General features: G+C 38.1%; 2 protein-coding genes across 7 annotated transcripts; one reads left to right on the forward strand and one right to left on the reverse strand.

The window, feature by feature from the left end:
- Positions 1–5679: 5679 nt before the first annotated feature.
- On the reverse strand, positions 5680–153126 carry usp32 (ubiquitin specific peptidase 32). 2 transcript variants are annotated; one of them, XM_059973239.1, is made up of 34 exons: positions 152935–153126; positions 142285–142412; positions 97245–97350; positions 86113–86231; positions 77030–77189; positions 61811–61942; positions 58155–58262; positions 57198–57313; positions 54956–55018; positions 53390–53473; positions 49649–49710; positions 47341–47443; positions 42375–42558; positions 41193–41368; positions 39589–39729; positions 38479–38596; positions 34557–34711; positions 34393–34474; positions 31940–32014; positions 28898–29036; positions 26211–26316; positions 25586–25759; positions 24646–24820; positions 22892–23043; positions 22433–22544; positions 21482–21693; positions 20485–20669; positions 18606–18692; positions 17978–18098; positions 17590–17781; positions 15778–16012; positions 15004–15479; positions 11367–11459; positions 5680–10419 (listed from the first exon to the last, which is right to left on the reverse strand). In XM_059973239.1, the coding sequence occupies exons 1-34, from the start codon at positions 152990–152992 to the stop codon at positions 10246–10248; spliced, it is 4803 nt and encodes a 1600-aa protein (XP_059829222.1). In that variant the 5' UTR covers positions 152993–153126; the 3' UTR covers positions 5680–10245. The 2 variants fall into 2 exon arrangements, with proteins under 2 accessions (XP_059829222.1, XP_059829220.1); XM_059973237.1 differs by having other exon boundaries at positions 38443–38596.
- On the forward strand, positions 152198–237539 carry si:ch1073-145m9.1 (CDP-diacylglycerol--glycerol-3-phosphate 3-phosphatidyltransferase). 5 transcript variants are annotated; one of them, XM_059973241.1, is made up of 10 exons: positions 153226–153287; positions 155224–155376; positions 176165–176514; positions 179274–179401; positions 209680–209734; positions 219805–219900; positions 222967–223079; positions 223743–223866; positions 237021–237193; positions 237272–237539. In XM_059973241.1, the coding sequence occupies exons 5-10, from the start codon at positions 209695–209697 to the stop codon at positions 237332–237334; spliced, it is 609 nt and encodes a 202-aa protein (XP_059829224.1). In that variant the 5' UTR covers positions 153226–153287; positions 155224–155376; positions 176165–176514; positions 179274–179401; positions 209680–209694; the 3' UTR covers positions 237335–237539. The 5 variants fall into 5 exon arrangements, with proteins under 5 accessions (XP_059829227.1, XP_059829225.1, XP_059829224.1 ...); XM_059973243.1 differs by lacking the exon at positions 153226–153287 and adding an exon at positions 153310–153559; XM_059973244.1 differs by lacking the exons at positions 153226–153287; positions 176165–176514 and adding an exon at positions 152198–152284.
- The last annotated feature ends 4466 nt before the right edge of the window (positions 237540–242005 follow it).

Here is a 242005-nt window from a genome sequence, read left to right on the forward strand (position 1 = left end):
TATGTTGTTGTTTGTTGCTTGTATGTTTACTGCTAACTTATATGTGCTATATGTGTCTTGTGTTGTATATGACTGTTGGCACTGTGTTTTGCACCTTGCACTAGAGTGGCACTGTTTGGGTATTCATATATGGTTGAATGATAATTAAACTTGACCTTTTACTTTATCTCACTCCACCCACCCTCGGAGTTATTTTGCCGAACACCAGTTAGAATATTTTCAGGAAATGAATCCACATGGCAACTTTGTATTGGCAGAAAGCCAGCTTAGTATTTTCAGTGTCAGGAAACACTGGCTGGTTTGATGGATATTTAACTGGAAGTTGTTATATTTGTAACTCCAGTAACTAATCAAAAGGAAAAGACAGGAGCCAGGGATACTCGTGTACTTGGTTTCTTTTTCAGTGAGGCACACACGTGATGTGGTGGTGCAATGACATACGCCATTCACGTGCTTCTTGTATAGAATCTACAATGAAGTATGTAAACAAACAAAGAACGCTTAATCAAATTATATATTTACAATATTACTTAAATATTAAATATATGATACTCCTCCCTACTTGGCTATAAACTCCACCTCAATATAGAATGCATGTCCACTCACATATGTAACGTATCGCTCTCTAGTCATCTTGTATACTGTATATACAGTATCCAATATAATGCAACTCCTATATAGACATCTACAGTATAGTAAGTTTTAAATTGCCTCATTCAGGCCTGAAGGTTTAATTGCTGTGGAGAATTTTGTACTCTTGTGGGATAACGTCTTTCCTGACAAAGGCGGCTGGGGGTGGGGTCACTGTGCTTGGCGGGAGAGACTTGTGGCTGTGAAACAATCTCAGGTTCTGGGGCCTCCGCCGTGGTGGTTGTAGGAGTTGTGATCTCTGGACACCTTGCTTCTCTAACAGTTGACTCTGCTCTCCTCAAATGGTCGATGTATTGTCTCTAGATGGCATCATATGCAATCTCCAGTGTGTAGGAGAGTGGTCCAATTCTGTTCTTAATCTTTCCCACTTATAGATCACCTCTGTAGTCTCTCATCTGGACTGCAAGCCTTGGAGTGAAACATTGAACCTCCTTGTTTGAGGAGTCCTGAATTTGTCTCAGCTGTTTGTCCTGCCTATCCCTGAGTTTGGGTTTGAGGAGATCCAAGCTTAAGTGTAAGGGACAACCCAGGACCAACATAGCTGGTGAATTGTTGGTTGTGAAGTGTGCTGTATTGCAATATGCAAGGAGGAAAATGGTGAGCTTCTAATTCAGTGTCAGTGTAGTGTGTTCTGCTGGCATTGCTCACAGTTAGTTCTTTAGACTCTGGATAAACCTTTCTGCCAAAAGGTTTTGTACCTGGGCAGTAATATGTCTTAATCCATTCATTTCAGGAGTAACTGAAACTGTTCCTCAACAAGCTGTGGTCCATTGTCACTGACTATGTGTTCTGGAACACCAGTCCTTGAGAAGAGACTTCTCAATACATCAGCAGTGAGCAAAGCTGTAGTAGAGGCTAGACTTCTGGCCTTCTGGCCACTTTATAGCTGCATCCACTGCTACCAAGAAATTTGTGCCCATGTAGGCCATTTTCAGTAATGGAGAGGGGCTTCTGTTGGCATCTTTGGGACTTATTGGCATCTGAAATGGTGTACAGCAGGCTGCTCAATGTGCTGATCTATCTCAGGCTAATGTTTCAAGCCAATGCTTTCACTTTGACCTTACCTGAATGACTGGCATCTAGCTCCTCCAACACTTGAGCTCTCAGCTTGAATGGCAAAAAAAACCTCTCAATTGCCATATAAGGGACCCACAGCAAGGGCAAGTTCCTCCTGCCGCTGGTAAAATTGGTGGAACTGGAATTTCTACTGCACATTTCAGCCAATTTGATGTGATACACAGTAATTGCTTGAGGAACTCACCAGGCCAAGCAGCATTTATGGAAAAGAGCAAACGGTTGAAGTTTCAGGCAGAGACTCTTCATAAGCCATGTTGAGTTGCCATGTAGAACTGAGACAGTGTGGGATTTTTTCTGGTTTCCCTTTGGATCATCTCTGCCATAACAGATTTTCGATTTGCTTTAGGGAAAGCACATCAAGAAGAGTGTCCTTTTGTAATCTTTTCAGGCATTTCCTTTTCCAACGGTGAACAGGACAACCCGTCAGCATTTCCATGATTAGTCGTCCTCTTGAATTCAAACTTATAATTGTGTCCTCCAAGAAACAGAGCCCATCTCTGCATTCGTGCTGCTACTCTTGGTGGAACACTTATCTGTGGATTGAAATTGGACACCAATGATTGACGATCAGTAATGAGGGTAAACTCTCTCCCACGCAAGTACATGCTCTGTTTATGTTTCCTACTTCATTGTGATTTTTTTGCAAGAATTGCCTTTATACCTGCATTTGTCTGGCGTGTGTGAGCCCCTTCCGCAACGGTAACACAATTTGTTTGGCCAGGCAGGTTTCTGTTTAGCCATTCCAATTTTGTTTCTGCTCACTTTTATTCCTGGCTGCAACTCAATTGCAACTCGGGCTGCTGTAACCACTGATACAGGAATTTCAACTGCTCTTTTAAATCTGACTTGTGAGTCAGTTAATAGCCATTTTTGAACGTTTTCTTGTAAGATTCCACAAACTAAGTTATCTCTCAGTGCCTCATTAAGGGTCTGACCATTTTTTCAATTCAGTCATGTAAACTGAAGTAGACTCCCCTTCTTTTTCATTCTGCTTATGAAACCTAAAGCATTCTGCAATCAACAATGTTTCTGGTTTTAAAAGCTACTTAATTTGTTCAGAATATAGCATCCACTTATCTGTTGTGGATTCAAATACATCTATCTTTCCAATGTAGCCAGCCATTTCTGCTTTTTATTTATTATCTTCCAGTATTCACTGTTTATGAAATTTTGTCCATCTTCTGCCATTCCTTTTAAAAATTCAAATGTTTTTCTCAAGACGTACAAAAAAACTGGATGAACTCAGCAGGTCGGGCAGCATCTGTTGAAAGAAGCAGTCAATGTTTCAGGTCGAGACCCTTCGTCAGGATTAAAGGAGGAGGAGGCAGGGGCCCTATAAAGAAGGTGGGTGGAGGGTGGAAAACCAGTCAGAGGAAAGATCAAGGGGTGGGGGAGGGGATAGGTCAAATGTCTTTCTCTCTCCCTGCACTTCAACAGATACACAAGTAGTCGTCTTGGGTTCATTTCAAAACTTCCTTGACTCCATTGTTATGTTTGGTCTGAACAACAAATGAAATTCTTAATCATGTCAGCATTTCAAAACTTCCTCGACTCCATTGTTATGTTTTTTTTAAACTCCAGAAACTAATCAAAAGAAAAACACAGGAGACTGAGGTACTCAAACCACCCAATTTGCACCAAGAATTATTCCGCAGTCAAAGTAACTTAAATCACATTTCTTCCCCATTCTGATGTTTGGTCTGAACAACGACTTAACTTCTTGATCATGTCAGCATTACACATTGGGTTGTTGCTCATTAGGTATTTGCACCAGTTCCATTCAACACAATCATTCCTCAGCACCTGATTGGAAAGCTGAGCCTACTGGGCCTGAACACCTCCCTCTGCAATGGATCCTAGACTTCCTGACTGGGAGACCTCAGTCAGTCCGGATCGGGAGCAGCATCTCCAATACCATCACACTGAGCACGGGGGCCCCCCAGGGCTGTGTGCTCAGTCCACTGCTGTTCACTCTGCTGACCCACGACTGTGCAGCAATACACAGCTCGAACCGTATCATCAAGTTCGCCGATAACACGACCGTGGTGGGTCTCATCAGCGAGAACGGTGAGTCAGCTTACAGAGAGGAGATACAGCAGCTAACGGACTGGTGCAGAGCTAACAACCTGCCTCTGAATGTGAATAAAAGAGATGGTTGTTGACTTCAGGAGAGCACCAAGTGACCACTCTCTGCTGAACATTGATGGCTCCTCTGTTGAGATCGTTAAGAGCATCAAATTTCTTGGTGTTCACCTGGTCTCTCAACACCAGCTCCATAGCAAAGAAAACCCAGCAGTGTCTCTACTTTTTGCGAAGGCTGAGGAAAGTCCATCTCCCCCCCCCCCCCCCACCCCCATCCTCATCACATTCTATAGGATGTATCAAGAGCATCCTGAGCAGCTGCATCACTGCCTGGTTTGGGAATTGCACCGTTTCGGATCGCAAGACCCTACACCAGATAGTGAGGTCAGCTGAGAAGATCATCGGGGACTCTCTTCCCACTGTTACAGACATTTACACCACACGCTGCACTCGCAAAGCTAACAGTATTGTGAAGGACCCCACACACCCCTCACACAAACTTTTCTCCCTCCTGCCATCTGGCAAAAGGTACCGAAGCATTTGGGCTCTCACAACCAGACTGTGCAACAGTTTCTTCCCCCAAGCTACCAGATTCCTGAATACTCGAGTCTAGACTGTCATCTACATCATTTATTATATTGTAATTTGTCCTCTACTGTGCCTATTGTCTTGTTTATTAATTATTGTACTGCCCTGCACTGTTTTGTGCACTTTATGTAGTCCTGTGCAGGTCTGTAGTCTAGTATAGTTTTTATGTTGTTTTACATAGTCTAGTGTAGCCTTGAGCTGTCTCACATAGTCTTGTGCAGTTTTGTGTTGTTTCATGTAGCACCAGGGTCCTGGAGAAACTTTGTTTCGTTTTCACTGTGTATTGTACCAGCAGTTTATGGTTGACATGACAATACTGTAAACTTGACTTGACTAAAGACAGATGTACAGGTGTACCTAATAACCATTGAGCATATCTGGTCATATCCAACTATATCAAAATATTCAGTCTAGAAATGTCAGTTACCATATCCCATAATCTCTCAAATGCAATGACTTCCTTTGGCATTTGATGTTTCAGTACCAAATTTGTAATCTTTGAGGTAATTGTGACAGTACCATGTCAGATGAGTCTTCGAAATATTGAGGAAAACCGGATGAATGCATGGATGCTTATTCCCCTCAGGCTGGGTTACGACTAGAGCTGGAGATTATAAGTTTAGAATGAAAAGTAAAATAGTTAAGGGGAACCTGAGGAAGAACTTCTTCACTCAAAGGGTGGTGTGAATGTGGATTGAGCTGAGACAGATGAGGGTTCAATTGCAACATTTGATGGGTCTGGATACATCTGAGTGCAGGTGGATGGGTCAAGGCAGCTTAGACTGGCACAACCTTGACGGGACAAAGGACCTGTTTCTGTGCTGCAGTGCTCTCTGGCTCTATATGGGAGTACACTCAATCGTATGGGACATCTACTATATTGTTGGATTGAAATAAGTTAGCAAGCATTTCTAAGCATCTAAGCCCATTCCACCAAAGTGAAGTTTTATTTTGAGCATGGAATACTGCATTTTCTATATTGGAATATGTTCCTCAAAACCATTAGCAATCATTCAAAGTAAAAATTAAACTTCATTTTTGTAATATTTATCAAATTACCCAATGTAAATTGTGCTATTTCAACTATCACATCTCAAATTCATTTTATACAGTACATGCTATTACTTAGTTTTGACAGATTCTCCCTTTAACTTTTCTTTTTAAAATTTCAAACATAAAGTCTTTTTAGCAAATTATCTACTCCAACCACTTAAGCAGTATAGTATGTTGAGTAATTGCACATGCATTGTGCAGCATTACATGACTCACAGACCAGCAGAATGGAAGCATTAGTTTATTTGTCAACTGTCTAAGCACAGTACAAAATTTTACCAGTCGTTCATGTGATACAGTGCTTCAACATAAAAACGATACCAATCTTAAAGCAATATTGACACTTCACACTAATTTACATGTCACAAATATCTGTGATATAATCCTTGACTATCAACATACTTTTCTCTCATCAAAACTTTCACAAGTATTAAATTTTCAAGAAGTATAGAGAAAGTAATTACAGGTAACCCCTGCCTTAGGAGGGAATTGCATTCCTTGAAACCGGTCCACATTGTGATTTTCAGTAATGAGAAACTGCATCATTCACACATGCATCAAGAATTGTCAAGTGGGGAAAATTATTTTTTTTGAAAACATTCTTTCACAAATCCAAAGAAAAGATTTTATTTTATATCTCAAACTTTTGGATAGTAATTTGTGAATTCTCAAAGGGCAGATTTCCATAACCAGCTTGGCCATTATGAATGGTTATGGCAGTGTGACAGTCTTGGAAGTTTACTGAACCCAATTTAAAAATACATAGCAATCTCACATTTCCATTTTGCCAACTTATAAGAAATTGCATAAGTTTATGTTCAATGTTACACATGCTTAATAATTTATTTACTTAGAGATGTCTGTGACAATTATTAAATGACTTGAACACTTTGAAGTGGCTGGAGCAAGTTTAATTTTTAAAAACCAAAACTAAATAGATAAGGGCTCAGTTTATTGGAAACTTAAGTTAAAAGGGTTAACAAGATTAAAGGGCATTGCACCTGTGTTGAAATACAAAATTAAATGTCATCACCAGAAAAGTTACCTGTATTTTTCTCTCTACATACGCTATCTGATTTACTTTGCATTTCATGTTTGTATTGTAAGATTTCCAGCAGCTGCAATTGTATGATTTCAGGGTGTAAGCTAGTCTTCCAGAGAGGCACCAAATTTGGGCCTTAGATATATTACAAGTTCAGCCTTCAAAGACATACAGGATGAGTAAATTGTAAGATTGAGCAATCTGGTCATTCCCCGCCCCCCATAGGGTCATGCAAGAATCTTGTTTTAAAACTGAATAAACTGTACTCAGTTTTTCCCCGAAGAGATTACTTTGCACACCATTCATTTTAAAATCATGACCTTCACAGCAGTAATGCTGATGGAGCAAGTATACAGTAGGTACTTGCAGTAAAGGTAATCTTGAAGGAGTTTATTATATTGATGAAGTAAATCTGGCAGTAATATCTTACAAGATAAAATGCAATCGAGAGAGTTATCTTAACCATAGATCATGTGATTGTTGGGAATAAATTGGATTAAAATAAAATATATCCTTTTTTAAATGAAACAAGCTTAATTAACTCACACCACCAATTCTGTGGGAACAGCGATCACAACAGAATTTTGTATTCCCTCCTGGCTTGATAAAATAATAGAACCAGATAAACTGGCAAGGAATATGAGTAAAAAGAAAGTACAGGATAAGCTGTGAAGACTGACAAATAATTTGGATTCAGTAGTCTCTGTTATGGTGATGGTGATAATCTTCCAGTGTCTCCTGGACTCTGAAACAGTTACAGCAAACAAGAGGAAGTCTACAGGTGCTGGAAATCCAGTTACAACAAATTGGAACTAGTAAATGCAGCACAAGTATTCAATAGGTTGAAAGAAAATAAATTTTGTATTGTGGATACAAGTTGTTGAGAAGTGCTGGAATCTACTAACATCAATGTGGTTAACAATGGAAAATCATGAAGTCAGCAGAGTTCATGTAGTTTTTGAAAGGAAAATTATGTTTGTGGTGGGGATGTTAAGTGTTATGATTTTTGAGGTTATGTAAATGGAGGGAAAATCAATGATTGCAGTATATCTAGGTTTTAAAAGGTTATTAAATGAAGTTTCATAGAAAGGAGGTAATATTTTAATGTATGAATGAAGGACATGAAAGACTATGATTAAACTATTCATCAGCTTGATTATTAATGATGAGCCATTGCCATATGAAGCACCTTGGTGACAAAATATGACAAAATATTCCAGAATTTCTGGGCAACAATAAGCTGTCCAAGTTCACTAGCTCCCTGTCAACAAAGTCCACACTTAAGCATGAGCAATGTCTTGTAAGATTCGCCTGATCTTTATGCTGATCCTCAACTAAAAATGATGTTAAATGTAAATCAGAACACAGATTAAATGTTGAACAAAGGAGGAAATTAATCCTTTCATAACAAACATAATTAAACACATCTGGCTTCTGAATCATGTATCTAGTCTAGTGCAAAGATTGCATCTTGTAATTAAGGTATGAATATTTAATAAAATCTTTCAGTTTACCATTATGGATCCCACTTTCTACAGAAGTGGATGCATTTTTTTTAAAAGAATTACACATTACAGACATCATTGCATTAAACAATTGAAGGGATCAGTTCTTTACAAAATGAATTATAAATGCAGGATCTATAGATTTGCCATTTAGCATTGTAATAATTTAGCAAAAGCTGTTTTACACCATTCTCAGTCACAGCCTCTTGCTTTATCAATAGTTAGGTTATACATTTATTCAACTCAGACATTCCAGCCACTGTATTTATTGTCTCTTTTAATAGTTACAGATGAACAGATTCACTCCATATACAATTACAAGTACAGTTTTTACAGCTTGTATTACAGTACATCACTGCCATATTTACAAAGCTCTTATGTACATTAAAAATTTCCAATTAATTCAGTGCAATGTCAATATTTTTTACAAGAATTTACAAGATGTAATGTAGTTACTCAGATAATTTAATAAATTCTTCAGTTATTAATGATTTAATTTAATAAAAAAGAATATTTTTCAACCATTATATCTATAATAGACTTGTAAGAACACACAATACAGCAGTAGATTGCACTACTTGCCCTTATTTCAGGATTGTGACTGAGAGGATGGTTTAAAATACTCACTTCTCACACAATCAATCACTCAGGCATTTTAAATTCATGTATAACATAAAGAGAGGAACAATTGTGGAAACACAAATTAACACAAGATTGCTCATTTGTTCTTAACTATGTGCACCGATATGTTTACCAGAAATTTTAATACACTGAACTGTTTAATGTTAAGTGCACAAACTCTGCTGTGCAGATAAAGCAAGGTGTGATTTATTAGAATATCAAGCAATGAAATGGAGACTTTAACCATCAGTTTTGAAATAAGTTTGAAAACTGTGCAACACTATGATGAAAAAAATAAAGAGATAAATATTACATTACATTGTGTTTGCCAATGTTCCTCTTCCATTGAGCTTAATTAGTAGTCTCTATACAATTACACATATATTTAAGATCAAAGTAGCTATAGGATGTTGAAGTATATCAATAAAAATCACATTGGGTGGGAATTGGAATAACCTCTAAAGGCAAAACACTGTTCAATCATAGTACCTAACTCTAGAAATCAAATGCTGTTCCAGTTTCAAAGATAGCAAAATCGGTCAGCAAATCATCTGTTTCTATGAACTAGGATTTGTTTGTGCCAAAAAAAAACTTCTGCTTTAAAAAGCATTGATGTATACGGAGGCTTTGCAGCTCAAGTAATGACATCAAGTTAAAAGTCCACACAGGCATTAAAATAATATAAAATAACAATGTATTATATCCAAAATAATTATAATGCAATGCAGGTTTAAACAAAACCAAGGGTATTTAGCAATGCTGAAAATGCAGTGATATTTAGATGCAATACTATTGAACCTTCAAAATAAGGTTTCTTAAACTAAAGAAAAATAATATACAACTTAAAGATAGTTAAGCATATATATTCACAATAAATATGAATTGTTAACAGGACAAAATATCTAGACCAGTGTAGCAACATGTGATCTACAAAACGTCTTTCTTGTTTTAAGGGTCACAAAAATCAAAAGGAAGAGTGTGAAAAATTCAAGAAACAAATTAAACAGTATTACCTTTTTAAATTGTTTAAGTTGATGCTGTGTGATTCTTTATTAGTTTTATGAAGAGTTCAATTGATCATGGCACTTATTTTGTTTTTTTTAAGTTGAAATATGCATTCTCCAGAATTTTAATTATTAGCTTTCCTACCATTATATAACCATTAAAATACAAGCTGAAGTAGTTTAAAAAGGTAATAAATGTAACTGTTTCATGAACTATTCACTCAAAGTTAAGGGAAAAGGTAGTCCACACAGTTATAACTGTTAGAATTAAAATGCTGTACCCCAAGTTTTAGTGCATTTAAATTTCTTCCTGGCATGCTACCATTCTGGTCTTGTTAACACAATGCATGAAACCCAAACAGTTTAAAGGAGGTAGCAGATCACATTGGCTACTGATGCAAGTTGCAAACAGCAACTAGTGAGAGAGAAAAAAAAAATCACAATTACCATCCGTTTTCAACAACTTTTACATGTTATTTTTGTGCTTCTTGATCACAGAAGAATTTGCAGAAGCAGCATGTTTTCAGCAGAAAACCTGTCCAACCCTGAAATTCTAAACTTGGAGTGTTTTGTTACCAGTCTTTCAGCAAACATGTGGCATCTGGCTAATGGAAGAACACATTCATTGCAGAATACAGTATTTTTTATAGTCAGATTCAAAATCTTCATCCATACTACTAGTGTCTGCCATTTTCTTGCCTTCTGTCTTTGGCAGGAACTGTGCATAGTCCACACCTTGTTGTTCATAGAAAAGGATATAGGCAGAGTCAGTATCAATTTCATCAGGATGTACTTCCTGCAAGAAAAAAAAGGGTCCTTTAATGGTATGCACAGCAGTGAAAGAAAGACGAAGTTAGACAAAATGAGGCACAAGATAGAAAAATATCCACTAAGTTGAGTCACTAATTAACCAAGGGAATTTTGTGGTCTCTGGAAGTGTAGGAAGGTGGAAATTAGATAACAGTCTGCAAAATGGCCTCACAACTGCCATTGTAATTAGGAAACAAAATGTATGTTTGAAAAAGAATGCATTCTAATGATAATAAAACTGGGGACAGCTCGACTGGTTCCCATTTGTTCCTGCATGTCAGTCCCTTGAAGGACAACTACCGTTAATTGAATAATGGTATCACAAACCCTTGGATCCATGAATCACATCAAACCTCACTATGCACTTTTAATTTCCAAAAGGTACATTTAGATTTATTTTACTCATTAGTACTGCTGTCAAAACTAGCAACTATTGCCATTTCTTGAGACAATCTTCCATCCTTGGATTCACTGCATGCTGTCAGAGCAGTGCTGCCAGGATAATCAAGGACATGATCCACCCAGCCAACAGACTTTTTGTCCTTCTTCCCTCCGGGAGAAAGTTCAGGAGCTTGAAGATTCGTACAACCAGATTTGGGAACAGCTTCTTTCCAACTGTGATAAGACTGCTGAACAGATCCTGACCCGGATCTGGGCCGTACCTTTCAAATATCCGGACCTGACTTGCACTACCTTACTTTCCCTTTTCTATTTTCTAATTATGATTTATAATTTAAATTTTTATTATATTTACTTCAATTTGTACTCCAGGGAGCACGAAGGGCAAAATCAAATATCACTGTGATGATTGTATGCTCTAGTATCAATTGTTTGGTGACAATAAAGTAATTGAAGTAAGCTAATATACTTCACTGTTTTAAGCTTTAACATTTAATTAAGCAATACAGAAACAATTCTCCTTCGTAAACTTACCTTGCAGCTACTATCATTGTAACAGTACCACTTTTCATTGGGGTTTTTGGCATATGTGACATAATGGCCTCCTCCCAAGATTCCTGAATGGCACTAATAAATAACAGTAAAGTAAGTATTATTTTCATTAGACAGAATTTAGATTATATAAATAAATATACTGTCCTAATTAATTATACGTGTCACAAATACTTATGAATAAAACGAAGGCAATTTTGATACAGATACTTTTAGCCTGCTGCATCTCCATTCAGGCTTCTGGAATTTTGTGCAAAGGAATGTTCACTTAACTACACTGAAGGTAACACCAAAGAACTGAAATCACTGTAAGACCACAAGACAGAAGAAGAATTAGGCCATTCAGCCATCGAATCTGCTCTGCCATTCCATCATGGCTGATTTAGATTCCCTCTCAATGCCATTATATTGTTTCCTCTCCATAACCCTTGACACCATGACTGCCCAAGAACCCATCAACCTCTGCTTTAAATATACTCAACGTCCTGGATTCCTCAGCCATCAGTGGCAATTAATTCTACAGATTCACCCTTCTGGCTAAAAAAAAATTCTTCAGATCCCTGGTCTAAATGGACATCCTGCTAAATGGCTGTGCCCTCTGATCCTATTCTAATCACATCTATTATATCTAGGCCTTTCAATATTCAATAGGTTTCAATGAGATCCACCCTCATTCTTCTAAACTCCAGTAAGTATAGCCCAGAGTCAAACGCTCCTCATAGGTTAACCCCTTCATTCTCAGAATCATTCTTATGAACCTCCACTGGACCCTCTCTGATACAGCACATCTTTTCATAAATAAGCCATACTCATACACTTCTTTACACTATGTTCTATCTGTCACTTCTTTGCCATGAAGCTATCAACACCATCATCCAAATCATTGACATATAACTGAAAAGAAGTGGTCCCAATACCCCTTTGGAACACCATTAGTCACTAGCAGCCCTTTATTCCAACTCTTTCCCTCCTGCCAATCGGCCAATCTTCTAGTTATCATCTTTCTTGTAATACCATGGGCTCTTATTTTGTTCTGCAGCCCCATGTGTGGCACCTTGTCTGAGGCCTTCTGAAAATCCAAGTAAACATCCACTGATCCTTTGTCTGTCCTGCCAGTTAGTTCTTCAAAGAATCCAACAGATTAGCAAAGATGAAATTCATTGAAAATTACCACGGCACAAGGTACCAATTATTCACTGAAATAATTTTTTCAACTCCTCTCCAATCATTCTACGAGTTAAATCTATTCCTCCATTTAAAGACCTTTGATAAAGGAAACTAGCCTTTATAATTATGTTTTTGAATTTCAATTTTAAACTTCTGGGAGTCTATGATACAAAAACACAGTCTGGAAATGCTCCTTATAATTCTAAATTTTAACACTAACAGCATCCACGCTAACCTCCTCTATTCCCTGATGAGAATTGTACAAAGTACTCTAGCTGTGGCATAAATGTTTAATACAGTTAAATCATGACATCCTTGCTCTTATCAATTACATAACTAATAAAAAGAAAATATCTCATCTCCCTAGCCCTGACCCAATTCTCTGAATGAACCATCACTTTCTCCCATCTTTAGCAGTGAATACCAGTTGAGGATTGTTGCAGAATCTTTTGATACTCTGGTCTGTCGTGCAGTCAGCCAATCCACCTCTCCATACAAAAGTTTAAATTGTGGGTGATCATTTTCTGGAATGTCCTCTCCATATAACTGTCAGTTATCCAGTTCCGAGTAGTTCACTTAGAGACTCCTTGTCACTACCTCTCATGGCTGTTTTCTATGTTCTAAGTCAGGGGTCACCAACCTTTTTTGCACCACGGACTGGTTTAATATTGACAATATTCTTGCAGACCAGCCGACCGGGGGGGCGGTGATCACAACCGGAATATAGGTGGTAAGTCAACTATGTGTCACTTATAAGTGGCTAATACACTCAATTTTGTTTCTAAAAGGGTTTATCTAACAAATTTAATATTAAACACACAGCGCATATTTTCCTTGCATGAACACATAAAATCACTGCACCAGTGAGAGGACAAGGTAAGGGCAGGAGGTCTCCGTACCGGGGCCATGGCTGTTGCAGTCCGGAGAGACAGACTGTCAAAAGTTTGGCTTGAGGGATGACTTTCAGTAGATCACAGCGAAGTAGCTGCTCTGCTACTTAAAAAACCTTGAGCCCGAATTAGGTCGTCTGTGGATATTTTAGCACCGGGTTCCTCACGAACATTCGGTGTGCTAAACAGGTTTAGAGGCGGCACCCATCTGTCCGTGCTCCAGGCCAGCAGCATTGGGCCGCATGAGGTGGCCGGTTACCCGAGGCCAACCAATAATCCTTGGTCCAAGGGTATCACTGCATTTAGGTGACTAATGACCTTGCGTGTGTTCAAGTTCAACAGTGGGCATGACAGGGAATGAGGAAAGGTGCAGTTGACTCATATCGCCAAATCATATCATTTTGTCGCGGCCCGGTGGTTGGGGACCACTGTTTTAAGTCACCCTCTCACCTTTGCTCACCAAATTCTTTTTCCTTATACTCAGAGGAAGCTGCACTTTGTTAAAATGTACGAAGTTTTAAAGGGTTTTGTACATTTGTATCCATTTAGCATAATTATCCAAAACACACTTAAGCTTAATTGAAATATGCCACATGGTTTTAAGACAAATAGTAACCAGAGGCAGATCTACTCTCTTCAGAAATTACTAAAACAGTACAGCAGGGGAAAGGTGAAAATGCTCACGAAGCCTCAGATAAAATGTCCCGAGTTATATACTGAAGGCATTTTCCTACAGTGACAAGGATGATATAATTTTGATCACAAGCTATCTATAGGAACTGGAGTAGAGTAGAATCACTTTCCAATGAAAGTTGAACACTAATGTAGTACCTGGGATTTGACTGCCTGGATTGACAATACAGAAGAATGAAAATGAATTTTTGAAGCTTTTTAATTGTTGTGGAATTGATCAACAGGATGTGTTTGCTGTTGCTTAATTAAATTGAGGTTAAGTTTACTTGCAATGCAATTAAAATTTATAAGTTGTGAGTAAAAAAAGTCGAAGCTAATTTTAAAATCCAATGCATTGCTTTTGAAAGGTATTGCGCCATGATTGACAGCCCTTGTATATTCATTGAAAATTATTTTATCATTTTGGAGAATGCTTCCTTATGTTATCTGACTAACAATCTCTAAACCCAGATAACTGGGTGGACTATGAACTGTCATTCTTTTCTACTAAGCAGAAGCCATCTGTTTCCTAGTGCATTGAAAGAGGAAATGCTGAACATCAGTTTTAAAAAAGGTAGCTTGAAGTCAGTCAAGTTTATCTTTATATTAGTGGTGTCTTCAGAAAGTGCATTTCATTAGCTCTATAGAAATTGAGGTGTGCCAGCATTCAACTTGATAGATTGATTAGTATCAATCAATGATATCAGCTTCAAAGTTCAGAACTTCGCAGATTCACAAGGAAATGGTTTAGATAAAATAAAAATAAAAAAAGCAAAGTTCACCATTTATAAATCTCACATTTATGTACTATACATTTCAATATTTGTGTAACAATGAGAAAACTTATTTGCTTTACTCCATGCAATAGATAAAAAAATTGCAGCACTTACTGAAATTGCATACAAGTTATATAGAGGGTTCAAAAGGTTTGGATCTCTTTGGTCATCTGAAGTTATATCTTCATTTGTGCGGTTTTCACACTCTCCATTACTAATACAACTCCCAAATCCATTCTGCTGTTTCTCGTGACACACTCCATTGACTAAAATCAATTCTGTATTCTGTGTTTTCACAACTTCTGGAATTATTCCCTCATTGCTCCCCTCAGAGCTCTTTGTCTTATCAGTGTCATCTACTAGTTGGTCCAAGTGGGCATTTCTAACATTCTTTATCTCCAATATTTGATCCACATTACAGTTACTCTCTTTGCTGTCATCCAGGTTTTCTTTACTGTTTGAAAGTTTGTTCTTTCCAAGTTGTGATAAACGTAGTAGTCCTCTGCTTTTTCCTTGTTTGGGACTGTTTGTAGGGCTGTTGTTTTTGCTTGATGAATTATTCTTATTTTTTCTTCTTGAAGGTGGAGATGCTGAAGTTGAAGACAAAAACTAAAGGTAAGCACTTGCATTACAACAGAAAGTTTGTTCAGTTCAGCACCTGTGACTAGGAAAATAAATGCACCTCACTTAAATTGGAAGGCTAAATGAAGTTTTCTTTTAAACAGCTGTGACTATTGATTTTTGTAGCAATTCTCAATTTTATTTATATCTAATTAATAGATGCTTAATTGAGAAACATGCAATTACAAACTAAATGGAACTTTAAATAATAAGCATTAATATAATAAAAATCAAACAATATAGTAAATTATATCAAGCATTAAATACCTTTCACATTTAAAATGCCCAAGTTTACACCAGATTGTACTCCAAGACTGTCACCAGTTTCTGATCCCTGGCTATTCCTCAAATCTGATTTCCTCAGCTCCATTTGTGCAGTCTGCATTAAATCACGAGGTACCAAAAAAGCACCAGGGTCAAAACCTTCTCTGGGGAACTTAACAATCTTCTGTGATTTAATCCAGCGGCCATTAACAAACTGGAATCTTTTCAAGTGAATTATCTGTTAAGAAAATGCATTACACAGTTAGCACATAAAATGTTTTATTGGTGAATTATTTTCGACCAAATAACTTAAGATTTTTTTTATATTATTTATCACATTAAATACAATAAAATTACCCATTTGCATTTACTGTCAAAACTTAATAATCATCATCTTAGGTAAACAATTTTTTTTTGTCTCTCAGAACTCCCTTATTTTCTTGCATGTATCAGTCAGCAAAACAATAGTAAACTTACATTACAGAAATCAAAGAATTTGAACAAGATTAGCATGGATTTGTCAAAGGTAGGTCGTGCCTTACATGCCTGATTGAATTTTTTTGAGTATGTCACTAAACACAATGATGAAGGTAGAGCAGTAGATGTAGTATATATAGATTTCAGCAAGGCATTTGACAATATACTCCACTGCAAGGCTTATTGAGAAAGTAAGGAGGCATGGGATCCAAGGGGATCTTGCTTTGTGGATCCAGAATTGGTTTGGCCACAGAAGGCAAAGAGTGGTTGTAGATGAGTCATATTCCACATGGAGGTCGATGACCAGTGGTGTGCCTCAAGGATCTGTTCTGGGACCCTTGCTCTTCGTGATTTTTATAAATGACCTTGATGAGGAAGTGAAGGGATGGGTTAGTAAATTTGCTGATGACACAAAGGTTGGGGGTGTTGTGGAAAGTGTGGAGGGCTGTCAGAGGTTACAGCAGGTCATCGATAGGATGCAAAACTGGGTTGAGAAGTGGCAGATGGATTTCATTTTGGTAGGTCAAATACAATGGCAGAATATAGTATTAATGGTAAGACTCTTGGCAGTGTGGAGGATCAGAGGGATGTTGGGGTCCGAGTCCATAGGACACTCAAAGCTGCTGCGCAGGATGACTCTGTGGTTAAGAAGGCCTATGGTGCATAGGCCTTCAACAACCGCAGGATTGAGTTTAAGAGTGGAGAGGTAATGTTACAGCTTTATAGGACCCTGGTCAGAACCCACTTGGAGGACTATGCTCAGTTTTGGTCACCTTACTGCAGGAAGCTGTGGAAACTATAAGGGTGCAGAGGAGATTTACAAGGATGTTGCCTGGATTGGGAGCTTTATGAGAACAGGTTGAGTGAACTTGGCCTTTTCTCCTTGGAGCAATGGAGGATGAGAGGTGACCTGGTAGAGGTGTATAAGATGAGGAGAGACATTGATCTTGTGGATAGTCAGAGCTTTTTCCCAGGGCTGAAATGGCTAACACGAGATGGCACAGTTTTAAGCTGCTTGGAAGTAGGTATAGAGGAGATGTCAGGGGCAAGCTTTTTTTAAAAAAAAACTGCAGAGGATGGTGAGTGCGTGGATTGGGTTGCCGGCGACAGTGGTAGAGATGCATATGTCAGGGTCTTCTAAGAGACTCCTGCGTAGGTACATGGAGCTTATAAAAATAGAGGGCAATGGGCAACCCTAGGTAATTTCTAAAGTAAAAAGGGCCTGCATTGTGCTGTAGGTTTTCTTCTAAAATTACTTTTACTTTTTAAATAAGGAGCAGTGAATGTTATTTAAGTCTGCGTGTGCTTGATAAAATTAAGAGCCTTTATTCTCAGTACCAATATTGGTGGAAGCCTCCAGAGATCAAGCTTCTTTGTTGCCAGGCGATGAGTTTTGCATTTGGAGCAATAATACAGCTCATCCTCCCCCAATTCCTCCTCACTGGTGAAACCCCGGAGGCAGCTGTCCAAATTAATAGGCTCTGCTTGTGCTCGTCGACTCTGCTCAACACTTTCATGTTCCTCACATATCTGACAATTTAAAACAATTAAAAATCATGATAAATCTTAGTCTTTACACAACATTGTTGCATAGTTGCCAGTTGGAAGTTTGTGTTAGCATATGCATTTACTGTGCTGTTGTCAGACTACTGGAATGGCAAAAAAAAAGAAATAACAACAAATTCTACAACTTGTTACACCGCTATGGAATGAATAAAATATTTACCCTCTCTTGTGATGTCTGATATCGAAGATGTAAAGCAGTTGGATCCCAGTCAATGGCTATGTAAGCATTCCCAACACAAGCTCTTTCATTGGAACATTCGATCTTGCACCCCCTGCAGAATCTGCAACAGCCGAAGTACAAGCATAGTTTAGACCAAGAAATATACTACTTATACTACTGGTTAAAAAAAAATCACGCACGTTAGGATAAGAATTTTGATACTTTCTGCATTTTCTATATTTTGAACAATAAAATACTTAATACTTTTTAAAATAAAGGTAGATTTGTTTTCATTTTCAGTATTTTATCTCTTGCATACAATGCCAGACTGATGGCTGCCTGTAAGCAATTCAGTCTTGTTTTAAAGAGAACTTTGGTACACTGGTGTGCAGCAGATTTTTGCTGCAGTTAGCATGGATCTTGCTAATGAGACAATGACCACATAAAACTGATAATTTAGCAACTGAGCAGCAAGGTTGATCTTGTGAACCATATTCTCTGGTTTGTAAAATGCATATACTATATAATCAACTGGATACTAGGCAATGACCTTAAACCACAATCATTTTACCAGTTATCATAAATTCCTGATAATTTTGCAAAAATTTTAAATGGTTTTAATTCTTACCTGTACCATGAACACCATGAGCAAGAATTTCCATCTTTATGAACAACTCGAAGAGTGAATGGATACTGATAGCCCATACTGTCATCACTAGAAGAGAAATATAATGTTAATCTTTAAAGAAGCAATGAAGCTTTATGAAGTAAATTGATTTAAAAATAATTAAAGCATAATCTTGAAAATCGATGGATAACAATTTCAAAAAACAATTTCTGCTCCTATGTCTTACTTATAGCTTAGCCAATTCTCTGGTTAGAAATATTGCCATTAACTTCAGAATATATGGCTATCAACTCCGACATTCTAAATCTTGGACTGCAATAAATAATTAGAGCTGTTCTGCCAACATTAAATGGGGACAAGAAGAATATATGCAGACCAAGACAGTAGGAAAATTTATAATTATAACACTGTTCTTTCAGTTTAGATTATACTTTCATGTATTTGAAGTTGACTTGAATGGACACCCTTTGATTCCTAAGTAAGAGTTTCCTTAACTTTGACAATGAGGAGTTTAATTGGATAGACAATCCAGTTTACTGCTAAACTGCAGAGATCTTGCCTAATATTGCAATGCTGCGTATCACTATGAAAATCAATGTAACTTTTAACAAAATTAGTAGAGGTTCAATTCTATCACCTTGATGCGTTAACTACCAATAATCCTCCCTCTTTTCAAGCCATTACAAAAGCCATTTGCATTGAATGGCAAGTCAATAGGTACTAGGCAAAATTCTGAATCTGGGAATTCCAAAGATTTCTCTTTTTTTGGGATGAAGGTGAACAATGAGATGCAATCAATCTGATCAGAACACTGAGCTTAGGCCACAAAATGCCAAGTTTTTTGTGGAAAAACAACTTAAAAAGTCAAGAATGATCGGAAACAGCTGGTCTGCTTGCTGGTTCTTAGAAATATGGTATTGATAAACAGATACCATAATGATAATACACATGCTTGTGCGTGTGAGCATACAGAATTGTGCTGATTGTTGTATAAATAATATACTAAATTACGTAAAAATGTGCCAAATCAAATTATTATAAACCTACAGTATCAAATACAGACCAATTACAAGGGGATGAAGGTACTTAAATTTGTACTTAGAGGCACAGGTATACCTTTCTGAATTTATTAAAGAACATCCTTTTTCACAAATTTCATCGGAGATAGAAAGCGCATCGTGAAATAAAAATGAAATCAACTAATAAGAGATAGCGAAGATTCAACAAAAATAAAACCGTAAGATATAGGAGCAGAATCAGGCTATGTGATCCACTGGGTCAGCTTCACCACTTTATCACGGCTGATCCAATTTTTCTCTCAGCCTCAATCTCATACCTTTATCCCTTAATGTCTTGACCAATTAAGAATCTATTAACCTCTGCTTAAATTTAATATCTAAAAATCATGAACATGTATTCCTCAGATTTTAATATAAATCCCCAAGATTTTAAAAACATTACTTCATTGCTGAATAATAACTTAATGTGTTGGTTATGGTGTAATTTTATTTATATGGTTACACTATAAGTCTGGCATTTTTAATGAAAATACTGAGCTAAGTAAGTGCTCTGTGAAATGGAAAAAATTGCCAGCACTTCAGGAGTTTGCATGAGTGGTTTACAAAAAAACTGAATTCCTAGCATTGTGTAGTCATGTTCCTCCAAAAAGTCTTGTGTCTTCTCTTAAAAACACCAGATCTTAGACTAGATGCAACATTTACTTTATGTCAGAAACCCATTATTTAATCCCCTGAAGAATGTCAGAAGAAATATCATTAGAAAAGTTTTTACTGTAGTTCATGTACACTATGTTGGAACTTAAATCAACTAGTAAAAAAAAGTACACTGAGGAGTGAAAATAAATATTACTTGCACTGACCAGTCTTGAGCATGGTTGCTTGCTTCTTGCGGTGGCAAAGGACTGGCAAGCCGTGATACCTGTATCCATACAGAATCATAGAGGTCTTTCTTGCGTGTATGTATGGTGCAGGGTACAATAAGTGGCATACCAAACAAGCTGGGGCGATTCTTTTGGGAGGACAGAAAATACAGTTCTGTCCGCATCTGTATAAAAGATAAATAATAGAATGAGCCAGACTGAACTTAAGATGTGCTGTTACAATGATATGTCATTGGGTATTAGGATATAGAAATGTACCTCTGATGATCAAGCAAAAGCAAAGAAAGGGAAAAAAAAAAAAATCAATATTGCTAAATTTTTTTTAGAGGGATGAAAACTAGAATCATACTGAACAATTCCCAGGTCCTCATTGGACAATCACAGTTTGACAAAGATAGATTCTGACTGACTCCTTTCTTCTAAATTCTGGCAATCAACTTCTCTCAGGAGGAATGCCATCAGAAGTTGTAGTAACTTTAGCATTTGGTGTTCCAATAGATAATTTATAGATGTTACAGGTCAACTATATAATTTTAATGATGAAATAAGAAGATGATTGAATGAAAGTTGAGGTTAAGTGGTAGATTTAAATACCAAACTTACAAGAACCCAGCTTGAAAAGTCAGATCTCCAAAATTCACAAAAGATAGAATAACTCTTCAGTGCAGTAAGTAAACTGCTGAAAACTGAATGATTATTGGATTATTCTACATTCTTTATCACCCTCTGTTATATAACATAGCTCTTATTCAAATGATGTTAAATGAGAAATCATGTTAAATCACTTCTTTAAATACACTGCAACACTTCAACAAGATTTATTGCATTGATGAATAGATGAGCTTCTTTTTACTATATTTGACAGTGCAGTTCATATTGATACACATGGAATACAGAATTGATTTTGAGATTATAATACAAGGCTAATATTTATTTCAGTTTTTAATGGTAATTTTGTTTTGAAGAAGTGCATTACCATTTTTCTGTGAACTGCAATGATGTATCCTATGAATGGATTATCATTAACCCCTGGCAAATGTCCATTAGGTAGTCCATTTGAGAGACTCTTCTCATTGTCAGCTGGCACCTCAGTACTAGGAATTCCATTCGGAATCAGATTTGGCTTCATTGGATTCGCATTTGAAGACTGGTTAAGCATCCCATTATTAAATGGCACCTGGGAGGAATCTTACAAATAGAAGAAAACAACACTTCAATAAATAATGCAAAATTATTTCAAAATATATTGCATTCAAATAGTTCCTTGTGTTATTTGTGCGACAGAGGGCAATCAAAACTGATTGTCTTACAAATTGTTCCAAGTACTTTTCACTGCCTTCAGGAGTAACCAGCTTGACAAAATAATTATTGTGTATAGGAGAATAATCTTCAAATAGTTTGTGTGAAATTCTTAATTACCATTTTCACAGCAATATTGATCAACTTAATTAACAGGTTACTGGCTCAATTAGAACATACAAACAACAGTGAGAGGGGAACTTCATAGCACCACTTTAAGACTATTAATATTACCAATCCATATTACCATAATACAGATGCAAATTGACGTCATTAGAAATTACACTAACTAATGCAAATGATTGAATTTTCCCATTTAATTAATAACAATGCTAATCCCTGCGACCTGTTAGTTCTTGTGGATTTGGGTCTGGTCAGGCATCTTTTATTTTTATTGGACTTCATTGATCAATGAGGAAAATCTCACGACATCAGGTTAAATATGAGCATAGAAACTTTTTTTATTTCTGCATGCAAGCTGTCCTTTTCAATATCACTTGCAAGAGTACAAAACATAAATCAGATGGCTGATATTTTTCAGTATTTGCACTAATCCTAACAAATGTTTACTACCTACAATTTATCCATATTCACAACCATACTCATGCACATCTCAATGGAATATTACCTGTTTGTACAGGAGAAGTGGCTGAGGTTGGTGATCCTGGAACAGGGATCTCAAAAGCACAAAGGTAGCCATTTGCTGACAGGCGCACTTTCTGGTTATCCTGAGGAAAATTCTGATCAAAACAAAAATCATCATTTACTAGGTTGCAGCTTATTTTATATTTCTATTAATTAAAAGGATTGTAATTTTATTTTAGAAAAATCAGAAGATGTGTATGTTCATCAAATATTACAGCTGACCAATTTATGACTATTCTTCAGAATAGCTAGATTAAGTTTATGCCTTGAATTTCCCAAATTTTATTCTACATCAACTGAAGGCTTACATTCCATTAGCTGTTTGTTTTGAGAGGATTCCATTAAGAATTTAAATCTTAATTTCAACTCAATAAGCAGCACAGTTTATGTAAGGAGCTGTTCAATGCACAGTTGTTTCTGAAACACAAAAAAGGATACTTACTTTTATATTGGAACCATGAACCTCTCCCAGCAAGATCTGCTCTGCTTTTAGTCCGCATAACTCACTTAATTGCTTTTTTAAACCAGTATATTTCTCATCCACATTCAGTCGTAAACCATATCGGACTGGTGTTGAACCATCTAATTTGATAACTAAAAGAGAAAGTATCGACTTATCATACAAGCAAAACCTTCACCATTTTAGTTTTTAGCAACACAATCCAAGCATTACTAATCCTTTCCTTCAATAGAATTTTACTCAATTTTGAGGTCTGAAAAGAATCAAAATGTTCTTTATTAAAGCTACAGAACATCTGAAGATATCTGTCCTTTAATGCTTTACTCAACATAAAACAGCAATTGTTTAGGTAACAATACAAAGTAATCATTGAGGATCAACCTAGTAAATAAATGGAATTATCTTACAGAGTGTTCATCTTTTCAACATTTCTCTGTAACTTTCTGGTTTGCATCTGCATATCCACCAACCACTCATCCTGTGTTTCTTCCCTTACAACTTTAGTCAATCCTGAAACATGACACTGCTTCCCTTTCCTGCTGCCTCAATTCTCCAATCCCACTTCCACCGACTACTGTCTTAGGTTTGCTACACATCTCCAACAAAGCTGAAGGTTTCCATCCAGGTATGGTGTAACCCTTGGGATTCAATTCTGCATTCAGCAATTTCAGATACTCTTTTTTTTTAATACATCAGAACTGTAATACAGTCAGCTTGTTTCCCCAAAATGCTGTCTGATCTGAGTATTTCCAGCAATTGCTCTGTTCTACCTTCACAAAAACAGTATGTTGTTTTCTTTCTTTTTCTAACTGCCGTCATTCATTTCCCTCTGCCTACTTTGCTTCAGACAGGTTAACTATGATTAACTAGAGAACACTGAAAGCAATTGCATCATCCAGACAATCTTATTCACTACCCTATCATTCTTTTTGCTCTCTCTTCACTCATCCCCCTTTCTGCAGCTTAAAATGTACTTATTTTTACACTTTAGGTGCTGTGACAAAAGACAATAGATCTGAAACATGAATTCTCTCAACAGATGCTGCCTGTCTTAGTGAGGATCTCTAGCATTTCTTCTTTATATTCAAAATGATGCTTAATAAGGTGCCGTGTTTGGCATGACTTTTACCGCAGATGTCTTCAGACCATCCATCAAAGCGATTATGTGATGCAAAATGTCCTTCCTCTCTAGCTATTTACGTGCTTCAATTTCCAACATCAGACATTACTGCTTTACATTTCCATTTCACATGCTAAACACCTTTTAAAATTGGCAAATTGTCACCAAGGTCTTGTTACTAGGACAGCAAGCCCTTTACTGTTCACCTGTGCTGTGCACTACATGCATTTTGAATTATACTTTATTAATTTATTTATGGTAATACTTTGACTTATGTTCTCTGTGTGATATATTTTTTTGTCAGTGCACCATGGAACATTATTTTGTTTGGTTGCAGATTTGTACAGTCAGATGACAATAAATGTGGACTTCAACTTGTTTGTTTCTAATTATTTTGTACTAAGAAGCTACAGCAGCTTTACAAACACCATCTTGCAGGAAAACTGAGTAAACTGGTGAAACAAAGGTAATTATTTTATTAGCTTTTCAGTTTGTAAGCATTGCTGGCAAGGCCTATATTGCTCATCCAAACTGGCCACCTCAATTCTTCAATCCCATTCTCATCACTGTCTTAGGCTTCGTACGTATCTTCAACAAAGAGGTTGTAACAACAAACCTGTTATTTCTAGGTGTAGAAAGCTATCCATTGGCAGAGGCAAAGACAAGAAATTGAATGGATCAAATCGAACACTGATGTGACCACACGTTTTGCATTTGACTTGTGATTTTAGCTGCCCATGAAAAAGGTCAACAACAATTGATTTATTTCTCCTCAAGTGATTTTCCCATGCCTGCAAGGGTAAAAAGTGTGAGAGCAGAGTTTGCCATTAGCAACAAGATCATTAGGATCCCTTATAACTATTAAAACATTCAGCTTTAAGGTATACACTGTGAATTAAAATGTTTTTCTCTTTAAAACAGGTTAGAAGAAACAAATTTACAAATAGTACAGTTAAAAATAAAGTACGTAAGAAGGATGCATTTACACTAATATACATTTCTTACTTCAAGTTTCAAATGACTGAAAACTGGAAAAGTTGTATTAATTAGCACGATAAGCAATTAAAATCCTGCCTGCTGATTATACACAGCAAGAAACATGGAATTATGATTCATATTTTCTAACATTTCTCACAATTAAATGCTCCACATGATTTTAAAACAGGATTCCTGTTATTCTTACTGCAATTATTTCTGTGCAATAAACTGACATAATTTGTCAAATTATGAACATGGTCTAAATGCAACTCCAGTTTTCTCCCAGGTTCATTTGCTGATTAATGCCATGAAATTGGTATTTCTGTATTTTCTCAAGGTACATTTTTTTCCTATTTTTTCTTGTCCAAGTGATCAAAAAACAAATAAAAGATGCAAAATAAGACCCTTCCTGGTGATCAAAGGAGAGAAATAATGAAGTTCTGAAAATACAGAACAAACTGGCAATCTCCAGTTGTTAGGAATGTAAAATCCCAAAATCACTCCAAAGACCATTAAAAATCCAGAATATACTTTTTTAAATTTAGTATTTCAAACGTTTCAAAAAGAAACCTACTGACCTCTGCTGCAACCTCGAAATCTGGACGACCATCACTGTCCTTCAATTCTACGTAAGGCTTATCGTGAACTCTGTTGAGGTCTTCATGAAGACCATCCAACAAGAATGCTAGAAGCTCCTGAGAGTCCTGTTGCTGGAAACCATTAAATCTTGGAGCATATTTTGCTATTGTCCACTAAAATATACAAACAAACAAAATCCTTACGTTGATAAAAAGCAAACAAGTTTCTGCTGACAGTATTAATCCTTATTGTTCTCTCTTCTCTCCTACCCCTCCAAAAATTCCCTTTAGCATTAAAGCTTTATATTTAACCATCATTTTTCAGGTTTGCTAACACAAATGTCAAATCTGTAAATTAGATTACTTTAATTCTAGAATTTTACCATTGCTACACATCCATCAGATTTCACATAATTAAGCCATAAAGGAGTATGTAACAGAAATATTTAACACAGTACAAAACAGCAGCAAACACATCAAAAAACAATTATTCCAAATATGCCTCATTGATTCCATAAAAAAAATTGCCAGTACCAACACCTCTGAATTCAATATGTATTGATTAAGTTACTAATACACGTGGGTTTTACTCCAATAAATATCTCATATTAGTTTGGTGTCCTACCCTGAGTTTAAGTGGTGCTATATTTTTCTGAGTTCCACTCCACAACTCTTGGATAAGATCTCCATAACACTTGGCCATATGACCTTTCATTCCTAATGGATTAGCCCTGCATTAAATTACATACACAAATTACTTACAACAAACCAAAGTTATCTAATATTAGTGTCATGCAAAATTACACTGTAGACATTCAACTAAAAGTCAGGTGTCACTGGTTATTTCGGAGGCAATTACTCATTTTGGTTGTAGTAACATTATCAATGTTGGGGACTCTCAAGAAGGCATTTTAAAAGGCTAATGTAATAATCCAAACAGACATATCACACAAAATTAATTTCAGAATACTGTTACACCTCACACTTCCCTTAACAAGAGTATGTTGACATGTTACATTTTTTTTTAAAAGGAGCATGATTTGCACATTTGAGTTGTGCCATTCATTTAAAAATATGGATATAATGCAACAAATACAAGACAAGTGCTTTAGCCAAGCCCTTCTGTTGCATTATTACATCCAGTGAATTCCAGTTAAATGGGACATATTGGAACCAATACATTTTGGTTCATTAAGGCGGCTGCCCCAATTTGCCGTAGTTTCATGGAGATAGTTGAAAAGACATAAAAAAGATAATATTAAATCTGACATATAAACTACAATTATATCTGTTTCCTTATGCCCAAAAACATCTCATTTTGAAAACAGCTGTTTGAAAATTGCATTCATTACTAGAAAGAATTAAAACTTGAGCATCATATGCATCCTAATTATCTTGCCACAATTCTATCATTTTAATTTTTGGGAATTCAATACAAAGGTGCAATCTCATTGTACATGCTTGATATTATAAACTCAAAAATACAAGAAAGCAATATAGTTGTATTGATTACTGCTGGAGATATGCTGCAGCAAATAGCGATAAACACAGTATAAGTTTATCATTTTAGTGTATAAGTAACACGTTTTTCCACTGCTTTCACTAATTCTGAGGGGAAAATTAGGTAGATCTTTCATGAGACCTGATGTACTTGTTCAAGTATTTTAATAAATGCAACTTGACCATTTAACTTAGCCCATCTTGTGGATTGAAAAGTTAATTCTGGAGTAGACCTTTTATCACCATGGTTGTCTGCCTAACATGCCTAGCATTTTCTTTATTTTCTGTTTCTTCCAGCATGATCCGAGACAGATCCCATGCTGGAAGTGAGTAGAGTCCAAGTAGTGCAATATATCTGGTACAAGCAACCAGCTGCACTAACAAGAATGGCACTGACAGGCACTGAGTCTCTACATCCACCTGCCCAGTTGTTAAGCTTGCCCCATTAAGTTTATATTCTCTGCGATTTGTTTTCTCTTCCCCATTCTGACAGTCTTCAATCTGAAATGCTAACACCTTCTCTTTGCACAATCTGTACACTACCTCACCTTTGTGTTTCCTCCACTTTCTTCTTTTATTTCAGATGTTCCAAAATCTGCACTTTTAAAATTCTATTTATTTTATGTGGCATGACATATAATCAAATTAAACAAAATGTAATTGTGCCTTTTAACTGAAGCGTGACCATGGAAACTTTGGAAATGTACTATTTTGATTGCCTCCTCTGGAATAATGAAGACAAAGAAAATTTTAGACCATACAGTTAATTAACTGCACTGGAATAATGAGGGCACCTCAAATGCCAATCAAAAGGGGGGAAGAAATGAGTAGGAGTGATGTCAAAGAAAATAACAATTATATAATAATTTGAAAAGTGGGTTTTAGTAATTGTTGATAAGCAGAAGCAAAATCGAATAGCTGCCATTCTGACTTGAACAAGTGAGTCCTTAAGAATATCAAACTCAATAAGTAACGTTATTAAGCACATGTGGACAATGCTAAAGAACATTGAATTGAATTGAAATATCAAAAGTCAACAAAATGGTTGATTGTTGTTATAATAGATTTAAGATGTGTGCTCATGAATTAATATTATTTTGAATTAATGGTACAAAACCAAATAAAAATAAAGTTTAAATTAAATCCTTTAGTATTGTTTTCAGCAATTAATTAGCTCTTAACAAACACATATTTGACAGCTCTTCTCCTAAGAGTTAGAAAGATTGCTAGTGCTGAAAATACTAATGAGAATATTTATATTTAGGCAAACTCAAACCAAAACTACTGTGCAATAAAAATGACACAATAGTTGTTGATAGATAGTAGTTATATGATTAAAAAAAAATCATGCAATCAATCATGAGTTTGGCAGGACCACAATATCAAAATTGATGAATAGCATGAAGTAATTCAGTACAAATTATACCTCACATCATGGCTAAACCATAATCACTAAGCCACTCTAAATAATACTAACAAGTATTTACTTATGCTATACATGAATTGCTATCAATACCATTCTTAATAAAATTAAATTTAGGAAATCTGTTGAAAATTACTTTTAATTGAGGATTTGCAAATTAAGACTTCATAATATTAATTCAATAAAATCAAATCTGTTGCAAGCGCAAATCTTCCACAATTTTGAAATAATTTTTGATTATTAGCAGTTCCACTTTTAAACTAATGATACAGGAACAGTTTCTGTACTGTTGTATTAATCAAGAGTAGGGTTCAAGTTAATTTTGAAATTGCAATGAACACAAGGAAACAAGTCTCACTTATATAAGTGAATTGAATTGAAATTCTTACCTGTTGAGTTCGTAAAGATGTCTTCCTGAGATGAAGTACCGAGTAAGTGGCTGTGTGTTACTGACACATTGGATGCTGGAATTCATAAAACACGTGTTTCCCAGGTTACTTAACCCTGTGGCACCTTTTTCAGTTGGAACTAGAACAAAAACATTAGTAAACCTAATTATGATGTACTTTATGAAGCTGGTAGCAACAAAAACAGGCATACAGAAATTAGCAAATTAAAGATTGATTGTAAATAAACAATGGTACATTTACTGTTTGTCACTCAAGGTACTGTTAATTAATTCAGAGATGGTTAATACATGCCCTGACTTCTTCATCACCAAGTCTGGGTACATTCCAACTTCTCTAACAGTTCAACAGAAGTAGCAGTACAAAGGACGCATCCATTATGAGTAACAATGGAAGATGCAGTTGATTATACACACTGGATGTACAGTGGGATGGAGACATCAATCTCTAAGAAGGGCTCTAATACTGACTGAGCCAGCTAATATCTGAATGAAAAACTATCAAGATACAACTGCAGCTGTTTGGACTGAAAACCTACGTGAAGGGAAAATGCCACTTGGCCTTGTCAATCTACCCATCAGTCTATAAAGGGGGCGCAATCAACACATTGCACATGTGGACAAACCGTACTGCCTTTAACCTGAGCATTCCTTTTAAATGAGATACATTCCGGTCAGATATACTGTTCAAAAGTGGAATCATCATCATTAGGCATTAAGCAACAGGGCAGATTTATCATACATAATTCAACGCTTTGCAGTTGAACCCTATGTGGTGAACAATTAAACAGCTAACTAGAGAAGCATGTTCTATTAACAGCCCCATCCTCAGTGAAGGCAGAGCCCAGCATTGCATCTGCTTGATAATGTGGAGAATTGCCCTGGGATGTCCCATCCACAAAAAGCAAGATAAATCCAGTCCAGTGAATAATGACCACTTAGTCAAACATCAATAAAGTGTTGGATGGTGTCTTATCCACCACAAACCTGCTTGCTAATCCTCAAATTGGCTTTCACCCAAAACTATCAGCTCCTTATCCAATTACAAACTTGATACAAGCAGACAAGAGGAGAGTGAGAACACTGCCATTAAGGCAGCATTTGATGGATTATAACAGTCAGAAGGGCCTAGTAAAACTGAAATCCTAAAGAATCAAGGGGAAAACGCATGTGAATGATTGTGCCAGTTGATGGCCAATTAATTAAACTCTATGAATTTGTGATGTCAACTCCGTAGGACAGTGTCCCTGACCTGATCATCTTCAGTTCCTTTAGCATCATTAGTCCATTATTAAATTCCAAGTAGAGATGTTTGCTGATGCCTACAATTCTCAGTTCCATCCATAAATAGTGAAGAAACCCATATCCATACAAACTTCCAATCCATTCCAACATGGATTAATTAAACTGCAGACAACATTACCACACAAATGTCAGACATAATCACCTCCAACAAAATAGTGTTGAAGTTCTTTCATATAGGAGTATCACCACTGAGGTACTCTCCTTATCAACATATTTTTAGTTGTTTTTGGGGTGACAGGGAAGAGTAAGGGCTCAGGTACAGTGCACTAGTGATCATTGAACAAATCATATAAATGTTGTACTTCTTGGGCAAGTTCAAGTCTAGGTATTATGTGAAGAACACCTTCTGAGCATCTACAACATCTCAGCAATATGACAGATTATTTGCCACTTGTCTGGGAGCTACAATGACACTCAAGCAGGTCGACACCAGCATTGACAAGGAGTTCAATTTGACTGGCACTCTAGCTACCATTCTGAACATTCACTTACTTCAACAGCTGCACATTTATTAGCATGCCAAGCCTTGTTTCTAATTTGTCAAACTCTATCACTTCCAGCATCTGGAAGGGAAAGGGCAGTGGGTATATGGAAATGTTACTGTCTGCAGTTTGAATCATACCTCATTTTCAATTGGATATATCACAATTATTTTTATCATCAAATGTTTAAAATATTAAACATCTTGCACAAAAGGACTGGGATAATACATTTACCACAGAACAATAGTAGTTCAAGATTGCTCCCTTCAGAGACATTTAAAGATTGCATTAAATGCTAACCTTGCCAATTTTAAGAATAGATTTCTATAACATCATCTTACATCAATGTAGCTATTCTCTATCAGCAGCCCAACAAGGACCATTCCAGTCAAATACTGGATATTTGATAGGGTAGTGGGTGGCAAGGTGGGATTAATTTGTTAGCTTGTTGGTAAAAAGATGCATAAGTGATTAGATGAAGAAATGCAAAAATGTAAACACAAAAATAGAATTTAATTCATGGGGTGTAATACTTCACTGCACTGGGCAAGATTCCCAATAAAAATTTCAAGGAATCCAAAACATTACAAGTTAACCAAAGGAATCCTTCTGAATTCATTTCCTTGAGATATTTGAGAATTATGGGTCTTTCATATATATTAAGAAAATGGAATGCTTTTGTCAATCAGATGTTAGGGAATAAGCTTCACATATGATGAACAAGGGTTGTACATATTTCACAATCCAACTGAATAGGACATTTCCTCATCTATATGAACCCATTCTCACTGAACTGCACCTTTCTACATGTTAGAATAAATATTAGTGAAGGAGAAAAGTATAATTGTGGGGCCAACAGCAACAGTAAGTTTTATAGAAATCTAGGTATCCATATTTACAACATTTTAATCAAATATGTACCAAATATAACAATCTTCAAATACAAGCAAGAAAAGATTAATGAGACATGCACAAACATCTTAAAGTAGTTTTTAAAGTGCATAATCCCATTCATCTTGTTCACATATCTGAAGTAACTGATGTGAAAAATCTTTGCTTGCATTTTAAAAGCTGTCAATTATGTCTAAAATAAATTATACAAGCAGCAAATTTGTTCATTAATGTTCCAGCAATTTCAATACACTGCTAAAATCAACTCCAGTTTGCACAATGACCCCACAATGTGGAATAAATTATTCACCTATACTTAAGAGCTAAAGTTCTATGTTTGTACCTACCCTTGTGTCTGTCCATTTTGCTACTGTTTGCAATGAATGACATCTCCTCCGGCCAACTCATATCTTTGTTGCGAACTATTATAAGAAATGCAGGATATCAGGCTGATAGTATTGTAACAAAGTTTGTACTTAGGTAACTGGAAAGTCACTAATGACAAAGTATTCTGAATTTAAGTTTTGCAATTCATTTCTAATCTCCCCTCTAAAGTCTAACCATGCATATAAAAAGAGAGGATTAACTCAATTCATGTTCCTTACTTTTTGATGTTTTACTGCTGCTGGGAAGAAGGAAGGAGAATTTAAAAATCTAGAATAACGGATCCTCTCAATTCTTTTATACTTGATGTGGGAAAGTACCTGGCCATCACTTAATGCAACTGCACGGTAACAAATCTGAGATCAGGAATGTATTGCTCTGGGAAAAATAGGCTTAAAGAGACACCCGCTTACCTACCACAACTTAGTTAACTGAAATTTAAGCCTGCTGCAGGCAGTTGTTTTCAAAGCTTGATGTACACAAGGTTTTTATTGAAAATGTAAAAACCATTTAAATTTTCTTTGCTAAAATCATCAAATAATGGTGATTTAATTTGAAAACAAATTAGAAATAATTATATAAGCCTCAAATATTGCAACACTCTTCAGAATGTTTTAAATTCTGAACTCTGTCATATGAACTGTAACATAAAAATATTAGTCGTTTTAATATGTTAATTCTATCCAAACAATACAGATGTGACCATGTACTCAGCAACTTGGAAATAAATGATGTACTCTTCACTAATAAGCTATGGATAATAAATACTGCCTCATCAGTTTCACCCATACCCAGAGAACAAATTCAAGCACATTTCCAGTAATTGGGTTAATTATTCTTTTGAAAAAATATCAACAAATTAAAGGAAGTGATTTAGTATAGCCCTCAGCTATTTGGGTAACAGAATATTTTTGACTGTGAAAGAATGATCTAGTAATAGAAGATCGTATTTCCAACGTATTAAAATGTATAACTGCAGACCGCCACTGATGATTAGATAGATTATAGATCACAAGTTTGGAAATATAATGTGGCTGAAGTTTCAAAGAAAAACTTGGCTTTTTGTTTTAAGGGAAAAATGCTAAAACCAGATTTCTGAGATGTACAGTGCAGTTGTCGTTTTTGATTTTGCAACTGTGGTTCCCAAACTTTCAATCACTGGGATGTTTACCTTATTTTATCTCAAGTCTTTTTAAAGTTATCTGACAAAGATGGTCTGCTAGAATTGGATAATAATTCCATTATTAAATCACACAAGAGTAGGATAGCTCAATGTGGATTAGATGTGTCTTCATGTTTATACACCAGGATCTTTCCAAATTACTGACTAGATGCGTTTTGTGATTTGGATCCAAGGGAGTTGAGTTTTATGTGAACCACAAAATTATTTTGACAGCTTCAACAGCACACTAATTTAAATTAAACATGAAAGATATGATTGCGTGACTGTGATTCAAAATGTATGTTCAACTAAGAAAACATGGGGGTAATTAAAAAAATATTGTGAACTCCACACAAAGGTGGTATAAAAAGAAAGCATTCAAATAACAACTCAGTTTATTTAAGCCAATGTGTGGCCTATTTATGCAGACATTTTGTTTCAGTGCATTGTTTAAATAAAAGATGAAAGGAGATCATAGACCAGTGAATGAAGAATAACTTTTGAACTCAAGTGTTGCTCGACTGCGTGATTTATTCAACAGAGATAACAGGTTTAGCTTCTTTACGTTTTAGAGGACCTTGTTATATCATACCACATTTAAAAATAAAACAACTCCAGAAAGTCTCCCACAGTATCTCCTTTTTTACTTGGGGGGGGGGGAGGGGGGGTGAGGGGACCATTACTATTAAAAAAAACAAATCTGTGGTTGGTTTAGCACCATAGCAGAAGGACTTTATCTTACTCCACCACTCTAAGCAACAATCTCAACAGTGAGTGTGTAATGGAATGTAGTGTTTACAATCATCCTGATACTTTATTTGTGGACATGAATTGTGACACGAAACACGCAAGTACCAACTCATTTCTGACCCTTGTTGCAATATAATGTTAATTCATCCTATTAAGCATTTTATTCAGCTGGATTATTAAAACACAGTTACTCAAAAAATATTGAGCTTAGAATTTTAGCAAGTCTTTTGTACGTATTCTGTTAAAGTTTCAGTGAGTAATTGATCTACCAAAGCAAACAAAACATGAAATACTACTTTAAATATCAATAACTAATGGTATTTTATAGAAATTATGCAAACATTTTAAAAATTATGGTAACTGGAAAACAAATGAGACTGGAGATCCATTTGTGAATTACTGTTTAACTCAATCCAATTAAGAATATACTTGGATTCTGAATTAACAATTATTTGATTTAATTTAAAAAATCTTTGTGTTATTCTTGAAAAAGATTGCTTTTACCTTCAATCACCAAGTGTTGCTCATCTAGAATTTTTAAGTCTTCCAAAGTGTGATCCTCATCATCCAGTAGTGCAAGGTAGTTCTACAAAATAAAATTGTTCTGTAACATAATCATTCCAAAACAATGTAATCCTAAGGACCTAACATAACAAATATTAATTTACCTCACTGTTGTACAGCCACAATCGCATATCTTCCTCTTTTATTCGAAGCCGCCGGGATAAGTATTCGTGTATATCTTTTATTGTTTGCATTCGGCTAAAGCAGCCCGTGTATGCTAGTACTCGTTTCATTGGTGATGATGGCGAAGGTACATTTCCTAAATGCACAACAAGAATTTTAACGTGAAAGCATACAAGGCATGGTAAACCGATAATTTAACATGTTAATACCAGCCCAGCCTGTGCTAGAGAATTCTTTTGGTACTAATGGGAAGACATGGTAGACAAAAACATTTTTCCTGCACACATTTTGCCCTTCTCGGCTTTATCCCTTCCTCAGGTTTGAAAAGGATAAAAGCTCATTTAACTTCTAACAGCAAAAATCTGATTCAAGAAGGAAACATTGCAAAGCTTTCTCTTGCCTATACTTATTATGCTATTTTGTTTTTATTCTTTCAAAGTATTTTCAGTTATCAATCTTATACAAGTCACTGTCATTTGTTGCTGTTCATCAATAACCATATAAGAATTACAGCATGGAAACAGGCCATCTCGGCCCTTCTAGTCTGTACCAAACGCTTACTCTCACCTAGACCCACTGGCCCGCACTCAGCCCATAACCCTCCATTCCTTTCCTGTCCATATACCTATCCAACTTTACTTTAAATGACAATACCGAACCTGCCTCTACCACTTCTACTGGAAGCTCGCTCCACACAGCTACCACTCTCTGAATAAAGAAATTCCCCCTCGTGTTACCCTTAAACTTTTGCCCCCTAACTCTCAACTCATGTCCTCTTGTTTGAATCTCCCCTACTCTTAATGGAAAAAGCCTATCCATGTCAACTCTATTTATCCCCCTCATAATTTTAAGTACCTCTATCAAGTCCCCCCTCAACCTTCTACTCTCCAAAGAATAAAGACCTAACTTGCTCAACCTTTCCCTGCAACTTAGGTGCTGAAACCCAGGTAACATTCCAGTAAATCTTCTCTGTACTCTCTCTATTTTGTTGACATCTTTTCTATATTGTCCACAATACTCCAAATTCGGCCTTACCAATGCCTTGTACAATTTTAAACATTACATCCCAAGTCCTATACTCAATGCAAATTAATAGTTTATGATTCCTCATTTCCAAGCAATGAAAATTATAAAACCAGCTATTTACATGTTCATAATTATATGTCTACTATATTGATTCCTTTCCATATAAAGACTGAGTAGAGGAATGATTTAATATAACAATTTCAATTCAATCAGAAAGCAACTGATTCAGTTGTACTAAGATTCTGATTGCCTTGTAAAATCACCACTTTTACAAAATAGATAATAAAAGTTTATATTACAAGAAATTACTTTCTCTACAAGGCAAATTTTACTAAAAAAGCTATTTAGGTATAGAATTTTATTACTGTACAGGTGTCCCTCGTTTTTCGAACGTTCGCTTTACGACACCTTGCTGTTACGAAAGACCTACATTAGTTACCTGTTTTTGCTAACAGAAGGTGTTTTCGCTGTTACGAAAAAGGCAGTGTGTGAAAAAAGGCAGCACGCTCACCGAGCAGCCAAGCTCCTCCCCTGGAACTGCATTCTAGCCGGCACTGCTTAAACACAGAAGTGAGCATCTGTGCTTCATGTCGATTTATTTTGTGTATCCGTTAGCAAGATGAGTTCTAAGGTATCGGAAAAGCCTAAAAGAGCGCGTAAGGGTGTTACACTTAGCATAAAACTAGATGTAATAAAGCGTTTCGATTGTGGTGAATGAAGTAAGAATATAGAGAGTTTGGCTAAGGGTTTGTGGAAGTTGATGAAGATGATGCTGAAGAGGTTTTGGCATCCCATGACCAAGAACTGACAGAAGAACAGCTGATGAAGAGGAAAGGATAACAATTGAAACCCAACGCAGTAGTGAACGGCCCAAAAGTGAAGTCGGCCAGGAACTGAACGTGAAGCAATTGCGTGAGATTTTCACTGCAATTGATAACAATGCAATGATTGCAGAAAAGTATGACTTTAATTTTGAAAGGGTATGTAGGTTTACGGTATATTTGCAGGATGGTTTGAGTGCTTACAAACAACCTTGACAACATTTCAGTTGCATCTGAGAGCAGGCAGACATAGAAGATGACCTGCCTGCCCTGATGGAAACAGACGACAACGAGATGACACCCTAGTGTCCCACCACCTCAACCTCCGATGACTCAGCCTAACACAGCATCATCAGTGTGCTCGCTGTCTTCCCCATTCCGGTAAGTGAAACTACACTGTATATATATTATTTCTACTTTATATAGGCTGTGTATATTTATGTGCTATTTGGTATGATTTGGCAGCTTCATAGCTTAAAGGTTACTGGAAAGAGTGCTTCTGCCGAGATCGCGTGCGCCGAGTGTTTTTGCCGCGAGTGCTTGCGTGAAATTTTTGCTACGGTTGTCAGTGCTGCAATGATTGCAGAAAAGTATTCCTGCTTTATATAGACTGTGTATTTATCAGATCATTCCTGCTTTTACTATATATTACTATTATTTTAGGTTTTATGTGTTATTTGGCATGATTTGGTAGGTTATTTTTTGGGTCTGCGAACGCTCACAAATTTTCCCCTTATAAATAAATGGTAATTGCTTCTTCACTTTACGACATTCCGGTTTACAAACCATTTCATGGGAACGCTCTACCTTTGGATAGCGGGGGAAACCTGTACTTTAAAGTGTGATATTTGGACATTTCTCTAGATCTGCAAGAATTGTTCAATTTTTAAATTTGAAAACAAAGCCAAATCAGTGCCTTTTAATCCCATTGCTCCTTTTCAGTATTCCTGAGGAATTAAGGTCAAACATGACTAAACAGCAAAATGGACCAGTAAATTATTGTGCTCTATCTTACAATACTTGTTCTTTACGTGGAAAGGGTCAAATTTCAATAGGATTATCACAGCACAGCATTAACAGAACACTCTTCCTCTAAGTACAGGCAAAACGACACAACCCTTAAAAAAAAAATCAGACAAAATAATTATAGAATAGAATGACAAAGGCCAGTGTATGATGAAATTGTGCAGTAATAAAAAGAATAAATTAAATTTGTTAAATGTGCATGATTATCCATTTTTCATCAACTAATTAAATTTTCAAAATTAAAATTGCTTGAAAATTAACTCCTTGCAAAAGAACACAGTAAAGAATAACCATTTAATTTGCAAAGATTTGATAGCTAAATTACATCTTTAGGAAATTTATGAGCACATAAACTACCAAAAAAATATTGCAGAGGCTATTGCAATTAAAGCTATTGTATAAAGAAAAAAACATTTAAATCATAAATTAAAAAGGTATAGATGTAAGATTCCAGCAAGAAAGTGGATCAGTAAATTTAAGAACAATTTTACAAAAACATTGCAGGATAAGAATCAGAAAGTTATCATTTGAGGTTTTTCCAAATGCTGCTCAGGGAAAGAAATGAGACATAAAATATTATATTTCATTCAAGAGGAAATGGAAGAAATATAAATAAATCCCAGGTTCTGCATGTTATCTCTCTGCATAATCAACCCAATTTTGGTAATTACCTGGTCGAATTTTATTTGGCACTGAAGTTATTCAGTGTATTAAATTGGATTACTGTGGCCAAAACATAAATATTGCTAGACTATCATTTTCATGGTCTTCAATTAGTGAAGGAAATTGAAAGGATGACAGGAAAACTAAGAGTTTACAATTTCTGCTATATTTTCCTGAAACAGAAGATCAAAATGGTCACAATGTTTAAAAAAAATCTCAATGATAACTTTCAATGATAACTACTATCTTGATTTGTAAATGAAACAGGTGGATTTGGCACAAAGCAACTAGTAAGCTAACAACTCCCATTCTTGCTGCAGTCTTACAATACCTCCACGATGAGGAAATGCTCTCAGGCTCATCATACCCATATTGACCCAGATGTTAGACTGTTGAGTACGTGTGGCTGGTTGTTGTCGCAAGAAAAGAAGGTAACGAGGAAACAACTCGAGCTCTGCTTGATTTGTTGTTGTATTTTTAATTACCTAGAAGTTAAAAAAAAAACAAAAATCCATTTCAGTTCTAATTGCAAGGTTCATGCTGCTTCACTGCTGCAAACAGCAAATTACACAATGTATGCTAGTGACGTTTATCCTGGTTCTGATTCTGCAACAGTGCTGCTATCATATGAAATTGCTTAGACCATATATTGTAACATGATTTTCTATAATTTTACAAGATTTTAAATAATAAATGTCTGAGGGAATAAATTGGTGAAACCACATTAAATTGCTTCATAGAAAAACAGAGTAAAAATGTGCACATTCTGAACTGCATACCAAATTATTCAAATCTTTGCAGACATCTTCAACAATGAACAAAATAGAGAGCAAAAATCTTGATAATTCGTTTATCAAGATACAGTGTGGAATAGGCCCTTCTGGCCCTTTGAGATAGCCACCCAGCAACCCCTAATTTAACCAAGATAATCAAATTCTACATTTTGAAATTGTATTAATTTTAAACATTCATATTTATTAAGTTTGTGCAGTATCCCAATATGGCTACCTTTTCCATATACGATTTCTCATCTCTTGTCTCACGGGAAATGACATGAGACAACGAATGAGATTAAAGTTAAAAATCATTCCTTGATTGGCTTAACCATTTTGTATAAAGATAGGGATTTAGAACAAACTTGCTTACTTTAGACCTCTCTAATCATTACCTCAGAAAATGAAAAATATAAATCTAGGCATGCCATGTTGCATCATTACAAAACACTGGTTAGGCTGGACTTGGGAGCATTGCCTGAAGTTCTGAACACCACAATACAGGAAGGACATGATTGAGTTAGTGCACAGAGGAGATTCAGGGGAATTTTGCTTGAATTGGAGAATTTAGTTATGTTTTTCCCCAAATTCTACATGTACCACCTGACTTTCTGAATATTCTAGCACTTTGTTTTTATTTTAGGTTAATCCTTTGACAAGATTCAACTTTAAAAAGCATTGTATACAAGGTAAAGATAACTTACAGGTCTAGGTAGTGATAGGTTTGCCCCATACCAATGATACAATGCCCTCCACACAGGTTCTGGGACAACTTCATAGTCTTTTCCTTGAACCAAAGCTGGATTCCGTTTCAGGCGTCCACCCTCTAGTGTTAACGTAGGAGCCTTTAAAAATAAATAACTATTTTTATAACATGTTATAAAACATATATGAATCTTGTGGAAGATCTATGCTTCTAACAGTCCTTGCATCACTTTTCTTGGGTTATCTTTCAAGCATTTGTGCATTTAACAAAGGAATCGCAGGAATAATGTACAAATCAGATCTTAGAAGTCTGAAAGTAATAATGGCACACAGAAAATGTACTAACTAGATTCTAAAACCAAATCAGGGTTACTTTCTATTTGGGTATTTGGAATTCTGGAATATTATTGAAGGTGACTGCTGGAAGTTATCAAACTCTGTGATGAAAAGGATATGGGGTCAGAGACTCAAGTTGGACTATACACTTGTATAAAGTTTTGTAGCTTATTAAGAGGAAGGAAGTTTATGGTGGGAAAGAAAAAAATCATGTTCAAAATTCCTGTAAGTTATTTGGGGGTAATTTCTCCTCATCTAGTATTGGAGGACCGACATGAAGCATGAATAATCACAGGTAATGCAAGGACTGTAACAGGCAGCACAGGAATGTATTTAGAGATGTGATGCTGAGTCTCCTCATGCATTCTGAACCTGATGGGGTAGTTCCACCCCAAGTCATCATATCGATGAGTAAGAGTGTTAAAGCAGTTTGGATCCTTTGGGAACATATTACCAGATGAAAGTATTGGAGCCATGACAGGTGGTTTGTTTCTATCATATGGATGGGAATGGATCCCAGGGAGAGCAGCTCAACACAGGTATACAGCATTGGATAAGATGTGGTCATAAATTGTAGAGTAGGATGTGATGAAGATATTCATGAATTCCATTTAAAATTGGGTTTAAATGCATTTTAAACTTCCCAAGTAACACATTTGATTTTAAAGGATTACTTAAACTCATTTTCATTATTTTCAAAAAGCTCTCCCCTCAAAAATCAGACACACATTTGCAAAATGCTGGTGGAAGTCAGCAGCCCAGGCACCATCGATGCTGCCTGGCCTGCTGAGTTCCTCCAACATTTTGTGTGTTGCTTGGATTTTCAACATCTGCAGATGTTCTTGTTTGCCCTGAAAATCAGATTCCAGTTTCAAAGTTTTGCTGGTCACAGACAATTCAAAGGTAATAAAAAGAGCAATGGATTATACTATTTCTGCAGAGTAATACACTGCACATATATCCAAATATTTCCTATCGTACTATTATGTACGATCCTATACAATAGATAAATGAAAATGTTGAGTAGCTTTTAACACACTTAAACATCCTATAAATAGGACATATCAGCTGTTTCTTCAATATTTAGATTCATAATATTTTGCACTGTACCCAGTGTTGAAAAACAATCAATAATAACTTTACATATATTCTTTCACTAATTAGTCATTAAAATTTCAATATAGCAGTTTTCAGAATGCAGAATTTGTAGCATGTTTATCACAGGAAACTTAATCATTTTCCATCTTTGAAAACTTTATATCCATACCTTTACAGATCCTTGCATTACAAGTGATAAGTTATCAATAGCTCCTGGCTTCTGTGGACCGAGTTGTCCTAAAATGTTCCCATTGACACCCAGGAAGCATTGACCATTGTTGTCCAAACTGTTGTACTGTCTGGGAAAGCAAGCATCAGTGCCAGCTGGACTAGATTGATACAAGCCTGAAAAAAACCCAGAAAATATTCTTAAATTATCTTCATATAATAGTCAGGGTTTCTTGATAACTGTTAAAAACATCAAATATAGTAGGAACAGCCTAATTAAATTGGATGGTTGGGGAATGAACTCCGAGAACTTAAGGCAGTTCACAGCATATGCTACCTGCCATAGGCCTGCAAGTATTTATTTCTTTTGATAAAGGCAAATGTGTCCTCTATATCATGCAGATTTGGTTTTATTGTTTGTACCTAGTGTTTCTCTCATTTGATATACTTGTATGCTGATAGAAGCTTTGATTAAATCCCATTCTTATTAAAGTTAAAAGACCAGAAAAGATAAATGCAGTTTACTTAAGGTTTACTGAATTACCCAATGAATGCATTGTGAGCAAAGAGTTTAAAAAAAAGCTGCTCTGAATATAACCTTATTTCAAATGTAAGTGAAAGATAAATGTCATATTTTCACCAGGATTATCCTGCAATCATGGCTCTTCAAGAGGCAGTGAATACATTTGGTTCATAAATATAAATACACACACACAAACACACTGATTTGATATCAAATCTATTGACAGCTAGTGTAAAATTACTCCATTTCGCAGCTGTCCTAATTTCACAAATAACTATCTCTCCTATTTTGAAAGCAATGATTTCCACTTATCATTTACTTGTAAACCCTCAAAATATGGTATTTGCTACTTCTTTTACTCCACCTTTCCCAGCAGACTTTCAAATCCTCTACCATGTTCAGTTGGGTCAAGTAACCCTATCATCATGTGCACCTGATTAGGTTCATGAAAGCAATATTATCACTTGCTGTATTACTAGAATAGTGCCTGAATGCTTAATACGGTATTCAATATTTATGAAATGCATCTTAAATTAGTAATTTTTCTGTTGCTCAGCTTAAGAAACTTGATATAATTTTTTGACTTTACTATGATATGTGTAACCAACAAGCTAAATGTTAAGCTTTCAACTATTATGCACAAACTTAAACTATAGTTACCAGTGCCAGTGCTCTCAGATGCTTCAGATGCAATTGAAATGTTGTCAAAATATTTTTCATCTGGAGAAGTAAAGGAATTCTGTGTTCCAGGTTTGTCCTCACCCTGATCCACAACGTGCAATTGGTTTTGGCTTTTAACTAAATTCATTATTGAAGAGGGTTCTATTATGACAGGTCTTGTTTCCTAAAATAAAAGCAGGAAAAAAACATTAGAATTGAAAAGTGACAACCACATTTAACAACATCTCAAACCAACCTTTGCACAATCACCATGAACTCCAAGTTTCTTTTGACTTTTGCAGATTTTGCAACTAACAAGGATGCCAAAGGATTTTCAATTTCAATTCCTCTTTTAAAATAAACTGCTTGAATTTCAAGGAGAACTTAAGGTGATTAGCCTAAAAAAAAGTATCTTGATGATCAGTTCCTATGAATAGAAACAGAAAATGCAGGTTCTGACAAAGTGTCTTTGAATCAAAACATTAACTGTTTCTCTTTACACGAGAAAATCTGCAGATGCTGGAAATTCATGCAACACACACAAAATGCTGGTGGATTTGGCGTGCTGCGTTCCACCAGCATTTTGTGTGTTACAACTGTTTCTCTTTCCATAGATGAAGCCCAACTTGTGAAATATATTCTACCCACCCCCATCCTCCCAACAATAATGATAACCAGCATCTGTTGTTTTTTTTCAAAATCAAAATACGATAACTGCTGGAAATCTAAAATAATTTATACAGGTGTTTCAGTATTTAGAATATCTGGGCACAAACCTAGATTTTGTTCTCAACTTGGAACGCAAACAGCTTACCATTGTACAAAACAAGCTCTGCTATTCTTGTAATGAAATCAGAAGTATTTTCTTTTACTCTTCCAGTGTACCAGCAATTACTTAAAACTGACAAAATATTCTATAACTTGGTAGTTTAAATTGCTTATTAAATTATAAATCACAATGAATTTGATGAACAAAATAGAAACTAAAAGACGTTAAAAGAGAATGTCATGAATTTTTGAAGGGAGCTTTAGAATCAATATTAGAGGCAAACACAGATTGCAGATTAGAAAGCAATTTCTGAATCAATCTCTCTTGGTGATTATACTGTCGTAACCGAGCATGATTAACTCTATGCATTATATAGTCGCCTTTGACTGAATACAATTTTCCTTGACATTTCCTTGCTTTTACGAGGAGAAATTGCTTTAGTTTCTATTTCCTTTCCTCTTTAAACAATTTGTTTTCTGAATAAATTATACAATAGGCTGCTATGAATCATATGCCTTAATCAACTCCAACTCATTGGATGTCATAGTGATGTCAATACAGATTGATTTTTGAGGTATATAGTGTCCTTAGACTATTTGTTTTGCCAGAGGTTTTAAACCATTTTCAGATAATTGAAACAAACATCTCATAAATCAAGAAAATGTACTTGAAACAATTATTTGGTATATTTTATCAAAAATCTCAAGTACTTTCTCAATCCACCATTCGAGCTGAACATTTTAGGGATAAAACAACAAACTGCACAATATTCTATCCACCAAACCCTTACCCACTCACTTAACCCATCTATATTTCACTGCAGACTCTCTATTCTCTGCACAATTTGCCTTTCTATTCAAGTTAGTACCATCAGCAAACAAATATACTACCAGTCTCCTCTTCTAAATCATTAAAGTTGTGGGCCCAGCATAGACCACAGCGACACTCCGACTGTCAACCAGAAAAACACTTACTTATCCACCTCTGCCTTGTATTGATTAACCAATTCCTAATCTATGTTAATATATTACCAACTCCATGCAACCTTACCTTATGGATAAATCTTATATGCAGCAACCTTAATGAATGCCTTCTGGAAATCCAAATATACAACATCCACTTGTTCTTCACTATCCATTACACTTGTTATATCGTCAAAGAACTCCAATAATTTCATTAAAAAGGGACCTGCCCTTCCTGAATCCATGCTGTGCCTGCCTAATGGAGCCATTTGTTTTGCTATTACTTTCTTAATGATAACTTCAAGCATTTCCCCCCCAAACATAGATCATTTGCCTTTTACCTGTGTCCATTTTATTTTAAAACAGTGATGTGACATTTGCTGTCTTTCAATCCACCAGGAATTGCCTAGAGTCCAGAGAATTTTTGTAAATTATCACAAATGTCTCTACTATAACTTCTGCCTTTTCTTTTAGTTTCCGGGATAAATTGCATCAGAGCCAGCGGCTTGTCTAAATTGAGGTCCCCTAGTTTGCTTAGCACTATTTCTTTAGTGAGAGTAATTGCATCAATGTCCTTGCCTTCCATTATAGCTCTCTTTAGCATGTTATAGATATATCCTCCATTGTGATGACCAACACAAAATAATCATTCAATGCCTTAGGGATTTCTGCAGTACCCAATTTTGATACACCCCACCCCCCCTTATCAACATCTAAAGGGCCAGTGTTCACTTTAGTCATTTATTGTTGCTTTATATATTTATAAATAAACATATTCATAATATATATGGTTGTCATAGCAGCATAGCAATTAGCGCAATGCTATTTCAGCTTGGGGCATTCTGGAGTTCAATTCCAGTGCTGTTCTGTAAAGAAAAATTCAATTATACTGTGATCACTCTTTCCAAGAGGATCCTTTACTGCAAGATTGTTAATTTACACGTCTCATTGCACAGGACCAGATCCAAGACAGCATTTTTCTTTGTAAAGCTCTGTCTCAAGACTGCCTCGACGAAATTGATTTGCCCAATCTATGTTCAGGTTAAAGTCCCCCTTGACACCTGTCGTCCTATTCTTGCATTACAACCACATTACAATGTGCTTCAAAAAGGAATATTTTGGTCTGTATCTTTTTTGTGGCCCTTTAGGTTAAATATAAATTTATCACTAATCTGATAAATTGTGATTGAATGGATCATTCCGACCAATTAAAACATTTGGACATTAACTATATCATGGGAAGAAAAGAACATGAAGACAAGAGACTGTAGATGCTGAAATATGGAGCAAAAAAAAACTACTGGAGGAACTCAGAGGATTAAGCAACATATGTGGAGACAGAAGAATGTTGACATTTAAAGTCAGAGTCCTGCATCAGGACAGAGTATAGAAGGAAGTAAGGGGGTAGGAAATGGACAAGTAGAGCCAGGTGAGAATAGGTGAGAACAGTAAGCTAAGGGAGCATAAATCTACATGGAATGGCTTATGACAAACATGAATATAGCTTTTGACAATGTAACTGAATGGTTTCATTACAGCAAAAACTAGAGGATTTTTCAAATGTTTATTACAGTACCTTAGCTTGTAAAATGGGATAATTGAAATACTTTATCTCCAATAGATGAAGCAACAAGAAAAATAATCTGTGGTCAAATTGTAATGACAGTTCCATTAAATTTATCTGTAGGATACTTGTTGATCCCTGATGCCAATTTGGATAATGGAATATGAGTTTTAGAAGCCACAGCAAATATTAAAAGAGCATACTGGTTAAAATACATGACTTCCACACTGATCAGTTAGAGATACTGAAATTCCAATCCCATATTGATATTACAAGAAAAAGGCTCCATAATTTTTTTCCAGTCCTGATTAATGGTCTCAGCCTGAAACATTGACTATTTACTCTTTTCCGTAGCTGTTGCCTGGCCTGCTGAGTCCCTCCAACATTTTGTGTGTGCTGCTTGGATTTCCGGCATCTGCAGATTTTCTTTCCCATAAAATTTTATTTTGTTTCAATCGAAACTTAGTGAACAAATTTAAATAAAGACAAAAAAATACTATTACATGCTTTTAAACATGCTCGCTTCCATAAAGTAAGTATATTGCACCAGATAGTCCCTGGCTATGAGCAATCATATCGATTTCACACTCTTCTCTTATTAGCTTGAGCAAAATTATTAACAGTAATGATAATTAGTTTGAAATACAGAGAAGACCACAGCTGGTATCAAACATTACAAGTCTGAATTTACATGTATTTGCTAAGGAAACTGTAATTAAGGAACATGGCAACAGGATAGTCATAGTTAACATCACTAACTTTTTCTGACATTCACTGACAGCACTGCTAACAGATGTGTGACATCACCCTGCCTCTACATTTTAAAAAATATTTCTTTGGTTACAAAAATATGTTGGCCAAAGGTTACATTTAACAACTGACTTTTTGTAACTTGTAATTGTTATGTCTTGCACTTACTGCTGCCATAAAACAGCAAATTTCATGACATATATTAATGATAATAAACCCAATTCTGATGTGAAGAACTTTCGAACACAGCTCAAATATAAAAGTTTTCATTTTTCTGTTTATATTTAGATATAAACTTACGTTCTTGAGGAGACATCAGAATGAAAACTGGAAAAGCCTTTTATATAACTAAAAATTATTCATTATGAAAGATAAAATATTTAAAAGGTTGTGCAATGCTGTAGAATTTAAAAGTAGACTTAGATGGTGCATCAGTCCTTTTCCTAGTAAAATGGGAAAAAAAACTTCACCTTTTTGCTGGTTCTCCTCACAGCTAATCAATTAATGCTGTTGTTTTAGGGACAGGATTCTTATAGAATTGATGTCCAATATTGTATCTACCTGCTATGATGACATGGTTTCCGAGTTAGCCAAAGTGCCTTAAAATCCTTTTTAGTTAAGGTATTTGAAAATATCCATCAATGAAAGCATCGTACACAAGTAGCTTCTTGCATGGACCACACTAGTGATCTCCAGTCATGAATATGGCTTAAGGTAACTGTTCATAGGCTCTCCTTTAGAAGTACAAACAGGACTGCAAATTAATTCCTTGGATTCATTAAGAATGAATAGTTGTTTATAAGTTTAAAAACTCCATATAAAAATGATTAAAAAATATACTGCTTTGCACATAACAAAACAGTGTATCTGTGTTCACAACTTTGCACTACCGAAAAACATTACAGCTTGCTAATTACTCACGTATTTCACATATTCCTTCCACTGCTGCCACCACTGCACTGAAATCAAAAACCAATTATGTCCAGGTTGTAGACCATGTCTGTTTTCTCTTTCCAACCAACCACTAAAAAAAATAAATTCGGATAAATTAGCAAAAAGGATATGAATATAAGCAGGGATTTCTAAAACTAAACAGGACAAAATTACTCTTGATACTATTTCAACGATACCTTTAAAGGTGGCCCAAGATAAACTCCTTTAAGTAATAATACACAACATAATTTCAAGAATAGGTTTACTAATTAATGTGTCAATCTCATCACAAAGTTGCAATAAACAAATCCAGATTGGCCTGAGGAAAATAGAGTTGATGCCTCCGGCCAGACTCTTCTTCAGGACTGGGCCCAAAACATCAACTGTTAATTCATTTCCATAAATGCTGCCTGGCCTGCTGAGTTCCTCCAGCATTTTGTGTGTTTTGCTCTGGATTTTCAGCATCTGCAAAATCTCTTGTGTTTAAGACCTGAAGTTTATGTTCAGTATTTATTAATAACTTGGCCAATGGGATTTAAAAAAAATTCTTTTTTACTTCTCTTGTGATATTTGTATATCTGTGAACTCATAATGCTACTGTGATACTGCAAATTCCTTTGGGATCAATATAATATCTATCTAATTAAATTGAAGGAGATTGAGATGTACCAAGTAAATTAGACAAAATCGTCATTAATAAAAACAAAATACATCCAAAAGAAATATAACAAAGATCCTGAAACTTTGAAATTAAACAGAAAATATTGGAAAGATTGAGCACTTCAGATTACACATTCATCATTGGTCCCAGCAGATGGTAGGCCAAGAAGGGAAAAGTACATGTTGTAGACTGTACTTTTATGTTTATGCATAAAATTGAAACATGACATGCCACAAATAATCTGAAATGAGTTCAACTGTTCATATTATTTCCCATACCCAACAATCACTAAGTATATTGATAAGCTTAGAAATAAAAACACTCAATTTACTGAAATGTTACTTTCTTACCTCAAATAAAAATCTTAACTTGGATAAAGTATTAAGCTGACCTGTCTAGCTACTGATATTTCATGGGACTACACAAGCTGTTACATTGTTGGCTCCTGTCTGGCTTGGGTCAGGCAATCAGCTCCTAATGCAATGTTCACTTAGGTTTTACAGTCAATTGTGAGAAGTCTGGAGTTTTGATTCACTCACATGACGTGCAACATAACTAAATTGGAGCTAATCCAGATGAAAACTATTGAGAACATTTGCTGAAAGAATAAAACTATTCATTAGTTTAGTATTTATAGATATTTGGAATAGGTTATTGGCTGCAGTCAATCATAACTGCAGGACTTGTATGTGTCCAGGACAAAGAAACACACAGGATAAATCATTGCAGACACTACCCACCCTGCAAACCGTCTTTTCTAAAAGCTTATTTCCAGAAAGCACTAGATGGCTTTTAAAACAAAAACTTCACACCATCTAAAAAGTCTCTTCCCCCAGGCAGTTAATCTGTTCAGCCGCTCTCATTAGCCTCCTTTCCCCAACTCCAGTGTACTGTAGATACTTATAAACCACTTTTTATAATGCTGCTTATATTGTAAATACATGCTGGTATTTATGTAATTATGCACATTTTATTCTACATTTGTATTTCTAACTTTAATTTTATATAATACTTTATTCTTTATAATTGTTGAATGTTGTTTTATATACCTCAGCAATTTCTTCATACATGTACCGTAAATGAAAATGGCAAAGAAAGTTGATCCTTAATTTTTACGTTGGAGAAATAGAAAGTTATTTAACAAATTTTGAGATGTACAATAGATATGAATTCAAATTTCATACGAGTTCCCAAGACTGGAACCAACTGAAAACTGCTGGGTGGTTCTTCTCATACAGACTAATTTTATACTGGAATGCGCTGCCAGCTGCTTTGGTGGTTGCTGACTATCTGGATATAATCAAGAGGGAGGTAGACCTAATTTTAACTGAAGCAGAGATCATACCATATAGAAAGCAAGTGACTGTCCAGATAATAGAAACTTCATGCAATCGCAAGAGTATCAGGGAGAAAAATGCCATAAAAAATTCCCACTTTTTTGGCTCTGCATTTTTTGTCCTGCCTTGAAGTTTACAGTCTTCTAAAAGTAAATGGGATGTGTTAAGATGTTCTATGCAACAGTTTAGATGCTCCATAGAAAACGACTTACTTCCAGTGAATAACCTCCTACTATATGACAGCAATTCGCATTTTTATTAAGTTCAAAAAACAAACAGATGTTACAAGAGAAAGCACCTGATAATTTGTCCTTCTTCTTCTGGTGTTGCTGGTCTTAGACCAAGAACTATGTGACATATCTGTAGATGGAAGCAAAAAAAAAGATCAGAATTGTAATGAGACAGCTTGTTTTCTTTGGGAGATAAATTCCCAGATGACTCTACAGAGTAAGCATTAGCATACTGAGAAGTACAGATCAGCCCCAGTTGAAGGCAGGGTTCCATTTCTGAGAACTATTCATAATTGATTTCTCATACACTCATTCATACATATAGATGATAGATCAAGTTAGGCATTCATTACCTGAGAGGAAACCTATTTAGAGGAACAGTAAAGTTTTTAAGTGCTTTTCCAGAAATCCTTGATGTCAGAACAAGTAAACATAGTTCAGGTGGCTGATGAGATACTTGCTCTTACCTGACCAAAACATATTAAAAAAACGGGTGCAACGAGCTGGAATTAATTGTCATATTATTTAAGTCACAACTAGAGTACTGTAAACAATTTATGTCACCCCATTACATGAATAATGCAATAGGGCTAGAGTGAATGCAAAACAAATTTTTGAGGGAATAGCAGATTGAGGCTGTAGAATTTTACATCAATCAAGATAATTTATTTTCTAAGTAACATTATTTAATTGCTTTTGAACATGTTCACTATTTCAATTGTTTTTGGAAAATAAAATCTAATGGGCAAAAAAAAACTCAACAATTTCTCATTACTATACTCATGGGAAAATTATCAATTAAATTATTTTGCACCATCCATATATCCACACCATGGTAGATATACCAAATTGATAAGATTGTCAGAACACAATTTCTAGCATTGAGTCTGAGCTTTGTCCAACACACAAGCGAATGTTACATTATATTGCTAGTCTTCCTTAAAAGAAATTTACTTTTCAATGCTTTTGTTTAAATAAAATGAAGCAGTGTGAGACACTATGCATGCACTAATTAATCATGGACTATCTATCATATGCAGTTTCTGTAACAGTTAGTTCGTACAAGGATATTAGTTTACAAAAATCCACATTTTTCCCAAACATCTACTAACATTTTTAAAGAGGAGGTTTAATTAAGCACAAAATTTAATAAGAGGTGACCATTGATTATTCTGAACATTGTGTATCTAAACAGTTTTGCCCAATGGAAAGGAAAAAGTGCTAATTAACCACTGGCATCATTGTGACAATGCTGATAGCACAAGTCCAATAATATAGATAAAAATTCCTTTCACATAATTCACTTCCTGGGCTTATTCACAGAATAAATATCTACCAGTATTTAAATGGGAAACTGCAGCTTCTATCACAGGAGCTTGAAATTCTAACATGAAGTTATGTTAGTCATTATAATATGGCTCTCAGATAACATTTAAAGAGGTAATGTTGACTAACCAAAAGGACATATATTCTTTTTGTATACATTGTTCAGGAGAAAGCTAATACAAGTTAATGATGTAAGGAGACAACATCTGCAACCAACACTCACACTCTGCTTCTCATTACTATTTTTTTCAATAAAAATGATAAAAAGGCTCAGGCACTGTGTGAACAAGATTATTGAAACTCTATACTGAACAACTGGCCTTCAATTTTTTTTTCCCCTATTTGATCATTAGTTTAGTTTTCAATGTGGTCAGTGGTTAACTTAATCGGGAAATACTGGACTAAATATTCTCTGGATTTAAAAGGATTCTTCATCAGAAGGTAGGTGGGTGAGAACTGGGGTACTTGTGGTTCATCAGGTGTAGACAATCCTTCAGTGCCCCATCCATGGGGTCATTCATTACATGTCAGTGTACTGTACATGTCAGAACATCATAAACAGACAGTCTGGCATCTAACCTCTCAAGCCTCGACGGTGTACCTGCCCGAGTACTGAAGACCTGCTATTAATCACTGGCTGGAGTATTTACGAACATCTTCACCCTCTCACTTCAGCAGTCTGAGGTGCTCACTTCAGCAGTCTGAGGTGCTACCTGCTCAAGCAGGCATTAAAAAATGTCATACCATTCACAAGAAGAATATGGTAATCTGCCTCAATGACCATCATCCAGTAGCACTTACATCCGCTGTGATGAAATGCTTCGAGATACTGGAGATAAAGCACATCAGTGCCTACCTGAGAAGTAACCTAGATCCTCTGCAATTTGCCTACCATTACATCAGGTCAACAGCAGATGCCAATTCTTTGGCTCTTCACTCATCTCTGGAACACCCGAACAATGAAGATGTATACATCAGGATACTCTTCCATGACTACAGTTCAGCATTCAACACATCATTCCCTAGAAACTCAATACTGAGCGCCAAGACCTGGGTCTCCTTACACCTGGATCTGGATCCTCGATTCTAGGAATGAAAAAGGCCACAGAAAGTGGTGGATACAACCCAGTCCATCAGACCACTGAATACATTTACATGGAGCAATGCTTCAAGAAAGCAGCATCATCATCAAAGACCCTCGACCATCTACACCACACCCTCTTCTCACAGCTAACATTAGGTAGGAGGTACAGAAGTCTTGGGACCCACATTACCAGGTTCTGGAACAGCTATAACCCTCCAACCATCAGGTTCCTGAACTGGTGTGAATAACTTCATTCACCACTATTCTGAACTGATTCCATGATCTACAGACTTACTTTCAAGGATTCTTTGCAATTTATGGTCTTAGTATTATTTTAATTTGCACAGTTAGTCTTTCTACACATTGATGATGTATAGTTTTACATAAAATTCTACTTTATTTCTTTTTTGCCTGTAAATGCTTGCAAGTAAAGTAATCTCAAGGAAGGTAGTACAAGTTGAGTACACCTTATCTGAAATGCTTGGAGCCATTACTGATTCAGATTTTGGAATATATAATGGGATAGCCTGGGATTTCTGACTCCGAATTTATTTGCTACCAGTAAACAATTTTTGTCTTGCACTTGTTTATCACACATGTACTTAACAGTAAAAATATGACATACAAATCGTAACATGAAAATACAATGTGCAGGGTAACAAAAGCCACACAGAAACATTGGGAGAATACCTGAATCAGCTGTTAAGCAACAACAAACAATGGTAGGCTTTCAGACTCCCACCTACAATGTTGTGTTTTGATCAAAAGGTTACAGTACACCGTATATGCATTTTACTTTTTTTTTAAAAAAGTTTCATGTAAAGTATAAAACAATCAGCACTGTAGACTTGTACTGTGATTGTACAATTGCGCAGAGACCTGCACATCTCCTGGAAACCTCCCAATGCCCTGTGGAATTTTCCATTTGTGACATGTCAGTGTTCAAAAAAATTTTGGATTTGGGAGGTTTTTAGATTTTGGAAATTTGGAAAGGAGTGCTCAACCTGTATATGATATCATACCTGTATTTTAATAATAAATTTACTTTGAACTTTGAGCCCACTCTGCCATTCAGTAGAACTGTAAGTGATTTGGCATTCCTTAGTGGTTAGCATCAGGTACAGATCTCAAAATACATTTTAATCCAAGCCAATGAAGCTTTTTCTACACTTCTAATATCAGTTAAGAACAGAGCAAATGTCTCAGGATAGGAAGAAAATATGGCATACCCATTCTTCATGACTTCCTGCAGAGATAGATTGTACACACTGAAGACTGAGCTTCATCATTTAGTTCAGTACAACAATGGATTAGGCAGTGACCATCTAGAACAGGAGGAAGAAACAACTCAAACACACCTGAAAAGATAAACAAGGCAGTGGATAACGTTTACACTAACCTGAAACAGGAGATTAAGAAATTCACTAGCCAGAGCACTTTTCACACCCCATATCTGGTAGTCTTCAAGTGTTAAGTGTCCCATCTGTCATGGAAATAGACCAAAGAAAGATAATCACAGATTAAAGTTACTAGGGATATACAGTACGTGTAGACAAAAATTAAAAACAAAGAAATCTGGATCACATTAAGTCTCAACTTTTTGTAATAAGCACATTTTGTTCTTTAAAAGGAACTTATTTTAACAACATTGGATTTTTGTAGGGGTTAATTATAATGAAGTTTCAATTCTTTTGTGTTACTCAACAGAAAAAGAAATGAAAAATAGTAAGAATATTGTTACAAAGCTACGGTGATGTTACTTTTTAAACCAATTTGCTATAATTTACATGTGCACCCATGAACATCACTGGATTTTATTCCACCCTTCTCTTAGCTCATCTGCTGTTGAAACACTTGCCTATACCTTTGTTACTTGAGGGGAAACTTTCTCACTCAGAGGGTCGTAAGAATGTGGAATGAGCAGCTAGCACCAGTGGTACATGTGAGCTCAATATCAACATTTAAGAATTTTGGATAGGAACAAGGATGGTAGAGTATGGAGGGGTATGGTTCCAGTGCAGGTTCATGGGAGCAGGCAGTTTAAATGGTTCTGCGTCGGCTGGACAGCTTAAGGACCTGTTTCTGTGCTGTACTTTTCTACTACTCTGTGTAGTCTTTCCAATGCATGCCTGGCTTGTCCATCTTATTCTTCAGAGCTGATGTCATTCTACATTTGGCTTGGTCCTAAGTCCTGATCACATATCACTCCATGCATGGTGGCCTAAGCTGATTTTAAAATTCTCACGTTTGCAAATTTATCCATAACTTACTGTTCTGTTTCCCTACAGTATCCTCCATCCCAATAATCTTCCAAAATATCCACATTTTTTCAATTCTGGAACTTAATTATTTCAGCCAAGACTTTAGAACTCTCTCCCTAAAATTAGGAAGGAAGTTTGCAGTTCCTTAGTGCCAACATCTACCTAAAATTAGGATGGAAAGTTTGAAGTTCCTGAGTGTCAATATCTCTGAGGATCTATCCTGGGCCCAACATATTGATGCAACTGCAAAGGTGGTATAGCGGTGGCTATATTTCATTGGGAGCCTCTCCAGCATCAAAGACATCTTCTAAATCTAATGCTTCAAACAGGCTGTATCTGTCATTAAGGAGTCTAATGAGAATTATATATATTTTTTTCCTTATTGCAATTTATAGCTTTTTTAAAAACATGTATTGCTGCCGCAAACACAAGAAGTTTCACACTCCATGCTGGTAATATAAATACTGATTCTGACTCCCAATCTATAACAAACAAATGCACATTTTGCATTTGGATGAATGCATTTTGGACCAGTTGTAAGGTACTTCTGTTTGACAGCTCCAACAGTAGAGGCACATTATTATTCAACAACAAAAACCAGTAAACATGACCTAAAAGATTACCGTTCTTATGATCTTGATTGAATAAGTAAAATTGTATATAGTATAACTTAAATACAAAATCTATGATCTAGAAGAATATACCTTGGTGGTATCATGTTTCTTTAAAATGTGATTTACAACGTCAGCTGTTCCCATATGAAGTTCCTGAAAAAAGTGGAAAAGAAATTGGTTAACACCAAGTTAGAAATAAAAAGCTTTAATGCCAAATATAGGAATTTAAAAAAGTATACAAATTGTGCCAAATATAGGAATTTAAAAAAGTATACAAATTGTGCTCAAATTAAAAGGTGCAAGGATGAAACCACACCTGGGGTATTGTATACTTTTTAATCTCCTTATTTGAAGGAAAACTGTCAATGAATTGGAAGTAATCTAACTGATGGAAAGAGAATCAAGGGTCTCTGTTTAAAAATAAGGAGTCTTCTTCTGAAGGTGAAATAGGTGTGAGGTGAAATACTTTAGCTCAAATGGTTTTCAGTACTTGGACCTTTCTTCCGCAAAAGGGCAGGGATTTTCCTTAATATTTTTAAAGGTAGAAGGAAATATGCTTATTAAACAAGAGCTTGAAAGGTTTTTTCAGGTGGATAGAAATGTCACATTGAAGATTAGCAAGGATCTTATTGAACAATAGAGTATTCTTGGGGAGCTAAATGACCTATTCTCTTAGAAGTATGTACGTTTGTGCCCATGTCATGTACCTTGATACTGCAAAGTCAAGGCTTGCCAGCATTAAAGGTAGAATAATATGGAAATCATCTGGTAAAGACCCAGTTCTTTTCCATGGGAAAAGATGAAGATTTTAAATTAATCACTTTGTTTTGCTTTTAATTAGTAGCGCTCAATTGTCCTTGGAATTTTTAAGTCCCTACAGTTTAAATAGTGCTCGTCTCATTCCACTAACAAGACCACCAGCAAAAAAAAAGACAATTAGACCATTACTATTACTTCTGTCTTAAGAGGGAAGATAATAGAAATACTTTGTGTGTAATTACAGTATCAATTGGTACACATACTTCCCTGGTTATTATTGGAACTTAAGGAACAGACTGTGAATGCTGTTTAAAATTATGGGAAGAAATACTCATAATTATGGCAAGAAATTCACAATGGATGCCTTAAATAGAATTCACATAATTGTGGGGATTAACCTTTTGAGAACGATCCCTAACTTGGCTGCTTTTGAATGAGAAGTGAATTAGGTAACTAAAATCATTCTATTTTTAGTACCCATGTTAAAATTTAAGCTGATTTCATTTAAAGACAATTTAAAAATCAATGAAAACATTACTTTTGTATGACTCAAAAGATTCTGCAGCTGCTGGAAACTTGAAAACACACATAGAACGCCTTTTGCATGATGCTATTCATGTTTTTGTGGCCAAGAAAACCTAGTCTATGAAGAACATCTGAAAGACGCTTTGACTGTAATATAGAAAAGAATACATCTTTGCGCTTTTAGCAATTTAGCCCTTCTAGATTGCTCCTGTAACAAGCTCAATTGAGACGAGCAGCCAGCAATTACAATGGGAGATTGCAGGATCTGGACCAAATGGCATCACAGTGATGGATCATAGCAATGATCAGGCTCACTGGGCCAGTCAGAGTATAGCTTTGAGACACACATCTCAGAGATGAGCAGCAAAATGCCTCACTCCATTCTGTGCAACACAAGTCCTCAAGAAAATCTTTCCACACCAGACTGTGGACTATTCTCATCCTGTAATCCAGGAAGCAGCCATTTGGTCCACCAGGTGAATGTCAATCCTCAGTGTCCCATCAGTTCCATTCTCCCCTTACTTATTTCCCTACGATTTAATCCAGTTAATATTATCTCTTAGTTAGATCAGTCAATTAATCAACATCCTTAGAATACAGAGTAAAATCAAAGAATATTTATCTTCACGGAGAATGTGAAAATGACAGCAGCCAAGGTCAGGATTGTACCATGGAGCTGGAGTATTGAGGTAGCTGCCCCACAGTGATGGATTCATACCAGGTTACCAATACAGTAGCACACAGCCCAAGTGTTTGTCTTTTTCTTAATATATAGTGCAGAGCATCTGTTAGTGCTAAGACCAGAATTCCAAGAGGGCTATAACAATTTGGCAAAGTAACATTAAGGAAGGCATCAGGGCACGGCACACAAATTAACAAAGAAAAAAGAATTCATCTAAAGGCAAACGGAAAATAAAAAGATGTTTTATTTTGGAAAGAATACATGCAAATAGATTTCTTTTCTGTCATGTAAATATATAAATTTAGTAAAAGTTTACAGCTTTCAGTTTTAATTAAGGAAACAGTGCAAATCAATACCATTACTCACAGGAATACTGTCAGTGCGGTTATCTTTCCAGACTTCCAGAAGTGCAACTATCATTGCTTCTAATTCAGTGCGAGACAAAACTCCATCTTGGTCAGTGTCAAATACCTTGAAACAAACTAATAAAACAAAGCACGATTCAAATTATTTTAATAAAAAACTAAAATAAAGAACAGGAAATTATATTTAAAGATTTATGTTTGAAAAACTTCAGTATTTTAAAAAAACCTGATTAATGAAAATAACAATGCAAGTCATTGCCCTCAAGGAAACAGGAGGTTAGAAGGTTGTAGGATTGTTATTTTTAGTGAGTTCATCCAATGTTGTTTGTCTTTGAAGATATTACTGCTCTGAGAATATCATTTACAAGTTTATTTTACAAAAAATTATTACATTGTTTACACAGAGTTCAAATTAAAGCATTTCAGCTATGGGCTAAAAAGAGGATAAACAATATCTTTCTAGGTATTATGCACACAAAAAAATCACATTAATTCTCTTCCAAAAGCACAAAATCTCTTTTAAATTACTATACTTTGTAAGTGCCTCCATATTCAAAGCAGTTTCAAGCTAGAATTATGGGGTAGATTGGGATTCCATTTTGGAACCTGATTAAAATCTAGGACAGTCTTTGAACATTATCTGCAATCGAAATTTGTATTTTCTAGAGTACAGTCAATAGTTGGGTTAATTTTGAAGTGATTGACAGTGAATCCTGATTTTTTTTATTGGATTCAAGAAACTGGGAGCATTTAAACCTCATATGAACACGTTTACAAATTATGTGATCTTTTATAAAGAGGAAATACAGTATGTTTTGCTAAACATGCCAATCTGACACAATACTAACAATACTAATACTAATCTGACACACATTATCCTTCCAAAAAATGCAGGACATTTAACACATAAAAATTTTCTTCAAGACATTATATAATAGTTTAATCAAGCCAAACTTACATTTTTGCCGTTCAGCAAGAGGTCCTCTACAGCAAGCAGAAAGCCCACAAGAAATTTCTTTGAAGTCTATATGATTATCACGATTTTCGTCAAAAGCACTGAATAAACCTGCAATGCAAATGGGCAATATAAATCACAAATGGATATTTGCTGCAATAACACATTGCATAGCACACACTCTCATATTTTTCTTGTAGGAATAAGCTTTTATCAACATGCACTGTATCATCTGATCATCCATGGTAATTCACACATTCAACTCACATTGTTGATAACAGTGGATTCACTGGGACACATTGGAACCAGTACAAGTAAGTGGCTGCTCCAATTAGCAGAAATTCCATGGAAAGGTTTAAAAAGATAAATGAACAAAATCAGTGTAAGCACCAACTGCAGAGATAATGGACCACCTTCATACAATTCTTTTGACGATTACAACCTCCATATCTTGATTTTCACTGTAACATTCAAGATAGTTGTTGCTGCCTTCAAATTTTTTGTAGTTCCTAACTTGTAGAAATAGTGAAATAGTTTCATTTTCCTGGCCATTTTGACACCTCCAAGCCTGAATGCTTGAAACTATAGTGAGCAAAACAGCTCTGAATACTGCTTATTTCTTGTCAACTACCAGTGACAAAAATCATTGGATTTTGAAGACAAACGATGCTATTTAAAAACTGTTTGCTATAAGCAGGGTAGTGCCTAACAGCTACATAAGTGTATGCAACTGATGCTAGTTAGAACCTGTTCAGCAACAGTCTCCTACCCCAATTAAGTGACAGTTTCCCAAATAAATGAAAGGAATCCTGGCCATTGCTTCAATTAATTTCTGTTCTTTAAGCGTTGTCCCAAATAAGCGGCTGTCCTAATTAACTGATGGCCCAATTAACCAGAATCCATTGTACTTCCTTATCAAGTACAGGCAGTACCTATATAACACAAATGTTCTGTTCCCAAGAACAGTCTGTAAGCTGATTCCTCAGTAATCCAGAAGCATTTAGGGGCCACAACACCAGTAGCCTGGGTTCAATTTTGCTGCTGTAAGGGATTTTGTATGTTCTCCTGTTGACTGTGTGTTTCCTCTGGATGCTCCAGTTTCCTCCCACATTCCAAAGTGCACGGGTTGGTAGGTTAATTGGTCACATAGGTGTAATTGGACAGCATGGGTAGGGCTTGTTACCATGCTTCATCTCCAAATAAAAAAAATCATTTGCCTTCTATAGCTACTCACATCATTTCACTTGTTTTAATTTTTTCATTTCATTGAATATTTACCTTAACACATCCCATAATTTATACTGATGGAATGTATAATATATCCAGCCATTAATGAATGCTATAGAACATTATTATTAATATATTAAAATGTTTTAACAATGTATTGGAGAATTGGTGTAAAAGATAGATTTCCATCAAATCAGGTCATTCATTGTCCAAGGATTGCCTGTATCAAGTAAAACAAGATCAATATGGTCTTGTATTGGTTCCAGAGTTTAATCTAATTCACTTTAGACCTTGTGAGACAGTGAGCAATTTCAGGATGCCTCAGCACTATTTATGGCTGTAGGGAGTATTATGAGCAAATATTTGATGATTAATTACAAAAGTGGATCAGCAGCTACTTAGGTTGTGAGTAACAATTCTGACATTCTTACTACCTCTTTCAAAGTAAAATATATATGCTTTTTTTCTTGAATCAAGGCAAACAGTATTTGTGGTCAAAAAGTACAATTTCAGCAATGTGAATATCTTGTAGCTATTACAACCCCAAACTGCATTTATGTAACATTATAAATTATCCTAACAGGCATTTTAGAGGAACTTCAAACAAAATCTGAAAGTACAGAAGGAAATTTCAGCCCAATAACCAACCTGAAGTAGATTTTAAGTAATGTTAGAAGATGCATGTTGGGGGTGGGGGGAAAATTTCAAAACCTAAGGGTCCAAGGAGATGGTGCTGAAGCTGAAACAATTGAAGTGATGCAAGGCCAGATGCATTAGATATTTGTCAAAATAGAACAGATTACATATATAGGGAAGAGCAGAGCCAAGGAGGGGAGATAGCCTCACGATTCGGGGAAGTAGGTTTTGGAAACAGATGAAGAGGAACTGCTTTTCCCAGAGAGTGGTGAATCTGTGGAATTCTGTGCCCAATGAAGCAGTGAAGGCCACCTCAGTAAATATATTTAATACATGGTTGGATAGATTTTTGCATAGTAGGGGAATTAAGCGTTATGGGGAAAAGGCAGATAGGTGGAGATGAGTCCATGGCCAGATCAATCATTATCTTACTGAATGGCAGAGCAGGCTCGACGGGCAAATTGTCTCCTAATGCTCCTCTTTCTTATGTTTGGAAAAGCAATGAGAATTTTTAAATCAAGTTAATTGGAGATGACCTAATTGGATGCAGTGGCAATAAGCACCAGGATAATGGATTTAACAAATGTACAATAACATTACCAAAGCATCCACAACGAGGTTACAGTCATGGAAGTAAGTAGTCCATGTGAGCTAATAAGTTGAGTGGCAAGTCATAAATGTAGAAGCTCCAGAGGAAATACTATGAGGTAGCTTAATCAAACTTAAATGGCAGCTATTTTCACCTGAGCAGACATCAATTTACCCTAAGCCCCATACTCGCTGAGTGACCTTTCCATTTTCACTGGTCTTTGGGTTTGAACTTCATAACCGAATGTCTGTTCTTTCAACATACTATAGCTCTACCCAAAGAAAGCCAAATCTATTTGTTCTGTTCTCTGTCAAATAATTACCTTTCAACCTACATTGTCACGATATACTCACAGGTTTTCTTTATGTCATTTCCCTTGGAGCCTTGTCCTGCACCAAAAGGCGGGTATTTTACAACCAAGAGAAACTACTTCAGTTGATGTATTTCATTTGCTGCAAAAAGCTTTGAGACAGCTACTATGAAAATGCCATATAAATTCAAGCACTTTCTTCTTTCCTGGCAATATCAGAGGGGGCAAACATATCAGTTTTTTTCCCCCACTGGATAGCTGGGAGGGTAATGTGATAGCTAGACTATTACAACTGAAACTAATTCTAATTCCCCTCTCCCTCAGCGAACAAATTCTATCTTGATCGGCCTAAACTTGTCTTATTCTTTCATCTTTTCTTAGAATTCAGTACTTCTATGGTCTGAAGACTGACTCCCATCTTTTCCAGTGGGGATCAAATTGCAGTCTCCCAAACCTTGAAAGATGATCTTTATCCCAATCACCACTTTGTGATCTAAAGAGTAAACCTACACTTCTGAAAAATCATTATTTTCCCACTTTGAACTGTCCTAAGTACCTTCTGCCATTACATTTTATTTTCCCCAGCATTACAGGTTTCTTCATTGCCATTTGTTGTCCAGTTTCCTGTACACTTACCTCCAGCCACTCTTTTCTATTCTTTTCTCCCCCGCACACCTTGCCCCACCTGTCCCATCATTCTTTATCAAATATTCAGGTAGTGATAATAAACTAATAACTCACCATAATGAATGAATAATCAATTACAACTGTCAAATTCAAATACATGCATATCTAATATCACAGTATCCAAATAGACGATAAAACTTAATTCACAGATTTAGGTTGGAGATTTCAAATGTTGATGTTTAATTTATATTTCCTCTCAGTTTCCATTACCTTCACTTAAAGATGGATGAACAGGTGGAGAAACTAAAGGAACAAATGTTTCCAAATCAAAACGTCCTGTTCTTGACTGAGCCTTAAGCAGCCAGTACCGTTTCTCAAGATCAATTATATCAGATTCTTCCACTGTGAATTGAAACAAATACATTAGCAGATAAGACACTGATATATTCTGATGAAAGACCATCAACTTACGTCAGTTTTGATTTGCCTCTTTTGTGGAGTTTGTTTTTTTAAACCTGGAAGTTATGCTGTCAGATTTTTTTTTTACTAATTGTTACAAAACTGTACATTATGAAACTGTCATTAAATACATCCTCAAAAATGTCAGCAGAAAACTTTATGAAAAGATCTGCACCATAGTTTATGCAACTTTATTTACTCAATTCATCTGGCATTTCTTAAACTTATATAGGAATTAATGGTTAAAAATGTGGAAAGTATTTTTGTACAAATTTACTAAACTCATGAGAAATTAACATTTATTCTGAGCTTAACGTGAAAGAAATGTGCCTAAATGATTCCAAGAGTGGAAAAAAAACGGTTACCGGACCAATAGAAATGTGGATGGATTAAGGTATTTTTGGCTGACCTTCAGAAGCCAAAGGCAATTATAGGGGATGTTCTCCCATTTGGGGGTGCCAATGGTGGGGCAGATGAAATCAGAGCAAAGGAAATAAAGAAACTGTAGGTGCGGTGAGGAAGCATAGGTGCAGCACATAGGAACAAATTAGAGATGTATGGAACTCGACAACTATGAACAGTTTGCAGCATTGGGTAAGTGGATAGGAACAGACATCAAAGCAAATGAGGAGATATGCGGGCATGATGGGATAACACAGTAGACATTTTTGATTTTGAATAATTTTATGGTGCACAGAAAGCAAGGGTTTCCGAGAACTGCAATGAAATCAGTGTCATGTGGAAGGTCAAAGACGTGTATGTGGGTTTCTCTAGCAGTATACATATGGCAAAGGTGGATGAAATGAGCAGATGGAATGCAATATTATAGATTCAGCTTGGAGCTTAAAATTTCAACCTTGTTTAGTATGGTTTAGCCAGAAATGTGACTGAGTTAAGAAATAGAAAATAATGGTGGTTCAGAATGAATTTGAAAACAGTTGTTTTAGCCAAAAGAATACCAACTCATCCTTGATCAGATCTTATAGTGGTTGTGTGGGGTAGAGGTTGATGGTGGAAAAATTAGTGTGGCATGCTTGGAAATGGATTTAATGACTGGGGAAGCAAAGAAAGGCAGAAGAGGATTGAACTTTGGGGAATTCTCAGGTATTGTGAAATCAGAAGATGAACTAAAATAGGCAGGAATAATGAAGACAATTGTACTGAAATGGACGAAAAAATGATGTTCATTCTGCCCAAAGACAAAACAAAATCTGAAGGCAGGCTAATAAGAATACAGGATAATGCATAATGGTCAAAGACAAAGGATGTTATTTTAGCTAGAATTGCTTTCGCACCCTAAAAAAAATTTATAGAGATTTAAGGGAATGTCAAGCATGGATTTGAAAAGGCAAAATTATCAAATTTTATCCAAATAGCTCCCAGCTTCCAAAATCCAAGAACAACAGTATACAACTGGCATTTGTGGTGTCAAAAGCAAGAAATTTACAATCACTGCAGAAGAAATGATGATTGCCAGGAAAATCACAGTAAGGAATCAAAAATTCATGAGTTCGAACCTGAAACAAGGCCAACACTCTTACCATGATCACCCTGCAGGGTGGTGTGGTCTGAAAGAGAGGGAAAACCCCAACATAGCTGGAAGATTGCCACTAAAGAATGATTTGAAAAAGGGATGTAAAATGGTGACAAAAGACCGAAGTAAATGGAAGTGGATGTCTAGATACCTCAGTGACCAGTATTGTCTAGGACCAACTTAAATCATATGAACACTTCAAAAGAAAATTTAATGCCAATTTCTATTGGACTTGAGCTATCATGGAGATTAATGGATTTCAAATATAGGCTATGCTGACTTCAACTGTACAGTACACTAAACAAACACACCAATATGAATTTACAACAAAATGAATTTGGCAGTTAGTTAATAGCTCTATCATTATACTCTACAGAAGTACTATAAATAATAGAGTAATAACTTGCATGCTAGTAGAATAAAATCTTAAAAATCAATCATAATGCAAATGATTTGATGGATTTTTGATTTATGCATTTTATTATCACCACAAATATTAATTAAAATTAACTTATGCACATTAGGTTAAAAAATTTTAAATATCTGGATTATAAACATGAAAATCTGCAGATGCTGGCAATTCAAAGCAACACACACAAAAATGCTAGAGGAGCTCACAGATCAGGCAGCATCTATGGAGAAGAGGAAGCAGTCGACATTTCTGGTTAAGACTGTCAGGAGGATCTTTCACTCGATTACATCTTGTGAAAGGTAATAATTCAGATTCAATAGTGCCTAAGTCTTTGTGTAAGCAAGGTCATTGGTCAGTGCAGTAATCAGCCTTCAGTGCATTCACATCTGCACATCTAAAATGCCCTTCTGACTTTTAGTCAATATTGACAAACACAGTTGAAGCCAATCAACTAATAGTAAGTTGAATTTTCAATTTTTTTTTAAGTACTGGAAGCATAGCTCAATGTAGTAACATGTGATGTTGTTACCAACTGACAGAAGGTGACTAATGTATTTGGAACAAGTGTAAAAGAAGGAGATTAATGAGAAAAGGAAAGAGAAAGAAAATGAATAAAAGCAGGCCAGGTCACATCTGTCAAGAGGGATACAAGTTGAGTTTTTAAAAAAAATCAACACCACTGTTTCATTTGGTTCCTGATGGTTTCCACATCACAGACATTTCATTTGTGCTCTCCAACCATGTCTCTTCTATGCAGCTTATAAAAATGGTTATTTTTTTTTCCCACGTTCTTATAACTGAAATTGAAATTTAACTTCTCTCTTCAAAGGTGATAACTGTACTGCAGGGTATTTTTTCCTTTGTGTGAAAATTAATAGGAATTACAATAGAAATACAATGGCTTTACAATTATGGTTCATGCAATGGAAATACAGTGGATTCCAGTTAATTGGGACACATCGGTACCAGTAAATTTTGGCCTGATTAAGCAGCCAAAATAGATGGTTTCATGGAAATAATTAAAAATATATAATTAAAGGCCAACTACAGTTTAACTGAGTAACATATTATGTATATAAATGAAATCCAGAATAATTTCAAACATTACCAATACTATAAAAATGTGTTTTAGTTCCTAATACTTATTTTTGGAGGAATTCATCCAGAGTGTGCTCTGCATTATTATAATTGATGGTTAATGAAGGAAATCAGTGCAGACACCAAGTGCAGATAATGGACTGCCTTTATACAGTGTTTTTGACAACTGCATTCTTTATATCTTCATTTTCATTTTAACATTCAAGATGATTGTTGATTCCTTCAAATTCTTCATAGCTCCTAAATTGAAATAGTGAAATTATTTCATTATTGCTTCCTACTGTTCCTGGCTCCAAGCCTAAAAGATTGCAGGGAGTAAAACCACAGGGAATTGTCTTACTGCTTATTTCTTGCTGCTTTTTGGCCACAAGCACGTGCAACTAAGGCTATTTAAAAACTCTTTGCTCAAAGCATAGTGTAGTGTCTAACAGCCACACAAGTGCATATGATTGACACTAGATAGATACTGTTCAGCAACTGTCTCCTACCCCAGGGGTCGGCAACCCGCGGCTCCGGAGCCGCATGCGACTCTTTCAACTCTGTGCTGCGGCTCCCTGTGGCTTTGGAAAATAAATGATGAGTATTTAATTAAAATGTATTTTATGTTAGTTTGTTAGTTTTTGAAATGTAATTCTAAATTTGAAGATTATGGTGATCTTGTACAATCTAAATAAAATGTTGTGGCGACCCATTTCCTGGCACATCTGAACCGGCTCACAATTTGCCAGCGTTCCGGCTAAGGGTGATAGCCTACGGGGGTTTGTGAGTACGTGTCTTTTGGAGCATCCACGCCCACAGGGGGCAGGTTGAGAGAGGCTTAAAAGCAAGGCTGTGTAGTTCGAATAAAGTTATCTTTGACTGCAGTTTACCCACGCCGTGTCATTATTTTAGCGCTGCGTGTAGCACACCGCTACGTGTTTTTATCACTATTAATATACGTCACCACTGCCAATGCCTGACACCTGCCAGTGCGCAATTTCTTTTAATTTTTCGATCCAAGGTAGGCTAACGATGTAGTAATCTTCAACCCAACGTCTTTTTTTCGGAGTTCAAAATATTTTTGTTGCATGCAGAAATGTAATTTTGTTTGCTCTGCAGGAGTTCATCAATTTCATAAATGCAACACATTATAGTTTGTTTATACATAGCATAAAGGCAAAAAAAAAAGTTGTATGCAGTGTTATTTCATTTTAAATGTCAAACGGGTTTTGTGGCTCCCAGTGTTTTCTTTTCTGTGGGAAGCGGGTCCATATGGCTCTTTCAGTGGTAAAGGTTGCCAACCCCTGTCCTACCCCAATCAAGTGGCATAATGTCTCAAATAAATGAGAGAATCCTTGTAATTTTAATCGACTAGCTGTTGTTTTTTAGGAGTTGTCCCAAATAAGTGGCTGCCTTGATTAACTCATGGCCCAATTGACTGGAATCCACTGTCTATCAGCCATGTAGATTTTGGACTCCAGATTTTGTTTAATATCATATACGACTTGCAGAAGTGGAATGATACAGAGTAAAGTGTGACTTTGGGGAGAAGGGAAATCACTATGACCTATGTATTCTATGATACTGTGCGAAATATGCTGAAACAAAATTGAAATAAATTTCTCTGTTTTGAGTCAGACAGCTATAGCACGATTGAGATTTTTTATTCTAAAATGTTTTAAAATGTAGCAAATTCTATTCTTCTCTTATGAGCAAATCTATATTGTTCCTTTGTACCAATAAGTTCTGGCAATGCATGTCCCAGAACTTGTCATCTCACACAATTTGCTGCCATCTTGGAAATTCCCCAGATATGTCATGTAGAAGTGTGGGTGGGGGAAAGACAACAACTTGGGCTGAAACAACCTAGCCATTTTTATAGCAAGTTATGAAGCACATTGGGAAGCTTCATGAAATGCATCACTTTCAAAAAAATAAATCACATGTGGCTCAAACAGCACACAAGGTTGTGGACTTTGCTCAGAAGGTCAGTAATGCAATCAAAACAAACTACATCACAATCAGCGTTTCAGGACTGACATGCAACAGTCCAAGCAGACGGTGAGAGTGACCATGTATCACTGAAAATGCAAGCTGAAGGTTAAGCTTAGATGCTTAAAGAAGTCTAAGGATAATACCAAATTAGTCCTGGCTTGCTTAAAAGATCCAGACATGCAGGATGAAATACAATGTAGGAGTGAAGAACAGATTTGAAGCTCTTTCCACCAACCTAGTTTATTGCATAGCAAACTTAAAAGGGACGCGCTATTGATACAAATCTGCACAATTAGTTATTCCTTTCTAGTGATAACCTACTGTAGTCCCTTTAGCTTTGACACCATTTTTGTCAAGCTTTTCAATCCATTTTGAGTTACACCAGAAAATGCTGGAAATATCCAGCACCAGGGATAGCAACTGTGATGAGATCTTTCATTTGAAAGAAAGAGAAATTAAAATCAACAAACTCTAATCTACAAGCATGGAGATAAGGAAAGGTGGCAGGGAAATAGAAATATATTAAATTTTAAGGATACACATACATACAAAAATGTTTTTCAGTAAATGCCACATGACAGCAGATTTGACTTATTCAGAAAGATATGAAGATGTTTGACATTTAAACATAATTCCATCACCAGCAACTTAAAGAAACAAAAAATAATGCAGAAGTGAATTTCCAAAATTCCCAAACTAAAACCTCAGCATTTTGTACAAAAGTACCTTAGTTTTCCACTTAAAATTTCAGTTTAAGAAAATGCTTATCTTGACATTTAGATTTAGTGCAGACCAGCACACCAAAGCCAGCGATAAACAATTTAAACTCTCCTTTTGAAACAGAATTTCAAAACAGGAATTCAGATTATTTCACCCTTAAGCCTATAACATACACTACACAAAAGCAAACAGGAATATTGTTCCAACAGTCATTCAGATTACAATCCTTTTAAACTAAACATGATGCAATCTTCAAATAATAATGCACTTTATTTCACCAAAATGGTATGCATTTCAAAAGCTAAAGTGAGTTCTCACTTATAATTTTCATTTTGTTTTTAATCTGAAGCAATAGAATGCACTTAGTCTGAAATATACCACTGGCAAAAGCATAAATCGTCCATGCTCCCATTTCTTCTGCAGGGAAAAAAATAATTATTTCTAATCATTGCAATATAGAATTGATACTGCAATTGCTATACTCAACAATTTATATTTACATAGTATGCTTAAGAGAAGAAAAATGTCTTACAGGAATGCTATCAACCTAAAATTTCCTTAAGTGGATAGTGGAGTAGCTGACCAAAGAACTAGGCAATGTGATAGCTCCCAAAGAACATCTTGAAGGACATAAGTTGCATTTGAATTAATTTCAGAGCTTGGGGCCTCAAATTAAGGAGGAATAGTTATTAATTGTGAAATGATTAAATTTAGGGATAGTAAAGTCAGAATTGGGTAAGGGCAGATACGAGTCAAAAGTTAATTTAAATTGCTATAGGGTACTTGATCCTTCAGCCTGAATGACCATTCAATGTGATCATTGTAATTCTTCTTCCCTAACACATCTTCTGTACTATGTCATATCCTTTGTTTCCTTAAACATCCTATAAGTTATTAATTGTTTTGGTTGCAAAGACAAACTCTCCAGAGTACTAAACCATGTTGACAAGGAGGCGTACAGGAGTAAGACAGGTAAGAGTGCTGTTGAAACAACAACCTTGCACTCAACATCAGTAAGAACAAGAAACTGAATGTGCACTTCAGGAAGGAGAAGTCGAGGAACACACACCAGCACTCATCGAGGGATCAGCAGTGGAAAGGGTGAGGAAGTTTCCAGTTCCCAGGTGTCAACATCTCTGAAGATCAATCCTGGGCCCAACATATTCATGCAATTACACAGATGGCATGTCAATGGCTATAATTCATTAGGAGTTTGAGTAGATTTGGTGTGCCATCAAAGACTACTAAATTTCTAAAGATATACTGTTTATTGCATTCTGACTGGCTGCATCACCACCTGGCATGGAGTGGCCATTGTATAGAATTGGAAAAGACTGCAGAGGGTTGAAAACACAGCCAGCTCCATCATGGGCACTAGCGTTCCCAGCAGAGAGGACATTTTCAAAAGTCGATGCCTGAAAGCAGTGGCATCCATTATTAAGGACACCCATTGCCCAGGACATGCTGTCTTCTTATAACTGCCGGAGAGAAGGTACAGGAGCTTGAAGAGACACAGTCATTGATTTAGGAACAGCTGCTTCCCCTCTGCCATCAGATTTCTGAATAGACTATGTACCAAACTATGAACACTACCTCATTATTTTTGTACTACTTAGATATAAAAATTAAATATTTCTTGTTGTAATTTGTCATTTATGTATTGCACTGTACTGCTCACACAAAACAACAAATTTCAGGACATATGCCAATGATATTAAACATGATCCTGAGAATTCTAGCACGTAAACCACATTCAGTTCTTCATCTTCCTTGAACCTGACAGTGGGGGGAACCACTGACCTGAAAGAAACCCTTGCCTGTCCCTCCACTGGTCAAGTGAAAATATGATTGAAAATTAAAGAAAATTACTCCATACCACAATCACTTTTCAAATTATAATTACAAATATACAAACTTAAACGAGTATATGTTTTTTTAAAAAACCAACTTAATCTGACTTTGAAAATCAAGTAGCAATTAACAATCTTTAGTCATGTTGTCACCATGGAATTGTTACTGTATGATCATTCCCTGGCCAAATTCCTCTTTTTCAAATTGCAGAATGTAAAACTATAGCTGGTACAAAAGGACATACTGTGAGAAACTCAAAATAAATAATAAAGGTATTAAAATCATGGCAAACAAACATTAATGAACTGAGAATAAAGTACACAAAACATGAACGTAAGAATTGATCCGTATATATCACTGCACAAGTCAAATTAAAACAGGTGAATAAAACATCATGTCTCTTGAACACCAACTTCAACTTTAGTTCACAGTAAACAGTAGAATATCAAAAACACAACGCCTAATTTTGTGGCAGAGGGAACAAAACTACATAACTCTTAACTTCAGAATAAAGAATTCATGGCCTGGCTTTGCATTTGGTTGTCTATTAGTCAAAAAAGAAATAAAATGAAATCCAATGAGAGTAGGATTAAAAATAATAGATTTCAAATATATTTACTACAATAAAATTTGAGCTGCTATGGCCTGACAACAACTTCAGGAAGTGGAAGTTGTACGTCAACGGTGGGCAAATGATTGGAGAGGATTTGGAGAAGCAAGGCCAGCTCAACATTGTGCTGTACTGATCTACGTTCTAAATGTAAAGGGAAATAAGTACTTTATTCTGATTTTCTGACCACGGATGTGGTGACATCATCAGTACCATTTTGTCTTTATATAGCACTTTCAGTTGCCTAGAGTCAGGGCCACACAAAAATTCCAGCTTGGCCTGCTCTTAGATCTAATAGTCCTATCTACATGTCCAAATTTGAAACAACAAAAAATGAAATACACAAATTACATTATTTTAAATCTAATTTCCATTGTGCTTTTTCTTTTCTTTGGTGGAGCTATGCATTTCCTGATCTCCCATGGCTCCTTCCCTAACATTCACAATATTGACATTACATCACCTCCACCATTTCTCTACTAAGCCCACTTAATCATTGTAGAATACGTAGTGCTCTGATCTAGTTTGCTTCTGTGGTTAACATTGACAATTAAACCTTTAACACTCAAGATTTATTCTTTTGGGTTTGCTAATTTCCAAAGATTTTTACATTCCACAATGTTTACCCCTCTCCCCCCAAAGAACATGACCTTTCCCTTGTGCAGATACTTTGTTTAGCTCTACTAACAGATCTCTAAGCATACATTTTTTTTAGGAGCTGCAACAGCTCCTTCCAAGACTTCATCTACAGGAAAATTTTCAACATCTCTAATTTGGAACTCCCCTTCACGCTTATGATGAACTCAAACTTTTTATAAAACTATCAAAATGCAAATATCAGAAATGGGCCCTTATGGCTTATGACATCCATGTCAATAGCTATGCCTGTCTATGCTAATCCAATTTGCCTGTGTTTTTAAATTGTGTTTCCACTGCAGCCATATCCCTGCCTTCCTTCACTTCTCTAAGTTGTATTCAGAGCCATGTAATAGGCTGAGAAATCATTATGTACAATACAGAAATGAATGCAAGTTGCTCCAAGCATTAACATTATCTTACATACTTCTGTATCTGTATCATTCAGCAAAGAAATCAGGCACATAAATAGCAAATGCCATCTGTCTAAGACTGAGAAAAATTGAAGTTTCTGAAGTTACACAATAAAATTATCAATTGTTCAATATTATAATTCATACACTTTATTCAAAAACTATTGGCTTTCATACAACATTGAAATTTCACATTCATTAATATGATATTTTAACTCAGGTTATACTGCAACCTGAAGTAAATTTCATACAAACATCTTGGACATAGTAGTTCTTGCCTGTCCAAATAATTATTCACCCACCTGCAGGCACTATTCTTTCAGGCAGGCAGCAGTACAGACAGACCATAATCCAATCCGCACGAGCAAACCTTGCCCAAGATTTATTCCCATACTCAAATAAAAGAGGATTTCAAAACTAGCTCAACAAGTCAGCATATTAAAGAGGATAATATATACAGTATTCAAATTATATATATTAAACCATTATCAGTTCTAGAGCAAATTGAAGCATTCCATCATGAGACTCAGAGGTTATGTGGAGTAAATCTACCTGCTCAGAGTACAGCTAAGATTTAAGAGGATAATCAGACAGGCTGATGATTACACAGCAATTTCTCTAATTGGCATGTAACATCAAAATCTGCTCCATCAATGTTGGGGAACAAGGAGGCTGTTAATCAGTCTTATACAACATAACAAAAACAGAAAATTCTGTAAACATTTGGTAGATGAGGCAATAACTTTGAAAAGAATGCTTAATGTTAATGACCTTTTCATCAAAAATCAAAAATGTCAGTGGCAATAAATTTCAAGTACAGAGCTTAGAGAAGCAAGGTGGGGATTTAAAAAAAAACCATGAAGGATGACCTACCATACAGCGGAAGACTTCTCCGCTTTTAATAACATTTCCTTTTTATTCAGTTTTCTGGCACAGACTATTTGCACATACTGTCTCCTCTAACATGTTACTTTGACTATATGACAATGTTACTGTTTCATGCCTTAAATTGAGCATCTTTACAAACTACCTCAAAAAATTACAAATACTAGTAACACAGTTGAAATGTGGGAGGAACTCAGCGGTCAGGCAGCCCATCAGATTACAGGCTAAACAGTTGATGTTTTGGACACAGACCATTCTTTGGGACTGGAAAGGAAGGGGAGGATGACCGATTAAAAAAAAGTGGAGGGTGGGAAAGGATGCTAACTAGGTGATAGGTGAAGCCAGGTGGGGCGGAAATATAAAAGGCTGGAGAGGAAGGAATCTGATAGGAGAGGAGAGTGAACCACAGGAGAAAGGGGAGGAGGAGGGAACTCCGGGGAGGTGACATGCAAGTAAGAAGATGTAAGGGGCTAAAGTGGAGAGTCGAAGGAGAGGGAGAGAATTTTTTTCAATAACTGGAATGAGAAATTGATATTCATGCCTTTAGGTTCGAGACTACCCAGATGGAAGATAAAGAGCTGCTTCTCCACCCTAAGGGTGGCCTCATCATAGCACAAGAGGAGGCCACGTACTGACGTGTCAGAATTGGAATGTGAACTTGTCCACCTTAAGTTTCGCTTTGGCAGATGGAGCGGAGTTGCTTATCGAAACAGTTCCCCAATTTACGACAGGTCTCACCAAGGCAGGTCACATCAGGAGCACTAGCCACAAAAGACAATCCCAGCAGATTCACATATGAAATGTTGCTTCACCTGGAAGGACCATTTGGGGCTCCGAATGGAGGTGAGGGAGGAAGTGAATGGGCAGGTTTTGGCTGTTTGCAGGGAGGAAGATTATGTGGAGGGGTAACTGGACAAGAGAATCACAGAAGGAGCGATCCTACGGAAAGTGGAGGAGAAAGGTAAAGATATAGTTTGGTGGTAACATACTGTTGGATAAGGAGGAAGTTGCGGAAAATGATGTGTTGGATGTAGAGGCTCACGGGATGGTAGGTGAGGACAAGACGAACTCTGTCACTGTACAAATACTAGGCCCTGCGCATCAATTAAAAAAAACCATATCCAAAAAAGGCTTGATTTTCCCTGCTAAGATAAGCATGTATAGGCAACTAAGACTGAGGGAGTCTCTTGAGGAATAGAGGATCTAGGAGATAATTTAAAGAAAAGTAGGAGGGCATAAAGCAGCTGCAAAATCTTCTTGGCAAGCTAGGTTAAGGAGAATACCTAGATATTCATGATAAGGCGGGTAGCCAAGGAAGCGGGGAAATTTGTGAATGAAGCCAGGCGATGTCCTAAATGAGTATTTTTCACCTACACTTATCAATAAGGACATGGAAACTAGTGAGTACAGAGGGGCATATGTGGATCATCTGAAGCTATTCAGTATTTAGAAGGAAATAGTGTTAGATGTTATGGGATACAAAAAGGTTGCTATTTCCAGGACATTGTAAGATCTATCCCAGATTACTAAGAGAAGCAAGGGAGGAGATAGCTGTGGTATGAACAGTTTTTATTTTATAATCTCCTCTCTCCCCTCAATGTGCCCCCCCAGTTTTCACTGACTACAAGTGTGGTGCCAGATGAGTAGAAGATCTTTAGCGCTGTTTCTTTATTAAAGAAGGGCTGCAGGGAAAAGTTACCTTGTAAGGCTGCAGAGAAAATACTGGAATAGAATTAAGAAATAGCAAATCATTCAATTTTACTTAAGGAATAATCAGGGGTGGACAGTAAATAACAACTTTGTAGGAAACATTGAGTTCTTTAAGAATAACATAAATCTTATTAAGTCTAAATGCCAGGTCTGAGAGCTGTCATACTGCAAAGTTTGTCAACCTTCCCAGTTGCTTGGAGAAGCTCCATGGTATCACATTACTAGTAGCTGTATCTATTTTGTATGTCTTCAGTCACAGATAGTCAAATTCCACGCTGGCCATACCAACCAGCTATACATAGATCAAATTGGGTGGATAACTTGCTTATGATTTCAAGTTACAAAAGGCATAATCACTCATGCATCCATTTCTGCAGGAACAGAATAAGAATCTAAATTTAGCCACACACCTATTCAACTTGCATAGTGGCATTAAGACCAGATCAAAATGATCAGATCCATCACATCCTCATGAAATGACCAAAAAGAGTGAAAGGAATGTGCAAATAACCATGTTTATGACAGGAGGCCCTAAAAGAGAGTGAATGACTGAGGAGTTCTCGGTTTGCATTGAAAAATACATGTATCAATACATTGATAATTATATATACATATTAATGTAATTTATAGATTTTTAGACTTGTTAATGTCCTAGATTTATGAATTTATAACCAAATTCATTATGGATTACAATTACAAAATGCCAATTGCTGGGTAGAGCACAATTCTTTGTAGAATAACTTACCTTGTTCTTCAGTGTTTGGTATATCTATGTCCCTTAGTTGTGTGCATTGACTAATTAAGCACATCACATTAACTGAGGTAACTGCAACTAAAAGCAGATTAATACCAGCTATGCTTCTCAGGTAAAGCAATTCTCACTTATCTGAAGGATTAAGTACAACCATAATTGGTGCACAAGTGTAACTGTATTGTCCCTAAGCTTAAGCACAGTAATATTATTCATAGTCTACAAACTGTAATTCAAATTAATGAAATGGTAGTCCAGAAATAGGCTTTAAAAAAATATTTCGAGTCTTCTAAATAAGAGCACTACGAATAAGTTCGTAAAATTACAAGTTAGACCATTGTTAGGATACAATATGCAGTTTTATTTGTCAGATTAAAAAAGTTGTTGAACCTGAAGGAAAACAAATTAGATTCATCAGGACACAATGAGAAAGCTATATATCCCACAGGGGGGGTACTATTAATAGTTTCATTCCAACTCTGAAGGTCTTTAATAGTGAACATATAAAACAATTCATTTGATATAAAGTCCAATTGCTCTCTGTGACAAATAATACGACACAAGTCTTTAAATAGTAAGTATTAATGGAACACAATGTTTTGTTACTTGGAAAGGTGAATCTAAAAATCTTTGTTACAAAGGAAGAGGTTTATCACTCTTCATATTGATAAATGATAAAGTGGCTGTTTCTCCATAAATATCTTCAGAAAAGCAGCACAACGATGTATGAATATAAACATGTAAGGATGTTGTTTATTATGAAGATCAGGAATAAATGGACACTCTCCTGATAAACTATCATTCTTTAGATTTATAAAATTATATCACTCTTCTTTCAAATTTCTAACTTTCACATTGTTTTGTATTTATTCTACTACTTTAAAAAAAATGATGCATGCAGAATATTGCAGTGCAAAGTTCAAGATTCTCAAACAGAAAGTGTTTGTATTAAAAAAAAATGCCTTTAAATGAAGATCTTATATTGGTCCAAAATAACCAAGTGAACAGAATTATTTGGGAGACCCCAAGGACAGTACAGATATTATTTAAATATTTCTGATTCCTGGCACTTCATATTAAATATGTTCTCACCTTCAAGGCAAAGTATTCAAAATCCTAACCTTTGTGAATCTACTTTGCTGCCTTCAAAACTCTTAAAACATGCACCTTGGGGTGACATCATTCTTCTACTCTCTTCAAGTATGCATTACAGTGCAAGTATAGTCTGTCCTTGTTCTTCCTACAAAAATAGACTTCCTCATGTCTGTGATGAATTTCACTTGCCACATTTTGTCATATACTGTATTATTACCAATCTGTTTGTGGCCATGAGGTCAATTTCCATCATCTTCCTTACGCACTTCCAAGCATTAGATCTGTTACTGCTTTCCTCACTTTTAATATCAAATTTGAGTCACATTCTCCTGAATCTCCAACATGAAGACTGCTTACTGTATAATGTACCCATAATCACAAGTGTTACATAACAAACATCAACAAATACTAACTTCAAAGTCTTCAAGCACAGAACAGCACCACACAGGAACATGCCAATGATGTGCCAAATTATTTGAAACAACCTTTTGAATATCTGATGAAATAATTTCCCTATAATTTAATCTCTTTCAAATCACATTTTCTTTAAAATACAATTTGTTGATGCATCATATGTGAAATTTTGCACAGCTATTGTATGTGTATCAATGCTTCATACCTCTCTTAAGGTTCTAATATACTTTTAAACATTTCAATGTATTTTTAATCTATTTAAATCAAAATCACTAATGTATGCCCAAAAGTTAGGAGATTTCAAAATATTCCAACAAGATTTCCGTCTCAAGATTAAATTAGAATCTTATGTGACTACCAAGCTTCCAGATTCTGTGTAGATGAAAAGACTAATTTTGTATAAAACAAAACTTTCTTTGAGCAAATCAGATTATTAGTTATCCAATGTCACAAAATATAAATAGAGATGTAAAATCTTCCAAAAAACAGTTAAGATACTTATGTTTTATATTGAAATAATGATATTCAAATAATGTTGAAGAGGTCACAAATGGGAAGTGAAAGTATTCAGGAGAAGTAGTGGGCAGTGCATCCACTTCTGATGTAATTGTAAGGGAAAGTTTACTGTTTTTTTCCATCAGTTAAGTTAATCCTGAGACACATTTACCTTTGTGTCATGGGCAAATAGTAACACTCATTTCAATCATCTGCTTGTTGAGGTAAAAAGCAGAGAGAGAGAAAAAAAGACTTAAAATAAAGCAAAAGCAAGCATGGATAAATAGATTCTTCACCAGAAACAAGGGGACTGCCTGCAAAATTTAGTAAGATTTCATCCAGCTGCACCTCAAATGCTAGTAGTAAATAACTAGGTCGTCAACAAATTTAATATCACTGATTCCAAATCTGTTTTAGAGAAAAAATACTTACAATGTGTGACTCCAGCCAGAGTTTGATAAAAAGTTGGGGTATCACTATCATCAGTAAGAGTGATACATACTCCCCCCGAAAGCAGCCAGCGAGCAAACGTGAATGCATCCTTGTTCTGAAGGAGCCAATTCTTGAATTTCTCATAATTTACCTTTTCTCCCTGAAATAAAATGAAAATATTAAATTGGAATTGTTTTCACACCAAGATCAACATATTCATACAGAGAACTGAAATTCAGAATTTAATCATAATTAAAATTATCACAAGTAACCCGAGTTATCACAGGGTCTGTGTTGAGCTTGTGTTTATGGATAGCATTAATTCAATAGCAAAGTAGTGGATCATTTGTATTTCAGTTTCAGAGACTGAAATATACAATGTCTCAACATTAAGCAAATACCAAATGTTTGAAGAAGTTTTAAAAATGTTTCTAAATGTTATTTTATATATTTGAGATAATTTATGATCTCCACATTTGAGAGAGCACCTTCAGTAGCATGGTGAGATAGATTTAGAAAAATAGAGTGGATACTGGTGTGTATATATATATTTATATACACACACACACACACACAAAGGGTATTTGCCTATATACATACATATATACAAAAAAAAATGAGTAACAAATTCTGTATTTAAATGAAATAGAGAACGAATCAGAACACTACTAATACTACCACAGTATTATAAAACTGTTTAAGTTCCTAACCTATTGATAGAGGAATTCATGTGCATGGCATTCTTTTGACTGCAAATGAACAAAATCAGCACAGACACCCTGAGCAGATCATGGACTGCCTTCATATAATGCTGTCGACAATTCCATCTCCAAAATCTTCATTTTCATTTTAATATTTAAGATGATTGTCGATACCTTCAAGTTCTTTATAGTTTCTTAACTTGTAGTGAAATGGTTACATTTTCACTTCCGGTTGTTTCTGGCATCTCCAAGCCTGACTGCTTGAAATCGTCATGAGCAGATCTCTAAATGATCTTACTGTTTATTTTTCACCAACAATCAGTGACGAAAGTAGTTTTTTTTTGTTTTTTTAAATATAAATATAAACATACGCAACTGATGCTATTTAAAAACTATTCACTCAAAGCATGCTGTTGTGTCTAATGGCCATACATGTGCACACAATGGGCACTAATTATAAATGCTCTGCAACAGTTAAGTACCATAGTGTCCCAAGTAAGAGAATCCCAGCTATTTTCACAATTAGTTTTTATTCTTTGAGTTGTCCCAGATAAGCAACTGCACTGATGGTCCAATTAACTGAAATCCACTCTATTTAGAAATATGTGGGTTGTATGCTGACAGGAGATCCAGTGCTATTAAAGCAGTCATTGTTTTGGAAACCATTAGGTAATCAGAAAAGATGCTGATCATCACAAAAGATATTTTGAGAAGAATGACCTCAACTATAATATAAACTTAGGTACTGCATTAAAAAGTATAAAATAAAATCTGAAAGCAAAGCAACTTGGAAACCAATAACCTTATTTTCCTAATCTGTTGGAAGCAATGAACATATTCCAAGAGGAATTTACCCCTAATGAGAAGTAGCCTCCAGCCTGATCATATGAACATTGATTTCTCGAGCTTCCGTTAATGCACCCACCCCCCCCCATTCTTATTTCCCTCTCTCACCTTATCACCTCCCTCTGGTGCTCCTCCTCTCTTTTCTTTCTTCCACTGTCTTTTGTCCTCTCTTATCAGATACCCCCTTCTCCAACCCTGTATCTCTTTCAACAGTCAACTTAAGTGTTTTTCTTCACCCCTGCCCCCCACCGCTGGTTTCACCTATCAGCTTGTGGTTCTTCCTCCCATCTCCCCACTTTCTTACTCTGTCTCTATCCTTTTTTCCCCCAGTCCTGATGAAGGATCTTGGCGTTCACTGCACTGTTTTCCATAGATGCTGCCTGGCCGAATGCACTCCTCCAGCATTTTGTTGCTTGGATTTCCAGCATCTTCAGACATTGTCTTATTTGTGAAGTAGATTTGCTTTTGGATTTGTAAGTACAACCTGATACACATTCAGCAGGCAGAGGAACTTGGTCTCCATTACCAAGTCCACAAAGAGTCCAACTTTAAAGAGCAGACAGAAAATTGTTGCCAAAGCTTAAATCAGCAAGTTTAGGAATCACTTTACCCATGGGTTTAAGATGAGTGGTGTGATGAAAAACTCATTATATTTTGAAACACTTGGGGAAAACTGCAATCAACATACGGACCTTTTAAATGTATTCAGCCCCAAACCCTATGTTCACATAAGTGATTATTACAACCAGAAATTTTGCTCAATGTAACTGAAAATTTTTCTTTCTAAATCACATGCTCTGTTTCCTCCACCCCCACACAATATAGCCAAAAAAAAAAACAGGGAAAACTGTAAAGCAAGAATAACTAAAAATTGAAATGTCAGAAGTTCAAAAGTATTCACTTCCCCCCACTCCACCCTTGCTTAGTACTTAGTTGAACAATCTCTCGCAGCTATTACAGCCAGTATTTTTTCAGGATAAATCTCCTGTAGCTTTGCACAGCGTGATGGAGCAAGATTTGACCATTCCTCCTTGCACAATTGCTCAAACTGTGCCAGGTTAGTTGAGGAGTGGCAGTGGATAGCAATCTTGAGGTCTTGCCAGAGATGCTTAATATGGTTAAAGTCAGGACTCTGACTGGGCCACTAAGAAGTGTTCTTTTGTTTTCATTCTGATTTGCTGTGTTGAGAACCTACTACACTGTTGGACCTTACAAAGGGAGGGGTATTTATTTTTATGAATTCATAGAAAACCAGAGATCCTTCAATTTTCTACAACAACAAATTGGGTGAGTTGGTAAGCTGTATACAGCATTGCACCTGAGGAAAGTTAGCCTAGTAATTACAAAAGGGGATGAATACTTCTTCATCCTCACAATTTTAGTTTTAAAATTTCAGTAAATTCGTGATTAGGTTTTGATTTTTTTTCTTTTAACTTGGCATGATGCACAATACTTTGTAGATTAGCTAAAGAAATCCCATTTCTATACATTTTAAATTTAGAAAATGCGTCAGTAAAATGTGAGGTGGGGGCTGAATACTTTTTCAAGGCACTGTACAGAAGTGATTGCATGAAAGCAGACCATTATCTGCACTAGGTGCAGGAGCATAAAATTACACTGCACACTAGTTGCACTGTACATAAAATTAATTAAGTTTCAGAGAATGCTTTAGATCTTTATCAACAGCTTTCTGCGCCATTTATAAATTTCAGAATAATCTGAAGTGAGAACAGTTCACAAATAGCCTAAGCTCATTATAATTCAATTAATTTCTGTGATTCCAATAGCTTAAAAACTTAAGAACTGTCAGCAGGTTCACAATGTGATGTTAAATAACCCAGATGTGTAACTCAAAATTTGCAGTTAAGATTCCGGATGTAATGATACAATAAAAAATACCTTTGTTACAACAATAAAAATAGGGTAACCAAAAAATCATGTTGCTAGCAGTGCTCAGATTCCTTTATAGAGAATATTTTAATAATAATTCCTTTAAAACATAGGAGTCTTCTTTTCAAGTCAAAACAGCACAATAATCACATTAAATAAATGTTAATTTCACTTTATATCCATCTTGTCCATTAATAGTAATTAATTTTCAGCTGTTCTTAAATATCTCAGCCTCAACTGGAAATAATAAATAGTTCTGTAAAAAAGAAAGAGTTTGCGCACAGGTTTAATAACAAAATCATTTTGTTCCAAATTTCTAAGTTTTCAATGTATAGCCAGCAAATTTTAAATTTTAACAACAGAGGAATTAATCCAGTGTACACTGCTGTGTTCTTTTGACTGACTGTAAATGAATAAAATTAGCTCATGCACCTAAGTGCCAGATAATAGTCTGCTTTCTTACAATCCTCTGAATGACTCAATCTGCCAATTCTTTATTTTTATTGTCATATTCAAGATGATTGTTGATACGTTTAAATTGTTTGTAGTTCCTAAGTAGTGAAATAATTTCATTTTTAGTCCTGGCCATCTGTCACAACTATCAGTGACAAAAATCACTGCTTTTTGAGCACAATCACACGCAACTAATGCTATTTAAAAACTATTCACTCTAAGTACAGTGTAGAGATTAACAGCCACATAAGTGCATATGACTGATTCTAGTTTAAAACTTCAAGTCTCCTGCTCCAGTTGAGGGCATTTTGTCCCAAATAAACTGCTGCCCTGACTAACTGATTGCCTTATTAACTGGAATCCACTGTATATGCTTACTACAATGTATTTGAAAAGTGTCTGCCTAGATTTACATCATGAATTCTACAACTATAAAATTACGAACATTAAAATAAGCTGGTTTTCTACTCCGGTTCTGGTGACAAGTGTACCGGGATACCCATTTCAACAATGTAATACGGTTTCCTAGCTTTCAAGTAATTTTATGTAAGTTTAAGAATACACGCATTAGCATCAAAGGGATTGTGGCTCCAAAGTAAATTACTTTGTTATTTATTTTGGAAGATTTTTCACTTAATGATGACAATGAAAGATAGACATGTTGGAAAATTCTTGAGCAAGCTGTAATTCAAGTAATTGGGAAAGACTCAGATCTCTAGATAAGTTAGGGATCTGTGTTTTACTGAAAAAAGACACTGTGCTGCAGAAGTGGATGTAATCAATCCTGGTGAATGCTAGGTTGAAGATAAGTTTAATCTTCATTAAAAGTACATCTAATAATTTTATTATCAGCCCATCTATATTCCTTTGAACACCAGATTGTTAACTGATTCATCAGAAACTGGAGAAGGAGATGAATGTATGCTTATCCTCTGGCTTCTTGAATGAAAAAAAAACACTAGTATTTAGGTTAAGCATATCTGGAGATAGTAGGAATTCAAGGGAACACATTTTGAAGGTCATTCAGGTGAGGTTGGAAGCTGCTCATAATCAAATATCTGATTCACACTGCACCCAACTGACGCCTTTCATCTTCAACTGCGTGTATTTCAACGAGTCCTGCTAACTATGAATGGATTGTCGGAACATTCTGCAAATAATTCAAATTGTCACATAGTGCTTTGCCTTGCGAAGTAAAGGTGACCATTCTTGCACAGTGAGTGCAAGGGTAAGGGTTGATAATTTTAAGATCAAAAGGAATTAGAGAAGCATTTACATCCCTTGGTAATGCTGAGATTTAATTTCTCTATGTTTATACTGATGACAACTGTAAATTTTCATTCAGGGATCAGATTATTTTCTATTATTGTTTCTTCTCTGACAACAAAAGAAACAAATTCTCCCAAACCCTCCAGAGGGAAATCTCAATTATGTACACAGAAAAGAAAGCAGCCAAAAATAAATAAATAAATAAACCACAAAAAAACATTACTTCACTTTCACTTTCCTCTTTTCCCAATTTCACTTGTAAAAGCATATTAGGTAATATAGTATGACATTCTGAAATTTTGCAATTTCTTTATAAACTGTTTTATCCAAGTTTCTTAGTTCTTTGGAGTACTTTAGAACAACCTTGAAATCTTTGGAAAAAAAAATTCCTACCGCAGTCATTATAGTTATTAAATATTTGAGATGGAAGACTTTACCCTTAATCATTTACAAATGGTCTGCATATTCTGCTTCCTAAAACGTGCAGACCAGCTACCAACTCACTCCTCTATTTCAAACTATAGTTTGACCATTAAGTGATTGGCAATCAATTCATTTGATAATGATGCTGGTATTGATCACCAGTCTCAATAACTAACAAACTTATTTGGACCTAATTTTATTTAAATTCTTAAATAACAAATGGCATATTTTGCAAATCTGATTTCAGTTATATAAAATTAATAATCAACTCTGATAAACCTTCTTCTAGGTGCTTTTGTTGCCTCTGACATTCTAAAGATGTGCTGGTAGATTACCCGGCTACTGCAGATTTCCCCTTGGTATAGGTGAATGACAAAATAATCAAAAGGGAAAATTGGTGTACATGTGGAAGAGAAGTTGTTGCAGGTGAGGATGAGGATGAATGAGACAGGGACTGATGGAATTGAACTGCTGCAAGTTGATGTAAACTCCATGGGCCAGATGCCTTCATGTCATATTAAGTACATTTAATTTGTCAAAATTTAAATTGTGTTATAAAATATTAAACCAATTTTTGCATTATAAACTGATGTTTTCATAGTTCCATATTAACTTAATTAAACCACATTACTTATCAATGTGATGTCTATTTGCTGGTTTCTTTCAGTAATGTGTTAGTTTCTTCTGGTAGCATAATTGTAAAGAAAATCAATGTGCAATCATTATCCCAGGTACTTTACATACAATATTCTGTCTGGCTTGCAGAAGTTCCCACAAAAATTGGCATTGTGTTTGGCAAAATTATTGAAATAAAGCTCCGGTCTAAAATAAACCTCAAACTGGGGAAAATTAGTAAGAATTCTTTATGGTATAAGACTATTAAATAATATTACATACATCACTGAACAATCCAGTTAAAAATATCACACTAACATAATTTCAAAACCAGACACTTGCGCTATGATTTCAATGTAACCAAAATGCCTCAGAAAGCCTCACACCAACAGAATCAGATAAGAAACTTATGAATCCTACTTTAATCAAATGTTTAAAGCTACAATACATATTATTGCCAATGAAAATATTCACGTTAATGACGTAAAACTATTACTTACCAAATGTGCCACCATTCTTTAAATAATCCGTTTTTTTACTTATTCAAAGAGAGATTATTTTTTATAATATCCAGTACACAGTCTTTTCACCCATCCGGGCACATACATATTACAAATTTACTCTACACAACAGAGGTAGAATCGATTATGAATTGCATTCTTTAATACGTGCACTGTCAAGGAATTTCTCCCTCTAAATCAGTCTGCAGTGATTAAATACACATGTGTGCGCACTTGTTGGGGGAAACCCCAATAGGAATCACACAAATAACTATGAAAGAGGAACCTAAAACATCCAATGAATGTGATTACAGCTGGCAATGCTCAAAATTCCTATTACGTAATCAGTTATTTTGTCAATCTTTGCTCCTCCCCAAATGTGATCTTAAAGGCAAAAGAGTGGTCAGAAGTATTGAAAGGAAAGTTTTTTTTTATTCACACTGACTGACATCATCACATACACTGGCCAATACTAGTTTACATAAGTAGGAACTACTTTGACATATAGTAAAACTTTAAATTCCGTTTTTTGACAAAGCACACTTCAATTTAAAGCCAAAGAAAAATGTTGATAGAGCAAAAAAAATTATATTTTATAAAGCACCCCTAATGTACCAAAACGTGACAAGGCCGGTTCATGTAAGAGTTCTCAATCAAAATATGGCATTGGGTACATTTTATATTTGGGTGGATGATCAAGAACTTTAACGAAAGTCTATTTTCTTGAAGAACAAAAATGCCACAGAGGTGGGGAAATTTCAGAAGAGTTGGCCAGTTGAGGGGACAGTTGCCAACTATAAAAGTTGAACTCAGTTCAGACCTTTAGAACTGTGGGGAAATGAGCATAAAAAGTAAATTATTTCTTCACTTGCTCTGTGTACAAAAACTGGACTCCAGAATTAGACCTTTTTTTAAAAAACCTTATTGTACCTCAATGAAGTGTGCAATGATTTGATCTGTATAAACAGTATGCAATCCAAACTTCTCACTGTATCTTGGTAGATGTGACAATAACAACCCTGTATCAATAGTCTTAACTGAAAAATGTCATAAAAAGATCCATTTGAGTTTATTTTTGACAACAATGGTATAGTATTATGTAAGCACTATATACTACTTCTAAACATAGAGATTCACAAACATAAGATACCTTCACTTCTTGGGCAGACTAGAAAGATTTTAATGTCAGATTACCTCCATAGAAGTGCCACTACTCCCTCTCCTATTCATAGAAGTTCTGAAAATAAGCATTTATTGCAGGTAAGAAAATGTAAGCAGTTGTGAGGATACAATGGAGTACTGTGTGCAGTTTTGGGCTCCTTATTTAAGAAAGGATGTGCTGACATTGGAAAGGGTTCAGAGAAGATTCACTAAAATGATTCCAGGAACGAGAGGGTTAAGATATGAGGAACATTTGACCACTCTTGGACTGTACTCCTTGGAGTTTAGAAGAATGAGGGGGGACCTCATAGAAACATTTCGAATGTTGAAAGGCATGGACAGAGTGGACGTGGCAAAGTTGTTTCCCATGGTGGGAGAGTCTAGTATGAGAGGGTATGACTTAAGGATTGAAGGGTGTCCATTCAGAACAGAGATGCGAAGAAATTTTTTTAGTCAGAGGGTGGTGAATCTGTGGAATTTGTTACCATGGGCAACAGTGGAGGTCAAGTCATTGGGTGTATTTAAGGCAGAGACTGATAGGTATCTGAGTAGCCAGGGCATCAAAGATTATGGTGAGAAGGTGGGGGAGTGGGACTAAATGGGAGAATGGATTAGCTCATGATAAAATCGTGGAGCAGACTCGATGGGCTGAATGACTGACTTCAGCTCCTTTGTCTTACGGTCTAATTTAGTGGTTTTATATTAAAACCAGATGATTGGAGAATACCTTGAACATTGTCCCTTCAGCTTTGCTATAATAGATGGAAAAGTCAAATTGAGATATGGGCAAATCATTTGTGAAAACAAATGTGCATTATTTATAAGGTTCATTGTGCAAGCAGAAACAAAGACCAGAAAAAGCAGGTGCAAAATACAGGTAAAGACAACTACCATCAGATTTTACATTTTTCACCTCTTGCTTACCCAAACTAATTGCTCACCCATTTGTTGTTCATTTCCATGCTTCACATTCCTCCAACTGTCCTGCCCATTCTTCCTTGAGTGTAAGTCAGTTCATCTATTTCAAATCTTCCATATTAATTACTTGCAATTCTTTCTCCTTCATTGCATATCCTACTTCCCCATCTTCTTTCTTATAAGCAGCTCATTGCTCACATTTTTTTCATAAAAGGGTCACAGGTAAAATACTAATTTGCATCTCCTTTGTTTTGTTTCTAATTTGAATTTTTGGATCAATTCACATGCAAAGCTTTAAAATGCCTACCTCCATAAAGCACTTTTTGACTCCAAGCTGAACCTCTCCATCACAAGCTCGTAACATTGTTTCCATCTCCTCTCGTACAACATAGCTCCCAGATTCATTAGCAAAGAGGTTAAAAATATCTGTAACACAAATATACAAATTAAAATGCTGTTCATAAAACATCTTCATTTTTGATGGAAGTGGTGGTTTATGTCATCATTTTCTTCCCCATCTACTTCAGCACCTTAAATCCAGACAGTAAAAATATTGATCAGAGGTAGAATGCAACAATCTCAGTGGATGCTTATTTTCCGAGCAGTTAAATTCAGCTGGTTTCCTTGTACTTTCCTAAATATGTATTAAAATACTCTATCATATCTATGTAATTTTAATAGATGATTTTGGTTACTATTAGTATTGAACAAAGTGACACTTTTATAATAAACAGGCTTTTATCTCTGTTATTTCTATTGTTTCTTCACCTGGAGGAGTCTCACTAAGGCCCCAAATAAAAGTGAGATGTACAGTATATGCTAATTATTCAGTATTCCAAAACAAAAGCTTATTAGAAAAAGTCTTCAATATAAATGACAGGCACTCATTCAAAGAACTTAGATTATATAACTTCCTCATCTATCTCTGCATGAAAACAAAGATAGAAATATTACTTCACAATTTAAATGATGATATTAATGACACTTCTGGAACATCACTGAGATCAATCCCAGATGATTTTGTGGAATTGTACAGCATGGAAGTAGTCCCTTAAGCTGAATTTATCATACAGACCAAAATGCCTACCTTAGCTAGTTGCATCTGCCTATCTTGAGGCCATATCCTTCTAAAGCTTTTTAAACTATGTATCTGTCCAAACATCTTTTAAATGTGGTAATCTTTACAGACAGACAGACAGACATACTTTATTGATCCTGAGGGAAATTGGGTTTCGTTACAGCTGCACCAACCAAGAATGGTGTAGAAATATAGTAATATAAAACAATAAATAATTAAATAATAATAAGTTAATCATGCTAATCCCTCGGAGTGTCTGACACTCCCAGGGAGGAGTTGTAAAGTTTACAACCTCTGTGGTAATTTCCTCTGACAGATTTTTCCCTATATGCACCAGCCCTGAATGGAAAACTTGTCCCTCAGGTTCCCTTTACACATTTCCCCTCCACCTTTCGACTGAGATAAAGAATGTGACCATTTATCTTAACTGTACCCCCTTCTACATATTGCTCCTCTAACTTAAATCTGTCTTTTCCTACTTGACAATAAACAAATTATTTGCTCTAATAGTCTTAATAACAGGGTATTCCATATTTCAGCAAAATGAAGAAATTTTATTTTATTACTTGTGAACACCCCTTTCCTCACAAGCTCCTTACACCAATTACCTAAGGAATACAACTTTTTAGCTCCGTCTAAATTTAAAGCAACAATACAATATCCTTCCTTGGTTTATTAGGAGAGGAATTAATGTATTTTGTTCTGAAATAAGCACTGTTCTATGCACCAGAAAGTTAATGTAAGAAAAGAATTAATGGAGAGAGATTTAATAATATTGGGCAATTTTAACTATCTGAAAAACAATGAAATAAATAGAAAAGATCTTAACCTTAAGAGTGTTCAAGACATTTAATGGAGGGAGGATTTGGACTAGTAAATGAAAGCAGATTGCTTCTATTGACAATGGATTGATGATCTGAGCACTAGGTTCAGGGAGACAGGCAAAATAAGGAAATCAAGTAATTTTGATTCACAAGATTAGGATTTGGATTTGGTTACTACAATGATATAGTACAGATAAATCTGTGTTACTGGTGTTCAGATAATGGATATTCACCCTTGTTTAATTCACAAGTTACTACCCAAAAAATTGGAATAAAATTTGTCCACATGAATGTGAAAAAAACTAAATAAATCACTAATTCTTTGACCTGTTCTTAGCTGCATGCACAGGTGATGCACCTTTAAATAATGGAAATTCACAATACAGACCATTTTCCAGGAATGCAATTCCCTGTAATGTTGATGCATGTACTTGCCTTGAAATGCAGTATACCTAACACTGTCCTGACGAAGGGTCTCGGCCCAAAACGTCGACAATGCTTCTCCCTGTAGATGCTGCTTGGCCTGCTGTGTTCCACCAACATTTTGTGTGTGTGTTGTTTACCTAACACTAGTGTTTATTTATATATATCAAATACCTCTTCGAAAAGATAAAGAGGAGAGGAGTCATACTCTTTGTGAAGTGTCGGCACAGACCCACAGAAATGAATGGCTTTCTCCTGCACTCCACTGTCATATAAACCTATAGTACTTGATGATCATTGAAGAGGAATAACTAAAATGTATCCATGGCTTTAAGAACCTGCAATTTTAACAACCACAGAAATCAGGCTAACTGGCCTATAATTTCCTGCCTTTTGCTTCTCTTCCTTCTTACAGACAGGAGTGACACGAGCGATTTTTCAGCCCCCGGCACCATTCCTGATTCTAGTAATTCTTGAAAGATCATTACCAATGCCTCCACAATCTCTTCAGTTACCTCTTTCAGAGCCCTGGGTTTAGTCCATCCGGTCCAGGTGACTTATGCACTTTCAGACATATCAGCTTGCCGAGCACCATCTTCTTAGTAATGACAACCACAATCACTCTTTCCTCTGATTCTCCAGCACTCTTCTGGTAGTTCAATGCCCACTCTCACCTCTTTTACTCTTTATATATCTGAAAATACTTTTGGTATCTTTTTTAAAATATTATTATTAGCTTAGCATCCCTTATCCCACTATTGACTTTTTAGTTTGTCTTTATAAGCTTCCCAATCCCTTAGCTTCCCCTAAGCTAGATCCTGAACCACTGGGATTTCCAAATTGTTGAACCGCAGACTTTTAATGTACATCTATAATCTCAAGATGTAATGAAGAATAATTTTTGATAGAGGCATTATAAGTAAAATTAAAATAGCAGACAATCAATAATGGGAATAACAATATTAAAATAGAGCAAGCAAATTAAAAGGCAAAAGACAAGCAAATAACAAAATTAAACGGTTACTGCTTAATAATGATACAAGTACATTTAGAAATGGCCATTCAGGGGTTAGGAAGGGAAATTGTAGGTTTACGAAAAGGTTAACAGTACTCAAAATGATTGACCTTATCCTGATGACAAGCACAACTGGCTGTTACAAGTCAAAAATGTCAAATTATCTGGTTTTAACTTAATCTTGTAACCTTCCAAAAACAATTCCGAAATTTTGCCATGTGATAGTGAATTCAGAATCAAAAGCGAAAAGGGCCAAATTGGGTAATTGGTGGAAGACGCAGAAATACAGAGATCTCATTGTGTAGTATTTTGGGCACAAAACCATATGAAGGATATTGCCTTTGCTATCTGTCACCTGAGACACACTGCAGCTTATTAACTTTCTAAATCAAGGAAGTAACTTAGAAAGTGGTTGGAAAAACAGCAAGGCTACAAATAAATTATTATTCAATAAGTGAATATCGCCATTGGCAACAATAATTCAGCAAACTCTTGAGACTGGCACAACTATGAAAGCACGACTAATCATAATGGCCTAACTTTTAACAGAGATTGTATAACAATAGCTTGCACTTCTTGACACTTAAAAAAACTAAGATTTGAAAGTATGTAGAAAAAAAATTTCCTCTGGTGGTAGGAATTTAAAACAAGGGACCACAATTGTAGAATTAGAACTGAACCATTTAAGAATAAAATCAAAACCATTTTTGTACTCGAGTGTGGTAGAAATCTTGATATCTTTTCGAGGATGGCCATGACAAATAGAATTTTATTAGACAAGGATATCCAAAAACGTAAATAACTACATGGACTTGTGATTCAGATCACCTTGAATAAAACCAAATGACAAAACATACGCAAGAGATCACACTGGAATAATGCTTAAAATCAGTTAATACAATGGCAGTTGTGGGTAAACTTTGAAATTGATTTCTTAAGAAAATTACTCATCATAAAGAGATGGACAAATTACAGGATTGTTATTTGAAGAAACAAAGTGAGGAGAAAAGGAAATATGGTGAGCAAAATATCTGGATTTTTACATACTCTTTGAGAGGTTGGTCATGGCCAGAATGAACTCCTGCCTCAGCAAGAACCAGGATTCACTGCAATTTGCCTATCACCACAATAGGTTTATGGGAGACGCATTCTCAATGGCTCTTCATACGGCCTTAGATCACTTGGGCAATACAAACACCTAGTCAGGATGCTTTATATTGACTGTAGCTCAAAATTTAACACCATAATTCCCTGAGTCCTGATCAATAACCTACAGAACCTGGGACTCTCTACCTCCCACTGCAATTGGATGCTCCACTTTCTAACCAGAAGACCACGATATGTGCAGATTGATAATAATATCACTCCTCGCTGATGGTCAACACTGGCGCACCGCAGGGATGTGTACTTAGCCTACTGCTCTACTCTCTCTATCCATGCCTGTACAACCACTGCTGGTAGAATCTCCGATGGTGTACAGGAGCGAGATATACCAGCTACTTGAGTTGTATTGCAGCAACAACCTTGCACTCAATGTCAGTAAGACCAAAGAGCAAAGGGGAGGATGCAGAAACATGAATCAATCCTCAAAGGGATCAGAAGTGGGGAGAGTGACCAATTAAGTTCCTAGGTGTCAAGATCTCTGAGGATCTAACCTGATCCCAACATAATCAATACAGTCACAAAGAAACAAGACAGTGACTATATTTCATTAAGAGTTTGAGGGGATTTTGTTTGTCACCTACAACACTTGAAATCCTCTACAGATGCACTGTGGAGAACATTCTGACAGGCTGCATCACTGTCTGGTATTGGGGGCACAGGACTGAAAGTTACAGGAAGTTTTAAAATAAGTCAGCTCCATCTTGGTTACTAGCCTCTGTAGCATCCAAGACATCTTCAATAAGTGATGTAATCTGTTCTCATTGTTACCATCAGGGAAGAGATACAGAAGCCTGAAGACACACACTCAGTGATTCAAAAAGAGCTTCTTCCCCTCTGCCATATGATTCTTAAATGGACATTAAACCCATGAATACTACTTCACTTTGTTTATTATTTCTGTTTTTGTACTATATATTAATTTAACTATTTAATACATATATACTTACTGTAATTGTTTTACTTATTTTTTTTCTTTTATCATGTATTGTACTGTATGGCTGCTGCTAAGTTAACAAATTACACGACATATGCTGGTGATATTAAATCTGATTTTGAATACAAAGGTTAATAGATAAGGTGTCAGGAGATCTCTTCTAAAAAATCAAGGGGCAATGGAGACAAGAAAATAGATAAAAGTAAACATACTTAGCAATTAAGAAAAATAAACATATTATATTCAGAATATAAAAAAAATAAAAGCAGTTCAAACCATGGTCCCAGGTTTTTATTCTTTCAAAACTACCGAAAGATAGACATGTTAGCAGAATAGGTAGGCAAATATTTTAAATGGAAAGCATGCTTTAAGCAAAAACAAAATCTGTATTTCTTACCATGAAACAGTGACTAAGCTTCAAATCACAATGCACAAAATAAAAATGGTGAATGCCACAAATGTTTCAGATGTCAAATAGTACCCCGGATAGTGACAAATCAACAGCCTCAATTTTAATGAAATGAAACCCCCTGTCTGCACTCCCCAGACATGTTCTTATTGGCTATAATTTACCAGGTCTGAATCTGATTGGCAGATCTTGTTGGCCAATACCATTTTGGAAGTGAGTATCAAGCCTCAGAGCCTCAAATAACTCTAAAGAATGATGTTGACAGGTCAGAACAAGCCCTGTTCATATACCTCTTTTAATTGCAGGTATATTCATGCCTCAGCTTTATTATTCATCAAAGCTGCCTATTTTTTTAAACAACACATACAAAAACAAAGTGAAAAGCATCAAAATAAACTAACTTAAAATCTAAAAGTGAAAGACAAAAGCATTACATCAAATTAATAAATAAACAACTTATTTCATTCTTTTGTTTTTTTTCTCGCAGCAGTTCACCATTCAAAAAAATGATGCCAGGGCTACCTTAATCCATGATTCAAATTAATATTCCCTGGTGTTATGTTTTGGGGGATTCTAGCAAGGTCTAGATCACCTGCTGACTCAATGGATCCTAGCAGCAGATCACAGCTGACAAACTGCTGGTGGAGCCAGCAAGATTAGGATTTCTCCATTTATCCAAGTGTCCTGAAACTTCCATGCAGTTGCATATAGGTTAACATTACAGATTTCTTGAGGAACTCTGGCAACACCTCTAAAATTGTAAGCTAGTCTTAACATTTTTATTCAATAACCATTCACCAGCACTGAGAAAGATCACTATTGCAAACATTTTAAAATGCAGTGAATGAAAGACAATAAGGAGAGAAAAGGGAAGGTCTCTCATGCAAAACAGTTGAGACTGCATTTCAGAAAGGGATGAAAGAACAACACAATGAGACAGGGAACAAAGTGGAAAATTCTTGATTTCAGTCTTATTCAGGTTCCCTCCCTTACCTCCTTTTCTGGCATGCTGAATATTTATCATTGTTGCTTCTTTCTCATGACTTCCAAGGAGAAAATTTCATTACATTTGCTGTGAGCTACCAGCCTGCTATCATTTGGTCTGTCTCCAGTTTCTTTATCTCCTCTTCAGGACTGTGGCACTGATTCTGACAAAGCCACCTTTTATGTTAGAGCTTTTAAGGGGTCTTCCACTATAGGGGACAGTGTACTCAAGAATACAAGCTCAGCTTTCCACAAATTGCTCTCTCGCTTTCTAACTCTCGCAAGGATTTGCTTGATCTTCACCATCCATTCCTTCAGATACCACACTCGTCGGGTCATTGCTCACAATCTCCGGCACTTTCAGTTTGATGCCACTATCCAATGCACCCACCCCATCCCCCTCAGAATTCCCGTGGAATTGCTTCCATTAGATTGTTTTGATTTAACTACTCCTGTTCCTGTGGCATCTGTCTATCTGTACAACTAAATGAAGTGCATTACCTGCACTTACTTCTCTCTTTCCATATGTAAGCCCTCAACATTTCAAGTAATTTAATTGTACTTTTTTTTGAATTACATATACAATGTTTTTGGTGCTCCTTTAATAATAGTCTCCTTTGCACCAGAAATCAATGCAAATGGCATGATTGCAGTGCAGAAGAAACCTCATTCAAACATGATCAATCCTTTGTTAATTCTCTGGCTCACTTTCTTTCTACATCCCATTCTCTGGCTTTTCTAACAAAACTCAACAGGAATTCAAGGAACAGTGCGACGGCTTCTGACAAGGCTTGCTGCAGCCTTACAGACAGAATGCAATAAATTCAGAGTCAGCATTTCTATTTATGCTTAACTCACAGCTGATTGGTTGCTTGATTATTGTTCCACTAGCACTTTTTTGCAGCCATGCCTTTTGACGTTTAGATTTCCCAACCCTTGCTCTTAATCTCAACTCTCACACTTTTTCCAATACTTTAAAAAAAATTAGTTTTATCTCCAACTTTTTGTTTTCGTTCTAATGAAAAGGTATGGATTTAAAAGTCTTCCCTCACTTTTCCATAGTAGCTACGTTAGTTTTGAAGTGTTTCTAGCATGTTCTGGATTTACTTAACAAAAAACCCTTTTCGGCATTCAAGATTGAGAGAAGGTACTATATGAATAGAAGCTCTCCTGTATTTTCAAGGTAAAAGCACTAGAAGATTTAGATGTAGACATAAGGGTTCAAATATACAATCCTCTGAAAATACAAGTAAAAATATATTTGAATATTAAAAACAAGAAGAGTCCAACAAAATTTCATATTTGGGTGAGAACTTAATTATAGGAAGCTTTTATTCCTAGGACAAGTTCCACTGAAATAGGGGATTAGCAAAAAGTTTTAATGAAGTTTTTATTTAAATGATAAATGCTTTTATAACGAGTGAATCGGGAATTTTTTTCACTTACCTGTGAAGTCAATGACAAGAGGTGATGAACAAAAAATACCACAAAGGCAATAAGCAAATGGATAGACGATACTTTTATTTAAATGGAATAAAACACCTCACTGTAGGCTAATTACACCAAAGATCACTGCATGCATTATTGGATGACATATGGAGCTAAAAATGATAAAAATATTTAATTGAAAAACACATACAAAAGGAATCCAGAGGCAAAAGGCCCTTTCTGGACATGATGAACCAACTGGCCTCCTACTATGCATTTCCACGATAAAAATGAGTTCTAATACCTCAATTGTGTCAATCACATAAAAAGTAACAAATAGAGTAATGTGCTTCATTGGATATTTAACTGAATTATAAGTTTTCTTTCACTGTGAAAGAATTGGATATCTTTTTGTTCTACCTACACAAAGTACTGAAATTTTATAGATGTACTTTCTCCCACTGAATATGGGAAACCAAACTACACAAAACTTATTAATTCTACAAGCATTAGAAATGCAATTCCAAGTACTAAAAGTTCATCATTAATACATGTAGATTTCCAAACATTAGTACTGTAAAGATTTTGTTTAAAAAACATTCTTGAATTCCATAAAATTAAAGTGATAGGAGTAGAAGGGATAGGAGCAGAAACAGAAATTGATCAAGAGGTTAGTTGGAGGAGGGAAGTGTATAAATGATTTCTCACAGATTGGTACCTGGCCCACTGAAATGATTAATATACTTTATTTATTTGCAGACAAGACAAACTTGCAGGCACAGAAAACTGATAGAATGATACCAAAATACTTCAAAAATGATACAGGCTGACTGGTGGAATGGAAGATGACATTTCTTATTTCATATAGCAAAATGTTGTGTTGCATCCAGACAGGAATTCTTACATTCTAACACAAGAGATAATGAAAAAAAGGGTGTAAATGTCATTGAAAGTGACAAGGCAGGATGGTAGTGTTTGGTAAACACATCTGGATTTTACACAGGCATAATATATTGATGAACCTTTATAAGATAGCATTTTAACCATAACAAATGTTATTGAGTTCTGGGCACAACTCTGTTGGAAAGATGTAAAGAACATAAAAAATAGGAGCAGGAGAAGGCCATTTGGCCCATAGAGCCTGCATCGTCATTCGTCATGGCTGATCGGACCACAGACTCATCTCCACCTACATGCCTTTCCCCTATAACTCTTAATTTCCCCTACTATGAAAAAATCTATCCAACTTTGTCTTAAATATATTTACTGAGGTAGCTTTCATTGGGCAGAGAATTCCACAGATTTACCACTCTCTGGGAGAAGCAGTTCCTCATCTCAGTCTTTAATTTATTCCCCCGAATCTTGAGGCTTTGTTCCCTAGTTCTAGTCTCACCTCCAAGTGGAAACAACTTTCCTGCCACTATCTTATCTACCCTTTCATAATTTTATGTATCTACAAGATCAGCTCTCATCCTTCTGAATTCCAGTGAGTACAGCCGCAGGCAACTCAATCTCTCCTCAGTCTAAGCCCCTCATCTCTGGAATCAAGCTCTGGAGAAGGTACAGAAGAGATTTATTAGGAAATTTGCAGGGCAAAAGTACAAAAGCCACCAGTTTTCCTTGGAACAGGGGTGGTTAGGAAGTGAAATGAGAAAGAGTTAAGACCATGAAAGATGAAGATAAAGTTTAAAGGTTAGCTTTAGTTGTCACTTGTATCTTGAAACATACTGTGAAAAGCGCCACTTGCATAGGGGATGTGCTGGGGGCAGCCCACAAGTATCACCATGCTTCTGGCATACACATTGCATGCTCACAAACTACTAACCTTAACCCGTAGGTCTTTGGGAATGCAGGAGGGAACTGATGTATCCAGAGGAAACTCTTGTGGTCATGGAGAGAACACACAAACTCCATACAGGCAGTGGTGGGAACTGAACCCCAGTCTTACAATGGGCACTCTGTAAAACTAATTGCTAAACTGCTGTGACCAACTCCCCCCCCACCACCCATAATCTAAACATCTCCAATGGAAAGTAAATACTCCATCAATAAAGGAATCAATAACCAGAATAACAATTGTCAGAGAATTGCACAGTATGGAATCAGGCCTGTCAGACCAATAGGTCCACAGCTGAACAAGACAACACTCTTTTCAGATAATCCCATTTGCCTATAATTGGTATATTCCCCTCAGACCTTTCCTATCCATATACCTGTCCAAGTATCTTTTAATTGTATCTTTTAATTGTACCTGCATTTTCTCTGGCAGTTCGTTCCATATATGGATCACACTCCAGGTGAAAAAGTTGCCCCTCGGGTTCCTTCTCTTTCCTCTCACCCTAAGTCTATGTCCTCTATTTCTTGCTTTCCCAAAGACTATACATTCAACCTATTTATGGCCCTCATGATTTCATACACTTCAACAAGATCAAACATCAGTTTCCTACCCTCCAATGAAAAAAGGTCCCTGCTTATCAATCTCTCTCCATGGCGCAGTTCTTCAACATCCCAGCAACATCCTTGTGGATCCCCTTTGCATTTTTTTCAGCTTCCAGTAGAAAGAAGATGATTGCCAAAAGAACTAAAGGTGACGTTGGGATCTGGAATGTATTGTTGGGATAAAGTAGGAAAGGGGTATTTGATTAGAAAACTAATATGGCTGGATGGTAGGACAGTGGGATTACTCATGTTGCTCTTGCCTTTGGCCAACAAGGAAACAATGGTGTAAATGGCTTCCTTATGTTCTGTATCCTTCCCATGACTCACAGTAAAATACCCAGAAGCAAGTGGTGTGTTAACAGCAACAAAACCATGTACTAGCAAAGTTAGAGTTAGCTATGAAAGCACAAGATATGTGCAATAAAAAATGAATAATATTGATAGGTGTTTATCACTGTGAAAGATGTGTTGTATAATCTATTTACTTATATTCTATTTCTCTATTTTCCTGGGGGTGCCTATAAGAAAATGAATCTCAAGGCTCTATACGGAATGCATACTTCGATAATAAATTTACTTAAACTAAAGAATCCAAAACTACTCAGTAGTTAAACTTAAAAAAATTCAATTTCCGCTTTATGCTTAAAATTTAGCAACTGTTCAATAAAAAATTCTACAAGAACTCATCTGCGCTAGTAATAGTTGTCAAAACATTGCTTACCAGTATTTAGTAATACTTACACTTTGCCTTTTCTTCATCTCTTCCTCTTGTCAGGAGGACCAGCCCCACTATTAGATTATTAAAATGAAGACCTTTTGATGTTCCACCAAAAGAATGATAAATAACCTACAGAAATAGAAGCAAAAATCAAGAAATGGTGAATTACAGTCGAAATATTGTTTGAGGAATTTAGTCATTATGTATACATTTTACAACAAATTGATCTGCAGTATTATTTGTTAGTTGCATGATTTAATGAAATATTAATTATTTTCCATTAAAAGTATTTTACAAACATTTTAACCATAGGCTTCAGTATTCATAGATGGAAATTACTGTCCACCCCATGAGTGACCTGCATTCACAGATGGGATAATTATTTTTGAAACAGTGCACTTTTCATATGTGTGCATTAGTTATGTGTTTGGGCAGCAATACAATGTTATAAAATGTTATAAGAATGCTGTTAAACAACAGCAAGCATATGATGTAATTCCACCAAAGCAAGCGTTTCGGCTGATTGGTATTACTGCAATGCAATACTGTGCAAATAGAACTGTCAAATGATGTATGCTTGAATGCAGTGGCAAAGTTCAGCATCTACATGAGACAAAAAACCTCATGATGCAATACCCAGGATGAGACTACAGCTCCATATATCTTATTACAGTTACCGGAAGAGCTCAAATAGACTGCAAAGAATAATGGACAACCGAGTTCTGTTGGAAAAGGTTGCCAAATTATTTTGGATAAAGAAAAAAATGTGACAGGTAATTTCTTGCTTTGGAGAAAGCTATTAGTAAATTAGTACTGGAATCTTTAATTTTACACTTGGCTAATCTACATTTGCTATTAGATTCCCTGGATAAATATTAACCAGCTTTCTTTGCCTTCAACTTGAGAAATATGCCCGAGCTGAACTGCCCATGATCAAAACTTCCTCCTCCCAAGGGGAGAAATATGCTGATGATTGGGCCAGTTTCCACTCTATGTGAAAATCCTCAGCTTACAACATTCAAAGTTACTTAAAAGGACATTTGTTAACGTAGTTAAATCCTGGATGCAATAGACTTCATCAACATCTATGCTTGGGCTGTTAAGTGACAAGTAATATTCTTGCTACAAAAGCAATTATAAATGATTAGCTTCACCAGAACAGGAATGCAAACAATAGAACTATTTTGATAATCACCACTTATCAAAATTGCAAACAGACCAAATTCCATAGCAAGAACTATTGTTTATTAATTGCAGATTTCCAAAATGTCTCCAATGTCAAATTCTGGAGTTGAAGGTGTCAAGGAAGGGAAGAGAAGAGTTTGATATGGATCATGTGAACAACACAGTAGGGTGGAAATTAGCAGGAACGTAAAATTAACATGGTCTATATCTGATCCTTTTATTAAGAATGTCTCTACTTCCATCTCAGAGGACAATTTTGCTATCAATGTCCGTTGTAACCCGACTAATTAATAAAGCTATGTTAATTATACCAAATCCTACCTGCACCTTGTTCATTCTCCAGATTCTTTGCCTCCATCAGACTTGTCTTGGTGCAAGACTTTCTACACCAGTTCCTTTTAAATGTCTTCATTTCTTTCTTAATAATGGCTTTTAAATTTGGGGAGGCATGGCAGCATAGTGGTTATCATGTTTCTTTAAAGTACTAGTGACTCAGGGTTCAATTCCTGCTGCTGCCTATAAGGAATTGGTATGTTCTCCCTTGACTGCATGAGATTCCTCTAGGTGTTCCCATTTCCTCCCACAGTCCAAAGACGTACCATTTGGTAGGTTAATTGGTCATTGTGAACTGTTCCATGATTAGGCTAGGTTTAAAGGTTTAAATCGAGGGTTGCTGGGTGGAATGGAGTCAGAAGGGCCTATTTTGTGCTGTATCTCAGAAAATAAATTTATCATAGTTGACAAGGCTCTCAAATGTGTTTTCCTGTCTCCTAACTTATTGCTCTCAATCACTACTTATTTCAGTCAAAACAAGGATAAGCTTCCTGCTTCTTTCCCTTCTATCTCACTACTCTTTACATTCAACAGATCATCCTTCATAATTTCTGCAAACTCCAACAGACTCTCACCACCAGACACTTCTCTCTATCCCTTCCAATTATACCAAAAAGGGGTGCTCCCTCTTCAAAACTCTTTCGTTTCCATCTCCAACAACCTCTCCCTTCTTGTGGCAGTCGTGGGAAACATAACATTTGTCCTTTTGCTTCTTTCCTTCCCTTTACAACAACTTACCTGCAGCTCTCCACAAACACAGATTGGGTGACAGATTTGTAAAACACCTCTATTCAGATGGCAAGGATTGACTCCAAGTTTCCAGACTCGAGTCTCTTTAATTCCCTGTTCCACCCTTACACTGGTGCCCACATTAAGAGTGAAAAAGCATCTCATCTTTTGTTGAAGTACAATGCAGCCTTCAAGACTTAATATTGAATTTAATAATTCTAAATAAACCTCTTTTCCCCTTGACATTGATCTTTCTGTGTAAACTTGTTTCATTTTACTCTACCAAGGCCTTTTAAAAATATTGTAATTGTTAACTTGACAACTTTAATTTGCAATCCAAAAAAAATAATGGTTGGAGAAATTCAGTGGGAGAAGCAGCATCTGTTGGGTAAAAGAAATGTGGATCTTTCAGGGTCAAAACCCTGCATCAAGACTGGAGAAGAGAGAGAAGGTAGCTGCTATTAAAAGAGGGGGAGGGGTGAAACATGGTCCAGTTAGTGATAGGCGGACTGAGGAGAGATGAAGATGATTCAAATATCTGCAGTCTCTTCAGACTCAACATTTAGTTGCAGATTTTCCTTGTTCTCTCCATCTCTCCCTCTCCAACTCATCATCTTATATTTCAGCTCTGATGAGAGGTCCTTGACTCTACCTGCTTCTATTTCTCTCCCATTGATGCTATTCTACTAGTACTTATAGTATATTACTTTAATTTCAAATTTCAAGCATCAGTAGTATTTTGCTACCATAAAGATTTATATATATTGCACAAGCAAAGTGCCCTTTTCTCACTGTGGAGCTTCAATGAAAAGGAATGAATTTCAAAACATAAGGATAAAAAGTGCAAAGACAACCCAGTACTTTCACGTTACGTTCCCCATTGCAATCATAAACACAGTCAGCGTAAAAAGTGGAAGAAAAATTACCATAATGTACATGGCATTCAGAGCGGGTCATATGACACCTAATTATTAATGAGCCAATATTAATTCATGAGATATACATATCATTTTCCTGAAATATACTTATAATTTTCCTACCAAGGCTAGATACATATTTAAAAAAAATTCCACTGTTAATCATGTGACATTGCTTTTATAATATTCTGTTAGCCACTTCATGGACTGCTTTTGTAAGCCTGCATGTGAAACCAAGGAACATCTTACAAAGATGTGCCACAACCATTGATCAATTAGTGTTGGGCTGAGTATGAGAATTCACTAAGCATCCCATCTTCTCTCAGACAGAGGCATTATTCTGTAAACATATAATCAGTCTAGGAATCAGATGTTTGACAGACACTTAAAACATATGTAGATTTAACTTATTAAAATACAAATCAATGAAAAGAGAAAAATACTAATCAGTCATACTACTGAGGGTAGAGTGGCTGATTGAGAGATCAAGTACAGAAAGGACAGATAGTAAGAAATGTAAATGTTTATAAAGGAAGGGGCAGAAGGCTTAGAGAGGATCTGAAGAAGAATTTCCTTTTTATCCTGAAGGTGGCTGAAATCTAGAAATGCACTGTCTGAGAGGGCGGAGATGGCAGAATCTCTCACAACAATAAGTACTTAGATGAGCACTTGAATCATAAAGGCATCAAAGATTATGGCCCAGGTGTTGGAAAATGGGGCTAGTATGACTTGTACTCAACAAGCCTGCTTCTGTATTCCACAAGTCTAAACTTCTTCCCACAGAATCAGACACCCTATTCAAATGAATGGTACCACCAGTCAAGACCACTCTTCAACAGCTTAAAGTAAAGGGTTGGATGTGGTGTCTTTGGAATCACCTTCAGTACATCACTGATCACTGGGATCAATGGTGAGTCTATCAATGGAGCAGATGATCATCCCATCACCAGTCTATTTCAGATTTCTCATTTCCATGAGATCACCAGCAATTCCCAGTCAGTATAATTCACGCCTTTCATTAGAAGACATCACTAAAAGGCCAGCATAAAGTTAATTAATCCTTGCAGCTTTCCCAATATAAACAGCTCAAGCGATGCAGCCCAAACAATATTCAACTGGGGAAAAAAGTTGCATTTAAAAGAAAATTGTGGGATGTAAAAGCAAAAAAAAGCAAATGGTTACTTCTTTTGCAAATCCTAGATTAAAAATTATTTCTACTGTTATTAATTTGCTTTTGTGTGCTTTCCCTTCAAACAATTCACATTTCCCCCACCTACACCAAAGAACCACATCTTCCTGTTTTTACACCCACGAGTTACTCCCCCCTGCTCCTCTGGGTAAGTCTCGTCTTCCAAAATGACTCCCACACCTGTCTGGACTTCTAACCATCAACTTTCACTTTCTTCATCTGCCTCAATTTCTCCCAAATCTTCCTAACATCTAGTTCTGACCCATATACTTACTTTAAGAGTTCTCTTTTTTTAAAAAAAAATCACTTTTTATCTTACTCCTGTTGGGTCAATTTTAATACTCTCATTCCAATCACTCATGGCAAACTTTGCAAAATCCGAATTAGCTTTAAGAATAATCCATCCAAGAAATGTTTGACCAAAATGGCATAGGATAAACATTAAATGAGATTACTCAAGTTTCACCAATATGCACTATTAAAGGAAATATAACCCTATTGTTGATATATGGTAGTAGACTCCCTCCCAATAATAAAAAGCAGTTACCTCTTTCAAGTACAACGACAATATTAGCAAGCCTCATTTGGAACGACACCAAAACTATCCCATTTACGGTCAATAGAACCTTACAATTTAGATTTGTTTACACTTGTTAAGTTTGCTCCCAAGATCTCCATTATCAGTGAGAAAATGGCATTTATTTACATATCCATTTGCTAGGATGCTGCAAGAACGCTTAACTAGCTTCTCTCTTATGCCAACAAGTGATCATTGCATTTAACTTTTTTCCAGTTTAAAACTGCTGTCCTCTTCAGTAGCAATAAAAAAAGCTTTATGCATTTACTGATCTACAGTGAAAATGCAACTATATTTGAGCACCTGAAAGGAGGAGAGAGAAGGAAATTGAAAATAGATTATAAAGTAGTATCATATTGTTCAAAGAATCTGATTTTGAAAGATGTCTGGAATTATCTTACAGAGAACTTCACTAATACTTTAGATTGGAATATGTGAGGAGAGGAACCATTGTTATAATCAAGTCAGAAAATAAATTGTAGAACTCTTACATGCATGAATGCTGAAAGTCAGTAATGTCTTCCTCCTCCAAAGTTTGCACAAAAATACCATTTCTGTTGCTGAAAATTTTAAATTTAATAACCATTCCAATTCCAGTGAGAACCTCAGAAAATCCCATCTCATACAATTTCGACTGAGTGTTTAATTTGTCACAATTACTGCATAAAAACCTCGTTGACTGTGCAAGCCCTAAATTATGAATTATAGATTTTTTCACTCATCTCAAAATTGATCAATTTTTAATTTTAATGAATTATGCTTACGGATAAGAAATCTTGTCTGTATGTCAGTCTTTACTTTGCTTTCTATTACATGTCTGCTTTTAGAACATTATGCTCATTTATTATTTGAAAATGTTTCAATCAGTTTCTCAGCTTGCCTGAAGGAATATCATCAGGCACGCATGTCATAATGAAATTGATATTTACAAGAATGAAATCCACACCATAATACTGAGAAATATCTAATAATCTAGCTTCCAGAGACAGTATACCGCTTAGGCAATACATTGCAATAGATGTAGCTAGGATTACAATTTTACTAAATTGATTTATTGATGAATTGCCAACTCTTCTGATCTCTCAACCAACTCATATGCTCATACAGCCTTCTTCTCTTCCATGACAGTTTTCCCTTTCTAACCTTACCTGTATTTCTCCAGTTAAGAATGTAAGACCACAAGACATAGGAGCAGAATTAGGCCATTTGGACCATCGAAACTGCTCCACCATTTCATCAAAGCAGATCCATTTTCCCCCTCAACCCCATTCTCCTTCCTTCTCCCCGCAACCTTTCACATCCTTACTAATCAAAAACATATCAATCTCTGCCTTAAATACACCCAATAACCTGGCATCCACAGCCGCCTGTAATAACAAATTCCACAGATTCACTACCCTTTGGCTAAAGAAATTCCTCATTTCCTTTCCAAATGGACATCTCTCTATTCTGAGGACATGCCCTCCAGTCCTAGACTCCCCACTATAGGAAACATCCTCTCCACATATCTTGGCCTTTCAACATTCGATAAGTTTCAATGAGATCCTCCCTCATTCTTCTAAATTCCAGTCAGTACAGGCCCAGAACAATTAAATGCTCCTCATATGATAACCCTTTCATTCCCAGAATCATCCTCATGAACTCCAATGTCAACACATCCTTTTTTTAAGATAAGGGGCCCAAAACCGCTCACAATACTCCACGTGAGGCCTCACCAGTGTCTTATAAATCTTCAGCATTACATCTTCTCTTGTATTCTAATACTCTCAAAATTAATGCTAACATTGCACTTGCCTTCCCCACTACAGACTCAACCTGCAAATTAACTTTAAGCAATCCTGCATGAGGACTGCCAGGTCCCTTTACAGCTCAGATCTCTGAATTTTCTTCCCATTCTATGCTTCTACTCCTTCTACCAAAGTGCATGATCATAGACTTCATGACACTCTATTCCTTTGTCCATTCTCCTAATCTGTCCAAGTCCTTCTGCAGCCTCCCTGCTGCCTCAACATTACCTGCCCCTCCACCTATCTTTGTATTGTCTGCAAACATAGCCACAAAGCCATCAATTCTGTCATCCAAATCATTAATGTAAAAAGAAGCAGTCCCACCACCAACTGCTGTGGAACACCAATAGTCAATGGCAGCCCATCAGAAGAGGCTCCCTTCATGCCCATTCTTTGTCTACTGACAATCAGCCAATCTTCCAATAATGCTAGTATATTTCCTGTAATACCAAGGAGTTCTATCTTGTTAAGCAGCACATGGCACCTTGTCAAAGGCTTTTTGAGAATCCAAGTACACATCCACAGATTCTCCTGTGTCTATCCTACCTGTTATATCCTCAAAGAATTCCAACAGATTTGTCAGGCAAGATTTTCCCTTAAAGAAACCATGCTGAATTTGGCCTATTTATCATGCGCCTCCAAGTACTCTGAGATCTTATTCTTAACAATCGACTCCAACATCTTTCCAATCACTGAAGTCAAGCTAACTGGCTCATAATTTTCTTTAAGCACAAAGTATACTGCCGATGCACATACAAACAAGCTGGATGAACTCAGCAGATTGGCAGCATCCGTTGAAATGAGCAGTCAACGTTTCAGGCCGAAACTCTTCATCAGGACTGAAGGAGGAGGGGGCAGGGGCCCCATAAAAGGTGGGGGGAGGGTGGAAAACCAATCAGAGGAAGATCAAGGGGTGGGGGAGGGGAAGCAGGGAGGGGATAGGCAGGAGAAGGAATGTAAGGGTAAAGTACTATGGGTAGCAGAAGAAGGCAGAACCCTGAGAAAGGTGTTAAGCAGCTAGAAGAGGAGACAGAGTGAAAGTGGGATGGGGGAAGGGAGAGGGAGGGAACTACTGGAAGTTGGAGAATTTGATGTTCATACCAAGGGGCTGGAGACTACCCAGACAGTATATGAGGTGTTGCTCCTCCAACCCGAGTTTGGCCTCATCATGGCAGTAGAGGAGGCCATGTATGGACATATCCGAATAGGAATGTGAAGCAGAGTTGAAGTGGGTGGCAACCGGGAGATCCTGTCTGTTGTTGTGGATGGAGCAGAGGTGCTCGATTAAGTGGTACCCCAATCTGTGTAGGGTCTCACCGATGCAGAGGAGGCCACACTGGGAGCAATGGATGCAATAGATTACCCCAACATACTCACAAGTGAAGTGTTGCCTCACCTGGAAGGACAGTTTGGGGCCTTCCTTATAGTTTTCTTTCTTCAGCTTCCCTCCCTTCTTGTGGAATGGAGTTGACATTTACAATTCTCCACAACTCCAGAACCATTCCAGAATCTCAGGAATTTTTAAAGATCATTACTAATGCCTGCACAATCTCTTCAGCTGCTGCTTTCAGAACCCGGAGGTGGTAGCCTATCTCATCCAGGTGACTTATCTACTTCAGACATTTCAGCTTCCCAAATACCTTTCCCTTAGTAATAGCAACTGCACTCACATCTGCCTTCAACACTCTTGAACTTCTGTCATGCTGCTCGTGTTTTCCACAGCTCTCATCTCTACCCTCACCTCTCTTTTACTCTTTTTTTATATATACACACACACACATATATAAATAAAAACATCTTCCGCTATCTTTTGTGATATTATTGACCAGCTAGCCTTCATGTTTCATCTTTTCTCTCCTTATGGCTTTTTAGTTGTCTTTTGTTGGTTTTTAAAAGCTCTCAACCCTCTAACTTCCCAATGATTTTTGCTTTATTATATCAGACACGGTTGGGCCATCCTGCCTTTAGGATACTTCCTCTTTGAGATGTATCTACCCTACACCTTCCAAATTGCTCACAGAAACTTCAGTCATTGCCATTCTGTCATCATCCCTGCTAGGGTCCTGTTCCAATCAACTCTGGCTCGCTCTTCTCTCATGCCTCTGTAATTCCCTTTTCTCCACTGTAATACTGATACATCTGACTTTAACTTCTCCCACTCAAACTGCAGGGTGAATTCTATTATATCATCACTGCCTTCTTAGGATCCTTTATCTCAAAGTCCCAGATCAAATCCAGTTCATTACACAATACCTAACCTGGAACAGCCTTTGCCCAAGCAGGCTCAATCACAAGCTGCTTTAAAAAACCATCTCTTAGGCATTCTACAAACACGCTCTCTTGGGATCCAGCACCAATCTGATTTTCCCAATCTACCTGCATATTGAAATCCCCCATGACGAATACAACATGGCCTTTTTTAGATGCCTTTTCTATCTTCTGTTGTAATTTGTAGCCCACCTCCTGGCTACCGTTTAAAGTCCTGTACATAACTCCCATCGGTGCATTATTAATCTTTGCAGTTTCTCAAGTTTACCCACAAGGATTCTGCATCTTCCAATGCTGTATGACCTCTTTCTAAGGATTTGATTTCATTTTTACCAATAAAGCCAGCCCATCACCTCTGCCTTCTTGCCTGTCCTTTTGACACAATATGTATTCTTGGATGCTGAGCTTCCACCTATAACCTTCTAATATTAGTTCCCCAATATTCACTTTAATACTGTGGTAGATATTTTTAAATGTTACCAATTCTGCTCTGTTTACTCTCAAGTTGTATATTATCAATACATACAGCATAGAGATAATGACTGCCAAATGATTCAAATATCCCACAGACATCTAATTGGTTACAGTAATAAACCTCACCTTAAGTGATCTAGCTGTTAAGTATTGGCAGAAATTGAATTCCACTGCCCTAAAAGAAAAGGAGCTAATTGGATTATAAATTTTCTGATGTTCTGGACTTAATCTGCTTATTTTATGCACTAGACTTTCTTCAATCTCTATAATTAAGCTCATCAATACCAACAGATAAGATATGCAAATGCATATTAGATATGCATTTATTAACACAAAATATATCAATGTTTCCATGCAGCATATCTGGTGTCCAGTCTGTGGATTTGGGGATTAGCAGATCTTTATATTATATAATATAAAGCTCTGCCTAATCCATAGATTTTCTAGAAGGTTACGAATAGAGAGGAGAAAAATTACGTATTAGTAACTGAATTGACCATTGTTTCAAATCTTTGTAAACCAAATGCCCATCCCACATTTTGAATAATTTTCATCTACTTCATAATTACATTAAAATAGAACAACTGAAAATAGTTAGCAATTCAGAGAACTAACTACTATAGAAACACAATATAGCTGGAAATTCAGCTCTTTGGCTCTTCCTCAAAATCCCATACATCGATCACTGTTTTCCTCAGATACTCTAAGTCTTGATAAGCATTTGGTCTTTTCAAAAGTTGTCATTTGCAATACATTTTTACCTAAGCAATTTTCTATTCAAAATGATTTTTTAAAAAAATCACTGGTGGGACTTCATTAAAGAATTGCAAGGATTTCAGAAATGTAACACATTCACGCTATGTAGAAATCTGCATTCAAATGAAGCCATATCTTGTATAATTTGTGTGATTTTTTTATTCTAGCTCTGGAATCAGCATTTCAATCACGCCTTTGTGCCACCCAATTATTCCAATACTCAGGCCAACTACTTCCAACCCACAAAGAACTGTTCTTCCAACTCTGGCTTTTTAAACATATTTTTCAATTCCTTGCCCTATCACTGGAAATGAAGTCTTTGCTTATCCAGATGTTAAGCTCTAGAACTTCCTCTGCCTATCCCTGATCGTCTTCGGTTTAGTATTAATTTATTTCCAGTTGAGTTTATTTAAGCCACTAGAATCTTTTCCCAAATTAAAAGCACTAACTAAATGGAGGATACTATTTTAGTACAACCAACACACACAGAATGGTGGAGAAACTCAGCAGATCAGGCAACATCTATGGAAGAGTACAGACGATGTTTGGGGCCGAGACCCTTCATCAGAACTGGAAAAAAGATGAGAAAGTGGGGGAAGAGGAGGAAGAACCACAAGGCAATAGGTGAAACCCGGGGGGGGGGGGGTGGGGCGGGTAGTGAATAAAGAGCTGGGAAGTTGATTGGTGAAAGAGACTGGAGAAGGAGAAATCTGATAGGAGAGGACAGAAGGCTATGGAAGAAACAAAAGGGGGAGGAGCACCAGAGGGAGGTGATAGGGCAATAAGGGTCTCGAGAGAAGGAAATTGGAATGGGGAATGGTGAAGGGAGGGGACATGACCGGAAGTTCAAGAAATCAATGTTCACGCCTGTCCCCTAAAATCTGATATCCGAAGCACTTCTGGCCCCAAGCATTTCAGATAAGGGGTACTCAACTCAGGCACCTGAGTGGTCCAGGACAGTTGCCCTTACCCTTCACAAACATCTGGAGACTAACAATCAAGATGAGTGAGCAAACTCACAAACTAAGCAACAGCATAACTAAATTATATCCCCAGCTAATGTTATTTTCCGCTGACAGCACAGATTCCACCCTCCCCCTCCAAGGTGAAGTCACACTGGTATCAAGTCAAGTCACTTTTATTGTCATTTTGACCATAACTGCTGGTACAGTACATAGTAAAAATAACAACGTTTTTCAGGTCCATGGTTTTACATTACACAGTGTTACGTCCGTGGCCCCCTCCTTTTTGAGAATCGCAAGATCACTATTAGGTCAGGTCATGAGACCCAGGAAATGAGAGAAAGACGCGCAGAATCCACAAAGAGTTTGGAGTGTGTCCTGGCCTCCAAAAGGTGGAACCATTGATAATGGCTATTGTCTCTTGGAGACGAAATTGTGTACTGAAAACTGTAAGATTCATCGAAGCCCCCAGGCAATGAACCGGGGGGGGGGGGGGGGGGGGTTGGTGGAGGGATTGCATCATCCCAACCTGAATGACATCTGAGACCCTGTGAGTCAGGATAAAAGAGGGTCTGTGGGAACTGCCCCTCAGATGCACCAGAAGAAATGCTAGAACTCCTGTAACAGCATAATAGCGAAAGCCGGTGGAAAAGCCCATGTGCTTCCTTTTCCATTTGCCTCGGAATTGGTGGGGCTTTTACCACAGAAGCACGGCTTTAGCTAACCACAGACGGGAAATCAGCCCCAACGACTCTCGAAGGATTGACATCATAAAAGGAATGGGCAAGTTAAACCTCCGTCTTTCTCTCCAACCAAAAAGCTGCAGCTTGAATGAACTTGAGTGACTTTTATATTTCCATTGGACAATACATTATCACCTAGACAACGAAAGAGCTATTTCTTATTGATTATTATTATACCCGCGCTTTTAGATTTAGTATTTTGCATTATTATTTTTGTATTTTTATCAATAAATACTGTTAAAAATAGCACCATCAGACTTCAATGGACCTCTCTAGCTTTGCTGGTAAGTGACCCAGTTATGGGGTACGTAACAACAGTATAAAAACTAGACTGAACTACGTAAAAAAAACACCGGGAAAGCTACACTAGACTACAAATCTACACAGGGCTGCATAAAGTGCACAAAAACAGTGCAGGCATTACAATAAATAATAAACAGGACAATAGGGCAAGGTGTCAGTCCAGGCTTCGGGTATTGAAGAGTCTGATGGCTTGGGGGAAGAAACTGTTACATAGTCTGGTTGTGAGAGTCCAAATACTTTGGAGCCTTTTCCCAGATGGCAGGAGGGAGAAGAGATTGTATAAGGGGTCCTTCATAATGCTGTTTCCTTTGCAGGTGCAGCGTGTAGTGTAAATGTCTGTGATGGCGGGAAGAGAGACGCCGATGATCTTCTCAGCTGACCTGACTATCTGCTGCAGGGTCTTGCGATCTGAGATGGTGCAATTTCTAAACCAGGCACTGATGCAGTTGCTCAGGATGCTCTCAGTACAACCCCTGTAGAATGTGATGAGGATGGGGGAGTGGGAGATGGACTTTCCTCAGCTTTCGCAAAAGGTAGAGACGCTGCTGGGCTTTCTTTGCTATGGAGCTGGTGTTGAGGGACCAGGTGAGATTCTCTGTCAGGTGAACACCAAGAAACTTGGTGCTCTTAACTATCTCTACCGAGGAGCCATTGATGTTCAGTGGGGAGTGGTTGCTCCATGCCCTCCTGAAGTCAACAACCATCTCCTTTGTTCACATTAAGAGACAGGTTGTTGGCTCTGCACCAGTCCGTTAGCTGCTGCACCTCCTCTCTGCTGACTCGTTGTTCTTGTTGATGAGACCCACCACGGTCGTGTTATCGGCGAACTTGATGATATGGTTCGAGCTGTGTCTTGCAGTACAGTCGTGGGTCAGCAGAATGAACAGCAGTGGACTGAGCACACAGCCCTGGGGGGCCCTCAAGCTCAGTGTGATGTTGTTGGAGATGCTGCTCCCGATCTGGACTGATTGAGGTCTCCCAGTTAGGAAGTCCAGGATCCAGTTGCAGAGGGAGGTGTTCAGGCCCAGTAGGCTCAGCTTGTCAATCAGTTTCTGAGGGACGATTGTGTTGAATGCTGAACTGAAGTCTATGAACAGCATCTGAACATATGTGTCTTTTTTGTCCAGGTGGGTTAGGGCCAGGTGGAGGGTGGTGGCAATGGCATCATCTGTTGAGCGGTTGGGACGGTACACAAACTGCAGGGGATCCAGTGGGGGGGGGGGGGCAGCAGGGTCTTGATATGCCTCGTGACAAGCCTCTCGAAAACTATATAGTGGATTGGGGGAGGGGGACTGTGGTTCTGGGAGTGCTCAGCATTCATTTCAGATTTCTAAGGCTACGTCCACACTACACTGGATAAATCCATAACCGAAGCTTTTTCTCTTCATTTTTACCCTCTGTCCACACGAAAACAGTGTTTTTTGTCCCCCGAAAACGTAGATTTTCTAAAACAACCTCCAGAGTGTGTAATTTTGAAAATGCTGGATTGGCTGGAGCAGTGTGGATGGGGTAACCAGAGAAATCTAAAAATGCTGTCATGATGTGCCAGAACAGACGGCAGCGCGCCATTTCATTGTTTTCTTTAACGCAACCTAACAATTTCAGAACAGGCAGCAACAAGACCGAAGCCAGAAGAGTTAGAAATGTACTCACCAAATACTTTGACCCATAACTTCCTGAATAAATAAGTATACTCACTTTGCCCTGTTTTCTGTCCTTGCTCATATGAAGGTGATTTACCTATTTATGCAAGCACTTCTCTGACAATAGATGTGTAACAGCCTAATGTAACATTGTATGGAAATACAAAATAATACTGATGCAGACAAGTTTAATACATTTAACAAGACAGCGTCTGTCAGTTTTTCAATGTTTGTCATCAGCCGTGTCATACTGTCTGTGAACTCTATGTCGCTTGTCTCCATATGTTCCAGTATTTGTTTTTTTTCAGTTTTAAGTCCTCCTGCGTGACAGCCAACAGCTGTCCATTGCTTAAGTTTTCCTATTCTGTAACTGAACAAATGTGCACCAAGTCTTTCACAGCAAGATTCAACACCAAACATATCACTTGTTTTCAGTAGATGTGTCCTGCGCATGTGCTGTAGGAGGAGATTTGCCGAAATATCCATTTTAATGTGGACAGATATATATATTTTTAAAAACGCATAGTGTGGACGCCTATCACTTTTATGCGAAACCGGCATTTTCAAAATTATCTGTTCTAGTGTGGACGTAGCCCCAGTTTCTGAGGATCATTAACCATTCTCCCCAGCTAACATGTCAGCATTCTATGACGATCAATAAAGGTTCCACCACAAAATAACCAGAACTCAAAACGTACTGTGGAGAAACCCAAATGCCCATTGCCATGTGCATGAATGATCTTGTTGGTCTCTTCCTTTAGGATATTGTTGCAAAACTAGTTCCTTACCACCTGGACAAGACTCAGAAGAATTAACTTGGCCCCCTCCCCACCCTGCACTAAAAGCTGTTACAGATGTAACAGTGCATGACCTCACCAGCTGGAGAAACCCTGTGAAGATATGGTTCCATTTTCGCTAGCTATGTAAATACCACCATTATGCTGAATTAAGACAAATTTACAACGGGCCTAGCATCTTACAAAGAACATCTATGATGTACTGAGTACCATCAGCACTAGAATATTTCAATAAAATTTGTAATCTCAGAGTGGACCTTCCTCAAACCACTAGACTAATGCCAGATCAGTGTATAGATTTGAGCATGCCCAGAAGAACATAAGTTACACTTAATTTTACCAACATGGTAAAAGTAACACTACAAAAGGGAGATAAACACACAACCACTATCAGATCAAAGCTCCCCAATCATGTCAAATCTAAACAAAAAACATGGTGGACAACTAACAGATGCAGGAGGATTCAATGACATTACTGCTAGCACAGACAAAGCCCTGTACCTGATCACCAAGAACAAGATTAAAGGTCCTTCACCCAAAAACATCAAGTATCGTATCCATCGCAGTTTCAAACTGTCCTCACTGTCACAGAAGCTGGTATTCAGCAAATGCAATTCACTCTAAATCAGGGGTTCCCAACCTTTTTTTATGCTATGCTCTAAATAAAAGAACTACTCAGAGCACAGAATACCGCCAAAGGATCAAACACTACCTGGCCCTGGGTTGTTTGCAATGTAGTTATGGCTTTGGTCTCTACAAGACATTCTAAAATGTTACCCTGAGATATACATGATGTCTTTATTAGACAGAGTACAGTATTACAATCCAGGTAATAACACAAACTAATCAATCAATACTCAATTGTCAACAATCATCTCATCTAAGTTTGAGTTTTCCCTATTCTATATGCTTCCACAACTCATCATAGCATTAAATCAAAACAGATCCAAGTGCTAAATTGCAGCAGAGATGTAAATGTATGTGGTTGACACTCCTTGCCGAGGGTGGCAATAAAGAGCCCTCAAAGATTGGTCAACCATTTCACAAAACCATGTTGATTCTGCCTGAACATTTTGTGCCTAACAATATGATCTTTAATAAATTGCTACATTTTCTCAATGATAAACTTTAAACCAACTGGTCTATAGATTCCTACTTTCCATTTCCTTCCCTTTTTAAATAAAGGGGATCATGTTTTCTTTTTTCCAACCAAGGGGACCTTCCCTGAAAATAGGAAATTTTGGAAAATCAGAACCACTGCATCAAATAGCTCACCAAATACTTGTTTTCAGATCTCAGATAAGGTCACAGCCTCAACAGTTTACTTAAATTTCCTTAACTTATAATGACAAGTTTTCTTGGTCATTATAATTCCTTCTGATTCCATTCCTTCTAATTTCTAATTTACAGCTATGCCTGGGATGTTACTTTCATTCTAATCAAACTTGCACTAAATATTCTGATATTCTAGAAGACTGATGCAAAAATTAGTGTTCAATGACCTGCCATCTGCAGTCTCACATAACGTGGTTGTCCAAAATTTAGTTGATCTTCAAAACTGCCTTGGCCTAACGCCTACAATTCTGCATGTGTCAATAACAAACACAGCAGAGTTTGAAAAAAAAACTTTAACTTTTCTTCATTGCTCTCCAGAAAAACTGGGCTGTAGTGGGTGGTGGTTGTGGTCAGGATGGTGGGGACGATATAGAAGGAAAGTCAAAGTATTTCAAAGTAATCTTAAGTAAACTAATTCCTCTGTTTCCTGTATTCTATTGCTCTTCTCATGAAATATGGCGCAAGCATTTTCTCATTCACAAAACATCTTTTTCCAAACCATTTAATCTGCCAAATAATTAATTTTATCATTAAATGTAATATATTCAAAAGCAGTTAATGAAAATGCTAATGATTTTCTTTGAAAGAGCATGAAGGCTTAAATGTGCACAGCATGCTCTCAAACTCAGTAGGGTGCAGTGCAGCTTTGAGGCATTATCCAAACATTGGGCATGGACTACCAAGCGGAAATAAGTCACACAAATTTTCAAAAATATTAAATAGTTTTCAAACAGCAAAAACAATTTCACATTTTAATCCAAATAATAGAAAAAAAGGCCAAAAAAAATGAAAATGCTAAAGAAGTGTCCCAAGGTGTCCTGTCGAGCCATTTAATTCCTTTTGATCTGTGTGGGTTGGTTTCCTGTAAACTTCAGTATCTAGATGTCTACACAGATCACTATCTACAGTTTGATTTTCCCTCACTCATTAGAACACAAGTTGGGGTTATCAAAACACAGTAACACCGCACCGATTATGTGCCCATCAACATCGTAGCTAAAGATAAGTACAAATACTTGAGAGAAGTCTTGAATGCTTGTGGCTCCCCTGACTGGGCCTTCATCATTTTTAGCAACAAAGCCCAGCAGAGACATCAGCCCAACAGACAAAGGTAAGGAGCAAACCAGATGGGAAAACAGTCATCCCATGCGCAGCTGGTGTTTCAGAGAAACTCAGAAGGATTTTCAACAATACCAAATCCCAACCTACAAACGCACTCAGACAGAAACTCATTCACCTTCAAGATCCTACATTTAACATAAACAGAGCAATATTGTATATGCTATTCAATACAATGAAAACTGCACAGATCTGTATATCGGAGAGACAAAACAACCACTTCACAAACAAATGGCCCAACCTAGGAGGGCTAATTTCACAGGTCAAAACTCAGCTGTATATCTACATCTAAAGGACAAGAGACATTCCTTTGATGATAACAAAGTACACACTTTGGACAGGGAGGACAGGTGGTTTGTAGGAGGGGTTAAAGAAGCCATCTTTGTCAAACTGGAAAACCTACCCCTGAACAGAGGGTTTTGGGTATGACACCACCTATCAGCTACATACAATGCAGTCCCAACACCTCTACCCCCGCAGCTCCACAACAGTTCACACCTCCATTCATGTAACAATATGACTAATTACCCTCATGAGATTGCTACATCTTTAAACAATTCAGAGTCTTAAACTGGAACCCCCTCCCCCATAGGTCAGAACAGAAGAAGCCCCTCAGATGAGTAGTAAAACGTCTTGTAGACGACACAACATGCCGAGTTGCCTTGATTTACCACTCACTGCTTGAAATCGAAACATACAATGAAATGCGTTCTTTGTGTCAACAACCAACACAATCCAAATGTCGTCATGCTTCCAGCCGCCAACACTTTATACCTATAATTTACTAACCCTAATCTTTGCATCTTTGGAAAGTGGAAGTGAACAGGAGCATCTGAAAGAAACCAACACTGTTGCAGGGCGAACATACAAACTCCTTACAGACAGCAGCAGAAAGTGAACCTAGATTACTGGTCCTGTAAACTATGCTAACTATGTAAACTGGTCCCTGAGCACTATGCTACTGTGCCGCCCTTTAAAAGCTCTTGTAAAAATGGTGTATAATTGATGTTTTTCTTGTGAATGTTGTGTATTTGATACTACATGCCTGTGATACTGCTGCAGATTTTTCATTGCACCTGTGCATACATGCATTTGTGTACTTTGTATGACAAAAAACTCAACTTTGACTTTCAAGATGCTTCTTCAAACAAGCCTTTGACAGTTTTCAGTCATCTTCTCTATTATATGGAAAATAACTTACCTTTACAAAATCAAAATTCACAAAACATGTTTAAAGGATACATGTTTAGAACAGATTACTGAAAAAGAACAAACTTGCATCTGAATGTGGCTACATATACCACCCAAAGCACCTGTACAACATACACTAGAAAGTTAGCCTGAATTGCTCATGATACAGCTCACATGACCATTCCCAAAGAAGCACAAATTCTCCATCAATACAAAAGATGGGGAAATCTAATGAAAGGAATCTTTATCCTACCCTGAAATAATTAGCCTCCTGCTGGATTCTATCACCATCAGTTTCCAAATAGATGTCACAAAAGCTAATTTACGTATTTTTAAAAAAATATTTAAGTAAACACTACAATGAATCAAAGGTGCCAAAGACTCAAACCAGTAAAGTGTCATCAGGTTTATTCATTATTACTATGCTTTCAAAGATGCAGAATAATAAATATTGTGTTGTACCATAATGCAACTTTGTTTTTCAATTTATGAAATATCAGCAAAAATACATTACGAAATTGCAAATAACTTGTAAACTAAATTTCTGGATAATGAAGATTCTAAATTTTGCTCTACTTTGATTAATGCCCTTTGAACCTCCTTTATCATTCAATGAAAGTATTCCAAATCTCAGCCACTATGTTATTGAAAGGCAGAGCAGGCACAAAGAAGTGAATGAATTCCTAATCCTGCTCTTATTTCTCACGTTCTTAAGTCTGCTATTCTATCATATCACAATGTACTCAGATTTCCTTAGTTTCAAAAACTTATTGATCCCACCTCGAGTCAGATTCTGAATGATATAGCACAGAAATGGACTACTCAGCCCACTATGTCCATGCCCACCATCATTACCAATTCCATTTACAAGCACGTGGTCCATGGACTTCTATGCCTCAGCAATCTAAGTGCTCCTGACATTGAGTTTCTGCCTCCAATGGCCCCTCAAATAATGAATTAAAGATTCCAACCATCCTCTTATTGAAAATTTTAAAAATCCTGCTCAGACCCTCCACAAACCACCTACCCTTAACGTAAATTCACCATATACTCTTTGTACTGGTACATCTTACCATCTAACTCTTTAGTACTCCTCTTTAGCCTTCTCAACTTCAAAGGAATCAAACACAGCCTGTCTAGTCTCTCCTCAGTACTGAAACAGACTATCAGGATCTGGAGTTTGGTGATGAATTTGCTTGTAATTATAGTATTGAAGGAAAACTGTAGTCAACAAATAGTGTGACATACATAGGTTTCTTTACTGTCTCGATGCTCTGGAGATGAGAGCTGGGCTAGAGAGATGCCCTCCGCTGTAGACCTGTTTTGGATTTAGACAAACTGCAGTGGGTCCAGGTTGTCTGAAAAGCTAGAGTTGATGAGTGTCATAAGCACTTCAGGACAATAGATGTAAGACACTGGGTACTAGTCATAAGGCACAATCTCTTGTTTTTCTTGGGTAACAAGATGTTAATGGTATTCTTAAAATAGAAAGAAACCACAGCTGAAAATAGGGAGAGGCTTAAAATGTTTGCAACTATCCCTGCTAGCTGATTAGCACAGAATCCAAGGAGACAGTAAGGAACACCATCAGGACCTGATGTGTTCCGCGGATTCACCCTCTAGAAAACTGACCTTTCACAAGCGTCTAATCCCTCCACCATCGAGGGACAGTCGCAGCAGAGTGTACTATCTGCAAGATGCACTGCAACAACACACCAAAGTTCCTAAAGCAGCACTTTCCAGACCAACAATCACTACCATCTAGAAGGATGAGAACAGCGGAAACCTGGGAACACCACTACTTGGAACTCCCCCTCCAAGTCAGTCACCATCCTGACGTGGAAACATATCGCTGCTCCTTCATTGTCACTGGGTCATAATCATGGAATTCCCTCCCTAACGGCACTGTAGGTGTACCTACACCTCAGGGACTGCAGTAAGTCAAGAAGGCTGCTTAGCACCACCTTCTCAAGAGTAATCAGAGATGGGCAATAAATGCTTGCTTAGCTGGCGCCAACCACATTCTATAAATGAATTTTAAAAAATGTTCACAACAGTGACTAGATTCAGGTGCACTGAAGACCATCACTGGTGAGCTTTCCTGGCCACGAGACCAATGTGGTTGGACCAGTGGTGATGTTCATACCTAAGAACTTAAAATTTGCAAAATAGAATGTGTTAAGCTCACGGGGAAGGGACTCAACCTCACAATCTACCTCATTAAGAGTTTGCCCTTCATATGAAGGGGAAATCATGCTTGACTAATCTGGAATTTTTTGAGGATGTAATTATGAAAATGGACAATGGAGAGCCAGTGGATGTAGTGTACAGACTGCCTTTGATAAGGTCCCACACAGGAGATTAGTGGGCAAAATTAGAGCACATAGTATTGGGGGTAGGGTACTAACATGGATAGAAAATTGGTTGGCAGACAGGAAACAAAGAGTAGGGATTAATGGGTCCTTTTCAGAATGGCAGGCAGTGACTAGTGGGGTACTGCAAGGCTTGGTGCTGGGACTGCAGCTATTTAGAATATACAATAATGATTTAGATGAAGGGATTAAAAGTAACATTAGTAAATTTGCAGATGACACAAAGCTGGGTGGCAGTATAAAATATGAGGGTATTAGGAGAACGCAGGGTGAGTTGGACAGATTGGGTGACTGGGCAGATGCAGTTTAATGTGGATAAGTGTGAAGTTATCCACTTTGGTGGCAAGAACAGGAAGGCAGATTACTATCTGAATGGTGTCAAGTTAGGAAAAGGGGAAGTACAACGAGATCTAGGTGTTCTTGTACATCAGTCACTGAAAGACAATGAAGAAAGCTAATGGCATGTTGGCCTTCATAGCAAGGGGAGTTGAGTATAGGAGCAAAGAGGTCCTTCTGCTGTTGTAAAGGGCCCTGGTGAGATCACACCTGAAGTACTGTGTTCCATTTTGGTCTCCAAATTTGAGGAAGGACATTCTTGCTATTGAGGGAGTGCAGCGTAGGTTCACGAGATTAATTCCTGGGATGGTGGGACTGTCATATGTTGAAAGATTGGAGCGACTGGGCTTGTATACACTGGAATTTAGAAGGATGAGAGGGGATCTGATTGAAACATATAAGATTATTAAGGGATTGGACACGCTAGAGACAGGAAACATGTTCTCGATGTTGGGGGAGTCTAGAACCAGAGGCCACAGTTTAAGAATAAAGGGTAGACCATTTAGAACAGAGTTGAGGGAAAAACTTTTTCACCCAGAGAGTTGTGGATCTATGGAATGCTCTGCCTCAGAAGGCAGTGGAGGTCAATTCTCTGGATGCTTTCAAGAAAGCGTCAGATAGGGCTCTTAAAGATAGCGGAGTCAAGGGATATGGGGAGAAGGCAGGAACGGGGTACCGATTGTGGATGATCAGCCATGATCACATTGAATGGCGGTGCTGGCTCGAAGGGCAGAATGGCCTACTCCTGCACCTATTGTCTATTGTTTACGTACAATGCATTTTTTTGATAGCTTTTACACTTCCATCTGCATTGTTATGGCTTTACAATATTCCACTTTGATGCACTGTGTAATGATTTGATCTGGTATGAACAGTATGCAAGACAAGCTTCCCACTCAGTCTTGGTAAATATGATAGTGTAATAATGAACCATAACCAACTTCCTAATGAATTTTTTCTGTAATCACATTCTTCCTATGAAGCAATGGCCAGAAATGCACATAATACTTCAGCTATGTCAATATGAATGGTCCCTGAATTGTACCTATAATCTGTGCCACAGTTAATGAAGGCAAGTGCCCTGTATGCCTCTTTCACGATCTTATCTACCTGTTACTGCCATCTTCAGGAATCCTTGTACTTGTACAACAAGGTCCTCGTTTGAGTACTTGCAAGGACTCCATCATTCACTGTATATGTTAGACCTTTATCAATAATCCAAAGTGCATCATGTAGTCAGCCAGACCAATTCCTTTAGGATTACTCATCAACATATTTCTTCAGCTCAAAATTATCCTGCTTACTTTCAAAACCCATCAATTTTATGTCAACTTTGATCTTACTGATCATAATCACCTTTATATTTACATTTATATCTAAAGAAACAAGCAGAAAAATCCCAGTACTGATCTTTGCAGTATAATAGTCACAGACTTGCAATCACAAAAGTTATCAAGTCAACTTTTTTTTTATTTGGAGATACAGCATGGTAACAGACCATTCCAGCACAATGACCCTGCAACACCCAATTACAGCTATATGACCAATTAACCTACTGACCCGTACGTTTTTGTAATGTGGGAGGAAACAGGAGCACTTGAAAGAAACTTGCAGTCACAAGAAGAACGCAGAAACTCCCTATGTACAGCGGATCATTGGAGCTGTAATAATATTATGCTAATTCTTTAATTCAATTTGCCTACATGCTTTCAATTTCATAGTCTCTAACCTTTTGGACCCATGTAGAACCTTGTCAAATGCCTTACTGAAATTCACATAGACAATATTAGCTGCAACAAATCACCTCTTCAAAAATATTCTAATCAAATTGGCCAGTAAGGATCTGACCATAACAAGGCCATGCTGGCTATCTCTAATAAATTCTCATCTTTCCAAAATATGGATTAATTCTCTCCCTCAGAATTTTTATCTTTGAACTCTTCTTTCACTGCCATTCGGTGGCCTATATTACTTATCACTTCAGGTTTTCTTAAAAAGGTACATATGCTCCACTTCTGTCATCTGGCATCCACCCATAGCCAGCAAAGATTTACAATCTCTGTTGGAGTCATAGCAACTTTCTCCCTCGCCTCGCATAGCATCTGGGATACTTCTCATTAGGTTCTGTGAATGTACCCATCTTCAAGCATTCTAAGACATCAAATAGCCTCCCTTTTTCCTAAAAATTGTCACATATTGTTAAGCGTCAAAGTCCGCTTCCCTGAGTTCTCGAATTAGAATACAGAGGAGATGTATTGCTCTAGCTCCATGCACAGATTGCTCCTTTTGTCGCTAAATAAGTCATGTCCTTTTTTTGGTACCCATAATTTACTTTCAAAACTCTTGGGGTATTTCTCAGTCTTCTGTCGGCAGTAAAATTTCGTGCCCACTCATTGCAATCCTAACTTAAAGTACCCGCCCTCATATACTCTTGATAGGTCACCCCCTACTTCAGTTCTCTGTAGATGTTGTATGGTTTGTTGTCAAAATCAGAACCCTTGATTTTTTTTGATATTCCTTGAATACATACTCCATAATTGAAAGTTAGCAAATCTCCAAATAGAGATTTTCCAAAGGCTTATAAACACTTACATTAAAAAATATTTGTGATAACAGCTAACATGAGAGGGCACAGTTTTAAGGTGCTTGGAAGTAAGTACAGAGGAGACATCAGGAGCAAGTACTTTTTTTTCTTATTTACTCAGTGTGAATGCGTGGAATGGGCTGCCGGCAACAGTGGTGGAGGTGGATACAATAGGATCTGTTAAGAGACTCTTGGATCGGTACATGGAGCTTAGAAAAATAGAGGGCTATGGGTAACCCCATGTAATTTCTAAAGTAAGTACATGTTCGGCACAGCATTTTGGGCTGAAAGGCCTGTATTGTGCTGTAGGTTCTGTGGTTTTAAATGCTCTCAACAGCCTTATTGCAGGGTAGAAGAGCCTAAACACAGAGAGCATAGATTTAAGATTTAAGGTAAGGTAGGAAAGATTTAAAGAAGACATGAGGGGCAACTTCTTCCACAGAGGGTGGTGGGTAAATGGAACGAGGTACCAGAGAAAGTGGTAATGGCAGATTCAGTGACAACACTTAGAAGACATTTGGATGGGGACATAGATGAGAAAGGCATATACAATTAGCTCAGGTAGGCAACTTGGTCAGCATGGATGAGTTGTTTTGAAGAGCCACCTTATATACTGTACAACTCTACCAGTCCATCTCCTATATTGCTCAGCTTGCGAAAGAATTATTTTAATAGCTGCCCTGGTAACAACCTCCATTACACAAGCTCCACTGCATGTGAGCCAACCTTACTCCCTGCATAGGACATCCAATCACTTGAGGAGTTAACCTAGCAAATCTGTATTGTATTGACTCCAAGAATATCTTTCCAAATAAGGAACATAAAATACAGTTCTGCAAATCAAGACCCACCAATCCCTATAATACATTAGTAAAGCTTCTTTCCTTTTGTACCCCATCCTAATACAATACGGCCAGCATACCAATTCATTGCCGAATCTACAAATAATGCTCATGGGTGTGATGTAACATCTGCTGTTTTCTACACACAGGACTAAGTCTAGTACAATATGAAAATAAATGTAGAATGAAATATCTCAGGGCCATTATACTGAAGCACTGTGGGCCTTCAGCAATGTAACAGCTGCAGAAGACAACCATATCTATTTACCTCCTGCTAATGCCCTTCAAGTGCATTTCAAATGATGATTTCAAGAAAACCACAATACATTCTAGTTGTCTTGATTGTACATTAACCTTAAGTGGCATAAGAAACCAAAAAGAAACAAAGAGAATTTGGAATCTATCAAGGTATAATTTGAAGCTAATCAGTTAAGCAAACATGCTATTGAACTATTAAGTCACTCATTAAAGTATTAAACACTATCATTCTACCATTTAATTTGACATGTACAGTAAAGATTCATGCTAAATGGTTTTTAAAGTTAAATAAATTCACTTTTACTTCACTGTCCATTGGCAGCAATTAAGTCTTGCAGAATTGCTAAGATAGCTTTAAAATTAATTTAGTATACAAAACATTACAATTATGGTTTGAAGACCCTACTGGAGTTTCATCCCTGAGGAATACAGTGCTGTGCAAAGTCTGAGGCATCCTATATATTTTATATAAATTTTGTTTTAGATGAAAAAGAATCTAGTGCTTTCCCAGCATATATAATGAATATACACTTCTTGGGCTTCCAGCCTGGTACAAGTATCGATACTAGCCATCTTCATCAGGTATGATGCTTGGGCATATCTAGTCCAGTGGTATCTATACCCCCATAGTCCATCCCTCCGAACTGGCTAGTCCTCATCCTGTCAGGTTTCTGCTCTCCTACCTTGTTTACAATCAAATTTCAATTCTTAGAGTCAGGCCTTCACTTTGTTAAAATTCTTTTCCCCTAGTTTTATTTCAACGGCTTCCTTTACAAGGTGGTCCCAAAACCCATTGGAAATTTTTGAATATCATTAAAATAATCAACAAATTTTCAAACAAAAACCTAATTACTTTGTAGGTATATAGCCCAGTGTATGATTAAACAAAGATAACATAAAGGTGCTAATAATCAATGACATAATGAGTTGAAGCTGATCAATTGAAACAGAAACTGGCATGGAAGGAATCAACCTGGGTGAAGGACAATCAAACTAAAAAGTGATGGAGTGGCAGCTTAACCTTCAAATCACAAATTTTTACACCATGGCAAAAGTGAGCATAACAGTAAGACAGGGTAGCCATCCTACATCAGCAGGATCTCTCCCAAGGAGAGATTTTGCAGTAGACAGGAGTTTCAAGATGTACTGTCCAAGCTGTTCTGAAGATGCACAAAGAAATGGGCAAGATTAAGGACCAGAAATGCAGTGGTCAGATATGGTGCAGCAGACAAGAGATAGATCAAACTGATGTCCCTTCTAAATTAGAAATCCAGCACTGCTTCAGCTCTGAATGCATAGAAACCACTGGAACCCAAGTACACCCCTCTACAGTCCACAGAAGTCTTCCTTTCATGGAATGGTTGCTGCCAAAAAAGCATTCCTCCAAAGTGGGAACAAAGCCAAGAGAAAACTCACCTATGCACAAAAACACAAAGAATGGGGGCTCAACAAGAAAGTCATTCTGAGGAACATTATTAGCCATGTATCTCCAAGCAGTATGCTGGCCAGCACTGGACTTCAAGGTGAATAGTTCCAAGTTTAAATCCATCCAGTTTCTTGCACCCTTTCCATCTGTGATGGGTTGAGTGTCAAGCTAGAAACTCAGCCTCATAAAAAGATTCAAAGTACATTTATCATCAACAAATCTATAACTTATACATCCTTGAGATTTGCTTACTTAACAGGCAGTCGCAAAGCAAAGAACCCAAAATAACCCAATTTTAAAAAATATTAAAGAAAAAGGCCAACTCCCAGAGCCCACAGAAACAGAGAATAAAACAAAACAAAGCATGGAAACAACAGAAGTGAGCAACAATAGCATTCCAAACCAAATTGAGTCCTTGGATCCAAATCCCCAGAGCAGTTCAGAGCAGGCCTTCATTGCAAAATTTGGAGACACGAAGAACGACGGCCAGGGCCGGTCTCATAGCCTCAGCATTAGAGAGAGGAGCCCCCAGCCTATTTGGGCCAAAGTGTTTCAATTCCCCAAACCCTGCACTAGGAACTGGGTCCCACCTCATGAATCACCCTGGGCCTGGATTTCACTGCCAAAGAAGCTGTTCTCAACCTCTCCAAATCAACATGGCACTTAGAGCGATCCTACCCTAACAAACACTAAGTACACTGCAGATGCTGTGGTCAAATCAACACGTACAAACAAGCTGGATGAACTCAGCAGGTCAAGCAGCATCTGTTGACTGCTCATTTCAATGGATGCTGCCTGACCTGCTGAGTTCATCCAGATTGTATGTATGTGGCGATCATAGCTTGCCTGACACCCTGCCTTCCAGTCTATCTGGGCCGGTGCTCAGATTGTTGAAAGAACGTATTACGCCTCACAATAGGACCTGTGCCTCATTCCGGGTCTAGAATATTCCACCCAACAATTCACTTCAAACCTTGATTTCATTTCCAAAGAAGCTTTTCTTGACATCTCCAGAGTGGCTTGGTGCTTAGAACAATGCACCTTCGTACCCAGGTTAGTTGGACGGTCATTGGAATGCCTCCATCCCAACTTCTGCTCTTTGAAGTGACCATTCCAACTAGCACAACTCCAACTCCAAGTGTGTTAATTCTGCAGTGCACATCTAGCAAATTCACTTTGCCTCAGCTTGCCTCTTCATTGTTTGAAGTTATAGTATACCATAACTTTGTTTTAAAAAGTTTTATTCATCATGCTTTAAAGTCGAATTTCTTTGCTGTCAAACCACAAGTAAGCTGTGGCACAGCTTAACCCAAATACAATCAAATGCTATGGAAACAACAAAAATGCTGCCCAACGCACCACAAGCGTGAAAAGGAAAAACAACAACTACTATTATCCCATTGACCATTATCTTCTAGTGATAACTCAATTCTAAATCCAAACACCCAAGTCACCATTAATCCCAAACATCTTAACATTCTGGATTAGTCTCACCATGAGGGGGGGGGGGGGGGATCTTATCAAATGCCTTCTTAAAACCCACGCAGGCAACATCCCCTGCTCTATCCTCATCAATCAAGTTGGTCACTTGCTCAAAAAACATCATCAATAACACATGACCTGCCCTATGCAAAGCAATGGGTCGTCCTTTTTCAAATGCTCATAAATCCTATTGTTTCTACCACTGATGTGAGACCCACTGGACTATAATCTCCAAATTTGAAATTTCATTTTGTACATTTACTTTCCCAAATACCTTCAAGTAAAATGTACCCATGACAAATTCATATAGAAAAAGGAAACAAAATACACCTAAATATGCCATGCAATGTCCTATCATATAACCATTTCCTGCTCTCTCTATACTCACTCATACTTCAAGCATGAAATATGAAAATTTCCCAAGATACCAGCCATATTATAATTTCATTGGGCTTTACAAAAGTTGCACCAGCGACATTCACAATGAGCAACTTTGATTTTGCTGAGGAGCACAATCAGTTCTTTGTTAGCTATTCTTTTCATTTCAGTGAACCACATTGATATCCAAGCTTATGAATTAAGCAGCTTCGTATTAAGACAAAAAGGTAACACAAAAATATGAAAATGAACTTTGACACTATAACTACATTTTGAAAAAAGAAAGTTGCTTCTTATTGAAAAGCATAAGGTAAATTGCTGTGACCACCTTATATTATCAGAAAGCTGACAAGATTATATTTATACAAGGTATTTAGAGCATATCTTTCAGTACAAGGAGCTGTCCACAACTAAACACCACATTTGGCACCAAGATCCAGGATTGTATGCCTAGAAAATTATTGAGGCCTTCAGAGATGATCTCTTGGGAAAAAGTGCAAATTAAGGGGTTGTCTCACCAACAAGGGGTTTCCCAACCTGGGGTTCATAGATCTCTGGGTTAATTGTAGGGGTTCACAGCATTAAAAAAAAACATATGGAACTCCTAGGCTAGGCACATGTTTAAAAACCCTTTGAGCATTTGATGAAAAAATATTTACAAAGGAAAACGATATCTTGCTGAAGTAACAAATGGTGACACATGTCTTATATGAAAACTAGTAACATAAATATGTTAGTAGTTACAAAAATTGTATACATAAGATTTGCAAATGCAATTCAAATAATATGCTTGAAATAAAAGTAGACAGAACAGCTTCATTTTATGAATTGCTTGGGTTTAAGTAATAGAGAACATAGGAGAGAGAGAACTTGGTATTTTTAAGTCAAACCAATAAGGTCATTTGTCTTATCTTTCAAACCCATGCATGTAATGGAACCATGTCAACCTTGAGAATATGTATAGAACAGTTGTTACATAGTACATACCGACAGTTCAGGTCCCCAGATAAAATCCTCCCAAGACAATAGTCCTGATACCAAAAAAATAAATAGAAAGCTGTATATCATATACGCTTGGAAAGTACACCTGATTCCACAAGCATTGGCACGCACACCAAAGACCCTGGGGATTCTAAAAAGAGATGCTCACCAGAAATAACCCTGTGCCAGCGTCCAACACAAGCAAAATGATAGGAATTACAGGAAATGAACACATGCATCAGCTGTAGGTACATACATGGCTGAATCATAGATAAAGACGTAGAGGGCCAAATCATAGATAAAGTTATGCTCGCTAATGCCTTACCCATTGGGGTATAATGTACTAAAATCAACCACTTTTAACCTCAAGCTACTGAATAATTTTAATAAATTTTGTGTTTGCTTTACCAGCCTTTATTACTGTCCTACTATCTGTTTCCAAAGTGATTCATCATGTATAAAAGGAATCCACCAGCTATTTACAGGGTGAAGATTTTATTTCTGTACAATGTTCACCACTATATCAGACAATTCAAAATACTGAAAATGGAAGCTGTACAGATGTCCATGACTAAAAATATCACCATTCATAGGTGACAACCACAAGTAATGAATAGCTGGGTATTTCATCATTTACCATTCAGCAATTCACTGAGTTGTATGAAACTTTTAAATTGCAGGAAATGATCCAAATGTACACGATAAATATGAGTACTCGAACTATAGGATGAACTAACACTTGAACCATCTCCAAAAGTAGTGCCATATTTTACTCAAATTCTTTTAAATGACAACATTGGACTAAGTACTAGACACGTGCATTGCACACATTCCTCTTCACTATTGCATTAAAGCATCCTTTTTCCTTTTCAATTATTAGCCTTTTACTCTACTAGTTTTTTGTAACTCATATCTTATAAAATACCTTAACAGTAAAACCAAGATAGAGCTTCCAACATTCCCATTTCCTAGTAAGAATAGTTAAAGAGAGCCACTATCTGCAAAACATTCAAAAAACTCCAGCCATGAAATTACATGCAATAAAAATTAAAACAATTAGCATTTACATAGAACCTTTGATGCAGAGAAATGTTCCTTTGGTATTTCCTAGGAGCAATGTCAAACAAAATTTAACATATCATTTAAAGAAATACCAATAAAATAATAAAGACTTTCTTAAAAAGATGTTTAAATGAGCAAAAATGGGAGAGAGGTAGAAAGGTGGATTAGAGAAAGGAACATCAGAGATTAGTGTCTAGTTTACTGAAGATCAACCAACCAAAAATCAACAATTAAAACTGAGAACAGGCAAGAGGCCACAACTGAAGTATTGTAGAATTTGAAAAGGCACTATGTAGGGAGAAATGAGGCGACCAAATAGTGAAGGAAATGTCTTGGAGACATAGAAAGCAACATAGGTAAGGGAGGAACACAAAAGAATATAGTTATTAAAATCAGAAGCATTAGAAGAAAGGGTGAATACTTTGGAGGATGAAGAAATGCAGAGTGCAGCTCACTTTAAAAATGAAGTTTGGTGCCGTATCTGAAGTCAAAGCTCGAAGCTGATGCAGGGTCCTGACATTCCTGTCTAGATGCAGGGACTTGACCAAAAATGTTGACACATTCCTTTTCCCTCCACAAATGCTGCTTGATCCATTAAGCTCTTCTAGCAATTTATTTTTTGTTCTAGGTAAGCAAAGACAATAGGGCAACTTATTTAAGTTCTAGCATTTGGAATCTATTCCATATATATCTAATTGAATGGTATCGCAGCAACAACCTTGCACTCAGTATCAGTAAGACGAAAGCTGATTGTGGACTTCAGGAAGGGTAAGATGAAGGAACACATACCAATGCTCATAGAGGGATCAGAAGTGGAGGGAGTGAGCAGTTTCAAGTTCCTGGGTGTCAAATTCTCTGAGGACCTAACCTGGTCCCAACATATCACTGCAGCTATAAAGAAGGCAAGACAGCAACTATACTTCATTAGGAGTTTGAAGAGATTTGATGTCAATGAAAACACTAAAAATCTTGAATAGCTGTAGCATGGAGAGCATTCTGACAGGCTGCATCAATGTTTGGTATGGGGAGGAGGCTACTGCACAGTACTGAAAGAAGTTGCAGAGGCTCCATCTTGGGTACTAGCCTATGAAATACCCAAGACATCTTCAAGGAGCAGTCTTTCTAAAAGGCAGCATCCATTATTACGGACCCCAGCACCCAGGGCATGCCCTTTTCTCACTGTTACCATCAGGTAGGAGGTACAGAAGCTTGAAGGCACACACTCAGCAATTCAGGAACAGCTTCCTCCCCTCTGTCATCTGATTCCTAGATGGATATTGAACCCTTGGACACATACCTCTTTTTAATATGTTATTTGTTTTGCACTATTTTAATCTATTCAATATATGTATAGTGTAATTGATTTATTATATATTTTCTTTTTCTATATTATGTATTACATTGAACTGTTGCTGCCAAGTTAGCAAATTTCATGACACATGCCGCTGATAATAAACGCGATTCTGATTCTATTGACTTTGATAGAATAGAATGACAGAGTATTTTGTTTAATGATGCAAAACTGAGGTGTTGACATTCAAAGGCATCCTTGGACAAAATTCATTTTAAGTTTGCATGCAGATTCAGCAAGCAATTATGAATGTAAAGAATATATTAGCTCTTATGGCAGGAGGAGTTGACTATAAGTATACAGCTGACTTTCCGTAACCAGAACCCCAGTGAGACTACTTCTGGCATACTATACACACGAAGAGTCTTTCTACATGGGAGAAGCTGTACATGCATTCCTGGAATAGTGGGTTTGTCATATAAGGAGAGATAAAGCAGACTAGGCTCAGACTTGTTGAATTAGATTGTATATTGTTATTTTCTTTGGAATTCTGGAATTAATGGAAATAATTTAATATCTAGGATTGGCACTACAATACCTGAAAATAAACAATGCATTTTGTATAATTTAATTTCTCTAACTTTTGAGAAGCTTGTTTTGTACCTTGATTCAAGTGCCAAGAAAATAAAGCTAAATACAAAGCCTTCATGACCTCCCAAAATTTTCAGTATCTGCAACTACAAAGAAAAAACAACTAACATATCTAGAACATATTACAGGATGTGGTAAGCTGATTAGCGCTTCAAAGTTGAAGACTAAACGTCTGAAAATATGAAAAGGACCATTGAGATTAGAAGAATATAAGAATTCATAGCTGGGAAAAAATCTTCATCTCAAATTTGACAGGGTATTTTTTTTTTCGCATTGTAGTTCATAAGCCTTCTTAGCTCTGGAAACATCATTTTCAAAGTAGATACTAAATTAACTTAATTCAGGAATAGCACATCAGACACCAGGTTTAGAGAAGAGAAATGGGCATGGAAGGCAAGGGTGTGGTTAAAATAGGTATTTCTGAAAAGCCATTGTTGGATTTCAGATTTTCAGGATGTCCCTCAGCATTTCAGAGTTACATACTCATTTCTGAATTCATCCAATCTGTATGCAAAATTAATTCCATGAAAAGAAAGAGGAAATTATCCGTAATATAGTTGAGGGATAAAATGAAATTGGCCAAGCAAACAGACAAGTTGCTCTCTTTGGCTTAAATAGTGTCCATTTATTCCACCCGCTGGAAAATACTATTGGCATTCTTGTTCCCCGCTCCCCCCCACCTCCCATCCCCATCCAATGCAACCCTGGATTCCAACAGGTTACTGCTGTTAATCCGATACCCAAGATAAAATATTACACTGAATTTGTAAAGCTCATGTGAGAAATCCCACCTTTCAATATATAGTATATATGACATTGATTTGTTGTCCAATCTTGAGATAGAAATTCAAACCCATTAATGGCAAGTGAGAAAGAATGGTAAAACTAGACTATATTTAGCATAATAATTTACCAACCCTGATAATACGAATCCAAAATATTAGAAACCTGCCCCCACCTTTCTCCTCCTCCTCCTCACAAAAATCTAACATGTTTCATCAGGTAGTTTCCAGGCAACAGTGACTTTCCAGTATCTTGCAGATCTTGTACATACAGCTTTGACTGAATCCAGCACCCTTTTTTTGTACCAACAGGTACTTAAAGAAAAAAAAACTGCTCAAAGAACTCAGTGGATCAAGCAGAACAGGGAAAAGGGAGGTCAACCTTATGTGTCAAGACCGGGCATCAGGATTGAAAGTGTAGTGGGAAGATAGTTTATAGAAATGAGAGGAATAGGTGAGACAGACACTGGAAGGTAACAGATGAAAAAAAAATAGGCAGGTGGAGCAGAGAAAGGCTGCAAAGTGATGGATGGAATAGATAAAGAAGTTGTTGATGGGCAGTTGGAACCAGGTTGGAAAGGGGATAGTAAAGGTGAACCAAGTGAGAAGAAATCCAGGTGGATAAGTATGTGAGTAATGGGCTGATGGTACTTGAATACTGTGATGTGTCAAGGTAACAAGATCATCTGAACTATCTCTGACACTTCTTTTCCTTTTCTAGATCTCTGCCTCCAGTGTAGGTGATAAATCATCCACTGGTATCTACTACAATCACAAAGACTCACACATTACCTCAACGAAACCTCCCCTCACTTCATCTCCTACAAGTGTGCCATTCCTTCTGTCTCAGCTCCTACTCCAGAACTTCTGAAATGTCCCCCTCTAAAAAGAAACCTCCCCTCTGGTACAGTTGGAGTCCTCACATGCATTTCCTCCATTTTTCTGCACATCTGCTCTCAACACCCACTCCCCCACCCACAGGTGTTCTTCTGGGCACCACATACCACAAGCTGGAGGAACTCAGCAGGTCAGGCAGCATCAGTGGAAATGAAATCAACTTTTTGGGCCAAGACTCTTTGTCAGGACCGAAGCTGGGCTTCTGGGCTTTGCCTTTTACCCCAGAAGCCTCATTCTCCAGCACATCATCCTTCTTCAGTTCAGCAAGATCCAGCCACATCTTGCTCTCCCCAATTCTGCTTTCTATAGGGACCGTTCTCCCCATGACTCACTGATCTGCTCATCCCTTCCCACCCACCTTCTTGTCCACTGATGGTTTCCCTTGCAACTGTAGGATGTTGATACCCACTTCTACACCCCTTAATCTACTCCTTCAGGGGATGCAGAGATTCATTTGCACCTCCTTCTACCTGATCTATTGCATTCAGTACTCACAATGTGTCCTCCTTTACATAGAAACATAAAATCTACAGCACAATACAGGCCCTTCAGCCCACAAAGCTGTGCCGAACATGTCTCTACCTTAGAACTTACTAGGCTTACCCATGGCCCTCCATTTTTCTAAGCTCCATGTACCTATCCAAAATCTCTTAAAAGACCCTATCATATCCACCTCCACCACCGTTGCCAGCAGGACATTCCATGCACTCATCGCTCTTTGAGTAAAAAACTTACCCTTGACATCTCCTCTGTACCCACTCCCTAGCACCTTAAACTTGTGTCCTCTTGTGGAAACCATTCCAGCCCTGGGAAAAAGCTGCTGACTATCCACACGATCAATACCTCACATCATCTTATACACCTCTATCAGGCCACCTCTCATCCTCCATCGCTCCAAGGAGAAAAGGCCAAGTTCACTCAACCTATTCTCATAAGGCATGCTCCCCAATCCAGGCAACATCCTTGTAAATCTCCTCTGAACCCTTTCTATAGCTTCCACATCCTTCCTGTAGTGAGGCAACCAGAACTTACTCCAAGTGGAGTCTGATCAGCATCCTATATAGCTGCAACATTACCTCTTGGCTCCTAAATTCAATTCCACGATTGATGAAGGCTAATGCACTGTATGCCTTCTTAACCAGAAAGTCCACCTGCACAGCAACTTTTAATGTGCTATGGACTCGGACCCCAAGATCCCTCTGATACTCCACACTGCCAAGAGTCTTACCATTATACTTCATTCTGCCACCATATTTGACCTAGCAAAATGAACCACCACATTTATCTGGGTGAACTCCATCTGCCACTTCTCAGTCCAGTTTTGCATCCTATCAAATTCCCACTGTAACCTCTGACAGACCTCCACACTATTCACAACACCTCCAACCTTTGTGACATCAGCAAACTTACTAACCCATCCCTCCACTTCCTCATCTATAAAAATCACAAAAAGGGTCCCAGAACCGATCCCTGAATTAGTCCACTGGTGACCAACCTCCATACAGAATATGACCTGTCTACAACCACTCTTTGCCTTCTGTGGGCAAGCCAGTTCTGGATTCACAAAGCAATGTCCCCTTGGATCCCATGCCTCCTTACTTTCTTAATAAGCCTTGCATGGGGTACCTTAACAAATGCCTTGCTGAAATCCATACACACTACATCCACTGCTCTTCCTTCATCAATGTGTTTAGTCGCATCATCAAAAAATTCTATCAGGCTCATGAGGCATGACCTGCCCTTGACAAAGCCCTGCTGACTATTCCTAATCATATTATACCTCTCCAAATGTTCATAAATCCTGCCTCTCAGGATCTTCTCTGTCAACTTACAAACCACTGAGGTAAGAATCACTGGTCTATAATTTCCTGGGCTATCTCTACTCCCTTTCTTGAATAAAGGAACAACATCCGCAACCCTCCAATCCTCCGGTACTTCTCCCATCTCCATTGATGATGCAAAGATCATTGCCAGAGGTTCAGCAATCTCGTCCCTCGTCTCCCACAGTAGCCTGGGGTACATCTCAACCGGTCCCAGTGACTTATCCAACTTGATGCTTTCCAAAAGCTCCAGCACATCCTCTTTCTTAATATCTACATGCTCAAGCTTTTCAGTCTGCTGTAAGTCATCACTACAATCACCAAACATGAGGAAATCTGCAGATGCTGGAAATTCAAACAATACACACAAAATGCTGGTGGAACACAGCAGGCCAGGCAGCATCTATAAGGAGAAGCACTGTCGACATTTCGGGCCGAGACCCTTTGTCAGGACTAACTGAAAAGAGAGATACTAAGAGATTTGAAAGTAGCGGGGGGGAGAGGGAAATGTGAAATGATAGAAGACCAGAGGGGGTGGGATGAAGCTAAGAGCTGGAAAGGTGATTGGCGACAGTGATACAGAACTGGAGAAAGGAAAGGATCATGGGACGGGAGGCCTCAGGAGAAAGAAAGGGGGAGGGGGGGGGAACACCTGAGGGAGATGGAGAACAGGCAGGGTGATGGGCAGAGAGAGAGAGAGAAAAAAAACAAACAACTAAATATTGTCAGGGATGGGGTAAGAAGGGGAGGAGGGGGATTAACAGAAGTTAGAGAAGTCAATGTTCATGCCATCAGGTTGGAGGCTACCCAGTCGGTATATAAGGTGTTGTTCCTCCAACCTGAGTGTGGATTCATCATAGGTTGGAGGAACAACACCATCTCCTTCTGGTGCTCCCCCCACCCCCGCTTTCTTTCTTCCGAGGCCTCCCGTCCCATGATCCTTTCCCTTCTCCAGCTCTGTATCACTTTCGCCAATCACCTTTCCAGCTCTTAGCTTCATCCCACCCCTTCCAGACTTCTCCTATCATTTCACAATTCCCCCTCCCCCCACTACTTTCAAATCTCTTAGTATCTCTCCTTTCAGTTAGTCCTGACGAAGGGTCTCGGCCCGAAACGTCAATGGTGTTCCTCCTATATCCTGGCCTGCTGTGCTCCACCAGCATTTTGTGTGTGTTACTACAATCACCAAGATCCTTTTCTATAGTGAATACTGAAGTAAAGAATTCATTAAGTACCTCTGCTATTTCCTCTGGTTCCATACACACTTGCCCACTGTCACACTTGATAGGTCCTATTCTTTCACATCTTATCCTCTTGCTCTTCACAGACTTGTAGAATGCCTTGGGGTTTTCCTTAATCCTGCCCACCAAGGCCTCCTCATGGTCTCTTCTGGCTCTCCTAATTTCCTTCTTAAGTTCCTTCCTAGTGGCCTTACAATCTTCTAAATCTCAAACATTACCTAGCTCTCTGAAAATTTTGTAAACTTTTCTTTTCTTCTTGACTAGATTTATTACAGTCTTTGTACACCACAGTTCCTGTACTTACCATAACTTCTCTGTCTCAATGGAACATACCTATGCAGAACTCCACACAAATATCCCTTGAATATTTTCCACATTTCTTCTGTACTTTTCCCTGAGAACATCCAATTTCCTGCCTGATAGCCTCATAATACCCCTTACACCATTTAAACACTTTTCTAACTTGTCCATTCCTATCTCTCTCCAATGCTATTGTAAAGGAGATAGAATTAGGATCACTATCTCCAAAATGCTCTCCCACTGAGAGATCCGACACCTGACCGGGTTCATTTCCCAATACTAAATCAAGTACAGCTCTCCTCTTGTAGGTTTATCTACATATTGTGTCAAGAAACCTTCCTGAACACACTTAACAACTCCACCCCATCTAAACCCCCTTGATCTAGGGAGATGCAAATCAATATTTGGGAAATTAAAATCTCCCATTACACCTTTCCAGAATTATTACACCTTTCCAGAATCTGTTTCCCTATCTGCTCCTCAATATCACTGTTACTATTGGGTGGCCTATAAAAAACACCCAGTAAAATTATTGACCCCTTCCTGTTCCTAACCTCCACCCACAAAGACTCTGTAGACAATCCCTCCATGGCATCTCCCTATTGACAAGACTAAGGAGAAGTGAATGTTTTGCTGAACAAATGCACTCTGTGCACCATCACCATTTTGAACTTCTAGTTACATATCATTTCAACTCCCTTTCCCATTTCCAAACTACTGTCTGTCTGTTTTTAGCATTCTCCTCTCCTATGGTTAGGCTAAACATACACTATAAGTATCACTGCCATCTATTAATACACACATTTCATTCAACATGCACAAGCTTTATGTTTTCTTTCAGCAACTTTCTTACTTCAGTCAGTTTATATACAGCTACTTTTTATTTAAAAAAAAGTCCAACTAACATTGGACAACATTCATATGTAGTGTTTGCAGAAAATTTAACATTTTACAGTAGTAACAGTGTGAAGAAAATACCATGAAGGGCATTTGAGAATTCTTGAATTAAGGGATGTTAAATAACAAAACAGCAATAGGCTATCACATGATGATGTCCTTCCCCCAACCCCCCAACACAAGAGATTCTGAACACGCTGGAAATTAAGAACAAAGCACACAAAATGCTGGAGGAACTCAGCAGCTCAGACAGCATCTATGGAAATGTCAACCATTTTACTTATTTCCATAGATGCTGCCTGACCTGCCGAGTTCCTGCAGTATTTTGTGTGTGTTGTCCTTTCTTTTTCCTATTTGCACAATCTATCCTACCCAACCCTAATAAACAATAGGCCATTTAACTATAGTTAAGAGATTGTTTTCCATGACGGCATTTCTCAATGTTTCCTTTAGAAAGAAGGCACTTAGTGAAAAAGGAAATAAAAATGTGTTCGCTTCACTCCTTATTAGCCAATCGGTATTTAAGGTGCTGCTAAAAATAGTGCAGGTATTGATCACTAAAAGCAGAACATTTACCCCTGAACACAAGTACCCTCCTGCCACATAACTTCACTATCAGAGAAATTCCCTTTTGTTCCACTATCACCCTTCCCTACTTACAGTGCTATCTAAACTAATTTATTCTTGTCTTTCTTGGGTCTGATGTAGAGTTGTTCATCTGAAACGTTAATACTTACTCTTTCCACATATGCAGTGTGACCTGTTTAGTGGGTTTCTCCCTCAGCATTCTGTTTTATCTTGGCTCAGATTTGATTTTAAAATCCTACTCATAGAAGTCCGGCTTGCTAAACAGGACCTACAATCTTGTTATTAACAACATATTACACAGACCAAGAAGCTTACTGTGTTGTTAACTGCTACCATTAACCCATCTCAACTCACTTCATCATAGAAATGGCTTTTGTTCTATACACTCCTACCAATCTCATCTCTCCTTTTCTAGTTCTGAACAGACTGCAGACCCAAAATGTTGGCCTTTTATCTTTCTAGATGCTGCCTGACCTGCAGAACTTTGCCAGCATTTGTTGCTTATAGTTCACAGTTCCAGTATCTGCAGCTTTTTATTTTCAAATACTACTTTTAATATCTATGTGGTAACAAAATTAAGACACATGATTTCCTCTCAAATTTACAGACAGCTTAACAGGATATATTGTTTCTGAAGTTGTACAACTTAATTTACCAAATTTACAGTATCATACAGCAGGATATTTCTTTCTTCTTACATGTATTTTGAAACAATTGGCAAATATGATTCAACAGTAACTAATTGACTAAGTATAACATTTTCTAGATAACCTTGGTGTAGTACAAAGATATAACATCCACAAAGGTTTCCCAAATAACCAAGCAAATTAAGATGATAAAAGATAACTCACTAAAAAAATGTTAAACAACAGCAATTGGTATTTTACTATAATATATTAATAGATAATTTGACTTTCAATTCTTAGATGTGAACTATGTAGTGATTTTTCTTTAGAAACCTGTTTTATTTGTATTAAAAAACTGCTCGAATTTTACTATGCACTTTACAAAACTAGAAATAAAGAGGAGATCATTCAATTAATTACTTTGTTTATTAAAGGGCAAGACAAACATCGGGGAAAAAATCCTTCTAAAGTAATTCCACATTAATGAAACCTCGCTTCCTACTTGCAAAATAGTTGTCTTAAACTGCAATGAAAAGTCAGAACATATTGTCAGTCAAGATATTTTTGCTTTAGGATCACATCCTTGGTATTTGCAAATTCTCATTCCATATCCCTGGACAATGCTTTCACTTCCCAGAAGATCTGAATAAATTTGTTATATATTCAGGGGTCAAGGGCTTTATGTCATTATGTGATCTTCCTTAATATGGAAAAAAAATGAAAGAAAAGGCAGGACTTCTTGTCAGAGCGGGCAGCAGAGTCCGTGGAAGCAAAGTCCTGGACTTTGGCTAAGTGGGCTTCAGCGTAAGGGGACTTCGGTAAGGCTGTGTGATTGCTCGCTGAGGGGAAGAAGGTAAGGTCGCTAGGTGCTTTTTAGACTTATTCTATTAATTCAGTTCAGGTATGGGGGAGACAGTCAGAGCAGTGGTGTGCTCCGTATGCAGTATGTGGGAAGTCAGGGTCAACACAGTTGTCCCTGATGACCACACCTGCAAGAGGTGCGTCCAGCTGCAGCTCCTATCAGCCCGAGTTAGGGAGTTGGAGCTGGAGCTGGATGAACTACGGATCATTCGGGAGGCAGAGGCAGAGATAGATAGGAGTTATCAGGAGGTAGTCACACCAAAGAACCAAGATTTAGGCAGATGGGTGACGGTCCAGAGAGGCAGGGGGAGCAGGCAGAGAGAGCAGAGCACCCCTGCGGCCATTCCCATTAACAATAAGTATACCGTACTGGATACTGTTGATGGGGATGACCTACCAGGAATGAGTTGCAGTGGTTCTGCCTCTGGCACAGAGGTTGAACCCTCAACTAGAAAGGGGAGGAGGGAAGAGAAGAGAGCGATAGTTTTAGGGGATTCTATAGTTAGGGGGGCAGATAGGAGATTTTTTGGGGCAGATCGGGAGTCTCGGATGGTATGTTGCCTCCCTGGTGCCAGGGTCCGGGACATCTCAGATCGGGTGCAGGCTATTCTTGAGAACGAGGGCATGAACCCAGATGTAGTGGTCCATGTAGGGACCAACGATGTAGGTAAGGTGAGTGAGGGGGTCCTGCTTAGAGAGTTCAGGGAGTTAGGAGTGAAGCTGAAAGGCAGGACCTCCAGGGTGACAATCTCGGGATTGCTACCTGTGCCACGTGCGAGTGAGGCGAAGAATAGAATGATTATGCACATTAATACGAGGCTGAGAGCATGGTGCAGGAAGGAAGGGTTCAGGTTTTTGGATAATTGGTCTTTGTTCCAGGGACATTGGGATCTGTTTCGAAGGGACGGTCTACATCTGAACCAGAGGGGTACTAGCATTCTTGCAGGAGTGTTTGCCAGTGCTGCTCGGGGGGGTTTAAACTAGATGTGCAGGGGGCAGGGATCCAGATCCAGAGGGTTGGTCAGAAGGAGCATGGGATTAAATGTGTAGAAGGTTTGGGTAATCTTGAGAAGGTCATCAAAATTCAGGGTGCAATTAGCCCGATGGAAGTTCAAGGAGCTGGGTTAGGTACAGTAGACAGTCTTTTAAGCAAAAGAGAGGAGGAATGGGCTAAGAATTCTATACTTGAATGCACGTAGTGTCAGAAATAAGGCAGATGAGCTTGAAGCTCAGATGAAAATGGGGAACTACGATATTGTTGGGATAACGGAGACATGGCTGCAAGGGGATCAGGCCTGGGAATTGAGTGTACCAGGGTATACATGCTATCGTAGAGACAGAAATATGGGAAGAGGGGGTGGGGTGGCCCTGTTGGTAAGGAATGAGATTCAGTCCTTAGCAAGAGGTGACTTGGGAACAGGGGAAGTAGAGTCTGTGTGGATTGAGCTGAGGAACAGCAAGGGTAAAAAGACCCTAATGGGTGTTGTGTACAGGCCCCCAAACAGTAGCGTGGATATTGGGTACGTTGATTAGGGAGTTAACATTGGCATGTGCTAAAGGTAATGTAGTCGTTATGGGAGATTTCAACATGCAGGTGAACTGGGAGAATCAGGTAGGTACTGGACCCCAGGATAGGGAGTTTGTGGAGTGTCTAAGGGATGTATTTTTGGAACAGCTTGTGCTTGAGCCAACCAGGAACGAGGCTATTTTGGACTTGGTGATGTGTAATGAACAGGAATTGATAAGTGATCTTGAAGTAAAGGAGCCATTAGGAAGTAGGGATCATAACATGATAAGTTTTTATCTACAATTTGAGAGGGATAAGGGCAGATCAGAGGTGTCAGTGTTGCAATTAAATAAAGGAGACTACGGAGCCATGAGGGAAGAGCTGGCCAAAGTTAAATGGGCGGATGCCCTGGCAGGAAAGACAGTGGATCAGCAGTGGCAGATATTCTTGGGCATAATACAAAAGATGCAAAAGCAGTTCATTCCAATGAGAAGGAAGGATTCAAAGAGGGGGAAGGGGCCACAGTGGTTGACAAAGGAAGTCAGAGATTGTATAGCATTAAAGAAAAAGAAGTATGACAGGGCTAAGATGAGTGGGAATACAGATGATTGGGAAAGTTTTAAGGAGCAGCAGATCTTAACTAAAAAAGCAATACGGAGAGAAAAAATCAGGTATGAGCTCAGTCTAGCCAGGAATATAAAAGGGGATAGCAAAAGCTTTTTTAGCTATGTGAAGAGAAAGAAGATAGTTAAGAACAATGTTGGCCCCTTGAAGAATGAATTGGGAGAAATTGTTATGGGAAACAGGGAAATGGCAACAGAATTTAATGCGTACTTTAGATCTGTCTTCACCAGGGAGGACACAAGAAATCTCCCAGATGTATGGATGGGCCAGGGTCATAAGATATCAGAGGAATTGAGACAGATTGACATTAGGAAAGAAACTGTGATGAGTAGACTGGTCGGACTGAAGGCTAATAAATCCCCAGGTCCAGATGGTCTGCATCCGAGGGTTCTAAAAGAGGTGGCTCAGGAAATTGCGGATGCATTGGTAATCATTTTCCAATGTTCCTTAGATTCAGGATCAGTTCCTGAAGGTTGGAGAGTGGCTAATGTTATCCCACTTTTCAAGAAGGGAGGGAAGGAGAAAACGGAGAACTATCGCCCTGTTAGCCTAACGTCAGTCGTGGGGAAGATGCTTGAGTCCATTATTAAGGACGAAATAGTGGCACATCTAGATGGCAGAAATAGGATTAGGCCGAGCCAGCATGGATTTACCAAGGGCAAATCATGCTTGACTAATCTGTTGGAGTTTTTTGAGGGTGTAACAAGGATGTTAGACGAGGGTAAGCCAGTGGATGTTGTATACCTAGATTTTCAGAAGGCATTCGATAAGGTGCCACATAGGAGATTGGTGAGTAAAATCAGAGCTCATGGCATTGGGAGCAGGGTTTCAACATGGATAGAAAACTGGTTGGCAGATAGAAAGCAAAGGGTAGCAGTGAATGGGTGTTTCTCGGACTGGCTGGAGGTGACTAGTGGGGTACCACAGGGCTCTGTATTGGGACCACAGCTCTTTACGATTTATGTCAATGATTTAGATGAGGGCATTGAAAACTATATCAGCAAGTTTGCTGATGATACTAAACTGGGTGGCAGTGTGACATGCGAAGAGGACGTTAGGAGAATACAGGGAGACTTGGATAGGCTGGGTGAGTGGGCAGATACTTGGCAGATGTCATTCAATGTGAATAAATGTGAAGTTATCCACTTTGGAAGCAGGAACAAGAGGGCAGAGTATTATCTGAACGGTGTAGAGTTAGGTAAGGGAGAAATGCAAAGAGACCTAGGAGTCCTAGTTCACCAGTCAATGAAGGTGAATGAGCAAGTGCAACAGGCAGTGAAGAGGGCAAATGGAATGTTGGCCTTTGTTACAAGGGGAATTGAATACAAGAGCAAGGATGTCCTTTTGCATTTGTACAGGGCCCTGGTGAGACCACACCTGGAATATTGTGTACAGTTTTGGTCTCCAGGTTTAAGGAAGGACATTCTGGCAGTTGAGGAAGTGCAGCGTAGATTCACTAGGTTGATTCCTGGGATGGCAGGGCTGTCTTACGCAGAGAGATTGGAGAGATTGGGCTTGTACACGCTGGAATTGAGGAGATTGAGAGGGGATCTGATTGAAACGTTTAAGATAATTAAAGGATTTGATAGGATTGAGGCAGGAAATATGTTCCAGATGTTGGGAGAGTCCAGTACCAGAGGGCATGGATTGAGAATAAGAGGTCAGTTATTTAAAACAGAGTTGAAGAAGAGCTTCTTCTCCCAGAGAGTTGTGCAGGTGTGGAATGCACTACCTCGGAAGACGGTGGAGGCCAATTCTCTGGATGCTTTCAAGAAGGAGCTAGATAGATATCTGATGGATAGGGGAATCAAGAGATATGGGGACAAGGCAGGGACTGGGTATTGATAGAGAATGATCAGCCATGATCTCAGAATGGCGGTGCAGACTCGAGGGGCCGAATGGTCTACTTCTGCACCTATTGTCTATTGTCTATTGTCTAATAGCTCTGTATTAAGGGTCATATTGTTTAAATACAACATAACTGTGTTAAACAGGAAGAAACTATAAACAATAGCCAAGAAGTATTGAAATGATGTTAGTAATTTTATGCTCAGCTATCTGCTTGAGTAGAAAGAACACAATATATGCAGTACTTATGCCTGTGGCCATAAACAATAAGGCTCATAAAATTATTATGAAGCAATCTCTTTTTTTTTCATTTTATGGAACTACTTTTGGCTAAGTATCTCTCAAATAGCAAAGCAAATTATTCAACTTGGGCCAGATAGGTCAAATCGTAATTTCTATAATGGTAAAAATTAACACATTTAAATACCATCTACTGTACTTTGCTTCTGTACAAAGTTAAATATATGCTCAGCTTTAAAGGAACAAACAATTCATTTTGTTTTCTAATTAATCAGTGAAACTATTTTCTTTTGAATTGAATGGCTTACCTTCTTCACTCTGGAGACCAAGCTCAATCAAAACAACAAAGTTTTCAAGTCTTCAACCAAAATAAATTAGGGAATGAATTTTTGTTACCTCAGCTGCTTTTAATCCCATGGGATCATGAAAAACGCTGAAACCATGATATATCTGAAGAAAAATCCTCTAGTTATGTCCCACTAATTGAGAGAACCAATTAATTTGCACTTGGAATCACTCTAAGAAGCCACAAGATGAGTGAAGTGAAGGCAGGTATTTTTTTAAACAGGATTTGTCCCATTGTTGAACTAGCATTAGTTTAAATCAATTATCACAAACTACCATATTGCTTTCTACATTATATGCTGAAATTTACATTAATTAAAAGTTAAGATTCCCATCCCAATGAAATCCATGTACTTTTTAAACATTCAAATAATGTTAAACCTGTTTTAATGGTTTTACCACAATACCAAAATCCTTGCTTTTCAAATTGTTGACTTAACTGCATTCTTATTACACTATTTCATTCAAGCTATGCATTAATATTTAAATCAGCCTCAAAAATCTTTGAAAACTTACCTCTGCGACTTTGGGTGGAACTCCATCTCCAAGTACTTCCCTGACAAAGGCTTGTTGGTTCATATAATACGAAAGGCCACTCGTTCTCTTGAAAGCATCTTTCAATCTTTTTAATTCTACATCCGTAACTGTTTCGAAAAAGAGATATCAGTTAATATACATACAGTATAAAGCTGTATAACTAGCAGTTAACATTTTTCACATTTATATTTAATTACAGAGAGGAGCAAAATATTTAGTATTCTTTGTGCAGGAAGTAGTGCAACTTGGCAATAAATTTCAGTGCTATTTTCACTAAGAGTTTCCAACTATTAAAAGGGAGAATTAAATCATGGTTTAAAGACAAAATATTACCTACAAGGCCTACAGTGAATAAAAAGCAAACTCGTTTATAATCATCATTATATGCCATGTCATATGATGCAGTTAACCACAGTCTTCCATTTGCCTTTAATCTGATCATTGCCTGTGGGGAAGATCCCCTTCACACTGTTGTTCTTATTCTTTTCTCTATCCATGACCATGATTGTTCTTGGCAAATTTTTCTACACAAGTGGTTTGTAATTTCTTGCTTCTGGACAGTGTCTTTACAAGACGGGTGCCCCCAGCCATTATCAATATTCTTGAGAGCTTGTCTGTCGTGTGTCAGTGGTCGACTTGTGATATGCACCAGCTGCTCATACGACTATCCACCACCTGCTCCCATGGATTCACGTGACCCTGATCAGGGGCCAAGGCAGGTGCTACGCCTTGCCCAAGGGTGACCTGCAAGCTAAAGGAGAGAAGGAGTGCCTTACACCTCCTTTGGTAGAGACATATCTCCATCCCATCACCCGACATGGCAAGGACAGTGTGGAAATTAACCTTTACCAGACTCTTTCACCTGGACTCATCACTAATTTTGTCAGTCAGTCTCTCCTAACTTCCACCATATCACTGTTTATGATACGCTTTTTAAACCAACTTATTTTGGACAGCTTCAACTCCTGAAACTTTGATTAGAAATGACTACTTATTATGGGCAGATTAACTGCACCAAAAATACATGGAGAAGAGAATTTTTGTCAGACAATTCGAGATGAATTTAGCACAAACTAAACATTTGTTGTAATGCAAATTCACTAAATTCTAGAACTTCGAATGATTCAATAATAAAAGAACACCAAAGCTGGAAACTAAAAATAGACTAACTTTGGATCAGCAAAGTATAATAACTAAAACCATCAAATTAGTAGACATTGCAAAAAAGCCTACCTACAAACTCAAATATTTTCATATATTTCTTCTGTACACGCAAATGCAATGTAATGCCAGGAGTAGTCTACTTTCAGTACTTCTCCAGACCCTCTTTCAATTCACTGTAGTATCACTGATTGGTATGGAGGCACCAATGTACAAGATCAGAAAAGCTGCAAAGGGTTATAAACTCAACCAGCTCCATTAGGGCCTTCCCACCAATGAGGACTCCTTCAAAAGGCAGTGGCTAAAGAAGGCAGCTTCCATCATGAAGGGCCCTCACCATTCAGGACATGCCCTCTTCTCAATACTACTGTCAATGAGGTGGTGCAGGAGCCTGAAGACTCATACTCAATGTTTTAATTTCAGTTTCTTCCCCTCTCCCAACAGATTTCTGAATGATCCATGAACACTCCCTCACAATTTTGCTCTACTTATTAATTATATATTATAGTAATTTATGCATTTCATTGTACTGCTGCCGCAGAACAAAACTTAATGACGTCAGTGACAACATATCTGATTTTGATTCTGAATTCACAAATATTCATGCCCTTTCTCCTGGTATATTCTCATTCATCTGCAGGAAATACAAGAGCTGCTACTTTGCATCCTCCATTCCCACCATCCATGTTCCTGAAAGCTCTTTCCAGATTAGTTATATTCTTTTAACTCGGTGCTCTGCTCACAATGTGGTAATCTCTGTGAGGGAAACTAAACACAATTAACGTGACTGTTTTGTGGAATGTCTCCATTTAGGCAACAAACTGCCAGTTGCCTGTCAATTTCATTCTCCATTCTTCCCCCTTCTCTGACCACTCTACCTTCATTCAGCTCCCTACACCTCTTTAAGTGAAGCTCTAGGCACAGTGTCTCATCTGACTTTATACATTACAGCTGTCTGTGCTCAGTACTGAATTAAATAGTTCTTACACTTCATTTTTCCGGCATTCAATTCCATTTCCTGATCATTTCAGATGTTACTTGCCTTCTGGCATGTTTACTAGCCTCTACCAGACTCTTTCACCTGGATTCATCACTAATTTTGTCATTTAGTCTCTCCTAATTTGCACCATATAACCGTCCTGCCTGTTTGCTTTGCAGCTTCCCTTCTTAAAGCAACTTAAATTTTCGAATGCTTCATCAGAAATGGGAGTAATTAATTGTTCCAATTTCTATGATGCCAGTAAGTTTCCCTTACAAATTTTCAGGAGTTCAAAATACAAAGCTTCCCATCAGACCAGTTGAACAATAGCAATACTCATTCAGTCAGCCAACTGTGGAGATAATGATTTAAGATGAGAGGGGAGAATTTAATAGGAACCTGAGCAGTAATGCTTTTCACCCAGAGGTTGCTCATTAATGGAATAAGCTGCCTGAGAAAGTGGTTGAGGCAGGTCCAATAACATTAACAATATTTTTACTAGGCATTTGGACAGGTCATGGACAGGAAAGGTTTACAGGGATATGGGCAAATGTGACTAGTTAGCTGGGAAGTTTGGTTAGTACGGAGAAGTGAACAGAAGGGCCCATTCCCATGCTGTATGACAATGAAATTTTCATACCGAACTGTGGGAAAACTGCTAGAATAGATGTTCTCCTTTTTGTTTGAAGGAAATATTTTGACTAAACAAATTGCATTTGCTTAAAATGGTCTGGTCCAAAACTGTCTCCAAATTTTTGGCTGTGCACATAATGTATAACAAAACTCTTAAAAAGATTACATTAATTCAAATTTCACATAAATCAGCCTCAATACAATAGTTAAAACCTATCACACAATCTATTCATCTTCATTCTCCATTGCATCTTCAGACTTGTCAAGTTTGAGACTCGGTTCCACTTAAACCAATCAGTATATGTGGCATCATTAGGAACAGCATGTATTTACCAGCAAAACTTACACCAAAAAGGCTTATTTCAATTCTTTGATATGCCTTCAGGGCCTCAGAAGCTTAAGATACTTATGAATGGTGGAGCAATTTAATTCTGAATGATCAAGAGGCTACAACTTGAACAATACTCATTTTTCAAAACAGGTTTAGAGCTTTATGAGAACATCGAGATGATATATGAATGAATTTGAAGACAAAAATAAGAACATTAAAAATTAAAGTTTTAACATGAGTCATTCTAGGTCAGCAAATACCTGTTGATGAATAGTCCTGGACCTGAAATGTTAGCTGTTTCTCTTTCCACAGATGCTGCCTGATTTGCTGAGAGATTTCAGCATTTTGTTTTCTTTTGATGTGTCAAGGCCTTTTAGATGTTACTCCTAATCGTACCTCAAATCACTAGAATTTCTTTTTTAATGTGTTAACAAACATCAGCTTAATAAATTTTTCAATGTAGCCCAAAAAAATTTAAAGTAAGTGCAAGAAACAGGGCATTTAAAGAAAATTGGATTAGGGGCTTGAGGCATTTGAAAGAAGTGTGGGAACCTGCCCTTAGTGAATTTATGAAGAATACAGAAAAAAAATACATCACATGCTTTGCCAGATGCACATTCAACCAATTAGATGATCAAAATTTCACCGAGTATCATAATCTTTCACAACTTTATATCCCATTAAATGTGACATATCAAGCAGGACAATAGATATTTAAAAGTCGAGACTGCTTACAATGAAATACAGTAGATATTCAGTAAGGAGGAATGAGTAGTTTTGAGTGTCATACGTAACATGCATGAAGTTCATGATGATCAATTGTTAGCTTTTGTTGTTAGCAGCCAAAATGGGTTCAGAGCAGATAATAAATTGTGGAATAGAACGCACTTCAATACCTTATGCACAACAGTTTCAGTTACTTTCATTATAAATATGAAATTGAAAATGAGTGACAAATAATCCACATCTCAGTTATTGTACAAGATAAGCTTTGAAAGTCAACAAATTACAATAGATTTTACACAAATATTGATACCATTATTTAATAATTCAAAAGGTATAACTCCACATACAATGCTTCACTGACAGATATATAGCAATTTTGAAGCATCTTCCGTAAATGAAAACTGTTTTGCCCTGCACAGCCTGAATTCCACTTTACAATCATCTGATCAAGATTCAAACCATCAGGATGTTTCATAATACTTGAGTGCCAATCCACAATATCAAACTGTGTTACAACTTAGAAATCAGATTACCAATATCATGGCAAAAATATGATGTAGAACTACAAATATGATCTAGAATTTAAAATAACAAAATTGAACAAAAATGTCAACTGCCACAGGATCATATCTTTCAGTTGCTAAACCAGTTAAAAATGTAACTTTAAAATATGTATCCACTTCATTATTAAAATCTTCAGATTTTGATCATTCAAGGAAAACAGATCAATCACACTTTAAGAAAAGGCCTGAATACTACCACAATAAATTTGCCAGTTTAAAATTAATGGTTTGTAGATATATTCCACTAAAAGTTTTCCATAAATTCTCTGGTTCTACTTGATCATCACACCCTTCCAGTGAAAATTAATCTCAACTGTCATCATACTGTCAAACCCAGAATTTCCTGTCAGCAATGAGTCACCAGCCCTTAATCCTGACCTAGAGCCTGGTTGAAGGTTGTGTCAAAATAACATGAATACTACAGAAACAATCAAAAACAATTTTAAAATGTTTAAAAAGTAATAAACAAATAAAACATATGGAAAAATATTGAATTCAACATAATTGATACTCATTTCTTTCTCAATTCCTGCTAAAACATTGTTTACATTTACATCATTTATTATATTGTAATTTGCCCTTTACTGTGCCTATTGTCTTATTAATTATTGTACTGTCTTGCTCTGTTTTGTGCACTTTATGTAGTCCTGTGTAGGTCTGGAGTCTAATGTAGTTTTGTGTTGTTTCATGTAGCACCATGGCCCTGGAGGAACGTTGTTTCATTTTTACTGTGTACTGTACCAGCAGTTATGGTTGAAATGACAATAAAAGTGACTTGATGAAAAAATTAGTAAGTATCCTAACACGTGTCAAGTACTAACAGTACAAGGCACATGGACACAATGGCTGTGGAACTGACATGATGGGTCATATTTTTTTTTAATATTTTTTAATTAGTTTTTCAAAACATTTTACAAATTAAAAACCCCAAATCCCAATGAGGAACATTAAAACAGTGCAAAATTAAGCATACAATAACAATATGCTACAAAGGAAGAGAATTTAGCAAACAAAAAAGCACCTGAATTGATGGCTCATATTCTGCTTGCGGTTTGGTGACCAGTGAGTGGTGTGCCACAGGGATCTGTTCTGGGACCTCTACGTTTTGTGATTTTTATAAATGAGCTGGATGAGGAAGTGGAGGGATGGGTTAGTAAATTTGCTGATGACACAAAGGTTGGGGGTGTTGTGGATAGTGTGGAGGGCTGTCAGAGGTTACAACAGGACATTGATAGAATGCAAAACTAGGCTGAGAAGTGGCAGATGGAGTTCAACCCAGATAAAAGTAAAGTAGTTCATTTTGGGAGGTCAAATATGATGACAGAATAAAGTATAATGGTAAGACTCTTGGCAGTGTGGAGGATCAAAGGGATCTTGGGGTCTGAGTCTATAGCACACTAAAAGCTGCAGTGCAGGTGGACTCTGGTTAAGAAGACATACAGTGCATTGGACTTCATCAATCGTGGAATTGAATTTAGGAGCCAAGAGATAATGCTGCAGCTATATAGGACCCTGGTCAGACCCCACTTGGAGTACTGTGCTCAGTTCTGGTCACCTCACTACAGGAATAATGTGGAAACCATAGAAAGGGTGCAGAGGAGATTTACAAGGATGTTGTCTGGATTGGGGAGCATGCCTTATGAGAACAGGTTGAGCGAACTCAGCCTTTTTCCCTTGGAACGACAGAGGACGAGAGGTGACCTGATAGAGGTGTATAAAGATGATGCGAGGCATTGATCCTGTGGATAGTCAGAGGCATTTTCCCCCAGGGCTGAAATGGCTAGGGCAAGAAGGTACAGTTTTAAGGTGCTTGGAAGTAGGTACAGAGGAGATATTAGGGGTAGGTTTTTTTTAAAATGCAGAGAGTGGTGAGTGCATGGTATGGGCTGCTGGTGACAATGGTGGAGGTGGATACATAGGGTCTTTTAAGAGCCTCAAGGATAGATACATGGAGCTTAAAAAAATAGAGGGCTATGGGTAAGCCTTGGTAATTTCTAAGGCAAGGACATGTTCGGCACAGCTTTGTGGTCAAAGGGCCTGTATTGTGCTGTAGGTTTTCTATGTTTCTATATCTGCACACCAAGATAAGTCCAGCATCACAGTGGAGACAAGCGATTGTCTAAAAGTAACTGGTTTGATTGGGCTTTTGCATTCATGTGAGAACCTGAACTTGGTTAGACCCGCACGGAAATTCTAGCACTTCCCTACAAAATTCATCTCATTATTTCATTGATCCATTTCCGAATTTATTCCAACTGCAGAACTTCAACTTTTGGACTGGAAAGAACAAACTGCAAAACTAAAATTAAATGTGTTACTCTGTAGACATACATCACACAGTATCCTCTCTCATTTGTTTTGCATTATCTACAAATATTTTGAATAATGTGTTTTGAAGAAAAATATATGTCATAGGTTAAACCTGCTATGCTCTGAGGCAGCTTCTCCAGCCATCTGAAAATAAGATGCAAAAGCCTTTCACTTGAAAAAAACAATTGCGAATGGATAAAGAAATGCAATATCAAAGTAAAATACTCCTGATGCTAGAAGCATAAAAGTAAAAGAGAAAACATAAAATAGTGTTCATGTTCATGCATGCTTATTCAAATGAATGCAAGTCAAATCCCGGCAAAGAATCAATTGAAAATTAGTTTAAAAGTAAAACTTCAAGTAGATTAAGTAAATTAAAAAAAATATTCTCATTTGATTGCCAATATAAACTCAAAAGGCTCACAAATACCATTAGAACATTGATCAAATATTGGATCTTCATTGTTTATTTTGTTCTAAGATTAAAATTATTGTCTGCAGCAGACAAATAATGCTTTTTCTAAATCAATTTTAGTAACTCAGCGAAAAAATACAAGAAACAGCACAGACCAATAGGGATCTGTTCAAATCCTAGAATTTAGTTAACACCCAAAAGTTCAAAGTAAATTTACTAAAGTACATATATGTCACCATATACAACCCGAGATTAATTTTCTTGCAGTATATCCAAAAAACAAAAAAATTAATGAAAGACTGTACCCAACAGGATGAGGAAAAACCAATGTACAAAAGACAACAAACTGTGTAAATATAAAAGAAATAACAATAAATAAATGAGCAATAAATATTGAGAACATGAGATGAAGAGTCCTTGAAAGTCAGTCTACAGGTAGTGGGAACGGTTCAGTGATGGGGCAAGTGAAATCGAGTGGAGATTTCTTCTCTGGTTTAAGAGCCTGGTGGTTGAGAGGTAATAACTGTTCCTGATCCTGGTGGTGTGAAGCCTGAGGCTCCTGTACCTTCTTCTTAATGATAGCAGCAAGAAGAGAGCATGGCCTGGATGGTGGCAGTACGTTACTTAATAGTAAATTATAGGCTGCAGATTAAAGTGAGGCTAGTTCAGAAGCAGTATATTTAGAAGTTCTGTAAACTGCTTGCAGTATGTTGCTGTGGTTCACCAGCACTTAGCAGCAACATTTCATGTATAGCAGTTTACAAACTATTTGACATATCAGGCTACAATTGCAGTTCCCAGCCTGTCATATGGGCAACATGCACACATGTATTTCCCATATATTCGTGTTAAAGTTAAAAACACCAGGAAGTCACATGGGTGATAGTGCAGTGATTTCGCAACATGTGACCTGTGGGTTCCAGGTTTGGAGCCACAGACTGAGAGAAACCAAGGCAACAGGTAGAAGACAAAGAACATAAATGTGTTTCTACTTCTCACTGGTAGGCTTTCCTTATACTGAAATGGGACAGCATAGGTCAATGATAGAATAATTCTTGATGGTATCAGCATTTCAGCCCTGAAATCAAATGCCAAAATTCAGCATGTCTTACACCAGCATGAAATGTGTTTATGAAAGAAAGGGACCAAAGGAGACAAGTTAGGAAATGGGAATGAGCCATCTTAATAGTCAACACTTGCATTTTGTTCCTTCGAATTCAGTACTGTACTCTGGATGAGCCATATTATAAACTGCAGAAAAGACATGAAATCAAAAACACATCTGTTCTTTCAGATTTACTTAAAAATTTTAAAAGCTCTATTCAATGCTCAGTGGATTTCTTCTTGTATTTAATGTCTTAACCAACATCAACTACTTTACTGTCACTCTAGGCTTCACACCAAACAGAACACAAACTGGCTCTACTTACAGAAAGTATAGTCTGACTGTGTGATCTGCATGTATGACATGAAAGCTGTATGAAGGATTATATAAAATAATTTTTTTTATTTTCTGTATTTACCCAGTTTGGTTTATTAGTACTTCTTTCTCCATTTAGTATGAAAGTCGAGGGACCATTTAAGAATTTAAGACACATAATCCAATGGAATTGTAAAAAGAATTACACAATTAATGGCCAATCTCACAGCATGTCAAACCTTCACTGCATTTCAAAGCAATTCATTGTGTGAATCACGGTAATAAGAATAAATATTGCTGGTAAATAGTGAGATTACTTTTTAATATCCATGATGGTCCAAAAACCTGTACTACATTGACATTTAATAACTGTCATTCTTCTGAATTTTTTTAACCTGACAAATCTAAGCGCAGAGCAATGCCCTATAAAAGAGAAAACAGTAAAAACACAAAGCTCAGTACACTTCAATCATAAAAATATTTAATTATACAAGAAATCATTAAGAAGCTACAGTGATCTGTATTTTCAGATGTTTTGGGATTTACTTCCTCGGGTAAATATAACACATCTTATTTTTGAATATTTGGGTTACTTGCATCACCCAGATAAAACAGGAGAACATGTGGTTTCTCTTCCAATTACCTGGAATGTATATTCATAAATATTAGGGAATTTCAATAGGGTAGATACCTACCAATCAAAGGCTGCCCAATTAAAAGTGCTTGCTAATAAATTGTCAATGATATTTTATATGAAGGGGACTGATTAACGGAAAATATTATTAAAATAGAGAACATGCAAAAGGCAGCTGTTTAGCATATAATCCAATCGTAACGTTGCAGCTTCCGTACACATTGAATATCTTTAAATTGACAAAGATAGAACAAAAGTTCAAAGTTTCCTCCGTTTCTATTCATCTTAAAATTTTATGATGTTCACAAATAAGAGTTCGTTTGTGCGGCAGAGAATAGGATCAAAAGTAGTTCCAGGATCAATCTCATTCTGCAGGAATTTCACACTTAATTACAAAGCTATCTTCTACAATCCGATCGGTTATTAATTAAAAACGCTCGATTTTTAAAATATGTTGTATTTGGTACGTTTAAAATTCTAAATTCCTTTACACCAATTGTAAAGTGAGTGAATAATTCACTTGAGATTATAACTACGATACCTCCTAATAGTGGGCAAAAGAATTAGAAACTCGTTATCTGATTTCTTACAAAGCATTAAGGAGTTGCGGAAGTAGTTAAGTAGATGAGAACAGAATCCATCGGAAAGTGACAGTTCGCTGCAGAACTCAATGGTGTCCACAAATCTGCGTCACTCCTGGCTACGGTGCCCCTCTGTCGTTAATATTTCGTCGCAAACACGTCATTAAGAGGTTAAATCCTGGCTGCTTTAATCGTGTTACGATTAATGCTCGGATATTAGAGACAGGTAGGCAAACCAGTCCATAGGGTATTGGCAATTTGTTTTAAAGGCCGAAGTAATGTTCTCTACTGGAGAATACAATAGTTAAAATCGCAATAATATTTTAAATTTACAAGACGATTTGTCCAAGATACATAGGTGATCTCGAAATTAATTCCTTGACAGCCAAGTGGTGAGAAAGGAATTAGTACATTCAGTTTATTTAGACCCCACTACTGTTACTTTACAAAAAAAATGAAAACATAAAATGTTCATATAAAAAAGAAACTAAACCCCCGATGAACAGTGGCACAGACCCGCCCTTTAGTACCGGGTTTATATGCAGTCGAATAGAAAATTGATTTTTTTTAAAAAAAATACACCTGTGACAAGACGGAATATTCCTGTTTCTTTCTAGAAGAGGGTAATTCTGACACTTCAAAATCTGGATTTTAAAAAGACAGCAAATCAGCATCGTGGTGAAAAAGTCCCCCCGCCCCGAAAGGACGGAGTTTCCCTGTTTTCACGAACGCGTGTAACATCCCTGTCATTCCTCTCATGGTGGTGTAATGTCACCTCGATCCCGCTTCACACTTCAGGGGAACCCCGATATTCAACACAGGTTTACATTTTAGATGTCCCCTTTTAACAGTAAACACAAATTTAAAAATACTCACCTCGTTTCACCGCTTCATCATAAGAAAGAAATCCTATCCTTGATTCCTTGGCACCCATACTCCCGTCATTTCACTCGTTGTTCTGTCGCTATGGCTCTCTTCTCTCCTTCACTTTATCCTCCTCCCTCAGCTTGCACTTTTCCCCCTCAATCGAAACCCGGCCTCAGGTTTGTCCACAACCTCCATAACTGAGTCACGTGACAGCGCGCGGCATCACGTGGGTGCGAAAACAACGGCATCGCCGCCAAGGAGGGTGGGCGCATGCGCACCTTCGCGTTCTTCCTTCCCCCCCCCCCGTCACCCTTCGGCCATGTTGTGAGCGGTGACGCTTTTTGATGTCCCTGTAGGAGTTGGTTAGTTGATACTCGAGCCATAACTTAAAACAGCTTCTCTTAACTCAGCGTTATTTTAATTAAAGGGCAAGTAGTTGGGGACGTAAAAGAGGATCAAAGGCGGCAGGAGATATTTTCTTTTTGTTCAGAGAGCTGTTGTGATTTGATGTTTACTTCCTGGAAGGGTGGCTGTAGTAAATCCAAAAGGGACAAATATTGAAGGTTTAAAAGGGCAAAGAGCGGAGGAGTGGTTTGATTGCATCTACAGTTAAGAACCAACGTGTGGACATTCGGTAGCTTTCTCTGCGTTTGTCAAATCATGATAACAGTATCTTAATGAGATACGTGGCATTCTATTATATTGATAAGGGAATTAAAAAATTAATTGGTGTATTGTAGTGCAGGAGGGAAAAGATTTTTAGGTATTTGATTTCCTGACTCATACTGTGTTCAGTATCAGAACATTGGATGCAATTGGCCTTAGAGCATATTTAACCAAAACATTTACAATTTTTTTAGGATCAGAATCATGTTTAGTATCACGGGCATATTTCATGAATTTTTTTATGACAGCAGTACATTGGAATACATATTAAGAACTATAAATTATAAGTAACATAAAAAATAAGTAGTGCAAAAACAGGGGAAATACTGAGGAATCTCAGCCTGAAATACTGACTGTACTCTTCTATAGATACTGCCTGGCTTGCTGAGTTCCTCCGGCATTTTCTGTGTGTTGCTTGGGTTTCCAGCATCTGCAGAGTTTCTCTTGTTTGTGTCTGAGAAAGTGCTTATGGGTTCATTGTCCATTCAGAAATTTGATGGCAGAGGGGAAGAAACTGTTCCTGAAATGATAAATGTGTGTCTTCAGGCTCCTGTACCATCTCCTTGACGATAGCAATGAGAAGAGTTGATGGATGATGGAGGGCCTTAATTATGGATGCCACCTTTTTGAGGCACTGCCTCTTGAAGGTGCCCTAGATGCTGGGAAGGCTAGTGCTCATAATGGACATTACATTTTGAGATTTGGTACTCATTGTCTCCAGTAGTGTAGATTTTACTTTATGTAAAATTGCATCTTTTGAGTTCTGGACTCAAAGCTGTTTCAGTGAACTCTGAGCAAAGTGTTTGCATTAAATCATTAAAAACTGATTATTAAAAATAAAAGTATTGCCCTTGTGATGGTAAATGTGATCTTAATTATTAAGCTGATCAATGAAAATTATGAAGCAGCAAATTTACATGGCAATCAAAAAAAAGTAATCTGACATTTTTGACATGTCCTGCAAAGTTGATTTTCTCTAAAGTAGCCCTGATATGTCAAGATATTTAGTTTCAAAGAATATTTGGGGGAGTAGATTTGGGACGGAGATGAGGAGGAACTGCTTTTTCCAGAGGGTGGTAAATCTGTGGAATTCTCTGTCCAATGAAACAGTGGAGACTACTTCAGTAAATGTATTTAAGACAAGGTTAGGTAGATTTTTGCATAGTCAGGAATTAAGGATTATGGGGCTAAGGCAGATAGGTGGAGATGAGTCCATGGCCAGATGGGCCATGATCTTATTGAATGGTGGGGTAGGCTTGACAGGCCAGATGGCCTACTCCTGCTCCTATTTCTTATGTTCTTATAATGTTTAATACTGTTTGTTCTGTGGAAGCATTTATCTGTTTAGAAGGTCATATAGTCAGGTTTAAAAATACTGCAATGTAATTCTGAAGTTGCTCTTGGAGCATTTTTCATTACATTGTAGTTAAACCAAGGTCCTTTTTGTTATTATGGATGGGTATAAATGATTTCAAGGTCTTAGTCAGAACAGCAGAGAGTGTTTCTCCCTGTGTGTTCTGGCCAAAATTTGTCCTTCAGCAAAGACCTATGTTAGATCACTTCTCAGTCTTCTCAAAAGAAGAGACACTGTCTACTTGTCCTTCCTTGATATGTGCACCTTTTGCATTTCAGGTTATCATCCTTGTCAGTCTTCTCTCTATTCTCTGCATTGCTTCCGAATCCTGTACATAATGTATCAACTAGAATGGTGCATAATACTTCCGATGTGGGTTAATGAAGATTCTATATAGGTCCAGCATAACTTCAATTCTATTCCTCTGAAAAGTAAGTCATACTGCTTAGTTTACATTTGTTATGGTCTAGCTAACTTATGGTCTAGCACTCACTATGTTTTATGAATGTTGTTTTGCGCCCTATCTTGACCAGCACATTTCAGTAATAATTGACTTAACTATATATTTTACAGAAATGTACTATTATGCATTTATCTGTGTTGAACTTCATATACCAATTACTTGTCCATTCTGTAAATTTCTTTATGTCTTTCTGTAACTTGTATTTATAGAACATAGAACAGTGCAACACAGAACAGTATTAACTACCACATCGTACCGAACTTGAGACCAATTTACTCTAAATTTCCTCCTATGTATCATCCATATATCATTCCCTTCATATTCATATTTCTACCTAAAAGCTTCTTAAACTCCACCAAACTGCTGCTTCCACTACTGCCCCTGGTAAACCATTCCAGACACCTACCACTCTCTTCATAAGATCTTGTCCCTTATAAACTTTTCCTATTTAGCCTTAAAAATATTTCCTCTAACGTTTGACATTTCTTCCTGGGGAAAAGTTTCTAAATCCCTATCCTGTTTTTCAGTACAGGCCCTCTCAGAACTATGGCACCCGTACATACAAATGAACTCCCATAAATATTATTAAATTCAAACAAGAACCAATCATGGGAGGAGAGCCTGTTTACATATAACCACTGTACAATAACCAGACACCATTGTCTCCTAAGAACACAGTCTGGCAATTTCACCACAGTAGGTCACTTAAGAGAGTTACTTTGGAAATTGACAAGCAATCACTTCCACTGAAGCTACATTTAACAATATAAAATCCACTATATACTTCAAGTCCATCAAAACCATCCATTACCCATGTGGCATCCTAATTCAGTACATCTGAAATTCAGTAGGGGGAGATGATAAATATTCATGTTCATTGGCCCTGCCCAATGCCATTTAGGAAAATGCTGTAGAGTTATGGCTACTGTATCAAGTAGTGTTATGTATTTTCTGACTTATTGTCAAAATCAGCTTGTGCACATCTGTAAAAATGGAAATTATAACTCTGGGATGGTCTTTATTGATTATCCTCCTTTCTCACAAGTTGACATCATCGACAAATTTAGAAATAACATTAAAGTGTGCTTGAACTCTATGTGGGACACATACAACTCTAACAAACACGAGAAAACCTGCATATGCTGGAAATCCAAAGCAATACACAAAAAAATGCTGGAGGAACTCAGCAGGTCAGGCAGCATCTATGGAAAAGAGTGAACAGTCAATGTTTCAGACTGAGAGCCTTCTTCAGGACCTGATAAAAGGTCTCGGTCTGTAACATTGACCTGCTGAGTTCTTTCAGCATTTTGTGTGTGCATCTCTGACAAGACCAAAGTTTAATGCCCATCCTAAGGGTGGACTGCTTTTTAAAAATATTATAGCAATGATGCTCCAAATATGCCATTGCATAGAAAGTTCCAGGATTTTTCTGCATGTATGACAAAAGAATAAACACATTTTCAAATCATGATGTGACTTTTGAAGCAGAATTTGAGGTTTCCATTGCATATATTTTCTTTATCCTTTCTGTTTGAATTTGTGGGTTTTGGGAATTATTCATAGTTTGAGGATTCTAGATTGAGAAAATGTATCAAACGAACGGTTCAATATAACTTAACATCTTGTTCTGGGGAGTAATATACTTAGGAATTCCAAGGCCAGTGTGTCGACTCAATTTGTTTGCTTACTCTAAATATGTTTGTTTCACAATCACAACTTGGTCTAATTGGAGACATTCCAGCATGGACCACCAATTTATTTACACAACATGGCTAAACATTGATGTAATATGATATTTTTCAGATTGAAATATTCAAAGAAAATATATTGATTTTAAGATTAACCTAAGTATTTATTAACTTCATTTTAACAAATTATTAACAATTCATTGTCACAGAATATTAAAAGTGTGTAGAATATATATAAAATGGGAGAAAATTTTTTAAAAAATAACACTGGAATTTGAGGAGGTGATGCAAAGATTCGGCATGACATCTAAAACTTTGGTAAACTTCTGTAGATTTGTAGTGGAGAGCATCACAGCCAGGTATGAAAACACCAATGCCCTTGAATGGAAAAGTAGTGGATACAGCCCAGTACATCACAGATAAAGCCCTCCCCTCCATTGAGCACATCTACATGAAGCACTGTCACAGGAAAACAGGGATACTCACAACCCATGTCATGCTCTCTGCTTGCTGATCACATCAGGAAGAAGGTACTGGAGCCTCTGACTCATACTAGCAGGTACAGGAATTATTACACCTCAACCATCAGGCTTTTGAAACAGTGGAGATAACTTCATTCACCTTCACTTGCTGAACTGTTCCCACTACCTATGGACTCACTTTCAAGAACTCTTCATCTCATGTCCTTGATATTTCTTGCTTATTATTAATGTTATTCTTCCTTTTTGTATTTACACGGTTTGTTGTTTTTTTGCACATTGGTTATTTTCCACCCTGTTGGGTGTAGTCTTACACTGATTTTCTTGCATTTCTTGTATTTATTCTGATTGCTGTCAAGAAAGTGAATGTCAAGGTTGTATATGGTGACATATGTGTACTTTGATAATATTTTTACTTTGAACTTTAGTAGATCAGATTCAAAATTGGCTTGTCCATAGAAGACAATGTAATGGTAGAGGAATGCTATTCTGCTCTGTAACCAATGAGATTCCCCAAGGATCAGTGCTGTCATTTTTTGGACAAAAATATGGGTGGGCTGATTAGTAAGTTTGCAGATGCAAATCCATGGTTGCCTTAAAGTGGCAACATCGCACCAGAAAGAGTGGTAAAGAGTGTGTACAATATTTTTGCTTTTAGTTGGTCAGGATGTTGAATACAAACATCAAAAAGTGATATTGCAACCATACAAAACTGGTTAGGCCACACTTGGAGTATTATGCAGTTCTGATTACTGCATTATTGAAATGATATGGAGGGAATGCAAATGAAGTTCAATAGGATGATACCTGATTTAGATTATTAAGACCAGAAGAGATAGGAGCAGAATTAGGCCAATTGAGCCATCGAGACTACTCCACCATTTCATCATGGCTGATTAAATTTTTCTCTCAGCCCCAATCTCCTACCTTCTCCTTGTATCCCTTCATGCCCTGACCAATCAAGTATCTATCAATGTCTGCCGTAAGTATACATACAGACTTGGCCTCCACAGCTGCCTGTGGTAAAGAATTCCACAGGTTCATCACTCTGACTAAAGAAATTCTTCCTCATCTCCATTCTAAAAGGATGCTCATCTATCCTGAGGCTGTGTCCTCTAGCTTTACACTCTCCCACCATAGGAAACATCCTCTCCACATCCATTCTATCAAGGCCTTTCACTATTTGATAGGTTTCAATTAGGTCACCCCTCATTCTTCTGAATTCTAGTGAATATGTCCAGAGTCATCAAACGCTCTTCCTGGTATCATTTTCTTGAACCTGCTTTGAACCCTCTCCATATTCAGCACATCCTTTCTAAGATAAGGGGACCAAAGCTGCTCACAATACTCCAAGTGAGGCCTCACCTGTGCTTTATAAAGTCTCAACATGAAATCCTTGCTTCTATTTATTAGTCCTCTTGTGATGAATGCTAATATTGCATTTGCATTCCTCACAACAGACTCAACCTTCAAATTAACCTTAAGGGAATCCAGCACAAGGACTCCCAAGTCCCTTTGCACCTCACATTTTTGTACTTTCTCTCCATTTAGAAAATAGTCACCCCTTTCATTTCTTCTACCAAAGTTAATGATCATCCACTTTCTGACACCTGCCTCTTTGTTGCCCATTCTCCTAATCTATGTCTTTCTGTAGCTTCTCTACTACCTCTTCACTACCTGCCCCTTCACCTATCTTCTTATTATCTGCAAACTTTGCAACAAAGCCATCAATTCCATCATGCAAATCATTGACATACAATGTAAAAAGAAGCAGTCTCAACACAGACCCCTATGGACACCACTAGTCACTGGCAGCCAACCAGAAAAGGTTCCCTTGATTCCCACTCTTTGCCTCTTGCCAATCAGCCACTGCATTATCCATGCTAGAGTCTTTCTGATAATACCATGGGCTTGTAGCTTGTTCAGCAGCCTGTTGTGTGGCAACTTATCAAAGGGCTTCTGAAAATCCAAATATACAACATCAACCGTTTCTCCATTGTTTATCCTGCTTGTTATTTCTTCAAAGAATTCTAACAGATTTACCAGGCAGGATTTTCCCTTGAGGAAACCATGCTGACTGTGACCTATTTTATCATGTGCCTCCAAGTACCCTGAGACCTCAATCTCAATAATCGACTCCAACATCTTCCCAACCACTGAAGTCAGACTAACTGGCCTATAATTTTCTTTCTCCTGTCTCTCTCCCTTCTTGAAGAGTAGAGTGATATTTGCAATCTTCCATTCTTCTGGAACCATTCCAGGATCTACAGATCCTTGAAAAATTATTACTAATGCCTCCACAATCTCTTCAGTCACCTCTTTCAGAACCGTGGGGTGTACAGACCTTTCAGTTTCCCAAGAACCTACCCTCCAGTAATAATACCTTAACAGATTTCATGCCCACTGATACCTGGAACTTATACCATATTGCTAGTGTCTTCCACAGAGAAGACTAATGCAAAATACTTTTTCAGTTCATCTGCTATTTCCTTCTCTTCCATTACTACCCCCAGCATCGTTTTCCACTGGTCTGATATCCACTGTCACCTCTTTTACACTTTATGCATCAGAAGAAACTATTGGTATCTTTTTTAATATTATTGGCTAGCTTACTTTTCATATTCCATCTTAACCTTATTAATAACTTTTTTAGTTGCCTTCTGTTGTTTTTAAAAAGCTTCCCAATCTTATATGTTCCCACTAATTTTTGCTGTATTATATGCCCTCTCTTTGGCTTTTCTGTTGGTTTTGACTTTTCTTGTCAGCCACAGTTGTGTCATTACTTGTCCCAAAGGATTCTTCTACCTTAAGCTCTCTAATCAATTCCAGTTCATTGAATAACATTCAATCCAGAAGAGCTGATCCCCTTGAGGTCTCAATGACAAGCTGCTCCAAAAAGCCAAATAGGCACTCTAGAAATCCCCCTTCTTGGAATCCAGCACCAACCTGATTTTCCCAGCCTGCATATTGAAATCCCTCATGACTATTGTAAAATTTCCCCTTTGGCATGCATTTTCTAACTCCTGTTGTACTTTGTAGACCACATCCTTACTATTTGGGGGTCTATATACAACTCCGATCAGGGTCTCTTTACCCTTGCAGTTCTTTAGCTCTATCCACAGTGATTCGACACCTTCCAAACCTATGTCACATCTTTCTACAGATTTGATTTCATTTCTTATCTATAGCGCAACACCAACCCCTCTGCCTTCCTGCCTGTTCTTTCGATGCAATGTGTACCCTTAGACATTAAGCTCCCAGCTATAATCTTCTTTCATCATGATTCAGTAGTACCTACAACATCATACATGCTAATCTGTAGCTGCTACAAGTTTGTCTACCTTATTCTGCATACTGTGCAAACACAAATGTGACACCTTCAATTCTGTATTAGCCTTTTTCGATTTTGTCCTTTTACGTTGCAACTCATCCTACAATTTTGTCCTATCATCAGCCTCTTCTCACTACACATTCCTTCTGTTTGTACCAACTACCTCATCTTCAGCACTACTGTTCCCATTCCCCTGCCAAATTAGTTTAAACCCACCCAAACAGCTCTGGTCAACCACTGTACTAGCTGTACATTTCCCCTCCTTCTTCTGACAGTCACCCAGTCTCCTTCAATCTAAGGGAACTACTCCCTGCAGCTTCTGTCTATGACCTGTATGAGTTGAAGGACAATGAACTGCAGCTCCAGTTCTTTAATGCATTCTGTCAGGATAATGGATGATGGATGCTGTTTTCTTGTAGATATGTCTAATGGTGTGGAGGGCTTTTTCTGTGATGAACTGGACTGTGTCCTCCACTTTGTGTAGGCTTTTCTGTTCTTGATCACTGGTGTTTCCATACCAGGCCACGTTACCACCAGTCAGGATCCTCTTCACTGTCCATCTATAGAAGTTTGTCAAAGTTTTAGATGACATACCGAATTTACGCAAACTTCTAAGAAAGTAGAGGTGCTACTATACTTTCTTTGAAAAGCAGCTTACATGCTAGTCCTGGAACAGATCCTCTGATATGATCACACCCAGGAATTTAAAGTAATTAATCCTTTCCATTTTCAATCTCCTAATGAGAATTGGCTCATGGACCCCCATAGTCAATGACCATCTGTTTGGTTTTGATGACATTGAGTGAGAGGTTGTTGTTGTGACACCACTCAACCAGATATTGTAAATCCCTCCTTTTTTGCCAATTTATCACCAACTTTGATTCGCCAATAACATCAGTGTCGTCAGCAAACTTAAAAATGGCATTGGAGCTGTGCTTAGCCTCACTGTCATAAGTATAAAGTGAGTAGAGGAGGAGGCTAAGCTCATTGTTTATTCCTGAACAAAAAGAAACGTTGAAAACATTGCTAGGAATTCACAATATTTTGTGAAGCTCATTTATTATATAGAAACATAGAAAACCTAGAGCACAATACAGGCCCTTCGGCCCACAAAGCTGTGCCAAACTTGTCCTTACCTTAGAGATTATCTAGGGTTATGCATAGCCCTCTATTTTTCTAAGCTCCACGTACCTATCCAGGAGTCTCTTAAAAAACCCTATCGTATCTGCCTCCACCACCGTCGTCAGCAACCCATTCCACGTACTCACCACTCTCTGCATAAAAGCATTCAACCCTGACATCTCCTCTGTACCTACTTCCAAGCACCTTAAAACTGTGCCCTCTCATGCTAGCCATCTCAGCCCTGGGAAATAGCCTCTGACTATCCACATGATTAATGCCTCTCATCATCTTATACACTTCTATCAGGTCACCTGTCATCCTCTGTCGCTCCAAGGAGAAAAGGCTGAGTTCATTCAACCTATTTTCATGAGGCATGTCCTCCAATTCAGCAAACATCCTTGTAAATCTCCTCTGCACCCTTTCTATGGTTTCCACATTCTTCCTGTAGTGAGGTGACCAGAACTGAGCACAGTACTCCAAGTGGGGTCTAACCAGGGTCCTATACAGCTGCAACATTACTTCTCAGCTCCTAAAACTCAATCCCACAATTGATGAAGGCCAATGCACTGTATGCCTTCTTAACCACAAAGTCAACCTGCACAGCAGCCTTGAATGTCCTATGGACTCGGACCCCAAGATCCCCAGGATTATGTTTTCTAGCTGCTAGCGCCTCTGTATAGGAACCAGTAGTTTCTTGTTATGTTCTTTTGAAAGGATTCTTTGCATAGTTCATGAATGTATTGTGTTATTAAAGCAGCTTCTGACAGTTGTAATACAATTTGTATCAGTTCAATTATACCAGCACTGCGGTGCAACTAACATATCAAGAGTAATAGTCGTTGTTAAGTCCACACTAGAACAGAAGTGCTCTTGAAAATCAAGTCTTGTGCGTGTCACATTAATTCAAAAGATAATGTGTTTTGCTCTTTAGGTTCAACTCATTGTACAATAAATCAGTCACTGAAGGAATGTAACCACAAGGGATTCTGCAGATGCTGGAAATTTTGAGCAACACACAAATAGGTGGAGGAATTCAGCAGGTCAGGAAGCATCTATGGAGGGAAGTAAACAGTCAATGGCCTGAAACAGCAATTGTTTATTCTGCATCATTGATGATGTATGACTTGCTGAGTTCCCCCACATTTTCTATGTGTTGCTGAAAAAATGTTTACAGTTTTATGTCTTCTGAAATATCACGCTGTTTTTCATGCACTAAATCATTAAAGGGAGAGGGATTGTTACATTTTTTGTTGCACTTGATACTCCCAGTAATTAAGCATACATGCTAATAACAGAATGCAAGGTTTAGGTGCCATATTAGCGTAGTAGTTAGCGATGCTGTTACAGCTCCGTGTGTCGGAGTTCAGAGTTTAATCTGGGAGTCCTCTATAAGGAGTACATATGTGCTGTCCGTGGAGTGTATGGGTTTCCTCCCACACTTCAAATGCCTACTGGTTAGTAGGATAACTGGACATTGTAAATTGTCCTGTAATTAGGTTAGGGTTAAATCAGGGGTCATCAGGGGTTACTGGGCACAATGGCCAGAAGGGCCTATTCTGTGCTGTATTTCTATACAGAGTGTAAGTTTTTTTAAACTTTGCAATGCAGAATGTGATGAGTTAGAAACAAAGCATGGTATTGGATAGCACATGCGCATTACATTCCAAGGACTAGTTGGAATTTACTGTGTTTCAAAAGAGACAAGCATGTTTTGGCACCCAGTACCATGCACTCTATCTGTTACAATCATCAGTACAGTACATCTACTTAGAGCAGGGGATTCCTACCTTTTTTTATGCCATGGAGCCTCACCATTAACTGAAGGGTCCATGGCTACTGTGTGTATTTCAACTTTGATAATAAACTTACATTGAAGTTTAAACTGACATGTTACGCAAGCTAGGGCAGTACAATATGGAGAACAAGCTTTTTCCAAGCAGTAGGCCACCCGCCCTCTCCATGCAGCTGATGAATCCAAAGGAATGGCAAAGACCAATACAGTTTGGCACCAGTGACGTCGCAGGAGTTGCCAGACAATATTGAACTTAGGAACTATAGCTCTGGATTTTTTCTTGAGGTTTGCTCCTGAAGCCTTCTGCTGTGAGTGTGTGTAGCCGTAAGGCTGCAGACGTTTGAGATCATAATTTGATGAGCTGCCAACCATGGATGATGAGCCCCATATGCACGAAGCAACTGGTTTTAATGCGCCAGTAACCCACCTGTCTTTGCCCCTTCTCTTGTCAGTAGAAAAGATTCTGCTGGGCTTAGTAGTTAAGCTATATGTGAAGGCTGGGAGCTGGATTTGGTTGTCAGAAGCTATTTGAGATGGATGCCATTTGGACCATTTAATAGGTTCTGTCAATAACAACCTCAAGGGATCTTAAAACATTAGGATAGATAAATACCCAGGGTTTGATGGGATATACCTTAGCTTACTGTGGGAGGTGAGGGAAGAGATTTTTGTGCCTTTGACAATGATTACTACACCCCCATTGGCTACAGGAGTAGCACTAGAAGATTTGAGGCTCGCAAAACGTTATTCCTTTGTTCAAAAAAGGTAATAGAGAGAATCCTGGGGGTTATAGACCAGTGAGGCTTATGTCAGCAGTGGAAAAACTATTGGAGAGGATTCTTAGAGATAGGAGTTAGAATCATTTGGAGAACCATAGTCTCATTAGGGATAATCACTATGACTTTGTGAAGGACAGATTGTGCCTCATGTGCTTCAATGAATTATTTCAAGAAATGACAAAACAAATTGATATAAATTAGCAATGGATGTGGTGTATATGGATTTTAGTTAAGTAATTGACAAGGTTCCCAATCGTAAGCTCATTCAGAAAGTCAGGAGACATGGATCCAAGGATACTTGGCTGCATGCATTCAGAATTGGCTTGCCAAAGAAGGCAGCTGGTGTTAGTAAATGGAGTGTATTCTGCCTGGAGTTCTGTGCCCTGTGTGTTCCGCAGGGATCCGTTCTCAGAGCATTGCTCTTTGTGATTTTTATAAATGACTTGGATGAGGAAGTGGAAGGGTGGATTAGTAAGTTTGCAAATGACACAAAGGTTGGCGGTGTTGTAGATATCGTAGAAAGTTGTTGTAGGTTGCAGCGGGATATTAACAAGATGCAAAACTGTGATCAGATAGAGATTGATCTGGAAAACAGTGAAATGTTACACCTTGGGAGGTCGAACTTGAAGGCAGAATACAAGATTAATGGCAGGATTCTTAGCAATGTGGTGGAACAGAGGGATATTGAGGTCCAAGTTAATGGATCCCTTCAAAGTAGCCACAGAAATTGATAGGGTGGTTAAGAAGGTGTATAGTGTGATGGCCTTCATTAGTTATGGATTGAGTTTAAGAGCCGCAAGAAATTTTGCAGCTCCTTAAAACTCTGGTTAGACCATGCTTGGAGTATTGTGTTCAGTTCTAGCTGTCTCATTATCAGAAGGATGTGGAAACTTTAGAGAGGGTGTAGAGGAGATTTACCAGGAAGATGCAAATACTAAAGATCATGTCTTATGAGGAAAGGATGAGTAAGCTAGGGCTTTTTGGAGTAAAGGAAGGCGAGAGGTGGTTTGATAGAAATGTATAAGATGATGAGAAGCACAGATAGAGTGGACATTCAGAGACTTTTTCCAAGGGTGGCAATAGCTAATATGAGAAGAAATGTTTATGATTATTGGAGGAAAGTATAGAGAGATATTCAAAGTAGGTTTTTTTGCACAGAGAGTGATGGGTGTGTGGATCTCGCTGCATGGAGTGGTGGTAGAAGCAGATACATGAGGGACATTTAAGAGACTCCCAGATAAGCACATGGATGAAAGAAAAATGGAGGGCAATGTGGGACGGGAGGGTTAGATTGACCTTGGAGCAGGTTAAAAGTTTGGCCTGTACTGTGCTGTATTGTTCTGTGGTCTAACATTTTAAAATTTCTATCTTGTATAGATAAGTTCCTCAAAATATTTGTATTTTGTATCTTACAACTAACAAACAGGAATATTCTAAACAATACTGAGAAATATCTTCTGAAATTTAACTAATATTACGTGTTTGCTAAAAATATGTTCCCCTGGTTTCATATGAATTTCGTACAATGAATATGCCAACTATATTTGCCAGTCAGGTTACTTTATTTAATTTTTACCAATCAAGTAGCTATTGAAAATGAAACATGGAAAACAGTTGTACAACAGCAGCACTATAGATTGTCTCTCCTTCCAGAGTAAATGTTGCCTGAAGAAATAGTTACTGTGGAGTAATCTATTTCAAAGGCAGTCATGGATCAAAATAGGAACAGTTGAAAAGACTACAAATACATAGATGGAGGAGGAAATAGGAGCAGCAGAGTTGCTGCAGTGGAATTAGGCACAAATTTCACAATTTGAATTGTGCCTTTTTAGGCAAGGATGGTATCTCAGGCTGAATCATAATCTTTAATGGAATATGGGCCATGCATGATGAAATAATTCAAAGTAAGATCTGGGACTATCTTTGCCTTTGAGAAAGGAAACAGATGGACAAAGGTCAAAGCAACTAAATCAGAACAAAGTAAGAACAAAATCAGAAGTCAGGCAAAACTGAATTAAGTTCACTTGCTAAAAACCTGTAGAGAGTGACTTGTCTCAGTCCTTACTCTTAACTATTGTTCATGAGCAGTTAAGCAATCTTCATGAGTGAATTTTGCTGTTCTGGTACCCTGTTATCAGACAGATTGATTTAAGTGTGATACCATGCATTTATATTGTTCCACACAGGCAAGTTCTTCATTTATTCCATATTTAAGAAAAGCAGCAAATAAATTAATCCATAAATTAGAGTATCTTCAAATCCTTCCAATTATATTAGAGCTGAAATAGTTATTTATTGGCAGTATATCCAGTCAGCATCGTTATGTAAAATTAAAAGCTTTAAAATCATTTGTGTACTAACTATGGCATGAACACTGAAACATTGCCTGAACCAGTCAGGCTGATGGATTTCTATTTACAGTTGACTTTCTTTTCTCAACTTTTGAGCTTTGCACAGATGAGAACACATTATCCAAAAATCAGAGTTTTAATTACACAACAGATTCTGCAGATGATGGAAATCTTGAGCAATATACACAAAATGCTGGAGGAACTTAACAAGTCAGGCAGAATCTATGGAGGGGAGTAAACAGCTGATGTTTTGGGCTGAAAACTTTAAGGTGGTTTTATGAAGTGTCTGGCTATTCTGACAAAATGCAGCTGTGGAATGCTACTTTCAACTGGAACTATTACATTAACACTGTTTGTGTAAAGGTGAGTCAGTAAAACCTGCTTCTGATTTGATGAATTGTGAATTATTTGTGCACATTTAAGTTTTATATTCATTTGGTTGACACCATATGTGTTCAATTTTCAAAGTTTTTAAAAAGGAGCAATTGAAAGATAGAAATAAAATACTTTTATTCCCTAAAATACATGCGAGGCAGTTACCTCCCGGTTAGATGTAGAGGTTGTGTGTAAAGATAAATAAAATGATTTTACCACTTTGACAAAGAAATTACTTGGCTGCTTCTTTATGTTTGGAGATATGGACAAATTTCAGTGATGCAAACTCTCGGCAGGTATTGAACAAGGAATTGAGCAATGATTACATCATTGTTAATGTTGGTGCATATAGAAAGGAGTTGGGTACAGGGGAATTAGAATTTGATCATTTACCTATAGCAGTTGGAGAGGAATTTGACAGATTCTTTTGGGTAAGTGACCTGATACTTTGGTTTTTAGAGGGTAGAGACAGTGGTAATGTTCATGGTGCACATAAATTATGTGATTATAGTATTGGCGTGACTTACTGTGACTTGGGGTCCTTTTTCTGTCTTGTTACTTTGTATGCTCATACTTACCTCTTTTTTTCTTTAGATCTTCCTAAGGACTAGTTGGACCTTGCTGTGATTCAAAAAAAGCCAACATATTTTTGCACCCAGTATCATGCACTCTATCTCTTTGAATCAACAAAACAAATACATCTATTTAGAGCAGGGGTTAGAACATAGTACTTAAAAATTTACAGCACATTACAGCCCACAATGTTGTGCCAACCATGTAACCTACTCTAGAGACTGCCTAGAATTTCCCTAGTGCATAGCCCTCTATTTTTCTAAGCTTCATGTACCTGTCTAAGAAGCTCTTAAAAAACCCTATTGTATCCACCTCTACCACCTTTGCTAGCAGTGCATTCTCTGTGTGAGAAACTTACCCCTGACATCCTCTCGGTACCTATTTCCAAGCACCTTAGAACTCTGCCCCTTCATGTTAGCCATTTCATAGAAAACGTAGAAAACCTACAGCACAATATACGCCCTTCGGCCCACAATGCTGTGCCAAATACGTACTTACTTAGAAATTACCTAAGGTTACCATAGCCCTCTATTTTTCTGACGGTTCTCAACCTTTTTTATACCATGGAGCCTTACCATTAACTGAGGGGTCTGTGGACCTCAGGTTGGAATCCCCTGACTTAAGAGGGATTTGAATAAACGTCTTTAGAATGGTGTTTTGGGTGAAGATTGATTATTGGAGGTGGTGAGGAGCAGAATCCTGCTATCTTGAGGATAGCCCATCTTCTTTATTGGGTGAAAGTTCAGGCCATAAATCTTATGATCCTATATGCTGTGGGGGATAGATATTATTTATAGTCTCTAGAAAGTGGATACAGGGAAATTAGTAATTTGCATCTGTGTTATTCAACTCAACAGCTTCTTGAATTGTAGCCATATAAATGTTATAAACTTTTGCCTTTGGAGCTACCTTCCCTCATCACAAAATGGATAAAAATACTTTAGTTATAAGATTCTTTTGTCAAGATAAGTGATAACTTTTCCACAAGACCTACACCCACTAAGTGGTTGAACTGTATCAGTATTGTCTGTTGTGTATTCATTGGGCCACATACCTTCATCAATTCCATTCTGTTCTCTGATCAAAAATATGCCATATATGCTTAATATCAAAGTTTTCTGATAAGTGAAATGAAATAAGTCCACATGTGGAAGGGTTTATTAGTTTTTGGTATTTAGAGATTTGGATACATTATTGAATATAAATTGTTTAAATATACAATTCCTCACAAGGGTGTATACAAATACAATTCCCCACAGATCTCCCACCTGGCACTTATCCCTGCAAGTGTAAGTGCTACACCTGTCCCTACACCTCCTCTCTTACCACCATTCAGTGCCCTAAATAGTCCTTCCAAGTGAGGCAACACTTCACTTGTGAGTCTGTTGGGGGTCATCTGTTGCATCTGGTGCTCCCGGTGCGGCCTTCTCTACGTCAGTGAGACCCGACACAGATTGGGGATTGCTTCGTTGAGCACCTCTGTTCCATCCACCACAACAGACAGGATCTCCCAGTTGCCACCCACTTCAACTCTGCTTCACATTCCCATTCAGATATGTCCATACACAGCCCCCTCTACTGCCATGATGAGGCCAAACTCAGCTTGGAGGAGCAACACCTCATATAACATCTGGGTAGTCTCCAGCCCCTTGGCACGAACATTGAATTCTCCAACTTGCGGTAATGTCCTCCTCCTCCCTTCCCCCATCCCAGTTTCACTCTGCCTGCTCCTCCAGCTGCCTATCACCTCTCTCATGATTCTGCCTTCTTCTACTACCCGTAGTGCTTTCCCTTTACATTCCTTCTTCACCTTTCCTGTCTATCCCCTCCCCCACCCCTTGATTTTTCCTCTTACTGGTTTTTCACCTGGCACCTACCAGCCTTCTCTGTCCCACCCTCTCCCCACCTTTATAGGGCCCCTGCCCCCTCCCTCTTCAGTCCTGATGAAGGGTCTCGGCCCAAAATGTTGACTGCCATTTCCACAGATGCTGCCCGACCTGCTGAATTCCTCCAGCGTGTTGTACGTGTTGCTCATATACCAATAAAGTGGCCATTGAGTGTATGTTCATGGATTTCTGCTGCTGAAGCTCATCCACTTCAAGCTTCAATATATTCTGTGTTTATCGATGCTCTTCTGCACACCACAGAAAGTGGTTATTTGAGTTACTGTCACCTTTCTGTCAGCTTGAACCAGTTTGGCCAGTCTCTCTGCACACTATTGTCTGTGAACTCTTGAGACTTTTGCATGTGAAAATCCCAAGAGATCAACAGTTGCTGAGATACTTAAACCACCCCATCTGGCACCAACATTCATTCCATGGTGAAAGTCATTTAGATCAAATTTCTTCCCCTTTCTGATACTGGTCTAAACAACAACTGAACCTCTTCACCATGTCTGCATGCATTTATGCATTGAGTTGCTGCGACGTGGTTGCCTGATTAAATATTTGTGTCAATAAGCAGGTGTACCTAACTGACTGCATCTCAACTTTGATAATAAATTTACATTGAATTTTAAACTTCCTTTAAAGGAGAAAGAGCAATTTAAATTGCTACTGTTTCAGGATGAAAGTACCAATATGATCATCACCATATACTAGACTCAGTAATAATTTTAATTTACAGGAAAGACAGGCTGATGATAGGGCAAAATTGCAGTCATTGGGGTGAGTCGAAATGTAACATGGAAACAAAATCAAAAAGGATAATGAATACAGGACAGAAAGTGTTATATTTGAATAAATGCAGTGTACATAAGGTAGATGATCTTGTAGCACAATTAGAGATTGACAGGTATGATGTTTGTGGGCATCACTAAGTGGTGGCTCACAGAAGATCATAGATGGGAGCTTAACATCCAAGGATACACTAAAAGGACAAGAAGGTAGGCAGAGGGGGTGAGGTGACTCCATTGGTAAAAATGAAATCAAATCCTTAGAAAGAGGTGACATAGGATTGGATTGGAAGATGTAGAATCTTTGTGGGTAGAGTTAAGAATTTGTAAAGCTGAAAAGACCTAGTAGGATGTATAGGCCACCAAATAGTAGCCAGGATGTGGGATATAAAAACAAAGGGAGATACAATAGTAATGGGAGGATTTCAATATGCCGGTAGATTGGGAAAAATCAGCTTGGTGCTGGATTCTAAGACAGATTTTGTAGAATACCTATGAGATGGCTTTTTAGACCAACTTCTGGTCAAGCCCATGAGGCGAAAGGCAATTTGGGTGCTGTTTAATGAACCAGATTTGATTATGGAGCTTAAGGTTAAGAAACTTTTTGGAGGCCATGATCATAATATGATACAGTTCTCTGTGCAGTTTAAGAGTGAGAAGTTAAAGTTAGTTGTGTCAATCATACATCAGAGAAAAGGGAATTACAGAGGCATGAGAGAGGAGCTGGCCAAAGTTGTGGAAAGTAGACATTAGCAGAGATGATGGCAGAACAACAATGGCTGGAGTTTGTGGGAGCTATTCAGATGGTGCAGGACAGATACATCCCAAAGAAGATAGCAAAGAGAAGGCATTTATATATAGCAAAAATTAGTTGGAAGTTAGAGGATTGGGAAGCTTTTAATAACCATCACAAGGCAACTAAAAGCCACAAGGAGAGAAAAGATGAAATATGAAGGTAATCTAGCCAATAATATAAAAGAGGATACCAGAAGTTTTTTTTCAGTATATAAAGAGTAAAAGAGAAGAGAATGGATATTGGACTGCTGGAAATTGACGCTGGACAGATATTGAGGGCACAGAGAATTGGCAGGAAATCTTTATAAGTATTTGCATCAGTCTTCATTTTGGAAGTTGCTAGCAGAAGGCCAGAAATTTGAGACTGTTAGGGGGCAGAAGTAAGCGTTGCTATTACTAAGGAGGAGGTGCTGGGAAGCTGAAAGGTCTGAAGGTAGATAAGTCACTTAGACTTCATGGACTATACCCCGAGGTTCAGAAAGAGGTAGCTGAAGAGATTGTGGGGATACTAGTAATAATCTTTGAAGAATCACTAGATTCTGGAATGGTTCCAGAAGACTGGAAAAGTGCAAATGTCACTGTACTCTTTAAGAAGGGAGGGAGGCCGAAGAAAGGAAATTACAGGCCCATTAGCCTGACCTCAGTGGTTGGGAAGATGTTGGAGCCCATTATTAAGGATGAGGTTTCTGGGTACTTGGAGTTACATGATAAAATAGGCCAAAATCAGCATGATTTCCTTAAGGGGAAATATTGCCTGACAAATTTGTTGGAATTATTTGAGGAAATAACAGGCAAAATAGATAAAGGTGAGTCTGTGGATTTTGTTTACTTGGATTTTCAGAGGGCCTTTGACAAGGTGCTGGACATGATACTGCTTAACAAGATAAGTGCCCGTGGTTTTATTTGATAAATACCAGCATGGATAGGAGATAGGCTGATTGGCAGGAGGCAAAGAATGGGAATAGTAGGTGACTTTTCTGGTTGGCTACCAATGTCTAGGAGAGTTCCATAGGGGTCAGTGTTGGAACCACTTCACGTTATATGATAATGATTTGGATGACACAATTGATGCTGTTGTGGATGATATGATTAGGCATGGAGGGGCAGGTAGTGTTGAGGAAGCAGAGAGTCTGCAGAAGGACTTAGATTGGGAGAATGGGCAAAGAAGTGGCAGATAGAATATAGTGTAGAGAAGTGTATGGTCATGCACTTTGGTAGAAGGAAGAAAAAGTTGAATTTTTTCTAAACGGAGGAAGTTCAAAAGTCAGAGGTGCAAAAGGACTTGGGAATACTTGTGCAGGATTCTCTAAAGGCTACCTTGCAGGTTGAGTTGATGGTAAGGAAGGCAAATGCAATGTTAGCATTCATTTTGAGAGGACTAAAATATAGAGCAAGGATGTGATGCTGAGACTTTATAAGACATTGGTCAGATCACACTTGGAGTACTGTGAGCAGTTTTGGGTCTTTTATCTAAGAAAAGATCTGCTGGCATTTGAGAGGGTCCGAGGAGGTCCGTGATAATGATTCCAGGAATGAAGGGGTTAACATGTGAGGAGTATTTGGTAGCTCTGGGCCTTTACTTGCTGGAGTTCAGAAAAAAAATATGTGGGGATCTCATATGTGGAGAGGATGTTTCCTATTGTGGGTGAGACTAGGACCAGAGGGGACAGAATAGAGTGACGTCCATTTAGCACAGAGATGAGGAGGAATTTCTTCAGCCAGATGGTAGTGCATTTGTGGAATTCATTGCCACAGACAGTTGTGGAGGCCAGGTCATTGGAGGTTGCTAGGTTCTTGATTAATCAGGGTGTCAAATGTTACAGGGAGAAAACATGAAAATAGGGTTGAGAGGCATAATAAATCAGCTATGATGGAATGGCAGAGTGGACTTGATGGACTGAGTGGCCTAATTCTGCTCCTATGCTTTATGGTCTAGTGTTAACTAGATTTTGTGCTGTTTAAGGCACTGCTTTGACCAAAATTTAATATTTAATACAGCAATTAGATGAATCCTTCACTCATAATTCCCTTTGCATTTGACTAGATTCCAGAATGCAAATTTTTATAGTCCTTGAATTAATAACAAGTCATTTTTGGAAGTAAGTCCCTTAAGCTGACGTTTGAAGTGAATGTCAGCAGAGATATTTTAAATCCATTGAATTATTCAATCATCTGAATCACTTGATTTTGTTACATTATCTTCGATTTTCTCTAGAACAAATCAGTTTCAATATGTTGTATAAAGGTGAATTCATTTGCATTGGCAGTATCAAATAGTGTTCTTTTGCAATATATTTGAGCAAAAGAAACTTATTCTCACATGATTGAAAGTAGAGGATGACAGACTTTATGACCTACCAGAAACTGGAACTTGTAAGAGAGCAATGCTCCAATTTTTTTCTATTTGTGATTTTGCATTAAAGAATCTGAAGTTGAGTTTGCAATAATGTTCGTAGAATATAGAATGGTTACAAGCCTCAGGTTTAGATGGAGATTTATAAATAGCTATGTAACTCTTCAAGACTGTACAAAATTAAATCAACTGAAACAAAGAAAGGAATAGCAGTGCAGAATCCTAGAACTCGCCATCCAAAGTATCATGCTGCCCTTGGGAAAATGCTTCCTTTTTTTTGCTGTATGTCAGCAGATTGTGTATTTGTGTTCAAATTCAATTTGAGGACTAGATCATATAATGTGGACTATCACTTCAGTGCAATTCTGAATGTTACATGTTTTGAAATCCTCCGTTTCAGTAAAATGGAAGACGTCCTTATTCTACCCATGTAGCTGAGTATAAAGGATCTTACAACATTTCATAAGGAACAGGAGTAGTGCCATTGGATGACTACTTTATCCCTTGATCTCTATCACAATTTACCTGCTAATAAAGCACATCGTATTTTGTGGTATTGTGGTCTATGCAAATTAGCTGTTGTTTTGCTTCATTATACAATTCATAAGGAGATATAAAAGACTACAGATGCTGGAATCTGGAGCAGCAAACAATTGCTGGAAGAAATGTGGCTTAAGCAGCATTTGTGGGAGGAAAGGAATTGTCAAAGTTTCAGGCCAAAACCCTGCATTGAGGCTGAGAGTAGAAAGATAGATGGCCAGTGTAAAGGGGAAATTGAGTGCTGAGATCGCAGTCTAAGGTCATTGGAGGATGGGTGTGATATGACAGCCAATTTGTGCCAAGAAAGGGAGGGAAGCAGGGGTGCAGTTACAGAGTGGCAAGTGAATGATAAATGGAGGTAAACAAAAAGAGAGAGGAAAATAATAGGAGACAGATGGAGCAAGTTTGGACAAGGGGAGTGTGAAGAATGGAAACAGCTGCTGGAGGGAGATAAGCATGGACACAAATGGCTGGCAGTGCTTGATTCTAAGTAAAGGAAATGAATATAGAAACCATTAGGGAAGAGGTGAAAGGCAAACACGAGAGATACTGCAGAATCTTGAACAACACGCACAAAATACTGGAAGAAACCAGCAAATCAGGTGGGATGTATGGTTGGGAATTAACAGTTGACACAGGTGAGAGAGAAGATGGGTGGATGGGAGATGGGGGATAAAATAAGAAGCAGGGAGGGGATGTGGAAGAGGTAAAGGGCTGAAGAATGACCCTTAATAGGAGAGGATGGTAGACTATGAAACAAAGTGAAGGAGGAGATGAACCAGAGGGAGCTGATGGGCTGGTGAAGAGAAAAGAGATAACCAGAGTGGGAAGTTAGAGAAATTGATGTTCTTACCATCAGGTAGGAAGCTACCCAGACAGAATATGAGGTTGTGTTCCTCCAAACTGAGTTTGGCCTTATGGCAGTAGAAAGGGTCATGGACAGACATGTTAGAATGGAAATGGGAAGTTGAAGTGGGTTGCCACTGGGAAATCCTGCCTTTTGCAGCAGATAGATCCAAGGTGCTGGACAAAGTGGTACCCCAATGAATGAATGGCAGTTAGAATCAAAGCAAGTTGTTTCTTCCATTTCCTCAGTCTTTCATTTGGGAATACTAATGTTCTTACCTAACAACAATGGAAACTGGGTAAGTTTAGGAAAGCACAATTTCAACATATGAGTCTTTCTGATTTTAACTAGCTTTTTTTAGTAGTTCTCTTATTTATTCTGTATTATTGTATAAACAACACAATTGGACAGAAAAATTATTTGGCAATAGTCAAACACATTCCTCTCAGATTTTTATGTTGGTTTTGTAACAACTATAGTCAGTATGATGATCATCATAATTTGGAAGTTTGTATTTAGATAGGATCTTACAGTGTGGAAACAGCCTCTTCAGTTCAATTTGCCCATGCTGACTGTGTTGCCCAGCACACTAGAGCCATCTGCCCACATATGGCCCAGAGCCCTCTAAACCTCGCCTACCCACAAGACATAGGAACAGAATTAGGCCATGAAACTGATTTATTATCCCTCTCAATCTCATTCTCTTGCCTTCTCCCCGTAACCTTTTCTTCCCTTACTAAGCAAAAACTTATCAACCTCCACTTTAAGTATACCCAATGACTTGATTTTGACAGGAAAGTTAAGTTGGGGGAACACAGCTCAGTCCTCACTGGGGGATCAGCAGTGGAAAGGATTAGCAGTTTCAAGTTCCTGGGTGTCAACATCTCTGAAAATCTATCCTAGGCCCAGCATACTATGCAATTACAATCAAGGCATGACAGCAGCTATATTTCATTAGGAGTTTGATGAGAATTTGTATGTCACCAAAGACACTTGGAAATTTCTACAGATGTAAAATGAAGAGCTTTCTAACTGGCTGCATGTTCATCTGGTTTAGAGGGGCCACTGCACAGGAACAGGAAAAAGCTGCCAAAAGTTGTAAACTCAGCCAACTCCATAATGGCCACCAGCCTTCCCAGCATCAAGGACACCTTCAAAATTTAATTCCTCATAAAGGCAGCATTTATCGTTGAGGACCCTCATCACCCAGGACATGTTATCTTTTCAATTCTACCATCGTGGAAGAGATACAGGAGCCTGAAGACACACACTCAGCTTTTCAGAACACCTTCTTTCCCTCCACCATCAGAATTCTGAATGGACGATGAAACCATGAAGGCTACCTGACTTTTTTCCTCTCTTTTTACACTACTTAGTTAAATTTATATACATACTGTATATATACAGGTATATACCTTTATTGTAATTTATACTTTTTATTGTTACGTGTGGTAATGTACTGCTGCTTCAAAAGAACAAATTTCACATCATATATCATTAAACCTAAATCTGATTCTGAAGGCATGACACAGTAGTTGCAAATTTATGAAATCATAGACTGAATTAACTATAGATTAATTGAACCAAGCCTATTAAGTTGATTATGTGAATGGACTTTATTTTATGGCCTGAATCATTCATTGGGTCTTTGGAGTGATTCAAAAGTTTCCATAACAACGTAACCGGTTTAACTAGGAATAAAGCCATTTATTATCAAACAAGATTTTGTTTATATGTTAGTGCATGGCAAGCAGGCATAGCTATGTTATCACACCAGCCAGACTGTTATAAAGTTTTTCACCGCTGTAATCCACAATGTTCATATAGAAGACTGCTTCCAATTATCTTTAATCCTAAGATGTAGTATTTAATTTTGAAATGTTACATTAAGTAATAAAAATTAAAATTGGCATATTTGTAGCAGTGTAGAGTAGTGGTTCTCAACTGTGGTACAAATATCCATTTGTAAATGTTAATGTCTTTGTAAATATTTCAAATGGAAAATATAAGATTTTTGGTTTAAAGTACTGACTACATGGCTACATGGTAAAGTTTAGTCAGGAATCAAGAGCAAGAGGAAAATGTTAATAGCATTGTCTTCTGTGGATCACTTACTTGCAAGGATTCTCATAAATCCTCAAATTAAATACCCAACAATACTGAATTACCATGTAACACTCATTTTGCCTAGTGGCATGATCTCGGGGGTGATAACCCTCTGCCCGGATAAACTTCAGAACTCTCATTTGGGTGGATGCTGCATGATGTGTCCTCTGTGTCAAATCAGTACCCCAAAATAACAAACAGTACACAATATGCGGTTAAACAAGTAAGATTTTATAACTCTTCCTTTGACTATGAGACTAGTAGAGAACAAAATATAAAATAAAAGATGCCAAGAATCTTATTAAATAGTTCGTGCACAATTCGTTGGAGCTCACGGTTTCCCCTTAGCTGATCCTCCTTCGATCGTTGTTGACGTCTGTGCTCCTGCTCAGAGGGCCAGGCAGCCCACCAACTCCTCACGTTGCATCTCCTCTCTTCATTCCCCTTGCACCTTCTGGTCAAAGCCTGTGAAAACCAACAACTTTCACACAGACAAGAAGGAATAACATTTCTCCCATTGGTTAAAGTCCCATTATCATTAGTCATAACCCAAACATTGCAGCTACAGAGAAACCATTACATCAGCAGGTAACATTACAGAGAAACCATTACAACCATATTTGTAGAATATTGAATGAAGTTATGCCATATTTACATAGGAGACACAAGAAGCTGCAGATGCTAAAATCTGGAGCAAAAAAGAACTACTGGAGGAACTCAACAGTCCCGCCAGCATCTATAGACAGGAGTGGACTTACAGCATTTCAACTCCATTTGAAGGATCTCAATCCTAAATGTGAACTCTCCACATTTCTCTTAACAAATGCTGTCAGACTGACTGAGTTCCTCTTTATTTACAAAACTATGCGTAATTTTCCAGTTAAGGCAATTCATGATCACAGTTTTAATAGCACCTTTAAACAATAATAGAATCTCAAGTATAGTGGATGATGCTTTTCCTTTAAATGTGAATGGACCAAAGAAAAATGTTTTATAACCCAGTCAGATAGTTAAAATTTTTCAGGAAGGTTGTCCAACAATGATAGTGGGAGAAAAATGAGAATAGATTTGAGGACTAATTTTTGGGGGATCTGCATTGAGAGGTGGGGTGAAGTCAACAAGTAAGACAGCAACGAATGAATGGGAGTTATTCTTTTGAAAATCACATTATTTTGATCCATTAACATATTTGGTTAATGTCTTTTAAAATGAATTTACCAACAAATTGATTAGCAACTGTTAACAACCCTGATGTATGGCACTTATTCTTTCTTGTACAATCAATTTAGGATTTACCGAGACATTTGTGATTACTTCTTTGTCATGAGTTTTGAATTATGTTTGAAGAAATTGTCATCAGCAAAAATTGAAACTTGTGCTTAATGTCTCATCCGTTCTTGCTTTTCTTTTTTGTTTGAGTCAAAAAAAGGAAATTGCCTTTGTACATTTAGAATACATTAAGCTGAATGATTCCAGTAGCATGGATATGAAGTGCAGGCTGTCCTTGAACACTATAAAATTGGACATTTTTTGATTATTGGAGATTCTTTGTCCCATGTAAGAAATACAGTTTTCAGTGTGACTCTAAATAATTACCATCTTCACCATGAGTTTGTTGTCTGATAAGTAATTGCAGAATTTTATATGTAATTAATTTCCTAAGTGCTTCTTAATGGTAGGAATTTTCTCGCTTCTTGAAAAAGTATTGCGAAACCTATCCATGTAATCATTTGAATTGTGTTTGTCTAAAAAAATGCTTTGATGGAACAGTTTTTGTTTGAAGTGATTGTGTTATCTTTTCGATATAGACAAATCCAAATTATTCAGCTAATTATACATGCAACACAAGAAAGTCGTATATGTATTGTTATGAAAAGCTATGCAAATTGAAATATTTTTCTGATGGAAAACAGTAAATTCTTATAAATAACGTAACAAAGCACCGCATAAGATCCAAAGAATTGCATCCTGGTAAAATTGATGTATTTGCTTAAGTTCAAAGTTCAAAGATGCTGCTGTTGGAGCTGGCTGAGTTTCTAATGCTCTTCCAACTCTTGCAGTCCTGTGCAGTGGATATTCCATAATGAGTCTGTGATGTAACCGTTCAGAACCCAGAAGGATGAACTAAAACCTTTCTACCATTGACCCCCCTCAGCGAGGACTGGTGCATGTCATCCTGGCGTTGAATGTGAGTCAATCTGTGTCACTTTTGTATGCCTCTTTGTTGGTATCTGATAACTTACCAATAATGGTGGTGTCATCTGCAGATAGTGTTTGAGCTGTGCTTAGCCACACAGTCATAAGTTTAGAAAGAGTAGGGCAGTGGGCTGAGCACACATCCTTGAGAAGCACCTGTGTTGATTGTCAGTGAGGAGGATGTTACCATCAAGTCATACTGACTGTGGTTTCCAAACTATCCCTGAAATAGTCAAATGACAAATCATCCTTTCAGTGTCTGTCTTGAGATTATACAATTGAAAATGAATGACAATTAAAAACCAAGACATGGAGGAAATGTAGCATCAGAGTACAAACAGGCAGAAGGTAGGAATTAGATGAAAATTGGGCAACTTAACTATCATACAAACTGGAAAGGGGTGATGGGAACTAGTGAGAGTGGTTTTAAGGACTCGTTAGATGAGTAGAATAAAATTCAGAGTAAATTTGTTATCAAATTACAAATATGTCACCAAATACTGCCCTAAGATTCATTTTCTTGCGGGCATTCACAGTACAACAGAGAAATACAATAGCATCAATAAAAAACTACACACAAGGACTGACAAGCAACCAATGTGCAAAAGAAGACAAACTGTGCAAATACAAAAATAAACAATACTGTTGTAAAGTCCTTCACAGTGAGTCCATAGGTTGTGTTTAGCGATTTGTTCAGTGTTGCGGCAAGTGAAGTTCTCCCCACTGGTTCAGGAGCCTGATTGTTGAAGGATAAAACTGTTCCTGAATCTGGTGGTATGGGTCCCTTAGTCTCCTGTACCTCCTTCCCAATGGCAGCAATGAGAAGAGAGTATGACCTGGATGGTGGGGGTCCTTGAAGATGGATGCTGTTTTCTTATAGATATGCCTAATGGTGTGGAGGGTATTTTCTGTGATGAACTTGACTGTATCCTCCATTTTGTGTAGGCTTTTTGGTTCTTGGGCACTGGTGTTTTCATACCAGGCCATGATACGACCAGCCAGGATACTCTCCACTATGCATCTATAGAAGTTTGACAGAATTTTAGATGACAGGCCAGATCTGTGCAAATTTCTGAGAAAGTAGAAGTGCTGCTATGCTTTCTTTGAAATGCAACTTATGTGCTGGCCCCCAGACAGATCCTCTGATATGATAATACCCAGGAATTTAAAGTTACTGACCCTCTCCACTTCCAATCTCTTAAGGAGCATTGGCTCAAGGAACAAAATAGTCAATGATCATCTATTTCGTTTTGCTGATATTGAGTGAGAGGTTGTTGTGGTGGGTGGCACTCAAACAGTTATTTAATCTCTCTCCTATATGGCAATTCATCACCATCTTTGTTTTGGCCAAGAACATCGGATTCGTCAGCAAACTTAAACACGGCATTGGAATTGTTCTTAGTCTCACTGTACAACGTGAGTAGAGCGGGAGGCTAAGACATATTGTCTATTTCCAACAAAAAGAAAGCTTGAAAACTTTGCTCAGAATTCACAATATTTTGTGAACCTCATTTATTCTGTTTTTAGTTGACAACACCCTGTATAAAAAAGTGGTTTCATGTTATGCGCTTTCAAAAGGATTCTTTGCACAATTAATGAATGTTTTTTGTTATTGAAGCAACTTCTAACAATTGAAGTACAATTTGTACCAGTTCAATCACACCAGCACTGCAGATGCAGCAATCATATCAAGACTAACAATAGTAAGTTCACACTAAAACAGAAGTGCTCTTTGTAAAATCAACTCTTGTGCGAGTCACATTAATTCAAAAGATAATGTGCTTTGCTCTATAGATTCATCTAATTGAAAAGTAAATCAGTGGCTGTAAGAGTGTAACCACAAGGGATTCTGCAATTGCTGGAAATCTTGGGCAACACATACAAAATGCTGGAGGAACCCAGCAAGTCTGGCAGCATCAATGGAGGGAAATACAGTAAACAGCTTGAAACATCAATTGTTTACTCCTCTCCATAGATGCTGCTGACTTGCTGAGTTCCTCCACATTTTGTGTGTATTACTGAAAAAATGTTTGCAGTTTAATGTCTTCTTGAAATATTGCACACTCTTTTCCGTGTTAAATTATTAAAGGGAGAGTGATTATTTAATGCTTTTTTTCACTTGACTCTCCCAATAACTAAACACACATGTTAATAACAGAATGCAAGGCTTGGGTGCCATGGTAGCGTAGTGGTTATTGTAGTTTGGGTTATCAGAGTTCAATCCCAGTGTCCTCTGTTAGGAGTCTGTACATCCACCCCATGGAATGTGTGGGTTTTCTGCGGATGCTCCGGTTTCCTCCCACAGTCCAAAGGTGTACTGGTGAGTAGGTTAACTGGTCATTGTAAGTTGTCCTATGATTAGGTTAGGGTTAAATTGGGGGTTGTCGGGGGTTGCTGGGTGGCACAGCTCTGAGGGCCAGGCGAGGTACTCTGCATTGTATCTCTAAAGGAATAAATTGCTTTTGCCAGAGTGCAATTTTTTTTTAACTCTTTGGAATTCAGAATGTGATGAGTTAGGAACAAAGCATGGTACTAGATAGCACAGACACATTGACATCTTTTTGTTATGATGTCTCCAAAGCGTTGCATCAGATCACTCTCTAAATAGTTAGAATGAGCTCCTGGGTGAGGCTGTGGAGGCAGATGTTTGGACTGGGTACAGACAGGAAGGAGTAGAGCGATGTGGGCCAAACATGAGCAAATGGAAATAGAATAGATATACATATTTGTTGCCATCAACAAGAATTGAGTTGAATTTGAATTTATTTAAATCTCACATTCATCCCACAGCATGTGGGAGTAAAAATCTTTGTGTTATGACTCCATCGCAATTTATAAGTCTAATGGCTTGTAGAATGAAGCTGTCCCATAGCCTGTTGGTCCTGGCTTTAATGCTGTGGTATCGTTTGCCAGATGGAAGCAACTGAAACAGTTTATGGTTGGGGTGACTGGTGTCCCCAATGATCTTCCAGGCCTTTTTTATGCACCTGCTACTGTGAATGTCCTCAGTGGAGGGAAGTTCATGTCACAAATGTGCTGGGCTGTCCACACCACTTTCAGCAATGCCCGGTGATCAAGGTTGGTGCAGTTCCCATACCAGGCAGTGATACAACCAGTCAGGATACTCTCATTGGTGCCCCTGTAGAAGGTCTTGAGGATTTGGGAGCTTGTGCTGAACTTCTTCAGCTGCCTGAGGTGGAAGAGATGCTGTTGTGTTTTTTTGTCACACAGCCGGTATGTAGAGTCCAGGTGAGATCTTCAGTGATACGAATACTGAGGAACTTGAAGCCACTCACCCTCTCAACTGCAATCCCATTGATGTTGAACAGGATGAGCCTGTCTCCATTCCTCCTGTAACCTGCGATCAGCTCTTTTGGTTTTTGGACATTGAGGAAGAGGTTGTTATCTAAGCACCACTGTGTCAGGGTGTTCACCTCTCCTCTGTAGGTTATCTTGTCACCGGCAGAAGGCCAATCAGTGTCATGTCACCTGCAAATTTGATCAGCTGATTGAAGCTGTGTGTGGCAGCACAGTTTAGGTGTGAAGGGAGTAAAGGAGGGGACTCAGGACACAACCTTGGGGGGCACCTGTGTTGAGGATCAGAGGGACAGAGGTGAGGAAACCCATCCTTACCACCTGTTGGAGATCCAATAGAAAGTTTAGGATCCAGCTGCTCAAAGTGGGGTGCAGGCCAAGGTCCCTGAGTTTCCTGTCAAGTGCGGAGGGAATTATGGTGTTGAATGCTGGACTGTAGTCCAGAAACCACATTCTAAAGTATGCATCCCTCTTCTCCAGGTGAGTGAGCACAGTGTGTAGTGCTTTGGTTATGGTGTCATCGGTAGACGGGTTCCATTGATAGGAAAATTGTAGGGGTCCAGTTCAGGTGGTAGCATACTACAGATGTAATCTTTAACCAGCCTCTCAAAGCATTTGCTTATAATTGAGGTGTGTGCAATAGGGCGCCAATTGTTCAAACATGCTACCTTGGTTTTTTTAGGTACAGGGACAATGATGGATAATTTGAAACAAGAGGGCACTACACACTGGGAGAGGGAGAATTTAAAAATGTCTGTAAACACACCAACCAACTGTTCCACACACACTTTGGAGACCCGCTCTGGGATGCTGTCTGGCCCTGTTGCCTTGTGGCTGTTGACACAGAATGTTCTATGTACCTCAGCCTTGGAGATAACCAAGGTACAGGTCTTGTTGGCGGCTCTCCTCGGGGATTCAGTCTTATCAACCTCAAATTGAAGGTAGAAACATTTAACTCGTCTGGGAGCAAGGTGGCAATGTTGGCTATACTGCTGCGTTTCCTCTTGAAGTCCACGGTGGTGTGCAGTCCTTTCCATACGCTGCGTGTGTCATTGTTGCAGAGTTGTGACTGGATTTTGTCCCTGTGTTGCTGTTTTGCCACATTGATAGCTCTACGTAAATCATAGTGGCATTTCTTGAGCTTCTGTTGGTCTCCGGAGGCAAATGTTTTTATCACTTGTACCGAGAGCAAGGCATAAAGATGGTTGTAAGGGCCTGTTTCGCTGCTGTATGTTGCAATGATTCTACAGTCTTTCATGTAACAAACCTAACATACCAGTAGAACTTTTGGTGCATTCCTTCTATTGCAAATTAATAATGATTACGTTCTCAAGAGGTTAAAGAAATTTGGCATGTCCCTATTGGCCCTTACCAATTTTTACCAATGTAGCATAGAAAACATTCTATCTGGAGGCATCACGGTTTGGTATGACAACTTGCTCTGCCCGTGACTGCAGAGAGTTGTTGGTACAGTCCAGCACATTATGGCTACTGTCCATACTTAACACTGTCTAACAAACAGAGACCCCACTCATCCTGGACATTCATTCTTCTCCCCTCTTCCATTGGGCATGGCCCACCAGGCTGTGCTCTGCTGTTAGAAAGCTATTGAATATTCCCTAGTACGATAAATTCTGAGCAGTGGGTAATTTCTAAAAAGTGAATTAGATTTCTAAATATTGGGTGTGATCAATTTATCTTAATTTTATTACCAATTAGTTTTTTTTGCAAGCATATTTTGATTACAAATATTATTAGCATATATTATGTTCAAGTTGTGACATAATTCAAGTTGTCACTCTGGTTCCATTGCATTGGACTTCACAAAAGGTAGAGTTTATATGTTGCTTACTCCTTCATTAAAACAAATGATGGTTGAATAACCTGGAAAGGTAACATCTAAAGATAGATTCAATTTTGCAGACTGCTTTCACAATAAGTTAACTCTGCAGTGATAAGATGCAGAATCAGGTTCCTCCATCCAAACTGAGGGACTCAATCTCATCTATACCATGACAGTAAATGATGATGGTCGGTGTGCAGATTTGATTACATCATTTCTTAGCCAACTTGTGATTAGTCACAAAGCCCATTTACACTTTTAGTTTTACAAACAGAAATATGACCTATGAGGGAAATAATATTTCTGTCCAATAAGTTCATATTTTATCAGGGTAATTTAATGATTTGAATTTATCTTATGTGAATATTAAAACAAAACAGAAATATTGGTAAAACTAATTAGAAGAGTAGCATATTGTCATAAAGGTGAAACTTCTTAACAGACAAATGAGATTTGGTCAATAATTGTATGTTTTACTAATTATAACCACCTCTTGAGAATATTTTTAGTGCTACAAATTTTGCTATCTAAAGGCAATAATGTAAATTGTAACCTATTGCACAATGTTTATTTTAAAATACAACTTCTAATCAGGGCCAATAGTATTTTCAGAAGTTCAATTGTTAATGTAATAAGTGGTGAACTCCGGATGCATATTTGATATGTTTCCAAATGAGGTAATTTTGATTAGTTAAATTGAATAAGGTGCAATAATTTCGATTTCATAAAGTGATGATTATTTGTAGGGTACATGGTCTTAAAATATTTTTGTCCCAAGTACTTCATTGATAAAGTAAGGTGGCAAATCTAAGCATGAAGATATATCACTATTCCTCTCCAGTTCAATCAACTTCTTTGAAGGGGTTACAGGAAGACAAGTAGAGTTAAAGAATTGATAGCAGAATCACCTTTAGATTATGAGAACTAAGATAGGAATGAAATGTTTTCAGTGCAATGCCTCAAATGGATTCTGTCAGTAACCTGGTGCCAACAAGGTGGTGTGTTCCTCATGATAAGAGCTCATTGACTCTCATAAACTGCTTTGTTCTCAAAGAGGTAAACATTCAAAAGTATTCTGTATTTGGCAGACAATTGTGTACCATTTTTTCAGTAACTTAAGTCAATGAATGGAAGCATTTTTGAGAAATGATTAATCCAGACATTTTCACACTGAAGGAGAGCGGGTTGTGGTGTTGAGGGCCTGAAACTAACGATAGTTAGTAATATTTATACTGAAAATACACAGGATTAATATTTAATGAAAATTACTGAAATCATTGTTCCTAAGTGGTGTCAATGTGGCACCATAATGCTATTTCCATAAGGTATTTGCTAACATGTCAGAGAACAAGAGGTTAAGGTTAGTCTTTCTTACTTGTAGAACAAACTTACACTGTAAATGCATGGCATAGATTTGCTATAATTTTTTTCTTCTAGCTATTGTACTGCATTATTCATGGCCTCATTTGATCCATCCAAGTTGGCTTCATTAAAGGGCATGTGGTTTTCTGATATTACAAAAAAGCTTATAAAGTACACAGTACTTACAACTGCACATAACACAAGCTGCTTTTCAAATAATATAAAGCAATATAAATAATAATTGTTTCAGACATTATGTTGAAGCTAGATTTTAATATTGGTCATAATTTGGGTAGATGGAGCTCGTCAGCCTGGGAAGGCAGTCCATCTAAGAGCGGGAAAACTCTGATTTCAAATCTCCGCTGTCTTGAAGCCATACCCACTCATGGGAAAGGCTTCGGGAGTAAACCCTGAGGACAAATCCAGAGCTGGAGTCCCTAAGACAGTCCAACGTTGCCTTTAACCTCGTTGTGGCAACTCCTGCAACATCACTGGTGCCAAGCTGTATCGGTCCTTGCCCTTCCCTTGGACAACATCAGTGGCATGGAGAGGGAAGACTCGTTGCATGGGCAACTGCTGGTCTTCCGTATAATCTTGCCCAGGCCTGCGCCCTTTCCAGGCACAGATCCATGGTCTTGCAAGACTAACGGATACCACACAATGACAAATGCAGGCTTTGTCATTTAGTGAGAATTACTAAAATAGAATTGCCCCCAAAAAATTTAGTAGGCATGTACATGTAACTGAGCTAAGTCAGCCAATGATTGAAGAGGAATACATGCAGTCTGCTAATAAATGATCAAAATCATTACTGCAAGGAATGGAGTGGAAGAGGAAGTCAACCTGTATAGATTTTCATGGACTACTTTTTTTCACCCACTTTGTTCGCTGTACTTTCATTTAAGCAATTGCAGGTAAGGTAACGTTTTCAAACCTTCTCAGTTATTTAAACTGAGCAAATGAATAAGGAAATGGAAGTGGGAGAAAGTATAGCAACAGTCAGGATAGCAGACTGGGTGAATGAAAGAAAATGATGGGTGAAGATAATGAAGAATAATGCAAATAAAGTTTTTCGTAAGATGCAACATGTCTCTCTGGGTCCAAACAAAGTTACAATTATTCATTCTTTATTTCTTTTTTACAATTGCAAGTCACTGTTGGTTGTTAAGAACACCAAGTACAGCAGGAGTGCCCCACCAGCAAGTTGCTGGATAGCATTGGAGCTGGACGTTGCACACTGTTTTGCAGTCTGCTACAGCCACGCAGGCAGTGTGCGATCCAACAAATGGTGGAAATGATTGGTTTGGGTATTTTTCTTGTGATCACAAGTCCCTGTTGGATATTGGTAATGTATAATACTCTGAGTCTGATTTACTGTTCACAGGTGTGGCCGACAGCTAGGGAGCTGCATTGCATCTGCTATTGCACAGACAAGGCCATTGAGGTCGCCTGTTCCATCACCAATGAAGGACATGATGGAGCTGGATGTATGACACTGGATTCCATACTGGGTTGGGGACGAGCATGTCCTGTTGGTGCTGCCCTCCAGTGTCACTTCTGGGAAATGAGCTGGATTGTTTTTGTGTGCAGTTCCAGTCTGCTAATTAAATTTGCGGACGATAGTACGTTGATTGGCATTATCTCAAATAATAACGAGGTAGCCTACAGAGAAGAAACCATCACCCTGGCACAGCGGTATCAAGAAAACAACCTCTCCCTCAATGTCATGAAAACAAAACAGCTGGTTGTGGACTACAGGAGGAATGGAGACAGGCTCATGCCTATTACCATCAATGAATCTGGGGTTGAGAGGGTGAACAGCTTTAGGTTCCTTGGTATACACGTCACCGAGGACCACACTTGGTCTGTACATACCGGCTGTGTGGAGAAAAAAGCACAACAGCACCTCTTTCATCTCAAATGATTGAAGAAATTCGGCATGAGTCCCCAAATCCTGAGGACTTTTTACAGGGGTACAATTGAGAGCATCCTGACTGGTATGGGAACTATATTTCTCTCAGTTGTAGGACTCTGCAGAGAGTGGTGCGGATAGCCCTAAATGTGAAATTCCCACTATTCAGGACATCTGTAACGATAGGTGCGTAAAAATGGCCTGAAGGATGACTGAGGACCTGAGTCACCTCAACCATAAACTGTTCCAGCTGCTACCATCTGGGAAATTGTACCGCAGCTTTAAAGCCAAGAGCAACAGGCTCCGCAACAACTTCTTCCACCAGGCCATCAGACTGATTAGTTCATGCTGAGACAAATGTATTTCTAAGCTATATTGGCTGTTCTGTTGTATATCTTACCATAATAATATTTTACTTATTTCAAATTACTATAACTTGCACATTGCACATTCTGATGGAGACACAATGTAATGATGTTTACTCCTCATGTACTCCTCATGTATGTGAAGTACGTAAGAAATAAAGTTAATTCAATTCAATTCAAAATGTGGAACTGCTGTGGCTTGTTCTTGCAGAAACATGGCTTCAAGACAACATTCATGTACCATCAATCTACAGGCCATGACACTCAGGGACTTGGGCTATATTATTATTATTTGTAACTATGTTTATGTTTTTTTCTGTTATTATAATTACATGCACTATATATGATATATATATATACATACACACACACTATTTTTTTGGTTGTGTTCCTGTGTGTGGTTGAATGACATTTAAACTTGAACAATACAAGTGGTGAGTTGACATGAGAAAATTAAGGAAGTAGCAATATAACTAAAGAGAAATTGGATAAAAATTATAATACGACTGTATGTGCAAACGTTCAAAAGGAGAGAATAGGCTGCTAGTGATAGGTAAAAGCTGTGGATGAACCAGGAGACTCATAGTCTCTTGAGGGCTAGATCTGTGGCATTCAAGACTAGTGACCCAGAAATATACAAGAAGTCCAAGTTCAACTTATGGAAGGCTATTTTAAGGGCGAAGAAACAATTCTGATCAAGGTTAGAGACAGAATTGGATGCATGTCACCTCTGGCAAAATTTGTAGACCATTACAAAGCAAAACCTAACATCATGAATGGCTGTGATGCTTCTCTCCCAGATGAGCTCAACTTTTGTGCATGCCTTAAAAGGGAGAGTAAAGCTACACCCATGTAGCATCTGGTGACCCTGTGATGTCTGTCTTGGATGCCAATGTCAGAACATCTTTCAAAGGGTGAACCCTCACAAAGCATCAGGCCTTGATAGTGTACCTGGTGGGGCTCCGAAAACCTGTGCTGACCAACCAGCGGGAGTGGTCAACAACATCATCAATTTCTCACTGCTGTAGGCATAGCTTCCTACCTGCTTCAAAAGGGTGACAATCATACCAGTGCCTAAGAAGAGCAGGGTGAGCTGTCTCAGTATCCATCATCCAATTGTACTCACACCTACTGTGATGAAATCCTTTGAGAGGTTGGTCATGGCTAGGATCAACTCATGCCTAAGCAAGGACCTGCAGCTGCTACAATTTGCCTGTTGTCACAATAGGTCCACAGCAGATGCGATCTCGCTGGCTCTGCACTCAGCTGTCGATCACCTATACAATAGCAATACCTACGTAAGGCTGCTGTTTATTTACTACAGCTCAGCATTCGACACAATCAGCCTCAATTCTAATCAACGTGCTCTAAAACCTGGGCCTTTGTACCTTCCTTTGCAACTGAATCTTTGACTTCCTCATCAGGAGACCACAGTTTGTGTGGATCAGAAATAACTTCTCCTTGCTGACAATCAATACTATCACACCACAAGGATGCATGTTTAGCTCACCGCTCTACTCTCTCTACAACCACAATTGTATGGCTAGACACAGCTCAAACAGCATCTATAAATTTCCTGATGACATAACTATTGTTGGCAGAATTTCAGATGGTGATGAGGTGTACAGGAACAAGATAATCAGCTATTGAGTGGTGTTGTAGCAACAGCCTTGCACCCATCATCAGTCAGACCAAGGAATTGATTGTGGATTTAAGGAAGGAGAAGTTGAGGAAACACACACCAGAACTCATTGAAAAAGCAGAAGTGGAAAGAGTGAACAGGTTTCAAGGTCCTGGGTATCTACATCTCTGAGGATCTGTTCTGAGCCCAACATATTGATGTAATTACAAAGAAGGCATGACTGTGGTTATATTTCATTAGGAATTTGAGGAGAATTAGAATGTTACCAAAGTCACTTGCAATTTTCTCCTCTTCCTTTCCAGTCCTGTTGAAGGGTTTCAGCTCGAAATGTCAACTATATACTCTTTTGCATAGATGCTGCCTGGCCTGCTGAGTTCCTCCAGCATTTTGTGTTTGTTAATTTTCTACGGGTATACTGTAGAGATCATTCTAACTAGTAGTATCACTTCTAGTGTGGAGGGGCCACTGCAGATAGTTGTAAACTCAACCAGCTCCATCATGGGCACTAGCCTCCTCAGCATCCAGAACATCTTCAGAAGTCAATGCCTCAAAAAGGCAGCATCCATCCTTAAGGACCCCCATCACCCAGGACATGCCATCTTGCCATTGCTACCATGAAGGAGGAGGCACAGGAGTCTGAAGCCATGCACTCAACATTTCAGGAACAGCTACTTCCCCTCAGCCATCAGATTTCTCTCTTTTTGCACCACTTATTTAATTTAATTTTTTATATTGTGTCTACTCTGTGTAATTTTTAGCTTTCTATTATGTTGTATTGCAGTGTACTGCTGTCACAAAACAAGAAGTTTCATAACATATCCCTGCGACATAAATACTGATTCTGATTCTTATTCTGATTTTGATTGTTTCAGTCCCTATTTGAACTGAAAACCACCAACATGATGAGGATTGTGCTCTGCCCTTCAATTTGCCATATTGTCATACACTCATGTTTTGTAAAATAAAGCTTCTACAGTTAACAAAGTAGAAAACAATGAAGGTGAGAAAGACAGAAGCAAAATAAAAGAAGGATTAAGTAGTTAGATGAATCATTGCATTGGTAATCCCCTGTAATATAAAAAAGGTCTTCCATTGAGCTATTTTTCAATGTCTGTTCTGTGCATTAGGTTACTCAGATATTTGACTATGATACTGTAACTATTTCCAACCAGTAAACAAGCACAGGAGGCCATAAAAACTACAAAAAAAATTTGAAAGTTAATTTTGCCATAAAATTACTGGACTAAAAACCAGGTGAAAATTGTTTGTAGTATTCAGCTGAACTATGACACTTGAATCACTTCTTCGATATGTCAAGATATCTGTGCTTGGTATTTTGTAGGAGCATTATCAATGAAAATCTGATATTGAGCCACATAAATAAAAGTTAGGACTGGTGATCAAAAGTTTAATCAAAGTGGCAGTTTTAGAGATATAGAAACATAGAAAACCTAAAGTACAATACAGGCCCTTTGGCCCACAAAGCTGAGCTGATCATGTCCTTACCTTAAAATTACCTAGGCTTAACCATAGCTCTCTATTTTTCTAAGTTCCATGTATCCATCCAGGAGTCTCTTAAAAGACCCTATCGTTTCCGTCTCTACCACTGCCGCCAGCAGCCCATTCCACGCGCTCACCACTCTCTACGTAAAAATCTTACCCCTGACATCTCCTATGTACCTACTTCCAAGCACCTTAAAACTATGCCCTCTCATGCTAGCCATTTTGTCCTGGGAAAAAGCCTCTGACTATCCACATGATCAATGCCTCTCATTATCTTGTACACCTCTATCAGGTGTCTTCTCATCCTCCATCGCTCCAAGGGAAACAGGCCAAGTTCACTCAACCTATTCTCATAAGGCATACTCCCCAATCCAGGCAACATCCTTTTAAATCTTTCTAAGGTTTCCAGTGAGGCGACCAGAATTGAGCACAGTATTTCAAGTGGGGTCTGACCAGCGTCCGATATAGCTGCAACATTACCTCTCTGCTCAAACTCAATCCCGCGATTGATGAAGGCCAATGCATCATATGTCTTCTTAATCACAGAGTCAACCTGTGCATCAGCTTTGAGTATTCTATGGACTTGGACTCCAAGATCCATCTCATCCTCCACACTGCCAAGAGTCTTGGCATTAATGCTATTCTACCATCATATTTGACCTACCAAAATGAACCACCTCACACTTATCTGGGTTGAACTCCCTCTGCCACTTCTCAGCCCAGTTTTGCATCCTACCAATGTCCCGTTGTAACTTCTGACAGCCCTCCACACTATCCACAACACCTCTAACCTTTGTGTCATCAGCAAATTTACAAAATCCCTCTACTTCCTCATCCAGGTCATTTATAAAAATCACTAAGAGTAGGGGTCCCAGAACAGATCCCTAAGGCACACCACTGGTCACTGGCCTCCATACGGAATATGACCTGTCTACAACCACTCTTTGCTATCTCTGGGCAAGCCAGTTCTGGATCCACAAAGCAATGTCTCCTTGGATCCCATGCCTCCTTACTTTCTCAATAAAGGAGCATTATTTGGAATAAAATGAATTAAAAACATAGAGATGTTTGGTATTTTAAATAGGAATTCTAAAGAGTCCAACACCAAGGCTTTGAATTTTGCAGGGAAGTGAATCATTGGTCCTTGTAGAGTTGGAGAATTGCCAAGTTCAGGCTTTCACCAACCATGTTGTTTTGTCAGTAATTTGTAAATCTTTCGGTGTTAAATTTTGAAGTTGCAAGCTGCAGAGTCTTACTTTTTAAAACAAATCTTCTTTTCTCTAGCTTTGACAAGCTAAACCACTAGATGTCAGATTATACTAAAGCAAGTCATAAGATGTCAGGTCAAGCAATATTTTGTGTATTGATGTAAAATAAATCAAATTGCTAGTCATTTTAAACAAGGATTTGGATCAAAACATTACCTAATCTTGTATTATCAGACATTACTGAACCTGCTGAGCACCTGTAACATTTGGAAATTTTAATATCACCTTTTTGAAGAATACTACAATATTTTAAGGCATAAAAAAGCAACTGTCTATATCATTCTCTGACCATTGTCGGAAGACTTGAATTGTGGCCCATTGTGTATTACTTGCACTAATGCATTTTTTTGATAGTATTGCTAAGGATGCATGCCTCTTTCACCATTCCAAAGTGCAGGAGCATAAAAGGTGGAATGACCACATTTAAGAACAGCTTTCACCCCTCTGCTATCAGACTTCTGAACCAGTCACTTTCACGTTCCCTTCCTGGTGGTGCTGTCATGTTCTTGGACTCCTAATTCCACCTCTCTTGATTATTCATTTTACAAGATGCTCTAACGCCCCAGCGTACAGATAGCTGGCACGACCCCTTTAGAGGTTCAGGATGGTCCTGCTAACTGGTAATCACATTTTGGGTACCAAAAATCAAGTATTTAAGAATCCTCTGAGGTGTTGTTTAGTGCTCAACCATAAGCCTACTGGTGATGTTGTCTAGCATTGTTTTGTGCTCAGTTCTTGATCCAATTTGATACCAGGTCTCGAACCTTGCTTCAGATACTACAGCTTTTGGGTTCAAACCATCTTTATCAAGGACTCTCACCACAGTACTACTGAGCCAACATGGAACCAGTGGGATATCGGAGCCTTTCAACAGCTGTGGCCAGCCACAGTGAGAAAATTTCAAGATAGAACCTGGAGATACATGACCCCCCAGGTCACTGTGTGCCAACTATTGCAGGAAGGAAGCCAAAGTTGCTTGCTCTGCAGAGCAAGAACTTCTTCCAACACTGGAGAAATTCGATGGTGACCTGGGTTCTTGCTGTGGCTTTCTCATCCAATGCCCATTAGTATTAGAACTCCAGCCGTCCTGGTTCCCTTTGAAGCATGGGAAGGTGGCCTTCATTATCTGTTTTCTGACTGAAAGAGCCCTGGCTTGGGCCACCATGCTTTGGGAACATAGGTCAGAGATTTTCTTGGATTCCGAGGAATTTATGACCACCATGAGGAAGGTGTTTCGTCACCCCATTGGACCCAGCCAAGCCTCTGACTGCCTGATGAAGGTTCGATGGGGGGCGGGGGTGGGCGTGATCAGCGGCTGACTACGTGATTGAATTATGGATCTTGGCCCAGGAGAATGGTTGGAAAGGAGAGGCCTTGGCCACACTATTGCATCACAGACTCTCAAGATGAACTGAAGGATTCCCTCAATATGGGAGAGCCAGCAGAGAACTTAGAGGTTCGGACCAACCTGTCCATCTGTTTCGATAATCATCTGGAGAGCGCAAGTGGGACCACTTCAGGAGGTTGAAGAAAGGTAGTCCAAGCCCAGTCCCTATGCATGGCAGTTCCACCGCTCTAAACTTGGACCATGACCAGCCTATTGCCCACTCAAGATCTAGTTGAACCCATGCAGGTCGGTGGCACTGGATTCTCTGTCAATGAGAGGTCCTGGTGTTGGAGTCAAGGTTGCTGCCTGCTCTTACTGCGGGGGATGATCACCTGGAGACTGAACGTCCGAAGCTGCAGCCTCCTGGAGAACTGCTAAGACCATTTAGTGTCAGTAGGACAGTGACGCTAGGAGCCACTATGCCAATCCCATGGATTCTGATTTCATGCTGAAGGTGGAGTTTACCTGGTGTAAGAACTTGAGGCAGGTGAAGGCTTTTGTGGACTCTGGGGAAGCGAGTAATTTTATGGATTTAGGAACTGCCTGTAGGTTTGACATAACGCTGTGAGAGCTGAGCCAGTCCATGCTTGCAACTGTCTTGATGGCTGTCTGCTAGGTTCCAGCCAGATCCAGCAACAGTCAGTGGTTTAGCAGAGGATAGGGAGTTATGTGGAAGATATTAGTTTCTATATTATTGACTCTCCACTCATACCCCTGATTCTCACATACCTTTGGCTGTCCTGAACCATCCTGAACTGGAATGCGGGAAGAATTATTGTTTGGTCCAGTCATTGTATAAGGGTTTTACTGCAGCATGGTGTTTCGATACCCAGACTCTCCCATGATCAATGACCAGTAAGGGGACAGCCTTCAGTGGGAGGGAACCTGAGACCTAGAGACCTAGTCCTGCTCTCAAGAGCGGAAAGGCTGGTTTCAGCCAATGGGACTGTGTGAGTCCCAATACTGTCTAGTCAGGATCTCACAGGAACTAGTGAGAGGGAACTTCTAGTTCTGGAGAGGCCCAAGGAAATGCCCGAACAGTCTGGGAATCTTGCAGCTAAGCTTAACAAATTAGCTGCCAAGTCTCAAGGGAGGGAAAGACTCCTTTACACTGACCCTTGAAGCCAATTCCTCAGGGGAGGGAGGGTGGGGGTAATCCCTCACTGCTTTTGCCTGAGGATACAAACAGGGATTAGGACTCTGATTTGGCAACTGTTTCTATGAGTGAATTTTGTGAGATTAGGGAGGGGACTCTGAAGTCTGTCGAATAACCCCTGCCACCTAAGAAGCCTCAGGAGTAGTCTTCGAAGGAAGGATTAGAGGATATAGCAAGGTGCAAATCAGTCAAAATCCCTTTTGTCCACAGAGACTTGGAGGAGGTCTTCAGCAAGGGAAATGCACCGGCCCTACGACTGTGCTATAGACCTGCTGCCCAGAACTTGTCCCTGGTGGGGTTGATTGTACATGCTCTCAGGCCCAGAGAGAAGCGCAATGGAGGTTCTTGGCATGGGCTTCTTTCGGTCCTCCACTTCACAAGCCAGTGAAGGCTTCTTCTTCATACAAAAGAAAGATGGGGGCCTGCAGCTGTGCATTGATTCTAGGGGATTAAACTACATAATGACCAAGAATTGCTGCCCCCCCCCCACTCATGAATACAGCTTTTGGGAAGCTCCAAGTGGTGAGGGTATTTACAAAACTAGTCCTACAGAGTGCATACAATCTGGTCCATATTAGGAAAGCCAATGAGTAGAATGCTGCATTCAATACACTGATAGGGCACGAGTACCTGGTTATGCCCTTTGGACTTGTGAACACTCTAGATGTTTTCCTGGCCTTTATACATGATGTGCTCCGGGATACTCTCCATAAGTATGTCTTCATGTACTTGGATGATATCCTTATCTTCTTGAAATCCATGGAGGAGCATGTCACTCATGTCAGGGACATTTTAAAGAGGTTTTAAGACCATGGATTTTATGCTGAGTTTCACATGATAGCTTTTCATTTTGGGTTTCATCATCTCAATGGCAGTCTCAGGATGGACCCCATTAAGACCTAGGCAGTCACTGGTGATGACCATCCAGTATCAAACAAGTCCAGTGATTCCTGGGGTTTGCAAACTTCTACTGGAAGTTCATCAGGAACTCCTGCTTCATGGCAGCTCTGCTGACAGCACTAACTAAGAAATCCATGGGCCCTTTTATCTGGATGACTGAGGTGGAGGCTGCTTTTGTAGAGCGTAAACAGTGGTTCACAACAGCTCCCATCTTGATTTCTCCTAACCTGGCCTTTCCCTTTATTGTGGAGGTGGACACCTTAGATATCGGAGTGGGTGCCATCTTGTCTGAATGACCACCTTCAGATGGTAAACTGCACCCATGTGCATTCTTCTCCAGGTGACTATACCTGGCAGAGAGGAACTATGACATTGGGAATCAGGAGCTTCTTGCAATTATGTTAGCTTTGGAGGAATGGTGTCACTGGCTAGAAGGGGCCAAGAACTCTTTTATCATTTGGACCGACCACAAGAACCTGGCTTATATTCAGGAAGCCAAGAGGCTGAATCCAGGCAGGCTAGATGGAGTTTGTTCCTTAACTGTTTTGAATTCATCCTGACCTATCAACCATGGTCGAAGAACCAGAAACCAGATGCCCTTTCCCATCAGTTTGACAGACCAAGACAAGTGGAGCAGCCTACCACCATTTTTTCCCGTGTCAGGGTGGTAGCACCAATTTGTTGGGGAATCAATGCTTTTGTTCACAAGGTCCAACTGCAAGGGGAGATTCCTAAGAACGGTCCTCTGGATCGACTCTTCATCCCAAGTTCTGTCCAGTCCCAAGTACTCCACTGGTGGCATTCATTGAGAATGACTGCACACCCAGGAATTGCCAGGACCCTCGAGTTTATCAAGATAAGGTATTAGTAGCCCAGAATGATGAAAGAGGTTCAGCACCTGTAACAAAGAGCCCTGTACCTAACCTCAGGGGCTCCTCCACCCTCTACCTGTTTCAAAAAGACCTTGGGCACACATCTCCAAGGACTATGTCATGGGTCCCCCACCATCCAAAAGGAAGTTGGCCATCATGGTAATTGTTGATCAGTTTTTGAAAGCCTGCAAGTTCATTGCCTTGGAGAAGCTACTGTCTGTGGTGCAGATGGCCAAAATTGTCCTGGACCAGGTCTTCAGGATCCACTGATTGCCAGTGAACATTGTCTCAGATCATGGTCGACAATTCATTTCACATTTCGGTAGACTGATAGGGGCAACAGCGAGCCTTTCTTTTGGGTTTCACCCACAGTCCAACAGCCAAACAGAGCAGACTAATCAAGATTTAGAACGTACCCTAAGATGCCTGACCTCAGAAAGATCTTTTGAGTGGTGTGACCATTTGACATGGGCAGAAGTTGCCCACAACATCTTACAGCAGTTGAAGCATGGGATGTCACCATTTGAGTGCCAGTTTGCTTATCCTCCACCTCTCTTTCCGGAGCTAGAGGCCAAGGTTGGTCCCTGCAGCCAAAGATCTCATCCAACATTGCAAGCAAAAATGGATATTATGGCAAGAGAGATTTTGCTGTACTCTACCAGCAAAGGGGAGACCAAGGTGAACCAAAAGAGAAGACAGGAAGCTGCTTTACAGTCCTGGCAACAGGTCTGGTTGTTCACTTATGATTTTCTCTCTGAGTAGAATCTAGAAAGTTGGCTCCCATGTTCATTGTACCCTTCAAAATCCTGAGCAAAGTAAACCCAGTGGCTTACATCTTGCAGCTCCCCAAGACCCTAAAGATCAATCTTACCTTCCACATCTTTAAATTAAAACTGTCTGCACCACCCCTTTAGTCCCACCACCATCAGCCCTGCCACCACCCAGGTTTATCAAAGGGGAATGGGTCTTCACAGTGAGAAGACTTCTGGACTCGATTAATCTTTGAGGTGTTTAGCAATCCTCATGGACTGGGAAGGATTTGGACCCGAGGAGAGATGCTGGGTGCCTGAAAGAGACAACTTGGATCCACCTCTCATACACGATTACCATCACCACCTCTTCGAGAAGTCCAGGCTGGTAGGAGTCGGCTGTAGTGGAGGGGATCCTGTTATGAGATGCTCCCAACTGCGCCAGATTCCAGGATTTAGACATTCTAACTCCTTGGAGTATGGGGAGCTGGCACAACCCCTTTAAGGGTTCAGGATGGTCCCGCTATTTGGTAATCATGTTTTGGGTGTCAAGAATAGAGTATGTAAGGAACCCCAAAATGTGGTTTGGTGCTCAGTTGCAAGCCTACTAGTGATATCGTCTAGTGTTTGTCTTGTGCTCAGTTCTTGCTTCAGTTTGATACCACCTCTTGAACCTTGCTTTGGATACCCCAGCTTTTTTATATTTTTCTCTTTCCTGTGCAGTCCATTTATTTTTATCTGCCCAATGCGCTCTTTGTATGTGTCTTACTTTGTTGTATTTTCTGCACGTTTCACCTTTAACCTTGCTTAGTCTGGTGTATTTGAGCCCTTGCCACAATGGTAACACAATTTATTTGGTCGGGCATGTTTTTGTTTAGACATTGGAGTTTTGTCCACACTCACTTTCATTCCTGATTGCAACTTAATTGCATCTCTGCTGTTTCCATTGATGCAGTGAATTCAACTACTTTGTAAAATGTGAGTTGTGATTCAGTTAGGAGCCATTTTGAATGATTTCTTGTAAGATTCCACAAAGTAAATGATCTCTTGTTACATCATTAAGCCAATCACTGAACTGAGAATGCTCAGACAATTTCTTCAATTCAGCCACGTCGACTGCAATGGACTCCCTTTCGCTTTGATTCTGCTTATGAAACAGAAAGTGTTCTGCAATCAATGGTTTTGGCATGAAATGTTTCTGCATTATTACTTCACAATATCAACAAAGCTCATTTCGGCTGGTTTTGATGCAGCAGTTAAACTTCAAAGCAAACTGTACACTTCCCCACCCATTGAACTCAGCAACACTGGCACTCATTTTTCATTGGCTGTTTCATTAGATTAAAAACACTGCTCAATTCCTTCAGTATACATCATCCAGTTATCTGATGTGCCATTTAATGTGTCTATCTTTCCGATGTAGCCAGCCATTTCTGTTTATTTAAAATTTATTATTATTGTCACCTGGTATTCACTGTTTATGGACACTTGGCCATACTCATTGCTTGTTAATTCTGTCTGTTTTTTGCCTTTTTTAAAAACTCAAATGTGTCTATCCCCTTTCAAAGAAAAATGTGCTGATAGCTAATAGCTAGTCATCCTGGGTTCATTTTAAAAGTTCCTTATCACCACTGTTATGTTTTATAACTCAAGAAATTAATTGAAAGAAAAACACAGGAGCTGGTATATTTGCCTACTTAATTTTCCTTTACCTTTCTTTTAGTGAGGCTCACATATATGATGTGGAGGTGTAATTGCAGTTTTTATCTGCAATTTGAGAAGGATAAGGGCAGATCAGAGGTGTCAGTGTTGCAGTTGAACAAAGGAGACTATGGAGCCATGAGGGAGGAGCTGGCTAAAGTTAAATGGATGGATATCCTAGCAGAAAAGACAGTGGAACAGCAATGGCAGGTATTCTTGGGAATAATGCACAAGGTGCAAAATCAGTTCATCCTGTTACGTACCCCATAACTGGGTCACTTACCAGCAAAGATCAAGAGGTCAGTTGAAGTCTGATGGTACTATTTTTAACAGTATTTATTGATAAAAATACACAAAGTAACATCAATGCAAACATCCAGATAGTATACGTCGTCAATACTAAATCTAAAAGTGTGGGTATAATAATAATCAATAAGAAATAGCTCTATCGTTGTCTAGGGGATAATGTATTGTCCGACGGAAATATAAAAGTCACTTTTAGTTCGTTTTGGTTTGAGAGAAAGGCGGGTTAAAACTTGCCCAGTCCTTTTATGAAGTCAATCCTTCAAGAGTCGTTGGGAGTTGATTTCCCCGTTATTAGCTAAAAACCATTCTTCCGTGGTAAAGGACCACCGATTCCGGGGCAAATGGAAACGGACGCACGTGGTCTTCCCACTGGCTTTCGCTATTATGGGATCGCTAGCATTTCTTCTGGTGCATCTGAGTGGCTGTTCCCACAGACCCTCCTTTATCCTGACTCACAGGGTCTCAGATGTCAATCAGGTTGGGATGATGCAATCCCTCCACCAACCAGCCCACTTTGCCTGAGGGCTTCCATGAAGCACAGTATTTTAATACACAATTACGTCTCCAAGAGACAATGGCCATTTCCTGTAGCTTTATATCGCCGGGGAGTGGGGGGGGGGGGGTCAAGACATTCCAAACATCTCTCTCTCATTTCCTGGGTCTCCTGACCCAAATCAATAGCGATCCAGCGATTCTCAAAAAGGAGGGGGCTACCCCGCACCCTTCAGCCCCTCAGAGCCGTGGTACGTTCATAACAATCCCCGGAGAAGGAAGGATTCAAAGGGGGGAAAGGGGCCAAAGTGGTTGACAAAGGAAGTCAGAGATTGCATAGCATTAAAAAAAAAGAAGTTTGACAGAGCTAAGGTGAGTGGGAAGACAGATGATTGGGAAATTTTTAAGGAACAACAGAACTTAACTAAAAAGGCAATACGGGGATAAAAAAAAATGAGGTACAAACGCAAGCCAGCCAGGAATATAAAGGAAGATAGCAAAAGCTTTTTTAGGTATATGAAGAGAAAGAAGATAGTTAAGAACAATGTTGTGCCCTTGAAGAATAAATTGGGTGAAATTGTTATGGGAACAGAGAAATGGCAGAAGAATTTAATAAGTACTTTAGACCTGTCTTCACTAGGGAAGACACAAGCAATCTCCCAGATGTATGGATGGGCCAAGGACATAGGGTAACAGAAGAAATGAAACAGATTGACATTAGGAAGGAAACGGTGATGAGTAGACTGATGGGACTGAAGGCTGACAAATCCCCAGGTCCAGATGGTCTGCATCCTAGGGTACTAAAGCAGGTGGCTCTGGAAATTGCGGATGCATTGGTAATCATTTTCCAATGTTCCTTAGATTCAGGATCAGTTCCTGAGGATTGGAAAATGGCTAATGTTATCCCACTTTTTAAGAAAGGAGGGAGGGAGAAAACAGAGAACTATCGTCCTGTCAGCCTAACATCAGTAGTGGGGAAGATGCTAGATTCCATTATTAAGGATGAAATAGTGGCATATCTAGATTGCAGTGATAGGATTGGGCTGAGCCAGCATGGATTTACCAAGGGCAAATCATGCTTGACTACTCTATTGGAGTTTTTCGAGGATGTAACCAGGAAGTTAGACAAGGGAGATCCAGTGGATGTAGTGTACCTCGATTTTTAGAAGGCATTTGATAAGGTCCCACATAGGAGATTGGTGGGTAAAATCAGAGCTCATGGCATTGGGGGGAAGATATTGACATGGATAGAAAACTGGTTGGCAGATAGAAAGCAAAGGGTAGCAGTGAATGGCAGCTGGTGACTAGTGGGGTGCCACAGGGCTCGGTATTGGGACAACAACTGTTTACGATTTACATCAATGATTTAGATGGAGGCATTGAGAATAACATCAGCAAGTTTGCTGATGATACTAAGCTGAGTGGCAGTGTGACATGTGATTAGGAGAATTCAGGGTGACTTGGATAGTTTGGGTGAGTGGGCAGATACTTGGCAGATGACGTTTAATGTGAATAAGTGTGAGGTTATCCACTTTGGGAGTAAGAACAGGAAGGCAGATTATTATTTGAATGGTGTATAGTTAGGTAAGGGAGAAATACAAAGAGATCTAGGAGTCCTTGTTCATCGGTCGCTGAAAGTGAATGAGCAAGTGCAGCAGGCAGTGAAGAAGGCTAATGGAATGTTGGCCTTTATTACAAAGGGAATTGAGTACAAGAACAAGGAAATCCTTTTGCATTTGTACAGGGCCCTGGTGAGACCACACCTGGAGTATTGTGTACAGTTTTGGTCTCCAGGGTTAAGGAATGACATCCTGGCTGTAGAGGAAGTGCAGCTTAGATTCACAAGGTTAATTCCTGGGATGTCCGGACTGTCTTACGCAGAGAGGTTAGAGAGACTGGGCTTGTACACGCTGGAATTAAGGAGATTGAGAGGGGATCTGTTTGCACCATATAAGATTATTAAGGGATTGGACAAGATAGAGGCAAGAAATATGTTCCAGATGCTGGGAGAGTCCAGTACCAGAGGGCATGGTTTAAGAATAAGGGGTATGTCATTTAGGACAGAGTTAAGGAAAAACTTCTTCTCCCAGAGAGTTGTGGGTGTCTGGAATGCACTGCCTCGGAAGGCAGTGGAGGCCAATTCTCTAGATGCTTTCAAGAAGGAGCTAGATAGGTATCTTATGGATAGGGGAATCAAGGGATATGGGGACAAGGCAGGAACCGGGTATTGATAGTAGATGATCAGCCATGATCTCAGAATGGTGGTGCAGGCTTGAAGAGCTGAATGGTCTACCTCTGCACCTATTGTCTATTGTCTATTGTAATGACGTATGCCATTCGCATATAATCCACAATGAATTATGTGAACAAGGAAAGAAAGCTTAATCAAACAATATATTTACAATATTACTCAAATACTACTGAAATATTAAATATACTACAAGGAATACATTAGATTCTGACAAATAACACACACAAAATACTGGAGGAACTCAGCAGGCCAGACAGCATCTAGGGAGAAGAGTACAGTCAACATTTTGGGTCAAGACCCTTTGACAGGACTGGAGAGAAAAAGCTGAGGAGTAGATTTAAAAGGTGGGGAGAGGGAAGAGTGAAACACATGGTAATAAATGAAACCTGAAGGGGGAGGAATGAAGTAAAGAGCTGGGAGTTGATTGGTGAAAGAGATAGAGGACTGGAGAAGGGGCCATCTGATAAAAGAGGACAGAAGGCCATACAAAAAATAAAGTGGGGAGCACCAGAGCACCAAAGGGAGGTGATGGGCAGGTAAGAAGATAAGGAGAAAGAGGGAAAAGGGGAGGGGGAATGGTGAAGGGGGGGGTGTGTTGGCATTACCGGAAGTTTGAGAAATCGATGATCATGCCATCAGGTTGGAGGCTACCCAGACAAAATATAAGGTGTTGCTCCTCCAACCTAAGTGTGGTCTCGTCACGACAGTGCAGGATGCCATGGATAGACATATCAGAATGGGAATGGGAAGTGGAATTACAATCGGTGGCTACTGGAGATCCTGCTTTTTCTGGTGGATGGAGTGTAGGTGCTCAGCAAAGCGATCTCCCAATCTGTTTGGATCTCACCAATATTCAGGAAGCCTAAACCGGAAGCACTGGACACAATATATGACACCAACAGCCTCACAAGTGAAGTGTCACCTGACTTGGGAGGACTGTTTGGGGCCCTGAATGGTAGTGAGGGAGGAGGTGTAGGAGCAAGTGTAGCACTTGTTCCACTTGCAAGTGTAAGTGCCAGGAGAGAGATCAGTGTGAAGGAACAAATGGACAAGGGAATCGTGCAGGGAGAGATCCCTGGGGAAAGCAGAAAGTGGCGGGGGGAGGGGGGCAGGGAAAGATGTGCTTGGTAGTGGGATCCCATTGGAGATGACATGAACATCGATTTCTTAAACTTCCAGTAATGCCCCCCTTTCATGATTCCTCATCCCCTTTTCCATCTCTCACTTTATCTCCTTGCCCCCATTACCTCCCTCTGCTGCTCTTCCCCCCTTTTCTTTCTTCCATAGCCTTCTATCCTCTTTTATCAGACGGCCCCTTCTCCAGCCCTGTATCTCTCGCAAATCAACTTGCCAGCTCTTTACTTCATTCCTCCCAAATTTCACCTATCACCTTGTGTTTCTCTCACCCCTCCCCCCAGCTTTTAAAACTACTCCTCAGCATTTTTTCTCCAGTCCTCCTAAAGGATCTTGGCCCGAAATGTTGACTGTACTCTCTTCCATAGATGCTGCCTGGCCTGTTGAGTTCCTCCTGCATTTTGTGTGTGTTGCTCGGATTTCCAGCATCTGCAGATTTCCTCTTATTAGTGATTAGATTCTGATTGTTGGAAGCTGTGCAGAAACTTTGAGTTTGCAGCTGTGACTGAAATTGAAAGGTGACCTATTGGAGATGTAACTTAAAATAAAGAAGACCTGCAGATGTTGGAAATATGAAATAAAAATAAAAATTGCTGGGAAAACTCAATATTAAAATGACTGAAACTGTGTTGTATTTCTGCAATTTAACATTATAATTGACACCTGGTAATAATTTCTGAAATGTTAATTATATCTCTTTTGACACTTCCCCAAAATAATTATTTTTAAGGATAGTCTTTTTTTACAAAAGAAGACATGAGGGTGTGAAAATGATTTGATGAAAGAGCAGGTAAGAAAAATAGTTTTTATTTGGATGGATGAGGAAGAAGCCAGTACACACATATGCACAGGGAATGACGCCATTGCAGAAATAATTTCAATCTGGGAAATATAGCTGAAAAAGTGGTTAAAATACAGACATGCATGAACATCAGCTCATGGATTAGATTCTGGAAAGCAACCACTGTATAATGTATATTTCATTGTGGAACAAGTGTAAATAACTTTAATGATTTTAAACCAATAATGTCAATTTAGTGGCCTGTTTTTGGCTGTTGGAAATATTTTGAGGAAGGGAAGGGGAAGAAATCATTTATTGATTTTCTGCTACTTCATAGTTTGATGAATTATTGTGCTTATTTGCACAGATGAGAAAAGGACTTTATGTTTAGATGTTACTTAAGTAATTTAATCTGATGTACTGTTCTAAGCACAGTTGTCTTGATGATGGATATATTGCCAATTAACATATATTGTTTAAGTGTTTGAAAATACATCCATGTGTCCTTAGTACTAGTTAAGACTCATATAAAACTTGGACCTTTTAAGTTTTGTAAACACAAGGAGTAATCCTTTCATTATAGACTATTATTAAGAAAGCTACCATTAAAAAGATTACCTGTAAAATTCTGATATACAAGGCTAATTCCCACACAGGATCAACCCAAAGCAAATGATGAAGTGATCTAGATTTTATCTAGTTTAAGAAACTATTGACATAGACAGTAAGGCCTCAATACTCTGCGTGGTTTGATTTTTTTCACTGATGCAAGAACCCTAAGAACCACACTTACTCTTTATACAGATTTTAAAAATCTACTTTCCATTTTTTCATTGAATTGGAAAAAATGTTGGAGTTGACTGTTGCTTATCAGATCAGTATATATATTTTCTATCCTTAATTTCTCTTAAGAAAATAGTGATGTCTACCTTCAGCTGTAAGAGACCACATGATGGAAGTACTTTCATAGTGCCATTCAGTGGGAATTTCTAGGAATTGTACTAGACAGCAATAGCTGTCACGTACCCCGTGACTGGGTTACCAAACCAGCAGAAATGGAATAATACGTTGGAGTCTGGTATTACTGTAACTAAAAGTGTTTATTAGTAAACTAAGTAATACAGTACTATAAAATGCAAATATATATATAAAACAGGTTAGCAATGGTATATACAGAAGGGGGAGGGGGAGAGAGAGAGAGGGATGATGCAGTTGCAGGCAAACCTTCCGTTGTCTTCTTGTCCTCTTGTGGTCACCGACTGTGACCCCTCCGTACCAGGCCAGACTGTTCTTCAGTGGTGAGCCTGTCACCCAGGCGAGGGTGGACACACACACAAGCCCCCACTGCTCTGCCTTCATATACTGTGAGACTCTGATCGATTCCCCCGAATCGATCCTCCAAACCCCCACTTTCCTGTGGGTGCACAACGCTCTTTCACCACGGCACACCACAGTGTCCCGTGGTGTGTCTGCTCGTATCTCAGCAGACTTACTTTTTATCTCCCCTGCTGGGGTACCAGCCATCCATCAACTGTCCATGTCCATCACCTGGCTGCTCCTTGCTATCTCAGCAGGAATGCACACAAGCAGGCAAAGTGTCCTTGGAGTAAAGTAAACAATTATCGAAGAAGCCATAATACTAAATTATCTCTCTCTTTCATTATCAGCATCTGCAGCAGGATGCCTCCCCCCTCTTCTTCTCTCTCTCTCTCTCTCGTTAGCAGCACAGTTCACGGGGGGGGGGGGGTCAACTCTGGACCCCATCTCTGCCTGGTTTGCTCATCACACATCACATAGCAAATCAATGAAATGTTTTAAAGACTGGGTAATGTATTATGGGGTGGAACTTGAAGCTGGTGTTACTTCAGTGTGGCTGCTCTTTGTTCTCTATGTTGAAGAATTCACATATTTAGAAAGGTAAGTCTTGGGGAATTGCTGTGTTTGATATTGTAACAGCACAGATTACAGTACAGTGGTGGGGGGAAAGAATATTTAAGTAAAGGGATTTGGTGCCAATCAGTGGCTGCTTTCACCAGAAAACCACCAGGACTTTTGAATGATGGAACAACTTCATTTATTCAGGTGAATGAAAGGTTTTCATTGCATTTCTGCCTTTGCCTTGTAAGTCACGACTAGTCAGGAGATGAGTTACCTACTGAAAGGCATCCAATCTCCACTTGCTATTGTGCCCGATATATTTAAATGACTGGGAGGTTTATTGTAAACAATGGCCACAGAATATTGGTAGCTGGCGACTGGAAATTCTATTACCACTGAATTTCATTGCAGATGTCAACTTGTTGCCTCTTGTTGAGGAGTTGTAAATGAAAATAAGCATTGTCTGATGGTGGTGGTTAGCATCTGTCTGTCTTGAAGGACTATCATCATCACAAGCCTGTGTGGAAAGCATGGAGATCCTGAGATGCCCAGTCGTCAAGATCCCTCTCTTGGTCTCACCAGTGTAGTCCAAAGGAGAGCATATGAAGCAATACGTTTGGCACAAGCTTGGCTACAGGAGTTGCCAGAAGGATGTTCAATGACATTCAGCCTCCTTAAGGGCTCCACTCTGGAATTGCTGTCTGGGTTTACTTCCATAGCCTTCACCTCTCCCGAGGCTGCCCACAAGGCAGTGGGGCTATCTACCCATTGTTGGGGATCTGGTTCATGAGCACCAGGGCATGTCCACATGTCGATGGGCCTGTGTGCTACATATGCAGGGGCCAGACCTCCTCCCCATCCTCTGTAGTTCAGCCTAAGTCCAAAAGGAATTCAGTTTCCATGTGCCGCCATCGAGGAAACACTGGACACCAAGTTAACATCGAGCCAACAATATCTATTTCGTTGTTGAAACCCGTGGACCAGAATATTGATGCAGCCCTTGAGGTTTATCACTTGCATAACATCAAGAGGTTTTTAATATTGGTAAACACACGAGTTTCTTCAGATTCATAGAAATCTTGAGCAACACAGATAAAATGCTGGAGAAACTCTGCAAGTCAGTTGACATTTTGGGTCATGTCCCAGTGAATGGTCTCAGCCCGAAACAACAACTGTTTATCCTCTCCACAGATTCTGCCTGACCTGCTGAGTTTCTTCAGCATTTTGTGTGTGTTACACATGCCATTTCAGTGTTGAGTGGCAATAATAAAACCATCACACAAGAAATCTGGGAGAGCACAATAATGAGGTAGTCATAGATCATACAGATGCTTCTTGGGATGTTGTAACCCATGCAACAATGAATATTCCCATCAGTGTCTCAAATTCCCAGCTCAGATACTCCCAACGCTGCTACTGCCATCTAAACACCAGTGACTATATGGCCTCTCTTCTCCACTGTAGGTCACAACCACACTTACAATGATAAACAAATCAGGATCAGGAGTGAACAATTTGACCCTTCCCAGTAACTGTTCACAAATCAGAAATCTACTTCACAGAAGATTCTCTTCTAATATGACTTGAGAAAGAGATTTCAAAAGACTGACAACACACACAAAATGCTGGTGGAACGCAGCAGGCCAGGCAGCATTTTTTGGAAGAAGCACGATCAATGTTTCGGGCCGAGACCCTTCGTCAGGACTAACTGATGAAGGGTCTCGGCCTGAAATGTCAACTGTGCTTCTTCCTATAAATGCTGCTTGGCCTGCTGCGTTCCACCAGCATTTTGTGTGTGTTGCTTGAATTTCCAACATCTGCAGATTTCCTCGTGTTTGCATTTTCAAAAGACTGACAATCACTTGAGATTCACTTGCCTCATTTATCTTAAGTGAATTAACCCTTATTTTTAGTCAATGACCTCTGATTCTAGATTCACCTACTAGAGGTAACATCCTCTCCACATTCACCCTGTCAAGAGCTTTCAGCATGTATATGAAGCTTATATATTTTACATGGAGAACATATAATGTAAAATCTAATTGTTAATGAAGTGTTATTTCAGATACAGGGAACAGTTTATTTGAGAGTTTAGGTTTATTGGACTGAAATTCTTGAGTTCTGGAACACAAAACTTTTACATTGAAGCAAGGGAAATGTCTTTTCAATTTATGATGGTATGTTTTCCAGAAATGCAACTTACTTGTAAATCAAGGAATTATTGAAGTAGGCATTGAAAGCCCCATTCTGAATCTATGCACTGTGGTACTTAACATGCTGGACTATTGATTCACCTGAATAGGGACCAGCAGGTTTCCTTACCTTTGTTTAACACTATGCCATTAGAAATCCAGGGCCATTTCCTCTTGTGTTTGTACCTCAGAAGAACAAGATGTCTCCAAAGAATGTGATGGCTGAAAGTAATGATTCCATGAGCAGGTTATAACTTAGTCAGTTTGTGGATCAGTTTGCCTGATTGATACTCACCCCCAAATATTCAAAAGAGTATTTTGAAGGGGTTGACTTTATGTACCTTTGCTGTGTCTTAAACTGGTACTGAGAAACCTTCAACATTGCTGGGTGGTCCATTTATTTCTATTCTTACATTTTGGTATAAACTGAGTGGTTTATGGGGCTATTTCAGACTCCATTGAGAAGTCAGCCATTTGGATAGGGAACAGGAACCACTAGTCAAACTGCAGTGAAGCAGTGAGGTTTTATATGATGATGACTATAACGCAGATTATTTAATTAACCAATTTTTATTTCACAATTGCAGTGTTAGCATTTGAACTCACAAGATTTAGGAGTCCAAGTGAACAGATGATTAACTCAGCATTATAAGCACCACCATGTCCTTTGGCCCATTGAGGTGGAGGTAGACAGGTGCAGTTAATGCAGGAATTTGTGGGGAAGTGGGAGTGATGGTTTACACAATTTTGGCCACCTGTTGCTTTATTTATTTTTAACCAACCAGGAAGGAGCTTGATATTAATTATTTCTCAGCAATTTCACATCCCGATTGCAAATATTTTACCTCCACAATTAATGGTTGGAGCTGAGAATATACAAACTTGAAAGCAAAATCTTCAAGTAAATCTTAACATGATAACTGTGGAGATGGCACCTCCGGGCAGTAACAGTCAAAGCCAGAGGGCGTTGTTCACCTCTCCCTTCTCCCTCTCCGTCGGGCAAACAGAACCAGGACATACCATACCACTATGCAAATGCTCCTTGGGTTGGGTTTTCCGGGGCGGGCCCGGTCATTTCTCAGGCAACGTGCTGCATATGCATTTGCTTTCCCACCATTCTGGTTGAGTGTGCGATCTACAAATACATTTTAGTTTAGCGGCGAATTGCTGAATATTGGATGAGATGCTATTTAATAAATGGTCAGGTGATTGAGAGCACTAAGATCCAGAACAATAAATATCAGCTTTTCCTTTCCTACAGCGCCCCTCTTACAAGATGCGTTGGAGAGTTCTTTTTTATGTACCAAACCTTATCGGTAAGTGGATATTTTTTCAGATTTATTACATTTTTTTTAAAGCACGGAAATTATGTGTGGCGAGTTCTGAACTGCATTCGCAACATAGGATTGATGCGTTTTTCCTGAGCGGAAGGGGAGATGATAGGGTTGAATATCTCTACTGTTATGTAAACTGATCTGCCGTCTGCACTTTAATAGGTTTATCGCTGCGTCTGTGTTTTGAGAATAGGGGTTTTGGGTGCGCGCGTGTGTTACAAAATTTAACTGTCATGTTGGAAAACAGCATTCGAATAACTTCTTTATATTTATCCCATTCTTGGAAAATAGTGGTTTAAATTGATTCCGCTTTTTCTTCAGAAATTGGTAACGGAAGATGTAGAAATTGAATGAGGAGAAAATTAAATAATTCAGATACTTTTAAATGTGACATTTACATGTCGAGCAACGTACTTGGTAAAGTAAGAATAAAGCATGTACTAGGTTCTCCAATATGTTGTCGAACATCTTCGGAATAGCTTAGTCACTGTTAGTCAACACCGTATAAGCAAGAAAAACCTGCTCATAGTATTCTTTGCCGTAAGATCTATAGACTGGAAACACAGCTTGCACTGTAATTATAACCTGTCAGTAATATCCCCTAGATCAATTTTCCTTTAAGTTATTTAATGGGCATGATCAGCCACAACTCCGGAGCGGTGAACGAAGATGGGGGAAATTAATCAATTAAGATTAACAGTTGACTTTAGCACTAATGGTGTTCCGGGTTTTCCAAGGCGAGTGTTTTTCCCATCGATTTATTGAGGAAGTTAAGGTAAAATCTGAAACAAGCAAGAAATCTGTGCAGAAACAATGGAGTTGCTGCATCAGATGGCCTTTAACAGAACAGAGAGAAGTTAGGTTTAAAGTCGGCTCTAAGTGGGAGGGCTGAAAGTCAGATAAGGAGAAGTAGAAAATCTGCCTCAGATTTTTCTCAGAAGAGAAAAATGTTCGAAATGGAATCTAGTCGGCTTTACTGAGAATTTATAATAACGAACTGAGGTTTGTGTTCCCAGTTTTGTACTTTTATTATCAAAAGTATTTCTGGGGAACAGGATTTTCTTGCTTACCTAGTTGTGATAATAACTAAAGATGTTCAATAATGTATTTTCCATTAGGGAATTGAATGTATGTTTTATTTCTATTTGCCTCTTATTGTTGATACAAAAATCATCTCACATTCTTAAATTTGCATTTTAATTAATACCTCTGATCTAACTTTTAAATGGTGTGCCCAGGCCCAACACTGGAACTGAATTGAAGCCACTATTCTGTAGGAATGGGGGGGGGGGGGGCAGGGGGAAGGCCAAAGTAAGGGAATTCTTTAGAAAACTGCATGATTGAAAACATTTTAAACTTATGGAGTTCTGAATGCTGAAATATACTTTGCAATGAAACACAATGCCTCACATTTTGTCTGTGGAACTTCATTTGGAGGCTGAGGACAGAAATGTGACAGGAAGAATTAAAGTATGTAATAAGAACTGAAAGAGTAGGCTCATGTTTGGGAACTGATTGAAAGTGTACTGTATAGCAGTCACCCAATTTGCATTTTTACCCCATTGTAGAGACAATTGCATCATAAGCAGCAAAATAAGATTTCATTTGAATATAGAACTTTTGAAGTTTGAAATGCCTTAATAAATTAGAAGTAATCCATGTAAAACATAATCTCAGCTAGTAACAGGGCCTGATTCTTTGTATGGTGAATGTTGAAGGCTAGGTGTGGAATTTTTTACAATTGTTGTGGGAGGGGGAAGGGAACAAATGTGAATGGTGCTGGAAGAACAAGTGGTTCCTTTAGAATGCTAGTTGGGGATCATCTGGTGGTGATCTCACTGATCCAACTGTAATGTAGTATGCTGCTAGGTGATCCTAAACTCCACTCAACAGCACTTTGATGATTGGGTATTTGTTGATTGCCCAATGTTCAATTCTATTGGTACACCACAGCATATAAAAGCATGCCTGTTTACAAGAAGACTGAGGTAACATAAATTGGAAATAACGGTAGCAATGCTGAAGTGCCATCTTCAAAACCATCTGCCCTAGACATTCATTAGTATACTTCTTGTATTAGTAGCTTACACTAATCCTTGGCTTTCTCTGTGGCTGGAGACCACCACCTTCAGTGATACAGTAGGCATGATCTTTGCCATGACACAGATCTTGATATACTTGTGTATGAAATGATCCATCTGCATGGCATGCAAGCAAAACTTTGCAGTGTATTTTGGTACACACGACAACAGTAAACTGATTACCAATCCAAAGAAAGTACAGGGTGCAGCACCAACTGCTAAATGTGGCCTTAATCAACCATGCCAATGTTTTTGACTGCATCAACAGAGTGGACTATGATTTGTGGAGCCTCAGTAGTTTTCACATGCCTGTGTTGTTACGTACCCCGTAACTGGATGTCTTACCAGCAAAGATAGAAGTTTCTGTTGAAGTCTGGTACTATTTTCAAAACAGTGTTTATTAGTAAAATATACAAATAAATATCAACATTGCAAATATACAGATAAACACGTTAGCAATAACTAAAGCTAAAAGTGTGGGTATAATAATAATCAATAATAAACAAGCTCTATCGTTGTCTAGGGGATAAAGAATTATTATGGGAAAATATAAAGTTCAGTTCATGTAGGCTGAGGTAGTTGTTGATTCTTTTGTTGTAATTGTTGGGGAGAGAGAGAGAGAGAGAGCGAGCAAACAGTGACAGCTATTGTCTTGCAAACCTTCCTTTACGATCTTGATCCATCGATGTGTTGTTGTGGCCATTCAGGTATGACCCCTCTGTCCTTTAGCTAGACCGTTCTTCTATGGTGGACTCGTCACCCAGGCAAGGGTGGACACACACACAAGCCCCCACCAGCCTCGCTATAAACACTGTGAGTTAAAATTGACCGATCCTTCATTCGGTCTCCGATGCCCCCACACTTTCTCTTGGGTTCCAATCCTTAAACAGTGCTCACTAGTGTGTCTCCTGGTGTGCTTGAGGGGTGTCTCCCCAGACCTCACTTTTATCTCTACTCACGGGGTCTCAGGTGTCAATCAGTTTTGAATGGCTTAGTCCACCAAACCAGCCCACTCCGGCTGTCCACTAAGGAACTTTAATAAACAGAATAGTACCAAGTAAACAGCCCTCTCCGGAGCCGTGAGTCTTACAGGAGTCATAATATGGTCTCTCTCTCTCCCCCGGTTTTATCTCTCCCTTGTCTGAAGCAAATGTTCCAGTCCCAGTATGTTTTTGTTCCATCTCTTTCTCTCTCATTAGCAGCCTGGCAACAGTAACGGTTTGTAATTCTCCTAGAGGTGGGGGACATGGGCAACTCTGTATCCTTCTGCCCATCAGAGCTGTTCATCCTTCGAAACACCCCCATCCTTCTAGGAATTTTCACCATAGGGGAAAATTAACTAGTACAGCATTTTACAGGATTAGAGTTCAGCAAAAATACAGAAATATTTTTAACTACAAAACAATATAGATGTACCTTCAACTTAGCATCTAGATAACCAGTTAGCGATTACATTGTCACTTCCCTTATTAATATGGTGTATCCTAATAAATTCCTGTAGAATCATACTCCAATTTAATAACCACCTATTTTATTCCTTTTTGTCAGCAAAAAAAAACTAAAGGGTTGTGATTTTAAGTGTATATTACAAAATGTGAACCAATACATGTGTGATTATACTGTAGTACATTACAAAAGTTTGTGTAAATACTAATCTCTATTTTACTTTTAAACTGAACATTCAATCTTCCATGGTGTTGTCTTTATTATTTACATGCTTTGTCAAATTCCTTCAAAACCAGATCCTGTGGCATTTGTCAACCTTTGCCCCTTTTCCATTTAACTCTCACGTGGTTAGCTTGCTCACCAGTGTGGAATAGGCCTTCGCATACTCCTTTCATAGGAGTTATCTTATCACCAATGTTTTCCAAACTTAGCCCATTTTCCGAACTTCCACACAATTCTTTATTTTTGAGCAAGTCATTAATTTTATCTTAAGGACCCTTCATTCTGTTAGTTTTCAGTTTAACATCTGCAAGTGATCCCTCTTTATCAAAACAACACTTTTGGTTCTGTCCCTCCAAATCACATCCCTGAATAACACCAGCGAGTTGTTTACCTTTAAATTCCAAAACAAACTGTAATTGATGCACAGGCACCTTGTTAACAAGCCATTGTTTCTTCAGCCTGGATACTGCTTCTAAAACCAATTCAGACTTTACATTTTCTTTATTCAATTTAGTTACAACACTTTTCCCTTCTCCTTCAATAATATTCACATCACCAGCTTTCATCTCCTCACTAACTTTTTAACACACCTTCTAACACAAACCACTGAGAATTCTCACTTTCCACTGGTACCAAGTTTAACTCTTTCTTCACTGAACCAAGTCCATCTGACCCAAAAGGACTGCATTCCTTTTCAACTAAATCAGATACCTCAGACTTTTCCTGAGTTTCAATACTAGGTTCAGTACCCTGTGACTCCACATCCTTCACACCCTGAACACACTCAAACGGGACGTCTACCTCTTCCAGGCTTTCCATACCAGTCCCTTTTTCAAATTCTAAGTTCCCCTGATCCTCCCAGTTACTCTCTGGGCAACTCCCATCCGGAGTAAACTCAACCCTGCGGGTTAAAACAACTTCATCTGCTAACCCAGCAGACTCCTTCAAGGTAATGGCATCCTTTTCATCTAGGACTGCCCCTATATCATCATCGGGAACACATTTAAAATTTTCAACTGCAAACTGCTCTGTCAAGCCAGACAGATCATCCATGTCCAACCCTAGACTTTCTAACTGCCTTATCTGTTTCTCATCTTTACTCTGTGCCTCTGTAAAGTCCCTCCTGGCTAAGGGTAGGTCTACCTCCTCTCCTTTACTCTCTTTCACCTCCCTATTCTCTGCTTTACCATCCCCTAACCCCTCTTGGTACAGGGTCGGTAAAAACGTCTCAGCCAAATCAACACTGGACTCATTTAAACTGCCCTCTTTCTCAGCCGCCTTTCTCGACATGTTGCGAGTGATTGTGCATGCAGGATAGATCTTAGACTCCAGGGGCGTGTCCTCAGCACTCACAGGCTTGCTCGTTAATTTCACTGCTGAACACACATCACCACCTGCTAAATCATTACCAAGAAGGACGTCTACGCTGTCTCTTGGTAATTCTGACCGCCCCCCTACTTTGGTCCAGATACCAGGTCACATTTTAAAATGATCCCAAGCAAAGGCACAGCTTCTGTCCCTTTTCCTATACCTCTTAAAACTACCTCTCCAGTCTCAGGACCAAAATCTAGCACCTTACTTGGGATCAATGACTGATGAGCCCCAGTATCTCTCCAGATTCTCACTGGAACCGGGGTCTCTCCTTCTTTCACAGACACCGTCCCTTCTGAAATAAATTTCTCACGCCCCTCTCGTACTCTATCTACCTTTGCCTTCCTCGTCGATTTACTGATCGACTCAATACACCCTGTAGGGACTGCCATTTTCCCTTTTCCTGTCTCCTCCTTCAGAGCAAAGCACTTGGACGCAATATGACCAACCTTTCCACAATTATAACAGGTCCATCCAGGCACCTTCCTGCCAGCCTGCTTTCCCTCCTCACCTTTTCCACTAGCTCCCGGCTTATTCTCGACCTTAGCCGGTGGACTTTCTCTACCATCCCTACTGCCTTTCTGATAACTCTTATTTGAGGAAAACTTTGTCTTGTGGGTTAGGGCATATTCATCTGTGAACCTGGCAAATTCCGATATAGACTTGTTCGGCTTCTCGTTCAGATACATCCTGATATTATCTGAAACACAACCTTTAAATTCCTCAATCAGAATTAACTCTCTGAAACGATGGAAATCCTCCTCCACCTTTTCTGCAGCACACCAACGATCCAAGAGCAAACTCTTTTCATAGGCAAACTCTGCATACGTCTGATTCCACAGTTTCTTTAAATCTCTGAACTTTTGTCTATTTGCCTCAGGTACCAACTCATAGGCCCGAAGGATAGCCTGCTTTATTTCCTCATAATCCTCAGACTCGTCCCTGGACAATGCCGCATATACCCGTTGAGCCTTCCCTTTTAATGCACTTTGTAACAACGCCACCCACTGATCTCTGGGCCACTTCTGATTCACTGCCACCTTTTCAAAATGCAAGAAGTAACTATCAACATCTGTCTCCTCGAACGGAAGTACTAACCTAAACTCTCTACTAACATTAAACTTCTCCTCTCGGTCTGCCCCTCGGTCTTTTCCCTGTTGCTTTACCCTCTCTATTTCCAGCTCATATTACCTCTCTTTCTCTTTCTCCACTGCTTCCAGCTGTTTTAACCTACGTTCATGCTCCCTCTGTTTCTCTTTCTCCTTTAGCTGGAGCTCATATTCCCTTTTCTTCTACTCTGCGTCCAACCTTAATCTTTCCATCTCTAACTGAACCACCCCAACAACTAGTTTCTTTTCAGGGATAAGTTCCAATACCCCCGGCGTGAACACATCCTCGGATATATAATACTGGGCTATGGCCCTCTGTATCTCCCACTTTTTCATTGACAACTTCACCTCTGTGATATTTAAACCTTTTGCAATATTCACCAAGTCCGTCTTTGTGGCATCCTCTAGCGCCTTCAAGGTCGGGTTTTGTAAAAATTCGATTACATCCATCTTTGCTGGTTTCCCGTCTGGTTACCCACGCAACCAGAACAAATAATGGACTTATAGCGCCCAATTTTGTATCAAATCCTGGACAAGCCCCCCAATTTGTTATGTACCCCATAACTGGGTGTTTTACCAGCAAAGATAGAAGTATCCGTTGGAGTCTGGTACTATCTTCAAAACAGTGTCTATTAGTAAAATATACAAATAAATATCAACAATGCAAATATACAGATAATACACATTAGCAATAACTAAACCTACAAGTGTGGGTATAATAATAATCAATAATAAACGAGCTCTATCGTTGTCTAGGGGATAAAGAATTATTATGGGAAAGTATAAAGTTCAGTTCAGTTCATGTAGGCTGAGGTAGTTGTTGATTCTTTGTTGTAATTGTTGAGGGGGGAGAGGAGAGAGAGGAGGGAGAGGGAAAGAGAGAGAAAACAGTGACAGCTATTGTCTTGCAAACCTTCCTTTATGATCTTGATCCATCGATGTGTTGTTGTGGCCATTCAGGTATGACACCTCTGTCCTTTAGCTAGACCGTTCTTCTTTGGTGGACTCGTCACCCAGGCAAGGTTGGAGACACACACAAGCCCCCACCGGCCTCGCTATAAACACTGTGAGTTAAAATTGACCGATCCTTCATACGGTCTCCGTTGCCCCACACTTTCTCTTGGGTTCCAATCCTTAAACAGTGCTCACTAGTGTGTCTCTTGGTGCGTCTCCTGGTGTGTCTGAGGGGTGTCTCCCCAGACCTCACTTTTATCTCTACTCACGGGGTCTCAGGTGTCAATCAGTTTTGAATGGCTTAGTCCATCAAACCAGCCCACTCCAGCTGTCCACTGAGGAATTTTAATGAACAGAATAGTACCAAGTAAACAGCCCTCTCCGGAGCTGTGAGTCTTACAGGAGTCATAATATGGTCTCTCTCTCTCTCCCCCGGTCTTATCTCTCCCTTGTCTGAAGCAAATGTTCCAGTCCCAGTATGTTTTTGTTCCATCTCTTTCTCTCTCATTAGCAGCCTGGCAACAGTAACGGTTTGTAATTCTTCCAGGGGAGGGGGACATGGGCAACTCTCTACCCTTCTGCCCATCAGAGCTGTTCATCCTTCATAACAATGTATTTCAGAGAATATGCAACTTACAAGAGATACATTGGGAACTAGGACACTCCTGCTAAAATCTTTTAAGTGCATTGTTAAGATTGGCAAAGCAATGAATTGTCATCAAGATTGTGTTTGACCAGCTCTTGTGAGCTACATCTTGCATTTGGCTGTCACTGGACTCTCAGAAGATGAATTCCACTTGGAAGTCTGTCATGGCACAGACTTCTTGATCTCCGAAAAGATTAACATTAACAGCTCAAAAGTGGAAAAGGAGCATTTGGGACCGGAGCTCATAAATGTCACTGGCAAACAGAGGAAGTAGCAAACAACATGGCTAACTACCCTCTCTAGCTCTGCTGCCAAGTCCCACCTGCCTCTCTGTGAGAGAATCCATAGCACCTCGAGCTATGGGGCACTGAAATGAAATAAAATCACCCTTCTCTTCAAGGGATTGCATAGGAAGACAATTCTTGATGAAGGTTAATGAGGTAAGTGGTAAATGTTCCATAGATTATATTGGTCAGCAAAGTCAATGATGATGTAAACCATGGCAGTTGGATCCAAAATTAAATCAGAAGAACTGGTCAGGCAGTGTCTGTGAGGGGAAACAATTAATGTTTCAGATTTCCATTATCTGCAGTATTTCTTATGTAGATTCAAAATATAGTTGTACAGGAGGTGAGGTGCATTGGTGGAGGAATAATTTTTGTGACCAGAAAGTTGCTGTTCCAAAAGAATTTGGAACAGTGCTTCAGGTCTTTTTGCTTTTTGCAGTATGTGATGTATTGGCAGGCTGGGATTTGTGATGCTAATGGCACCAAACTTGGCAGTGTAGTTGTTAGGCTGTGGAAAGACTGGTCCCAGTGGGTAGAAGTGTCAAATGGAATATAATCCAATTTATATTGGAATTCAGAAGAATGTGGGGGGGGGGGGGGGTTCTCATTGAAACCTATTGAATGTTGAAAGGCCACGATAGAGTGGAGGTGGAGAAGATGTTTCCTACAGTGGGAGAGTGTAGGACTAGAGGGCGCCATCACAAAATAGAGGGACATCTATTAGAATACAGATAAGGAGTTTCTTTAGCCTGAGGGTGGTGGATCTTTGGATCCAGGGTGTGAAAGGTTATGGGGAAAAGGCTGGAGAATGGGGTTGAGGGGAAATAGATCAGCCATGATCAAATGGTAGAGCAGACTCAATAGGCCAACTGGCCTAATTCTGCTTCTATGTCTTGTGGTCTAATATTGTCAGGACTGGCAAGACTTATTTGAGAACTTAACAAAAATGGAGTTGCTTCCTGAAACCATATAAAGTATCATTGAACATACTGCTAGGATGGGTTCTTGAGTGGTCAACTGTACTGTGAGAATGGGACTGAGGTAGCAAATGGATTGATTTGTTCACTAATTAACATCTCCCAAGCTATCAATGTTAGAGTTGATTTCTCCTCTGCTCTAACCAATAAATTCTGCTTTCCTCCCATGTCTGTATGGTTTTAAATATAAAGCAATTTTTCAGGAGTTCATGGACATTTTGTAACTGTTTATTCACTGTACAATTGGAGTAATCAAAGCATGAAGAACACACATACTATGTTCTCATCAGTGTGCACTACCTCTATACTAATAGGTTCTGGCTGTGTTCGTAGGAAACACATTACAAGAAACTTTTTTAAAAAAACCAATTGTATCTGTAGCCTTTAATTTCAAATGTATGTCCTTGTTTTCTAACCAGTGACAGAAATTGAGGTTGAAACTTGGCCTGCTGTATTTCAGAGAACAATTTCTGCATGGCCTCAGATGTTCTAAATTTGCAATGCTATTCAAAACTACAGAGCGTACAAATCATATGAAACATAGTACAATAGGCTTGTAAACTGAAACACTGTGTGAACTTAATAACCTATTGTTTATCCATCATTTATGACCATAGGTTGCCTTCAAGAGAAAACTCATGGTGACATATGATTATCTGGTGAGGGGAAAAGAAAATTGGAAGGCTTCTGCAGAAGGAGCCAGGTTTGGTCTGACAGAGAACTAACACAGATGGCTGACTGATTTCAGCCATGGATGATTCTGTAACTTGGTCAGACTTTAAAGGGAAGATGGTGAAAAGTGTGTTTCAATGCAAACTTAAGTAAATGTTCAGGAAATATATATTTTGATGTTTTGTGTAATGAAAAGTTAAAATCTACAGTATGTGGGTTGGGGCAGTGAGAAGTTTGTTATGTCGACATAGTCTGCTTTAACTAAATCTGAGTGATTCTGTTTTCAGGTTACATGAGATTAGCCCTGCTGCTGGTTAGCTGGTGGTCCTTCAATCACCCTGTATGGTTTATTTCCTGTTATGTGACATCTATAATTCTTGATGGTAAGTGTTCGTCTTTAAAAGACTATCCATTGGAAGAAGGGGAAAAAAATCTAGAATAAAGTTGCTTTAATGTCTAAGGTTTCCTTGGTTGGGCATCAGAACAGATGTTGTGAGTTCTCTTAATTTTAAGTTGTCACATGTTAGTTTCATGTTAGTAATACCCAAGCTTCCTTTTTATTAATAATAAAGATAACACTTCCCTTTAGCTAGTGGTGGTTCAATTTTAAGTACTTAAAATGCTTGTGGATTTTATATCCAAAGTAATTTTTTTTAAAGAAGATTTCACTGTAATTGGGTCTTGAGGAAGAATTTGTTATCAAGTCTTATTGCTAAAGTTATCAACTATTAATCTTGTCTACATTTTACAGTATTGGCAGATATAATTTGTATGCTTGGGAACATGTCCGTTACTTAGTTTCGTCACAAAAGAGAATGTGTTACTTAGTTTCTTGTCTTAGACTTTTTGATCAGAGGTCCACACTGAACTGAAGCAAAGTTAACAGTGCCTACTGGCAAGTAATATTAAGTTACATTTTGCTGAGCTCAGAGTACTGCAAACATTGTAACGTTTTTGCTTGTTGGGAGATTTAATTTTTGTGCATGTGTTCTTAATGCTTTTGAATTGTGTACATGGATTTTCATTATTTGAATATGTCAAATACTTAATTGATATTTTCACCAAGTTTATTCAAGATGAAGGTTTTATATTCTGTAATTCTATTTAATGTTGCTGCACAGTACATAGGCGTTATTGCAACATTTACAGTGCCAGCAATCATTGATCGGGGTTCAATTCCTGCTACTGCCTGTAAGGAGTTTGTACATTTTCCCCATGACCATGTGACTTTCCTCCCAGATTCCAAAAAAATATGATCAGGATTAGTGAGTAGTGGGCATGTTATGTTGGCACAGGAAGCATGTTGACACTCCCAGCACATTTGTGTTGGTTGTTGTTGTAAATGATGCATTTTACTGTATATTTTGATGTACATGTGTCAAATAAAGCTAATCCTTTACTATCACATTTGAGATATTGGTTATTTTCATATTCTGTTCTCCTAAGAAAGGGCATTTAAGCTTCAATTCAGATTTCTAATCTTTTTTTTTCCAGTCCTGATTACGGGTCTTGGCCCAAAACATCGACTGTTTACTCTTTGCATAGCTGCTGCATGGCCTTCTGAGTTCCTCCAGTATTTTGTACATATTACTTTGATTTCCAACATCTGCAGATTTTCTGATTGTGATTTGAGCTTTCCTGATGGTTCAGTTTGAGTTAATGCATTACATTTTTTTTTGTCTTTTGTGTTACGGAACTGAAAGTCGTTCCTTAAAAATTTCTTACTCATCATTTTATTCAAAAATGGGATGTTCAAATTTGCACACAATATTCTAAATAGTACTTCAACCTTCTGATTCTGTAAACTGTAATACTATGGTCTAGCAGAACTTATACAAATCTTAGACTTTAGATTTTCACCCTTCCCAGATGCAAGTACAGCACCTGCTTATGAATTCTGGTGAAAGAAAAGAACAAACCAATATGGCTCTGTGACTCAGTATGCCACCAATTGTAATGTAGCATGTTAGTGGATGAATATCTTACTGTTTATCTTGATATTGATAATACATAAAAATTTAATGCACACAATTCAGAAGCGGATATTTTCTTTTGCAGTAGTTTTGTGGCTACTTTGAGGCTTGGCTTATCATTTCTTGCTGAAGACCAAAATTATACACCAGTAAACCTATTGGTTAACAGTGATTTAGGATGAATGTGGGACCTATTGATTATTTATAAAGGTACATTGATATATTATAGATACACTAACTTTAGCTTTTAAGTCTGCCACCACTGCTTGCTCGATTGTAAAGGGAGGCAAAATGAAAGAACCCAAGATGAAGTCTTCAGTTAACGGTTTACAAGCATTGCTACCAAGGACGTTCTTGGAGATTTGACTGGACACTTAACTCTGAAAAGTCAGCTGACAGCTTGTACATTGTTGAAATGAGATGATCACCTGAAAAGCAAAGGAAACTTTAAAACCACCTGGAATTTGACTTAATGCTGTTCTTGGACTTCTTATCCGATATGCAGGATGTTACATCTTAGAATTTATTTTTAAACACAAGGATTAATGTACTGATGATTCACAAATTTCAGCAAAAGTTTTATCATTCCTTCTGTGGGAACTTCTCTTTTATTCCAATGAAAATGCTTTTTGCTTTGGCCTGGAGCTTTTGACCTAGGTTGTCTTGACATGAGGCTCAGGATCTGTTTTCTCCAAGGTGTCTTTAAGTGAAAACAATTCTTTATCTCTGTAACTGATGGTATTGGGGGAAAAAACAGATTCTTTCTTGGTGTTCTGACTGATTTTAAGAAGACTGAAGTTGACTTGATGCAACTTGCAGATCCTTTGACAGCTGGGGACTTCCTTTTAGACATCTTGGTAAATTAGTTTATTATTGTCACAGATATAGTGAAAGACTTTATTTTGCATGCCGACCATTACAGATCATTTCATGATAGTAGTACGTTGAGATAGAAGGGAAAATGATATTACAATGCAGAATACAGTTATAGAGAGAGAGTGCAAGATCATAATGAGTTAAGTTAGGCCAAGAGTCCATGTTATTGTGCTAACATGGACAATTCAATAACCTTATAACAGCAGGGTATAAGCTGTTTGTACAGAAGATTAATATTTACTCTGTGCTAAATGGTGTTTTTTATTACTAATTAATTTAGGCTGGTTATTGACAAGGATTTAAACTCGTATTGACTACTGTATTCAATAGGTGGCAAAAAAAGGAAGAAACTACAGAGTGCAGCTAAGAAAATACAGTAATCGGGTGGTTTAACGGTAGCATATGTTTATAAATAGCTTTCATGATGAGCACTGTAATGCTGAAATCTTGTAGCACATAAGCTTTCCACACCAACGGGAGTATAATGGTATGTACAAAATTGTGATCTTATTAAACACTTAAATTGTACTTGTGCTCTTCTATGTATTTACATGAGATATAAAGTTTCCACGATTTTACAGAATGTTTCAAACGTTGCAGGGTTTGATGGATTTGCAGCACGTCGGTTAAATCAGGTATCTGAATTTGGAGCGTGGTTTGATGTGGTTATCGACAACATTGGGCGTAGCATGTTGTGGAGCTTGCTCTATGATGTAAGTGCACAAATAGTTTTAGCTGTTATAATGACTGTGTATAGCACATTACAATTGACTTTTCCTCCAATATGGTTGCATAGAATGAGGAAATACACAAGTAAAGGAAGAATTTATTGCTGTAGCTTTATTGTGATTATTTATTGGGTTTAAAGCTATAATAATGAGGTGTGATTTGAGATATTAGGATGCCTTCCATTGCAAGAAAGAAAACCAAGAGGCTATTTAATAGCAATAATAAAATTACCACCATGGATAAGTTTCTTCACTTCTTCAGCAAATCTTTTGTGCAACATTACATTCCAACTCTGAGTGAAGAGGGGTTGTAGAGTGGTTTGTTAAGGTTAGTGAATGGCTCATTCAGAATAGTTGGTAATTTTTACTTGGAAGGAAAAAGTATGCAAACATGTAGAAAAAGTGCAAGTGTTAAACTAGGAGATCACAAGTTTCTGAAGTATGAATGCTTTAAATTTGAAATTGGGAACTGCTGGAGATAGGTCAAATGCATCCTTGAAGATGCACTTGATGTTCAGTTTGATTATCCATCAATTTCAGATGCAGGAAAGAGCCATCACGAAAACAGGAAAAATAACCTAATTATAAGCTTGTCTTGTTTGAATGAAAAAAAATTGCAGACAAATTCCTTGTTTTATTTTTTTCCAGTGGGGACATTTTATAAGTAGCCTTGAATGGTTGGTTTTCGTTTGTACACATGGCTCCATGGGAGGTGACTGGAAGAAGAAATTTCAAAATAGTCCTTGGTTTGTTCGGAAAACAATGTCAAATGGTAGGTTAATTACTTTATTAAGAACCTTTAACAATAGAAATTAACATTAAATTTAACATTAGAAATGTACTGGTGGAAAATTTCACCTTAAATTTGGCTGTCAATTACCATAGACATTTGATTAAGAATGTTTCAATTTGGAATTTTAGGCATGGTCAGTGTAATGAGACAGGGTCTCTTTCGGTGTCAGTGTGGAAAAAACTTGTTACTGGAAACCCAGGTGAAAGGAACTGTAAGCATTTGAATCTTTTAAAACAAATATACCACTTGGTGTACAAGACCATAAGATATAGGAGCAGAATTAGGCCACTTGGTCCATTGAGTCTGCTCTGCCATTTCACCAATTTTCTAGCGGCCCCATTCTCCTGCCTCGTCACTGTATCCCTTCATGCTCTGATCAATCAAGAATCTATTAACCTCCTGTCTTAAATATACATAAGGACTTGGCCTCCACAGCTGCCTGTGGCGTGGCAACAAATTCCACAGATTCACCACCCTCAGGCTAAAGAGATTCATCCTCGTTTCCATTCTAAAGGGACGCCACTATATTCTGAGGCTGTGTCATCTGGTTTTAGACTCCCCCATCGTCGGGAGAGTGTTTTGTATAATTCACCATCTGATTAGATGCTTGTTTCTGTATAAAACACTTCACCAGAGTCAAATCATTTAACCTGCAGACAGTTTTATCTCATGCTTGGGAGAGTATGGTGTGAGTCCTCACTGATGTCTCAGAACTGAGGGTTCGTTGTTAAAACTAAGCTTGCATATCTGTCCACAGATGCTAAATAAAAGGCACTGAGGAAGTACATGGAATGTTTAAACTGTATCAGTTGTCTGTGACTGGATTACTTTTATCAGGCCTTCTGCTCTCTCCTGAAAACTCTTGCTTGAATTGAGAATCCTTTTATTTTCAAACAAAACACATTTTCTTATGGGATTCCTTTCATTACAGGAATATATTGTTAAAATAAGGTAGTTTAAAAGTATTCTCAGTCTTGGTGTATATGAGTTATAAAGTATACTGTGAGTGTTGCCCTCTAAGTAAATGCTGGAAACCTGTAAAGAGAAAGTATTTTATTTCATACTGATGAGCTTTTATCAGAGCTAAATAGGTGAGAAAGTGTGCTGGAACACAAATACAGAACATGGCAGTTGCTGGAAATTTTTGCACATCTGTAGCATCTATGGAGTAAACAAAACTAAGTAAATGTTTCACGTGGATGGTCGTGTATATCTAACTGGCTAGTTGTGCCATAACAGGAAAAACTAGTTACTTGAAATTACTGAATCAGTATCAAGGACTGTAATATGTCTAGATAGAGTATGAGGTTCCATTTCTCATTCATTTATTACCAGAGATACAGCATGGAATAGGTCCTTATGGGCTTTCAGCCATGCCACCAGTAACCTAACGATTTAACCCTGACTTAATCCCTGGACATGTTACAACAACCAAGTAACCTACTAGTCAGTATGTCTTTGGACTGTGGAAAGAAACCGAACTAAGCTGTAATAGCGTCATGCTAACTGCTATGCTGCTCATGTTCATATCAAATCATTAGAAAAATACAAGAGGTCAGTGACACAGCCAGTGTGGGAGTGGGCTGGAGATTTAAAGTGATGGGGAACTTAAAGTACATGGTTATCCAGAATCATGCGAGCACAACACCTCTGCTGAGTCACCCAATATGGTTCTCAAAAGGAGAGATGACATTAAGTGTATTGAATTAAACTGTAAGTTAATTACTGCTTCACAGGGAAGGACTCATTAAGTGCCTGGATGGTGACAGAAGGAGGTTCAGGGAACAGAACTTCACTTCCAGCATTTTGTACTAATATAGTTCCTCTAGGTACCTGCCATTCTTGATCTTTAGATGACCACAAGGACATACCCAGACAGATAACTATATAATTTCCATCTTCTTCACCATCTGCAGCTATTATAGCTAAGAACTTGAGTGCATAGTCATAGCTTTCCCATACAACTGAGCCACAGTTGAGTTTCCTTAATTCAGCAATGGTAACTGAAGTCTCTATTCATGATGTTTTATTGAGCTCTGAGATGCATAATTTGATTTTATTTAACATACAATCAGTGGCCACTGCTCATTAATACAAATATTTAATCAGCCAATCATGTGACAACAACTCAATGCATAAAAGCTGTAGACGTGGTGAAGAAGTTCTCGCATTGTTCAGACCAAATGTCAGAATAAGGAAGAAATTTAATCTAACTGACTCTGACTGAGGAATGATTGTTGATGCCAGACAGGGTGGTTTGGGAACCTCACTATCTACTGATATCCTAGGATGTTTACACACAACAGTCTCAAGAATTTACAGAGAAAATCAAAACAAAAAACCAGTGAGTGGCAGTTCTTTGGGCAAAAACATCTTGTTAATGAGGGAAGTCAGAGGAAAATGGCAAGAACTGGTTCAAGCTGACAGGAAGGTGCCAGTAACTCACACAACCATGTGTTACAACAGTGGTGTGTAGAGCATCCCTGAATATAAAACAAACCTTGAAGTGGATGGGCTACAGTTCCTCTCCTGTGCCTAATTCAGTGGCCACTTTATTCATGTAAAATGTAGTTCACTCGTAGTTCCTCCATTTGTCAGGCAGCTGTTGGAGATAGTTTGGATATTTTGTGGAGCATTCAGATGCATAAGGTCCATATTTGTGGAAGAAAAATACCTTGGAAATCTATTTTGAAATGTGCATAGGCTAACGAATTGTGAAGAATATATCACAATTGTCACTTTGCATTACTTGGGCATTAGTTTGTAAATATAGCATCTTGCTATTCATTCTCTTGAGTTTATACTTAATTGTTCATTAGACTAACAAAGGAACTTCAATCTAAAAATTAATAATCCAAGGATTCTAAGAACAAGGAAAGCACTTGGGACTTCGTATTACCTGCTGATCAGTGTGAGTTTATTTTCATTTATTGAGCCACATTGGAGGAAAAGTAAATTTCATTTCCCTTCATTCTATTCAAATCTGATCTTTAACCCACACTTTATTTTTTCTCTCTTATATGGAAACCAATATTCTAATTTACCCCTAGCCCCAACATTCCGTACTTTTTTTTGTCTCGTTTAATCCATACCACTCATTTGTTTTTTTTTACATGGGTCCAGCATATAAGTGCAATTATGAAGAAAGCATGGTAACACCTTTACTTCCTTAGGATTTTGCAAAGATTTGGCATATCTAAAACAGATAAACCTTTATAGATATATAATTGATTGGCTGCCTGGTATGGAAACACCAATGCCCTTGAATGGAAAATCCAACAAAAATAGATGTGGCCCTGTCTGTTGGGTCACAAAAAAGCAACATCCATTATCAGGGGCCCCCACCTCCCCAGACATGCTCTCTTCTAGCTGCTGCCATCAGGAAGAAGGTACAGGAGCATCTGGACTTGCACCATCAAGTTCAGAAACAGTTATTACCCCTCAACCATCAGGCTCTTGAACCAGAGGGGATAATTTCACTCGCCCCATCACTGAACTGTTCCCACAACCAATGGACTCACTTTCCAGGACTCGTCTCATGTTCTCTTTTTATTGTTTATTTATTATTATCATTCTTTCTCTTTCTGTTTGCAGTCTTTTGTACACTGGTTGTCTGCCCAGTTGGTGCAGTCTTTCATTGATTCTATTGTGTTTATTGGATTTATTGAGTACAGCTGCAAGAAAATGAATCTCAGGGTGACATATATGTACATTGAAATTAAAGCTCAATGGCTTTGCTTTGGCATTTACGTTGCACTCTGATAATTTGAGTGATGCTTTTTTTTTAAAAGCCACAGGGAAGTGGCAAACTTGCTGACCGTATTGTAAGATTCATTGCCTCAAATGCTAGCCTAAGTAAAATGAAGTGCACTTATACCTGTTCTGAAAGTTTTAATGGCGAATGGTATCAGTTTAAAGTGCAGCATGAATCAAGTTAAAGACAAAATTCCTCATTGTTTCCACATCAACTACTATTTATTAAAACCAAAAGGCTGTAATAAGCTACATTTTCATGGCATTTATACCCCATTTGTGTCTGACAATGAACTTGAAATAATCACAAATGAATGTTCTATTAACAGAAGTGATACCTGTAGATCAATGACATTACTGTACAATGGAAGCATAGCCAATTGGTTTTCTTAACCTACTTTTGCAGCTAAATCTTTAATGGAATGGGGAAGAGCAAAATTTAACCCTATTACAATGATAAACTGAATTTTGGCGGAACTGGAGATAATATTTCATGTGTAACAAGTTAAATGAATATTAAAATAGTGATTAATTTCACATACAGAATCTATGAATTCATGCAGGCTGTACAACTTCACGAGCAGAATTTTGCATTTTATAGTTTCGATTTTCAAAATTTGGGTCAACACATTTATAGTCTTAAAAGGATAAACTGTTCATTAGATGTGGAATCAAATTTTTATCCATGGGCCTTTCTCCATTTAAATTAAACCCAGAGTACATAATGGTGAATTATTTTGTTTTCTTAAATTTCAGTCCATCTGCTAAACACAAGATCCTTTGATATACCACTTTTTTAAAATCAATTTTGTTTCTTCTGTCAAACTAGTGTACAAGAAGTAAAAAAGACAGTTTGTGGTCAAGTTTTTGTACCCTAAAATAGCATTGGTGATGTTGTACAATAGTTTTACCACTCAGTTAACTGGTTTCTCTGTAGAACTGGGTGTAGGTAGAAAGTGGAAGTGGATAAGTTCTTTTGTCCCTTGATACCACATTTACTTTTTTGTTGCAGTACTTAAATAAGCCGTTTCCTCTTTAGATTTGGGTAACAGTAAAAAGCAAACCTGTGTTTAAGTTCTGTTATATCTCTGCTGTTCTAAAGCAGCATGTACAAATAAGGAAATATTTCTTGCTTCCATCTATTTGCACATTTGATGTAGGGTAGCTGGGATTGCTTGTTAGACCCTGTTATGTCAAAATTGGCTGTCCTGGGCTAAAACTCAGCCCTGGGAAATCCATGCATTCCATACTATTTTGCTTATAAACAGGATGTGTTCCCAGGGGGTATTAATAAAATCATTGATTTAAAAAGGATCAATGAGGCATTGCATGTAAGATCAGTTACTAATTTTACTGCTGTGGTAGGAAACTGTCACGAATCCAGCAACAAAACAGCCCAAGTCTTGATTTGGAGAGATTGCTTGTGAGGTCAAGTGTTAAGTGCACTAGAGTGAGTGATGTGATGCTCTGTGCTGATATCCTTTTGGGATTGAAAACTTGCACCATTACTAAAGACAGGGATGGAGGTTGTTCCCAGAGTAATTTATGGCTGTGTAGACAAAGAAATGGGGAGTCAGGCTCCAGGCAGTCTGTTAAAACATGATGCAATTGGTACGAGGAGCCCACAATCATTGTGCGGGCCAAGATTCAGCTCTAATCTGTCTAATTGCCATGTGGCCGCACCACTTGTCCAAGTTTATCAAACTCCAGCTATGACAGGCACTATTTCTATTCAAAGCCTTCACTGTCATTCCCCAGCAATGAAAGCAGTTGAGTACAAGAAATTGGACCAGGTTCCCAGTTAGTGAAGACTGAACTGATGTTTCTTTCTTAAAATTGGGCGATGAACCTTTGAAGATATGGTAATAAATCAATAGGTACCAATATGGTCCATACCTGCTACAACGGGTGTTTGTTCCCTTTTTATGAGCATCTCAGAGGACAAAGAGCCTACAGAGACAAATGTTGCTTGGGTCAGCAGAGAACCTTGCTGTCATGGGAGGAGTGACTGCAGAACTGCATCATAATCTAAGGAAGGGGAGTAGAAATCTAGACTTTTTAAGGCCCTAAGATATAGGAGCAGAATTAGGCTACTTGGACTACTGCATCTGTTCCACTATTTCATCATGGCTGATCCAATTTTCTTCTCAGTCCCAATCTCCTGCCTTCTTCCCATATCCTTTCATGCCCTGACCAATCAAGAATCTTATCAACCTATGCCTTAAATATACATGAAGACTTGGCCTCTAGACATTGCCTGTGGCAATGAATTCCATAGATTCACTGCTCTGACTAGAGAAATTCCACCTCATCTCGGTTCTAAAAGGACACCCATCTATTTTTACGCTGTGGTCTTAGACTCTCACACCATAGGAAACGCCCTCTCCACATCCACTCTATCAAGGCCTTTCACCATTTGGTAGGTTTCAAAGAAGTTGCCCCTCTTTCTTATGAATTCTAGTGAATGCAGACCCATCAGATGCTGTACACATGACAAGCTATTCAGTTCTGGAATCATTTTCATGAACCTCCTTTGAACCCTCTCCTGATTCAGCACATCCCTTCTAAGATAATGGGCCCAAACCTGCTCACTATGCTCCAAGTGAGGCTTTACCAGTGTTTTATGAAGTTGCAACATGACATCCTTGCTTTTATATTTTAGTCCTCTTGAAATTAATACTAACATTACATTTGCCTTCCTCACCACGCTCAACCTGCAAACTAATCTATAGGGAATCCAAGTTCCTTTACATCTCGGGTTTTGTATTTTCTCTCGATTTAGAACAGTCAATCCTTTCATTTCTTCAACCAGATTACATGACCATACACTTTGTATTCTGCCATTTCTTTGTCCATTCTCCTAATCTAGGTGTCTTCTGTAGCCTCTCTACTTCCTCAAAACTACTTGCCTCTCCACATATCTTCATATCGTCTGCAAACTTTGCAACAAAACTATCATCCAAATCATTGACATATAATGTAAAATGTATCAGTCCGAACACAGACCCCTGTGGAATTCCACTAGTCACCAGCAGCCAATCAGAAAAGGTTCTCTTTTATTCCAATTCTTTGTCCCCTGCCATTCAGCCACTGCTTTATCCATGTTAGAATCTTTTCTGTAATACCATGGGCTCATAGCTTGTTAAACAGTTTCATGTGTGGCACCTTGTCAAAGGCCTTCTGAAAATCCAAGTACACAACATGAACTGATTCCCAAGAACCTTCTCTTTATCTTCACACACTTCATGATATCTGACATATGGAACTTCCACCATGCTGCTTGTGTCTTCCACAGCGAATACTGACAAAATACTTACTCAGTTCATATGCTATTTTGTTGTCCCCCATCACTACCTCTCCAGCATCATTTTCCAGCAATTCAATATCCACTGTCACCTCTCTTTTACACTTTATATATCTGAAGGAATGTCTAGTATCCCCTTTGATTATACCTTCATCACTAGTTTGGTTTTTTAATATATTCAAATGAAATATCAAGTACTTTAAACAGCTAAGAGCTATGGTTTGGCCACAGGAAAATAATGAAGCTGCAGCTGGAATATTGTGTTTAGTTTTGGTTACCCTACAAAAGGAAAGACGATAAACTGGAGAGAGCACAGAAAATATTTGTTACAATGCTAAATGCAAAATTATGGAGGAACTCGTCAGGACAGGCAGCATTTATGGAAATGAATAAATGGTTGGTGTTGCAAGCTGAAGACCTTCATCAGGACTGGAAAGGAAGGGGGAAAATGCCAGAGTAAGAATCAGGAGGGAGGGGAAAGACAAGCTAGAAGGTTATAGGTGAAGCCATGTAGGTGGGTGAGTGGTACAAAGCTGGGATGTAATAAGTGGAAAAGGTAAAGGGCTGGAGAAGAAAGAATCGGAGGAGAGTGGACCATAAGAGAAGGGGAAGGGCAGCAGGGGGAGGTGATAGGCAGGTGAAATAAGAAGCCAGAGTGGGAAATTGAAGGAGGGAAAGGGAGAGGGATAAAATGTCTGGACATTGGAGAAATTGGTGTTCATATTATCCATTTGGAGACTACCTAGATGAAAAATGAGCTGTTGGTCCTTTAACCCGAGAGTGGTCTCATCGTGGCAGAAGAGGATGCCACGGACCGATGTGTCAGAATGGATGGGGATTGGAATTAAAGTGGTTGGCCACTCCCGTTTTTTTGCGGATGGAGTGGAGGTTCTCAACAAAATAGTCCTCCGATCTACATTCAGTCTCACTAATGCTGAGGCTGCATTCAGAGCATCAAACACAGTAGATGATCATGGTAGATTTGTAGGGGAAGTGTTGCCTCACCCGGAAGGACTGCTTGGGGTCCTGAATGGAGGTGAGGAGTTGGTTAACGGGCAGGTGTAGTACTTCTGCCACTTGCAGGATTCAGTGCCAGGAGGGAGATTAATGGAGAGAGATGAATGGACAAGGGGATCCTGGAGGGAGCAATTCCTGCAGAAAGCAGAGATTTGGAGTGGGGGTGGAAAGAAGGTAAAGATGTTTGGATGTAGGATGCTGTTGAATATAGTGGAAGCTGCAGAGTATGTTGGGCGAGGCCAAGAGAAACTCTATTCCTGTTAAGGTTGCAGGAAGATGGGGTGAGCATGGATGTTTGGGAAATGGAGGAGAGGCAGTTGAGAGCAGCATCAATGGTGCTGGAAGGAAAACCAGTTCTTTAAAGCAGGAGGACATCTCTAATGTCATGGAAAGGAAAGCCTCATACTGGGAACAAATGCTCCAGAGACAAAGGGACTGAGAAAAGTGAATGTCATTTTTATAGGATACGGGATGGGAAGAGGGACAATCAGAGGTGTGGGTATCAGTAGGTTTATAAAATTATCTGTAGACTATTTGTCTTCAGAGATGGGAGGCAGATTGAGAAAGGTATCAGAAATAGACCAAGTGAATTTAAGGGCAAAGTGAAAGTTTGAGACAAGGTTAATGAAATTTACTGTAGATAAAATGGCTGCATGAAGCTGCATCAATGCAGTCATCAATGTAATGCAGAAACAGTTGGGAGGGGGGCATTACCAGGGAAAACTTGGAAACAGAAAACCTACAGCACAATACAGGCCCTTCGCCCCACAATGCTGTGCCGAACATGTACGTACTTTAGTAATTACCTAAAGTTACCCATAGCCCTCTTTTACTGAGCTCCATGTACCTATCCAGCAGTTTCTTAAAAGACCCTATCGTATCCGTCTCCACCACCGTCACTGGCAGCCCATTCCACACACTCACCACTCTGCATTTTTATAATAAAAAACAACTTACCCCTGACATCTCCTCTGTACTTGTTTCCAAGCACCTTAAAAATGTGCCCTCTTGTGTTAGCCATTTAAGCCCTGAGCAAAAGCCTCTGACTATCCATACAATCAATACCTCTCATCATCTTATACACCCCTATCAGGTCACCTTTCATCCTCTGTTGCTCCAAGGAGAAAAGGCCGAGTTCACTCAACCTATTCTCATAAGGCATGCTCCTCAATCCAGGCAACACCTTTGTAAATCTCTTTTTATATTTCCACATCCTTCCTGTAGTCAGGTGACCAGAACTGAGCACAGTTCTCCAAGTGGAATATGGTCTGTTCCATCTAGTCAACAAAAAGCAGGCGTAGCTGGCCCATGGCTACACTTTTTGTGTCTGAAGAAATTGTTGAGTATGGTGGTGGAGGGGAACCGGCCTGCCACAGTGCAACTGCACCCCATTTGTGATAATTTGTCAGGATTTGAGGGATGGAGTTGTAGGCTGTGGTTGGACAGGCTGGGACTTTATTCCTTAGATCATAGGAGACTAATCTTATTAAATCATGAGGGGCACAGATAGTGCGAACATACTGTCTTTTTCCCAAGGTTAGGGTATCACCAAGTAGAGGGCAGAGATTTGAGGTGAGAGAGTAAAGATTTAATAGGAACTTGAGCGGCAGCCTTCTCAAGGATGGTATGAATTTGGAATAAGTTGCCGGAGGAAGTGATTGAATCATGTACACTAACAACTTTTAAAAGATAGTTGGAGAGGTACAGGGATTGTAATGTTTTAGGTTATGGGACTGATGTTGGCAATTGGGACCAACTTGGAAGGGCCATTTTTGGGTTTCTAAGACTGACACATGGTGGTTAAATCTACCAGATTTTAGGAGATGAAATACTTCTACATTTTTGCAGTAGAAAACAAATGCAGCATTCATATCTGGAATGACCTTTTCATCATTGTTGGGCATGATACAAGTGTTTAGACAAGGCATTTCAGTACACATTCATGGAAGGATTTCTCCATTTCATGCCACTCCCAGTCCTGCTGGCCTTTGGAACTGTTGAGTAAGGAAAGAAGAATTACCCCTCTGTTCATGAGAGAAAAGACTAGAGTGACACCAACAGTAATTTCCACAGTTTCAGACAGCTAAAGAGCAGCGTTGCTGAGGAACTCTGAATAAATTCAGACAAAAATCTAAGTGGACTTCAGGACAAGCCTTAAAAATATGGTTACAATGATTGAACAGTATTAAACTAATTGGTATAAAGTAACCACAAGTAGCATTATAAAAATGAGTTTATACTGAACCAACAACTTATTTTTGTCAGGTTGCAGTGTGTAAATTTTAGTATTCTTTGTGATTTTCAGTTCAGAGTATTCATGCTTCCATCGCACAGCACACTATATTCCAAGATACAGTATTCACTTTCAGTACCTGATACAAAGTGGTACTAATGGTACTAAAGTGGTGGAATGCAGTTTGCTTAGTAAGTCTGAGATTTTCACATGTGCACAGGAATCCCAAAATACAAGTTCTTAAGCCAAGAAATGATGGCTGGAACCCAAATTGCAGCTGGTAAAGGCTATGTTACCAAGTTTAAATAAACACATAGATCAGAAATAAGCCACTTATTTCTTCTCTATTTGTGAATGTAGCACCAGACTCTTACAAATTTGAGGGGAGGGGGTTCATGGGAAGGAGGGGAAGCTGCAGTGAATTTGAATTTTTTTAAGATATCTATGACACAGGAGGATGCTGCTTGGCCTACTGTCAATGCTGGCTAAAGAGAGATTTAAAGTTAATTTAACTCCCTCCAGGGCCATAGTTACCCCCCCCCCCCCCCACACACACCCACTTATCCAATAAAGTATTGTCTACTTTAAGGCACCATTATCTAGCCATCCTACTACCTTCTGGGATTTCTGAACATGCACTCCCATAAATTTCTTAACCTTTTTTTCTTAAAGCATGTAATACTAGGATATTTGCAACTTGTTTAAATTATCTAATGCTTTGATATCTTCTGTAGCCTAGGCCCAACTTCTAACAAACCATACTGCCAACTCGAGTATCATTCATCCCCTCTGGTTCTACTTGACTAAATGACTGGTGCTCTATGACTCTGACTATTGTAATCCTTTTGCAAGAAGCTTTGTACAGCCCTTAGCCCACCACAAACACCACTAAAATTCTTAGCAACCATTTCACTTGGTTTCCTAATACTAGGTCAGCTTTTAATCCAACTTGTTGCTTTCCCTTGGATCTTGAGCTTCTACTTTATTGCCCCATCTGCCAATATTGTGAAATGCCTTGCTAAAATCATGTATACCACTTAGAATACTCTATACCCAGTACGCTTCACCACCTCAAATAATTTTTTAGACCAATGTAACATGACATTTGTTAAACAAAACCATTCTAATTCATAAACACTGAAGATTCTTCAGATGCTGGAAATCCAGAATAATACATCCAAACTGCTGGAGGAACTCAGCAGGTCAGGCACAGTCTATGGAAAGGAACATACAGTTCATGCTTCAGGTTGAATCTTGATGAAGGGTCTGTTTATTCTTCTCTATAGATGCTGCCTGGCCTGCTGAGTTCCTCTACCATTTTGTTTGTTACCTTGCTGATTCTCCTTGATTCACCTGTGCCTTTATAAATGCTAAGGTTATTAAAATTGTTTCCACCAGCTTAACTATTGTTGAATTTAAACTAGCTTATAGTTGCTCTATATCTATTGCTTTCTCCCTTAGTAAACAACAGAACCACATCAAAAACCATCCTGTCCATCAGCCCCCTACTTGTAGACATAGGTTAAGTTAGTTCCTCCTTTTTTACCCAGTTTACAAACATTACAGACATTTTAACAGCCCTGCCAGGTTTTATTTACAGACACTGGACCCTTTAATAAAATTTTAAAAATTTATTCCTACACTTATCATTCTCCTTCCAACATGACAAGATGTATTCATTCAGTTACCCTTTTGTATTTGCTAAAGCTGCTATGTTGGGTTCCCAGTAGACACGTTCTTTCCTCATATACTCTTAGAACATCTTGGAATTTTTCATGATTTTGCCCATTAATTTTTATCCTCTGCTTTCCACTTTTAAAATTTCATCTGTACACTAGGCTTACTAATGCATTGTGCTCACTATATCAGTCTCAAGCTTTTATTAGTTGTTTTTCTTTGTCCTTTGTCAAAAGCTGCCAAATAGGAGCTTTAGTTCTTTTGGTTAAAGATTCAAGACAACAGACACCTCCTATTACTTGATATTAATTCGCTATCTTAGTATAGTTTTTAAAACAATAAAAAGATGTTTTAAACAAAAGTGAAAATGACAGATGTAAGATAGTTTATTTATACATTTTCATAGTTTTAAGAAAGCTAAGGCACAAAGAACTTAAAATTCAGCAAATGAGGAACTTTAACAGGTAACATGAATGTTTTTAAAAAATGGCAGCGGAAAAATTAGTTTCTAGGTGCTGATTGTTTCCATTTTTGATCATTTGGAATTATCTCAGTAATTTTTCCCAGAGCTGCCAGATCGAAGAATTTGCTGTTGACTTAGTGAAGAAACATGTGCAATATTCTATTTCTGAAAGAGAAGGAAGAAAGTAATTGCAGACTTGTCAGCACACCAAGAATTGTGGGGGTGTACAACCTAAAATACTGCACACATACAAGGTTAAACTACAGACAGACAGCTCAAGTTGACAGAGTTCATGTAACACTAAGGTATCATCTCAGCATTTGAAATATAAAAGAAATAGGATGAAAGAGAGACTGCTCTCCAAAAATAGTTTAGCCGCTCAGACTGTTTATCCAAACTACTTTGCTACCAACTCCTCATCCAGTCCTTCAATATCCTATCCCATTTTCCTTCCTTGATACAGCCTTAAGCTGGTTTGACTTTGATTGGAATTAACCAATTTTTTAGCAGCTAAAGCATTATTCTGGTTTCTCAATGCAAAGTTAGATAGACTTGCATTGGATCTTTTGCAGATTAAAGAAATCAAGTGAGGTAAATCAGATGCATTGTTGAAATCCATTCAGAAATTATCTTTATAGCCAAGATTTAATAATACCATTGTAAAATGTGCAATATTCTATCTACAGGTTTTAAGAGCTTACTGGGAGCATTTGCTATCAGTGGATTACATGTTCTTCCAGTTTGGTTGTACGGGTACCACAAACAAGTTTTAACAAATAATTTTATGCTGCCTCTTAAACTTCAGTGGTTTGCAACATCATTTCTGATCTCTGGAAGATTTCTTTGTATGACTGTAGAGGTAAGAAAAATAAATGTTATTTTAAATTAAAAAGGTCATTTGCAGAGCAGTTAACTAAAAGATTTGCTTTCATTCCAGTTATGGTGTATCTGGATTCATATTCTGTTCCTTGTAAAAAAAGAAACCAAAGGGAAGGATTGATGAAACATTCACCGATGTCAGACTTACTCAGGAATATGACCTTAAAGAATTCAGGTTGGACACTGCAGTACAATTATGTATAATTCAAGATACTCCACTGAACTTATCTGTATTGCAATTCATTTTTGTGGGGATGGATGAGGGAGAGAAAGTACTGTTAACTCTTGAACATTTTATATTAAAGCATTTTCAGATGACAAACCAACATGTCAGTATAGTAGAATTTTTTTCCTATACTTTTCAATTAAAACTTCCAAAGGATATTAAATGATACCTAATTCTAGGTTTACTACACATTTCTATTGAAGTAGAATTAATGAATTTTAGCAAAACAGTGAATATCCACTTTTGAAATGACAAGGTGCTAATTTAATTTATGCTGCCACTTTCACATTGATAAATTTACATGTCCAATGGTATGAAAGTCAAAAAATACTCTAATTCAAACTGCAGAGGCAACTATTACCAAATCACAAATCATTAGATCAGTGGATGCAATAAAGATTGCCATGCATTACATTTTTCAATGCAAAACTGGTGATTAGGCAAGGCTACAAAAAGACTGAATCAGCTTCACAGATTCCATGAAGGTCATGTACTTACAGCTCAAGGATGAAAATATTGTTTAAGTATCTTGTAAAATTTCCACCCTTGCTATAGTAATCATTTGGTCTTAAAATAAAAGCCTTCCTAGAGCAGTGCTTTGCCCTTGAGCCCAGAGTAGGGGAGTTGTGAGATCCATAAATGACTATACATTTGGTAATTCTCAATTGATAACTGTGGTGTTCCATTCATTTGGTTCTTTATATCCAGCTAAAAATCAAATGACTGTAGCTGAGGGCTATAAAAGAACATTAGAAAATAGGTGCAGGACCATCTGGCACCAGCCCTGCTATTCAATATGTCAAACATAGCTGATCTACCTTTGGTCTCATCTCTTTTGTACCAGTTCCTTGAACACTTAGGAATATAGATCTAATCTAACTGCTTGTGATTTGGCCATTACATTTAATGAGAAATCACTTTAATTGGTATCCTTTGCCATGCTGTATACCCAATGGATAGTCTTTGCTAGAATGAACAGGATATTGCAATGCACAAGTAGAGTAACACCAATCTAAGAGAAATATCCCAGGTTCCATTGTTTGCTTAAGTGCTGTCAGTTGAGGTAGTTGACTGAGCAGTTCACTACCCCACAGGAGTATCAATGGATGAACCCAGGTGCCTTTAAAAATGTCCTCTAACTGTACTAACTGATGTACCCATTTCAAATAGCAGATTACAATTGACAGAGTGCAATAAATAACATTGAAAATTTATTCTCCTACAATTATATAGTTTGCTTACGAGCTCCCATTTGCTGGAAAATTTGTGACTATTAGCACCCAAACACTAATTGAAATACAGTAGTGGAGCTTCTTTCAGTATAAGACATTATTTGAATTACAATTTTTCACAGTATGCATTGCTTAAAACAATATCCCAAATTAAAGAGAACCCATTTTGGATTATGTAGCAAAACTTGAGCAATTACTCAGCTAGAGTTTACCACACCCTACCACCAAATTTGTACAAAAATAGTCACAATTAACATTCTTAATATCAAAACTATTTGGTGCAATCTTGAAAGCCAGAAGTAAAAAGTCTACATTATTCAAAAAAAATCTTGAGGAATAGAGAATTAACTTACATGGGATTGTTCTTGACTTCTACACTCGAGGTAATTAAAAGATTTCTCATTGTTTGATTTCATCTGAGTTATTAATACTACATTGTTACTGTACTTGTTACATACCTTGTTAATGACAAACTAAATTACCAATTTCAAATGATCTCTTCACTTTAGTGATTCACCTTGAAGCAGTATAATGCCAGCTCTGTTCATTTTTCTCTTAATGGCTAGGACTAAAAATCCCCTTGTATTCACATTTTTAAAAAAACACAAAGTAGCACATTTTTGAGGCTTTGTTATGCAGTGCTAGAAGTAGGCAACAAAGGATTGTAACTTGTTCCAGAACAAGTTACAATCTGAAAATAAGAGATGGGGAAGAGATTCTAATATTAATAAATTCTTAATGTTTTATTTTTGGTTATATATTTGGGGATACAACATAACTGTATATACTCCAATGTGGCATACAATCTCCAGCCAAGAATTGAAGCAAGATGTTGGTTATGATCATAATACCAAATTAAATATTAAAACAGTACAACATAAACAACATGCAGTGTCTATGTTGCATACTCACCTCAAATCTTGGAGGATGTGTTCTTGAATATTTGAAGATCATGAATTTGCAACACCAGGTTCTTAATTCAAATAAATGTACTTAAAGACTAAGTGTTGGTTGACTAGGACCACTTGTTAAAAGCTGGGTTCCAAGTGAGCCAAACTAAGAGAGACCATCTGTCAGCAATTGTACTGAATGTCAATCAAACTCACTGGCACAATGATTGCTCCAAGCAATTTTTCAGGACTAAAAGACACCAAGAATGGGATCAACTACACAATAATACACCTTGCTGTAATTCAATTTTTATTTTCACAATGGTCCTATTCATTCATTGTTTTGGCTTAGTTACAGTCATAGTTACAGTAGCTTAGTGGGCCCAATGCAGAAGCTATGATTGAAAACACAAGTCTTAATAATTCATCTCTTAACTTTTAACAACCGACTGCCATAAACTTAAAGCAGGAACTATCTGTTTGGTTCATGACCAAGAAAAGCATGATTAGGGCTTGGGCCAATTAAGTCACCAGAAGTTAAAATTATTTGCAACTGGTTCAATGATCTTAAAGTAGTAGCTCCAGTTTGCATATATTTAAGGTATTTATATTTGGTGAAAAAATCTCTAAACAATTAAAATTATGTGGCCTTGGTGAAAATAAGAAATGGTGGAAGCAGTGAATTTAAGCAAGCATGCATGCCTCATTTCAATTTTAGATGTATGGACAATTCTACTTAATATATTAAGTGTAGAAGACATCTAGGAAGTACAATTTGAACATGTAGCAAAGCTAAAGTCTTACAAAATTCATGACTGAAGTGTCAAGACAAAGATTTCCTAGCTATTCAGTAACATATGTGTTACCAGTGCTTTTATTTGATGAATCGGCACACACATTTAACTTACCATCAAGGTAGTTCATGGTGTTTTAAATTCTAAAAAGTTTTTCATTGGAAACTTAAGGTTGCGAATATAGTGATGTACTAAACCAGCTGATGTTTTGTACAAAAGTAAGTGTGTAATGTCTGGTGTAACGAAGTACACTTTTTTTTTGTCAATTTCAACAAATAAAACTTAAAAAGTAATACATCTAGAACTGTCTGGTTGCTTAAGACAATTCTATATTCAATACAACATACACAAAAGTGCTGCCGGAACTCAAGTCAGGCAGCATCTATAGAAGGAAAGAAACTGGCTATGTTTCATGCCAAGACCTTACATCAGTACTGGAAAGAAAGGGGAGAAGTAGTTTAAAATAAGTGGAGAGTGCAGAGTTTCTCCAGCACTTATGTGTGTTGTTTAATATTTCCAGCATCTGCAGGATCTCTCATGTTTATTATATGGCAACTAAACAATTGGTAGTTTCGGCAAAGAAGTCTCCAATAGCTACACAAATCTAGAAATAATTGCATTTGCTGGTAATTAACTGAGGGATATACTACTTGTCCCAAACTCTTGTCATTTCTGAAAATACATTACAGTTTCACAAAACTTTGGAATAAATGTTCTGGTAGCGCATCACTAATGATATTCTAGCAACAAATGTAAACTTAGTAATAGATCATTACAAGCTATCAGTGGGAAGATTGCATTTGAGGCAGTAATTTTAAGACCCAGTTTTATTCCAATTTTGTAGTGGTCTTTATACAACACATACAACCTGCATCCCATGGCCCCTGCAAAGAAAGAACAGTATTTCTGCTCTCAAACTCATGCAAATGTATTGTGTATAAACACTTTTCTAGTTACAATGAAGGGCAATCAATGTCATTTCCTACCAGTTAAGCTCAAACGTGTAAATTCAAAATGAAAATTAAAAAACTTCAGATGCTGGAAATCTGAAAATAAAAAGAAAATGCTAGAAAGTACCTGTTGAAGGAGAAAGTAAATGTTTCAGGAAAAATACCTGAAGAACACCTAACAAAGTCAATGGCTACAAGTACATATATACAGGGAGCAGGAGAGGTCCAGCAGTCCAAAAGAGCTTGACTATTTTCTCAGTTCTGTCTTGTCTATTACCATAACTTCTCACCCCATTGCTTTTTAAGATTTTATTTATTGCTACCTTAAAACATATTCAGACATCAAAAGATAGTGGAAGCTAAAAGTTCCAAAGATCCACTAGTCATAGAACAATAGTATGGAAAATAAACCCTTTGGCCCAACTCATCCATGCCAACTGTGGTGCCCCACCAAGCTAGCCCCATTTCCCTATGTTTGTTCTGTATCCCTCTAATCTCTTTTAGCCATGTAATAAACTTCTTTCTGATGTTGTCACTATCCCTAGCCTAAGGAAAATATTTTGCCTCATCTAATAGGCAATGCATTTTAATGACCCCTTAAATTCTGTCTACATTTAATCACAAAACTTATCACAATTTTTCAATAAAATCATCTCACAACTTTTTTTAAACATCATAATATCAAAATACATGTCTCAAC

The sequence above is a fragment of the Hypanus sabinus genome, chromosome 6, assembly GCF_030144855.1.
Source record: "Hypanus sabinus isolate sHypSab1 chromosome 6, sHypSab1.hap1, whole genome shotgun sequence".
In the NCBI taxonomy this organism is placed as follows: domain Eukaryota; kingdom Metazoa; phylum Chordata; class Chondrichthyes; order Myliobatiformes; family Dasyatidae; genus Hypanus; species Hypanus sabinus.

Excerpts from the sequence above, each read along its gene's own strand:
- usp32 (XM_059973237.1), bottom strand. The coding sequence starts at position 152,992 with ATGGGTGCCAAGGAATCAAGGATAGGATTTCTTTCTTATGATGAAGCG. Across the intron at positions 42,559-47,340 it reads GGAAGGAATATGTGAAATAC|GAAACAAGACCTGTCATAAT; the intron begins GTGAGTAATTAG and ends CTTTTATTTTAG. Across the intron at positions 21,694-22,432 it reads CACTTCTCCTGTACAAACAG|ATTCCTCCCAGGTGCCATTT; the intron begins GTAATATTCCAT and ends TCTATTTGTAAG.
- si:ch1073-145m9.1 (XM_059973244.1), top strand. The coding sequence starts at position 209,695 with ATGCGTTGGAGAGTTCTTTTTTATGTACCAAACCTTATCG. Across the intron at positions 223,080-223,742 it reads TGTGGAGCTTGCTCTATGAT|TGGGGACATTTTATAAGTAG; the intron begins GTAAGTGCACAA and ends ATTTTTTTCCAG. Across the intron at positions 237,194-237,271 it reads TTCTTTGTATGACTGTAGAG|TTATGGTGTATCTGGATTCA; the intron begins GTAAGAAAAATA and ends CTTTCATTCCAG.